General features: G+C 44.4%; 3 protein-coding genes and 1 long non-coding RNA gene across 9 annotated transcripts; 2 read left to right on the top strand and 2 right to left on the bottom strand.

Annotated features, from left to right (window-relative positions):
* Positions 1–33,048: 33,048 nt before the first annotated feature.
* On the top strand, positions 33,049–49,097 carry LOC130865193 (uncharacterized). Its single transcript, XR_009056083.1, has 5 exons — positions 33,049–33,293; positions 35,168–35,235; positions 35,773–35,860; positions 43,027–43,085; positions 48,690–49,097. It is a non-coding gene; the product is annotated as an uncharacterized LOC130865193 (long non-coding RNA).
* Positions 49,098–51,089: 1,992 nt separating this feature from the next.
* Chd2 (chromodomain helicase DNA binding protein 2) lies at positions 51,090–162,358 on the top strand. Of its 5 annotated transcripts, none has more exons than XM_057755885.1 (39): positions 51,090–51,645; positions 51,988–52,120; positions 71,588–71,819; positions 75,900–75,986; positions 77,511–77,572; positions 84,111–84,218; positions 86,563–86,703; positions 88,203–88,336; positions 89,006–89,231; positions 89,941–90,041; positions 91,694–91,738; positions 91,902–92,080; positions 94,607–94,731; positions 97,932–98,148; positions 100,349–100,438; positions 101,291–101,481; positions 106,238–106,426; positions 109,715–109,877; positions 110,265–110,417; positions 112,262–112,333; positions 115,903–116,052; positions 117,001–117,149; positions 117,753–117,849; positions 118,787–118,879; positions 121,197–121,367; positions 122,279–122,454; positions 124,849–124,890; positions 126,452–126,591; positions 132,681–132,819; positions 132,953–133,103; positions 134,129–134,251; positions 134,955–135,083; positions 136,565–136,705; positions 139,507–139,641; positions 141,501–141,679; positions 145,494–145,593; positions 148,232–148,445; positions 153,676–153,922; positions 159,181–162,358. In XM_057755885.1, the coding sequence occupies exons 2-39, from the start codon at positions 52,059–52,061 to the stop codon at positions 159,512–159,514; spliced, it is 5,487 nt and encodes a 1,828-aa protein (XP_057611868.1). In that variant the 5' UTR covers positions 51,090–51,645; positions 51,988–52,058; the 3' UTR covers positions 159,515–162,358. The 5 variants fall into 5 exon arrangements, with proteins under 5 accessions (XP_057611868.1, XP_057611869.1, XP_057611867.1 ...); XM_057755886.1 differs by having other exon boundaries at positions 52,050–52,120; XM_057755884.1 differs by lacking the exons at positions 51,090–51,645; positions 51,988–52,120 and adding an exon at positions 55,531–55,665.
* On the bottom strand, positions 156,276–156,984 carry LOC130865043 (60S ribosomal protein L10a). The gene has a single exon (XM_057755890.1). It carries the CDS (start codon positions 156,956–156,958, stop codon positions 156,305–156,307), a length of 654 nt encoding a protein of 217 aa, XP_057611873.1. The 5' UTR covers positions 156,959–156,984; the 3' UTR covers positions 156,276–156,304.
* Positions 162,359–176,270: 13,912 nt separating the features above from the next.
* On the bottom strand, positions 176,271–219,580 carry Rgma (repulsive guidance molecule BMP co-receptor a). Of its 2 annotated transcripts, none has more exons than XM_057756480.1 (4): positions 219,193–219,580; positions 204,053–204,168; positions 186,152–186,666; positions 176,271–178,832 (listed from the first exon to the last, which is right to left on the bottom strand). In XM_057756480.1, the coding sequence occupies exons 1-4, from the start codon at positions 219,204–219,206 to the stop codon at positions 178,134–178,136; spliced, it is 1,344 nt and encodes a 447-aa protein (XP_057612463.1). In that variant the 5' UTR covers positions 219,207–219,580; the 3' UTR covers positions 176,271–178,133. The 2 variants fall into 2 exon arrangements, with proteins under 2 accessions (XP_057612463.1, XP_057612464.1); XM_057756481.1 differs by lacking the exon at positions 219,193–219,580 and adding an exon at positions 204,975–205,082.
* Between the last annotated feature and the right edge of the window lie 68,778 nt (positions 219,581–288,358).

Here is a 288,358-nt window from a genome sequence, read left to right on the forward strand (position 1 = left end):
CAAAAGCTACAGAGAAACCCTGTCTCGAAAAAACCCAAAAAAAAAAAAAAAAAAGAAAAGAAAAAAAGAAAAAGAAGCAAGTTCCAGGAGAGCCAGGGCACACAGGGAAACCTTGCCTCAAAAAACTAAACCCCAAAACAAACACAACAAAATAACACACACACAGACACACAAACCAAACAAACAAATGGTTCTGTGCTTTTCATCCCAGCATTTGGAAGGCAGAGGCAGATGGATCTCTGAGTTCATGGCCAGTCTCATCTACATAGTAAGTTCCAGGCCAGCCAGACCTTGTGAGACCTTTTCTTTAAAAGAAAAGAAAAAGAATATATACTAGGGAGGTAGAGGCAGAATGAGCTCTGTGAGTTCGAGGCCAATCTGGTCTATAGAGTAAGTTCCAGGATAGCCAGGACTGCACAAAGAAACCCTGTCACCAAAAATAAATAAATAAATGAAATAATTGGAACTGGATATAGTGGTTTAGTTCAGCAGTCATGAAACTTGGGATGCTAAGACAAGAAGATGACAAGGTCAAAGTCAGCTGGAGCTCTGATGTGGCAAGACCTTGTCTCAATTGTGAAAAAAACAACTAAAAATTGGTTAGGTTATCCAGTTATCGAGACCAAAAGCTGTATGTCAGATACTTAAATGTTTATTGATTTATTGATTTATTTATTTATTTATTTATTTTTCTAACATAGGATTTCTTTGTGTAGCCCCAGCTGTCCTGGAACTCTCTCTGTAGGTTGGCCTTGAATTTACAGATATCTCCCCCCCATCCCCCGCTTCTGCCTCCCAAGTGCTGGGCTTAAAGGTGTGTACCACTGCACCCATCTAAATATTAACTTCTTTATGTTTCATAAAAGTCTTATGATAAGAGAAATGACTCAGTAGTTAAGAACACTGGCTGTTCTTCCAGGGGATCCAGGTTTGATGCCCAGAACCTACATTGAAGTTGACAACCATCTGTAACTCCAGCTCCAGGGAATCTGACATCATCTTCTGGCTTCTTAAGCACCAGACATATGTTCTGCCCGGACATATATAATATACATTCAGGCAAAGTACTTGTACATGTAAAATAATAATAAAAACAGCCTGGAATGGAAGCTTTTTTTTTAAGATTACTTTATTTGCCAAATAGCGATAGTGTACGTCTTTAATCCCAGCACTCAGGAGGCAGAGGCAGGCAGACCTCTGTGAGTTCAAGACCAGGATGGTCTACAGAGAGAGTTCTGGAACAGTCAGGAAAACACAGAGCATCCCTGTCTCAAACCCCCACCCCCCAAAATGACTTATTTATGTATATGAGTGTTTTATTTGCACGAATGCCTGCCTGACATCATAGATGGTTGTGAGCCATTAATGTGGGTACTAAGAATTGAACTCAGGACCTCTGGAAAAGCAGCCAGTGTTCTTTAATTGTTGAGCCATCTCTCAAGCACTAAAAGCTTAATCTTTTTTTTTTCTTCCCTGAGACAGGGTATCTTTGTGTAACCTTGCCTGTCCTGGAACCAGGATGGCCTTGAACTCAGAGAGAACTGTCTGCCTCTGTCTCCTGAGTACTGGGTTTAAAAGGCATGTGGCGCCACACGAAACCCTGGATTTTTTTTTTTTTTTTAGATGGGGTTTTCTGTGTAGGCCTGGCTGTCCTGCTGTCGTAGAACTTGATCTATAGACAAGGCTGTTCTTGAACTCACAGTTACACTTGCCTCTGCCTCCCGAGTACTGGGACTAAAGGCACAACCATGCTGTTGGTTCTGGCCATTGGGCTGGCTCAGCAATAGTTTTATACCTACTGGGCCATCTCAAGAGACCCACTTTGTGGTTTGTTTGTTTTTGTTTTTTAGAAAAATAAATTTACATTATTTAGTGTGTGTGTGTGTGTGTGTGTGTGTGTGTGTGTGTGAAGGTCAGAAGGCAAACTTTGAGAATTGGTTCTCTCTCTCTTTCTCCTATGTGGGTCCCAGGGATTCACTTCAGGTTGTCAGGCTGGGCAGTGGGCACCTTTCCCTACTAAGACATCCTATCTGCCCCAAACTTTGTTTTTTGAAACACAATCTCTCACTGGGACCCGGGGCTTATCAATTAAGTCAGGGTGTTGAGCCACTAAGCCCCAGAGCTCACCTTTCCCCACTTTCTCAAGGCTGGGATTACAAGTGGGTTACAGCATACACAGCCTTTTTTTTTTTAATTCTTTTTTTTATTTTTTATTTTTTTAATTAATTAATTTATTTCTTTATTAAAGATTTCTGCCTCCTCCCTGCCACCGCCTCCCATTTCCCTCCCCCTCCCCCAATCAAGTCCCCCTCCCTCGTCAGCCCGAAGAGCAATCAGGGTTCCCTGCCCTGTGGGAAGTCCAAGGACCACCCACCTCCATCCAGGTCTAGTAAGGTGAGCATCCAAACTGCCTAGGCTCCCACAAAGCCAGTACGTGCAGTAGGATCAAAAACCCATTGCCATTGTTCTTGAGTTCTCAGCAGTCCTCATTGTCCGCTATGTTCAGCGAGTCCGGTTTTATCCCAAGCTTTTTCAGACCCAGGCCAGCTGGCCTTGGTGAGTTCCCGATAGAACATCCCCATTGTCTCAGTGAGCATACACAGCTTTTTATGTGGATTATGGGAATCGAACTCGGGTCCTCATGCTTTTGTGGCAAGCACTTTACCAACTAAAGCCCCTCCCCAGCACTTGCATATGCCTCTTTATCTTACTTTGCCCTAATCCTCATACCCTGAGCCAGTATATCCAAACAAAAATATTCTTGCATACATGTATAACCATAAATACATATTTTTAAACACGCAAAAGGGCAGCTACTAAACATACTGCTTTGATCTTCATTGTTATTCTTAATAAACAATTCAGCTTATAGATTAGTTTTCATCAATACCTATGCATAGTTTCCTTAAGGGGCTGCACATTGTTTTGTTGCAGTGGTGTGTACAATTGATGGAACTACATTGTCCTGCCCCCGCCCCCTGTCCCCACCCCCCTCCCCATCCCTGTTGGCTGTCAGGTTGCTTCAGACCTGAAGCCAAACAAAATGCTCTCATCTTTGCAGCAGCCTTCCACGCCCCTTTCTGTGATCTCTTACATCATGCAGGATGGGGGAGGTGAGTTTAGGTACGCCCTCCTCAGGCCAGCAAGTCATCTATTACTGCTGGCCTTTCCTCTCAGGGACTGCAGTCAAAAGAGAATTCATAGGCTAAGCTGAGAGACAGCTCCGAAAAAAGCCTCCAGGAGGCTGCTCAACTGATGGTGGTGACAGCAGAGACAGCCCGGTGAGCTTTTCCCATCATCCTTAGCCAAAGACGCCACTGTCATCTTTTCCAAAAAGACCTTTACTTTAGTCCCAGGGACCAGCCAGCTCCGTGACTCACGCAGCTGGAGGCCCGGCTTTATAATGCAGAGCAAAGTGGACCGTGAGTGGAAGGAGGCTCTCTGAATCTTACCTGCCGGGCTGTTTCTGGAGTAAGACAGCATAGGCAGCTTAACCTGGCTCAGTTTAACTCTCTGACATCAAAGCTTGTGCTGAAAGCAGCCATTGTTATCGGGGAAAACCACAGTGGAGAGCTGGCTTCTGCCTAGCTTTGTGTGAGGTGCCTCTCTTGGCTGCCAGGCTTAGGGGGTCTCCGAGTTGGCCCTGGGAGGGGGGCACAACAGCAATGGGGCCACACAGACACACAGGACACCCTCATTCTTCTTTGGGGGACACAATGACGACACACGGAAATGACAACGGCACAGACACATACACAGGACGACAGCCCAGCCCCAGCTGTCTGCCATGATAGAGCAGAAGCCTGTTTGACCCTGAGACTGCTGTGCCTGCCCTCCCAACCAGAAAAGTAAGTTGAGGAAAAAAGAAAGAAGTCAGTTCAAAGTTAAGGATACAAAGCCATTGGTTCTCTATACCCAACAGTTACCTGTGAGAGACAGCCAAGTTAATAGTTATGCAGTGAACGCTCATCCATCCATCACTTAGATTTTACAATTAAACTGTTGCTAGATGTGTTTCCTAACACCTTCCAACTATCCAAACCACGGGGGTCTGTGGTTTTTCAAAGAGCTCGGCTTGTTAGCTGGATCAACAGTTCAGTTAGAAGAATGTTTGCCTTGCATGTACAAAGTCCTGGGTTTGTCCCCTGCCCTGCACCAAACTGGGTGTGAGATTACTGTGTCGCTCTGGGGGTGGATAGAAGAGTAGAAGAGGATCAGATGTTCGAACTCAGGGCTGGAAATAGAGATAACTCAGTGTTAAGAGTACATACTGTGGCCGGGCGTTGGTGGCGCACGCCTTTAATCCCAGCACTTGGGAGGCAGAGGCAGGTGGCTCTCTGTGAGTTCGAGACCAGCCTGGTCTACAAGAGCTAGTTCCAGGACAGGCTCCAAAACCACAGAGAAACCCTGTCTCGAAAAACCAAAAAAAAAAAAAAAAAAAAAAAAAAAAGAGTACATACTGCTGTGTTCTATTCTTCCAGAGGACCCCAGTCAGGTGCCCAGTACCCAGGTCATACGGTCAGATGGCTCATAACCTTCTGTAACTACAGCCCCATGGGATCCAATGTCTCTGATATCTGTGGGTACCCGCATGTGCACATAACCCTTACATATATGTCTTTTTAAAATGAAGTAAATCAAAAAGTCAAGGTTGGCCAGATGGTGGTGGCGCACACCTTTAATCCCAGCACTCAGGAGGCAGAGTCAGGCGGATCTCTGTGAGTTCAAGACCAGCCTGATCTACAGAGCGAGTCCCAGGACAGGCTCCAAAACAACAGAGAAGCCGGGCGGTGGTGGCGCACGCCTTTAATCCCAGCACTCGGGAGGCTGAGGCAGGTGAATCTCTGTGAGTTCGAGACCAGCCTGGTCTACAGAGCTAGTTCCAGGACAGGCTCCAAAGCCACAGAGAAACCCTGTCTCGAAAAACAAAACAAAACAAAACAAAACAAAACAAAAAAAAAAAAAAAAAAAAAACAACAGAGAAGCCCTGTCTCAAAAAAAAAAAAAAAAAAAGAAAAACAAAGAAAAAAGTGAAGGTCATTTTTGGCTATGTAATGAGTTGGAGTCAAGCCCTGGCTAATTAAAGCCAAAAAAAAAAAAAAAAAGGGAAGGGGGTTGGAGAGATAGATGTCTCGGCGGTAAAGAACACTTGCTATTATGCAGAGGACGGGAAGCCTTGTTAACCAATTATCTTTAAGAAGTGGGACCAAGTTAGGGTGTGGCTTTCTGCCCCCGCCCCCCAGCGAAAACCAGGCACATGGCCCAGGTGCTCTCTCTCTCTGTGGTTCCCTCGCCAAACAGCTAGCTGAGCTTGGACTTCTTGTTTCAGTTTCATGAGTTTTCCCCTTATAATAAATAAAAATATAATTATCTTTTAGCTAGCCTGGTTATTTCCTGAATCGAGTTAACTTCTACACAGGTTCAATTCCCAGCACCTATGTGGCGGCTCACAACTATCTGTAACTCCAGTTCCAAAGGTCCACAACCATGAATGTAGTACACACACATGTATATAGGCAAAATGTGCATATACATAAAAATAAAAATAATAAATATATTTTAAAAAATAAAGAAATTCTTGGTTTAAATATTTATTGTGTTTACTTTTGCTGTTGTTCCATTTTGGATTTTGCGAAGGATCTTTACCTTGTTTTTCCAATGGAAATCATTATTATCATGTGTATGATGTATGTGTGAATGTGTGTGTGCATGTGTGTGAGTGCGTGTGCCATGGAGGTCAGAGAACAACTCTCAGGAGATGGCTCTCTCATTCTACCACAGGTTACAGGGGCATCAGACTGAAGTCATGAGGTTTTCGTGGTAAGTGTCTTACCCACGGAGCCACTGCCCCAGCTCCAGGAGGGTCTTGAGGCAGGGAAGAATGACAGGGAATTATGCTGACACTGGAAGTGAGTCTTGGGACACAGAGGATGCCCTTGGGACACAGCGGATCTGCCTTCTGCTGAGAGATGCAGGAAACTTCAGTGCTCACTTTGCTGCAGAGGGTAGGTCCTGCTAAATACCTCAGTCAAGGACATAAAGGGCTGTGCGCTAGCTTCCTTAGGGACAAATGACAGATGCCCTTGGGCATTCCCCTCTCTCCCAAACCTAGACAAAGGCTCCCATAAATCTACCTTACAACTTTGTTTACTAAGGAAATTCTTTAACTTTGGTATAAGCTACAGTTTTTAGGCAATGTTAAAAAGAAGGGGTGGAAGCCGGGTAGTGGTGGCACCTGCCTTTAAACCCAGCCCTCAGGAGGCAGTGGCAGGTGGATCTCTGTGAGTTCGAGGCCTGCCTGGTTTACAGAGTGAGTTCCAGGACAGCCAGGGCTACACAGTGAAACCCTGTCTCAAAAGAAAAGAAGGGCTCGGGAGGCAGAGGCAGGTGGATCTCTGTGAGATTGAGGCCAGCCTGGTCTACAAGAGCTAGTTCCAGGACAGGAACCAAAAGCTACGGAGAAACCCTGTCTCGAAAATCCAAAAAAAAAAAAAAGAAAGAAAGAAAAAAGAAAAGAAGGAAGAGGAGGAGGAGGAGGGGTGGGGCGTGTTTCTTAGCAACTGTTGGAGCCCTGAGCTTCAAGCTACCGAAGTCCTATGTACCCCACTATGAGGACACTTAGGTGCACCTCGCCCATGAAAAGCCCACTCTGATGCTGCCGCGTCTCTTCATGCTTTTTGTATCACCTTCTTCCTGTTTTTCATAAAATCCAACTCTACTTCTCATTGGCTTGCCATGACGTTTCTCTCTTCATCAAAACTCACAGATGTAAGCTTCACCTTGGTGGCGGCCTCTAAATCCAACTCCTCAGGCAGATGTGACCGTGTGAGTCCTGAATCTTCGTTTCCCCACTGTGCCCACTGCCGAATCCAGCCTGGCCTTGAACCCACACGGGTCTGAGTTCTTGGATTATAAACCTATGCGGCCGTGCCTGGTTTATGCAGTGCTGGAGATTGAATCTAGGGCATCGTGCACGCTGGGCCGTCACTCTACCCACTGAGCCACACCCCCAATCCATGCGACTTTGGGTTAAAGCAACACTGAATCTATTACTGTTTCGGTCACCAACCAAAATAAGAGTTTAAGGTTATGTAATGCTGGGCTGGGTTTAGGTAAGCCGGATCCTCTGCCTGCGGTCTCCATTCTCGGGCTGGACAGGCAGCACAATCCTACGGCTGTCCCCGAAAACAGAGCTGTTTCTCCTCACCCTCCCAGCCTTTGGTGAAGCCTCCCTGTGAATCAGACACATGACTGACATTGTTCAGTTCTTTTCTGCCTCGTATAAAAGAATTCGCTTTCCAGACTTGAAAGCCGCAGCCCTCTCTCTGGCTTCACCCTTCACTGCAGTGAAGAATTGTGGAGGTGGATGAGGTGATGTTACGGCACGAGTGAGCATGCTCAGTACCAGTGAACGGTTGCTTAGTCAAATAGGCAAAACTGTCCATTTTGTTACATGTGGTTTATAAAAATTGAAATACATTAATATAGTGAGCTATTTAAGAATCAGCTCACTATAGTGTTGATTTTGTCTATTTCCTGCCTTGGACAATTTAAAAAAACAGCATGTTTTTTAGTATTCATGAGGTGAAGGATCGCCTTTCCCCCTTTTTTCCTTTTTTTCCCTTCTTCCCTTCCTTCCCAAGGAATTAAAAAAAAAACATGCAGGAGAAAAAAAAATAAGGTGAAGAATCAGGCATGTTTGCTTTCTTAGGAGACTGAGGTAGGAGGAGCTTCCTCAGTTTAAAGCCATCCTGGATTAGAGAGAAAGAGTTGCCGGTTAGTCTGGGCTACATTGAGATACTGCCTCTAAAATATAAAAATAAGGACCTGGGAAGACGGCTCAATTGGTATGAGGAGCAGGAGGAGCTGAGTTTGAATCCCAAGTACCCACACAAAAAGCTGGGTGTGGTCATGCATTCCTGGACTCCAGCACTGTGGGGAGTTCTGCAGAGATGCCATTGTTGGGGCTTGCTCCCCACCCGCCTAGCTTCAGGCTCATTGAGGGACATTGTTTCAAGGGAATAAAGTGGAGAGTGACAGAGAGGGACACCTGACATCCTCCTCTGGTCTCTACGTGTACATGGTGTGCTCCCCACCACAGATGTGTGTGTGCGTGTGTGTGTGTGTGTGTGTGTGTGTGTAACAAAGTCAAGGGTGACAGCTAGGACCCAGGCCCCTGAGGTTTATAGGTGTGTATAGCTGTATATTGCTTGTGGTTTTTTTTTTTTTTTTTTTGGTTTTTTTTTTTTTTGGTTTTTTGAGACAGGGTTTCTCTGTGGTTTTGGAGCTTGTGTTTTAATAATAAAGTTTGCCTGAAGATCAGATAGCAAAGCAGCCATACAGGCCAGGTAGTGGTGGCGCACACCTTTAATCCCAGGATTTGGGAGACAGAGGCAGGTGGAAGTCTGTGAGTTGAAGGCCACCCTGGGCTACACAAGATTAAATCTGTCTAGAAGAGAAACAGAGCTCACACTGAGGTGATCCCAGCACTGGGGATGCCACGCCTTTAATCCCGACACTTGAGAGGTGGGAGACAGGAGGGATGTGGCTAGGCAGAGAGAGGAGTATAAAGGGAAAGAGGGTCTCCTGGAATAGACTTGGAGAAGATTGTGAGTCAGCACATGGGTTCTGGAAGAGTAGCCAGTTCACTGAGCCATCTCTCCAGTTCATATGAAAAGCGTCTGGAGCTGTCGTAGCCCCTCTGGGAATGCGCGGGTTTTGCTTCTGTCCTGGTTAAAATGAGCTCAACCCTGCACCGGAACCAGTGTGATGACTTCCTGTATAGTTCTTATGTATTACAATAATTGGAGCCCAGCAAAAGAAACCTTCAGCCAGAATCCTCTGCTTTCGAAGAAGACTACATCAAACCGTTCCAATGTCCGTGTGATGTTCTGGGAGCTGCTCGGCAGAGGCCATTCTGTTTGCAGTATATCTCTGGCTGTACACACTGCCACAGACTCCCTGCTTTCCTCCTACTGTGCCCTTACTGCCTTCTTCCGTGATTTAAAATTCAAATTCCTATAGTCTGTTTCTCAATTTTATTTTTAGTTATTGTGTCTGTGCGTATGATGTGTGTGTGTGTGTGTGTGTAGGTGTACATCTGCCATGCACACGCGGCAGCAGAGGACAACCTTCTGAGGTGAGTTCTGTCCTTCCACCCTGTTTGTTAAGGATCAAACTTAGGTCTCCAAGCCTGCTGGCAAGCCCTTCTACCAGCTAGACAGCCTTGACGAGTCTCTTGCAGTCCATTTTTTGGATTGTTGTTTTTATGTTTTGAGGCAGGATGCTTCTCCTTTTTAGAAACATCTACTTTTTAAAATCATTATTGTATATAATATGTGTGTGGAGTCACATGTGTGCCATTTTCCACGTGGAGGTGAGAGAACAATTTCTGGGGGTTGGCTGTCCCCTACCATTGATTTCTGGGCCATTGAAAACAGGCCATCAGGCTTGGGTTTTTGCTTTGTGAGATTGGGTCTCTGGCAGCCCAAACTGGCCTTGAACTTGTATACAGTCAAGGCTGATCCTCCAGCTCCCACAGCCACGCATCTCCATATTTCAGCTGTTTGGTGCTGTTGCTATTTTTCTTCTTCCTGTCTCGTTCTCTTAATTTGGTTTTAGACTTTTGTAAAGTGTATGTTATATGCTGAACATTCTCCCCCCAGGTCTTCCTATTTTTTCCTCCTTTATCTCCCTGCCCCCCTTCTTACCAAGAAATAACACTGAGGCCTCGGCAAGCATTGCGAATCATATTCTTTTTCTTGGCAGCTACATACACCCTCTAGATTTTTCCTGGGGGTCTTTCTGGGTTTCTAGTCCCAGGCTGGCAGCTGACAGTCTGTAACTTCCCAGTTGGTACACGCGGATCTATATTCATACACTATTAACTGCTTCTCAAGTCTGATTTTCAGATTTTATATGTTTTTCCAGTTTCCTTCCAGTTTACCTAACTTCTTCTTTTCATTAAGTCTGTGGGGTTTCTTCCACGAAGGAATTTCTTTTGTTTGTTTTGTTTTGGTTTGTTTGTTTGTTTGGTTGGTTTTTGGTTTCTTCGAGGCAGGGTTTCTCTGTAGCTTTGGATCCTGTCCTGGAACTAGCTCTGTAGACCAGGCTGGCCTCAAACTCACAGAGATCCACCTGCCTCTGTCTCCCGAGTGCTGGGATTAAAGACATGCGCCACCACTGCCCAACAATGGAATTTTTGTAGTTAAGTCCTCTTCAACCAGTTAGGAGTTAACTCTATGTGTGTGGTGTGGTTTCTGTGTGTGTGTGTCCCTGTAGTGCTGGGAGATGGAACCTGGGCTTGGAATGGTAGCAAACAAAAGCTTTTCTATTGAGCCACACCTCCAACCAAGCTGGAAGACATTCCATCACAAGGCTTTCTCAGAGCAGCTTTGTAGTAGTTATTTTTTTGTCAAGAATAGACTTTTTTCTTTCTTTCTTTGCATTTAACTCGTGTGTGTGTGTGTGTGTGTCTGTCTGTCTGTCTGCACACCATGTATGCAGGAGGCCTCCGAGGTTAGAAGAGGCATTAGACATCCTGGAGATAGCACGATAGCTGGCTGTGAGTTACCATATATGTTCTAGGAATGGAACCCTCCTCCCCTGCAAGGGCTGTGGGTGCTCTTAACCACTGAGCCAACATCAGGATCAGTCTTGTTTAGACTTCTGTCTGGACTGACCTTTCCATCCACAGGATGGAATCTAATCAACACAAAGGAAATTCACCCCGTTACTTTCAGAAATAAAACCAGATCTTTTATGTAATTCCTTCATTCTTTTTTCACCTCAGTTCAACTCTGTTTTTGTTTTTTGTTTTATATCTCCAATAGTGACTAGTGGCTGTAGGTTCTGGGACATTCCTGAGCTCTTTTATATTAAGCAAAGCAGATGGGGCAGTCTCCTAATCTGAAGTTGCTTGGCAGAAAGCAAATGAGATACGAAAACAAAAGCTGCCTTTTGAAAAACCTCATAATACACTTCCCCTTGGTAGTTTGTCAGCTGACTTCTCCGGCAGGAAACGACTGAAAATAAATGACTATCAGCCGGGCGGTGGTGGCGCACGCCTTTAATCCCAGCACTTGGGAGGCAGAGGCAGGTGGATCTCTGTGAGTTCGAGACCAGCCTGGTCTACAGAGCTAGTTCCAGGACAGGCTCCAAAGCCACAGAGAAACCCTGTCTCGAAAAACCAAAAAAATAAATAAATAAATAAATAAATAAATAAATGACTATCAGACAGAGAAGGTACTCTGTAGTATACCAGGTGCCAGTTTCAAAACCTGCCCTTCATTCTTCAAGATCTAAAAGATAAAGGCATACTGACTGGTGAAGAATAAAAATGTCACAAGAGAGAAGGGAGGGAAGGAAGAAGGGAGGGAAGGAAGGAGGGAGGGAGGAAGGAAAGAAGGAAGGAAGGAGCTTGCAAATGTAGTTTATTACAACCCCAACTTTGTTTTTGCTTGTTTATTATCTGTTGTTGTTTGTTTGGTTTTTGTTTTGAGTCTTCTCCCCATGCCACCCCACCCCACCGCACCCCAGCTTTTACCTTAATAGGACATTTCAATCTGTCTCTGATTGTGTTAATCTGATGATTTTTTATTTTATTTTTTTTTTATTTTTTTTTATTTTATTTTTTTTTGGTTTTTCGAGACAGGGTTTCTCTGTGGTTTTGGAGCCTGTCCTGGAACTAGCTCTTGTAGACCAGGCTGGTCTCGAACTCACAGAGATCCGCCTGCCTCTGCCTCCCGAGTGCTGGGCTGATGATTTTTTATAAATTTACTATTTATCTGGAAGGTAGGCTCTTCTGTAGCCCTTTGATCTAGAACTCAAGATCTTCCAGCCTCAGGTTCCCAAGGGCTAAGGGGAAAGGCCTGTGACATGTAAGTCTTTGTGACTCAACTCTTCCCTTGTTAGAGTCACAGAGGGGAGTTACTAGGTCAGAGTCTGGATGTTTTGCAAAACTGGTTCCCTCCTCCAGGCAAGCCCATACATTCTGGTTCTGTTTCTTTCTGTCTTCATTCAATTCAAAGGTGGAGAATGGAGTCTCACCGCTGCTGGGGTTTGCATTCTTGAAGGCTGGTGAGTCAGGGTGTTCAGATGTTTCCTGACATGTATGTAACTTATTCCTGAGAAATATCCAGTGCCAACCTCCTCCCATGCTTATCAACGTGGGCCTTATCTTACAGACTGTTAGTGATTTTTCAGATACTAAGATCATTATTTCTATTTTATATTATTAATAAATAGAATTTTCAGTCTAATGCATGCCTTTTGAGTTTTGATTTAATTAGATTAGCTTTGGCCTAGAAATCTTGCATTTTTATCTGATCAGTTTCGTACATCCAAGTCATCCATAATTCATCTTTTTTGCCTTTGATATCAGGATAACCTACTTAGTCTTTCTTTCCAGAACCCATCTGAGGCGGACCAACTCCACCTTCTGCTTACAGCCAGTCAGCTGGGGACTGTTGAAGTGGTTGTTGGTGCTGATATTGTTGCTTAACCCTCCCACACAACCACACAGCTCTAACCTTATTGAGAGGGTACCCGGCCAAAATTCAGCTATCCATATATCACCTTATCCATCAAAAGTTAGTGTGTGTGGGGGGCAGACGAGATGACTGGGTTGGCAAGGACTGTTGCAGAGAATCCTTTTATTAAGAGAATATCACACCAAAATTCAGTCATCAATATACAATACACAACCTTGCTTTCCAGCAAAAGTTAATGTGTGTGTGTGTGTGTGTGTGTGTGTGTGTGCACAAGATGGCTCATTGGGTAAGGGTACTTTCTGTGAAGCCTGAGCCCAATCCCTGAATCCCACAGATTCTAGAAGGAGAGAACAGATTCTTGTAAATTGTCCTCTGACCTCCCCGCATGTGTGCGTTCACCTCACCCTGACACTGACCAAATAGATGTTTGTTGCTTTTTGTATTTTAGAAAAAGGTACTATGAGTCTGGGGAGACAGTTCAGTGGGTCAAAGCACTTGCCATATTATCATGGGGACCTGGGTTCGAATCCCCAGAACCCATATAGAAAACTGAATGCTTCCTGTGAGCTCCTGCAGTCCCAGTGTCTCTAAGGGCAGATGGAAAGTGGAGAAGTCCCTGAAGCTCTCAGGCAGCGATTCTGGTGAGTGCAGTTGGAAAACAACAAGCAGAACAGCAAGGTGGAAAGGGAGGAGCAGTATTTGAGGTTGTTCTCAGTCGTGCGGCCCTCTCAACACACACACACACACACACACACGGGGGGGGGGTGTTAATGAGTACATGTTTATTTTAAATGGGATATCAAGGCAACAGGCCAGGAATTAAATTACAACCTTAACATTTTATTTTCACACGTCAAGTATCCAGAAAGCAATAATTCCTAAAAGGATGGTAACATGTTGAATTAATTACACAGAAAAAGTGGGCTGTTTAAGTCACTTTATTTTTAATGTCTTCTAACATAAACAGACGCACTTGTAGCTTCAGCCTACAGATAGCATACTTTGTGAGATGGTTATTCATTTGAAGCACTACAAATGGGGGCTGGAGAGATGGCTCAGTGGTTAAGAGAGCTTGCTGCTTTCACAGAGGACCTGGGTTCAGTTCCCAGAACCCACACATTGACTCACAATCATTCATAACTCCACTTCCAAAAGATCTGACGCTTTCTTCTGACCTCCATGTCTACCAGGCATGCTGGAAGTACCCTTACATGCAGGCAGAGCACTCACACATATAATATAAAAATAAGTAGATCTGTTAAAAACTGAAACAAACAAATGCTACAATTATTTGCAAAGAACATTTAAACACAGTTTTTTTTAAAAAAAAATATAAAATGATACTTCCAGGATTGACCTATATAAGCATGTGTCTCTTATTAGAGATCACAAACTTACAAATATAAAATAAATCACACTGCCTATTACAGCTTGATGTTCTATAGGAAAACCAATAAAGACAACTTAATCCTTCTCAAGAAAAAAATATTCAGTATTACAAATATAAAGCATGAGTTCAGATGTAAATTATAAAGGGAATATATTAAGTAGGTGTCATTTATTCCAGGCTGGCCTTGAATTCCTGGATTGCTTGCCTCTGTCTTCCGAGTACCCTGTTCAGAATATAGTGCGCTACTCAGAATATAGTTTTTACAAATCTTGAAGTGGTACTTCTGTCTACTTTGCCTTATTCTTTTCTGTTATTCCTTCTTTCTTCTCTGTCCTACTATATATTGGTTGACCTTTTGCAGCAGTTTCTTATCTCCCTCGAACACATGGGTTACCAGGCTCGAACTCGGGTCATCAGGGTTGATGGCAAGCATCCTTACCCGGTGAGCCGTCTCACCAGCCCTTTAATTTACTCTTTGCTGACTTTGCTCATGTGTACTGGTTCTTCTAATTCTTGATTTACAGGATGTTCTTTAGGATTAACTCTTTGAGTTGCTAAGTAAACCCAAAACACTGAATTTAATGTGTCTGTAGAAAATCTACTTTCTGTTGCTCAAGGGTCCAACTACTGCAAGAACTCCTTTCTAGAAAACTTTCCTCTTCAACATATTGCATAATCCCAGTGGAGATCTTGATTGCCGTTCAATACTCACGAATTGCTACTGCGCAGTCTGCATGAATATCCTCATCTGCCATTATGATCAGCTCATGCCTGTGACTCCTCCTATCGCCTGGAAGGCCTTAATACCATGTAATGTCAATCACTTATGTTTTCTTCGGTCAGGGGCTCAATAATGTCACCCAAGCTAGCCCGAAACGTTTACTCCATTCTATTAAGTGCTAGGGTTTGACGTATGTGCTCTTATGCCTGACTTCTAAATCTCTATTGGTCGAGACAACCTGAAGGTTTGTCCCATCTTCGAATCTGAACTTTCCAATATGACTTCCCCACATACCATGTATCTATTATTTAGAGCTGGTGATTGAATTCAGGGTATTGCACATACTAAGTGTGTCCTTTACTGTTAAGTCACACCTCTAGCCCTGAACTATAGATTATAGCTGCTTAAAAAAATCATTTTATGTGTTTGTGTGTTTTGTCTGCGTGTCTGCATTGTTCGCCTAGTGCCCACAGAAGCTGGGCTATGGTGTTGGATCTCTTGGGACCAGAATTACTGATGGTTTTAAGCTGCCGTGTGAATGCTGGGAATTAAGTCTGAGTTCTCTGCAAGAGCACGAAAGTGCTCTCACCCACATAGCCAGGTCTCCAGTATGTTTTATAGCTTTAAGAAGCATTTTAGGAGCCAGGTGGTGGTGGCGCACATCTTTAATCCCAGCGCTCAGGAGGCAGGGGCAGGCAGATCTCTGTGAGTTTGAGACCAGTCTGGTCTACAAGGCGAGTTCCAGGACAGTCAGAGCTATTGCACAAAGAAACCTTGTCTTGAAAAAGAGAGAGAGAGAGAGAGAGAGAGAGAGAGAGAGAGAGAGAGAGAGAGAGAGAGAGAGAGAAAGAGGAGAAAGAGAGAGAAGAGAGAGAGGGGAGAGAGATTTTGAGGGTTCAGACAGGGCAGAGTAGTGTCGTCCACTCATGGTAGGTGTGGAAACAGAGCAAGGAGAACACTGGAGCTCAGCTCCGTTTCTGCTTCCTCTATGACACCATCTTGATTCCCCAGCTTATAAGATGACGTCTTACCCTTCTTAGTCAATAGTCTCTGGAGATGCCCTCACAGATACACCAACCCAATTACCTGGGATCTCCTAAGTAATTTGAAATCCAGTTAAGTTGATAATAAAGAGTAGATATTACAGTGCTCAAGGCCTAATTGAGAGGATAAACATTGCAACATATGATCAAACATATGCGTATATGAAAACACCATAATAAAATCTATTATATATAGTGTAAAATTAACATATACTGATGAAAACGAAAAACAAAACCATATGTAAAAGATTGTTTACATTTGTGATTACATCCACTAAACAAATCTACAATGATAGATGAGAATAGATGAGACAGAAAACTCCATCAGCACCCAGTGGTGGTGGCTCACGCCTTCAATCCCAGCACTCGAGAGGAGGCAGGTGGATCTCTGTGAGTTCGAGGCCAGCCTCATCTACAGAGTGAGTTCCAGGACAGGCTTCAAAGCTACAGAGAAACCCTGTCTTGGAAAACAAACAAACAAGCAAACATCAAAACACACACACAAACAACAACAAAAACTCCATCAACCGGGTCCAGTAATCTTATAATCTATGTAAAGAATGAAGGCAGAAGACTTGGTGTAAAGTTCAGTAGGTCCTAGAAAGGCAGATTCAGTGTTTAGGCCACTCTGATAGCAAAGACTTACCTTCACACCCATTACCAAGATGGATGGAGCTGGAATTTTAACTGCTCTGAAGCTCCTTGGTCTATCTAGGGGCTCAAGGATCACAGTGGGTTTCCTAATACCCATTTACAGAGACAGCATGAGATAGGCTACTTCACATCACCAGCCTCTCTGTGTGTGGCATACTGCTGATTGACAGGCTGTTTTGTTGGTTTATTTGTTTTGTTTATTTTTTGGTATTTGAGACGGTGTTTCTCTGTCTAGTTCTGGCTGTCCTGGAACTCACTTTGTAGACCAGGCTGGCATCAAACTCACAGAGATCCACCTGCTTCTTCTTCCTGAGTGCTGAGATAAAGACTTGTGCCAACACTGCTTGGCCTGTTTTTGTTTTTCAAATCTTTTTTTTGTTGTTGTTTGCTTTTTTTTTTTTTTTTTTTTTTTTTTTTTTTTTTTTTTTTTTTTGGTTTTTCGAGACAGGGTTTCTCTGTGGTTTTGGAGCCTGTCCTGGAACTAGCTCTTGTAGACCAGGCTGGTCTCGAACTCACAGAGATCCGCCTGCCTCTGCCTCCTGAGTGCTGGGATTAAAGGCGTGCGCCACCACCGCCCGGCTTGTTTGCTTTTTTTTTGTTTTTGTTTGCTTTTTTTTTGTTTTTGTTTTTCGAGACAGGGTTTCTCTGTGGTTTTGGAGCCTGTCCTGGAACTAGCTCTTGTAGACCAGGCTGGTCTCGAACTCACAGAGATCCGCCTGCCTTTGCCTCCCGAGTGCTGGGATTAAAGGCGTGCGCCACCACCGCCCGGCTGTTTTTCAAATCTTATTTTTTCTTTGAGACAGGTTATCATGTAACCCAGGCTGGACTCAAACTTCTGTGCTACCTAAGGATGGCCTTGAACTTCTGATCTTCCTGATCTTCCATCTCCTAAATGCTGGGTTTACAGGCATGAATCACCATACCGCCTTTGTGTAATATTGAAGAAGTTAAAATTAGCTGGGTGGTGGTGGTATGTGCCTTTTAATCCTAGCATTTGGGAGGCAGAGGCAGGTGGACCTCTGAGTTGGATGCCAGCCTGGCCTACATAGTGATTTCCAGGACATTCAGGGCTACACAGAGAAACCCTGTCTCGAAATAAGAAAGAAAAAGAAGAAAAATGGAAGTTAAAATCATTGTGACTATACTCAAAATAAACAAAAATCCAAACAATAAATAAAGAATACTTCTTTGTTATCATCTGTCATTGAGTCAGAGGGTACAAGTCATTGCTTGAGCTCTTGCTTAGCATGTTCAGCGTTCTGCATGTTCATGCGACTGAAGTTTTTCTTCCAGTCAGTCCCTTGGGCCATCTCATTTCCTCCTAGACAGGTTTATGAGGCTGGAGATGGGGTGCAGATGTGGGGTTTCTAGACAGTCAAGTTTGTGATTCTACAGGAGGGTCAGGGCCTGACTGGGGTCTGACAGGCAAGAAGTGGTTGCTGTAGGATTGGGTCCTAATCTGATGATGCCAGGCCAGGCATTCCTGGATGCTGGGTGGCCTGGCATCACACTCAGTAAGAAGAAACGCCTATAAGGGATCAATCAGTGCTGTGTGCTTAGAATGGAAAGAGCCTCAGTAAAGTTCTTAGAATTGAGACTCTTCTAGTTGGCTGGTCTGGGACTATTGCATAACATGCCAGCATTCCAGAGAGTCTACTGGTGCGCCAGGGGCAGGATCTATTTTTTGATCACTGACATACAAGTTGTGTCCTAATTTAGGAAGATCTAAGAAACAGAAACCTGTTACCAAAGACAGATATTGTTGTTTATTTTCTTGTTGTTTTTGCTTTTGTGTCTTTTTGTGGTTGTTGTTTTTGTTTTGTTTTTGTTTTTCGAGACATGGTTTCTCTGTGGCTTTGGAGCCTGTCCTGGAACTAGCTCTTGTAGACCAGGTTGGCCTCGAACTCACAGAGATCCGCCTGCCTCTGCCTCCCGAGTGCTGGAATTAAAGGCGTGCGCCACCACCGCCTGGCTTGCTTTTGTGTCTTGAGACAGGGTCCGTGTAGCCCAGGTTAGCCTCAAACTTGCTATACACTGATCTACCTGCCTCCACCTCCCAAGTGTTGAGATTACACAAATCTCTGACTAGGTTTTGATGATTTACTATGGGTAATTCCTGTTGGAGGTCATTCAGCATTAAATTTGCCCTAATCAACTGTAGGGAATTTGCATGGTAATTGGTAGGTATATGATGTCGTGTTGAGTCATTTTGATATAGTAAATAAATGATCAGTCAATTACGTGAACGCCTAGAACTATACCATAAAAGTAAACAAAACCAAAGTCAAAGCCTCTACCTGCAGAGAAGCTAATTGGAGTGTATTTAGGGAGAGCTCATCTTTGTACCCAAGTACATAAATAAGGATGAGAGCCTGTTGAGTAGCAAACATCATAGACATTAACTCACGGAAACCCTCAAAAGAGAAAGCAATCACTTTGGAAGGGAGTAAACAGAACCGGTTTTGCAGTCTGGGAGGACAGACCTGAGCTGGAGAAGTGAACAGCACACATTGGGGGCTGAGAGAAAAGCCTTGCAGAGAGGAGGTGGTCAGATGCCAGCCAAGACATCAGGAAGATGACACCATCAGTCTGGCTGTGGCCAGAATAGCTACTGCTTCAGTAAGCTGGCAAGGCACTGGTCTCACATCTGAAGGTGACCTTCGTGTGGCTAGGCATTTAAAGGGAGACTTTTAACCCTTTCAGAACAGCCCCTGGGGCTACTTTTCTCTTACACAGTCAGAGACCAGGAAGTCAACCCGGAGGATGGCTAGAAGCAAGTTTGCTGAGGTGGTCAGTAGCAGGAAAGGCCAGACAATGTCAGGAGGCCTGTGAACTGAGAGCTAGGAAAGTTAAGGGGTCAGTGCCAAGTGCAAGAGAAAGGTCAAGGGGTAAGAAACAGTTAAGACTGGTGGGTGAGGGGCTGGAGAGATAGCTTAGTGGTTAAGCACACTGGTTACTTTTTCAGAGGACCCTGGTTCGATCCCAGCACTCACTTGGTGGCTCACAACCATCTGTAACTCCAGTTCTAGGGGATCTGATGCTTCTTCTGATCTTCAAGGGCACCAGAAATACATACACACTTACAGGCAAAGCACTCATACACATAATATAAAATAAATAAATCTAATTTAAAAAAAGAATTGACGGATGAGGCTAGACATACAACTCAGTTGGCAGAGAGCTTATTTAGCATCTACAAGGCCCTGTTGGATTCCCCAGGGCTGCATGAACTGGGCATTGGAGAGCCTACCTATATTTAACTCTAGTACTCAGAAGGTGGAGGCAGGCAGGAGGATCTGAACTTCTGTACCATCTACAGCTGCATCAAGTTCCAAGTCAGCCTGAGATACATGAGATCCTGTCTCAGAAATGCAAAATCAGAGGCTGATGAAATGGCTCAGCGGGAAAAGGCACACAGAACTGACGACCTGAATTTGATCCCCAGATCTAGGGACTTTTGAAAGTTGTCCTCTAATCTCCACATGCACCTACACTCACACACAAACACAATAATAAGCGACATGAGTAATTAAAATTAAACCCTCAAAAATAAACTGGGCATTGGTGGCGCATGCCTTTAATCCTGCACTAAGGGAAGTCAAGGCAGCAATTTAGGGCAGGAACCTGGAGGCAGGAAATGAAGCAGAGGCCACGGAGGAACACTGCTTACTGGCTTTCTCTCCATGACTCCCTAAACTTGTTTTCTTTTCCAACCCAAGACCCCTTGTCCAGGAGTGTCATCACCCATAGTGGGTGGGTCCTTTCACATCAAGGAAAAACCTCACAGATTTGCCTACAAAGCCCATCTGATGGAGGCACTTTGTTAATTGATGATTTCTCTTCCTAGGTGATCTAACTTGTATCAAGTTGACAAACGAAACAAAACAAAAATTCCAAAAAACAAACCCAAAAAACCAAGCAGCAGCACATTAGACTAAGCTCTATTACTCAGCCACATCCCATGCTTTCTCCTTGAATTGTATTTGAAATGTACCATTAATCTAGTTTAAGTTATAGGCACATCCATAAATGAAACAATCTTGCATGCTTAGACATCTATAAAGCACACACAGACACACATGTTTACATACATGTAACAAATAACAACACAAAGACTGGGTGGTGGGGTCGCGAGTCTTTAATTCCAGCACTCAGGAGGCAGAGGCAGGCTAGACTCTGAGTTCAAGTTTAGCCTGATCTATAGAGCTAGTTCTGGAACAGCCAAGACTACACGAAGAAATCTTGTCTCGGAAAAACCAATCAACCAAACAAAACAAAAAACTAAAAGTACTCTTGTACCGACATCTCAACTTAAGAAATAAAGTATTGCCGGGCGATGGTGGCGCACGCCTTTAATCCCAGCACTCGGGAGACAGAGGCAGGCGGATCTCTGTGAGTTCGAGACCAGCCTGGTCTACAGAGCTAGTTCCAGGACAGGCTCCAAAGCTACAGAGAAACCCTGTCTCGAAAAAACCAAAAAAAGGAAAAAGAAATAAAGTATTTTAAGTGTCCCTAGGGCCTCCTAAGATTTCCTTTCTCCAACCTTTCATGTCACTCAGATGATGTGACTACTTCTCCCAGTTTTTTTTTTTTTTTTTTGGTTTTACGAGGCAGGGTTTCTCTGTGGTTTTGGAGCCTGTCCTGGAACTAGCTCTTTTTTTTTATTAATTAATTTATTTAATTATTAAAGATTTCTGCCTCTTCCCCGCCACCACCTCCCATTCCCTCCCCCTCCCCCAATCAAGTCTTCCTCCCTCCTCAGCCCAAAGAGCAAGCAGGTTTCTCTGCCCTGTGGGAGGTCCAAGGACCACCCACCTCCATCCAGGTCTATTAAGGTGAGCATCCAAACTACCTAGGCTCCCACAAAGCCATTACGTGCAATAGGATCAAGAACCCATTGCCATTGTTCTTCAGTTCTCAGTAGTCCTCATTGTCCGTTATGTTCAGCGAGACCGGTTTTGTCCCATGCTTTTTCAGACCCCGGCCAGCTGGCCTTGGTGAGTTCCCGATAGAACATCCCCTTTGCCTCAGTGTGTGGGTGCACCCCTCGCGGTCCTGAGTTCCTTGCTCGTGCTCACTCTCCTTCTGCTCCTCCTTTGGATCGTGAGACTTCAGTCCAATGCTCCAATGTTGGTCTCTGTCTCTGTCTTCTTTCATCGCCTGATGAAGGTTAATATTCAGGAGGATGCTTATATGTTTTTCTTTGGGTTCACCTTCTTATTTAGCTTCTCTAGAATCACGAATTATAGTCTCAATGTCCTTTATTTATGGCTAGAAACCAAATATGAGTGAGTACATCCCATGTTCCTCTTTTTGGGTCTGGCTTACCTCACTCAGGATAGTGTTTTCTATTTCCATCCATTTGTATGCAAAATTCAAGAAGTCATTGTTTTTTACTGCTGAGTAGTACTCTAATATGTATATATTCCATACTTTCTTCATCCATTCTTCCATTGAAGGACATCTAGGTTGTTTCCAGGTTCTGGCTATTACAAACAATGCTGCTATGAACATAGTTGAGCATATACTTTTGTTGTATGTTTGGGCATCTCTTGGGTATATTCCCAATAGTGGTATTGCTGGGTCGAGAGGTAGGTTGATCCCGACTTTCCTGAGAAACCGCCACACTGCTTTCCAAAGTGGTTGCACAAGTTTGCATTCCCACCAGCAATGGATGAGAGTGCCCCTATCTCCACAACCTCTCCAGCAGAGGCTATCATTGGTGTTTTTGATTTTAGCCATTCTGACAGGTGTAAGATGGTATCTTAATGTTGTCTTGATTTGCATTTCCCTGATTGCTAAGGAAGTTGAGCACGATCTTAAGTGTCTTTTGGCCATTTGAACTTCTTCTGTTGAAAAGTCTCTGTTCAGCTCAGTGCCCCATTTTATAATTGGATTGATTAACCTTTTACGGTCTAGTTTCTTGAGTTCTTTATATATTTTGGATATCAGACCTTTGTCAGTTGCGGGGTTGGTGAAGATCTTCTCCCAGTCAGTGGGTTGCCTTTCTGTCTTAGTGACAGTGTCCTTTGCTTTACAGAAGCTTCTCAGTCTCAGCAGGTCCCATTTATTCAATGATGTCCTTAGTGTTTGTGCTGCTGGGGTTATACGTAGGAAGTGTTCTCCTGTGCCCGGAACTAGCTCTTGTAGACCAGGCTGGTCTCGAACTCACAGAGATCCGCCTGCCTCTGCCTCCCGAGTGCTGGGATTAAAGGCGTGCGCCACCACCGCCCGGCTTCTCCCAGTTTTTATTCATCACCTTTTCCCTGTTCTTTACTGGTTTTAAAAGTCACCTGGACTGGTATCACTTAACCCTTAATCCTGAAAACCTATATAGCAAGGTGTCATCCTATGATCACACATTGGTAGAAAGTCCCAGGAGACGACAGCAGGAGACTCTCAGGCTGCAGTCTGGCTTTAGTCTCCTGGGAACTAACTGGAACCTCTTCTGGGCAATGTCCTGAGGGAATACCGGGTGCAGCATCATTAGACCACCGGCAAGACAGCAACAGGAAGAAGGGGTTGGGACAGGGGCAGGGATGTGGCCAGGGCTTTCTCTGCTGTTTTTGTCTTGTGTAAGATGTAGGGGACAACTGGGACTCCTCAGCTGAACCAGATGAGGCTGAGGAGAGAGGAAGAAATATTGTCTAAAGCCAGGGCAAGTGCCTCAGGTAGAAAGGAAAGAGCAATGGGAGGGAACCATGTTCCTTCCTTGGTATGTCTTCTGAGTGATGCTGATTGGGTTCTCTCTACCCAGAGCACAGCTGACACCAGGATCTCCTGTCCCACTCCCAGGATTCTGCTTTCTTTCTACAAGGGTTCCTGTCTTTCTTCTGCTCTTAATTCCCTCTGTCTTTATTTATTTATTTTATTTTATTTATTTATTTTTTTTTTGGTTTTTCGAGACAGGGTTTCTCTGTGGCTTTGGTTCCTGTCCTGGAACTAGCTCTTGTAGACCAGGCTGGTCTCGAACTCACAGAGATCCGCCTGCCTCTGCCTCCCGAGTGCTGGGATTAAAGGCATGCGCCACCACCGCCCGGCTCCCTCTGTCTTTAGTACATTAGTTGTTTGTGTGTATGTATGGGTGTGAGACCATGCCTGTCCCCCAGCTTGTGTATGGAGGTCAGAGGACAACTTGTGCGAGTTGATTCTGTCCTTCTACCACGCGGGTTCTAGGTATCTAACTTGGGTGGACAGGATTGGTGGGTAGGGACCTTTACCTATTGAGCCATCTCCCTGACACTCTTCTTATAAATAATTATTCATATTTTTTATGTGCATTGATGTTTTGCCTGTGTGTGTATGTCTGTGTAAAGGTGTCAGGGACTATAGTTACAGAGAGTTGTAAGCCATGACGTGCTGGGATTTGAACCCAGTTCCTCTGGAAGAGCAATCAAGGCTTTTAGCTCTGAACCATCTCTCCAGCCCTCTCCTTTGCCCTCTTATTTCCCTGTTTCTTGATTTTTGACCCTATGGTATCCATCACCTGTTGTCTTCTTGAGAAAACTACATGATAGTTTTTGAGATCATGCATTTTAAATGTCTTCATTCTGCCCACACATCTGCTGATTTATTTAGGTAGATTTAAAATACTGTCATAAAAATCATGTTTCCTTAGTACCTTTCCTTCCTCCCTCCCTCTCTCCCTCCCTCCCTCCCTCCCTCCCTCCCTCCCTCCCTCCCTCCATCCCTCTCTCCCCCCTCCTTCCTTCTTGAGACAGTGTCTTAAGAATTTTCCAATTGCAATGGACTGGCCCATAAGTAAACTCCAGAAATCCTCCTGCCTCCGCCTCTCCAGTGCTGGGATTACAGGCATACACGACCATACCTGGACTTTTATGTGTGTGCAGGGGGATCTCAACTCAGGTCCTCTTTGCCAACCGAGCGCTTCTTCTCCACTCATCTTTTCTACTGTCTTGATTTCAGGGGTGCAGCTGGGAAGCCTGAAGCTATTCTTATTCTTGGTTGTGAGCACATGACTTCTTTTCTTTCAAAGTTTGTAGCATCAAAAGAACCGTTATCCCCTGTGTCTGGGATTCACAATGACCAGCTTCTGTGGAGGTCTATATTCAGCTGCTCGTCTGACTGCCTGATGGGCTTTTCACCTGGAAATCAGACACTTCAGGGAGTTTTTCCATATCATTCTAGGATCTTTCCTTGTCAGTATCTCTGTGTTTTTCAAGAGCCACGTTATCAGAGGATGAATCCTCACACCTTATCCCTCTCTTTCCCCTTCATTATTTCCCTGTACTTCTTGACTTGTCCTCTGTGGCTTTTCTCAATATTACCATTCTTTCTAATTGAATTTTTCACTTGTACTCTGTTGGTTGGTTTATCACTGTTTCTATGGATTCTTTCTGGTTCTTTAGGAAGTGTCTCCTTCTGCACCACAGGATGGTTTGTGAGTCGGGCAAGGGGCTGGGGATTGAAACACACATACATACAGATAGAGACACGGGTCATCCTTGAACCAAGAATGCCAATTTTATTGTGTTCCAAGGCAGCTTATATAGGGCTCTCCTTGACTAATAGCCACACCCTTGCTCTCGGCATCTTTCAACTGCAAGCCCACCAGAAACCACTCCCCGGCCATCAGGAACTCATGAGGGTCTCGTGCCCAGAGCAGCTGCAAGCACAGGAAAGCAAGTTGTTTACTCTGGCAGGCAAGGGGTCACAGAAAATTCAGGGTCGGAGGGTCTGCAGTCCCCTACACCTTTCACAGTATTGTTTTCCCAGTCCGTGGCTGGGAAAAGCCTTCTCCCTCATTTTCCTTCTGGGGTCTGTTCTTTGTTTGTGGCTTTATTTCTTCCTTTCTTGGGGTGGCAGCCCGGAGCTGAGGCTGATCTTGAACTGGTGAACGCTGGGATTTAAGGTGTTTGGCACCTGGCTGAGAAGGGCTTCTGAGGACATTGTAAAATAAACTTTTTACTTCTATTTTCTTTTCCTTTTATTTTATTTTATTTTTTTTTTTGGTTTTTCGAGACAGGGTTTCTCTGTGACTTTGGAGCCTGTCCTGGAACTAGCTCTGTAGACCAGGCTGGTCTCAAACTCACTGAGATATTTTCTTGAAGTAGAATTAACACATGAAGGACAGCACATATTTTAGTAAGTGCAATTTGACTAGTTTGGACATGGGCAGACTATGGTGCCACCCCCAATAGAGGTAAGAGACAATCCAACACTTCCCCCAATCTGTCTCTGTCACCCCTTCCACCCCCTTTTGATATTAGATCAGACTGGCCTGGAACTTGCTATGTAGCCCAGTCTAGTCTAAAACTTGTGGCAATCTTCATGTCTGGGTCGCTTGGTGCTAACATTACAGGTGGGAGTTATCACTCCTGAGTGGCCTTCTCCATTGGTTATAATTCTCTGTAAGAACAGGAACCCAGGATCTTTGGTCCATGGTATCTATATTATTACAGTACCTGGCATATACAACCAATGTGTTTCAAGCCTGTGTGTGATGTACCCTGAACCAAAGAAAATAAAGATGACTAACTAAACAACAACAAAAACAAAAAGAATGGAGGCCAGAGAGAGGGCTCAGTGGTTATGAGTATGCACTGACCTCCTCCTGAGGGTCCAAGTTGGGCTCCCAGCACCCACATCAGGTGGCTCAGAACAGCCTGTAACTCCGTCAGCCTTTGTGGGCCTTGCCCTCATATGCATATACCAACCCGCAGCCATACACACATATGCATAATTAAAAATAATCGCAGATATACACACAGATACATAATTAAAAAGAATAACAATAAATTCAAAAACGGAAGAGTCAGGCAAAGGAGCTGCAGGAGACATATGGTGGCTAAGACAGGGTCTAAAGGACAGAACTGCCCCATAACCACGAGGAGCTGAGGCAGAGCCCCAGGCATCCAGATGAAGCCGGATCTGAGCACTGTCCTGGGTTTCTGTCCATCCTGGAGAGGAACTGCACTGACCATCCTAAGGAGACTGCTCACGAAGCAGACCGCTGCAGAGGATGCAGGGAGAAGAGCCAGGTTGCTGCCTTCCGTCTCTTCTACCATGGAGTGATGCTTCCGAGAAGCTAGGAGGGAGGCCTGTGGGCAGGCCTGCTTTGTCTGCAGTGGAGTTCTGAGGTTGCTTATTTGGGAATGGAAGCTGCTGTCCCAGGCAGACGATATTATCATCTTTAACTAGGAGCACTTTAGGTGCTGTTCAAATCTCTGGAGACTGCTCTGTGTGACCTTTATTTTCATTGTTATGTATTATTATTTATGGGTGAGTTTTGATCACCACATATATCTGGTACCTATGGAGGCCAGAAGGTGCTGAATGCCTTGGAACTGGAGTTACAGAGTTACAGATGGTGATGAGCCATAATGTATGTGGGTGCTGGGAAATGAACCTGGGTCTTGTGAAAGAGCAGCAAGTGGGCAACTGGTATTAACCACTGAGCCATTTCTCTAGGATTTCTTTCTTTCTTTCTTTCTTTCTTTCTTTCTTTCTTTCTTTCTTTCTTTCTTTCTTTCTTTCTTTTCCTTCCTTCCTTCCTTCCTTCCTTCCTTCCTTCCTTCCTTCCTTCCTTCCTTCCTTCCTTCCTTGAGGCAGAATTCGGTGTAGGCAAGACCAGCTTCAAATTCAGTTTGTAGCTGAGAATGATCTTGGACTTTTGATTCTCTACCTACTCCCCCACTCCCTTCTTGGCTGACAGGCATATAGTACCAAGTACCCTGCGTGGTAGGTTTTTGGGGTGCTAAGGATTGAAACTAGGATTCTGAAGGCTAGGCAAGCTCTCTACCAGTTGACTCACATTGCCAGCTCCTTGTGCGATCTCTATCTCATTAAAACATGACAAAACACTTGAGGGTGTTTATTGTAGCAAAACTCAAACTTCTATAAAGTTAACGGTAGTTATTTTTCTCTCCATTAATTAGAGATTAATTGGCCTTTTTTTCGTTGTTTTTCCTATCAATTAAAATTGGTGATGTAGTCACATGTTTTAAAATTCAAGAGTCATAAAAGGATTCACAATGAAAAATGCCTTTTTAGCTCGATTTTCTGGCTACTTCTCAGGTCTTTTGCTCAAGGCCACCAATAGAAACAAACACGTGTAGGTTTACCCTTGTGCTCTTTGAGACATATTCATTCCGGGTTTTTTTTGGATTCTATTATAGGAAAACGACTCGGACCACACACGCAGGTCTTTTGTATGGTGGATTGAGGTTGAGGACTTGGTTCCTCACTTTTTCCTGCAAAGAAAAATATCCGTAGACCCTAAGCTGATTGTAGTTGGATTTGACTGTAACATCAGCCCTTGGTAGGCTGAGGCAGATGAAAGTCAGATTGAGACCAGCTACGACTCCATAGCGGGACTTCGTCTCAACAGTAAAAATAAACACAGACCCCCAAAACAACACAGCAAAACCAGACCACGAAACGAAGCAAATGCAACAGACCCTAGAGTCAGGGTAAGAAGAGGAAGAATAGGTAGTCACTTGGTCCTTTGGTGGATGCCATAGAGTGCTGTGGCGATTAGTTTTCATGTCATGTGACACAAACTGGAGTCATTTGGGAAGAGGAAGATTCCACTGAGAAAATGCCTCCATCAGATTGACTTTTATATAAGCCTGCAGAGCATTTCCTCAGTTCATGATTGAAGTGGGAGGGTCCAGCCCACTGTGGGTAGTGCCACCCCTGGGCAGGTGACTCTGGGTGGTATAAGAAAGTCAGCTGGGGAAGTTTTGGAGAGCAGCAAGCAGCACCCCTCCATGGCCTCTGCTTCAGCTCCTTCCCTGCTGGAGTTCCTGCCTTGGCTTCCCTCAATGACTGATGGTGAAGGGGATGTAGAAACCAAATAAACCTTTTTCCCTCCAAGTTGCTTTTGGTCCGGATGTTTGATTACAGCAATAGAAAACAAACTCAGAAAAGTGCGAAGGAACTGTGAATTCGTTGAGTGTAGGCTTTCAGGTCCTTCTAAGGGACGTCAGAGCTCCTCTCTAAGGAAGGATGGATAAACATAAAATGTAGATGTGGTTAAAGGGATCCGAGTGTCTGGGGCCAGTGAGATGGCTCAGTGGGTAAGGGCGCTTGCTGCTAAGATTGCTGACCTGAGGTTCATCTGAGTCCCACAGAATGGAACTCATTCCCCTGCTGATTATTCTGACTTCCACACACTGAGGTACAAATGGGTCCCCCCCCTCACCGAATAAATGCATGAATGTTCAAAAAATTATCTTGTCATTTGTGATGGGAAATCGAATTTCAGTGTGACAGACAAGTGACTTTTCTGAAGACAAGCTTGTGCAGGACAGTTGTGGAAGAACGCTGTTTGACGTAAACTGCCCAGGGCGGATCTTTATAAAAGGGGTTACTCCACTGTTATTCCTTTAGCTTTTTGGGGGGCCCGCCACCCAACTCCCAAGTCAACACACATGGAGGTTCATTTTTACTTATAAATGCCCGGCCTTAGCTTGACCTATTTCTAGCCAATTTTATTTCAACTTAAATTAACCCATCTACCTTTTGCCCCTGGTATTTTTTGTTTTCTTACTTCTGTATTTCTTACTTTCCTTCTGACTCCGTGACTGTAGCTGTGTACCTGTGTAGCTGGGTGGCTGGCCCCTGATGTCCTTCCCCTGGTTCATTTGCTCTTTTTGTTTATCCTCTTTCCCTGCCAGCCCTGCCTATCCTTGCTCCTGCCTCACTATTGTTCCTTTAGCTCTTTATTAGACCATCAGGTCTTTTAGACAGGCAACGAATCACAGCTTCACAGAGTTAAGCACATGCAGCATAAACAAAAGCAGCACATCTTCGCATCATTAAACAAATGTTCAACAGTATAAACAAAAGTTTGTCAAACCTTTAAATAATACTCCCCAACACTCCATTGTTTATGGGTAGGGGCTATGATCAAAGAGGCAGCAAAACAAGAGCATGAGGCAGCTTATAGGAGGCATAGCTGGAGACTGACATCCATGTGGGCACAGGTCTGGCCATTAAGTTAGACTGGATTGGATATCTCAAGTAGGCAAATCAAGAAAAGTGATCATACCTTATGTAGCCAGAGACCCAAATAATCACACAGAAACTATACGAATTACAACACTGTTTAGCTGATGACTCCAGCTTATTAACCATCCCTCACAACTTAAGTTAACCCATCATTCTTGTCTGTGTTAGCCACGTGCCTTGGTACCTTTTATTAGTGAGGTATTCTCATCTTGCTTCCTCTGCGTCTGACTGGCAACTGTATCTCTGCCTTTCCTCTTCCCAGAATTCTCTTACTCTGGTTGCCCTGCATATACTTCCTGGCCAATCAGCGTTTTATTAAACCAATACGAGTGACAAATTTTTACAATGTACAAAATCATTATCCCAAAGCACCTTGAGAAAATTTAATTTCTACTAAAATGGTTATAGCTCAAAGTATATTATTAAGAGGTGTGGCTACTGTGCATAGAAATAACCCCAATATCTATACAAATTCCTGGCTCTTACCTAAGTAGTTTATGCTATGTTAAATCTAGTCACCTTCTGGGTCTTTTGAGATAGGGCCTTGCTATGTTGCCCAGACTGGACCTGAACTGCCAGTTTTAATTGGGTTCTCCATTTTCAGCCTCCCAATTATCTTGAGACTACAGGTTTGGTCCATCACATTGCCTAATATTTTTTCTTTGTCATTTTTCTTATCTCTCTCTACCTACCTACCTACTTATCAATTATATATCTTCAATCTTTGTTTCCTTTAAAAAGTTTAAAAATATTTCTTCTTATTTTATGTGTAGGAATGTTTTTCCTGCCATGTATGTATGTCACCATGTATGTGGTTTTGGAGGTAAGAAGAGGGTATTGGATAATGCCATGGAACTGTAGTTACAGATAGTTGTTAGCTGCCAGGTCAGGTGGATGCTGGGAACTGAACCCAGGTCTTCTCTAAGAACAGTAAGTTCCCTTGACTGCTGAGCCATCTCTTCTGCCTCAGAATCTGATTTTTATTTTTAGTTTTTTTTTTTTTTTTTTTGGTTTTTCGAGACAGGGTTTCTCTGTGGTTTTGGAGCCTGTCCTGGAACTAGCTCTTGTAGACCAGGCTGGTCTCGAACTCACAGAGATCCGCCTGCCTCTGCCTCCCAAGTGCTGGGATTAAAGGCGTGCGCCACCACCGCCCGGCTATTTTTAGATATTTACTTATTTTTTTGTAGTGGGATTCTGTGGGATGTCTCTTTGATGCTGTGAATATGTTTTAATTCCATTGATTAATAAGTAAGTTGATTTGACCAATAACCAGGCAGAATATAGCTAGGCAGTAAATTCAAACAAAGATACAGGGAGAAAGAATGTGGAGTTGGGGAAGATGCCAGCAGCTGCTGGAGAAGCAAGATGTGAGGTAACAAGTCACGAGCCTCGTGGTAAAATATAACTTAATTGAAATGGGTTAATTTAAACGTAAGAGCTAGCCAGAAATAAGCCTGAGCCATCAGCCAAACAACTATAATTAATATTAAGCCTCTGATTGATTTTTTTTTTCCTTTGGTTTTTTTTTTTTTTTTTTGGTTTTTCGAGACAGGGTTTCTCTGTGGCTTTGGAGCCTGTCCTGGAACTCCCTATAGACCAAGCTGGTCTAGAATTCACAGAGAGCTGGAGAGATGGCTCAGTGGTTAAGAGCACTGGCTGCTCTTCCAGAGGTCCTGAGTTCAATTCCCAGCAACCACATGGTGGCTCAAAACCATCTGTAATGAGATCTGGTGCCCTCTTCAGGCATGTGGACATACATGGAGGAAGAATATTGTATACATAATAAGTAAATAGAATTCACAGAGATCATCTGCTTGCCTCTGCCTCCCTAGTGCTGGGATTTAAAGGTTTGAGCAAGAAGGCCAGGCCTCCCAGTAATGTGATTCTTAAGAAGTGGCTAGAAGGGCCCATCCGATGGCTCGCGGGTCCACAAGCCTGATGATTGGCATAGGAGAGAACCGACTCCTGTATGTTGTCCTCGACCTCCATATGTGTCTCCCTCCCCGTCAAGTTCATGACTTCAACTATTGGTGTTTCACACCCCCCACAAAGAAACGTTAAAAAATTAACATAGTGTTTCAGGACAGCCTAGAAAGACCCTGTATCACCACCCCCCAAATTTAAAAGGGGGGCTAGAATTACTTCTTGGGTCTATGCTCAACATTCTGATTATAACCAACGAGCAAAGTCTCAAGAGGATCTGAGCGTTGTCCCTCTCATCCCAACACTAGTCAAAAAAATTTTTTTCTCCCATGAAAACAAACCGCGCCTATCTTCCCCTCCCCGAACCCCGGTCCCTTGATAAATTTCTAAATGCCACTACTGTGAGAGAACAACTTTTCTTTCCTTAGCTACTGGAGGACGGTTCAGATGTTCACTTGTGTTCTGACTGAAGTAGGTTCCAGGCAGAAGTGGGAAGAAGAAATGGAAAAAAGTGGACTTTCCTGAGAGGAAATGAAAACTTGTTTTGTGTAATGCTCTGGAGAAAGCTGGACAGGCAGACGTGGCTATTTACGACAAATCTTCCGGAATCCAACTAGTAAGGAATATGAGGCTGGGTCGTTAAGGCCTCGGACACTGGGTATGCTAACAGGTTACCTCAAATAAACGGCACATCAAGTCATATGTTACGTTAGGGAACGTGCTGATCATAAAATCGCTGCTCCTGTCTCTGTGACCTGAAGGTAGGTCTGGTTGCTTAGGTGGGAAAAAATCCTGAGGATATGGTTGCTTGTCTTAAAAGTGAAGGACGTGCACAGTCTTTGCCTATCTTGTTAATCACGGCATCTTTGCTTCACCACTCCCTTTTCTTTGAAGACGGGAAAAAAGAAACTCAAGTCAGAAATAGCAAATCCTAAGGTTTTAATGATCAGAGCGAGAGCCTGTTTTAGCCTGTACCAGAAACAGACCAACTACCTACGAGGACTCCGCACTGCGGAGCAGAAAGCTACGTCTCTCCCGCAAACCCAAAGGTTTCATCATCTGCCAATCGCAGGCCGGGACTTCTCGGCCGAAACGCCCACGGGGAATGATTGGCACTAAGTCAATCCTATTGTCGCTGAGAAGGTGGAAGAGGTGGGATCTGAATCGACCAATAGTGTGCAGTAAGATGTTGTCGAGGAGGGAGGAAGGCACCAACCAGAGTGCGTGAGGCTGCTCCGGGAAGCGATGGCAGGAAGCCGACCCAGCCAATGGCTACGGCGGGCTGGTGGTGGCGCGCGTGCGCACTGGGGGTCCCGGGGCTGCAGGCGGGAGGTTGGGGGAGGGGAACGAGCTGGAACGCGGCGGAGCTCTTGCCGCCGCCGCAGCCACCGCCGCAGCGAAGAGGCCATGTTGTGTGGTGTGTGGGGCGGGTGGGGGGGGAGGAGGAGGAGGGAGCAAAGCCGAGCGAGGAGACGGGAGAGACACCACACACGGCACAAGATGGCCGGAGAGGCAGCAGCAACCCGAGCTGTCAGGCGGCCCGCCGCGGCCCACGGGCTCGCTGCTGCGCTGGGAGCGGCGCCCGGCCGTCCCGGAGGGCTCCGGGGGAGCGAAGAGGCCGCCGCTGAAGCGAGGCGGCCGCGCGCGGGTGCGGGAGCCCGCGGCAGAGGTGCCCGGGAAGGCCGGGCCCGCGACGCCCGTGGCTCCGCTGCGGCAGCCGCGGGTGCGCGGCTGGGAGGCGGCCGGCGCCGTGGGCGGGAGGCTGCGGCGGGCGAGCAGTCCCGGAGACGCGGGGAAGAGTGAGCCGAAGGCGCTGGCGCCCGCGCTTCGACCCGGTGAGTTGCTCCCCCGCTCCCTTTATTGTCCTTTGTCCTTGGGAGGAAAAGCACGACGTCCTTGAGGGCGTGCGGGAGGGGCTGCGGGTTGTTCGCCGGTTCTCCACTCGCAGCCCCGGGTGCTGCCGCCGGGAGCCGAAGCCACCCGGGCAGTGGGTCGGACCCCCGCGTTCCCTCTGCACAGCCTGCCGGGCGCCGGGCTGTCCTCCGAGGCTGCGGGGAGAGGGCGGCGGCCGCGCCACGGAGCCCCTGCCTGCTCGGGTGAGTTGTTTTTCTACTTAGCGTGAAACAACAACAAGCCTCCGGAGACGGCCTCTTAAAAATCTCTTCCCGGTGAGGTGGGAACCCATCTTCAGGATCGGATATAAAAGAACAATGGAACGTCTTACTTCGCTTAAACCATAATAAAACTTGTCCTTTCCCCCATCTCCCTGTTGGGTGTTGGCTTTTAACTCTTTCCAAGCTGTTTTTGAGAAGGACTGTTTTCTAGGTGCAAAGGTATCTTACTGCTCGTTAAAACGTCTGTGACGTTTGTTGTCTTTTAGAAAAGGCAAGTTACAGGAGTGCTTCTGGTATTTCAAACCTGACGACGGCAACAAGGCAGTTTAATGGAAGTAGATTTGATAATTTCGGTACTAGGTGATGACGTTTGATGAATACATCTTATTTTTACCGAGTGCTTTTGCCAAGACCATTTGGCATCCTGATATTTGAGCCTAACTATACTGTTGGATACTTTTTTTTTAAGTGAGTGGAAAGAGTCCTAATGGGTAACTTTTCTCACACCTGAGTGTTAAAACGTTCTTGAGTCAGTTGCTACCCTTTAAAAGTTAAAATTCATCTTGTTATTTAAAAAGACAGAATTATAGTATTTCAAATCATAATCGAAAAAGTTTTATAAAGGAATATTCTAATAGCACAATTGTTCCGGAAGTTACTTTCCATAGTGTAAATAGTGAAGTAGGACTGCCCGTGATGGGCGATGAAGAGGGGCCATATTTGTTGCATTTGTTGCAAGTATAAAGTCGAGATGTGCTTAAAAACGGAACAGGGTTGAAAAAACAGTTGCAACGAAAACCGCAGTTTTCTTTAAAAATACTTGAGGTAATTCAAGTTTAATTGTTAGAAGAAGCATCTAGGAATGTTTGAATTTGTCTTTTATTCTGCGGAACCCTTGTGCTATAAAGGTGAAGAATTGCGTAAAGACAATGTTGGGGAGACTTACGTAGTCCATCGAAAATCAAAGATACGGGTTGACTGGACCTTGTTTCATAGGGTATTTCCAGTAAAAAACAATTGGAATACCTTTTATAGGTTAGTGCATGGTATATGAGTTGCGCATACCTTGCTTTCACAGAATTGAAGTACTAATTTTGTTTTTTGAAATGAACGCTTTGAAATGTTTTATCACTGAAAGTTGTTTTAAAGAGATTGAGAATTCGTAGCTCTTCAGAATCCTTTTTGACTAGGAAAATGTAAACGTAACTACTAACAGTTTAAGGTCTTAGGATCTTTCATGATAAATTGGGTAGGAAAAAGACAAAATATTCTGGACCCTCGTTTGAAACTGACTGAAGGTCATAGATACCACAAGTTTTAGAGCTGCTTAAAAGACAAAACTAATATCCTATTTGGTGAGATGAAATAGCTTATAGTTTAAAATTTAAAGTAACCAGTGGCCATTTTAAGTTCACTAATTTCTCCTGGAGGAGTTGATTTTTAATGCTCTTAAATGTACGAGGTATTTGTAGATGGTAAAGAGAAATTTCAGATGATGGCTTTCTCTAAAATTGCCAACTTTTTCTATGCTTTTGGTTATTACTTGATTTTTAAGAAGGGAAAAGGAAAGCAACTTGGTAGTCATTTGAATTTTTGTATTTCTTATGGATTGTAATGTTTTAATGTCTAGTATTTCTCAGTACAGTGCCAAATGAGAAAAACAAAGACTGATAGACATTAAAGATAGGACTAACTACAGCCCAAATGTGCAGGTCGTGTCTCCCCACCTCTTGTCCACCCATCTCCACCTGGATCTTGTCTTTGGAATATTTTCCTCCTTTCATCATACCGAGTCTTTCGCCAATATGTCTGTAAAAATCAAAACACTTAAATTATTTTTCTTATTTTTTTTAAAGGTAATTTACCAGATTATAATTAGTGTGGTTGCTGATGATTCTGAATAAATACAGCTTTTTCCCCCCAGGTAAGATTGGTAAATATGTTGGTTTAACATAAAATTTTTGCTAGTTTTTTGTTTTGCCTTTTGAATAACTGTATTTCTAGCGTTCAATTAATATTTATTGTTTTAAAAAGTGATTGAATGAATATATGTCTGAAATTTAAAAAATTTTCAAGAAGCCCTTTTACTAAGTGGTTAAGAGTATTTGTATAGCCATTGTAATGTAATGTACCTTTGAATAGCTTAAAATAATACTGCCCGTCTTTTAAGACTTTGTTTAATTTTGCTAACAAGCTTTTGCAGCCAGACGTGGACCAAAAATGTTTTCCCCCCCTTCACCGCTTTAAGATACCATGCAAATGATTTTTAACATTTTAAGTATTTAAGGAAATTTAAGAAAGTTGAATAGCTGGCCATTTAGGCTAAGCTTTTCGAGCAGTCTTTAAGTTTGATTTAAGCATTGATAGTAGTTTTTGTTCTGTATAAAGTTCTCACATTTCTATTTGTTACTCACTTCTTCGTCAGGATGTTTTTTAGAATATGATTTGTTTTCCTCAAAAGGTGTGCCATTTTGAAGATGGAGACAATAGAGATTTATCTTTAAGAATAAAGGAGAGTCCCTGGGAAATTTCTATATTTTATATAGCAAGTAAGTTTTTTTAATCATAATATTTGAATATTTTCTAACATTTGAGTAGAAAAATATCACTAAAGTTGTCAATGAGACAAACGGACTGCTTATATAAAAATGGCAAAATATTTTTACCCTAAACTAAAATACTTTGTGTTAACTATTAAAACAGTTGATACTATAATTTATATGAATACATATAGTTATATCCAATAGTAAGACGTTTATTTGGTCTTCCCAATAAAATGGTGCTTGCCTTTGCGTGGGTTAAATCTCCGAGTTAAACCAGTGCTGTTCTTGCAGTCTGAAAGATGGACTGTTTAGCACCTTCTCTGCCCGTCATGCAGCACCTGCCTAAAATTTCATAATTATTATTCCCCTTGCTTCCTGAACTGTATTTCAAAAGCCAGAAACAAACTTTGATGTCTTTGTTATTTTATGGCTAAATTATTTATTCATTATTACTAGCTTGTTCTTTCAACAAGTACAAAAATAAACTGATTTTCCAGCAAACTAAGTGCTGTCCTCCATCATGAATCTTGGTAATTGTTTTTGAACCCAAAAGAGAAATAATTTCAAGCACAAAAGGTTTGGGTTTAGCATACTATGAGCCAACTGCGTTTATATTTTAATAGGTGAATATTAAGGTAAATGAAGAAAATTTACTACTACTATACATAAATAAATCTGTTCATGCAAGCTTGAATCCAGAAATAATCTTCAATTATTTTAAGTAATTGCCAGAGAAAATATGTGATACTTTGGGAAAAAAAATTAAGCAATGAATTAATTAAAATGGATTGCACATTTACTTATCTTGGAAATCTATAGAAAATTAAATTTGTGTTACTTGGTTTTGATTCAAATAGGTAATAATGTTAATAGACGTATTTTTATTGTCTTTGTGTTAGCTTAATGAAGTATTTTTGCATTTTTTTGAAGTTTGTATTGTATACAAAAGAAAATAATAGGCTTAAAATCTATAATCTTTTGAGGATAAGACTACACAAAGGTATCTTTAATCTTATATTGTAACAGATGTTAAGATTAGGATTTTCTCATTGCAACTGATAGAATATGTAGTTGGCATTTGTTGAATATTGCTATAGAAATTGAGAATAAGGTATTTTGTATGATGCTGTTAAAAGTTAAGCTAAATAGGCAATGTGTTTTATAATGGCCTTCTTAGAGCTATAATTTTAATAGAAAAAGTAAAAGCTGAAGGTTAGAAATTTTAAATGAAATTTTGAGCTTTTTTCATAGTAAGTGATGTAATAACTGCTAAATTAATTCCTAGCCTTTAGAGGCAACTTCTATAACCAAGATAAATAAATTACATTTTATGAAGAACCATGTATTATTATCTTTATGATACTGATTATATTCAGTGTGTGAATTACTCAAGCTAATTTAATGGAAAAGTTTACTGGCACATGAGGGTAGTTGTCAGAATCTCATGTAGATGGGATTATTTGACCTACAAAGGTATATGTAATAATTTTATTATATCATCAAGGTAAATTTTTTTGGTCAAGTATTTTCTACTTAAAAACTGTAGTAATAAATACTTAATGTTTTGGACAAATTCCTTAATTTTTTAATTAAAAATATCCTTATCTAGTTGTTTTATGTTGGAATACATTTAATGTTTCCATAACGTTAGAGGATTAATATAGCAAAAAATTAAAAGAAGCTGTGTTGCAGCTAATCACAAGTGATTTCTGGATCATGAAACTGACATTTATAGTTTTGAATATGTGACATAGATGGTTATAATGTAAGTTTTCTTTCGGTTTTCCCATTGCTTTTTGATCATTTAAAAATCTCTTTCGTCCTTTGACATTTTACTGTTGAATCAGATGTATGTGATGATCGAGCAATCAGGATGCTTCTTCACCTATAATGTAAATAGGGTATATAATCTTGATTTTTATTCTGGAGTCTTGAATCTTTTAATTTGTGTGAAGGGTTTAGAGTGTACAGCTTTCATCGCTTCGCTCTTAAATTGTGTGATTAAAAATAATTCCGAGGACAATTTTGTCTGGACTGTTTTTTTTAACCCCATTGCTTATTGGGAATTATGTCTGTTGTAACACTACTAGAATAATAAAACATAGGACAGTTTCCTATATAGTTTTGATGTATTCCCAAATATTTACAGTGTTAATACAGATACCAGAAAAGTAATTAAGTATGAAATTGAGTCTGAAGATACAGTTCAGGGGGTAGAGGGCTTTGTTAACGTGCACAGAGCCCTGGGTCCAATCTCTAGTATTGCAGAAAGCTGCTTGGTGGTGTGCATCTCTATTTCTAGCCCTTGGGAAGTGGAGGCAAGGAACTCAGACGTTCAAGGTCATCAGCCTCAAAAAAACATTCTCTGTAAGCAGTGAAGATTTAGATTTCTGCTATTAAAGCATTTAAATTTTGTTCTACTGTAGTAAACATATTCAAAGGTGACTGTTCTCATGTTTACAATTGACCTCGATTACAAACAAGATTTAGTTTTTATGCCTTCCATGTTTTAATTTCTTTTCATAGAAAGATTTCTGCATTTCAAAGGTAAATGACCTCAGTTCACAGATTTCTCCCACTTCTAGGTTTAATGCAAAATTTATTTTCAAAGGCTATTTTTGCTATAACATTTTTTTCAATTTTTTTACTTGTTTCTGCATTTTTGTTTTCCTTTGTTAATGTGGACTTGTACATGGCAGAAAAACATAGTCACTGAGCTGTCCCCAGCCTTTTTATTTTAAAAAATTGTGTTTATGTACTTGTGTGAACATGGAGGTCAGGGACAGCCTTTAGGAATTGGCTCTTCCATGAATATTGTTAGGCTTGGACATCAAAGCACAGTTAAGCTCTGAGCCATCTTGGTGGCATATTTTTGGCTTTTTGAAACAGGATCTTACTGTGTAGCATAGGATGTTCTTGAATTTAAGGTAGTAATTCTACTTTAGCATTGAAAGTGCTGGCATTACAGGTGCCAGGCGTCATGTCTTATACCCTAAATTTAAGAATATTACAAATCTTTTGTGATAGGAGGCCTGGTTATTTGGCCTGATTATTTTCCTTCCTTCCTTCCTTCCTTCCTTCCTTCCTTCCTTCCTTCCTTCCTTCCTTCCTTCCTTCCTTCCTTCCTTCCTTCCATCCATGCATCCATGCATCCATGCATCCATGCATCCATGCCACACTTCTCTATGTTATAGCTCTGGCTCTCCTGGAACTCACTTTGCATACCATGCTGGCCTTGAATTATGGAGATTTGCCAGCTTCTGCTTTTGTGGGTGGGGGGGTGAACTGTTTTTTTAAAAAGGCATTTCTTGTTAGGATTTATACATTATTTAATAAATCTCCAAAGGTCTGTGCTTCAGGAGACATTTTTACCTTAAATTTATTTTAATATTTGTGTGTTTGCAAATTTAAATTTGAAGGTCAAAGGACAACTTGAGGAATAGGCTTCTTTCACCTTGTAGGTTGCAGGAAATAAATTCAGGGTTTCTTAAGATTTAAAACCTTTTATGAGAATGAGTGTTTTGCTTGCATGTATGTATTTGCACTGTGTGCATGCCTGGTGCACTTGGTGGTTATAAGAGGTTATTGGATTCTCTTCAAGCTGGAGTTAAAGATGGTTGTGAGCCATCCATCATTTGGGATACTGGGAACCAAACCCTTGTTTTACCCAAGAGCAGCAAGTACCTTAACTTCTGAGTCATCTCTTTAGCCACAAGATTTAAATGGTTAATGTGTACCAGTAATCATAATCCTTTCAATTCAGATTACCAAGGTGGTTTTAAAATACATACTTTGTGTGTGTGTATGTAAGTATGTATTAGAAATAGTTTTAGTCTGGAGTTAAGAGATTACAGGTGTCGACCATCATGCCTGCGTTTCTGATTTTTGTTTTAAACCAATTCTCTCTCTCTCTCTCTTTTGGTTTTTCAAGACAGGGTTTCTTTGTAGCTTTGGAGCCTGTCCTGGAACTAGCTCTTTTATACCAGGCTGCCTCGAACTCACAGAGATCCACCTGCTTCTGCCTCCTGAGTGCTGGAATTAAAGGCGTGCGCCACCACTGCCCGGCTTAAAGCAGTTTTCTTAAGAGATTCTAATGCCTTTATTTTATTTTATTTTGGGACTGATCACGCTGGACAAAATGCTTGGATTTCCACAGTACTCCCTCTGTGCCTTGCAAATGTCTCGCTATCCTGTCTTTGTTAACATTTTCTCAAAGTTCAGAGTTCTTAGATTTTAATCTTAGAGTTTAAAAATTAAAGGGATTAAAGAAGCAACATAGTTGTTCTTGACCTTTACTGTCAAAGGGCCAGCATTATATGCTTATTTATATTCCCTAAAGTTTATTTTTATATCACAAAGTACATTTTAAAATCTGAGACAGGTAGGAATTTGCAGAAAATCAGACTGCTGTTCTACTTAAACTGAACTGGACTTTTCATCCCATTCTGAAGGGTGACAAAATACTATTCCATATGTTCTCAGCTTTGAGAAAGGAGAACCTGTGCTAGATTTCATCAGTGTTAATAATTCCACTCTGCTGTAAAGTGAGATCAAAAATCTTCTTTTGGTGGTTTCAGAACCTAAAAATTTCTGGGATTGATTGGTATGGTGACTTAGTCAAAATCATATTACTAGACCACTATGATGACGTTCTCTTACAAGTGCTAGAAACACTTTCTTTTTATCCAATATTTCTTAAACATTTCCTACCCCTTAAAAAGGATAACCAGATTATTGTTTACTTTTAATGATACTAGTTTGAACCAAGGAACTCATGTGCTAGGGAAGCCTTCTTTCTCTGAACTGGATAGCATCCCTTGTCCTGAGTTAATTTAGTTTCCTGTGTGTTACGGTTGACTTAAAATCTTCTTCCTATTAAGGTCAGTCTATATTTGAAGACCATTGTTTTGCATTGCTTTCTTATGAAGATATTTTAGTACCTACTTTAGTAGTAACTTCTAGACAGATCATTGCTATATTTCTTGTTTATGCTATACAAATAATGAATTTAGATTTGATACATGAATAGGGAGGGCATTTGCAAACAATTCCTAAGAAGTTTGTTTGATAGCTTAATTTTTAAACATTAAGTCTTTTTTTTAATCTTAAATTGCTACAGTTTGATATTAAGGTTTTTAAAAATATTTTGTGTGTTTGTAGATCAGAGAAAACCAATGTGAGTTAGTTCTCTTTTTTCCATATGAGTTCCTGTCGCCCTCCTAGTCAGCAAATATTACTACTTGGTGACACATCTCACTGTGTCCTTGGTGGAGACATAGTCTCCTGTATATAACTTAAGCTGACATTAAACGCTCTTGGTTCAACCCCTTGAGTGCTGGCATCACCTTAACTTTCAGTTTTTTTGTTTGTCTTTATATTTTTGTTTGTTTCAAATTCAGGGTTTCCATATGTTAAGTGCTATACCACTTAGATTTCTTAATAGGTTTTCTCCTTCCCATAATAAGTTTCTTCACCAACTCATTATGCCAGATTGAGCCAAGTTAGAAATGTATAACAAGAGGTATACTGAGCAAAGCAGCTCCCAGGCAGGTTCACCGGCCTCAGTGACCTAGGCCTGAGAAGTCATGCTCCCAAACTAAAGCAAGGAGATCTTATAGATTGTAGACAAGGGATGATGACATGTCCACCACACAAGCTGAGTTTGTGCCTATTGTGGTCAAAGGTTAAGTGCTTAGGCAGGGACTTGACTTGCAGCTTCAGGAGAGGAAGCTGTAATAGCCGCCAAGAATGCTGAATTGGGCTTTTTGGCGCCTTTCCCTTGTCAGGAGACTCTGGATAGTGGGGGTTTGGATTGGGTAGGTCGAGCATAGATGTTCTAATGGAACACCTATCTATTTCTTATTTTGTGATAATTGTAATAGAAAATTCAGACAAATGAAAAACCTGTCCTTATTTCAGAGAGTACTTGAGATGTAAGATATTTCCCATATTTTGTTATGAGGAATTTAAGTCAGTAACTAGTGAAAAGTCTTGATAAACCAACTGCATATGTAAGAATTAGTATTGCTGGCGGACGGGCTGGTGGTGTAGCACACCTGTAATCCCAACACTTGGGAGTCAGAGGCAGGTGGAGCTCAGTGAGTGGAAGGTCAGAGAAACTCTGTCTCAGAAAAACCCATTGGAACATTTAAGTGCCTTTTGGAGGGGACCTAGTGTGGCTCTCAGCACTCACAGTGCTTGTAACTCCAGCTCCAGAATATCCAATGCCCTCTTCTGGACGTGCACAGAGTGCACATCCCCACACATAGACAAGAAGTCGTAAAATAAGTCTTTTTTTTTTTTTTTTTTTTTTTTTTGGTTTTTTTGAGACAGGGTTTCTCTGTGGTTTTGGAGCCTGTCCTGGAACTAGCTCTTGTAGACCAGGCTGGTCTCGAACTCACAGAGATCCGCCTGCCTCTGCCTCCCAAGTGCTGGGATTAAAGGCGTGTGCCACCACCGCCCGGCTAAAATAAGTCTTAAGAAATTAGTGTTAGTCAAATAAATAGTATAGTTGATAGTAATTTGAAATGATGTCTACGATAACATTTAGAAATATTTATTATGTATACGATTATGTTATGTTGATTTTAGCACATGGTAGATATGAAGTGATATGGGAATGATCTTGGAGATAAGTAGCAAAGGTCTCTTTTAAAAGACTTGAAAGGCCGGGCGGTGGTGGCGCACGCCTTTAATCCCAGCACTCGGGAGGCAGAGGCAGGCGGATCTCTGTGAGTTCGAGACCAGCCTGGTCTACAAGAGCTAGTTCCAGGACAGGCTCCAAAACCACAGAGAAACCCTGCCTCGAAAAACCAAAAAAAAAAAAAAAAAAAAGAGTAAAAGACTTGAAAGTATCAGATGGGAGATTAGTATGAATTAATTCTGTACTGTAACTTATTTTCTCTAGTTTCAACCCTGGATATTCAATCAAATTCATGTAGGACCTCAAAAATTACTCCTTTGGAGTTTTTGTACTGAGACTTAGGCTTATTTTAGTAACTGTTCTAGAAGTTTTGCACTTCCAAATCTAAGATCTTGTCACAATGTTCTGTCTTTTGCTTGTATTATTCTGTTCATAAACTGTATTTCTTGGTTTGTAGGTTCCTTAGAAAGTACTGCAGTTGTGATACGTCATACATAGGATTTAATAAAATCTGTTCTGTCTTTTGCAGAAATGTGGATTCCCAGATGGAGTGAAATAACAATACCACAGACATTGTTGAAGCATTTAGTAAGTCTTAATCTACTTGTTGGATTTGATTTTTAATTTTAAGTGTCACTAGATATTTTAAATGTCACTTACTGATTTGGAATTATAAGCTTTGTCAAAGCTGTAAACAGTGTAAGAAAATCCACATAGTGGTTAAATGTGAAGTTTATTTCTAGAGACAATGATTACTTTATACTTGGTGGACTTGTAATTCATTATGTACATCAGGCTAACCTGGAACTCAGATCTGCTTGCTTCTACATCCTGAGTGCTGGGATTAAAGATGAGCCATCATGATGGGGTCAGGATATAAAACATTAAGACCAAGAAACCGTGGAACTTTTTTCCAACATCCTGGATTTGGATGTCCCTTTGATTTTGTAAAGTCCCTCTCCCTACCCCCAAGTATACCTGGACTGTTCATTCTGTTCATTTAGATACTGTGGTTGCTTTTCTATTATAGTTAGAGTTGAGAATACTTGTACTGAAATACAAGAGGATGCTTTGCACTGAAAATGCGTAGCCTAGAATGTTTATAGTTTGGTCTCCAAAGAAAGACTGTGGTTTTAGAGTCTGTGCTACTTTTATGATGTAGAACACAAAAGCCCTTTGGTTTTCTCTTTACAATAGAAATTAGTTTTAATTGATTTCTAGTTGTAATTGTTTACGATAAATTAACTGAATTTAAACTTCAAGACTAAAACTTTTGCCTTATTGACATAGAAATTGCTATTTGATGTAAGATATGTTATAATTACCACTACTGTGAAGTAGGTTTTCTAATTCCAAACTTGTCAAGTAGTAGGAAAGTAAAATGAGAAGGGTGGTAAACCATTTTGTGTGAATTGCCCAAAGGATTTATTCATTGGCAACAAACTTTTAAGATAATTGTCTACTATTTATTTCATAGGAGTAAAATCTAGATTCTGAGTGACTTTTTTCCCATTATTGCTACTTGAGATTGCAGTGGTTGTTAAGACCTACAAAACACAGTTCTTGTTTTCCTGAGGGAGAGTGAATAGACCCCACATTTGCCTAGTGCATTATTTGCTAATTTCCAGTGTGATCAAACTTAGAGATTAGTTGCCTGGCACATGGTACCTACTCAGTAAATATTTGTTCATTTATTGGATTAGTGTAGCTTTTATTAAACATTATCAACTCGTACTTTGAGTCTAATGAAAGGTGAAGTGAAATTCATTATTAAAATAAAAATGTTCTTGATGTAAAATGTAAGTGTGGTTAAGAGCTAAAATTTTGGCACAGTAAAAATTACAAGTAATGTGTATAGCCCCCCTACCATACTCAGTATCTTTATCTTGGCTTCATAATTAGATTGTAAAGCCATAGAAAAGATGACTTTTGCTTTATCATTTTTGACCTCATCCTTTCATTAATAAAGACTGGCTAGTCTTTTTGAAATATTTTACTGCCAGTTTTTATATCTATGTTATTTAAGATTCAGATTTGTTAATCTATTCTGATGAGGATTTAATCTATTTTTTAAAATAAGAGAAATAGATTGTACTCGTCAGGGCTTTCTTACATATATTAAAATTTAAAGACAAAGCAAAAGATGAAAATCAAATCATAAGTGCTAGGTATATTTTGCATGACAGGAAATAATGAGTATTTGTACTAAATATTTTCTTTGTTTTCCTTCTTTAGTTGTAAAACAAGCATTTAGCTTTAGAAAAACTATAATTTCATTAATAGTAGCCTTATAGCCATTTATTAAAAATTAAGATCATTAATTTTCTTTTTAAGTTTTTGCCCTCTGTATTTATTTTTGCTATTAAAACTGGTAAAGATACGATGGGCATGGTGGCAGAAACCTGTAATCTTAGTACTTGGGAGAACTGGCATCAGATATTCAAGGTCATTCTTGGTCTCAATCTGAGGCTACTACACTGGCTACTACACTTGCTAGTTGAAGTACAAGTATAGAACTGCTTTATTTTAGAAGAGTCGTACTTATACGCCAGATGAGTCAGGGTTGTGTAAACTTATTTTTATAGCTAATTTGCTGAAAGAATTTGAAGAAATCCATACTCGATTTTCTGTTAAGTTTATGAATGTCTCTCCAGTGGTTGGATTTCAGGAGATAATTTAATGATTACCTTGGTGACATAGAAACTTAGATTTGTACAGGGAGTTTTCTTAGAATAAACATATATACTCAGGGGAAGTACAAACTAGAAAATACCAATGTTAAGTTTGAATCTTTCATAGGAAACAAAGGTTCTAAGTCTGAGTGAGCATAGAGTTCTAGATTAAAGGAGTACTTGTTCAAAATGTCTATTAATTCACCAGTGGCTGTAGAATAAGGAATAGTTGGTCATCAATACCTATGCTACATTGAAATATTTTCCCCAAATACAATACTAAAGGCAAAACTGTCCTTAAATAATTGATGACACGATCCAGTGTGTTCTCAAAGATATCCTTACTGTTGGACTAGAAAGTGTTCTAACTCTTTAGATTGAGATTCTCATATGCTTTGATTACTGTGATCTAGTGGAATGATAGCCAGCCTTTTCTGAGATCATCTCATTTAATCTTCAGTAGTACCACAAGAGGTAGTCACATGTGCTGTTTTACACATGAGGAGCTGTGGTTTTGTTAACTTCATGCTCTAAGTGCACTTGTTTGAGACCTATTTTTCTGTCAAGTAAAATTTCCTTTGTCAGGCTGGAGAGATGGCTCAGTGGTTAAGAGCATTGCCTGCTCTTCCAAAGGTCCTGAGTTCAATTCCCAGCAACCACATGGTGGCTCACAACCATCTGTAATGAGATCTGGTGCCCTCTTCTGGTATACACACAGACAAATATTGTATACATAATAAATAAAAAAAAAAACCAAACTTTCTTTCTCTAGTTTTTGTTAGTATTTGAAACTTCATGAATATAAGTAGATTACTTCTTAAGCCTTCACAGACCTTTGATATTTTATGAAATATGTTAACAAAAATCTTGCTTTTGGCTTTGGATCATGGGCTTTGCATGAGTCCATATTGCTCATTGATTTACAGTGTTAAAGTAGTCTGTTTTCTTTTATAGTAGTTTCAGATTTACTTTTTCATTATTTGACATACATCACTTGATGAGACGACAACTATGGGAATGCAGTTTTGAGTAGTTTCTGAATGACAATGCCATTATTGACATTTTGAGGCTATAGCCTACTCCAGCCTCAGCAGTCTTCTTGCCTCATCTTCTCCCGAGTGCTGGGATTTCATTTGGAAGCCACCATATCTGGCCTTTTCTTTTTTGTTTTTTTAAGGGTTTTGGTAGCAGAGGATGACTTTAATGTCTGTCCTTGATCTCCCAAATGCTGTGATTACAGGCAGGAGCTGCCACCATATCCAGTTTTATGTGGTGTTGGGATTCTCTTGCCCAGGGGTTTGTGTATGTTAGGCACACACTCTTCTGAACTATACTATGCTTTTTTTTCCCTTAAAAATTCTTTTAGAAATAAATTGTATTATCCAGTGGCAGAAAGATAGCACTGAGTATTAATGTACAACATTGAATAACTTGCACCTGTAACTCATTAGTAATATTGCTAGTGTCATTTTGTCAAAGATTATATCACTGTTTCATATAGTGCCTGACCATGCATTTTAGCACATAAGATAGAAGACAATCTATGTTGTAATGAACTGAACTGACACATAATTTATCATTTCTTTATTTAAAAAATTATTTTTTGATGTGTATGAATTTTGCCTGCATGCTTGTCTGTGTACCACATGCAAGCCTGATCCCACAGGAGGCCAGAAGAGGAAATGTGTCCCCTGAACCTGAAGTTACAGTAACAGGCTGCATATGGTACTGCAAATCAAACCTGGGCCCCGGAAGTGCAAAAAGTGCTCTTAACCACTGAGCATCTTTCTAGTCCCTGCAATTATTCTGTTTTTCATTTAGAGACTGGGTCTCACTGAGTGACCCTGAACTCCCAAAGTAGATACGTAGGTCTCAGACTCAGAGGTCTTTCTGCCCCTCTGGCTCCCAAATACTAGAAGTAAAAAGGTATGTGCGACCATACCCAGCCATTTCTTAATTTTAGGAAAAGAACAAGGCCAGTAGTATTTTACTGACTTGGGAATAGAAAAAATTCTTTTTAAGGAAGGGTTTGAGAAAGTTTCAAAAATCTACTGGAGAAGAGTATCTTGATTTGGGGCTGGAGAGATGGCTCAGTGGTTAAGAGCATTGCCTGCTCTTCCAAAGGTCTTGAGTTCAATTCCTGGCAACCACATGGTTGGTCTGGTGCCCTCTTCTGGCCTGCAGACATACACACAGACAGAATATTGTATACATAATAAATAAATAAATATTTTTTTTAAAAAATCTTGATTTGATGATGATTACTGATGCTGTCATACTCCTTTAAAGAGTTATTTTTTATTAGGGGACACTTCTATCTTTTGATTATCTAGTTTATTAATAATGTATGTATTAGAGAACATGGTTTTAGTTAGGGAGACAGGAAAATAGCCTAGAAGCAAACATGCATTCTGTTTCTAGTCACTGACTGCTCTACAAATTGAATTGGAAAGTTGTAGAACATACAGAGAAAACCAGGCAGGGACTGAAATGGTTTTGCTGGTTCAGAAGATGACTGAACCTTTAAGTACCCAGCTACTACCTGCCTGTAATTCAAGGTGGAGATGCATCTTTAGAGGAAACTGACTAGCAACATGATGAGCTTTGAGTTTGACTGAGAGATCCTGCTTGAACAAAATTACGAGTTCTCAACATCAGTATCAAACTCGGGCCTACACATGCATCTACACCATGTAAATATATACCTTCTTAGAAAAACAGGCACACATACATAAAAACTGGGAAAAATTATTTTTCATATTTTTTTGTGAATATGATGAATCCAGATGTTTAGTAGTAAAATCACCTGGATTCTCATTTCTTCCTCTAGTACAAATTATTTAAATAACAGATTAAGATTAATTTTTCTGGAAGGAACATAAACTGTTTTGACAATGAAAATGTATTTTAGTTGTTTATAATTCAAAAAGCAATAGTGTTTCTGTTGCAAATTCCAAGTAAGCCAAGCAGATGTTTCTAAATTTTTTTTGTTATTCTTTTCTTGTGCCTTCACATTTTATGCATTCTCAGATACGTAACTATAAAGGTGCTTCTGTTTATATAGGTCATGTGTGTTATCTAAAAAAAAGTAACATCTGTAAGCCATGCAATCATCTATTGCTTTTTTTAAAATTCTTAAAAGACTCTTTATAAGTAGTTTTCTTTGAAGGAGCTTGGAAACTTTTGCATTGAAACAATAGAATCCACAGTGTTTGTAATTTAGCTTCCCACCATTTTTAAATTTTAATCTTTGGCTTTAGTTTTCACATATATAAGAATTTGACCTTTGACTGCTATTTTTAATGGATACAAATATATTTGTGACAGGAGAAGCTACAAAATGTGCGTTCACTGATTCTATTTCTGAGAGGTTAAGTTTTATCACAATAGTGAAGTAAAACGATTTTACAGAATTAAAGATTTATGTACAATAGGATATCTTCAAGGTGGGTAGAATTTTGTTTTGAAGAAATAAGATGATATTCCAACAGAATTTTTTTCTTCTAATTTTTTTATGAAGCATCCAGTCAGCTTGAAGAGTTTGAAATGGACTACTGAGAAATCAAGATGGCAGCCCACTATGGGGAATTGAGGAAAATGGATTAAAGCCTGAATGCTGTGATGTTATACAACCGACACAGGGTTTCTTTTCATGTGGATTCCATGAAATGAACGATTCTTATCCAACACAAATGGACAGTGGGATTTCCTTTCTAAAGACTTCTTACGTATTATGTACATTTTAACATCTGGAGAAGATGTTACATTTATTCAAATACTAGTCTGTATTCCTGGAATTTCTTACAATTTTGATCTGACTGACCTATGGAATGTTAACTTCAATAAAATTTCTAAAACTTAAAGATTTCTCAGTTTGGCCCTTTTTTAAATTTTTTTTAAGTGGACGCTTTCATTAAATGTTCATTTCTCTTTATCATTTTGACCTTTATCGTTGCTTTTCATTAAAGTATATTGAATAAAGCTGGTAAAATGGAATGGCGTACTGAAGAATGTTTTGTTTGGTTGGGGTTTTTTATTTGCAAAGCTGTGTCAGTGTACCTGTGCTTAGTGGAATGACCTTTTGGTTAAAAAGCAATTTGGTTGGTGTTTTTTATTACAGGGTTTAAGTGAATTTCATTAAATTTGTTTGGGTCTTTTCAAAACATCTTGCATTTTAATCAGTGGGTAATAGGAACCTTGAAAGTATTATGAGATTACAATGAATTTACAAAAAAAAAGTGCTTGTTGCCTACAGAGACTGAGACCCAGATCTCAATTCTTGGTGATGGAAGTGACTCCGTTGACCTGTGTTTTTAAAGTATTATAAGTAAAACCTGGAATGCTCATCCTTAATATCTGAGTTACAATGATGTTTGTATTGTATGTGTAATTTTTAGGACCTTTAGGGTATACACCAAACGGTTTAGTTTTTAACAGTATTGTAATGTACATATGAAAAATACCTTGTTTCCCTTCTGTCCAGTTGGTGGTTTAAATGAATCACACTGTGCTTTAGATTACCCCATGGTTGGAATCAAATGCCAGGTTTTCATTTGCTGATCTTAGTTAATAACAGTTTTAGTAACTAATATAAAGGAATGATGGTGAACTTTTTTTTGTCGACCATTGATTATGTTTTCTCAGTATAGAGAACAAAGAACAAAGTAATCCATTGTTAATACAAAGTATCTTAGAATATACATCTATGGTTAATACACATGCAGTGTTCGTTGATGTGAAGTAGTTGGTTGGTCTTTGCTTAAATTGAAAAACGAGTTAGATTTTGATTGGAATGTAAAAATATTGGTAGATTTGAAACTTGATTATGGATTTTACATTTATTTAAATTTAATATAAGTGCTTTTGGTTGTAAAGATAAAATGAATTACCACCTTGATGAGTGACATGGATTTGACTAGTTACAGGGCTTTGTAAAAAGGGGTGCTTTGAGTTTTTAGGGCATGCATGTGGTTTCTTGTCTGCATGGGAAACAACACTTTGTTGCATTTGTAATTTGTTTCTATAGATCTTTCCACCTTCAGGGAGTTTGTCTTTGAAAGTTTGATTGGCTTTTAGATGTGATCTATTGTAAGTGACCTGTCATTGATGAAATATGAGTGTACCTAGAATTTGATTTTAAATATGAGTGAAGTATTGGTATATACTAGTTTTTTGGTTTTGGAGTTGAGGTTGAGTTTTTGATTTAAAGGTGACCATGGTTGGTGTATATTCTTGATTTTGTAGTTAATCATTTTGCCCAAATCAGTTAAAGTAAATATGTAACAAGTATGAGAATTTTTTGATGTATGGTGCGTCCAAGGTTATATCATGGGTTAAAGAATTTTGATGATTGTTGAGAGGGTTGTACTAAGTTTTGCTCTACTGCAACTGAACACTAGGGAGGCGCTCTTGAGTTGTAAAAAATTACCCCTTCCAGTTGGGGTGGAAAATTCCCCTTTAAACTTAGTCTTTAGATGGTTTTGAGGGACAATAAAGAAGGCAAGAGTTTAGCTTAATTTATGGTATCGATGTTGCTTCTATTTGCAATCCATTTTACCCATGGGGGTGTGAATTTTTTAAAAGATTAGTACTTAAGATGAGCTTTAGATTCTCAAAAATTATCCTTATTTCAAAATGGCTTGATAAAACACCACTTCCTGTCCAGGGAGGAAGTTATTTTAGCTCAAGGACTGAAATATTTAGCAGATCTTTAGACAAAAGGAACAAATTACATTTCTCTCTGGCTTAAAAAGGGTGCTTGAGCCAGAGGGGGTTAAGAAGCCCTTCCCCCTCCCCCTTATGAAGTGGTCTGGAGGGGCAGGGAGGTGTGGGGTTGGGGTCTTAAGGCTCCCTTGGATGGAGGATCTAGTTTTTTTTCTTTTCTTTTTTTTTTGGTGGAGATGAAGGGGTGGGTCTATGGTACATCACCTGAGTTGTGGGGTAAATGTAGAGAGTGTCAATCAAAGGCAGAGCTCTCAGAGCTGGGAAGGAGGCTCTAGATGGCGGCTGTGCCTTAGAGAGAGCGCGCTTTGCTCCCTGCTTCGCTTCACTTTACGCAACTTTCCCTAACTTTCGGGCACCCTCAGGGGGCCCCCACAGCCCCCTGCCTCTTCTAGTGAGTTACTGGGGTCGTTCCGAACCTTTTTTTGGGAGAAAAGCAGCTTTTAGGAGCTTTCTTTTCGTGCCTTGTTGGAAGAAGCTGCCGTATTGAGAGCCCAGGTCGTTGTTTTTTCCAGCTTAGAAGCCATGGCGCACCTCCATTTTTGTGCGCTCTCCTAATGAGGCTTTTTTTTCCCCCTTCCGGACCTGTTTTAGTATTAATTACTGCTTTATTTTTGACAAGTCAACACATTTGGGGACTATTTAATTTACTTTTTGTTTTTTAACGGAGGATTTTGCGTTTTTTAATTATTTTGGCTCTGATATTTTTCTACTACTAGATAGGACTCTTGCTTTGGACATACTACATGGATCAGGTAAGTCCATGATAATTAGTGATAATTTTAAAGATTTTTATGTTGAAGTTGGCTTTATTTACTGTAAATAGGAGAAATTCCTGGATGACGCAATAAGATACAGAGATTGTTATTTGTATCCAGTGTGTTACTTTGAGAAACTTTCCTTATTGATAGTGATGCTTCTACCGTTCAGTTTATACCCTACTTGTTTTAAAAAGGAAAAATAGAAATATTTTTGTTTTTTTGGTGCTTACCGTTGTTGCATTACATGAATATCGCTAACATCGTCAGGACTTTGTTCCTGATAATAAAAACCACCCATAGAAGCTGGGACCTTACCTTTCTTTCAACTTTTGACAGTAAATACCTGGGCACAGGACTTCAAAGCAAACACTGATTCCCCCTCCCCCTTAATATTTAAGAATTAAAAGATGATGAGAAATAAGGACAAAAGCCAAGAGGAGGACAGTTCGCTACACAGCAATGCATCGAGGTATGAGCTATCAACTTTCTTTTTCTCTCTCTTTTTTTTTTTTTTGGGAAACCTCAGCTTACACTTGTTTACTTTGACAGACATGGATTGCTGTCTGTGTTATAAGAATTTTCTAACTTGGGTTGATTTTTTTTTTTAAAGCGTGACCTTGAGATTGCTAACATGCCACACCCTGATTTTTTGGTAGCAATTTATGAAAGTTGAGTTGTGACTTAAGGCCTCTTACAGCATTCAGAAGGTAAGGTACTTTTGTACGGAGGGGCCTTTCCTAGAAACTGTAGTTTTTCTGTCAGTAAATTTTTAGTTTTTAGGTTTTCGTGCTGCAGAAAAATGACCTTGTCTGTTTAGCCATTGCTGCATTGCACCATTTTACATACAAGGCAGATTTTTTTCTTTGAAGAATCTGGGATATTCAAACTTGTAACTGAGGGCCATAGAGGAGCCTTGTGGTAGTAAATTATAGTAAATAGACATTTGAGAAAGTTACATGAATGGAAAATGTATATTTAAAAACAGAATCACAAATAGGATCCTTTGACTGATGACTTTCGTTTATATTTTTGATTGTTTCTTTTGATACACTTCCATTTCGGAAATTTTTATGACTTAACCAAAACCTTCCTTATATTTCCTGAAATCATTAAATCTGCAACACGCAAAAATCCTGGAATGCTATTAATATTAAGCTTTCTATTTGTTACTATGACAATATAATTTTAGATTTTATGTTTTAAAATGCTCCAAGGTTTATGTTTGTGTATTCATGTTAAGACAGTGATTTCAGGATGGTAATTGTATTTTATCTTTACCTTTTAGTTTATGCTGCTTTAAATTTATCCATTTATTTTTGACAGAGTCGTCTGGAATGTTTTCTCTTCTGAAGCTTTTATGTACTGTTTGTTCAAATAATGATTTGTCTCACATTCCTTGAAGTAGTTTATCAGCAACCGAAGTAATAAAACCTATAAGATATTTTTGTTGTATGACTATCTTTATCTTAATTTTAAAAGCTAATGTGCATGCATTTCTGGATGTATTAAGAATTGTCATAATTTAAAATCATGTAACTAACAAGGATGTGATGGGTTATGTGTTCTTTTCCCAATTTTGATTTTACTTTATAATTTTGCATAAAATTATTTTCTAAATTAGCTTGTAAATTTGGAAAATTTGAATATGGTTATTACAAATGATGAATTTTGCATTCTACTTAAAGATATTTTGAGTCTTGATTTTAAAGATAATTTCCAAGTTCCTCTGCAAATTGAATTGTTAGAAATTTGGATGTCTTTTGAGTTGCCTGTGTAATTAATGGGTTATATATAGGACAAACAGCTTCTAATGCAAAACTAGTTTTCTGGAAAGTAATAATTTAAAGCTATATAGAAAGCTCCAGATATATTTAAAATTATGAAAGACCCAGTACTAAAGTTGTTACTCCCTTGAGTATAGATTTGCATATTCTCACCAGGGTTTTGACTTTCTTATGCAGGTTTTTGGTTTCATTGATCAGACTGTGCTCTCTAACTCATTGCAAAGTCCTGTCTGTCTTTGAATACACTTTTACTTTTATCTGGAATATGACTTGGGCATTGTCATGCATTTATTTGATTTCTTTAGTTAAAACAAGAGGCATATATTTAATGCTTTTGCCTGCTATACTTTAAATCACATCATATACTTTATGAATGTCCAAATACTCTAGAATCGTAGGTGCTGTTACTCTTAAGTGATATACATTATTAATGCATGTACATAGTTATGACATCACTTCCTTTCAAAGATTGTAAAGTTTAAAGGATGTTTGTGTTGTTTTGGTACAGTAGACTGTTATTTCCAGTGAGCTGAAATTGAATTTGCCTGTGTACCTGGTTCCTGTGTATTAGATTGCCTAAAGAGGCTAAATTTTTGAAGTACAGTGTTTAGGGAACATTACTAAAATCACTTTTGCACCCTAATACTACAAGAGAGGAAAGGAATTGTTTTCAGGTCAAGTAAATTTTCCAATGAGAATCACTTGAGAAACAGGAATGAACACTAGTTTTAAGTAAACTTTTTCCTGCATTGGAAACACACGCTATAACTTTTACTATTGATATCTTGTATTCTTTTGAAGTTAATGCTTAATTCTAAAGTACTTTGTATATCATGGATTTTGGAGTTTAAAAATTTACTTTTTAGAATGTAATTTTAAACAATTCACATTTGTAAATTTCTAAATAAAAGTTTTAGTGATGGACATATAAAGTATGCCACATACTTACCTAAGTTGTTATATCCAGGAGTGAAACTAGGGGGAAGAGAATGCACATGGAACCGTGTGCACACATTTCTGTGTTCTAGGGACGGCATTTATAAACTCACAATTAAATGTCTATCCAGAATCATCTGCCTTTGAGCCATAATTTGATATTTGGAGGTGTGGGTAAAATCTTAACCTTTTAAAGAGCCTCTTACAAGAGCCTCTTAGCCTTGTAAGGCTGGGGATGGTTAGAAAAGGCTTATGCAGTCAGTGCTTGTGGACTGGAACAGGCAGTTTTCAGTGGCAGCCATTTTATGACTGATAATACTTATAAAAATCGGATTTTTAAGAAGGCTGGAAACAAATGAATCGAAATCCTAAATATCAGAAGATCCCTTTCCCCATGTTCCCATTGGTACTCTGATGATGAAATAAGGGGGCAGCTCGGTAGTTGGCGTAGGGAGCAGCTCTCGGAGGCTCTGGCATCTTGGTGCAAGTCCAGCTCAGTCACAAAATGGCTGTTCCTTTGTGCCGCAGCGCTGACAGACATACTGCATTGCACTGTGTACTCGCCAAACAGCAGGAAGTTGCCGTGCCGAGTTCAAAGGCCGGCCGGCGCTGGCGGCGGTTGCTGATTGGCTGCCTTCGCGCCTGGCAACAGCAGGGTCAACGGCGCGCCGCGGGGCTGTCCCCGCCCTCTGACGTCAGCCGTGCTGGGCGGGAGAACGCGGTGACGCGTGGCCTCGTGCGCCGGTCGACTGCTTCCTGTCCGGGCCCGGGTAGTGGCGGGGGCGGGGCAGAGGAAGGGAATTTTGGTCGGGACTTTCCGGTGGGCGGCTTCTTTCCGGAACGATTTTGATCTTGCAGTCCTCAGGCCTGGCCTGTAGTTGTCCACACCGCGCCCTGCAGTGTTTTCCTGAGCCCATTCCTGGAATAGTTGTCCTCTTTTGGAGAAAAGACATTGTAATCGTTCATCTCCAAATAGAAGTCCGCTGGTTTTTTTTTTTTTATTTCCAGTTTTCGTGGTTTCTTTTCCTTTTTTTTTAAATATTCCGGTGCGTTTTTTCTGTCCCGTTTATTTCCTTGTTCATTGTAAAGAGATTAGTGAGTTTCATTTTGTTCCATTGATTGAAAACAGTTCATTGTGAGTGGAATGTTTTCAATTGAAAGGCCTTAACGGGTGTTTAAGGTCTGTGTCACACATGGCTCATAAACCAAGTGAAGAGCGCTTGAGCTTGTCCCCGTGCATTTTTACTTGGTACCAAACATTTTCTCAATTGACATTTGAGGAAGAAAAACTCAGGTCAGTATGTGTTTAGTGGTTTGTAAGAGCCTCAGTGGGTAGTTAAATGGAAAACGGCCTAGGTACTTTTAGTTGTGACTACAAGTGTCCGTGCATTAGGAAATACATTATTTTGTAGTGTCAGCAAACTACTAAAGTGTTACTGGCGCTGGCTGAGAGTCAAACTTTGCTTAGTTAGCAGAATTGCTTGTTAAAGCCTTGAGAGATGCCTTGGCCCTAGCCTCCCTTTAGTTAATTTCTGGTAAACAAACTTCTGTGTTGCTCATATCCTACCTTTTTGGAAACCCTTGGAAGAATTTGTTCTTAAAAATACTTTACCAACTGCTGCTTGCAATTAAGTCACAAGTCAGGAATTTAAAGTTGAAGGAAGAGCAAGCAGTTAGTACACTTCTGTATTGTTTTCTTACATATTCCAGTACGTCTTAGGACTATTAAATGTGCTATTCTTAGGAGACACTATTAAGAATTCAGTAGAACGTGGTGCTATAAAATAGGTATGGGCACTGGATGTGGAGGCACACACTTCTCTTTCAACGCTTTGGCGATAGTGGCAGAAACAGGCTGATGTCTGTGATTTCAAGGCCAATCTGATCTGCAAACCAGGACAGCCAGGGCTATGTCCGGTGAGACTTCTTCAAAAAGAAAAAGTGAACCAACAGACTGTATGGGCTTGTTGAATGTTACTGGAAATGTTTTCGTGGGTGTTTGTGAAAGCAACAGTTTTCCCAATGGGTTTTACAGGTTTCCCTTAATTATATTTGTTTAGGTGGAATTCTTAGGAATATAAGAATACAAGAGTCACGCAGAAAAGCTTGCACGTGATTTGAAATTATGTTCTCTTTATTCTACACAAAATGCTTAATATCCTTATAGTTCTATATTTTATAAGCTAATTTAAATGTTTCCAACATTTTAAAGTGTTTATTAAATAATAGCAGCAACAACAAAAACATCTTGATACCAGAAGGAAGATAGTAATTCTATGTCCCTTTTGGTGGATTGAAATTAAATTATAGTGATATTAGATTTTTAGCATTTGTTAAATATTCTTAAATTTCTTTGTGGGTTAGAATTAAGTAGCCAACCTTGCATTGTATTTATGAGAGTATAAACAGTTCTGTGGAAGATAATTTCAGCCCAGGTATATTGCACTGTACGAGTTGATGTATTTCACAGGTTTAGTGGTTTCGGAACTGATTACAGTACCAGTGAACATTTCAAACCATTTTCTAGCCTGGCGGTGGTGGCGCACGCCTTTAATCCCAGCACTTGGGAGGCAGAGGCAGGCGGATCTCTGTGAGTTCGAGACCAGCCTGGTCTACAAGAGCTAGTTCCAGGACAGGCTCCAAAACCACAGAGAAACTCTGTCTCGAAAAACCAAAAAAAACAAACAAAACCATTTTCTAAGGTCTGCTTTTTGAGCCTGTGTGGATATGGCAGAAATTGGCAAGAAACTTTTTTTTCTTTTCTTTTTGGTATGTGTATTTCATTTTTTAAAACTTGCATGCCAATTTTTTTTGCCTTTTATGATTTGTATTTTTTGTAGATTAAGTCAGTGGGGGATGGGAGATATGGCTCAGTTGCCTGGCATGCAAGAGGTCCGAAGTTTGTTTCCTAATTTCGTAAAATGGATGTGTCACACCTGAAATCTCTTTATTTGGAATATGGATGCTGGAGAATAAGGAGTTCCAGATTATCCTCAGTTGCGTAAAATTTGAGGCCAGTCTTGACTACTACTTGAGATTACGACTCCAAAACAGGATAAAAAGGCAGTGTTGCCGGGTATGGTGGTATAAGCCTTTAATTCCAACACTGGGAGGGGGGTGGCAGAGGCTGGAGGACCTCTGTGAGTTCAAGGTCATCCTGGTTTACCAGGCCAGTTCCAGGACAGGCTCCAAAACTATGGAGAAACCCTGTCAAAAAAAAAAAAAAAAAGCGACTTAATGGAGGGAAGTGTAAACAATATTTGATAAGGTTTATTAAATTGTAGCCAGTTAATTTCTTAAGGAGTGAATATGTAATTTTATTTGACCTTTGTATTACATTCAAATTTTATAATTTACATCGCTGTAGTGTTCAGTCCAGCTGTGTAAATTTGAAACCCATAGCTGCTGAGATCACCTGGGTTATCCACACCCCTACCATTTCTCCCATAAGCTTGGTATGTAGTGAACTTGTCCCTGACAAGAAAGTCTTGTGATTGCTAGCAAGTCATTTTTGCTTGTTATGGGTTGCTTTAGCTTTGCCTGACTTCTTGAGTGTTACTTTAACAAAGAAACTGTGCTTAACAGTCCCCCTCCCCCATTACCCAAGAGTTAATTCTTTTCAAGGAAATAAAAGCAACTTTGTAAGCTTGTTTATCTTAGGTGATTGTGTTGGTCCTGTAGTTTAGTATTATCGCATGCATTATGGCATGATTGGGCAGCCTCTCCACTGCTGCCGATTATTACTTGTTTTGGAACATTAAGGTTATTGAGAAAAGGCCAGATTAAAACTACTATGACCCAAATCATCAGATCCCCAAGGGCTGTTTTCCTTACACAGGATATACTTTGTGTATATGTCTGTTGTGACCTTTGCTCCCTAATCAATTTGTGTTTTAGTTGGTTAGGTGACATTGGGGTCAGAGACATTTCTGAAAAGTTCTTATGCTGAAAACATTTGATCCCAAATTGGTACCTGAGGGTCAAGGCCTTTCTGAAATAAGTGATAACGAGCCTAGAAGTTGCTATTCATGTTCTGTTTTTGAAGCACTTAGCTTTGAGTACTTCATTTATGGGTTCGCTTATGAGTCACCCAGTTTTGGTGTTTCAGATGTCTTTGTGACTCTGTGTAGTAATAATTATTATCATCATCACTATCCTCCTCGTTATTAGGTATTTCCCAGACGGGTTCTTTGTGGAAGTAGGCTTACCTGTCCTTTTTTGTTTGTTTGTTTGTTTTGTTTTGTTTTTTGAGACAGGGTTTCTTTGTACCTTTGGAGCTTTTCCTGGAACTAACTCTTGTAGACCAGGTTGGCTTCCAAACTCACAGAGATCCACCTGCCTCTGCCTCCCAAATGCTGGGATTCAAGGTGTGTACCACCACCACTTGGTTATATCTTATTTTCCAAAAGACTTTGGATTCTCTTGTAGTTTGGGAAAAATAGGTTCCCTCCCTCTTTTGAAATTTTTATTTTTTATGTGTATGAGCATTTGCCTGGATGGATGGATGGATGGATGGATGGATGGATGGATGGATGGATGGATGTGTACTATGAGTAAGTGTGCCTGGTGCCCTTGGAAGCTGGAAGAGAGCCTTGTATCCTCTGGGACTAGAGTTACTAACAGTTGTGGTAGGCTACATATGGGTGCCGGGAGCTACAGACTTGTATCTTCAAGAGTAGCAAGTTCTCTTAAAGGCTGAGCCATCTCTCCATTCTTACCCCTTTAAGAGGCTGGGAAAAGAAAGGTAAAGCTAGGCCTGATTTTAGGGCTTCATTCTTGCCATCTTCTTGCTAGAGCTGTGTTTGGAATCATATAATGGCTATCAATTCAGCTTTTATTTTAGTGCTCAAAACTTCCAATTTAGGTTATTTTGGGGCATGAAATTTTCTCATCTTAAGAATGTAGACCATGTTAATCATTGGGTTGTGAGGATTTAGTATTTGAATGCCTATATGTGTAGGTCCTTGGCAAAGTGCCCAGCACTCAACGAATGGAAGCTACTAGTAATACTGTTGTATTACTGCTCAGTTTATCCTTGTCTCTCCTCACTCTTCAGCCCTGCAGTTCAAAGTGTACTTCTGATGAGCCAGGTTCTGCCCAAGTTCCCTGGTGGTTACTAAGAGCCGTTTTAGGCAGATTAGTGGAGAGATTTTCGAGAATGACCTCAGGAGGCAAGTCCCATTTAACTTAAAATCTTGGGTGCATTTTGTAGTTAAACCTCAGTTTTGTTTTTGTATTTTGTTGTTTTTTTTTTTTTTTTCCTACTCCAAGGAGCCAGCCAGCCTATGGGAGCTGATTGTTCTTCCTGTTGTGAGTCAGCCCAGTTCCTGGCAGTAATGAGTTACTTTCCCCTGATGGTAATTGCTGCCTGTCTCTGGCTGCTTTTGTAGCTAGAGCTGTGGAGGGGAGTGACTAGTGAGTGTTCCAGTAGTAGCTGAGTCCTGCAGTCTGATGTGGATGGCATTTCACTGGAACTGCAGTGCCAAGATTTGCGTGCTTTTGATTTCTTCAGTTCCATGTGTTTTATGGGTTAGATGAGTTTGTTTCTGTCATTGGAGGGCTTTTAAAATAATCCAAGTCCTGCCCTACCTTCCAGGTTTACTTTGTAAAAGTCCTCCATGTGGCTCAGATTTACCAGTGTTTTCCTATATGCAGTGTTCACTTTTTGTTCTTATTTTCTTTAGTAATATCCACTAGCCCGTCGCATCTCCTTTGTTAGTGCTCTCAGGCTTTTAATTTGGAGTTCAGGAAATAAAAGGTGGAGTTTTGAGAAAAGGAGTTAGAGGTTTAGTGGAGCGGAAGGAAGTGCTTCTGGTTGAATATGCTCCAGCTTCAGGCAGTCTTTTCAAATGTGCAGTGAGGAGCTCAATTTGCTGTAAATCTGCTGGCCTCTTCCATACTCACACTGTTCAGTTTGATTCGGAAGTTTGTTTGGATACTAATCTCTTTACATTTACTTAATATCTTCCCAAATTTTAAGAATTACTTGGTTTCAATGCATTCATATTCCATGCTCCGAGAATGGGGGGGGTGAGAGTGGGCGGGACTTGTCTCTTAAAGGGACAGAGTACTCATGTGACAGACCAGGCCAGCATGCTGATCATAACAACTTCCCCTGCCCCCTGTTGTTTATAGAGGTAAGTACCTAACCAGATCATACAGGAGTGGAACTGTGGTGTGCTGTTCTTAGACTGTCTCCCAGTTGACAGTTGTAAACTGTAACCAGCACCAGCATTTTAAAAATTGATGAAAAACTTTAGGGAATCTCATTTATGTAGTCTTTCTTTTTTGAATCAGGGTCTCACTTTGTAGCTCTGCCTGTCTTATAACTCACTGTGCAGACCAGGCTGAACTTTGAACAGTCTGCCTGCTTTGCCTCTGCATCTAGGGCTGAGATTAAAGGCTTGTACCACATACTTGGCCCTGCCTTTTTTCCCCTCTTCCCTTCTTATTGATTTTTGGTACGGGGTCTACTCTCTGTAGCCCTGGCTGTCCTGGAATGCTGTAGACCAGGCTGCCTTAACTCAGATCCACCTGCTCTCGCCCCAGAGTGCTGGGATTAAAGACGTGTACCACTGTTCCCGAGTAGCCTTGTGTTTGTGATCTTTGTATTTTGATAGGCATCAAGCCTGTAGATAAAATGATTTTAAGAGAATGTTTAAAAGAAAATAACGAGAAGGCTCAGTAAGAACCACCATTCATTGCTTCTGCTGTGAACCCAGTTGTTATGATTTTTATCCCTGCATGTAACGAATGAAAAATTGAAGTATAAGGGAGTCAGTATGGAATCATGACTCAGATTTTTGGTAGCTGGCTTAAGCATACCATGAATGGTTGCTGTCCCCTTTGTCGATTCAGAGAAAACTGTAGAGGAAATAGGAGACATAGTAAAACATCTTGGATCCTCCTCTTCTGCTTCTCCTAAAGCTCGTTGGTTCATTTGTTCTTTTGTTCATTCATTCATTCATTCATTCATTGTGTGGCATATGTAGTTCATGCACACAGTGAGGCCAGAAGAGGTTGTCATTGGGTGGCCTTTATCACTGTCCTATTGCTTTGAGACAGGGGCCTCACTGAATCTGGAGCTAGGCTGGCAAGTTACAGTGATCCTCCTCCCTATACGCCTCAGCACTCCACTTTGAAAAAAAAAAAAGACAGTCTCACTATGTAGTTCTGGAATAAGTGTAAAGATTTTTTTTTTTTATATATTTGTATTTTATTTGTATGAATGTTTTCTGTATGTATGTTTATGTGCTTCATGTGTTCCTGGAGCCTTTTGGAGAACAGAAAACGGTTTGGATCCCCATAGAACTGGAGTTCTAGACAGCCATGAGCTGCTGTGTGGATGCTGAGAATTGAATCTGGATCCTCTGGAAGAGCAGCAACCCTACACCTGTTTTTTTTTTTTAATTGAGGATTCTGGGGATTTGAATTCAGGTCTTCATGTTTGCAAAGCAAGTGCTCCTTCCTGCCCACCTTTTCTACATTTTATTTTTGTTTATTTTTGTTTTTTTGAGACAGGGTTTCTTTGTGTAGCCCTGCCTGGAATTTGCTCTGCCTCAATCTCAAAGAGATCCATCTGCCTCCAAATGCCTTTAATCCCAGCAATGCTGGGATTAAAGGCATTTGCCACCACCTCCCAGCTAACCTTTTCCGATTTAAAGAAACAAAAGCATCAAGAGTACAGTCTTTTATGAATGTGATCTTCAAAAGGCCAGTATTTTACATAAAAGCCTCAGGTGGGAATGTGGCCATTGAAGTGGTTTCCTTGGGGGTAGTTGAAACCTGAAGTGCCTGTGGAGGAGGCAGTTGCCGTGGTTTCCTGGAGAGTGGCTGTGTCCTGGAAGTGTACATCGGGAGGTCTTGGAAACCTTAGAACTTAAGCTTCCGTTGTTTGGCTTTTATTCACAGGTGAATAAAAACTTACTTTGGGTTAGTTTGTGATGCATGAAAGTTTCTGCTTGTGGTCTCCCTCCCCTGTATCCTAAATTTAATTTTTGTGCATGTTTTCTTTGCTTGAGAATTACCTGGATAATTTAAACAAGTATCAGAATAGAGTGGATTTTTTTTTTTTTTTTTTTGATTTTGTATAGCAGGTTAGGGGAAAGGGAAAGCTCTTGTTGGGTCAGTTGTTTTGTAGATGTGCCTTGTCAAGAAACAGTACTAGGTGGCAGGGTGGTGGTGGACACCTTTAACCCCAACTCTGGAGGCAGAGGCAGGAGGATCTCTGTGAGTTCGAGGTCAGTCTAGTCTACAGAGTGAGTTCCAGGACAGGCTCCAAAGCTACACAGAGAAACCCTATTTCAAAAAAAAAAAAAAAAAAAAAAACCAAAACCAAATCAAAAGTAACTTGTCAATCAATCAGGTGGACGTTAGGAATCTTAGGAATTAGTGTGTCCCTTGTTCACATTCAGATACAGGTTGCTTGACATTCCCACGATCAGTGTATGGCTGCTTAGGTGCAAGTTGGGACTGATGGACCAAACAGCTGTAACTTCTAACTGGGAAAATATTCTTGCTAAGAATTAATCACCTGGTTTGTTTGTGAATACCCAGGCATCTTGCGTGGAAGTGTGGAATAGGATAATGGAGGGATTTGTGCCCAGGAGTCTGCATATGGAACAGTAGACTCAGGTGACTGCGGGTTTCATAGTTTGGGCAGCAGGGTAGGGTTGTGTGGCTGGTGCAAAGAGAGCTCTTGACAGTTTCCATCTCTGTTCTTTTCCTCCCTTTGGCTACTAATTTTTTTTGGAGATGTTTTTACCTAGTCTGGACTGGTATTTGAGGCAGTTCAGTCTGGCCTCCTGAGCGAAGGTTTATGGCTGTGTGAAACCCCAACACCTGTTATTTTGCTTCTTTTCGTCTATAAAATTCCATGTAAGAGCTTCTGAGCTTTTTCATTTTTAAAATAATAGGTGGTAATATTGTGTTTCTGAAGCAGGATTATGGACAGTGGCAGCTTTTCACCCTTGATAGTGTGTGGTCCCCTCATCCGCAGTTTCATCTTGTTTGGTTATTCATATTTTTGGTTATTACCAGGTGCTGAGGTGCTGTTGACATCTAATGCAAAGAAGTGTGGGGTGCCAGGTAGTCTACAGACATTGGCACTCTCTCAGCAATCCAGTTCCAGCCCCATCAAAGGTGTCCCAATGTAGAAAGCATGTGTAAGGAAAAGTTTGGTGGAGTTTTTCTCTTAGTTACTGTTGGTGCTTGCTATGCCGAGGCGCCTCCCCTTGCTTTCTTAACTCCAAGGACTCTTTTGAGGACATGGGCATACATTTCATATTTATTATTGGGGTGGTAACCAGGGCTTTTAATTTCCTTTGAACTTTGAAGTTTCGTCAGCACAGTCTGTTTCATAAAAGTCTATAAAAGTTATAGTCTACAAGTTACCTAGTAAGAAAATAGAAGACTCGGACGTTTAAAGGGAGCTCTGGGCCCAACTGGGTCATTTATTCTTAGTGTTCAGAGTGTAAGTGTCCCCTTTGATGGTTGGTTAGAACCTTGTTTGTGAGTGCAGGGAGGTGTCCCCTGTAGCCTTACCTCTTCAGCTTGCTCCTTTGTCTTGTTCTTTTTATTTACCTTACTTATTTTTTACCTGAATGGGAAGCTTTCTTTTTGCCTTTTAGTATGAAACTGTTGCCAGATCCTGATTAGCTGTGTGTATGATTCTCCAGGTACACCATATCTAGCCTCTTTGATGTCATTCACACCCCTATCTGCTGGAGGCCAATTTTGTGGAACTTGGTAAACTAAGATTAGTTGGTTATTGGGGAGCAGAAGTAGCATGAGAAAGCTTAAGGGGACTTCTGCCTAGTTCCAGATGAGAATTTCAGAAACAGCTAGTTCTATGCTTTTCTTTTTAAATTCTGGCTATCCTTGCTGCCCCAGCCTTCTATAATCGCTAGAGTTGTAGGCCTAAACCACCACACTGGGTATTGAACCTAGAGGGCCTTAATGCTGGCTGGGAAGCCCTTTGCCGCTGAGCTAAAAGCTGCAGACCATTGGCTGACTTAATTTGAGAAGCACTGTTGGAATTGTACATGACATTTTGAGGCATTTCCTTTAAAGGGAAAGTGCGTTTTCCTCCAGAGACATGACAGTGTTTAACAGAAATGGGAAGATGTTGTTGGGCTTTATTAGCGACTGAGAAATGGGCTGCCTCCCATCACTAAGTCGAAACTGGAGGAGCCTGTTTCTAAAGCATCTTGTTAGAACAAGGAAACAAAAAGAGCAGTTTCAGTTACATTAGGTTGTAAGACAGGAGCTTGACTGTGCCAGTGTAAGTCATGAGTGACTCCATTTTGGTTTGGTTTCTTGTTTACTGGTTTTTAGCCTGGTTCAAATCATTGGCCTTTCATAGATTTTATAGTCAGTGGGAGTGGAGACAAACTCAATTTCTGCTAACTCCACTACCTTGAAATTTTCTTTTTTTTTCTTTTCTTTTTTCTTTTTTTCTTTTTTTAAGTTAAAGGAGAACTCACTTCTTCGCCACAGAAAAGAACTTCATTTCAGGTTGACATATATAAGGTAGAGATTTATTGTATTGACCCAGTAAACATATCTGATGTAAAGTTTAAGCACAGATGTTAATAAAGGGGCACTCAGGAAAGTACATTGTGAGTTTGGCTTCCTCAAGGGGTTTGAAATTAAGGCCTTTGTAGCCATAAATAATGACTTTGGCTCTGGAGTTCCATCCTGAAGGCCTGCTAGAGGAACCTTAAATTCTTTGACAGTTTCATGCACATGTATGGGGACTTAGTTGTTTTCACCCTCCACTGGCCTTTTACTTCCCCTTTCTCTTCTGCTGAAGTCCTCTTCTGAGGGACATTGTCTTTTTTGGGAAGTAAGATGGTGGGGGTGGTTTCTGATTTGCTTTGGGTAGGATTACATCTGGTAAAGGGGAAACCTCCACCAGGGTTGCAGGGGAAGTTAGGATGTTGCTGTAAATAGCCTGGTATAGTGGTGCTCACACTTAGTCCCAACGGAGGCAGTTAGGTCTTTGTGATTTCAAGGCCAGCCTGCTCTACTTTCAGAGTTCCAGGACAGCCAACTAGCCAGGGCTATGTAAAGAAACCTTGTCTCAAAAACAAAAATAAGATGCGTGGGCGTGGGAAGGGGTTAATATATGGTCTTGTTCCTGTTTGAGGTTCTGAGAAACCGAGATGTGGGAATGCAGCCAAGCAGCGAAGCTCATGTTGGCAGGACTGCCTTCATAGTGGTGTCAGCCGGAGGGGCCTGGCCAGATTCCTCCCTTCCCTTCCATTTCTAGCTCAGCCAGGAAAGTCTGCACTGTTGCCACTGTTAAAGAAGACTTCAGAACTGAATGCCACGAAGGGAGAAATTCTATGGGAAAAAGAGCCCTTGCTGGCTATAATGGTAAACTTTTAGCTCCAGCACTTGTGAATCTCTGGGTTCTATTTTGGTCTACAGGTTTCAGGCTAGCCAGAGCTTCATAGTGAGACCCTGTCTCAAAAACAAAATAAACCTTTTTGAAAAATTATGAAGAAACAAGAAGCTCAAAGAGTAAATTCTAGTGAGAGAGTTAAGGGAGCACCATGCTCCCATCACACCCTTTTATATTGTTACGTTTGTGCTAACCTGGCATATATACGCTCTTAAAAACGTTTGTAGTTTGTATAGTTCTGTTTCAAAACTTGTAGTTTTGAAATGGTCACTGGTATTTACAGATATATTTTGTTTATTATTATTATTTTGAGACAGGGTTTCTCTGTGTAATGGCCCTAGCTATCCTGAAACTAATTCTTATAGAGGAGGCTGGCCTTGAACTCACCGAGATCCACCAATCTCTGCCTCTGGAGTGCTAGGATTAAAGGCTTATGCCACCACTGCCTGGCTTGTTTGTTTACGTTTTTTGTTTTTGTTTTTGTTTTGTATTTACAGATATATTAAGGCCCAATCCTGTTTGGATTTGTATGGACAGTGTGGATAATTCGCATCTTATATATTTTATTTTATTTATTTATTTTTTTTTTTGTTTTTCGAGACAGGGTTTCTCTGTAGCTTTGGAGCCTGTCCTGGAACTCCCTTTGTAGACCAGGCTGGCCTCGAACTCACAGAGATCCGCCTGCCTCTGCCTCCCGAGTGCTGGGATTAAAGGCGTGCGCCACCACCGCCCGGCGCATCTTGTATATTTTATACATAGATATGTAGATTTTTTTTCCGACCTCATTTTGGCTTTGAATAATTTTGTGTTTGGCTGTTGCCCAACTTTGATTTATCTAGGTAACATACCTTCTTACTAATTGGCAGGATTTGTGTGTCCTGGAACTCACTCACACTGTAGACCGGACAGGCCTTGACGTCACAGAGATCCTCCTGCTTCTGCCTCCCAAGTGTTGGGATTAAAGGCCTACACTACTGTACCTGGCTTCTATGGGCATTTTTTAGAACTGTTTCTGGAACAGGCAAGAAGCTCATGAGTAAAAATGCCCTGGAACCCACAAAGCTTCACATGTATGTTATGGAATGTCATGCACGTATACTCAGTTTAAAAAAGAAAAAAAAATGCTGGTTAATACTCTCTTTCTCCAAACCTGTGCTAATCAAATCACTTTGATTGATTTAGTGGCGTGACTACTCTTTTCCTTTACTGCCTTATCATTGTTCAAAATTTTTACTTGGGCAAAACATAAAATTGACTATAATAATATATTGTCCAAATTACTAATAAAGTTAATTTTTTTATGTCATGATAGTCATCCTTCCTTCTTTCCTTCCTTCCTTGTTTTGTTTTGTTTTTCAAGACTAGGTTTCTTTGTGTAGCTGTGACTGTCGTGGAACTTGCTCTGTAGACCAGGCTGGCCCTATACTCGGGTCCACCAGCCTTTGCCTGCCAAGTGTTGGCCTTAAAGGTGTTATATTTTATTAAGTTTATTGACCATTTCAGTTTCTTTTCTTTGGTTGTATGTTTGTTGTTTTTACCTAATTTCCTACTGTATTTTTTGATTTGCCAGTCTTCATATGTTGTTTTGTTAATGTATACGTTCAAGTTTGTTTTCCTAATTTACTAGGCTTAGCTGTATTCATACTATTACTTAAAAACTTACAAGTTTATACTATAACTTACTCTTCAGAATCTGAAGACTTGAACTTAGATGCATAAGGGATCTTAGAAACAAAGCTTAAGGAGTTGTCAGGTGTCCTTGTCAGTGAGAATATCTCCCCTTTCCATTTCCTTAGAGCCGAGGAGGAGTGGTCACATGGAAGTTTGGTTGATTTGATAAAGTGTTTGACTGAAGAATGTGTGGAATGCAGAGCCAGGAATGCATAGGGCAGATTCTGTAATTCAGACATCCTTAACACACTGGGACTTTGTCTTTATAGGAGTCAGGCAAGGACTAGGCTTTCTGTGTATTTTTGACGCTTTCAATGTCTGTAATGCAGACTTTGTATGGATATCCCTTTGGCAGTTCAGATTTTGCTTTTACCTGTGGTAGCCACGAAGCTCTGTCTAGTAAGTAGTTCAGCCATTTTGTAAGTTAGGAAAATAAACACCAGGGTGCTGAAATGGAGGCTCTTGGAGAACCCACAGACTTTCTCTTTTAAGTGAACCATTGCTGTGCTGTCCTCTTGTGACCATTCTGGAAATGGCACTTTAAGAAACAGAAGTGACCCTATTGTCGTCAAAGTCCACTGTTATAAGGTGTTAAGTCCTTTTCTTTCTTTATTGGATTTTGACTCATCAGTTTTTTTTTGTCCATTGGAAAAGTAATGAAATTTGTTTGCAGTTTAGAGTTTGAACAATTTTCAAATAAATACGATCTTTATGAGACTGTAGTAGATAATTCCTATGAATTTAAGTTTCAGTTGCCTTGTTAACTATTACATCTTGAAAATCAGACAGTCATACTTATTAGTGTGAGTTTTTATTTAAGTATTGTCACCCGAATATGAGCTGAATTTGGCGTTCTCTCTCTGTGTGGGAGTGGTGTCTCCTGATCTTCAGCTTCTCAAGTGCTGGTATTAAAGCATGCACCACTGCACCAGGCTGACCTTTTTCTTTAGGGGTTTCTCTGAATCCGTGTGAAAACCAGCGAAGTACTGAAGTGCTCAGTATTGCTGGGCATTAGGAAATGTGTCATATTAATCCTGGTTAAAACAATTCTGTTTTCTTTTTTTTTTTTGGTTTTTCGAGACAGGGTTTCTCTGTGGTTTTGGAGCCTGTCCTGGAACTAGCTCTTGTAGACCAGGCTGGTCTCGAACTCACAGAGATCCGCCTGCCTCTGCCTCCCAAGTGCTGGGATTAAAGGCGTGCGCCACCACCGCCCGGCTTCTGTTTTCAACAGTAAGAAACTTTCTCTTAGGCTTCTGATCCTAGCACTAGTGAGGCAAAGGCCGGTCTGTCTCTGAGTTCAAGGCCAGCTTGGGCTTCTATCTCAAAACAAATAGCAATCCCCCCAAAAAAAGACCTTAGTTAAAATTTTTATGAGAAGCAGCCCAGCATTCTTCCTGGGAATGTTAAGTCTTACATCTAACTTGCTTGTTCCAAAATAAAGTTCCTTTTCTTGGTTTGTACATAGCACTTGCTTCTCTTGATTTCGTGACAAGCGGTCTGTGCCCTTATACTTTGGCAAAAACAGTTATTTTATTGATTTTGGAGACTGTTTTACTGTGGTTCTTCTGAAAGTTGCCTTTTAGACCAGGCTGGCCTGGAATTCACAGAGCTCTCTACCTGCCTCTGCTGAGTCCTGGAATTAAAGCTGTGAGCTACTACTGCCTGGTCAAAGTAAATATTAAATTACTTAGTCTTATATTGACTGACTCACTTGCATCTTTATTTTAGTTGGTGACCTAGTTTATGCATCAAAAATAGTTTAAGAGTTCTAAGCAGCTGTGAGTTCACCACTAAAGCCATCAGGATGCCAATGTCTTAACCTGGTTACACCGGTTTTGCTCTGATCTACAGGCGACTGCAGCTTTGTTCTTTCCTTAGGTTTGATTTCTGTCGTATTTTATTTTTTACTTTTTATTTTTTATATTACAGCATAAGCTAATCTATGGACTCTTCCAGCATACCTTTCCCACAGAATAAGCCACTCTTAACTAATTAAATTTGTAGGCTAACATTTACATACATGTGTGCTAATGGGAATGTGGGTGTTTTTGTGGTAATTGTGTGCAGTGTTAACATTTCTAATGGTCACACACACAAAGAGAAACACAGCTGTCCTAGGATATTTATAGTTTTACTGACTATAGTGAGCAATGGCAAAAGAACATAAATATTCTTCTTGGAAGTAAAGATATTCAGAAATTAATCATAGATATTTATAGCTTTTATAGCTTATTGTTTAAGAGAACAGTTTGAAAATAGCCTGAGTAAACATTGAAATCCAGCTTTCTTACATGGCATTTCACAGAGAACCGTCTTTTTTGACATTGCAATGACACATTGTGCCATGTGTGACTTTTTTTTTTTTTTTTTTTTATAAACTAAGGATCCTAAGCTGAAGTGTAGGATTTATTTATTTTTTTAAAAGATTTATTTATTGTGTATACAATGTTCTATCTGCATGTATGCCTACAGGCCAGAAGAGGGCACCAGATCTCTTTATAGATGGTTGTGAGCCACCATGTGGTTAATGGGAATTGAACTCAGGACCTCTGGAAGAGCAGCCAGTGCTCTTAACCTCTGAACCACCTCTGCAGCCCCGCCATGTGTGATTCTTGCTTTTAGAACAAGACTAAAAGCATTTCAAGTTAACTGGACTGTTAACCTTTTTCTGTACCAGACTAAAGCGGCCCTTTTTCTGGGTCAGTAAGCTGGTAGTTTAACATTTTTCAGTCCCTTGTGTATTTCAAATGAATACGATCTTTATGAGACTGTAGTAGATAATTCCTATGAATTTAAGTTTCAGTTGCCTTGTTAACTATTACATCTTGAAAATCAGACAGTCATGCTTATTAGTGTGAGGTTTTATTTAAGTATTGTCACCCGAATATGAGCTGAATTTGGCGTTCTCTCTCTGTGTGGGAGTGGTGTCTCCTGATCTAGAATTATTTCCCAAGCCCTCTCAGGTTTTATATGGATGCAATTGTTCACATTGGTGCCATTCTGTTGACAGAGGTTTCTTTCTTTTTCTTTTTTTGGTTTTTCAAGACAGGGTTTCTCTGTAGCTTTGGTGCTCATCGTCCCGGAACTAGCTCTTGTAGACCAGGCTGGCCTCAAACTCCCAGAGATCTGCCTGCCTCTCCCGAGTGCTGGGATTAAAGGCGTGCGCCACCACCCAATAATGTGCTTTTTATAGAGTTGAATCAATTCAATTTTCCAGTAATTTATTTTCTTTCTGTTTCTCTCATATTTTGGCAGGGACTTGTATATTCCAGGCTGGCCTCCAATTTGCCTAGTAGAGGCTGCCTTTGAATTTCTAGTTCTTCTGAGTGTGCACCACCATACCTGGTGTGCTGAAGCCTAGGGCCCTGCTGGCTTTAAAAGCATACTGCCAACCCAGTTCATCTGCAGCCCGGCTGTTTTCTATAGCTATTTTTTAGTTGTGTGACCTCAGTTCTAGTTTGGAAGCTTCGTGCTACCATGTCTGCCTCTCAACCTAAAGCTTGTGTTTTGTGGCTTTGACCATCATTTGCCTCCTCAAGAGTGTTCTCTGAGGGTAGTTTCAAATGAGGGAGGTGACCGGATGTCCATAGGCCATTATCAGGTCCGTGGGAGGACCAGCATTAGAGTCAGTGCTGTGGAGGCAGGGCCTGTGACCTACAGATGGTGTGTGTAGCTCCCTACCCGAGTCTGACCCCGAAACGAGAACTGCTGATTGGATAATTGCATTCTTCTTGGGGGGGGGGGATATGTTGTTTTTCTCATTTTTGAATTACTGTTTTTTATTTTGAAGGGGGCATTGGTATTAAGGTGACTTAGTTCTAGTGTTTCAGTGAGGTCTTAGTGTACCTTAAATACTTGAAGCTATATAGTTTTACCTCATCAGAATGAGGAGGGTCTATGTTCACTGGAATGTGAGAATGTGTATGTATGGTTTCAACAAAATACAAAGTCAAGGTTGAAAATGGTAGGAAAGTATTATCTGCAGCACAAGAATAAAAGTGAATTTGAAGATGTGGGTGTTTAATCGCTGAAATAATGGTCTGAAGACATTACCAGAGGATTTAAAAACCTATTTCTGTGGCAGTCCTTAAATGATTCTGAGTTTTCTCTCTCTGTCCTGTCTCTACATTAAATGAAGTCATTCGGCCTCTGAAGAAGCTTCAGGTTCAGACTCTGGCAGTCAGTCGGAAAGTGAGCAGGGCAGCGATCCCGGAAGTGGACATGGCAGCGAGTCCAATAGCAGTTCTGAATCTTCTGAGAGTCAATCAGAATCGGAGAGTGAATCAGCAGGTTCCAAATCCCAACCAGTCCTTCCAGAAGCCAAAGAGAAGCCTGCCTCTAAGAAGGAACGGATAGCTGATGTGAAGAAGGTACCTCCTGGGCTGTCTATTGCAAATTTGCTCCTATCCAGGACCAGCACTCAGAGTTTCCAAAGAAGATTGATTAGTGTTTCTTTTGGTTTGTCTGTTTCTGGAGATACGATCTCGTTTACCTTTGGCTAGCCAGAAACTTGCTTGCCATACAGCCAAGACTGGCTTTGTACTCTTGATCCTCCTGTAGCTGTCTCCTAAGTGCTGAGATGATAGGTGTGCACCATTATACCTGGTTAGTCCTTCCCTCCCTACTCGACCTTTTTTTCAGGCATTATCTTACAGTATATAGCCTGGTGTGGCCTGGAATTCAAGATGTTCCTCTTTTAACCCAGTGTGCTGGCATTACAGCCCTGACCATCACACTGTCATAAGGAGACTTCTTGCCTAAGTGTAGCTGCACGTTGCTTATTAGAAAAGAGTCTTATAGCAAAGACTACAAAAGGCTACACATTAACTTGCAAAACATTTTCACATTGATTCTAAACTTTAATACATTCCTTTTTTTTGGTGGAAAAGAATTAGTGATTGTGTGGCTTCATCAGCAGGTGTCTGAACCTATTTTTGGATAAGATATCATGTAGTTCAGGTTGACCCTGAACTCACTGCAACCAAAGATGGTCTTGAACTCCTCATCTTCCTTCCTCTCCCTCCTGCTGGGATGAGAGGCCTGTCCCTCTATCTTGTGGTTTTCTGCAGTGCTATTTTGAGCATGCTAGATAAGCACTATGCCAGCTAAGCTGCTTCCCAGCCCACCACATTTGAACTTGGGAGATTTTATTTGAGAGAATTCTGTGTGAACCACTACAGAAGAATACTGTTTTTTCTTTTCTTTTTTTTTTTTTTTTTAAGATTTATTTATTATGTACATAGTGTTCAGCTTCCATGCCTGCAGGCCAGAAGAGGGCACCAGATCTCATTACAGATGGTTGTGAGCCACCATGTGGTTGCTGGGAATTGAACTCAGGACCTCCGGAAGAGCAGTCAGTGCTCTTAACCTCTGAGCCATCTCTCCAGCCCTGTTTTTTGTTTCTTAAAAAAAAGAAAAAGATCCTGGGGTTGGGGATTTAGCTCAGTGGTAGAGCACTTGCCTAGCAAGCACAAGGCTCTGGGTTTGGCCCTAGGCTTTGGTGAGTGGGAGGAAGCTTAATAAAATTAAGTTTTATGCTGTCATTTTTCAAATTTAAGCTATAATCTAAGATGCAAATATATATTCTACATACTAGCTTTTATATAAGCTATACTAAATTGTAGGCAGCAGTGAACATTTTCAGACAACATGAGAAGAAACATTTGGAGCTCTGGAGACAGACTTGGGTTGAATAGTTATTTCAGTTGTCAGGAAAGTTGCCGTGTAATGGTGTTTGACTTTTAGGGGCCAGCAGATGGCCAGGCTTAGAAACACTTAGTAGATTTTTCTGTTTTGTTTGCTGACAGGATCTTATTATGTAGCCCTGGCTGTCCTGGAACTCAATATGTAGGCCAGGCTGGCCTCGAACTCACAGAGATCCACCTGCAATTAAAGGCAGGCATGACAACCCACCCCCTGCTCCTAGCTTTTTTTTTTTTCTTAGTGGGTGTATGTGTGCTGATCCTTGAAGAGGCCAAAAGAGGGTGTCCAGTTTACTGAGCTGTCCAGTCTACTGAGCTGGACTTCCAGGCAGTTATTTGCACTATTCCTGGTGTGAGAAAGCATTCTGAGATTGGATTTGTGTATTCAGATTTTACCAGAAAAATACATACATATATACATACATATGTACATATACAAACATGCATAATATTTTTAAGATAAAATTGCAAATATCAGTAAGTTTTTTAGTGGTTAAGGTAATCAGTACTAAAAAGGTAAAAATGCATAGGTAAAAATAATAGAGGAATTACCATAAATGAGAAATTCCGAAAATACTGCTTTGTATACATATATACATCCTGTTTATAGTCTAGCTTCCCCCACCTTCCCCTCACAGGAGGAAAGTTTTATTACCTGTGTAAGGGCACACAGTAGTGAGCGAGTTCGCGTGTCAGCTCTTTTTTGGAAGAGCAGAATTAGGTAGCCTCTAAAGGACAAATCATACAAGCTGCTGTGTGGTAAGCAGTGCAGTAGTGTGACTTGGAGCACAGCTGCAGCCCTGGAGCCAGCATACGTAGGCGAGACTGCGAGTGCCAGGGCTGATTGGTGTGGCCGCATTAGCGTGCTCTATCCGCTCAGGTAAAATAGGCGCCGAGAAGTTCTCTGCTGGGTCGTGCAGATAATTCCTCTGGTGTAGCAGAGGCTCTCTGCGGGATCGTGCAGATAATTCCTCTGGTGTAGCAGAGGCTGTACAGGTCTAGGTGTGGGCGTGGGCAGAAAGGCTAGTGCACGCGTCTCTCACTTGTTCTCTGCCAGCCTGCTCCTGTGTGTTGGGCTTTACTTTCCTCCCACTTGATCGCTTCTAACTCATGCTTGGGTCTTTTGTCCTTTAAAATTTGGGTAATAAGCCAGGCGGTGGTGGCGCATGCCTTTAATCCCAGCACTGGGGAGGCAGAGGCGGCGGATCTCTATGAGTTCGAGGCCAGCCTGGTCTACAAGGGGAGTTCCAGGACAGGCTCCAAAGCTACAGAGAAACCCTGTCTCGAAAAACCAAAAAATAAAAATAAATAAATAAATAAAATAAAATAAAATTTGGGTAATGCTAAAGCCCTTTTAGGTAATCTAACAACATTGAGTCCTAATCTTATAATTGTGTTGGATTTTAGTTCCAATAGCCTATTCCTGAGCTATTTTATCTTGTTTGCTTTTCTTTTCAGTTTATTCCTTGTTTTTCAGCTTACCATAGCTTTCTTTTCTTTTTATTTTTTTTTGTCACTGGTTAATACTGTCCTCCTTTGCCTAGTGACTTTTTTTTTGTTATTGTTGCTGTTTAATCTTTGATCAGTTTTGGCTTTTTAAGGGCAGTTTTCTACTTTTTATTTTCCTTGTTAGTATCTCAGTATGCCATCCTGGCTGTCCTGGAGCTCACTGTGTAGACCAGGCTGTCTTTGAAAGTACAGTGACCTGTGTTTCTCTGCCTCCTGGATTAGGCATGTCTGGTTTATTCATCATATTAAAACTTTTAAGAGAAAGAAACAATGGCACTTGTTTCCAGTGCTGTTCTAGACTTAGAAATGCTGCTTGTTTTGGGACATGGTGTCATGTGTCACCCCTCCCCCCATCTAGATACTTTGTGGTTGATTTCCCATTAGAGTTTCAGAGTGAAATAGCCATATAGCATAGACTGTGTACTGTCTGGTTTCCTCAGGAAAGCATAGTTAGGTGCAGACATTTCTCTGGCCTTAGACAGTGGCTCCTCCTCCTTTGCATATACTGTCTGGAATTTCCAAATGCTTTCATGACATTAGCTGCTGCTTCTGTTTTTAATAAAGCCCCTGTTCCTAAGCTTGGCTTTTTAACATCTGATCCATATGTTTGACCATGATTAAACAGCTTCACGCCAGTGTTCCACAGTCCATTCAGATTCCTGTGGCTTTCCTGTGGCTTTATGTAAAAAAGCAGAGTGTACGTAAGCATAGTCATCTGTAGGGAAGAGAGTGGAAGAGCCAGCCCCTCCTTGAAGGTTGCCTTTTCAAATTGCTGATAATTGTTAGCAAAAGTCTGAAGCCAATTACTAGGGATTGAAGCAGGAGGGCTAGGAAGAAATGGCGCTGGTTCTCATCTGGAGAACTTGTAGCAGGAGTGCTGTCTTGTTTGATTAGATTCTGTGGGCTCTTCTGCTTGCGATTTTTGTTTTTATTTGTTGTTTATAATTGAAACTGCAAATATCAGGAAATTTCGGAATTCTTTAGTAATTTGTATTTTGTGGAAGGAACTGGATATTTTAGTTCAGTGACAGTAAGCAGTGCTCAACACATTGAAGAGCATGAAGGCATTGTTAAACTTTTTTAATGCCTGTTCTTTTGAAAGGATACTGGTTAGCTTTCTCTCAAAACTAGCATAACAATCCTTTGGATATTTAGTGACGTGATTGTGTTTGATTCTAATAATGATAATAGCAATGTAGTTAAGGAAATGATTCATGTGCGGTCTATTAAATTTTGCAGATGTGGGAAGAATATCCTGATGTTTATGGGGTTAGGCGATCAAACCGAAGCAGACAAGAACCATCACGATTTAATATTAAGGAAGAGGTAAGAAAAAATGATTGGAGGGGATGTGTTTTGGTTCTCTGTCTTACCTCATCATCCTTGACTGGTGTATATAACTATTGAAAAGACTCAAGTGAGGCAGCTGAAAGAGAATCTGTTGGCTTTTGTATGAACAGAGAGTGGGGCAAGAAGTTAATACTTAGCAAACACATAATAGTCAATGCTTCATTTTTCTATTGTATGGTGTGACTTAATTTAAAGTTGATTTAAAGTTAAATTTCTCAGAGTATACCCGATTGTGGCCAGTTAACTTTAGATACCAAATGTTTTGTTTAATTGCTGAACGACTGGAACATGGAAATGATTTTGGATTTACTCCAGAGAAAGGAAAGAGGAGTGTTTAATGTCTTTTGTTTTTCTTTACTCAATTTCTGGTCTACTTAAGAGAGATGGAGTACTTTATTTTCTATTTTTTAATGATGGGGCAGAGTCTTGGTACTTGTGCATTCTTAGCAAGCCCCCGTCATGTAACTACATCCATCTAAGGTGCCTACACTGGTGATTTTTAAAGCCAGTAATATTTGGGTTCGCACATCCTTAGAACTGGACTTGTTTCATGTTTCTCAGGTTGTGTCATTGTTTTGTGAAACCTCTGTGTATTAGGTTTGTAGGTAGATTCTGAGGGGATACTCTTGCCTCAGTGAAATGTCCCCTTTCTGCCATAGGAGGATTGTTCTTTTTTTTTTTTTTTTTTTTTTTAAAGCTATGTAACATTCTTCCAGTGGAAGTTATGTGATTGATAGCCAAATGTTGGGAAGTTAGGTATGGGTTTTCAGCAAATGTCCTCTGAAAATCAGATTCATGCCAACACCTGCATGTACATGCGGTTTGAGTTCTGAGTGACTTCTGAGCTGATGTGTCTGTGCTTCCTTTTCCCATAGTGTCTTGGGCCACTGAGCCTTAGTCCTTGTGTCCAGTCACATATGTCTGTCCTTCCTGGTTCATAAATCAGTATATACTCAGTAGGAACCCAGACTATCAGTCTTAGAGGGAGTGCCATTTTGCTTCATTTAAGGCAAGAAGCTGTCTCAGTGTCTTTAGCCTAGTGCTGTTAGCTCTTCATTATGATTCAGATGCTCTTTCATCAAGTATAAAGTGGATACATCAGCGGCAGTGCCGTTAAGGTGCACTCACTAAATTTGGTATTTTATACGTTGTTTTAGATCTGCAGCATCCTGTACAGTTACTGCCAACACATGTGGCTTTTAAAATTTATATTTAGAATTTATTCCTCAGCCCTAGTAAGCACATTTTAAGTGCTGAGTTCACACGGGGCTGATGGCTCACTGTGTTGGACATTATAGTTATAGAACAGGTGTAGGAAGTTGTATTTGATGTTACTGCTCTGGGTGTCTGAGCTAAGTATAGCCTTGAGAAAGAAAGTGACATTGAGTTTTTTTCAAAGTGAAAGAGTGGGCTCCACCTAGCAAGTGCTTAGGTTTCATTCTGTCGAAAGTCTCACTGTGAACTAAAGTCTGTAATCATTTCCCCCCTCACACATTGAAGGCAAGTAGCGGGTCTGAGAGCGGGAGTCCAAAAAGAAGAGGCCAGAGGCAGCTGAAAAAACAGTAAGTCTTTCATGGGGGAGATGCCGGCATCTGATAGTTGTGAGCATGTCTACATCTTTCTTTTCTGTCTAGCCCGGATCTCCTGGTTTGGGTTACTGCCCTCCAGGAGTCTCAGTTTAGCATAGAAGCATTCCATATAGCTTCAGCTTAAGTTAACTCAGTTAATTTTTTCTTGAAAGTAAACATAAATAGCAAAGTAGATATTGGCATATTTAGTAAGTGAGGACCAGATTTAAACTGGCCACTTCTCATGTTGACGTGATAAGGTTTATATTGCTTGAACACGTATTTGTTATGAAATATGTACTGTTTCAGTATAATTCTAAGATTATAGTTTATAGACTAGAAGATTTTAATTCTTGAGCTTAGAGTTAAAATACTTTATAACAGATTATACTTTGTTCTTTATTGTTATTTATTATTATTGTTTTTTTTTCCTTCGGTTAGCACTAGAGATTGAATTTAGGGCATCACACATGCTATAGGCAAGCACTCTACCATTGAATTAAACCCTTAGTTATATACTCATTCATTTTGGAAATTAAGTTTTTTCTTACAATTAAATTAAAATAATTTTTTTGTATGTATATGTATGTGAGTGTACTTGTGGAGGTCAGAGAACAGCTTGTGGGAGTCTGATGTGTGCTTGGGAGATGGAAGACAGGTTATCATGCTTGGAGCTGAGAAACTATCTGCTGAACCATCTCACTGGCCTTGTTTATTATCACATAGGGTCTCAAGTGCCCTAGTTTGACCTTGGTCTTATTATGTAGCTGAGGATGACTTTGAGCTCTTTATTTTTATGCCTTTCTTTTCCAAATCCTGGAATTACAGGTGCATACCACCATGAATAACCCTCTGATTTATATGTAATAGTTCATATTTTTTTCTTTAAAAATTTTTTAAAGATAGAATATCATTTTTGCCTTAACCATATACCTTGCCTGGAATTCACTTTGTAGACCAGGCTGGTCTTGAACTGTAGCAGATTTTCTTGACTGTGCTTCCCCGTTGAGATTACAGGTTTGTGCCACAAACCCTAACTTCAGGATAGGTATTTTTATTTTTAATTTTTATTATTTTTGAGGCAAATCTTGTTTTATTGCCCAGGCTAGCCTCAAATTTACAGTGATCACTCGCTTCAGTCTGATGATGAGATTACAGGAAGGTGGCACCCTCTGCTGCTCATTGTTGTCTTTATTTACTCACTATGTAGTCAAGGCCTTCACTCTCCAAGTTCCAGGATTACAAGCGAGTCCCCCTTTACCTAGCTGTTCATTATTTCTAGTTAAAAAAATTCTGTGTAGTGAAAACATGGTAAGATTTTTAAATAGCAGCCCTTTCCATTTCCATGGTGTACTGCCCCTTTAACTGTATGAATTCTGTAGCCCCTTTTTGAAAAATGTAGATGTCCAAAACTTAGTATACCAATTCAGGAATATTTTCCACTAAGGTCTGCAGTTACATGTTGTCTAATGGTTGGGCAAATTTGAATTTCTTAAACCAATTTCTAGAATATTAATACAAATTCTGCCTGCTCAGTAATGAATAGAAGTGGTTACATTATATGTGTGTGTGTGTATATATATATTTTTTTTGGTTTTTTCGAGACAGGGTTTCTCTGTGGTTTTGGAGCCTGTCCTGGAACTAGCTCTTGTAGACCAGGCTGGTCTCGAACTCACAGAGATCCGCCTGCCTCTGCCTCCCGAGTGCTGGGATTAAAGGCGTGCGCCACCACCGCACGGCAATTATATGTATATTTTAAAGAACTTTGTAGAGCAGTATTTAATATTGTCTTGCCTGAATACACCCAGTTTCTATTGTGTTTTATGTACTGACTTGGAGTTGGAGACTGCAAGCTCTAAGCAGGGATGGCTTAGGTTTTCCTTGTGCTTCAGTCTCATGAGCTATGACTCTTCTGCTTTTTTTTTTTGGTTGTTGTTTTCTTCCTGTCTAATAGCTTTATGGGATGTTTTCTGAAATGTTCTTGATCACATTATGGGAAGGCATCATACTTTGCATATGACTGGCACTCTGAGCTAATAACAAGTGTAATGGAATCTACTGTGTATGGGGATGTGTATTTGAGAGAGAGGGAGAGAATAATTTATTCATTTTCAATGTTTTGAATTGGGAATCTGTCACGGATTTACATCAAAATGAAACTGAGTCATTATTAGTCTGAGATTGGAATTGTTGGTGAAAGTATTCTGGCGTGGGGATATATGCTATCTAGAAGCCAGTTTCTTCTTTTCCTGCTGTGTCTTTTAAGAAGAAAAGGAATTCTCTTTGGCACTTAGCGTGTTCAGTAAAGCCCTTGCACCAGTATCCAGGCCCATTATATTTAAAAGTGGCTTTTGCTCACTGCCTGCTTAGATGGGAGTCAGTTGTCTACGTTCCACAGCCTCCCTTTTGTGATAATGAAAGTCGAAGTTCCCAGCTGATTAGTATTTGAACTGCTTGTTTACATTTCTTTGGAGTCTCATTAGCTATATTTTGGTAGTTTTTTTTCCACAATCCTTCAAATTTGGGAAATTTTTTGTTGATGTTTCCTTTGTTAAGTGAAATAGTTTTTAATCAAATTCTTGGCTCTCTTTTTCTCTTAAATGTATTTATTTTATGTGTACTGGTGTTTTGTCTGCAAGTAAATATACTCACCTGTGTATACCTACTGCCCTTAGTATTCAGAGAAGAGTGTGTGCCTCCCCTGGAACTGGAGTTCTGGATGGTTGTGAGCCTCCATGTGGTGATAGGAACCAAAGTCGGGTCCTCTGGAGGAGCAGCCCGTGCTCTTAACTGCTGAGTCAGGTCCAAGTTCTTGCCTCTTTACTGCAGTGGGATCTACAGAGTATGGGTGACTGGGGAGTCTCCTTTGAAAAGGCGCTTTTAGTTGGCTTTCCATAAGAAATGAGCAATTTTACTTGTCTAAGAGCTGTATGTGTGTGAGGTCAGGAAGTTGATGTTCATTTTTGCTTATTCTTCACTGCTTCTTTCTCCTTGTGGGGCATGCTGACAAACACTTGTAATCCCAGTTCTTGGGAGGCAGAGGCTGAAAACAGTAGGTGTGTCTTGGCGACCTCAAGGCCAGCCTTGTTTATTTAGTAAGTTTCAGGGCAGGCAGAGGTGTATAGTGAGTTCCTGTTTCAGAAAAACCAAACCAAATAGATACTTTTTCTTTCCTTGTTCTTGAAAATTAAAACATAATGTGCCCAATTTCAAACACCTGCCCCTCTGTTTGTCTATATATTCTGGAATGTATGAGCTTGACTGTAATTTTTCCTGGGTCTTTTGTAAAACCCCCAAACGGTCCTGTACTATGTGCTATACGGTGTTACTCCTATAACTCCCATGCCGCTACGGGTCTGTCCGCGAGGCAGGAACTGGGCTGAGAGACTTAAAAAACATACAAAGACACGTAAACGGAGAGACAAGAGACATGGGTCCTCTTGATACCAGAGTGCCAAGTCTCTTGTGCTCAGGGGTAGCTTATCTAGGGCTCTGGCCACACCCCAGTTCTTGGATCTTTCAGCTGCAGACTCACCAGCCTGCCATCAGGGTCTTGTGCTCAGAGCAGCTGGTGTCTGCTCAGAACAGAGGAAAACAAGTTGTTTTGCTCAGTTCACTCCAGCAGGCAAAGGGTCTGAGGCAGGCAAAGAAAATCAAGGGAGCAAGGGATCTATAGCTCCCAACAGTCTTTAAGGGTCTTGTATGGATTATGATTGGGAATAATAGGTGTGAGGTTTGCTGTACATACAAGTAACTTTCTTAGTGGACTTAGTCTTCAAGGAAGAACATCTCCCTAGGCTTTAGACCAGTTGATTTGACCAGTTTTTTCCTTTTACATTCCTATGCTGGAAGAGCCCAAGCTCTCCTGGTTGTATATAACTTTTTTTTTTCTTTTTAAATTGCTAACAATAAATGTTTATTCATGATTGAAACCGAGGACTTAGAAATACATTTTAATATCTTGCTGATAAAATAGTAACATCCCACCTTTGTAATCTGATAATACAGAAGATAACTACTTTAATATTCTTATCTATTATAACCAGGTAACCAGAACACACACACAAATCCCCTACTTTAGTGTTATACCACACCAACTTTTCACTGGGATACTCTGGCCTCAACACTTTCTCTTTTTAGTTTGCTGTATCCTTTGTCAGGCGCCTCATTGATAGTCCTAGCTCTAGTGAGCCTTAGTGATAACCCTAGTAATGCCCTTAGTGGGCCTCGTTGATAACCATAGTGATTTCCTGGCTCTAGTGGCCCTCACTGGTAGCCCTAGTGATGCTCTAGGTCTAGTGAGCTTCATTGATAGCCCTCGATCAGATTATTTGACTCTGGATTTTATTGATAATACTTTCCCCTGGTCCTTAAATGTCCATGTTTTTGAGACTCGTTCCTGGGAGTCCAGGTTTTGCAGCATGACTTTGGACGGTAAATGACTTTTTCAGAGCCCTAGGTCGACTGCTGACTCACATCCCAGTTTTCCGAGTGTAGGAGTCACTTTCTCTTCCATCTTCTTGGCTATCAACTTCTATAACTTAGATTCCTTTTGTTGTTGTTTCTTGAGACAGGGTTTCTCTTGTAGCCAAGATTGGTTTTGAACTCATCGTTGCTCTGTCTTGAGTACACTGTTGTGTCTGGCTTCCTTGTATTCTTTAGCAAAATTTTATTATTCTAGACCTTGAGTAAGCAGAACAAGCTAGATAGCAGAGTACAGGTAGATACAAGAAAGTCCTTTTGGTCAGGGGAGGTTTGGAGATCGGGTTTTTCTGTGTAACAGCCCTAGCTATCTTGTAATTGGTTATGTAGACCAGACTGTCCTTAAACTTGCAGATATCCACCTGTCTCTGCCTCCCAAGTGCATCACCACCACTTGGGGGAAGTTTTGCTTTAAATATAGACTGATAGATAGAAACCAGTAACAGGGCTTACTATCTAGTCTCTCTACAAAAGTACTCAACATGGTGACTCAAAAACTCAGGGCTCGTTCATTAGTTAATTTCATTATTTAACCAAGGCCATTTCTATTTATCAGCTTTTGTATCCATCTCTGTGCAAGGAGTCAACGATTGAATCTGACTAATGTACATGAAAGTGTTAGATTGCCATTTCATGAAAGGGTTGATTCTCCTCCCCAAGCTTCAGCTAGTTCAGGGGGAGCTGAAGTTGTTGTATTAACTAATTAGTAACTTTTTTTTTTTTTTTTCGAGACAGGGTTTCTCTGTAGCTTTTGGTTCCTGTCCTGGAACTAGCTCTTGTAGACCAGGCTGGCCTCGAACTCACAGAGATCCGCCTGCCTCTGCCTCCCGAGTGCTGGGATTAAAGGCGTGCGCCACCACCGCCCGGCCTAATTAGTAACTCTTGCAGCTATTAGGAAGGGCCTCAGGAATCTACAGATCAACCCCTTTTTGGAGCAATCTAGCACTGTTTTTCTTGACTTGTCCTATGATGAATATTAATTTGACTTGGCAGTTCTGTATCAAGCATCTTTGTTATGACCTCTGTTAAGGGAACCCATGGGTACAGTGGTAATTGTTTTGTTTACAGAGGAACCTCAAGCTTGTGCCTGTCGGGTTTTTTCCTAGGTCTTTTCATGCCTAGTAGCTATTACATACTTTGTTCACTACAGGTGAGAAATGAGTTAGGTCCCTGTGGTGTCATGGTTAGCCTTTAAGAGATTAAAAGTAGAAGGACACCTGTAGGTTATGACTCTTTCAAACCTTGTAGGATCTCGAGAAACAAAAGAACACTTCCTTTCTCTACTAATTCAAAACTAGGTCTTAGAAACAGAACAGTCTTAAGGTGGCAGCTTCAGCAATGAAAATTTATTTAGGGACTGTTTCCTTAATTATGTTCTAAAAACTAAAACATTTCATATAGTCTGCAGGTGGACCTTAGTGAGAGAGTACTTGCCTAGTCCAGCAAAATTCGTTCTTGTAATGTTTTCAAATACATTTCTACCCAGCAAAATTCGTTCTTGTAATGCTTTCAAATACATTTCTATCCAGCAAAATTCGTTCTTGTAATGTTTTCAAATACATTTCTATCCAGCAAAATTCGTCCTTGTAATGTTTTCAAATACATTTCTATCCAGCAAAATTCGTTCTTGTAATGCTTTCAAATACATTTCTACCCAATATCAGCATCATGTGTGCTATTAGAATTCCGAGCTGTCTTGATTGACAGCTTTTGAGTAAGAAGCAAGCTCTTTTGCTAGTTCTGATGTATGTTAAAACTTGGGAATCTTTTGGATTCAGACAGTGGTGAACAAAATAGAATGGGTATCAGAATTTTTCTACCCCAGAAAAGGTGGTTTGAAAATTATACCCATATTCTCCATTTATGTTACCAGAGTTAAACTAGGAATAGATGGTATATAACTCAGAGTAACAAAACCCAAAAATATAAAATATAATATCTAAAATACATATGTTCTGTGTTTCAGATACTACATTTGGAATTTATTTTTTGAGATCATTTAGCTTATGAATTCTTAAAGGAAAAATTTGTTTTGCTTTTTTGATCACAGAGAAAAATGGAAGCAGGACCCCTCAGAAGATGAACATGAACAAGGCACCAGTGCAGAGAGTGAACAGGAACAAAAGAAAGGAAAAGCTAGGAGGCCTGTGCCCAGAAGGTGTGCTGCCAGCCTGCCCAGTCTGCTTCTAGCTCAGCTCCCTGGGTTACACTGGAAGCCAGAGCCCTAATCAACACAGATTGTCCTGTTGTAGAATTTGGATATCTGGTTTTCTTTGTGTTAGCCTGTATCTTTACCAAGTGACCAAGTGACTGAGCTACTGAGATCACTTTTGAGTATTTGCATGGATGCGGTTCTGACTGGAGATACTTTTTCCCTCTTCATATACCACGGGGTTTAAACTAAATTATTTTAGTGTTAGTATGTATTAATTGTAAGTAGTAATGGATTTATTTGCTCATTGCATTTTCATATATGTGTATCATGGACTCTGATCATATTCTCTGACAGTGGATCTTTGTTTCTTTCGTGGCAGTATATTTAGGGCATGGTATATGCAGCCATATCTTCTGCTTTAATCCTCACATTAACAACAAAAAACCTCCCCTTTTTGTATGGTCAGGTTATAAATTCTTTTTGGAAGAATTGATTCTTTGCTTGTTGTCTTTATTTTTTGGCTTTTTTTTTTTTGGTTTTTCGAGACAAGGTTTCTCTGTGGTTTTGGAGCCTGTCCTGGAACTAGCTCTTGTAGACCAGGCTGGTCTCGAACTCACAGAGATCCGCCTGCCTCTGCCTCCCGAGTGCTGGGATTAAAGGCGTGCGCCACCACCGCCCGGCTTATTTTTTGGCTTTTTGAGACAGGGTTTCTTGATTGTCTTGGTACTCACTATGTAGATCTTGGTGCCATCAAACTCATAGAGATCCTCCTGCCTCTGCCTCCTGAGTGTGGGATTCAAGCCATGTGCCACCATGCTTGGTGAGAACTAATTCTTAAGATGAAAATACTTTTTTGGCTGGTCCAAAGCATATTTATATTTATTGCTCTTTTAATATAATGTCCATAGCATTAAGCAGCAAAAGCAGCGCGCCTGATTGTATAGAGATGCGCAGAGGTTGAGAAGGCAACAAGTTTTAGTAATTTTTGGTGAAACACGGCAACTGAGGACAGATATAAGAAGGCAGAAGAAATTCACTGTGAGGCTCGAAGTGATTCAGGAGTGAACGCACCGTCCATCCATTGTTCTGATAGCCACCGGGACAGGACGTGACCTCGGTTAAGGCAGTGTCAAGTGAGCTGCTGTTACTCTCCTCCTGGGCTCAACACCAGGTTTCTCAAGGGTGACTGGACTCTGAGAGCAGCTTTAGTACACAGGCTTATATTCTTTTTTGGCTTTTGAGAAAAGGTCTTACTGTGTAGTTCTGGCCTTTCAGACTGGCCTTAAATTTAACATCATTCATTCATTCATTTATTTGGTGTGTGTTGGTAGGTCAGAGGTCACCTTTGGGTGTTGTTACTTAGCTGTCCACCTTGATTTTTAAGAGGCTCTCTCACTGGGACCTGGGCTTAGTGATGGGTTTAGCCTGGCTGACCAGCCTAGCCCCAAGGGTCCTACTGTCACTACCTCCCAGATGCTGAGATCACAAATGCATGCCACCATGTGTGTGTAAATTGTGAGGATTGAACAGGTCATCATGCTTGTGTGACAAACAGTTTACAGACTGAGCCACCTCCACAGTCACAGAATATACCTTCTTTCAGTATTGAGTAGGAAGGGGTCAAATCACAACCAACACTTTCTTAATGGCTTTAAGGCTTATAATAGTTTTTTTGATAAACATTTATCACTTATAGTATGGTAATAGTACTAAATTTGGATCCTAGTTAAGTGAATCATTCTCTCTAGAATGATTCTATTCTTATTAATCATATCACCAAAACATCCTATATCTCTGTTTTGAATTTTGTCAGTAAAAATGTTGTGAAGAATATATGTCTTCTATTTGCATAAGTACTTATACACTGTCCCAGTTTTATGCCTAGGCCAAAAAAGTCTAAAATATTTTCTCCCTCGCCATTTGCAGAAAAAATTGTCTACTCCTCGTCTAGTGCCTGTCCTTACCTCATCATGGAAAGCTTGAGTTTTGTCTCCCTGAGTTTAAGCTCTCAAGATTGAAATGCCACGCTCGATTTTTTTGTGCATTATTTACTGATCATTGTTTAGGGTTCATTAGGTAGGCAGGAGAAACACATCTATGTGATTGTATGTTATCCTGTCCCCCTTGGTTTTCCCAGAGTATCCTGTAGTGGAGGTTTGCTTTAAACTCCCGACCCTTCTGCTGCCACCTCGTGTATGCTGGAGATTCCAGTCTGATACCATGCCTGGCCCCCTTTAGTGAATTCTTTGTGTGTGCCACTGCTTTGGGAAATGCCAGTATGTAGGTTTGAAATAGCCACCAAGTGACAGAGTAAAAGCTTTGCTATTTCTTTCTCTGTTCATTTTAGAACAGTGCCTAAACCTCAGGTTAAAAAGCAGCCTAAGACTCAGCGTGGAAAGCGGAAAAAGCAAGAGTCTTCTGATGACGATGACGACGATGATGAAGCTCCCAAAAGGCAGACTCGACGACGAGCTGCTAAAAATGTGAGGTCAGTTGTGGCCTGGAAGGTCTTTGTTGATGTGATGGCAATGACATTGCTGTTTAGACCTTGACTTCAAGTTTTAGGTAATGTGATTGACAGGTAAGAAAATCAGCCTGAACAGGACACAGTGGCACAAGCCTTTCATCCCAGCACTCGGGAGACAGAGGCAGGTGGATCTCTGTGATTTTGAGGCCAGCCTGGTCTACATAACTTGTTTCAGAAAGGCCAGAGATACAGTGTGAGGCCTTGTCTCAAAAAGCAAAAAAGGACATAAGTCTCTGTGATAAAGTAGATTTCAGAGTCTAGCCATCTCTGAGAAAACTGGTGTTGAGCCCAGTGGAGCAGGAGAGTAACAGCAGCTCACTAGGCACTGCCCCAACCGCGGTCACGTCCTGTCCTGGTGGCTATCGTTCTGATGTTTCAGAACAATGATGGACGGAGCTTTCACTCCTGAATCACTCCTGAGTCTTACTGTTTCTAGTGACATTTGGGTATAATAATAATAATAATTATTATTGCAGGATATAAGGCATTAATTGATGATCAAATAAATAAAGATAATATGTTCTTTGTTTAATCTGGAGAATGTGAAGTACGTTTACTTTGAGAACAAATGCATCTTTCTTTTGGTCTATTAGCAATGTGAAGCCGAGCACTAGAGATAATAGTTGTTGGATGTTTTCAATTGATAGTTAAATGTAGGGCTAGACTTAATGTGCTGGTGTCTAGCTTAGCTCATTTTCTTACTGTGTTATATTGTGTCTTTGTTTTCTTATTATCATTTTGTTGTGTTGGAGATTAAACCCAGCACTTTGCTTATACAAGGACAATACTACTGAACTGTGCCCCCTTGTATTTACTGTTTAGGTGTGTTTTACTTGTAAAGGCTTTATTTTGTTTTTCTTTTCTTTTTATGTTTTTGATGTAACTTAAGCTAGCCTGGAACTTACTATGTAGTCAAGGCTATCCTGAATTTACTGTGTAACTCAGACCAGCCTCAGATCACCTCTCTGTGCTCAGTCTCCCCAGTTCTGGGATTATCATGGCCAAATACATTTTATATTTTACAATTCAGAAGTATGAGTTTGAATATTCTCAACTGTTTGGGTCAAATTAAATTTCATTTTTTTGTTATTGGGAGATAAAATTGCATGATTGAAACATTTAATCTTAGGAATTTTTTCTTTTGTCTGAAATAATAGCAATTTTTTGTTCCTTATGAACTTTTTTCGTCATAATTTAGATATTACCTGGTACTAAATAAAGGGTATCCTTGTAGATTCCCTTATCTTGCTCATATGTGTAGTATGAGCTACTCTTTAGTTTGTGGACTTGTGTCAGTGATTGAAATGGGACGAGGGAGGTTTTGAGCTGTCGATTGGAAAACCTGTGAATAATTTGTTGGCGTCAGAGAGTGTGGTTCTTATGTACTCCAGTGCTATCTGTAGAGATGTTTAATTCTGAAGGTACAGTCTCCTGCTCATTCAGCATTATTTCTCACACAGTTACAAAGAAGATGATGACTTTGAAACTGATTCAGATGATCTCATTGAAATGACTGGAGAAGGAATTGATGAACAGCAAGATAATAGTGAAACTATTGAAAAGGTCTTAGATTCAAGACTGGGAAAGAAAGGAGGTTTGTGTCTTTGGGGAGCAAATTATTCTCTGAATTTTTGACACAGGGTCTCTGGTAGCCTTGACTGGCCTCCAGTTTTCCATATACTCAACAATGACCCCCTGCCTCTACCTCCCAAGTTCTGGGATTACAGACATGTATTACCATTGCCACTATATGCAGTGCTGGCAGCTGAATCAGGCCTTGGTGTTGCTAACCTAACCACACCCCACCACGCTCACAATCTGGTTTATTTGAGGGTAAGGCAGTTAACTTAGCTTTGGGGAGGTGAGTAAGGAGAGGCGAGGAGGTTTTGATTTCTTACTCTGTTCTCAGAGGAAGAGGTCTGCCTTTTGAGGTATACTGAAAAGGAAAGGATGCTGCTGTTTGATTTTTAAGGTGTTTGCACAGATTTGCCTGCAAATTTACCTGCAAGTTTGCGCATGCTTTAAGGTAAACAGTAGCATTTTCAGGATATTTAAAATTACTGGACCCATCCTGTGTTGCAAGTTGAATTACTTATTGTAATAATTGTAATTGAACAGTAAGTTGACCACTTACTGTAAGTCAGAGGCATTCGGTTTATTCAAGGAGAGATTCTTATTGGCAATTGCTTAAGTGGGGATCTTTTTTCGCCTGGTTTCTTACATTTCCTTTAAAGTTGAACTAAAACTGCAAATCCTTTTGCAGCCACGGGGGCATCTACCACTGTGTATGCTGTTGAAGCTAACGGAGATCCTAGTGAGGCCTTTGAGCCTGAGAGGGAGGAAGGTGAGATCCAGTACCTGATCAAGTGGAAGGGCTGGTCTTACATCCACAGCACGTGGGAGAGCGAAGAGTCCTTACAGCAGCAGAAAGTGAAGGGCCTGAAGAAACTGGAGAACTTTAAGAAGAAAGAGGACGAAATCAAACAATGGTATGCTTCCTGCTGCCAATTCAAGTGGTGTTTTCAGTCTGTACGGGAAGGGAGGTTTTTAATTGTGTGGAGAGCAGTGCTCTCTAGGATTTCAGATTTTGCCTTGATCATCTGATCAAGGAATGCTGAGCATTCTATAGTTCTGTTTCTGAAATTGTGATGTGACGACAGTGAATGCTTTCCTGTGTGGCTACTAAATTCTCAGATTTAACAAGAACAGCTGGTTCATGGAGCACTTGCCGCGTTTCCTTTCTTAAATATGTTGTTTGATCTTGACAATAAAATTGTGAGATTTTTATTTGTTTCGTTAACTGTTTTGTAGATGGAAGAAGTGACTGCAAGTGAATCAGTGACTTGAATTTAGACAGCTGTATGAAGAGCCAATCTCAAAACATGTTGTTACTTTGGTTTGATTAGGCTGGGGTGGCTTATATGTGAAGGTTAATAGTCTAGAGCCCTCTGGGTTTTGATACACTTGAAATTATTCTTGGTTGTAATATAGTTTGTAGAAATGATGTGAAGTTTTTTTTTTTTTTTCCATTTTTTTGGTCTCATTTAAACATCTCAGACTTGTTACTATTGAAGATTACTAAAGGGACACCTGGAAGCAATTAAGTTTACATTTGTACTTAGAAGGTTTGCTCTGATACATATATATAGATCTCCAAGCTCTAACTGGTATATGCTTGTTTTTTGGTCTTCTGTTTAGGTTAGGGAAAGTTTCTCCAGAAGATGTTGAATATTTCAATTGCCAACAGGAGCTGGCCTCAGAGTTGAATAAACAGTATCAAATAGTAGAAAGAGTAATAGGTAAGTTCTTGGAAACTCATTTTAGGCATGGATAAACTTGGAGAAAATGACCTAGGCTTTAGGATTATATAAATTTATAAGATGCATTTTATAGGTTTACTTTTTGAGACTAAACAAAGGCCTATATTTATTTATTTTGAAGGGAGAATTATATTTTGCTTGTGGATTTGGGTGTGGGGGATGAAAGAGGGGAGTGTCAGGGATGTTTGGCTTGCAAGATTTCCTAAGACAGTACAGGTACCATTCACTGAAATGGAAAGATCAAGGGAAGAACTGGTTTTTGGATTTGAAATCAAATGCTTTGGTTGGTAACTTTATTGTTATCTAAGAGACAAGTATTATTTGAGGACTTCAACCTGTATTCATGTGGTGACTTGGAGGTATATTTAGGTATTGTCAATGTATAGGTAGTACTTAAAATTTGAAATGTACTGAGACAGACACAGAGAGAGAGAGACAGAACACATTGTGAGAAGAGAAAGTCTGAGAACATCTTAGCATGTTTTCTAGTGACAGAGAAGGAGTAGGCAATGATCTAAGAGGTGAGCTAAGAGAGATTGCTGCAGTAGAAGTAGATGATTGACATAGAACACTAGTCTCGGATTTGATCCTTGAATTTGGGAGTAGCGCTGGCTGGCTTCAGTGAAATGGCAACAGGAAGTAATTGTTAGCAGAACAGGTCTGCTTAAGGGGGCCTCAGGAGAGAATGAGAGATGGTTTTGAGCGTAGATTCAGTGATTCCTTATTTTAAAAAGTAACAGAACCATTTTTACTCTCTCAACTTAAAGTTCTTTGTTTTGGGAATTACTTCATTTTTAAAACTTGTGGAGATGGCTCCAAAGCAACACAGAGAAACCCTGTCTTGAAAAACAAAAACAACAAAACAAAACAAAAAAACTTGTGGAGAATGAACCTTTAAGACTACAAGCTTCTAGTTAAGGCTTTCCCCAGTTGCTTTATTGTACCTCTAAATGAGGAGGTCATTCTGTGAAATAATAGTATGCCGTTGTATTGACTGTACAAAGTCTGTGCCTCAAATGCTTTTTTTTGTCAGTGATAGACACACTTAAAACACATGACATTTACAACTCTCCAGAGCCCAGCACGCTTGCCTTAGGAAACGATGCACAGAAAGTCTTTCAGACATTCACTGATGGTGACCATGGAATTTGTTTTCCATCACACATTGCTGTGGTTTGTTTGGTGGTCTTACTGACCCAGAAAAGGTCTTCGATTTATTTGAACCCTTATACTTAAAAATATTTTTAATGTATTTGGAAATAAAAATAGCAGAGTACTAGGATGGCAGTCTGACACCCGGGTTAGAGCATGGGGAGTGAGCCACATTCTTACTGTGAAAGCTTTTTTATTAAGTTATTTATATTTTATATGTATGTGTTTTGCCTTCATGTATACCTGTGCACAATGTTCATGCTTTGCTCCTGAGGAGGTGAGAAGAGAAGGCCTCAGATCCACTGAGACTGGAGTAACAAAACTTGTGATCTGCCATGTGGGTGCTGGGAATTGAATCTGGGTCCTTTTGGAGAGCAGCCAGTGGTCTTAACCCCTGAGCCATCTCTCCAGTTCCTTACTTATAAAATCTGTTTCTTAGTATATTTGTAACTTTTCTGTCTTATTTTATATTTGTTTAGCTGTGAAGACAAGTAAATCTACATTGGGCCAAACAGATTTTCCAGGTGAGTAACAGTCTTATATTTAGTAAATATTCAGTATTTATGATCACATTGTGATTTGCAGATTTATAGTTTTGTCACATGGTGTTTAGTAGTTATATATTTAAAAAGAATATCACTTTTTTTAATTTGATATTATCTGATAATTTTTTTATTCATGTTATAGCTCATAGTCGGAAGCCAGCGCCTTCAAATGAGCCTGAATATCTCTGCAAATGGATGGGACTGCCTTATTCAGAGTGTAGCTGGGAAGATGAAGCCTTGATCGGAAAGAAATTCCAGAACTGTATCGACAGCTTCCACAGCCGTAACAACTCCAAAACCATTCCAACAAGAGAGTGCAAGGTTGGCCATTGTTGGCTTTTGTGTTTTTATTTTTTATAGTTTTATATTTTGGTTTTTTGAGACAGATTCTCTTATATTGCCTTGGCTGTCCTGGAACTAACTGTGTAGATCAGGTTGGCCTGGAACACACAGAGATCAATCTGCTTCTGCAACTTGAGTGTTGGAATATATATATATGCTGAGTGTGGTGGCGCATGCCTTTAATTTATATATTTATTTTAATTTTATGTGTGTGTGTGTGTATGTATGTATGTATGTATTTGTGGGAAGGTATTATAACCAAAGGGTTAGTTGTGTAGGTATATAGAAGCAAAGCAAGAATGAATGATGATTTAAACGTAACATTAAATACAAGTGATTACTGCATAGACTGGGAATATAGCTCAGTTAGCAGACTGTACCTGGCATGTGTGCAGCCTTTGGATTTGATTGCCTAACATTACACAGAACTGGGTTTCATTGTGCATGCCTATAATCCCGGGGTTCTGGAGGTAGAGACAGAGGGGTCAGAAATTCAAGGTCATCCTTGGCCTTGGAGTGAGTTCAAGGCCATCCTGGAATATACTTTACTTGGTGCAAAGTAAAAAGAAAGCTAAAGGAGAGGATTAGGGGCTGGAGAGATGACTTAGAGGTTAAGAATACTTACTGGTTTTGGAGAAGACCTGAGCGTGGCTCACAGCTGTCTATGACTCCAATTCCAGGAGCTGCAATGCCATCTTCTGACCCCTGAAGGGTCCTTGCATGCATGTGGTGCACAGTAGTGTATTATTTTTTAGAAATTTTTAAAAACACACTCATGTTTTTTAGAAAGAGTATCTGTTGTATAATAACTTTATTGGTTTCTATAATTTACTACTTTATAGAGTTAGATATATTATTAGAAATTTTTGAAAATAGTCACTTTAAAACAAACAGGAAAGATGTCTCTGAATAGTAAATCAGAAAAGTACAGGCTTTTAATTGTCAGATTGGTTGTACCAGTGTTTCTGTTTTTTGAAATTTGTTGAGATCTAGAAGTATGCTTGGTTCCTTGGACCGCCTTATAGAAGGTGAAGTTCATGTTGATAACATCAGTCCCCTGTCTGTGAAGACCAGCATGTGTGTGTGGTGGAGAAGCCACAGAGCGGAGGTGGAGGCCACGGTTCTGGTGGGCAGTGAGGAGGTTTTCAGAGGAAAGCAGCCAGTTGCTTACTTTGCCTGTGCTCTGAAAAGTGGATTGGTGCTTAATAGCATACAAGAAAGGGCTCTGGGGCCTGGAGAGTTGGCTAAGTAGTTAAGAGCAGTTGTTGCTCTTGTGGAATACTGGGCTTCAATTCCCAGTACCCACATGGTGGCTTACAACCATATGTAACTCCAGTCTCAGGGATCCAACACCCTCTTCTGACCACCTCAGGTACCAAGCACACATGTGGTGTATATACTTACATGCAGGTAAAACACTCATATACACAATACAATAATAAAATAAATCTATGAAAAACAGTGTTAAAAAGTGCAAAAGACCTCAGGATTGACTTCCCATGAAGGGTACAGAAGAATTTTGTAATAGAAAACTTGTGGATCTGAAGGTATTGCCGAGCACATTTCCTTCACAGCACGTGTCCTGACTGTGTTGACGGAGGTGTGACTTGACTGGCCTACAGTTTTTGGGACCTTGCACTGTAGAGGGCCAGGTTGTGATCAGCGTTTTATTTGAAGGCTTTAGATAATGACAGTGAGTAGGAGACTAGAGACAGAAGATCCATCGAGTAATATGTTACAGTAATTGAAGACTGCATAGAGGGCATCTAGCCGAGGCTAGATGAATGGCTAGTGTAGAAGGTGAGCATGAGGAGCCAGAGTGTATCCTTGCATAGGAGAATTGAATGTACTAATGACCACACAGTTACGGTGGTAATTCCCACAAAAGATAAAGGCACCTTGCAGAAAGACATGAGGAATTCATCTTATAGCTATACATGCGTAGACTTTGAAAGTCCTGAGTAGAGAAACTTGCGTAACTTTGAATGCTTCGTTTGTGCCCCAAACTGATTTGACTGCAGAATCTACGTTTTGTGTAAGCAGTAGACTTGGCCTTAGTAGAGTGCAAGTTTTCAAATCTCCAGCAGTGGAAAGAGCAACTTTTCTTTCTGAAAACTAGACTCACAAGGTTGGGGACTCAATGTAAGTGGGCTGAACCTCAGAGTTCCCAATTACAGTATTTGTAGGATTGCTTGTTCAACATCTCTCAGTGACAGACTTCCAGAGTGTTAATGTGTGTGCCACACAGTAAAGGATGAGAAAATACGGAGCTAATTTATGCTCATAACTTTATTTCAGAAAAAGAGCAAGTTATTTAAAAATACTTGACTTTAGGATGAACTCTGAGAATAGAGAGTCCTGGGATGGGGTAGGGTGGGGTAACCATTCATATCTGAAATTAAGCTTTTTTTTGGCGTAGAGTACATAAGATATGGCTAACATTGTAATTTAAGAGCAGGGGAAAATGTTTCTAAGACGTAGGTTTTGTTAATTTTTGTTTTTCAGGCACTAAAGCAAAGACCACGATTTGTAGCTTTAAAGAAGCAGCCAGCATACTTAGGAGGGGAGAATCTGGAGCTCCGGGATTATCAGCTAGAGGGTCTCAACTGGCTTGCTCACTCCTGGTGCAAGTAGGTAGAAGATATGGCTAGATTGTTCTCCACTGTGTTTGGCTTATTTTTATCCTAAGTTATGGGAACCACTTAGGCTTTGAGAATTTAAGTGATTCAAGATAAACGTGATTCCTCTTCATTATGTGATGCGCATGTGAGAGCTTCCTTTAGTACCAATGACAGAGTCTTCTATGCATACCTTTTTATAAAGAAATTTTACACACACAAAAGCACACCCACACAAGAACACCCAGAGCATAAACACACACACGCGTGTGTACACGCACGTGCACACACACACTGTGTGTTTTCCTGCTTGTACGCCTGTGTACCACTTGCGTGCCTAGTTCCCATAGAGGCCAGTAGAGGGCATCAGTATCCTGGAACTGGAGTTACAGATGGTTGTGGGCTGCCTTGTGGGTGCTGGGAATTGAATCAGGTTCTCTGGAAGAGCAGCCAGTGCTTTGAATCACTGAGCCATCTCTCCATCCCCACCCTTTCTTTGTGTCTTCTTTATTTTCTTCCTGAGACAGGGTTTCTCTCTGTTACAGCTCTGGCTATTCTGGAACTCACTTTGTAGACCAGGCTGGCCTTGAACTCACAGAGATCCACCTGCCTCTGCCTCCCAAGTGCTGGGATTAAAGGTGTGTGCTGCCATGCCTGACTTGTGTCTTCATTTTTCTTACAGGCGATGATTTCTAGTTACAAACACATTTACAATAACGATTTCTCAGGTGAACCCACCTTCAAAACTTATCTTTCAATTGAATGTAGTGTTTAAGACTCTGAAGAAAATCCAGTATTTGAGCTTCAGTTTGTATGAGAAAGTGGGTCACAACCATTTTAGCTGCTTAAAAAAGATTTTCCTTAACCCCACCCATACTGATGCAGGCAAACCTAATTCAATGCAGTGGCAGTCATACAGACACCAATAAACAGATATGAAAGTAGGTAAGAGGCTTGGGAAGAAGGGGCCTGGTTTAGTGGAGGGAGTGTGGGGTAAGAGGAAAATGGAGGGATTGAACAAAGAATATTATGTGTATGAAATTATAGAGCAAATACTTAAAAAAAAATTTTTCCTTTCAGAAGATAATAAGTCCTACTCTTTTTAGGGATCAGTATTAACTTAGATGTAACTAAAGAGGTTATATGAGCTAGCCCTTTTATTCTACAGTTGAGGGTTCTTAGGAGCCAGGATACGAAGACCTTTCTCCAGAGTTGTAGAATATTTGCATGTGGGTTTTTTTTTGTTTGTTTGTTTTAAAAGTCTCATTGTGGCTCTGACTTGCCCTAGGACTCACTATATAGACCAGTTTTGCTGAAAACCCAGAGATCTGTCTGCAATGTTGGCAAATTAAATGCCTTGTTCTTGTTCTTCTAGCTAGACATTAACTTTTATTTTTTTCTTTCAGTTCACTGGTTCACTAGTGAAGCATACACACACACACATACATACACACATTCATACATACAATACATACCATCAGTTCATTTGGGACAGAAAGACTTTAGGTTGAAATACAGTCACAGTAGCATGTGCATAGCTAAAGGAACAAGGACTGGGCTATTGGGGGGTGGGGTAGCAGCTTCTCTCCATGTGTACTGATGTTTGACTTGATGAGCAGCTACAGTTAAATCTTCCAGATGTCAGAAAAAGCAGGAAGGGAAGAATGACCAATAGCCCTTCCTAAACTAGGCTGGGCAGACCCTTCCAGAGGGACTGTCACACCTTCATTCCCCTCCTCAGGCTTTGCAAGCAGGAAAGAGCTGATTTCTGCAGGGAAATGTAGTCCCCTACTAAAGATAAAGATGCAAGCAGGAGCACAGGAGAGTAAGCCACTTAGAGATTAAGCTGAGTTGGTGGCACTGGGATTGGGTTATACACATATTCTGATCAGGGAAGGACCCACATGAACTGCAGCATAAAGCCATAAACAACAAGCAAATTCAGAGCTCTGAGGCTCCTTGGCACACTCACAGCTCTGATGCTCGGGGAAATCCAGAACCTCAGCTAAATAAAGGATGATCTTTTATAAGTTTACTTATATTGCATGTGTACCTCATATGTATGTATATATAATTGCATGTCTGACATGAAGGAATCCTGTCTTCCCTAATGTGTCGGTTGTGGAGACTGAGCTTGGGTAGTTAGGCTTTGTGGCAAGTGCCTTACTCTTTGAGCTATCTCATTGGCCCTTGAAGAAAGAGCCTTGCAGAAATGTTTACAGACTGTACCATACATCAGTTTCTAGTTTCCTGACTACTTTCTGTTTCCCAAGCATACTTTTTTAACCTTGCTCATTTTCTTCATCTAGTTTTCTTTTTACATGTGTACAATTAAAGAAACAAATGTGGAATCCAGCCCATTTCCAGATCCAGTGTCTCTTAGACTGCCCATGAGCCCTGGATCAGTCTTCAAAGGCTGGATGTACTACCTTTCCTACTAGCTCTTCAAGATAGAGGAAGGAAGAGTGCAAATTCCAGATCAACCTGAACAACACAGTGGGACTCTGCTTCATAAAAAGACAAAACCCCTCAGAATCCTGCACTCTTTCTTGAATAGTCTCTGGTATATGCACAAATAACACATAGTAGGTCCAGAATGAGCCCCAGAAGTCTAAACTGTGACATATTTAAAACAGTTCCCCTTTGCCTAGAACATACAAGGCCCTGGGCTCTATCTCCAGCACTTCAAACAAGGGTCCTTCCCACCCTGCATCAAGCAGGTGTATAAAATAGTAGATGTGGTATAGGATAGTCAAGTGGAACACAGGGGAAAGGGGAGGTAATGTGAGCAGAGGCACATGACTCTTGGAATAAGCAGCATGGTGATAGCCAGTTTCCTTGGTTTGTATATTGATGACCCAAAGGCTACATACTTTTATGCATCTATGATAGAACTGTCTTCACTGTTAGGAGGGATAGCCATGGTAGACAATATAATTCGAAGCCTTACATGTAAGATAGAAACAATTAGAGGAGTCTTGTGTAATCTGAATCTTGAATATTCTTCCAGATAGATTTGCCTGATCTGTTGTTCCTGTCTTCTGCTTTCTTCCTTATTTAGGATGTTTAAGTCATTAAAAATGAAGGTGAGGAGAAATTCATTGAAGGGTCACTCTGATGCCTTTCTCTGCTGATATTGTCAAGTGTATAATTGGTGCACATACTGTTTTTTCATGAACTAATAATTTGTTTGTGTTTTTTTCTTACTGCAGAAGTAACAGTGTAATCCTTGCTGATGAAATGGGCCTAGGAAAGACCATTCAGACCATATCATTTCTCTCCTACCTGTTCCACCAGCACCAGCTCTATGGACCCTTTCTTATAGTCGTCCCCTTATCCACTCTCACTTCATGGCAGAGGGAGTTCGAAATCTGGGCCCCAGAGATTAACGTGGTGGTTTACATAGGCGACCTGATGAGCAGAAATACGGTGCGTAAGCAAAAGGAGTTGAAGTAGCATGTGTGTTAAAAATGTATTTTAGAATTGACTGAAAATATTTTATAGATGTATTATTAAACTCTTGAGTAAAATTATTCATACATGTTGGGCAATGGTGGTGCACACCTTGATTCCCAGCACTTGGGAGGCAGAGGCAGCCTGGTCTACAGAGCAAGTTCAAGGACAACCAGGGGTGTTACACAGAGAAACCCCATTTCAAAAAAGAAACAAAACAGAACAAAATTATTCACACATTGTGTACTATGGGCTCAGTACTTGGAGGTCTGTCAATGCAACTCAGATTTTCTTTAAAGCATTGAACAAGGTGTATACTACTTTGTTTTAAAACAGCAATAATTCCATGGAAATCTCTTAGTTAGATTGCACTGTTTTCTCTCTGATTTTACTCTTCTTTCTGTTTTTTCTCTTCTCTCTTCCTTCTCTTTTCCCTCCTAGTGTCTCACTATGTAGCTCAGGTTGGCCTCTAACTTGTGGCAATCCACCTGCCTCAGCCCCTGATAGCTATGAGTATTAGCATGCATTACCATTACTAGTTTGATCTTTTTATTTAAGATTACCTTTTCTTATGGAAAACTAATGTCTTTGCTGTCTTACTCGAAATGTTATTGGGAAGACTTGAGTTCTTAGAATTTATTTCCCGATCTCTTAACTTCATAGCTTGCAAGAAAGAAATAAAAATAAAGGAAAACAATACATTTCTAGGACTGCAGAAAAGAGACTTATTTGGTCTCAAACAATGCCTTGAACATCATGAATTTAGCATATAGTGATATAAATTTGTCTTTGTTTAGAAAATTTATTTTGAGAATTTTTTTCTTTTGAGTACTTACTATATACTGGTTTTTGTGTTGGTGCTTTTATTTGTATCCCTGTAATTTTTGTGATAGTCCTCAAAATTAATGGCAACAAATACCTGACAGACTGCTGAAGACTGTCCAGGAAGTCTTTCTTACCTTGCTGTTAGATGATTAGAATGGAGCACTGGAGCCTTAGCTCAGCAGACACAGTTGTGCCCTTTTGGAGACTGCTTGTAGTTAGAGCAGGTCACCAGGAATCTTTAACAATTTACAGAAATGCTGTAAGCACATCTGCATGGGTTCAAATTTGTTTTTATTGAGTACTGTCATTTTGCCTGCACTTGGTTGGGTTAGAACTGTAGCTCAGTTGATAGACCCTAGCTTGCGAGACCCTGAGTTTGATTGCCAGCCCTGCAAACAAAACAAAATGAGAAAAATTGTCTGATTATAAACTATATTAGGCTTCGGTGCCATAATTTTGACTTTCTAAGACATAGTATTTCTTAGTTCTTCTAATTTGTTAGTTCTTAAAGGAGAAGGAAGCCCGTGGGAATTTGATTTGTGGCCGGTACCCAGTTCTCCTTCTCTTTAGTCTTTGGTGGTAATCACCTGCAAATGCTCGTCGTCTCGAGTTTGTTTTCTCAGTCAACACACCGTAAAACCTTTGTCAGTAGGCATCATGTTTGCTGAATTTCTGGTCATGTTTCAGAATGGATTCATTAATTTTCTAGTTTCTTTATATTCTCAATATTTTCTACTTGTGTTAAGTTCTATTTTTACTCTGTAAACTTTCTTTTCTTGAATGTATCGGTTGACTATGATGAATGAAATTTCTGGCCTATAATTTGTTTTAGTAAATATCACTGTATCTAAGGAATAATGGAAATTTTATTTTCTTAAGAACACTTCAGGGGTCTGGGAAAGCCCTCCATTATTGAGGTCAGGTGCCCAAAGGTTTTTTTTTTTCAAGACGGGTTTTTTTTTTGTGTAATAGCCCTGTCTGTCCTGAAACTTACTTTGTACACCAGGTTGGCCCTGAACTCCCAGAGATCTGTCTGCCTCTGCCACTTCAGTGCTTGGATGTTACATCAAACCCAGCAAGTTCCTAAAGTTTGATTGTTGGGAAATACTGCACACTCATCAGATCTTTGGGGGTGGTTTGGGTTATTTGTGATGACTAATGATTTTCCTGCTTAGTGCAACATATTGATTCTGACTCAGTGTTCAATGTTTGAGTTATTTACGGTTCTTTAGAGTACATAGGCTATTCATTCAATTTTTGTGAGACTTTTATTTTTGTCATTTTTATTCAATTTTATACAAATTTGGAAGCTGAAATTGTGTTTTAATTACTATTTCTTTTCTTCTTATAGATAAGGGAATATGAGTGGATTCATTCTCAAACCAAAAGGTTGAAATTCAATGCACTTATAACAACATATGAGATCCTCTTAAAAGATAAGGTGTGTAATTATTCATAAAAAAGTTAAATTTTGGGTGCTGGAGAGATGGCTCAGAGGATAAGAATAAGAACAGTGCTCTTCCAGAGGTCTTGAGTTCATCTCCCAGCATCTATATTGCATCTCACACCATCTGTATTGAAATCTGCTGCCCTCTCCTGGTGTGCAGGCAGAACACTGCATACATAATAAATAAAAAAACAAAGTTAAGTCTTGCCCATGTGTGTCATACTTCAGTAGTGGGGATAGTGGGGAGGGTGCTTCCTACTTGTCAGTTATTCTTCTAGTTTTGTCTAAAAAGCCAAGCAAAGAAACAAGCTTAAGATATCCCTCAGATACTATGATTGTAAGTAGAAACCAAACCTCACAGTTGAGTGGGAGCTCAGGTCGACCAAGTCCAGTTGAGCTGAGCAGGAGGCAGGAGGAAGCACTGAGCTACATTACAGAGACTGGAGAGCCTTTGATAAAGTTACTAAGTTCAATTTGGTGGTTTTGCGTTTTCAGGGTTTTGTTTCAGGGTTGGGGTGGGAAATAGGCAAGAAAATAGTCTTGAAAAGACAGAGTCACATGAAATTTTTGTTTCTGCTTTTGTTCAGCATAGTTTTCATCCTCTTGCCGAGCTTGCAGTAGTGGTTTGTGTAAGAGACTCACTTACAGTGGAGAGGATGAGGTACTCTTGACTCTGGCCATTGCTAGGAGAAGCAGAAGAATCTTAATAGATAGTAAATTTGTGAAGAATAAGCGTGTCTACCTGTGTATGTTTGTGATGGTGTTTATGCAGAAATGCTTTAATGTGTAAGCACTGTGGGTCCCCTTCTGACCTACTGGCTCGTTCTCTTCTGTTTTTTACTTTAGACTGTGCTGGGCAGTATTAACTGGGCCTTCCTGGGAGTAGATGAAGCCCATCGGTTGAAGAATGATGACTCTTTATTGTATAAAACTCTGATTGATTTCAAGTCCAGCCATAGGCTACTGATCACGGGCACCCCTCTGCAGAATTCCCTCAAGGAACTTTGGTCCTTGCTGCACTTTATTATGCCGGAGAAGTAAGCTCCTTCCTGTTTCTTTCAAAAGGTGCTAGAATGTCTGATTGTAAATGTTTCCCCCCCTTTTTTGTATTTTTAAAAAAGGGTCTCATGTAGTCTTGGCTAGCCTGGAACTAACTATGTAGACCAGGTTGGCATCAGTATCATAAGAGATCAGCTTGCCTCTGTCTCCCAAGTGCTGGAATTAAAGGCTGCACTGTCCTGTCTGGCAACTTCTTGATGTTCTTAATAGGCTTAACATAACTGATGGCATGGGAGGCAAAACATTTATCTGTGGCAGAAGCAGCTGTATTGAGGTCTTCTATAATAAAGTGATAAAAACTAAAGAAATTAACCTGTTAAGGAGGACTGTATAATTGCCTACCAAAGGTTTGAATTAGTTAAAGCATTTGGAAAATAATTATTAAGACATGTGCAAGTCAGATGGGGTAGTGATTCTTTTTGTACCCAATCCCAGTAGTTGGCAGGTTGAGGCAGGAGGATTAGGAATTCAATGCCAGCTACATAGTGAGTTTGAGGCCATTCTAAGCTCCATGTAAGTCTGCTTCAAAAAGCATAAAACAAAACAAAAACTGAAAAGCCACATGATTGAAGTATATGGTGTACCTAGTCTGACATGTCTTAAATTCTGTCTTTGCTAATAGAAGCATTAGTTTTAGTTCTTGCTTAAATCAACTTGCTTCTTACAGGACTTTGGCTCATCTCTAGTATAAATTATATGGGATAGATACATAGTATATATATATTCATTCTACAGTCTTAAATTATCTAGTGGTTCACAGTGACAACTTAGATGAAATCTAAGTTCCTTCTCTAGTGTGAAAGACTGTACTGAGCTGGATCCTGGCTCATACTGACTCCAGCACTTGTTCTATTAGTCATTATGTTTCAGCCCTCCTGGCCATCTTTCTGTCCCTTCCACATGCTGTCCCATTCCTACTCTGTCTTGTCTGGAATGCTTCTCCTTACTTTTATAGGACAGCCACCTCCTTTCTTAGCCTTCTCTCCTGTAAGCAGAAGTTTGTGTCCCACCCAGTCCCACAGCCATTCAGTCCCAAAGAAACACACAGAGGCTTATATTAATTATAAACTCTTTGGCCTATTAGCTCAGGATTATTAACTAACTTTACAACTTAAATTAACCCATAATTCTTGTTTATGTTTAGCCATGTGGCGTAGTACCTTTTATCAGTGAGGCATTCTCATCTTGCTTCCTCTGCTTCTGACTGGTGACTGCAGACTGAGCCTTTCCTCTTCCCAGAATTCTCCTAGTCTGGTCACTCCGCCTATTCTTCCTGCTTAGCTACTGGCCAATCAGTGTTTTATTAAACCAGTACGAGTGTCAAATCTGTACAGGGTACAAGAGCGTTATCCCCTGTTTGGTTTGCTGCATAGCACCTCTTCATCTGTTAACAATAAATTAGGCATGTGAAAATACTAGTGATCTTGGTTGCTAGTCAACACTGGTTCACATTACCTGGATTAGCAACTGACACACAGTAAGCAATTGAATTACTAATTGTATAATCGACAGGTAAATGTTCCATAATATATTTTTCTTTATAAGTACTAAGGATGTTCACCATCTTCTCATTTTCTCTTTGGCTATTTGGGCTTCTTTAGTGAAATCTTTATTCATATCTTTTCCTGTTAAGAAAATTAGAAAAATTGAAACTAGCGAGCTGGCTTAGTGGTTAAGAACATTTGCTGCTCTTGAGAGGATATGGGTTCAGTTCCTTAAAACTCCATGGTGGCTAACATGGGGTCTGTAACTCCAGTTCTAGGGAATTTGCAATCTCTTTTAGCCTCTGCAGGCACTGCATGTACTTAGTATATTAACATACATGCTGGCAAACACTTATACACATAAAATAAAGATAAATAGAATTTAAAAAGCATAGCTTTGGTTTTTTAAAATTGAGTTGACAATATATGGATTGAACAATTTATTTCTTTAAAAACACTGCTGGATACAAGTGCTCTCAATAGATAAAGCACTTTTATCTAAATAAAGTGTATGATTGGCTTTTATCAAGTAGTTTTTGTGTGACATGTATAGAATAGATAGGCCTAACCATGGGCTATGAAGACATTTTTGTTCTAGAAAATTTAGCTGTCACATTAGGTGCATATTTTATTTTGAGGCATTTAGTATATGGAGTGTGAGGACCTTGATTCATTTTTCTTCACTGAGCAGTCTGGAAATTTGTTCCAGCATTATTGTTGGAGACGTGTCTTTTGTTGGAAATCTTAATAAAGAGAGGATTTGCTTCTGGTCTGTCAATCCTGGGCTGTGAATACTTATTTCCGTTCGTCTGCACAGCAGTCTTGAGTGTCTGCTTCCTACTGGTGTTTAACATGGAGAAGTATAAAAATCCGTTTCTTTCTTTCTTAGAGCACCCTTTCTTGTGTACCCTTAAGGGTTTTGCATCCCTGTTTCACGATCAGCTCATTAATTTCTGGGGGAAGAACCTACTGTAGTTTTGTTGGGATTGCCTTGAATCTTAGTATCAGTTAAGGTGCTTTGTTGTTTCCGTGAGACGCCGAAATCCTTGTGTGCTGAGTGGGTCAGTGCTCCCTACTGAGCTCATCATATATCCTGGGCCCTCTTACGTTGTTTTCTTCATCTCATTTTTATACTGTACTAGAGTCTCGAGCTACAGTTGAGGATAGAACTAGAGACTAAAGCAGTGGTTTTCGGATTGTGGGTCAGTGACAGGGGTCAAATGACCCTTTGACAAGGGGTTCCTAAGACTATTGGAAAACACAGATATTTACATTAAAACATAGATATTTATATTATGATTTATAAAGCAGGAAAATTACAGTCATGAAGTAGCACTGAAAATAATTTTATGGTTGGGGTCACCACACCATGAGGAATTGTATTAAAGGGTTGCAGCATGAGGAAGGTTGAGAATTTCTGGTCTATAGCTACAGTTGAGTATAGAGCTGTGGTTAGGGTCTAGAGCTCCAGTTAATATAGGGCTATGTCTGAGTGTTGCATATTTATCTGGTGTTCATAAATTTGTTTTTATAAATTTTTTATTGTTACCAAAATTTTTGGATTTTTACTTTGGGGACCATATTTCTGCAGGTGCAGGCTTTTCAGTGTCTTTCTTATGTGAATGCTCTTTATATCTTGCCTTAGTTAATATTCTGTAGAACCTTGGTGTTGGATGGAATTGGTGGAAACAGGGAAACAGAGCATTAGATACAAGTTATTTATTTTTTGATTAGTTGAGGCAGTTTCTTGGATATAAATAGTGATAGGGTTGGATCTTTTCCCGTCATTTGGCTACTTGTTTCCATGGTTCATGTTTATTACTAGTTCACCTTCTCTGCTTTGCTTAGTATATGTATTTTTAGTGTACTGTGTAATTCTTCTCTTAGTTTATGTTACTATTTTAAAATGACTTACTCTTGGATTGTCTAGGGATTCTGTAGTTCAGCCTAATCTCCAGGCTAATGCTAGCTTGATTCTTAAAAATGGTAACAGCTTTGTTCCACAATGGCTCCACCTTAAATTCTCTTGGCTAGAAACTCAAGAATACAGCAGTAATTATTGGTTAACACAGGATTGCCTTTTAAGGAAGCACTGAAAAGAGAAACATAACACTTGTATTTTATCATTTCCAGGTGATCTTTATTTCTTCCTGTGGATTGAGGTTTCTGTAGGCCTTTTAGCTCAAAGGGCTAACTTTAGTGTTTCTTGTAAGGCAGACATATAGGCAGCAAGTTTATTGTCTTTATTTGCTTTTGACCTTTTTGAAACAGTATTATTTGTGAGACTGTTTAGGATCCTCTATGGTGGTTTGAGACATGGAATCTCTTGGGCTAGCTCCACTGCAGTTGTTACTTGAGCAGATTAACATTGTGCCGATCCTTCTTTCTCCCCTCCTCTCCCCTCCCCCCTCCCCTCACCTCCCCTCCCCTTCCCCTCCCCTCCCCCCTCTCTTCCTCTCTCCCTTTCCTCACTATAGTATTTTTCTGCAGGGAGAGTTCTCTGCACCCCTCCATTTAGTGCTATCTCATAGTGCTGGGCTTCTTACCTTTGGGTTGGACTGGGCACTCCCACCCTCACCCCAGCTGCCTTGTGTCATTTTCCTTGTAGGGCGTCTAGCAGTATTCTTGGCGTCTACGCACTGCAGGCCAGTTGTCACAACTAAAAATGTCTCCAGACATTACCAGTGTCTCCCTTGGGGATGGAGGGGTAACCATCGTCGGAACAGCACTATTTAGAGTTCTGGCTGATCTATCTCTCTGTTTGCTGCATGTGTCCTTTCTCATTGCTGTTCTTTGTCCTGTCTGCCTACTGAATCCCTCTTTCCTTCCCTGGAGATCATAGTCAGTAGTGGCCGTATCAGTTACTTTACACAATTTCCCACAGAATACCTGACAGAAGCAACTTGAGGGAGGGTGATTTTTGGCTTTCAATTTTAGTACACAGCACACTGTCGATGGTGGCTGCAGCTGACCACACTGCATCAGCCAGACCACAGACCGTGGTGAGTTGCAGGTGTCCACCTGCTGAGCCGCCTTGTCACTTTTTGAAATTTTAGAATTAGATTTTTTTTATTCCCTTCTTTTTAGTTGAAAATTCAGTGGTGGACAAATTTTGCCTTTCCTTGCGGGAAAGATTGAAGGTTGTTTTGTTTTAAAATCCCCTCCAAGCCCTCTACTCCTAGTTCAGTTCTTATTTGTTGTGAAAATGTTCTTCTTTTCATATAACTGATGGTGACAATTTCATCCGTAGGTTTGAGTTCTGGGAAGATTTTGAAGAAGACCATGGAAAGGGGAGAGAGAATGGCTATCAGAGTCTTCATAAGGTACTAGAGCCCTTCCTTCTTCGGAGAGTCAAAAAAGATGTGGAGAAATCACTTCCTGCCAAAGTGGAGCAGATTCTCAGGGTGGAGATGTCAGCCCTTCAGAAACAGTATTATAAGTAAGTTCCTGCTACGAGCTAGATGAGTCATAAGCAAGACGTGCCTTTTTAAAAGTAATTAAGTCTAGAACCTTGCCAATCTGGCGAGTTCTCAGTAGTAAAGTTTTCAATTTATTTATTTATTAAATATTTATTTATCTATTATGTATACAATATTCTATCTGTGTGTATGTCTGCAGGCCAGAAGAGGGCACCAGACCTCTTTACAGATGGTTGTGAGGCACCATGTGGTTGTCGGGAATTGAACTCAGACCTTTGGAAGAGCAGGCAATGCTCTTAACCACTGAGCCATCTCTCCAACCCCTTTATTTTGTTCTTTTGAGACAGGGTCTCTCTATGTAATTCTATCTGGCCTTGAACTCAAGAGTTCCACCTCCCTACAGAATACTAGGAACAGGCCTGCGCCTAAGCTTTGCTTTCTTATAGCAGTGGGAATTGGATTTCAGCCATGGGCTTGTTAGGTAATCATTGAGCTTTGTAGACTCAACACAGAATTAGGTTAAAGTTCATACTCAAAAAAAAGGGAATTTGTTTTTCTTTGAGTAAGCGAGAATTTCCACCAAATTCTTGTTACATAAACGATCAGAAGTTTTTCATGCAAAACATTTTTTGGGAAGATTTATTTATTTTATGTTGTATTTATATGAGTGTTTTGCCTGCATGTATGTATATGTACCACATGCATGCCTGTTGCCTGCAGAGATTAGAAGAGGGTGTCAGATCTCGTGGAACTGGAGTTAAGGATGGTTGTGGACCACCAATTCTGTCCTGGGGCCCAAACCCAGGTCCTCTACAAGATCAGCAAGGGCTCTTAATGACCAAACCAGCTCTGCAGCTCATAATTCCTAGTGCTAATACTCCTATACTAAGTAGGTATTGGTTAAGCTAGACAATTTTTGTTTTCCATTCAATAAATCTCTTGTGAAGTTTTTAATGCTAGGCATTCTTCTAACTACTGGGAATAATAGAGATGAATGAAACATGTTCCTTCCCGAAGCCTTGTTGTATGGCTAGAAACACGTCATTACAACACAGTCTCATTTAAGACAGGAACGTGACGTGCAAGGGCTTTCGAAAGTCCAGGAGAGAGAGCTCTCACCTCTAGAGCAGTGAGTACTCCTTCCTGTCTAGCATTCCAAGCAGCATGGCCAAAGCCATGTTTTTGGCTCACTGTATTATTACTGAAATTTGAAAATAGTGAGTCTGGCATAGATGACAGAACAAAATGTGTTTGTTATCAGCTTTCACATTTAATTTTCATAAAATGTTGTGCATTAATGTGTGTGCATATACATGTTTCTGGAAGATCTAGGGCCTCATATGTGCTGGGGCAGACTTTGCTGAACTGTAGGGGGTTCCAAACTCCCATTTGACTTTTAGAGATGTTATTATGGGGCGTTTCAAATATAAGCAAAAATAGTACAGTGTTTACTCATCTGCTCATAATCCAGCTTCAGTGGCCATTAATTAGTTTATCCCTATATTTTCTTCTACTCCTCTTTTGGTGTGTATCTTCAAAAGAGAAAGACTTCTTAATCAAAAATTTATCCTGTTACCATGCTTAAAAGTAGTTAATAATTCCTTAACAATTTAATAATCTCCACAAAACGTTTACATTTCCCAGTTGATGCACACACACACACACACATAGAAACATTCATGCTTTTTGTTTGGGAATCTGCATAATTCTCTCCATTATAATTTGTTAGTATGTCTTTTTCATATATTAATTCTTAAAGAAAAACCTTGGCCTTTGAAAATGTTTCTTTTCAAGATAGAGTCTTGTGTGTACATCAAGTTGACCTCAGCTTCCTAGTGCTGTGTGTTCCACCACATTGATTTTGTAAGGTGTGTGTGTGTGTAACGTTCATGTTTGTACACGTGTATGTGTACACTTTATGTATGTTTTTAGCGCACTTGCATTTGACTGTTTGGTATCAGGTCTGGTGTAGAATTTTCCATTTGTGGAATCATGTTCATACTTAGAATGTTTTGGAGTTTGGAGTTCCGGGATAGGAATGCTGTCCTTATTGTAGTTGACAGATGCTTTACCCTCTAAAATGGTAGAGTGTTTCATGTTTCCTTTTCCTCTCTCAAACCAGAGCCAAGCAGTTAGGAATTTTACCTACTATTTTACTGGGTGTTTGTACATGTAGACTGCAGACTTGTGGTCTAGGGGTGCTCTTGGTGGATAGAATTAATGAATTCCTTACAATTAAAGAATACCAATATTCTCTACTTGTGAACTGAGTAGTCTGCGGGTCTTCTTTCTTCTGCCCCAGTGTATTGGTTGCTGGAGTTACAGGCATGATGTTTCTGGCTGCCACCCATTTCCCTCCCCAGCCCTTTTGGTAGGATCTCACTGTTTAGTCTCATTTGGCCTTGAACTTGATACTCCTGTAGACTTGGCTCCTGAGTGCTGGGATTAAGGACTAGATTTAGTTGTGCACCATCATTGTACTCTTATCTGGGAGTACCAACTATCTCATCTGAGTGTGGACCTGCGGTTTATTTGTCCCATTCTCTGGTGTACACATATGGACCTTTTCAAGTACTTTGGCTATATAAATGGTGATGCAGTGAGCGTTGTGAGATACATTCCCAAAATTGTGATTATTACGAGAAATGTAAAGATGCCTTTACCTAGATGAAAGTACTGTAAACATTTTGGAGTTTATTACTAAGGCTTACTATAAGTATACCATAATATATGTATTTCTCATCATCATTTCAAATTGGTAATATAAAATGTTAATACTTAACATTATTTAGTATTTTGTACTATAAAATACTCCATTTCAATCTCTTATAATTGATATATATATAAAATGAATATATAATACACACACATATGTGGTTTCTATATGTTTTGGAGACAAGTTCTCTCACTATAGCCCGTGCTGACTGCACTGACAATCCTCTTACCTTGGCCTGCTGAGTGCTGGGATCACAGATGTGCACCACCATGCTAGCTTCTACAGTCTATTTAGCTTAACTGGTGTCTTACTGTTAGATGACTTACTCTCCATTTTAAAAACTTCTGTAAAAGTGCTTCAGTGATAGTATGGACAATGTACATGCATATGTATATATGAGTGTGTATGTAACTTTCTAGAATTGTCCTTTAGTGTTCTGTGACACACTCAGTAGAATCATTGTTTTCGCTTCTACATGGAGATGTGAGTGATCATAGTTAGGTGATAGAAAGTAAAAGTCTCTCTGTCTTTTAGCTACTATTTCTTATGGTACCATAAACTCTGCTTATTTGCAAATGTTGTCAATTTTCAGGTGGATCCTGACCAGGAATTACAAGGCTCTTGCCAAAGGAACCAGGGGCAGCACATCCGGCTTTCTTAATATTGTGATGGAGCTGAAGAAATGCTGCAACCACTGCTACCTGATCAAAGCTCCAGAGGAGAACGAGAGGGAGAACGGCCAGGAGGTCCTCCAGGTGTGCAGTTCCTCCTTCATGGAACCGCCTTCTCAGCAGTGACCAGGCTTGCTTTAGGTTTTTATTTTAATCAAAGTGTTCCTTCTCTTCCTTGGTTACCCTTCAAGGGGCATCAGAGGAAGCTTTGAAAAATACGAGAAAAGTCATGTGGAGTTGAGGGAGCCCTTGGATGTGATGGGGATGTTTGGGGGCAGAAGGGTCTTGAGTTTGAGGACAGCTTATTCAGGGTTCTCTTGGTCTGCATAGTGAGACCTTGTCTCCGAACAAAAATGATGAGAAAACTTAAGTAAAGTGCAGGAAGCATAGTACCATGGATGTCATGTTTAAAGAACTTTTTGTCAATGTTGTGTTTGAATTTAATGGTTGAGTCGTCTTCTGAATTTTCAGTCCCTTATCAGGAGCAGTGGGAAGCTGATTCTGTTAGACAAACTGTTGACAAGACTCCGGGAAAGGGGAAACAGAGTCCTTATCTTCTCTCAGATGGTGAGGATGTTGGATATTCTGGCTGAGTACTTGACTATCAAACACTACCCTTTCCAGGTAAGATGGCTCAGTTACTGGTCTCACAGTCTGTCTGTCTGTCTTCTCTCTTCCCCACTTTACTGGAGTAGAGGACAAGTTTTCTATCCTGAAAAGCGTCTGAAATTAAGATTCTGGGAAGTTTTCAGTTTTTCTTCATGCCTTTAGACTGTTATGATAATGAACATGTGAAGGTCATTCTTAAAACACAGAAACAAAGACAATTTATTTTTGCTTTCTCTATATATAGTCTTGGCTTTTCTGGAACTTAACTATGTAGCTTAGGCTCATCTCAGACTCACAGAGATCTACCTGCCTATGTTTCTCAAGTGCTGGGATTTAAGATGTGTGCCACTATGCCCAGGAACAGTTTCTTTACTTTTAGAAAGAATTGAGTAATGACGCATGCTCATTTGTGTGCCATGGTGCCTGTGTGAAGAGCAGAGGCTAACTCTGAGCAGTTGTTTTTCTCCTTCCACCATGGGCTCTGAGCTAAAGCTCAGGTCCTTAGGTCTGTGCAGCAAATGCTTTCTACCCACTGAGTGTAGCCACGATCATTAGCGTCAGGACAAGGTGACAGAAAAGATGGGCAAAAGAAATGTTCCAATCTATCCATGTCTGTTGTCAAAGTAGACAGTAGGAAGTGTGAATCTGATTATAGAATCCCAAATCCGCGGAAGAAAAGAGGCAGCATTATTTTATCTTAACCCCATAGAATGTGGCCTTGGTTTGAGGTTGGGAGCAAAGCAGTACTTCCCAGAGCAAGTTGTAGTGATTCTCAGTAGAATTTCCCAGTGCTCCTTGCTGCTGGGACTTATAGGAGGGGTTTCTTATTTCAGATACTGCCTGTGAACCTGCCTTTGTAAATGCCTTTGGTTCCAGTCTCTGTGCAGATTTGTTGTAGATAAAGGGAGTAGAGGTAGTTGTTGAGAGGCACAAGGACCCTGTGGAGCTGATGTTTGGGTGGCTGGCATTCATGGCCTTGGGGAAATAGAGGTCCTTGCCAACTCTGCTTGGATCAGCTTGGCCTTTTGCAAATTCAGTGTTTCAAGAGTTGATTTTAAGGGATGCAGTGTGAAAGTTCTGAATATTGAGAAATGCCTTTTACATACAACATTTTGTAGTTGCTTTGCATGTATTGAATATTTCTATTGAATAATATCTATTGACTGTCCTATACCTGGAAGTGACATATTTTCTAACTAATAAAAAATTCTTTTCTGAGTTTAAGGCCAGCCTGATCTATAGAGTGAGTTCCCAAAGAGCCAGAGCTACACAGAGGAATGCTGTCTCAAATAACTAAAAAAAACAAAACAAAAGAAACAAAAGATTCTATGTACAGATGAGTGTCTGAGGCTCAGTTGGTGATAGTATTTGAACATTTTATGTAATTTTAGAGTGTAAATTTTAGAAAAAATTGGCATATATGATCATTTAATTTGAACATTTCCAGTAGTATCTAAATGTTTATGTTTTGGTGTATAGCACTTAATCTTTTTTCCATATTGCTTAAGAAGTATTGTTTCTACAGGAGCCATTGGTAAGTGACCAGAAGTACTCTGTCCTCGTTACACAGGCTGGTTTCTCATCTCTCTCCTTGTAGGTTTTGGCTGAAGGTCTGATCCTTGGATAAGCCTAGACAGTCCTGTGAATCAGAACCTTCTGACCTTGACTTTGTAACTGGAGAGCTCAGGTCACAGCAGTCATGCTGTTTACACAGGACCCCTTCCTAGTACTTTGCCAATGATTTCCAGTTATTTTTACTCAGTGCGTGTCTGGGAGATAAAGGTTGCAAGTCTGATGTTCTGTTCTGAAGGTAGCTGATCTTTCTGACTTAAGATTTTTCGTGTGGTTTCTTTTTCCAGCGCCTGGATGGTTCTATCAAGGGAGAGATCCGAAAACAGGCATTGGATCACTTCAATGCAGACGGGTCTGAGGTACATTATGCATTGCTTATTATTTGGACAACTTGGACTTTGTATCGGCGGGAAGTCTTTCCAGCTCAATGTATTCTGTTTCTGAAACATTTTGTGCAAACTGCTTCTGTCTTGAGGGGAACAGGAAAGCCCTACTATAAGCCATGCTTTTTTGTTGTCCTCACTGCTCAAGCATGCTCTCCTAGCTCCCTTGAACTAGTGATCTTTTCTACTGGCTTACGAAATTTATGGGTTTGAAAGACCAGCAAGGCAAGAGCACGGTTGGGCCAGGCCAGTGGTGTTAACTTTAGTGTGCAAGGTTGTCCAAGGTTCTTCTCTGTCCTGTCCTGGTGCTGATGTTTGAACAGTGTATCTGCCAATGTTAGACTCCTGGTGGGATGGAGCCCATGCTCTTCATAGCTACAGTGTTACATTACTAAATGTCCCACTTGGGATTGGTTTTGTAAAATGTTTTGACTTGGGCGCATCTATATTAGAGGTACTTTAACCAAGTTAGAAACCCTGAGTACATTATAGTCTGCATATCAATTGGCCAGATGACAGATTTAGGAGAAGTGTGGGTGGAGAGCTTTAGTGTAAGTAGAAATGGTAACATGTAAGATAAAGAGATCAGTAGAGACAGCCTAGCTGCCGGGACAGAATTCTAATGTCTAGAGGTATAGTTTTTGTTGTTGTTGTTGTTTGTTTGTTTTTTGTAGATAGAACAGATTTATGTTCTGCTATCTGAAGGGTTTTAAAAACTCAGTGTCTCCTTAATTATTTCAGAATGATAGGCCTCTGTCTCTGAGTTTAGATGGTCCTTGTAAGACAGTGCTCTGGATGCTTTCTTCTGAAGGGTGATACTGTATTGAGAAACACGGCTGTGGAATTAAATTAGACCATGAAAACATTAGTCTCATCCTTCTTTCTCCTCCAATTTCTCTAAGTGTAAAATCACAGTGGCTCTGAGCCCCACTTTCTAATATTTCCATGAGGGTGAAACATGGCAGTTTACAGTACTCATCACATTCCTTGACATGTGATATAGGTGCTCAGTAGAATACTAGCAGTTTTTATTATGTTTTTTATCCAAGATGACACTGTTCCCTTATCTAGATTTAAAAGATAATACGAGTTAAATGTTCTATTTCCTTTTCAGAGAAAATCTGAAGTTTACTTTTTGTATGGCTTTATTTTTTTGGTTCTCATTCTCTCCGATAGTCATATGTAAACTATGGTTTCTCTGACATTCTATAGCCTTTTAAAATTAATTTCAAACTTATCTGGGGGAAGACAGTACATGCCCATTGATCAGATGTTATAGATGGTGAAGGATCCCTAAATGAAGTCTTCAACTAGTGACACAGGCTTCACACATTCTGTCTGTATGTACAGATTGAACCATTCGTCTCATTGTATTTACCTGATTGTAATCTTGCTGTACATGATTTCAGCTTCTCTTAGTCAAAATTATACTTGGAAGTTTTTCCCCATGTCATTAAAAACCTTAGGACAACCCCCCGCCACCACCACCACCACTACTATGAGGTTGAATCCAGGTCCTTGTGCATGCTAGGCACTCTGCCACCAAGCTACATCCCTAGTTCAACATTGAATTTGATTCTTAGTATTTTTTTTTATTAAAATATTTGTTTATTATGTATACAATAGTCTATCTGTATGTATGTCTGCAGGCCAGAAGAGGTCACCAGACCTCATTACAGATGGTTGTGAGCCACCATGTGGTTGCTGGGAATTGAACTCAGAACCTTTGGAAGATCAGACAATGCTCTTAACCACTGAGCCATCTCTCCAGCCCTCTTAGTATTTTTTTATGTCTCCACTATTACTTTTTATTTTATGTGGTGACTCTTTAGCATGTATTATGTATTATACTATGTATGTGCCTGGTATCCAAGGAGACCAGAAGAGGGCATTGGATTCCTTGGAGCAGGAATTACAAATGTTTGTGACATGTGGGTACCAGGAACTGAACTTGGGTCTTTTATAAGAACAGCAAGTACTCTGAACCACTGAGCCATCTCTCCAGCTCCTGCTATTTCTTTAGCCATTTTATTATTGTTTGAAATAGTTACAAAATAATGAGAACTTGAAAAGTATTTTGATGCATTTTGTTCACTTTTATAAAATAATTTATAATTATATGGTCATGTACAAATACTCCCATTTTATGTTACTTTTAGCAGCATCAAGCTTCACAATCTTTTTAACCGTTATTTTGATAATAGAAATAACATGCAACTTATATTATCTTTGTGACACTAAAAGTTGTTTATGCGACCATGTGATGTTCAGGTTTTCTTTACAGCTTAGCATCTTATCCTGTAGTGTTGTCTGTTGCTCTCTAGGCCTCTCATAAGAGAGGCATTCACACTATTTTTGTAGTCTCAGCTGGTTACCAGTTTTTATTGTGATTATAACTATATTGGAAGGTATCTCTCTCCCACTTGTGTATTCTTGGTTTCATGTCGTTGATTATGACTGTTAGACTGTGAAGCACTTTCTCTCTGTCTGTCGTGTCTGTCTGTCTATCTGTCTCATCTGTCATCTGTGAAATATTTCCATTTATTGGAGTTTATTCCCCAAGTCAGCAGTTTCTTTCTTTCTTTATTTTGTTTTGCTTTGTTTTAGAGACAGTGTCTCATGTAGCCCAGGGTGATCTCAGACTCAATATATAACTGTAGATGGCCCTGAAATCCTCACCCTCCTTTCCCTTCTTCCTGAGTGCTGAATTATAAGTGTATGCCACCATACTTGAACCCAGACCAGTTTTTTAGCAATAGTTTTGTACATAGAAGGCATCAACTTTTGCAGGCTAGTGAAATGGCTCAGGATTGTCTTTTTCATACACACACACACACACACACACACACACACACACTAAATAAAAAATGTACAAAAGAAAAAATAGAGAATAGAAGCGCCAGCTTTTGATACAGATGATCAAATGCTCTGAAAATAATAATATTAATAGCATAGCTGTGCAGTTTCCTGTTTTTGTGAGCACTCACCTGGAGAGATAAGGCAGGTATACCATACCTTTGTAGTCTCTTATTGCTATGGAAACTAGAAGATGTTAGGGCCCAGTCTTTGTCACACACAGTGGTGATTGCAGTTCCCATGCTTCTCAGCAGGCTTGTTTTATGAGTGTAACTATTCTCTCACACCTAAAAGTGGACAGACACACAGATGTGAAATATGTCTGCGTGTGCTAGCCACCTTACATGCATGTTCTGGGTAGCTTGCTAAACAGTCTCATGAGGACTGGGTATGTGGTGTGTGTGGTTAACTTGTATACTCTAGTTTTTGCTGGGACATAAATCTCGTGTCCCTGCTGCATTAGTGGATTCTACTGTATTCCTTTGTTCCCTGCACTGATTCTTCCTCTTCATCAAACGAGAAGTCCCTTTGTCTCAGTTCCTTGAGCTTCTTTAGCCTCCATAAAGTTAGTCCACCATATCTCACTTTTCTTCACACCTGCAGGGGTTTCCAGGTGTGAGGGCTTATTGGACTGTGAGAGTGTCTCTGAGAAGGCCACTGCATAAAGTAGTGTATTGCATTGTGTACAGGACTTCTGCTTCCTGCTCTCCACACGGGCTGGTGGCCTGGGAATCAATCTGGCTTCGGCGGACACAGTTGTCATCTTCGACTCTGACTGGAACCCCCAGAACGACTTGCAGGCACAAGCCCGAGCGCATAGGATTGGCCAGAAGAAGCAGGTCAGTAGGGATGGTCTCTGGCAGTCACTTGTGCCTGCAGGCAGAGGTTTATTCTTCCCTGTCAGACTTTTTTTTGTTTGTAAGATGTTTATTTCCCCACTGCATTGCCTTCTCTTTATTAACTTGTTCAAAAATGATATGTCTTTGGGCTTCCTAGTATGGACTCTTAACCCAGCTCTATTTGATAAGTCTGTTATGAGGGTTGGGAATTAAGCTCAGTGGTAGCAAGCATAAGGCCCTGAATTTGCTCTACAGTTGTGGCAATGGGGGAGGAGGGTTATGACAATTACAGGAAACAGGGTAACTAAAGTCTGTCATGAGTGACTTCTACACATTTACCAGGAAAGCTGAATGAGGAGCAGACTTAGAGCAGAGAGAGCCTCTCCCGTGTTTTTTTTTTTTTTTTGGTTTTTCGAGACAGGGTTTCTCTGTGGCTTTGGAGCCTGTCCTGGAACTAGCTCTTGTAGACCAGGCTGGTCTCGAACTCACAGAGATTCACCTGCCTCTGCCTCCCAAGTGCTGGGATTAAAGGCGTGCGCCACCACCGCCCGGCCTGAGCCTCTCCCGTGTTAAGAGCATGGCTAACTAGTCAAGTCTGTTCTCCATGACAGGGTTATCTGCAACAGCTGGAGATCCATAGGCTTGGCCTTTTCTTTTGTCTGTGTGGATCTGCAAGATTGCTTTCCTGTTGGCTAACGTATAAGTTCATATTGGCTAGTGATTTAGTGTTCGTAATGATTATTGTTGGGAAGATGTTGGTCCAGAAGCAGGCTGTGATGTCTGCAGAAGCACGTTCCTTTCGGAGTGTAGCCTGTTACACCCACCTGCCTCCCTACTTGTTCCAGCCGGCGTAGTCATAATGTGGTACAAGAGAACAAAGTGACTTTCCTTCCCCCTCTTGAAGAAATTTTTGCTTTAGCTGGAAATAAACATATCCTTTTCTTACAGGTGAATATTTACCGCTTGGTTACAAAGGGGACTGTGGAAGAGGAGATCATAGAGCGGGCCAAAAAGAAGATGGTGTTGGACCATCTGGTGATCCAGCGCATGGACACCACTGGCAGGACAGTTCTCGAAAACAACTCAGGAAGATCCAAGTAAGTGCAGCAAGGCTGAGAGACAGCCCACCTTGTTCCCACCAGCACTTGGCAGGTTTCACAGGGTTCTCCACAGGAAGTATTGGTCCACTCATTGGTGCTGTAAGGGTGGTGTTGCCCTCCCCTCCTCCATGGATGTGTGTGTCTGCATGTGGGTGGTTTGAAGCAAGAATTGGTCTTCTGCTTCTACCATGTCAAACTCAGGTCATCAGGCTTAGGACAGAGGCCCTTACCCAGTAAGTCAGAAGAAGGCATTGTAGTTTGTAACCTGAGTTACAGGTGGCTATGAGTCACTGAGCATGCTGGGAACCAACCCAAGTCTTATGGAAAAGCAGCAAAAAGGCTCATGCCCACTGAGCCATATTTCTAGCCCTCTTAAATTTTTTTATTTTTATTTTTTATTTTTTTTTATTTTTGAGGGAATGGAGGGGGCACACTTGTGTCTCTGTCCGAGTGTGAGGTAGAGGATAACTTGTTTTTGCCATCTACCATGTGGGTTTTGGGAATTGAACACAGGTAGTCTCAGGCTTGGCTTTACATCTTTACATGCTGCGCTGTCCCACCAGCCCTCACTTGGGGTCACAACTATATTTTACTTTACAGTTCTAATCCTTTTAATAAAGAAGAGCTGACTGCTATCTTGAAATTTGGAGCAGAGGATCTCTTCAAAGAAATTGAAGGAGAGGAGTCAGAGCCTCAGGTAATCAACTCAGAGCCTGGAAATGTACTTTTATAGCCGCTATGGGAATCAGTATAAAGATTCTCGAAATTAAAAATGGAACTACCACATGCTCCAGCTGTAGCACTCCTGGGGCTGTACCCAAAGAGACCATAGTAGGTACCACAGATGTTTCATAGCCAAGCTTTCTGAGCACTGTTCACAGTTCTAAGCTACAGAGTCCATCTGGGTGTTCACTGACAGGTGCGTAGGTAACAGAGCTCCACTGTGGGTGTACACATGTGAAATTAATGTCGTGTGTGGGAAAATCTGGGATCTGGAAGTGATCATTTCAAGAGAAATGAGCCAGATTTGCAAAGACAAAGCATCACATGTTTTAATGGGTATTATTCAAGTATGTGATATACTTCAAAGTAGTGTAGTTGTGTAACCCATCACTTTTATAGTAAAGATGTAGTTGTGTAACCCATCACTTTTATAGTGAAGATGTAGTTGTGTAACCCATCACTTTTATAGTGAAGATGTAGTTGTGTAACCCATCACTTTTATAGTGAAGATGCACTAGTAGAAAAATGTTTTTTTTAAAGAATATTTTGTGAGCATCTAAAATTTTTAGGAAGTAGATCCTCGTTACAGATGTTTATATAAAGAAAGTAATTATTTGTAGGGTCAGGGATTCTTGTTTTACTTATTTTTTCTGTGCTAATTCAAAGCTCTTAAAGAGGAAGGGATCCAACACTGAAGGAGTCTGTATTTCTCCGTAGTGGTTTTTCCTAGAACTCCTTGAATTTTGCCTCATTGTGTGAATAAGTATCAGTGTGACGGGCTGGGTGTGGAAGATGGAGACCGAGGCTGTCAGAGTAAATAGTGTTGCTGGAAGGTTGCCAGCGCACACTGACGCTTTAGCAAATGCTGGGACCACTGCTTTCTCACCATACTTGTGTCATTTTCGTTCCAGGAAATGGATATAGATGAAATTCTGCGCTTAGCTGAAACCAGAGAAAATGAAGTGTCAACTAGTGCGACGGATGAGCTTCTGTCACAGTTTAAGGTAGGGAGGCCTTTATTTATTACCAGGACCTCCGTGTGTCTAGAGCACTTCCTCTGGTACTAGGCTTGCTCCTCTTCCCTTGACCCGAATCAACTCATGCTCAGTGTCATTCTGAGTGAGGCTGTTCGGAATGTAGTCTACAGTATCCCCATGAAGGTAGCTACAGAAGTGTGCCTAGAGTCAGGTGCAGAGGAAAAGACACTAATGAATCAGAGTGTGTTGCTAGCGGGATAAGCAAAAGACTGGAAGTATAGCAGGACATGGGAGACATTCATAACATCAGATGTCAGAGATGTCAAGGCGTGACAGTTGTAGGTCACAGTTGGGAGACTCCTGATAACTTGACCGTTTATCCTTCCCTCTTCACTCTCCTTCCCTTTTCTCTTGTTCCCTCCCCTCTGTCTCCTTCCCTCTCAAAGGGAAGTCAAGTATGTCAGTGTTGTTTGGTAATAAGAATTAAATAGGATTATGGCTAAACATAGAAACTGTAGACACCAGATCAATATGAAGTGACATCACTGAGTATAGGCGTTTATTTAAAGGCTTAGGAAAGGTAATTCTGTATAATAGATAGTAGAACTAAATAAGTTAAGATTCTTAGGAAGATGTTACTCTATTCCTAGGTGACTGGAAGAACTTGAGGATAGGGAGATCCTGAAGAGTCCTAAGAAGGAAGAAATCTGATGGCTCATTGTCCCAAAGGAGGCAGGAAGTGATAGAATCTTATGCAATACTTGAGAATTTGGTTGGAAAGATAAAGGAAATGATCACCTGAGTGAAGAGAGGGAAAGTTTGGGAATTCAGTCTATGACTTGAGTTCTGCTGAGAGGCAGGAAACCTTGTGGCAGCTGTGGGTAAGAGTGTATGTGTGGGGAGGAACTAGATAGGGACTCATCTAAATGTAGTTGGTGTCTTTGCTGTGGAGCCACTCAACTGGATCATGTGACTTTCTCCAGCAATACCTGATGTGGCAACCCTAGCATGGGAGATTGGTCTGGAGGGTACAGGGAAATCCAAATAGCCAATGTTTCCACAATACGAGTGAGAACATGGCTGATTCTGTGCAGATTAAAGAAGCCAGAGAGAGTTGAAGGTTACTGTGGTGTTAGGGGCAGTAGGCTGCGTAGTGTTGAGGGAGAAGTGGTAAGTTTTGGCTGGAAGCTGTGCTTTGGTGTGTGTGCTCCATGGCTGACAGGTGGAGATTGTCTTAATGAAAGACGAAGGAAGGAGCTGGGGAAGAGTGATCAGAGAGCTCTTGGAATGCAATTCCCAGGATTCATTCTGGGATGCAGAGGACAGGGTGGAAAGAACAAAGGGGAAATCATTGTGGCTTGTCATAAATTTGGTGTCTTATGACAGTGTCATAGACTGGTTCATCTAGAAAGTAGAAATTGGTTTTCACATCATGGTTCCGACACGTTGAGTTTCTGTGAGGTCTGTCATGTGACTAGCATACTGCTATCTTCTTGTCATGCCCTTACAAGGTATAGAGAGGTCAGAGAGCTCTGTCTGAGTCCCTCTTGTAAGGTGGCAACTAATTCTGCCATGAGGACTGTATTATCCTCAGCTAATCACCTTCCAAGTACCCCTTCCTAGTACTGTTGGGTACTGGCATCAGAATTCAGCATTAATTTCCTTTAGTGGTATTTGTGCTGGGGTTTGAACCCACAATCTCCTACATGCTATGCAAGTACTCTGCCATTGAGCTATAAACTTAACTTTGCAACACATGAATTTTGAGGGGGCACAAACGTTGAACCTGATTCTACCTCTGTGACTCTCCTCATGTGTGATCTTATGATGTTTTGATTAGACTTGTACATGATTATTTAGATACAAAAAAATTATACATGCATAAGTTATTCAAACACCGTCAGCACATTGCTGATTACCGTTTTCTGCCTAAGTTTAAAATGCATTTTTGAGTGATGTAATCTTTACATGCGTTCTGCTGCTTCTGCTTGTGAGGAAAGTGAGTAAGTTACGGGTTGACTCGGTTGAGTGCAGGCTCAGGGCTGCTGCTGGTCACAGTTGAGAGATGCCAGATCATCATGGATGATCAGCTGCCGGATAGTTTACAGCAGTTAACAACCTTCAGTAAAACTTAGTTTTTATATTTCTGTATCTAGTTCCCTAATTTTTAATAAAATTTTTAATGAACTTATAAATAAAAGGGGAGAATAGTAAAAATAAATTGATTTTGATTATGTAATATTGTGAGTCTATTACAGTGTTCTAAATTAAAAAGTCGTCTGCTTGGCAGCTGGTGTTTGGAAATGGAGAAATGTCAGATGGGATTGTCCCGATTCACTTTCAGGTTGCCAACTTCGCAACAATGGAGGATGAAGAGGAGCTAGAAGAGCGTCCTCACAAGGACTGGGATGAGATCATTCCAGAAGAGCAAAGGAAAAAAGTGGAGGAGGAGGAACGGCAGAAGGAGCTAGAAGAAATTTATATGCTGCCACGGATTCGTAGTTCCACCAAAAAGGTGAAATGAAAGTTTGCCTTGTGCTATATGGCATGGCAGGTGCAGATTAGTCAGGGGTAAGGCCTTGATACAGGCCTGCAGGGGTGCAAGCAGGGAGGCCGGGACCCAAAGGCTCGCCCTTGTGACTTCTTTCTTAGTCATCCATGATTGGCTTTTCAAGAAATGCCTGGATGGTTCTGAGTCTGAAGAAGTTTGTGGTTTGCTTTTTGAGGTTGAATCTGCTGACAATCGTGACAGTTGGTTCTCACAGCTACTGTTTCAGCCATCAGAGTGCCAGATCTTTTTTGTCCTTAAATGTTGACACTACTGGGTCTAAATAGTAAAAGATTACGTGACTAATGGAGGCCATCCACAGCCTGTGCAGCTTACTCAGTCTTTCATAAGCATTTTGATACATTCCCCCCACCCAGTATCACTGAAGTAAGAAAACAAATTTATTAACCATTTTGTTGGAGCTATTAAGCTTGTCTAGTATCATTATAAATCGGCATTATCACCTGTTAAATGGTTACTGCGTGCCAGGCATAGTTCTGAGTGCATTTTCATTTCCTGATGCATTTAATACTTGTGAAAACCCTTTCTCAGAGAGACTATCATATTGTTATCCTCATTTTACAAAGGAGAAAAAGATAAAAGTAGTTGTCTGTTTTATACCAGGTATCATATAGATTATAGTATTTTTATACTATTAACCAAGTATTTTTGATTCAGTATACTTAATCATTGCAAGATCCCTGAAAGAATGACAGTTTCTCCCCCCTTATTCTCTGACACTTGACATTTGTTTAAGAAAAACTAACTTGTCACATATGATGGGAAGTCTGAGTGCTAACAGTTAAGCTGGGCTGCTCTTAATCCTTTTATTCCAGGACTTGACACTTGACCCTGTGACTTTGCCTTCTCTTTTCCAGGCTCAGACAAATGACAGTGATTCTGACACAGAGTCTAAGAGGCAGGCCCAGAGATCTTCTGCTTCTGAGAGTGAGACGGATGACTCTGATGACGATAAGAAGCCAAAGCGCAGAGGGCGCCCCCGCAGTGTGCGCAAAGACCTGGTAGAGGGCTTCACGGATGCGGAGATCCGGAGGTCAGTGGAGTCACATGCAGAAGCATGTGTTCTCACCTTGGTCGGTGGGCTCCTGGCACCCAGGACAGGGTAGGCAGAAAGAGGTCACGAGAGAAGGGCAGCAGAGCCAAGGCATCTGAGGTCTTCCTGAAGAGTGCTTTCTTACTTTTCTTCAGGTTTTTGTTTTTAGTTTTGGGTGAGGTAGATGTCGTGTAGCCTAGATGGCTTTGAGCCCCTTCTTTGAGGTCCTCAACCCTGGCCTTTATCTCTGAGTGCTGAGCTCACAAGTGCTTTTCCATCTCTATCTCCTTACTTTTTCTGGTTCTTGAGACTATTTTCAAGAGGAATTTTATGAAAGGGAGACTTACGTGTACAGCACATATCTGTGTTTATGATAATGGATGTGTAGAAGTAGCTCTGCTGGTCACACTGCCCTTGACTGCACCCGTCCTCGTGAGCATTAGTGGCTTGGATGCCTGATCTAGTCGCTCACATAATGCTTTGTTTGGCAGCTTGCCTTTTGTCACTTAAATCAATTTTAGACATTGAGCTCACTTTTTGGCCATTTGGGATGGAAATGATAATAGTATTGCTCATCATTCTATTTTGGTCTGCATCTTTTAAATCTAACTTGCCTCTTGTAGGCATCCTTCAGTTAAATTAGTTTTTCAGAGTCTCCTCTGACAGCTTTTTGCTTTGTCTTCATGCATTACATGCAGTGCAATGATTGTTTTTCTGCATCCAGTGCTGTCTTTCCTTCTTTATTTCTCTACCAGTGCCTGCTGTAGTTATTAGGCAGGCTTCAGCGTGCCATTCTAACTGCCTTCTTTCCATTTCCAGTGCTATTTTTCTTAAACATTTTTAGAAATTTTTTTGGTGGTTTCCGTGGAAATTTCAAGTAACATCTGGATGCAAAAGCATTTAATGTTAGTGGTTTATGAAAATCTTGACTGCAGTTGTCTCCTTTTTTCTCCTTATATGCTGTGGTTACACACGTTTTTCTTTTTTTTTTTAAAAAAAAATATTTATTTGTTTGTTTATTATGTATACAATATTCTGTCTGTGTGTATGCCTGGAGGCCAGAAGAGGGCTCCAGACATCATTACAGATGGTTGTGAGCCACCATGTGGTTGCCGGGAATTGAACTCAGGACCTTTGGAAGAGCAGGCAATGCTCTTAACCGCTGAGCCATCTCTCCAGCCCCAAAACACACACGTTTTTCATATATTGGAAGCCCACAGTTTACAAATCAGTTTTGTGCCATTGTTTATGAAGTTTGGTAGAAGAATTCAACCAAAAAAAACCTTGAAAACTGTTTTTATAGCTTCTCATTCAGTGATCTGAGAGTCACTTATTTCTTCGTGTGCTTCCTCCCGGAAGGGGTCTCATTAGTGTTCTCTTTAAGGTGTGTCTGCTAAGGATGAAGTCTGGACTTTCAGTTTCTGGCAGCATCTTAACTTCTTATTTGTTCATCAAGTTTTTATTCTTTCTTTTTGTTGTTCTGTTTTCACGTTTATTGATTCTTTTTTTTTCTCCCATGATCCTCTTCTGATCCTTTCAATTTCAGTTTTTGTACTTTTCAATTCTAAAGATTCTATTTGTCTCCTTTTAAAAATTTTTCTATTTGTTCCTTTTCCTTCGCTCTCTTAGAATCAAACCCAAGGCTGCATGCATGCTGGGCAAGTGCTGTCCTCCTGAACTGCCTCCCCAGTTCTCTGATGTATCTGCTCTTCTTCCCTTACTAGGTGACTCTTTAATTCTTTAGTTATAACTGCTCTGGTCCTTGTGCGAGCTTACAGCAGCAGATTGCTGTCTTCTGAGTTCAGGTGCCAGACTTAAAGTGCAGATTTCCTGCTCTCTTTTGTTTTCTTTCTTTGTACTTGCTTTTTCCTGTGCTATAATTTTGTTTTTGTTTGAGAAACAGATGTTTGTTTGTTTTTTGAGACAGGGTTTCTCTCTGTAGTGCTGGCTGTCCTGGAACTCTGTAGACCAGGCTGCTTTTGAACTCACAGATTTATCTGCCTCTGCCTCCCGAGTGCTGGGATTAAAGACATGTGCAACCGCTTCCTGGTGAAAGCCAAATGTTTTAAATAATCTGATATGGTAACTCTGTGCCACATAGTCTCCCTCACCAGTCAGTTTGGTGCTTGTTTTTCCACTGACTTCCCTCAACTGTTTTATAAAGTTTGCAGTCGCAGTTCTAGGGCCTAGGGCATAGACTTGGTGTCTGCCTGAATAGCGCTTGAGCACTGAAGTTGGCCTCTTCAGAAACATGGCAGTGTTCACTTGTTAGATGCAGGGATTGTGTCAGCCTCTTGAAAGTTTGTGTGACTCCTACTTCATGACAGGATGTTGTGGTATTTTTAGTTAATACTTGTGTTTTTTTAAAATTCATTTTGTTGATCATATTCTTAGGTTCATCAAGGCTTATAAGAAGTTTGGTCTCCCTCTTGAAAGGTAAGACCAATAATAGATCTGTCTTCTTTGTACTATATAGCAGGCTTTTTTTTTTTTTCTGTGAGGGGAGGTAATATTTTCCATTTAATTTTGGGAGCAGTTTTTCCACCTGTTAAAGCATTAATATACCGGGTGCATGTCCTGTTTCGGAAAGGCAGCACAGGTGGCGGCTGCAGACTGACCATTGGGGAGTTTTGTCTGAGCGAGGGAGATGAGGGGCATGCATGCAGACTGCATGGTAATGCGTAGTCTAGGTGGGATACTTGCGGTGGGAGGGGGTCCATGTGACAGTGCAGGTACTTAGTTCTCTGATGTAGGACTGTAGGGGAAACCCGTGATCTTTGTGATTTCATGGTCTAGTAACGGATGGCATGAAGATAATATAAGGAGCTTGTGTTATCTTTATAGTACTATAGAAGGTGTAAGTTATCGGTGTTCAGAGTACACATTTAGAGGTTGGGTTTTTAACAGAAGCATCTGGATATTTCAAATAGTTTAGTATCTTGCTTTATATGCAGCTATCCTGTATCCTTCAGATAAGAGCACTGATTTAAAGGACAGGTCAGATTCCTTCCACTTAGAAACTTCTGGAGGTGGACATCCCAAGCGTGTGCTTTGTTTTTGTATTTCCTTTGGGAGAGGAAGCAGTGAGGCAGAGTAGTCCTTTACAGTCAGGTACAACATCTCTCTGGGACTCTTTGAGCATCCAGATGTAAAATTCTCATCTTTGAGGAAGTCAGTATAAAACCCACTGGAATGGAAAGTGGGTCTGTGAGCCTCTAGACAGCCTGGGTTTAGTCAGCCGATTTATGTGCTCTGTGATACAGAGATGAAGTGAATTATGGAGAAGTAATTTCTCTGTGCTTCTAGGAGGATGCAGTGGCTAGAGCAGGACAGGAGGAAATGAACACAGAAAGGCAAACTAATGTGTGTATTTTTTTAGGCACCTCACATGCAGAGAGCAGTAGGCAGCTCGTTTGTAGAGAGGAAAACAAAATCAGAGCCTCTTTTCTTTGATAAAAGGGTCACTTTATTTTTGTGGCATATCCCAAGGTAATTCTTTTGTTGTTGTTTTCTGGGACAGGATTCTGTGTGTGTAGCCCTGGCTGTCCTGGAACTCCGTCTGTAGACCAGACTGACTTCAAACTCAGAGATCCACCAGCCTCTGCCTCCCCAGTGCTGTGATTAAAGATGTGCACTACCACTGCCAGGCTTTTTTTTTTTCTTCTTAAGATTTTATTTATTTACTATGTATACAGTATTCTCCCTGCATGTCAGAAGAGGGCATCAGATCCCATTATAGATGGTTGTGAGCCACCATGAATTGCTGGGAATTGAACTCAGGACCTCTGGAGGAGCAGCCAGTGCTCTTGATCTCTGAGTCATCTCTCCAGCCCCAAGGCAATTCTTGATGATGGATGTCTTAGCTATTGTACGATGTTCTTGTTGGCCTTGGACTGACTCATAGGGCAAGCAGTTTTCAAGAGCAAGCACTTAAGAGACCTAGAACATTCATGTGAAAGAAAAGTGGCACAGTGTCTTGATCTTTGTCCTTTTCCAGGCTAGAGTGCATAGCACGTGATGCTGAGCTAGTGGATAAGTCTGTGGCAGACCTGAAACGCCTGGGGGAGCTGATTCATAACAGTTGTGTGTCAGCGATGCAGGAATATGAAGAGCAGCTGAAAGAAAATGCTAGCGAAGGTAAGTCTAATTAAGGGGTTCTTCCATATCTGGTATTCATGGACTGGGTTTTCTGTTATGAGGTTTTTGAAACCTGTCCTTATAGCCCACACGTACCTGGTGCTTGCAGTTATGTACTTTGAGTTGCCCCTCTGTGAGCTCAGTGTTTTAGATCCCACATGTCCACTCTCAGATGAAGTGACTTTGTGAACGTATGATGTGATAAACAGGAGGGAAGGTTTCCTTAATGGCCTAAGCAGAGCAGAGCGTGCATATGTTAGCTCTGAAGGGTTGTTATAGACTGGAAACACTGCCAGATGTAGGCAGTTGTAAGACATTTAGAGAATTGAACAAATATTATAAACATTTTGGTTATATTGAGATTTTCATGGCACTAGAATTTGTTGTAATTGGATTGGCCATTTAATTTCTTTCTTTTTAGAAACTAGAAATGAGGCTGGGAGGTAAACAAAACTCAACTGCCCATAAACAGGCTCATAAACTGTTCATAAAGAGTACACTGAATTAACTGTGGTATATACATTCTAAAATAGGATACAGGAACAAGAGTGAGCTGAGTTACAACTAGGCACAGCATGGATAAGTCTTATACATAAAAAGCGGACTGAAATGTCAGATACGGTGGCACACACTTTTAATCCCAGCACTCTGGAGGCAAAGGCAAGTGGATGTCTGTGAGTTTGAGGTCAATCTGGTCTATGTAGCGAGTTCCAGAATGGCCAGAACTGTTACACAAAGAAGCCCTGCCTTGAAAAACCAAAACAAAAAACAACAGCAGAACAACAATAAAACCAGGCAAGTGGATTTGCCTGATGCATTAATTCTCTTTCTGTTTCTGTGATACAACATCATGATCTAAATCAGTTTACAAATGAATAAGTTCTAGAGGGGCATGCATTTTCTAGTGGGTAAGCATGGCAGCAGAAGGCAGGTATGGTGGCTGGAACAGGAAGTTGAGAGCTCATGTTCGCAAATTAAAGCCTGAAGCAGAGAAAACAAACTGGAAAGCAAAACCTCAACGTCAGCCCCCACTGATGTATTTCTACCAACAAGGCTACACCAGCTCTTCCCAAGACCATGTCAGCAGCTGGGGACCGGGAGTTCAGATGCCTTAGACTGTGGGAGCATGTCTCATTCAAACCGCCACATTATACTTGGCTCCTATAGACTTGTTGCCATATTATAATGCAAAAATCCCCATAGTCTGTCACAGTCTCAATAATTTTTAAAGACCCAAAGTTGAACACCTGTTTAAGATTCAGGGTAATTTGTTAACTGTAATCACCTATAAAATAAAAAAAGCAAGTTACATATTTCTAACATACAGAAGAATAGTGCCATATCTTTGTATGACCTCAGGGATTGATCTGACTGGGGCCCCAAGGTTATGAAGAAAAGACACACAGAGACAGAAATGCTGGGAGCAGGTGGACTGGGCTCTCTGATGGAGGAGCCACAACACCGGAAGCTCAGAGAGAGCATGCTGCTTATATATTGTTGAACTGGGAGGCAGAGTTATTGCATACAGCTGATCAAGGAAGCAGGATTATTACATACAGACAAGGAGGCATGGTTCATAATATACAGTGGAATCAAGGAAACTAAGTTTAGCTAATCTCAGTAGGGGAGTAGTCTTCAGGCCACACATACCCTTCTGTACACACTATCAGTATTCACACTCAGACCCAAAGGAAGGCTTTGCCATAGTTCTGAGCCTCATCTGTGCAAGGTGCACCATTGCCATGGGGATGAGGCATTAGAGTCCTCGACATAGCCATGCCCATGTCAGCAGTACATGTTTACTCAGGACTTCATCCTCTCTCCACAGAATAGAATATCCATTACCATTCCAAAAGGGAGGAATGAGGACATGGGATAGGCTGGACCAAAACTGGACCAAATCCACCAGGGCAAGCACCAAATCTTGTAGCCTCCGTGTTCATACCATAGGGTTTGAAGGGCTCTGCTACTTCAGCTCTCTTTTGGGCTGGTTCCATTCTCTCTATGCGCTTTCCTAGGCAGATGTCTCATGAGTGGCATCTCCTGAACGTGTCGCAGTCTCGATTACAATCCAGGATTCACTTTCCCAGCTTTACAGTGGCTTCTCCCAGCCTTGAATGGATTCCTCTGCCACGTGCTGCCCGCTTTCAGTGGCTGTCTGAAGTCATGGAGGAGGAATACACAACCCCTTCACTCTTGTATCCTTCATGCCCCTACAGCCAGTTACCACGTGGAGGACAGTGTTATCTTAGGCTGGGCCCTAGTGTGCTTGAAGCACATTAGTAGCAGCCTTGTTTGCAGAAAACTCTGAAGCCCTTTTCTTTGGCTGTTTAGTCTGTGGGGGTAGGGAGTGGGGTCCAGGAAGGCCCTTCCTCTAACCCTGAGTGCTGGGATTTCAGGTTGTTCACCTACCTGGCTTGATGAGGTGCTGGAGATCAGAGCCAGGGTTTCAAGCACAGCACCAGCTGAGAAAGTAAAAGTAATCATTGAAAATAATAGCTATTGCTCTTTCATACTTTAAAAACGTTTTAAGTTTATTCATTCACAGCACAAGTTCAAGCAAGTTTATGATGTACTTTGTCGTGTTTACTCCTCCTTACTTTCCCCCATCCCCTGCCCGCTCGTGTTGAACAAGTTCCCCTTGTACATCCAAGGTTATTTTATGTCTCACTGAACTTACATAGGATTGCCTGTGAATTTAGGTCAGAGACTCTTTAGTGGAACATCAGCGTATCTCCCACTGAAGAAAACAATTCCTCTTCCTTCAACAACCATTAACTGCCAATAGCTCCTGCAGGAGGGTGGGATGGGTCATAGGAGCCCCTCTCGCTCTCTGTGATGGAAGCTGATGGTCCTCTCATGCAGGTGACCACAGCTGCTCTGAGTCCAGCAGACCGTGCTTTGTAATACCCTCCCCTGTTCTCCAGCTCTGAACATCCCCCACCCCCTACCCCCAGCCCCTTTACATTCCTTGAGCCTTGGAAAGGGAATAACGATGTCCTGTATGGCTCAGCACTCAACTTTGTCCAGTTATGAGTCTCCGCTTTAAGCAGTGTTCACTGCAAACAGAAATGTTTGCTGAGCTGAGTGGCACTGATGGATGGGTAAAAATGTCAAAGATTAGAAGGCAGCTTGACACTCTTTAGTAAAACAGCGCTAGCAGAGTCTCCATTAGGACCCATGACTGCCCCAGCCATGGGCTGTTGACCAAGCTTATGGTAGTAGCATAGGTTCCTTCCTGGAGGAGGTTTCAGATCCGGTCAGAAAGCATTTGTGCAGCCCTGTCCTGGTACTAGTGACTGTTTAAATTTTTAAACACAATTTAAAGGGAGAACACTCTGCATATGTGCACCTGTCCTGGTACTAGTGACTGTTTAAATTTTTAAACACAATTTAAAGGGAGAACACTCTGCATATGTGCATTGTTCTGTTTCTTTTCTTCTGTTTTCTTCCCATTCCCATTTTGGAGATATTCTCCCTTATTTTTGCTCTGTGTCCTCTTTTTTTCTTATACATGCTCCTGTTCTGGTAGTGGCTTATTTCTTCTTCCTAACACTGATTTGCTTCCCTGAATTTTTGTTTCCTGTAGACTGTATCTAGCATATTTTGAGGCCATGCTGATCTATTTCCAGTGTCAGATTATTGACTCTGTGTTATTATAACTATGTGCCTGTTTTACCCCACATTGTGTACATACATTTCCAAATATCAATATTAATCTTGTGTGTGTGTGTGTCTGTGTGTGTGTGTGTGTTAAGGCAGGGTCTCTCTTTATAGCCCTGGTGGCCTTGTATTTATGGAGGCCAGTCTGCCTCTGTCTCCTGAGTGTTGAGATTAAAGGTGTGCACCATCATGCCTGGTCTTCAGTATTAACCTTCTTGTTGACAAGGCTTGCAAATGTAGTTTTATTTCTTTGTGTATCTAGAATACATGTCACCAACAGTTCATTTGAAGTTCTTCTCTGTTGTGATTGCGTCATCAGCTGAATTCAGACTTTCTTTGCATATATTTTTGATTTTTAAGGATCACGTTTCTCATTTGACTGAACTGACTTCCTGCTTGCCTGCTATCCTTTCCTGCTTTTCTTGATAGTCTTGCTATGTAGCCCCGGCTTGTCTGATATTTGCTGTGGCTCAGGCTACTGTCGGAATCCTGGTCGTCCTCTTGCTCAGCCTCCCTGGTGCTGCCATTGCAACAGTACCATGCCTGTCTTAGTGGTGTTAGTTTTCAGTGATATAAAATATTTACATGAGAATGATTCAGAGTCAAACTGTAGAACAAAAATCATGTAGAGGCGGATCCTGTCTTCATTGTCTTCCGTCTGTGTTTGCTTCCTTCCTCTTAGGCCACTGTTCCTATTAATTAATTAATTTATTCTATTGCTTGTTGAAAAAAAAATCTAAGTATGTGTGTATTTTGTCCATATACTCCGTATACATAAGAACATGTAGTTCATGTCCTACACAGTGTGCCATGTAGACGTGGTCTTCTTTCACATTTCATCTTCTCTGTCCCTTAGTTCTAAGTACTTGAATTATTCTCAATCTTTTGCCGTCATCAATAAAGTTACAAGAAAAATGTGCTTTACTAAATAGTCTACTTTATATATTTCTGTCAGAATTTTTTTTTCTTTTTTTTTTTTTTTTTAATTTTTCGAGACAAGATTTCTCCGTAGTTTTTTTTTTTTTTTTGGTTCCTGTCCTGGAACTAGCTCTTGTAGACCAGGCTGGCCTCGAACTCACAGAGATCCACCTGCCTCTGCCTCCCGAGTGCTGGGATTAAAGGCGTGTACCACCACCGCCCGGCTGTCAGAATTTCTTTTAAGGTAGATTTCTAGAAGTGGGAGTGTAGGGTCTTGAGGTAATGCATGGGCATTTTGTTTTGGTATGGCTAGATTCTCCTGTGTTGGTCTGGTATTACCAGAGGATGGTTGGTAGTCTCTGGCAAATTTTGTGGTGTTAACTGTTTTTGTTGTTTGCTGTGTGTGTGTGTGTTTTGAGTCCGGTTGTCTCTCTGTCATAGAAGTCACTTTGTACACTAAGCTACTCTGAAACTCACTCTGTAGGCTAGGCTGTCCTGGAATTCACAGAGATCCACCCACTTCTGCCTGCTGAGCCACCCACTTCTGCCTGGAATTCACAGAGATCCACCCACTTCTGACCTGTGCCACCACACCTGGAAAACATTTGGATTTTTGCTAGCCTGATAGGCAAGAAAAAGGATCTTATTTTTAGTGAGTGAGGTTGTGTCTTTTAGGATAGATATTTATGTGTTGTTATAGTTCAACTGTCGATACTCATTTTTCTCAGTTTTCTACTGAGAACCATCTTTGTTCTTACACAAAAGTGGCAACTTGATTATTTTGTAATTTTTAACTTTGACTCTGGTTAGAGTTTTTATTTTACTTGTAGGTGAATTAGTATTTCCATGGCAGTTGAGAGTCACCATCTCCTGCTACCCATGATGGTCAGTCTTTATTATTTCAATGTGTTAGCTGTAACATGAGCTCATACTTTTCCAAAAAGTAGTAACTGAAGATGAATTTGAGTCATCTAAAGCACTTATTTTTGTTTTTTTCTAAAATTTTAACATTAATGTGCCTTTAGAATCTTCTGTTAACTAAACTTACAGTGAAGAAGTATAAACAAGAAAATTATAGATACAAGTATCAGTACATAGTTGAAGACTCTAAATGTTAAAATATTGCTTAAATTTTCTTTTATAAACATTAGTTGAGGCCAGGTGGTGGTGGTACACGTCTTTAATCCCAGCACTCAGGAGGCAGATGCAGGCCGATCTCTGTGAGTTCGAGGCCAGCCTTGGTCTACAGAGCTAGGTCCAGGACAGCCCAGGCTGTTACACAGAGAACCCCTGTCTTAAAACAATAACAACAACAAAAAAGCAAAACAAACAAAACAACAACAACCCCCACCACAAAAACAAACAAAAAATTCAAAACTGTTAGTTGAAATTTTCTGAGTTCTGTCTTTGACCTGCTAATACGCTGGAAGTTTAGCTAGAGGGACTAAGTCAGAGTTTGGTAGTAGGGAGCATTTTCACTTAAGGAATATAAAACCTATGTCCTTTAGGGAAAGGACCAGGCAAGAGAAGAGGCCCCACAATCAAGATCTCTGGGGTTCAGGTTAACGTAAAGTCCATCATCCAGCACGAGGAAGAGTTCGAAATGCTGCATAAATCTATCCCTGTGGACCCTGAGGAAAAAAAAAAGTGAGTGTCTTTACCGTGTCCCCGCATGGCTGGCTGGACATAGAATGAGGTTAGAGCTGTGTGGTTGGGGATGTTTCCTTACTGTGTTGGAAAGGCCCCCTTTTCTCAGCCCCTTGGTTTTGAACCCCTGTAGATACTGCTTAACCTGCCGGGTCAAAGCGGCACATTTCGACGTCGAATGGGGCGTGGAGGATGATTCTCGTTTGTTGCTTGGGATCTATGAACATGGCTACGGAAATTGGGAGCTAATTAAGACAGACCCAGAGCTAAAACTCACTGATAAAGTAAGTAACTGCCATGCTGGACAGTTCTAGATTTGTTTAATATTTTTATATTGGTGACTTATCTTTAACTGTTTTCAAGAGGGGGGGTTTCTTTGTCTTTGGGAAGTTACCATCTTTAGTGGATAATGATAAAAGGAAAGATGACAACCAGAGGAAATTATATAGGAGAAATCTTAAAATTTTGATATCTTTACAGGCCAAATCTCATTACAGCAAATACCAGGTCAGTTTATTGGGACTGAAGCATTCCTGGGCCTTCCTTCTTGGCCTATTGTTTAGCATTCATTCAGCTCTGTACACAGAGAACAAGTGTCACCTTGGTATTGTTTGTAATGAAATTTAACTTGCATTGTACTTCTCCCACAAAATTGAGCCTCCCACCCCATCTCTTTCAAGTAGCAAGGCTGTACTTAGAGCTCTAAGCAAGGGCAGCTGACTGGATCCACTTCATGTTGTGGTCCTATCAGGGCTTTGTCCTGGCACATTAAACACTGCTCATCCCGTCTGGGTTTCGGAGGGTGACAGCACCCTGTTTAGAAGCACTGAGACCAAATCCATTCTGGCCAGAGAGGTCCAGCTATAGTCAATGAGCAGATCATGTCCTGGCATAGCTCAGTGCTCTCCGGCAATGCTCTAAGAAGCATTTTCAATCTAAAACGAAGCTTTAACCTAGCTCCAGGGATTCCCTGCTCCTGGAAGGAGGAAATCCACGACGGCTGGGATGCTCTAGCAGATGAAGCCACAAGCCCCTCCTACCTGAGTTGTTCTACCCTGTTAACAGCACAGGTAGGAGCCAGTGGGAGAGCTGGATTTCTCCATCCCATTTTGTAAAACGAGAATGGCTCATGAGGGATTTTCAGTGACTGGGAGCCATGGACATGAGAATAGGATCTGAGGCTTTAATCTGTGTTTCGGGTGGTTGGGAGGGAAAGGACTGTGCTGAGTTCTTTGTTGTCCCTGTTTATCCGAATTCACTAACCAGGTTGTGGGTGGTGGCGGGTGCTTCTCTTCCTTTCCTGTTGAAGATTCTACCAGTGGAAACAGATAAAAAGCCTCAGGGGAAGCAGTTGCAGACCCGGGTGGACTACTTGCTGAAGCTGCTCAGGAAGGGTCTGGAGAAGAAGGGCACTGTGACCAGTGGGGAGGAGGTGAGTGGGTGCACTGCCAGCTGACTTTCCCCCAGGGGAGCGTGGGACTGCAGAGCCAAGAAGGAAAAGAGCTGTCCTTTTGGGGACATCCTGCCCCACTCAATGTCAGAGATGGCTTTTGAAGTTGCTCAGAAGAAAATGCTCATTTAATAAACGCAGTACCATGGCACCTTTCTTGCAGTTCCCCTCAAGTATTTACAGCAGAATATTCTACATCTCTTTGGAGCACCCTTACTCTTTTCTAGGCTGTGTCCTCAGTTGGGGACATGGTTTCCATATTTTGGTGTCTGACTGGGCTGCTATGATAATACAGTTAGATTCCACACTTAATTTTAGAAATTAGACTTAGTTTTGATTATATTTGGCTCACTGAAAAATACCAAGTTGCTAATGGAGTCATTGGAAGTTTCTCTTCTTTATTTCCCTATGGTAAGGAGTCAGGGAAGACAGAATCTAAGATGTTTTTACTTTGTGTGGGCATGTTCCTTGCGTGCTCCTTAACTTTGTCATTTATACATGTATGCATACAATAAATAGAACTTATATGAATAAAATGACTGTACTTCCATTTGTCACACATAGCACCACTATGTAGATAGTACGGTAAGAATATAATTGTGATATATGAAGTTCTATAGAGGCAAGGTAGGTCATGCTGTTGGGTTGGGGTGATTTGTAGTTTAAGTATCTTTTTACTTTCTAGACCAAACTAAAGAAGCGGAAGCCTCGAGTAAAGAAGGAAAACAAAGCCCCCAGGCAGAAGGATGAGCATGGGCTTGAGCTGTCGTCTCCTCGACACTCAGACAACCCGTCTGAAGAGGGAGAAGTGAAGGTATGGGGCTCCATGAAGTCATGTGATGCATTTGTTTACATACTGAACAGATAAAATATCATAGAATATGTTTATCTTCACCTAACCTGTCAGAGGAATATAGTTGTGTCTTAATAACATCTATTGATGTGAAAAGACACCATGACTAAGGCAACTCATGCAAAAGAAAGCATTTAATTTGGGGCTGGCTTACAGTTTCAGAGGCTTAGTCCATCATCATCATCATCATGGCATGGCCACAGGTATAGGCATGGTGCTAGAAAAGTGGCTATGAGCTACATCCTGCTACAAAGAGAGAGGAGGGAAAAGGAGAGAGACTGAGCCTGGGCCTGGGCCTTGGCCTCGTATGGGCTTTTTGAAACTTCAAAGCCACCCCCAGTGGCACACTTTCTCCAGCAAGGCCACACCTCCTTATCCTTCTGTTCCTATTAGAGGTTCCACTCCTGGTGACGACACATTCAAATAGATGCCTGTGTTGGCAGTTCTCATTCAAACAAGCACATACATAGTGACTCATGTTAAATAAGCAACCACAAATTCCTACATAACGGAAGTGATACAAACCATGATACGTGGCAGTTAGTAATTGCTTTCATTTTATAGAAGGAAAGAGATTGGTAGAGACTGGTTAATCAGGGGACTTAAGACTTTGCAGAGTACATTTCAGTTAATTGGAGATTCTCTCGGTTGGGCTTAGCCATTAGCTTGCCAGTTTGTAATGTAGTCTGAAGAAAGTGGAATTACAGTGTTTTTCAGTGAGTGACAACTCTGTGAGATTTTGTTCTCTAGTTCTGAATGTAATTCTTTGATGATGGCTCCAGGAGGGCTCCCAGTGGATATAGGGACTAACATAGCTTTGAATGCATGTTCTCAAGTTCAGGTACAATTATCCTCGTCAGTCACTAGCTGAAGAGAGCTCGTGTAGTGTTGGTCCCCATTTTCTTCTCTTTGTGAAGTGGGGACAATAATGCTGTTGTTTTAGGGGAGGGGTGGTGCTAAGGACCTGACTCGGCCTCATACACACCTGGCAAATGCTTTTCTCTTGAGCTAAACACCATTCATTCCGTGCCTTAAAGACTAGCTTTGAGGGCTGGAGAGATGGCTCAGTGGTTAAGAGCATTAGCTGCTCTTCCAGAGGTCGTGAGTTCAATTCCCAGCAACCACATGGTGGCTCACAACCATCTGTAATGAGATCTGGCAACTTCTGGCATGTGGGCATACATGGAGGCAGAATGTTGTATACATAATAAATAAATAAATCTTTAAAAAAAAGACCAGCTTTGAGAATTAGGTCAGAAGATGTAACACTGTCTGCCTATACAAGTCTAGTGGATTAAGGCTTCTGCAAGTGAGTGCGGGTAGGCTCTGGTTGAAAATGATCTATTTTCAGTGCAGTGATGTGCCACTAAGCAGTGCTGCTTCCTCTAGAAACAAACTAAGAAGCAGAAGACTGAAAAAGTTCATGACTTTCTGTTTCCTAGGATGATGGCTTAGAAAAAAGTCCAATGAAAAAAAAGCAGAAGAAGAAAGAGAACAAGGAGAACAAAGAGAAACCAGTGAGTTCTCGGAAGGACAGGGAAGGAGACAAAGAAAGAAAGAAGTCCAAGGACAAGAAAGAGAAGGTATCCAACACACTCGTATTGGAAATTCTATTTAGGTTTTAAATAACATGAGGTACAAGCCCTGATACAGTCTTTGAGTATATCCAGCAAGGAAGGTTGGGACCATGCAAGTAATACCTTCACCCTCCTTACAGGAAAGCAAGAGGTATTATGCAGTCTTGCTTTTCTAATGTGGAAGGCCTTTGTTTGATCTGTTGTTGCCTATTTGGGGAGGGGTATTTAGAATGAGACAGGACAAGTGAGAACATGAGGAACAGGTTCTTAGATTATAATGTCAGGAGAATACAATCTATGCACAATCAAGACGATTTGAAAAGTTCAAGATTCAAACCAAATACCACATGTCATCAACAGCCACTAGAGTAGACTTGGCTTAAAAGCCTTCATGTTGGGAGATTTGTGAAGTTCTTTACAGGCTATAGAATTGATATACTTGTTGAAATGTAGAGATGTTTGTAATCAGCTATTATCCATTGCTGCAAGCAAGTCATAGCTATAATTCTGCCATCTATTAAAGACTTTATTTTTTTTAGTTTTAATTTTTAAATTTGACGTGTATGGATGTTTTGCCTGCTTGTATGTCTGTGTACCACATGTGTGCCTGGTGCCTGAAGAAGTCAAAAGAAGGCGTTGGATCCTCTGGAACTGGAGTTACAGGTGGTTGTGAGCTGCCATGAGGGTCTAGGACTGGAACTCAGGTCCTCAAGAAGAGCAGCCAGTGTTTGTAATCCAGGGGTCACATCTCCAGCCCTTGACATCTTAACTTCTTGGGACTTCCTTAAATTTCCCCTCAGAATATGAGTATAAATAGAAAAATACTGGCTGTGTAGTGGTGGCCAGTTTAATCCCAGCACTCTGGAGGCAGAGACAGAGCGGATCTTTGTGAGGACAGCCAGGGCTACACACAGAGAAACCTGGTCTTGAAAAAAAACAAGCCACAACAACATTTATATATATATATATATATATATATATATATATATATATATATATATATATATATATACACACACTGCCCAGCTCAGACCATTGGGTAATCTCTTCTCTCCACACAGTAGTATATTGCAAACTACCTTACCACTGAAGAACAGGCGTTAAGGTTGTTTTAAATAAGGTAAATTCTATTTGACGCTAATGTAAAATTACTTTGCAGTTTTTAATGTTAGAAATTATACTATGGATGCTGGTTCAGGTTCAGTGGTTGAGACCTGGGTTTAGTTACTAGTCCTCATAACCATTTGTCCTCCAGTTCCTGGGGATCTATTGTCCTATTTTGGCCTCTGTGGACATTGCACACATGTAGTACACATGAATTCAGGAAGGCGCATGCACTTAAATAGAAAATAATTGTAAGTCTTTGGAATAAAGAGAATCTATACTGTGATAAATTCTTTTGCATCTGTCTCAGAATAGTGATTTATTCTGTTTTTTGTTTTTTGGGTTTTTTTTTTTTTTTTTTTGTTTTGGCTTGTTTTGTTGTTGATTATTTTCTTTTTGAGACAGGATTTGACTACATAACCCTGGCTGTTCTGGAACTCACAGAGATCCTCCTGCCTCTGATTTCTCTGTTGAGATTAAAGGCATATGCTACCACTTGGCAGATTCACATTGTTTCATGTTTAGTTTAAGTGGCTTTCCCCCCCTAGTGTAATGCATTTTGCGTCTTATGAACACATTACAAGCACTGCAGACACTTCCCCTTTTCTCTTCTCATAGCTGCTGCTATAAAGCTGATGTGACACCACACTTCCCGGGATCTCAAACTATTTAATTATTTATTTAGCCAGTTGGTTTTTCGAGACAGGGTTTTTCTGTGTCATTTTGGCTGTCCTGGAACTCACCCTGTAGACCTGACTTGTCTTGAACTCACTAATTTTTATTTTAAGAATATTTATGTTTATGCATGCACGTATGTATGTCAACCGCAAGCAGGCAGGAGCTACAGAGTCTCAGTCTCAGATTCCTGGAACTGGAATGACAGACATTTGTGAGCCTCCATGTAGGTGCTGGGAACCAAACCAGAATCCTGTAAGAGCAAGCATTCTAACTGCTGAGCTATTTCTCCAGGGACCCCATGTGCTTTAAAAACAAAAACAAAAACCTTGTATTTTATCTATATCATATAATTAGATACAATGTATTCTAAATATTTTATGTTTTAAAAAATTTCCTAATTTTGGTTTCCATGCCTATTCCTCTTGACTTACAGCCTTGCATGGTTATGCAGTTGATACAGATTCCTAGATCGAAGATTAGCTGTTAGTAAAAGCTGCAGCATGATCCTCTGGGAGAGTTCTCTGTCTATTCTTAGTCCCTTCATGACATTCTTGAAAATTATATTGATAAACTTGAAGCTGTAATTTAATACCTTTAGAGACAGAAATGGGAAGAATTATAAATCGGCTATTAATCTTGTAGGTCTGTGTAAGTTGAGGTCTTCTTATTTACTTGCTATAGCAATTCACCATAGGTAAGAAGTCGAATTATAGGGCTGGAGAAATCCTTAGTGGTTAAGAGCTTTCTGCTCTTGCAGATGACCAGGTTCAGTTCTCTGCACCCACACAGTAGTTCACAATGTCTTTGTAACTCAAGTTCCTGGGGATCTGGTAACTCAAGTACCCTCTTATGGCCTCTGCAGATTCATTCACAAGTGTGGTATATATAAACTCATGCACACCCATACATACCTATATTCGTAGGAACACCACCTCCACCACCAAATAAAACAAAGCCAAATAAAAAGTCTACCCAGATTTCAAGATTATATAAATGACACGGTCTCTTTGTAACTCTTTTGAAAGGTTAAAGGTGGTGATGCCAAGTCTTCAAGTAAATCAAAGCGATCTCAGGGTCCTGTCCACATTACAGCAGGAAGTGAACCTGTTCCCATTGGGGAGGATGAAGATGATGATCTGGACCAGGAAACCTTCAGCATTGTAAGTCATAAAATAAGAGGGGGCTGATGCTTGGGCACAGTGCTGTGCTCTGCCCTCCACAGGTGCATCCACAGATGTGGAACATTGTGTAAACTTGTGTATTGCCTATTATGTTTGCATACTGTATTTTGAACCAGAATAGTAGGGTATCTTACATTCTTTTTCTTATGAGTATGTGTGGACCCGCATGAGTTTATATGTTCCACACCTGTACAGGAACCTGCAGAATTTAGAGGGGTTCTCAGAGGCGTTTGGGAAATAGAAGTGTGCTAAATTGGAAGCAGAGCATTTAGAGATACCATCTCGAAGAAGAATTTGCCTGTTCTTCTCTGGTTTGTTGTTTATAGAGAAACTAGTATCAGTGACTAAGTTGAATAATATTAGGGTAGATGATAACTCCCTGGAGCATGTTGGTACTCTTATGATAAGGTATAGAGGAGAAAGTGGCTAATGTGGAGGTCTAGTAAGAAGGGAATCTGACCTTGTCTGGAAGGTCTAAGAATTGATGTTTGATTTGGGCTCCAAAAGAAGGAGTAGAAGATAAGAGGGAGAAGCGGTGGGGGGGGGGGAGGGGGAATATGCCATGGTGGCAGGAGCATGTATGGTGGCTCGTATGGCTAGAGTGGTGGGTTGAGACTGCCAGGTGGCGAGGAGAAGGACCTTGGCTAACATTTGAAGTGATGAAGTTCTGGACCATACCTGCTTCCATGCCGTGGAGCTGAGAACTGACCCAGGACGTGCAGTTGTGACCTCAGGGAAGGACTCTGTTATGTGCTCCCCAACTCTGTTCTCTTTGCATCACAACTCACTCAGCACCTCCTTTGGTCTAAAGGAGAAGCTGTCTTCACTGAAATGTGAAAATACTGTCCTAGGCTGACAGAAGAGGGTTTGCCCCAGTTCTGTGAGGTCTTCTGACCTTTCTGTGTGTACTGCAAAACATCCTAGCATACGCATGGTTTTTCTTTGTAGTTAAGTCAGTTTTTTTAATTCTTAATTTCTTTTATTTTCTGTGAGCGTTATGTTTTATATGAAGTTCACTTAGGTACTAGAAAGATATCAATAAATGAATGAATTGAATAAATGAACAAATTCATCATTTTCCTGTTCTTCCTTAGTCTGTTGCATATAAACAACCTAATGTCTGCAGCTTCTGTGATACTGGTTTTCCTTTTCTGTGAAATTGGCTTTTGAACCAAGGGTCTTGCTCATATTAGCCACATCTGTGGCTAAGTATGTTGGCATGTTTGTAACTGTACTACTGTGGAAGCAGAGACAGGAAGAGTACAAACCCAAGGCCAATTTGGGCTACATAGCAAGTCAGACTAGCTGGAGCTACATGGTAATTTATCTTTTCTGCAGAATCACTTATGCTTTTTTGTTATTTTCACAGTCATTTGTAAGTATTTCCCAATTTGTAGTGTCTTTTTTTTATTATTGCATTTTAAAAATTGAAGTTAAACACTGAAATATGCCCACGAATTTCTAGCTGAGGAAATGACCTGAGTATCGTGGTTTTGTTTTTGCTTTTTCATTATGATGATCATGGTTTTCAGGTTAAGCCTATAATACTGTTTTACATTTGATCTTCTTAGTGGCCACAGCCCTCTTGCAGATGAGGAAACAACATTCAGAGAGGCTAAGTCAGGTATCAAAGGTCCTCACGTAATCCCAAATATGGTGACGGCACTTGTCCCTCAGAGTTTCTACGAATCTGCACTTGTCCCATTTCACTGGTGTTACCCACTCCTATAGTGACATGTAGCATGACGGCGGGGTGTGTTTTCTTCAATCTCGAGTGTGTGGACATGATAATGAACTCTTTCTTGCAATGGTTCATTTACTCTGTTGGCCTGTTCCAGTGTAAAGAGAGGATGAGGCCTGTGAAGAAGGCACTGAAGCAGTTGGACAAACCTGACAAGGGACTCAATGTGCAAGAACAGCTGGAGCACACCAGGAACTGCCTGCTGAAGATTGGAGACCGCATAGCCGAGTGCCTTAAAGCTTATTCAGACCAGGAGCACATCAAACTGTGGAGGAGGTAACCCACCCTGGCCTTGAATTTCCCCAGTTTCATTTGACAATATGTGGGTGTGCTCTGTTTTTTTGTTTTTTTTTTTTTAAATAGGCAGCATAGTCACCTAATAAAGCTTTTGGCAACAAAATTTAACTATTGATAGCATAACTGTGGGCTTCAACTTCTTTTTCATGAAGTAAGCCATTTTGTCATTTTCTTAAGACCAGCCTTCTGATGTGGCAAGATTGTGCCTTTAATTTATAAGAGGAAGAAGAAGATGACGGAGATGATGATGATAATCATCGTCTTTCTGGCTTATTTTCAGAATATTTACTTTAAACCCATAAGACATAGGAACTAGAATAATGCTTTACTCATCTCAGGTTATTAGTTATATATTATTATATCTATTATAAAAAATTGGTTGGTTTCGTACTGTCTTAGTTACTGTTTCTATTACTGTGATACAACACCATGACCACAGGTAACCTGAGGAGGAGTTTATTTCAGCTTATAACTCTGAGGTCACATTGCATTGCTGAGGGAAGTCAGGGCAGAATCCTGGAGAACTGAACTGAAGCAGAGCCAGTGGAGGAGTACTGCTTACTGGCTTGCTCTTCATGGCTTGCTCAGGCTGCTTTCTTATAGAACCCAGGATCACTGGCCCAGGAGTGGCACTTCCTACAGTGGGCTGGACCCTCTCATATGTCAATCATCTATCAAGAAAATGGATGGGGGCTGGAGAGATGGCTCGTGGCCTAAGAGAACTGACTATTTCCAGAGAACCCGGGTTTAATTCCCTGCACCCACATTGTAGCTCACAGCTGTCTGTAATTCCAGTTCCAGGCTGCCTGACACCCTCACATAGATGTACGTGCAGGCAAAAACACCAGTGCACATAAAATAAAAAATAAATAAATGATTTTTTAAAAAAAAATATGTGATAGGCTTGTCCACAGGCAATCAATCTGGTGAGGACCTTTTCTCAACTGATGCTCTCTTTTCCAAAGCTGACATAAAAACTAGCCAGTAGAGGTAATAACACATGAAGTGAAAGAAAAGTTAAAAGCACATGAATGTAGATTCTCCATTTTCATCTCCTTTAGTTAAAAAACTCCTAGTATGGGGAGGGAAATGGGAGGAGGGGAGGAGGTGGAAATTTTTAAGTTAAAAAAAAAAAACTCCTAGTAGTACTTTAGATTTAGACATTATATATGTATTAATATATGTATAATTTTATGTATTAATTTATAGACAAGTTAAGTGACCCTTATCAGAGATGCTTAGAATCAGAAATATTTTAGATTTTGAATTACTCATAAACATAAGTAATGATATGTCTTGGGAGTGGAAATCAAATCTTATACAAAATCACTTTTATTTCATATACACTTAATCTACAGAGCCTACAGGTACGCTTTTACAATGCATTTATTGCATCTACATTTTGACTGTGACCCATCATATAAGGTTAAGAGTGTAACTTACTTCTTGAGACATCAGTCTTGGGGTTTTCAAAATAGGGACACTCAACGTGTATTCCGTTTAGATATTTTGAAGAGATGACAACTCTCTAAAGCAACAGTAACAATAGTCAAGATAGCGGCACAGTTTTGTAATTGAGCTACTCAGGATGATGAAACGGGAGGGTCAAATATCAAGACCTTCATGGGCTATAGATTGAGTTCAGGGCCAGACTGGCCAACCTAGTGAGACTCTGTATTAAAATAAAAAGGAAAGAGGAAGCTAGGCAATAGTGGCGCACACCTTTAATCCCAGCACTCAGGAGGCAGAGGCAGGTGGACCTCTGTGAGTTCGAGGATAGTCTGGTCTACAGAGGGAGTTCCAGGGCAGCCAGAACTGTTACACAGAGAAACCCTGTCTCAAACTCCCCCTCCCCCACCAGATAGATAGATAGATAGATAGATAGATAGATAGATAGATAGATAGATAAAACAGGAAAAAAATGGGGGGACAGGACTGGGGATGTAGCTTTGTGACTGAATAAGGGCCTAGCATGTACAAAGCCCTGGCTTCAGGTCCCAGTATTAGAGGAAATTTTGAAAGGCTAATGTTTATTTCCATAAACTGTATTTACTTTGAATCCATGTACTTCATGGTTAATATATCTTTGTGGTCTACTTTAGTAGATCAGTTTTGAAGTGAAAAGTAGGTTTTCAAACCTCAGTCATGATGCTAGTGGTAGCATGCCACACAACCCTGACATACAAGACAGAGTTTTTGAAAAATCATTTCTTTTCTCTTAAAACGGTTTGCATTTTTTCCCTTTATGGAGCATAATCTGGCTTTGGTCTCACCAGGGCAGAGGATAGCAGAAGGTCATCTTAGGCTGCCTCCTGTGCGTTTGGGTTTGTTGCCATTTAAATGCCCCATCCCCAGCAGTGGTTCATTGAAAAGTCCTTGGTTGTTTAAAGTTCAAAGGCAGCATATGCTATGACCTCCATAGAAACTATCCATCCAAAAGGTATGGAAACAGTTTTAGAAGTTGTATAAGAAAATGCCTTACAGGGCTGGAAAGATGGCTCATCAGTAAGAGTACCTGCTCTTCTTCCAGAGGACTCTGCATCTACATAGCGGTCCACAGTCATTAATAACTCCAGACCCTCTTCTAGCCTCCTCAGCCACCAGGCATGCACATAGTACACAGAGACACACTCAGACCAAACACCTATAAACATAAAATAATAAATAGAAATTAAAAATCAAAAAAGAATGCCTGCAGAAGGGTGGTCAGGGAGGCTGTCTACCTTGAACTGTGACTATAGACAAACTAAGTGGAAACTCTTAAATGAGCATAGTCAGAGCTTCAGCAGAGGCGTAAGTGGACAGCTAGGACATTGAGTGTGTTTAGGGCTCGGCTGGAATGTGCTCAGAAGATTGTTGTTCTTTATAAGAGGCCTCAGTGAGCTAAGTGGCTCTCTGTCTGACACTACGTTTCCTAGTCGGCGTCCTAACAGTGAAGCCATAGTGAAAGTGAGAAGAAACGTTGTTTCTGATTTACTGCTACTTCCAGGGTCTCTCTGTATAAACCCCATTTTTGTGCCATTCCTGCGCTATACAACAGTGCCATGCTAGGACAAGGAGTTCCTGAGAGTTTGAAGGAAGACATGACAAGCCTTATTAGTGACAGCTGGGCAGAAAGCATGACAGTGGCGCAGGTTACTAGTTGATTGTTGGTTCCATTGTAGGAGATGGTGGCAGAGATGTAGTGTGTCGCAGTGTCCTGTGTGTGGGCCAGGTAAAGGAAAGCTTACAGAACTAGAGATACAGATGCTACTGTACAAGTTAGGGGTTCCTAACACTGTTGACAAATCACCATCTTAAGACTCACTGTCAAACTCTTGACAGAAGCACATAATGATATATTACTGATATATAAACAATATATATGTTATATATATGATATACATATATACAACATAATGATATATAAACAAAGCAAAGGCTTTTTGTTTTGTTTTATTTATTTATTTTGAGATAGAGTGTCATTTACCCAGGCTGGTCTCAAACTCACTCTGTAGTTGAGGATCTGAAGGTCACCGGAAAAACCTTCCGTGTACTGGGATCACAGCGTGAGCTTGTACACACAGCTTAGTGCAGGGCCCTGGAGAACAGTTCATAGTAAAATTCAGTAGCTGGGGCAGCGGTGCACACCTTTAATCCCAGCACTCAGGAGGCAGAGGAAGGCCAGCCTGGTCTACAGAGTGAGTTCCAGGACAGCCAGGGCTCCACAGAAAAAATCCTGTCTTGAAGAAACAAAACAACAACAAAATCACTTTTTAAATTGTGTAATTTACTAGTACAATTTTTCTTTTAGGAACCTATGGATTTTTGTTTCCAAGTTTACAGAATTTGATGCACGAAAACTACATAAGTTATATAAGATGGCTCATAAGAAAAGATCTCAAGAAGAGGAGGTAAAATATGAATCTAGTCCTAATTTATATAAGTGTATAAAGATAATTGCACATAAAATTCCCTTAGTTTTTGCTTTTCCCTGGGCTGGTAGTGAAAAATCTGAAGGATTGTTGATAGTAGATAGTCCACTGGCACTTTGCCTGTGTTTTACGTGGTTTCAGTACAGCCCAAACAGGGTGACAGAAACCACCACAGGTCACAGAGTGTGTTGTCTGTGATCCAAACATAATTTCATGCAATGTGATTTTTCATTTTACTAGCTGTTCTTAAAATTCTCCATGAGTCACCAGACAGTAAGACTGTTATTTATTAGGTATAATAGCCAGTACATTAGAGCCAAGTAGTGTTTTAAAGTCCTGACAAGAATTTGTTACCCTGTTATCTCATGACCTGGAGCACTTATTTTCTAGACCCTTTCTTCTTCCTATATTTGTGTAGTTTGTAATGTGGCTAGTCCTAAGTCCCAGGATCATAGGCGGGATATCTATTCTATTCTTAAATGGTCACGTACGTGACATCCATCCAGTTTCTTACATAGAAGAATCCAAATTGCTTACTTCAAGGAGTAGACACTTGCAGTGCCCAGAAATTGTTGCCCTTTCATTTGAGTGGGGAGATGGGCATAAAGGTGACTTGGCTTCTGCTGTAGAGGCAGTTCTCATGCAGACAGGCCCTCCTATAGGTCTGCTAATCAGCCACGTGCTCCATATCCATATCAGACACTGAGGAGCAATTGTGAAAATTGTTCCACTTTTACTGGTGTGTCAGGTTCATGAACACTACTGCTATTTCCGAAGTGTCTATAGTCATGCCAGGAACAGCATGGGCACTTAGAAGAATTTGTAATGTGAACTTAATGCATTATTGACCTGGGAATTATACCCTCTAATAGTTCATAATGTAATGTTATTTTGAAGAATATAATGTAGTGGTAATAGTATTAATATAGTAATTGTGTATTAGTGAAATTCTAAACATAATAAAATTTTACATTTATATATTTATTTGTTTTGTATATGTGTGTGTGTGAGAGAGATGGAGAGACAGAGAGAGAGAAAGCAAGAGAGAGCACAAGCACAGGAGTGCAAGAGCCAGCTCTTACCCCATAATGTTCAAGAACAACCTTCAGGAGTCTGTGGTTTCCTGTCATTTCATAATGTGTATCTCAGGAATCGAACTCAGATTGTTAGGCTTAGTGATGAGTGCATTTACCCACTGAGCTATCTCATTGGCCCCTAGTCATCATAGAAATCCGTTAAAGACTCCTGAGAAGAATAAAATAGTTGGGAAAGTTGAGTTGAGGATCTACTCATAGTGGTGGAAGACTCCACAGAAGCTCATGAAGCTAAGTGACAAATGTATCAATATCCAAGTGTGGGGAGTGAGTTATCGTCTTCCTGTAGGGTAGCTGTCTTGGTTTAGGGTTACCAGTGCTGTGATGAAGCATCATGCACAAAACAGTCTTGGGGAGGAGAGGGTTTATTTGGCTTATTTTTCATCATCATTGTTCATCATCAAAGGAAATCAGGACAGGAGCTGATGCAGAGGCCATGGAGGGGTGCTGCTTATGACTTGCTCTCCCTGGCTTGCTCAGCCTGTTTTCTTATAGAACCCAGAACTACCAGCTCAAGGACAGACCCACTCACCGTGGACGGGGGCCTTTCCACATTTATGACTAATTAAGAAAATGTCCTACAGTCTTGTCTTGTGGAGGCTTTTATCTATTGAGTTTCCTCTCAGAATACTTTAGCTTATGTCAAGCTGACATAAAATAGCCAGCACAATAATTCTTCAAAATTTGTCGAAGAATAGATCATGCTTCTGCATCTAAGAGTTTAATTTAAGGGAATAATCAAAGGTTTAAACATGTTTATAATGGGAATGACTGTAGTCCAGTAGTAGTGGGAGGATTATGGTCATGTATTCTTACTGAAGAGGACAGTCAAGCAGTAAATGAAATATGGTAGTATTTAACATCATGTAGGGGAAGATATTTTCATAATGTGCTAAATGAACCAAGAACAGAACAAATTAATATTTGTTTTCTGTTCTTTATAGACAAAAAGGCCTAGATATGAACCAAGTTATTTAATAGTCATTTTCCTCATGATTAGCTTTTAAACCACTTTACACTTGAAAACTTATTTTGAGAATTTTACTTGGGCGAAGGAATGGTATAGCTGGAGGGTCAGGTGTCTAGCTTGAGGACTTTAGTGTACTGTCTCTTCCCATTTGACAGCTGGCAGTTCTTAACTCTAGTTAGCCTTGAGAGCTTAGCAGTCATGGCTTTTTGTAGCCAAGAAAGTCCTCTGAAAGTGCCAACTTCCTGCCACTTGAATAGGCTATGTACAGGAACACCTGGCGAGTTTTTTTTTTTTTTTTTAACACTGGGGCTTGTTAGCGGAGGTTGGTTTTCTGTGGTAATCTAACAGCCGGGCAGCCCCCTGTCAGGCTGTTGGAGCTGTGGACTATGGAGCTCAGCAGAGTTCACAAGCCGTTTTGGTAAGACGTTACTAAATGACAGCTCAGAAGAGAGGAACAAGATGGAACTGTTTAGGAGGGCATCTTTATTCTGCTCTCAGGAGCTAAACCAGGGTCCTAAGCTTTTTTTTTTTTTTTTTTTTTAAATTCTGCCAGGAACAAAAGAAGAAAGATGATACGCTTGGTGGTAAGAAACCATTTCGACCAGAGGCTTCTGGTTCCAGCCGGGATTCTCTGATGTCTCAGTCCCATACCTCACACAACCTTCATCCTCAGAAGCCTCATTTGCCTGCTTCCCATGGCCCACAGATGCATGGACATCCAAGAGATAACTACAGTCACCCCAACAAGAGACACTTTAGTAATGCAGGTAGGCCATTAGATAACTTTTAAAGAGGTGTCCAAACCCTCAATCATTTCATTTTCCAAGGACCTTTGTACTTTCCCCAAGACCTTCTTATCTCTTCTTGGTTTTTATAAATTATGAAGTAAAGATCTAGAAGATTAAGGGTCAGCTCTAAGTTAAGGGAATCACAGGTACTTTAAAAGGTAATGGGTGAGGCAGGAGAGATGGCTCAGAGGTTAAGAGCACTGATTGCTTCTCCAGAGTTCCTGAGTTAAATTCCCAGCAACACAAGGTGGCTCACAACCTTCTGTACTGAGAGCTGGTGCCCTCTTCTGGCCTGCAGGCATACAGGCAGAACACTGTATACATAATAAATAAATAAACCTTTTAAAAAATAAAGGTAATGGGCAGACTTATAGAAAAACTTATATTCTATATACAAGAATGATCACTAATTAAGAAAATGTCCTACAGGCTTGCATAGGTGTATAAGGTGGGCATTTAAACTGCTAATATTGAGTTGGTGACAAAGAGATAACCAAATAGAAAAAATAAGCAGTGGACAGTGAAGAAACAACCTTTATTAATGAGAGAAATTTCACAAACTGTACATCTGATAAAGAGCTAGTATGTAAAAATAGAAGGACTGGTTAAGAAATGGGGGACGGATGGATCTAAATAGACATTTCTCAAAAGATGGTGATGAACTCTGAGATGCCCTAAATTAATGTATAGGCCAGGCAGGGAGGGCCTTGATAGAAGAAGACGATTAAGTCAGTAGAGAGGACTGCACCCATTCTGTGCTGAGTACTGAAAATTGCCCATGGGGCCATACTGCATTTCGCTTTTGGAATCAACCAGACCAGGATGTATCAGAGACTTTGTTTATGGACTAATGTATACAAGATGCTGCCATCTGTATTGACCTGAGTCTTTTTCAGTAAACAATGTAGGTTTGTTTAAAAAAATACGATTTAATGTCCTCAGATTTCACTATAAGTAGCCTTAGGTCGAGTGGACGTTTTCCCAGCTGCTAGAGCCATGCTACTGGTGGCTCAGGGACTTGACTGTGACCTGTCCTTTGACCTTTAAGTAGGCATCTGAACCTCAATAAATCCTTTATTTCAGAGACCTGTTAGTCTCAGGTTTGTCTTAATAAAGGTGTATAAATGGCCAACAGGTATATAGAAAAGCACTCAGTATTATGGGCCACACTCTTATCAAAGAAACACAGTGTGGGTAAGGATGTGGAGAAAAAGGCAGCCTTGCTGGGCGGTGGTGGCGCACGCCTTTAATCCCAGCACTCGGGAGGCAGAGGCAGGCGGATCTCTGTGAGTTCGAGGCCAGCCTGGTCTACAAGAGCTAGTTCCAGGACAGGAACCAAAAAGCTACAGAGAAACCCTGTCTCGAAAATCCAAAGAAAAAAAAGAAAAAGGCAGCCTTTATCACAGCCATTATAGAAAACACAAGTAGGGTTCTCAATAGCATTAAATATAGAACTCTCATATGACCTACAACTTAAGTGTGTCAAAGGGATCAGATCTCACGGTTTATTAATGCCAAATACTTTTTCACAAGAGTAGCACATGGAATCAGCTTAAGTGTCCAACAGTAGTGAGTGGAAAAAGAAAATGTGGCACATGTACACAAAGGAATATTAGTTACCTGCCACTCGTGACACAAAATCATGTGTTGACTCAGTTAGCCATTGCATACATATTATACAATTAACATGTATTTTAAGACATATACAAAATAAGTATATAATTTTTATTTGTTAATTTAAAAAACTTGAAATTTAATTTTTTGAAACAAACCTTATAAAAGAAGAAGGAAAGTAGATTGAATTAAATTTTGGAGATTTGTTTAGAAAAAAGGAGAAATGGCTAGGCAAGGTGGCACACCTCTTCCATCCCAGCACTCGAGAGACAGAGGCAGGTGGATCTCTGAGTTAAGGCCAGCCTGGTCTACAAAGTGTGTTTCAGGACAGCCAGAAATGCATAATAGAGAGACCCTGTCTCCAAACAAGCAAAACAAAAGAAAAACATAGAAATCAAACTCAAGATGACTGTGGTGGAATCTGTAACCCCGGATCTAGAGAGAATGAAGCAGGAGAGTCCCGAGTTGATTTCTTCAAGCCTGCTGGTGGCAGAGTCAGGCAGATATCTGTGTCTTGAAACCACCCCCTAAAGAAAAAAGTTTTCCTCAAAACCTCAATACAACTATGTGGTTTTTTTTGTTTTGTTTTGTTTTTAAAGATATAGATTAAGGATTAGGAAATTCATACAGAAAAGTAACACCACCCATATGGCAAAATGACCACGCTTGCCATTCAGGAAATGTTAAGGCAGAGAGTTAACAAAGTTTTTCACTCATTCCAATCAGCAATAATTAAAATGAGAAATGCACACTTGTTATTAAGATAGGAAATGATCTAGTCTTTTTTAGAAAATAATTAGAAGTGAACAAATATATTGACCTTTGACCACAGTTCTTTCTTGTCTGGATATTGTTCTGTAGAATGAGGACACATAGCATTGGTAGGGTGCTATTGAAGACGAACTTGAATGTCCACTAATTAGGAGAATGGTAGAGTGAGTGTTAGGACATCTGTACCCAGTACCATCCACCATTACAGAGTATTGGCTAGACCAGCATTGTGCACTTGCTGGTAATATCAGCACTTGGGAGACCAAGGCAGGAGCATTGACTGCTCTTCCAGAGGACCTGATTCAATTCCCAGCACCCACATGGTGTCTCACAACCTTATCTGCAACTTCAATTTTAGAGAATCTGATTCCCTCTTCTGGCCTCTGTAGATACTATATCCATGTGGTGCATATCCACAGAGATCCATCCTGGCAAAAACACTCATAGATGTAAAAAAAATAAATAAAATTGAAAAAAAGAGAAGTCAATGAGGGAAATAATAAGAAGCAAACTATAATCATGTTATATATTTACACTAATCATATATTAAAAACCCATGTCTGTATCTTTAAATTTACTGAGGTGAAATTCATACAGCAAACAGGTAAGCATTTGTAGGTGAACCATCCAGTGGTATTTGTACATTCAAAGTTCTGCACAATAGTTCTGCCCCTTCCTAAATTACTCTATCACTTAAATGGAAATTCTCTTCCTGTTCTCCATCCTCTCTATCTGTATTGTGCCCTGTAAATGAATTTATTCAGAAGACTTCATGTCAGGGGAATATACAGTGTACTACCTCTTGTGACTGGCTTAGCAAAAGGTTTTGAAAGTTCATCCTAATTCTAGTGTGAATCAATACTTAATTTCTTTTTAAGGGAGGATAGTATTTTACTCAATGGATATACTTTTTTCACTCATCTAAGTTTCTCCTTTTTTTATTGTTGAGAATAGTACTAATACAAACATTTATATTCATATATTTGCTTGAATACCTATTTGCAATTGTTGTAGCTAGGTACATGGGGATGGGATTTCTGGTTGTATGGTAACTGCTTGACTTCCTGAGAAATCAAGAACAGCCTCCCTTAAGTACTTGTATGAACAGAGAAGGACGTGAAAGGACAAGTCTGGTCAGTGGTAACTATTGCCTTAGACCAGTGGGGTAGGGGAGCGTGTTTGAATTTAATGGCTAATCACTGTTTATTGCTTCACTAGTTAAAATATGCAGAAATTATTTTTAGAGTCAGAAGAATAAAAGGAAAAATACTGAACAAGACTTAAAGCATATAGAAAGTATAGAAACCTAATATAAGATTTATCTTACTGATTCAATTTTCCTATAAATAATCAAGAAATACATTTCTTTCTTAAACTTTGGTTCTAGAATTCCATTTATATGCACATGTACACACAGTTAATTTTGTGTTAGAGGCTACATAGCAAGGTATTATCTTAAGAAGTGCCCCATCTCCTGTAAAATTTTTTTTTGTTTGTTTGTTTTTTTTTTGTTTTTGGAGACAGGGTTTTTCTGTGGCTTTGGAGCCTGTCCTGGAACTAGCTCTTGTAGACCAGGCTGGTCTCGAACTCACAGAGATTCGCCTGCCTCTGCCTCCCAAGTGCTGGTATTAAAGGCATGCGCCACCACCGCCCGGCTCTCCTGTAAATTTTTATACACTAAAATTATGTCTGGGTCTGGCCAGATGGCTCAGGGGTTAAGAGCACACTGGCTGTTCTTCCAGAGCAACTGGGTTCAGTTCAACAGATTGTGCATGTTTGTGCCCTTTAGACTCTTTGTAAAAATTTCAAATTTTTTTCTAAAAAGAAAAATTTGTCTTTGTTTCTTCCCTCTCAAGTGTGGTAGTGCACACCTACACCAGCCCTGTGGGGAGGCAGAGGCAGGCAGACCTCTCTGAGTTGAAGACCAGACAAAGCTATATAATAAATCAGACCTAACCTAAAAAATATTGAATTAATTGCTGTTACTTGGGGATTTACTTATTTTTCATTGTATGTGTATGAGTATTTTGTTTGCATTTATGTCTGTGCATCCTGTGTACGCCTGATGCCCACAGAGGTCAGAGGAGGCCACAAAACCCCTAGAATTGGAGTTAGAGATGGTTGTGAGCCTCCATGTGGGTGTTGGGAGCTGAATCAAATCCTCAATAAGAGCAGCAAGTGCTCCTAACCACTGAGCTACCTTTCCAGTTCCAGTTCCAGTTATTTAAAAGTCATTGCTTATTAACTTCCTCAGTGTCAGAACCATTTCTTTGTGTTGTTTCCCATTATCTGCTTTTTTTCTTTCAATTTTTGTTCTCATGTTTTGGTTATCTTCCCTAGTAGGTGGCATGGTGCTTGAAAACTTGTTGAAGCATTAACTGATATTCCCAGACAGGAGGTGCCATCTCAGTGTGGTGCCCTTCCCCTTGGGGATCAGCTTTAAGTCACAGAGGTCTTCAGAGGCTCAAAAGTGCTTGTCTCAGAAGGTTGAAGCACCTTCAGCTATGTGAGGGCGTTAGTGAAACAGCATCATCACTTCCAAGTTTCCTTTGGGGTTCTTGAGTGAATCTCATTTTAAGGGTCTACTGCTCATTGAGGCAAGCAAGAATGAAACATGGAAGCCATAATTTGGAAGATCTTAGCAGGGACAGAGGTGATAGATTTTCTTTTGCCTTAGAAGTTGTTGGCAGCAGAGAAAATGTTAGGACTCATTCATTACTCATGTCAGCCATAAGGCTGAGGAGGCAATGGTTGTCTCCTGACATGTCCACCTGCAGTAAATGCCGCCATGTGCTGCAGTTACGAAACAGTTCTCTTCCTTCAGATCGAGGAGACTGGCAAAGGGAAAGAAAGTTCAACTATGGCGGTGGTAACAATGCACCCTGGGGCAGTGACCGGCACCATCAGTATGAGCAGCAGCACTGGTACAAGGATCACCATTATGGTGACCGGAGACATATGGATGCCCACCGTTCTGGAAGCTACCGACCTAACAACATGTCCAGAAAGAGACCATATGAGCAGTACAGCAGTGACCGAGACCACCGGGGACACAGAGACTATTATGACAGGTGAGTAGACGTGTGACCCGACTGGACCTGCTTAGAGGAGAAAGGATGGTGATGCTTATACGGGTTTGTCTGTCTACTGCATACTGAGTGTTGCATGTGTCAGTTATAAATCCCATATCCTTGCTATCAGGATAGCTTTAGGATGCTGGAAGAGGGAGTTTTGTAGCTGTATTTATTACTTTAGGTGGATGAGTGCTTTGTCCACATGTACATGTGTGTACCATGTGTGGGCCTGGTACCTACCTCGGGAGGTCAGAAGAGTGTGTTTAGCTCTGGGCCTGGGGTACAGAAGATTGTAAACTTCTATGTGGGTGTTGGGAGCTGAATCCAGGTTTTCTACAGGAGCAGTGAGTGCTTTTAACACCTGAGCCATCTTTCTAGCCCCACCCCCTTAAAGAAAAGTATTCCTTTGTTCTTGGAAATTTTTATGCATGCATATAATATATAATTTTGGTCGTTTCACCCCGGTACCCTCTCTCATCCCTCCCCACCTTGGCTGCAGTCCTTCCAGGAGGCCTCCCTTCTACCCCATGCTGTTGGTTGTTGTGACCCAGTGAGTTTGCTTGTGGTTGCTGCATGAGTAGGGTGGGGTATTATCTATGGCATGGGTAAGTTACGAGTAGCTACATCACTAGAGAAAATGACACTGTTCTCCCAGCAACCCTTCTGAGACACGTTTTAACTGGTGAAGGTGCTTGCAGCCAAGCCTGATGACCTGCGTTTAGTCTGCATACATATCGTGGCATATATGCACACACATACGTGCACACAAAATTAATAGATGAACAAGATATTGTAATGATATTTCTTTACAAGGTGAGTGGTGCCTGAGATGTGATAGCTGAGGCTGGCCTCTGGCCTCCACACTCATGTGCATTCACATCTACATATATGTCTACATGTGTGAATACACACACAGTTTAGACTCAACAGTATTAGTTCTTAATGTGACCCTCAGTCTTACCAGGTAGCAGAGATGGGTACGAGGCTGTGGTCCTTGCTTGCCTGGATCCAATGGTTGAAGTCAGAGCCTTCTTTGCAGCCATACAGTGCCGTAGTGAGGCAGTAAGCCCGCTCCAGATTGTGAGTTGGCAAGTGTGGAAGAGCACTGTTTTCACCAGACTTTAATTCAGAGTCAGGCTGCTGACTGAACTTCATAGCAATGGCGGTCTCCCCTGGTGCATGTTATACTTGATGTTTAGACTGTACAATGGCTTTTGTGGGGCAAAATTTCATACGTCATTTTGGTGTCCTGCTGTTGTTTTGGAAGCTGCAGTTAGATGAGTAACAGTAGCTCGCATTAGCCACCTCTTTCATCAAAGAGCCTCCACCCTCACTGCCTCCTGGTTTCTGTCTGCTTGTGTGCTTTCTGACAAAAAGCAAGGCCTTTGTTCTCCTTTTCCTCTTTATAGATCATTACTATTTCAAGCCCTGGCCATGTAGTGTAGCATATGTACCATATGCTGTGAATATCTGCCTGACTGCCTTGCCTGCCTCCATACCTATGTTGTTACAGAGAGTAAACCCAGGGCTTTGAATGTACTAAGCCAGGGCTGTACCACAGCCGCCTCCCAGCCCTGGCAGATAATTCTTTGTGTCTCTTATACTCAGGAATTACTCAGCTTTCTGAACGTCTTTCACCCATAAATTTGGGAGATTTTCAATATTTTTCAAATATTATTGTCATCTTCCATTCCTCTCCTTCGGAAATTCGAATTGTACTTACTATTATCCTGCTTGAAGTCATGGTATACTGGCTAGACTCCGTTCTAAGAACTGTCTCAGTATCCTTATCTGCTGACGATTTCATTTGTGGCGGTTTCAGTTGATTAGCTTATCTCATGTATCTTATTCTCTTAGTAGTGTCCATGCCCAGTAATTTATTAGATGCCCTATAAGATACCATTGACAGTAGTACTCCCTGCATGCACTACACACACACACACACACACACACATACACACACACACACGTACATACACATGATTTGGGACACACATACACCCTTATCTGTCTTTCATTAATTACTTGTTCCCTTGACTTCTCGGGTTATTCATCCTTCTCTTCAGATTGAAATAGTCTTTTTAATATCCTCTGCAGAACTGGCTTAGTGATCACAAATTCCTTTAGTCTAGGCGTTCTCCACCTGTGAGTCACAACTCCTTGTGACTTCTTCATAGGGGTTGCCTAAGACCATTGGAAAACACAGATAATATGCATACAGTGTTTCTGCCTGCATGTATGCCTGCAGGCCATAAGAGGGCGCCACATCGAATTATACATGGTTGTGAGCCACCACGTGGTTGCTAGGAATTGAACTCTGGAAGAGCAGCCAGTGCTCTTTTTTTTTTTTAAGGTAGCACGAAGGTTTATTGGGGCATCCTAGTAAAGACGCTGGGGCTTGCCCATGGTGCTCTTGATATACAAAGCCCGGACATTTTGCCAGTTCTTCTTGAGCAAGGACACCAAGAAATTGACAGCCAAGTGGATGTTGTAGACCAGCTCGTCGTCGGTCATCTTCACGTGGCCGACAGCGACAGCCAGACACAGCACCTTCTTCATCTGGAACTTGATCGTGGACTTCACCTCGTCCACTTTGGCCACCATGTTTTCATTGTGTGTCAGCAGGGAAGGGAACTTGCCGGCCTTGTTCAGGCCTGGGCCCAGGATACGCGGGATCTGCTTGATCAGAGACTCAGAGGCCAGAAAGGCGTCATACTTCTTGGCCAGCTTTTTGACCAACTTCTTGTTCTTATTGAGCTTCTTCAGCGCCTCGATGTCCATGTGGGGGATATCCACGGCCTTGGCCTCATCGCAGTGCTGCTGGTCCCCCAGGACGCACACCGAGAACTTGGGGCGAGGGGTGGACTTGAGCCTGACGGTGCCCGAGAAACGTTTGTCCTTCTGGGGGTCGTAGTTCTTCAGGCTGATCTGCAGCTCCACCGTTTCCAGAAACTTGCGGCGCTTGCGCTGGTTCCCGTGCAGGACCTCCCGCACCGCCTCGTACAGGGTGTCGCGAGAGACTTTGCTGCTCATGGCTGCAGAGGCTGCGGGAACCGGAAGAGCAGCCAGTGCTCTTAACTATTGAGCCATCTCTCCAACCCTTTAGTCTTTTTTTTTTTTTTTTTTTTTTTTTAAAGATAAGCTCCCCTCACCTCCCAGACAGGGTTTTTCTGTGTAGCCCTGACTATCCTAAAACTATACAGCCCAGGCTGGCCTTGAACTTAGATCTACCTGCTTCTGTCTCCTCAGTGCTGGGATTAAAGGTGTACACCACCACTGTCTGGCTTTTACAGATTTATATTTACCTTTATTTATGTATAGGTGTTGTGTGTATCTGCATGTGGGTATGTGCATTTATGAGTACAGGTGCCCTAGGAGGCCAGAGGCATCCGATCCCCCTGGAAGTGGGTTATAGGTGGTTGTGAGCCTCTCGACATGGGCGCTAAGAACTGTGCCCAGGTCCTCTAGAGCCCTCTCTCCAGCCCCTCCCCTCCAATTTTAATAAATTGTTTTTGGGTATAATAGTCTGGTTGACAGCTGTGGTCTTTCAGGACTTGGAGTCCGTCCTTCCAGTACCTTCTGCTTTAAAGGGTGCTGTCAGCACTATTTTGTATTTTCTCGTGTGTCTGCCTTTCTAGGCGACTTGTATTTTCTTTCTTATAACTTTAAATACCCTTTATTCTGTATTTTTAATGTTTTAACTATAATATGCCATGGAGGTTTTGTTTGTCTTGTTTTTCTTTTTTTTCTTTTCTAGCCTTGTTTATTTGATATTCTGTAGGTCTCTTGTATCTGAATGGGCATCTTTTCCTCTAGTTTTGGGGAATTTTCTTCTCTGATTTTACTAAAGATACTCTCTTCCTTCTCTTTTGTATTCCCCTTCGTACCATAATACAGAGGCGAGGTCTTAATGGACCTCACATTCTCCCATGTTCTGCTGGTGCTTTCTTTGACAACTTGCTCCCTGACCTTTATGGAGGAATCCAATTACTCTCTCTCCATCCCTGCTGTTGCTGACATGATCCTTTCTGTTGTGGGTTTCTCCTGAGGATTTCAGTCGGCTTACTGAGGTTTCCATCCCCGGTATCATTTCATTTTGGGTTTCCTGCAACAATTCAGACTGTTCCCATATTTTGGATTGGCTTACCCATTCATTCATTCATCTTTGTCTGAGTTGTTTGCTCATAGTGAAATCTTTTTTAAATTCTAAGTCTTCTAGATCATTTTTATTTGGAACCATACTATAGATTGGTGTTTTTGGAGACATGTTGCTTACTTCTTTGTGTGTGTGTGTGTGTGTGTGTGTGTTGTGTGTGTTATATCTGTGTTGGAGTTTGTCTATCTGTAGTTTGGTTTTGATTGAGTTTTCTGATTTGTTCAGGGCACCTTTCCTTTAGTAAAGGACTCTACACTGCTCAGGATTTATAGCAGGACTGAGTGAAACATTTTATCTTTGTCTCATATTTGATGTTACAGCCTCCATTTCAGGTCTTCTGCTTATCTGCTGTAGCCTGGTACCTTCAGTCTTGGTCAGGAGCTTGGAACAAGTTTCCCCTGGCAGTGTGGACCAGTCCTGGGTCTAAAGGCCAGATAAGACAGCTGGAGGGTCTCAGGCAGGCTGTTGGTAGGACTCTAGGTCTCTGCGTCCTGTGGATATGAGTGTCCCTGGAAGGGAATGTTTTGGGAGCTGGTGAATTTGGAGAAAAGGGGGCCAGAAGGAGTTGGCAGCCCTTAGCAAGCAGTTGCCAGGCTTGAGCTACTTGTATGGTGGGGGTCTAGGTGTGTAGGTGAGGCTGCCTTATGTGTGGTGGCTAGAGAGTCCCTGGTGGGCTGAGTCAGTTTGCATAATTTCAGGCAACTTTAATGCTGAATATCTAGGTTGATTCTGGGTTTTGCTGTTATTAATAATTTACAAATAATTTCTGTGTATTTTTTTCTCTTGAGTATGGTGAAGAAATGTGAAAATGTTTATAGTTGTGTTTTCCTGAAGGGAAAGTGAGTTTGCAAAGCTGTCAGTGATTGTTCACGTGTGTCCACACGTCACTGCAGCTCTGAAGAGGACACGTTATTTCATAGGATACTTTTACCATTATGTATGAAACAACTGACCGTGTCTGGGTCATGTTTGTATGTGTGTGTTGGTTTCCTGGCGGTAGAAACATTTGTCTCTGGTCCATGTGTGTATGAGGAAGTGACAGCAGAAGATGGGGAGTCTGGTTGTGGTCTTTCCGCTGATCCTTGCATCTCTCTTTCAGGCACCATCATGACTCTAAACGGAGGAGATCAGATGATTTTAGGCCCCAGAATTACCACCAGCAGGATTTTCGGCGAATGTCTGACCACAGACCCGCAATGGGCTACCACGGCCAGGGACCCTCAGACCATTACCGCTCTTTCCACACAGACAAGTTGGGGGAGTACAAACAGCCCCTGCCCTCATTACACACTGCATCCTCAGATCCTCGCTCACCCCCTTCCCAGAAGTCTCCCCATGATTCCAAGTCACCCTTGGATCACAGGTCTCCTTTGGAGAGATCGCTAGAACAGAAAAACAACCCAGACTATAACTGGAATGTTCGGAAAACATAAAGGACAGCTCCGAAAGGGGCGCGATCACGGGAGTCATCAAGCACTTGGACTTTTTGGTCTGGTCCAGCGGTGGCCAGTGGTCAGGCTAGCGAGTGGAGTTCTTGGATACGCTGCTGCTGAATCCACTAACTTGGCGGCTGAAGGAGCACTTCAGGGAGTCGGAGGCCTTCATCTGCTGCTTTGGTTTGGTCTCCACTCCTGCACTTTGGCACCCTGTCCCATCCTAGCCTATTGTGGCCTCCCACCTCCGTGGGTGCTGGGAGGAAGAGGTGACTTTATGTACCAGCTTCATTGGGCTGCTTTCCCTGTGAAGGAATCGGGGATCTTGAGAGTCAATGAATGTTATATTCAGCATGAGTGACCAGGGCAAGGACCTGCTGGACAGCGTGTGATTGGTTCACTATGACGTGAGGGTGCTGCTGATGGGAAGTGGGAGGTCACAGGGTGGGTTTCACACTGCAAGACTTGAAAGGGGAGCACATATACCCCTCAGATGTTTCTGGGAGAAGTGACACACTTGGTCTCATTACGGGAAGTGGGGTGGGCATAGAGAGACAGGAGACAACTCCCACCATGGCGTCCCACCTGCCAACACTAATTCTTCCCGTACTATCTCTGTACATTTCAAAGGTTTGATCTTCTGGCGGAGTCCATTTTCCCTCTTTGTCAGGGAAAGTTGGATCCTTCTGGCCAACTTTAGAGAACTGTGACATTGGCGTCATTGATGCCACCGTGGGTCTTACTTGTTTGGGGCATGGGCTAAGTGGGTGTAGGGGTGGAGATGGGGCTTTGGGGTAGTGTCACCAGGAAATAGGAATCCCTGGTGGGTTTCTGGTTCCTATGTTGAGAAGGAGAGTCACAGGTCCTGATGGTGGCCTGCTGATGGGGTGCCTGCTGGTAAGCCCAGAGCTGGGGCACTCATGCAGATGGGGAGGGGTGGGGTTCCAAATGTGGGCATTGGTGGTGCCAGCAAGCAGGGAGCTTTCAGTATTGGAGTGGGTCAGTGAATGTACTTGCATCTCGATTCCTTTACACAGCTTGAAGAGGCAGGCTATACAAATGCAAACATTTTGACAGTTGAGGTTCAGTCAGGAAAAAATACCTGAGGGGTTACATTTCCATTGCAAGTTAGGATTCAGCAGCATCAAACCCTCTTTCTTTATGATCTGTAGAGTATAAACCTAAGTTAATTTTTCCCAACTCCCTAACAGCCATGACTGGAGTAGCTGAGCTGTAAGAGGACAGGAGGCCTGTTAGGGTCAGATTGGGTCAGGTTGGTGGGTTGCATCATTGAATGGCTCTTCTCAGCGTATGGATAACTGGGTTGCGCCTTTGGTTTTACTCACTTTCAGTATAGCTTGCCAGTATTGTTAAAGTATCCAAAGCCTTTCTAGATGGACACAGGAAAGCTGACTAACATATAGATGGTGTGGTGAATGTTCAGGCTCATTCTGAGTTGATGAAAAGTCTTGTTTTGGACATACGCAGGATTCAGCTCTCTGAACTCCTTTGGGGATGGGGTGGACCCATCCTGGGCAACCATTAATGACTTTCCCAAGACAAGCTTGAATTGTGTCTTTGAGTCCATCGTCTGGCCATGGCATGGCTGTGGTGGGCCATTGCTTCCGCTACTTAGAACACCATGGACCTGGCTGTACTGAGTCGGTCCCTGCAGCCAGTGCTCAATAGACCGCCTTCTGGATGCCTCATGGCACCTGGTCCTTCACCCTGATCTTGGGCATGCACTGGAGTCCTACCTGGTGGCCTGCCATGATTTCTCACACAGTGTACAGTAAACCAGAGTTGGAGCTTCTTGCTGATGACATCGACACTAATATTGGTTTGCTGGGCTCTTTGGTGCCCTGTGGAAGGTGGAGGCCTTGCCCTTCTACGCTTACCTAGGCCTTTTTCTCTTTCAACTTGTTGGTAGAAGATATAAGTTATTCTCAAAGATGTCTCATCATGAGGAAAAAGGAACTTCCTTTGTTTCCTTCAGGACTAAAGTGCCATAATATGTAGCAAAAGGCGATGTTGGCCAGATCAGTGTTACATTGATTCTAGATTGCAGTATCTCCCATCAGACATCTGTTGTGGGTTTTGAAGTGTATCTGACGAGTGGGTTGGGAGAAAGGAGGCTTTCCTCTTGCTTTAAACCAGTATGTGCACCATAGGCTTACAGCAGCAGTCTGCGCAGGTGGGCAAGGCTGTCGGAGTTCTGGTGGAGCCCAGCTTTGGGCAGCTCGTGGTTGAGCAAAGAGTGAGTGTTGCTAAGGCCTGAAGTACTGTGATGCACCGTGACCCTAGACCAGGAAGGTGATGTTTCTGCTGACCATGGTGTCCCCTCATTGGCCAGCCTGTGGGAGCCCGACCTCCTGGTCCTTCCTTGGACTCTTGTGTGTAGTCATTCCGTAAGCCCCACAAAGGGAACGCAAACATTTCTCACTGTGCTGCTGCTGCTCTGACCTGGTGTGGCCGGCAGCTGCATCAAGCTTTGCAGAGCAAAGGTGATTCACTTACGTGTTCACACACACAGCAACACTGAAATCTTATAGACCAAAACCCACATGTCAGCAGGAGCCGTGTCCAGGCCCAGCACCTGTGGTCTTGTCGCTCATATGAGGCCAGCTGTGTCAGGTGAAGAGAGCCATGCCAAGGGTCCAGGCTGCTTTAGTCCATCTGTCCCTACTCCTTTGGGGACAGGTGGTTTTTCTTGTAAACTTGTGGACTTTTGAAACCTGTTGACTAAACAGTAATTAATTTATATTTGTGAAAAATGCCACTGTCCTAGTGATTTCTGATGTAAATAATGTTGTTTATATAGTATGTATTAAATTTTCCTACATTGTAAAACTGCTGTACTTTTGATTCTTTTTTTTTTGTACTTTTGATTCTTGTATATTAAAAAGCGTTACTAAGGATTTTTAGAATCGGGCTAACCTGTTGCCTTACGTTCTGGTGTGAGGCAAATGCCTTGAAGATACTTCCTCTGTCTCCTTCCTTTGCTGGAGGCGTGGCCATGTGTCCAAGCTTGTCATCGATGGGGTTTTTCCTAAGTTGTGCTTCCGTTGCTATAGACAGTTTCCTGTGTCTGAACAGCTCCAGGCCACAGCTCACAGCTGTGCATTTCATGAGATGGCATAGAGCTATTGAAGCGGGTAGGTCATGCAGGACTGCCCTGAGCTTCTCTGGGGGTCCTGCGGAGGCCTGCCAGCCTGCAGCTTTTGTGCGCTTCACAGTTGGGTTATATATTCCCGAGTGGACAGAGATGCCTTTCTAATGGGAACCGTGACGCAGACATTAACTTGCAAGTTGGCACAGAGGTGGCTCGGCTCTGACATGGCCCAGACAGAGCAAAAGCGGCCTGGCCTGTGAGTGGAGAGCCTCCTTGCAGTCTGGTCCAGACCCAGGGCTACAAAAGTGACTTTGAACCCAAACTCACGTCTTTATAAACCATGCTTCTGAATAGTGGTGAGAGGCCAGCTGCTAGCCATCCGGGACCCTTGGGTGCAAGAAGCCAGTGTTAAGCCTGTCCTAAGTGGAGAAGCATGGAGAGGCGTTCCTCTGAAGAAACTACTGGTAATCCCTCCCTCTGTGCTGCGCAGCGCAGCGCAGCTGGGCTGGCTCTGGGAAACTGAAGAACAAGTGCTGTAATAATCTATTATGGTTCCCAACAGTGACAGGCTTCCAAGGCCGCTGCTGCCAAGATGCCTGCCTTTTACTGGAAGCTGCAGGCCTGGGGCCCTCACCTCCCAGTGCCTCCCTGGCACGAACGCAGATGCTTGGCAAACACCACAAACCCTGCTCAGTAAGTGCCAACAGAAAGGTCACTTACTGAAAACTAAAGACCAGCAGTTTGCCAGAAAAGAATAAAGCCTGTGGTTCTTAAAGGAGCCACACTAGTATTGCTACTGAGGCTTTAACTAAAAGCCTCTTCTATCCTATTTCAGGTCAGAACTTTGATCCATGCTGCCTCCTGATTTTGTGGAGTACTTTCTGGATGCAGCTGAAACAGATAAAACCTCCCTGCATGTTCCTGTTTATGGTGGAGCCCTGCCCAGCCCCTGTTTATAGGACTCTCTCCTGAGGCAGGTCTTGGGGATTTCCTGATGAGTTATGTGTCCAAATGACTTGTCCCTGGCCACAAGGCTCTCTAGCTTTGTGTGGGAACAAAAATCAAGTCTACAGTCTACCTGAAACATGTCCAGAGTAAATAACTCAGAGCAAGCAAGAGGAGAGTTCGCAGGCAGAGGGGATCAGAGCGGGCCCATGGGCCAGTGGGTGCAAGGCTTGTGTCCAACTGGGACTCCAACCTAGGCATCTGTGTTCCACCCACACCTGAGCTTGCATTACGTAGTCTGCATTCTGGTAGCAAGGATGGAAGCCCCGCAGAACACACAAGATGGGCTTGGCTGGCCACACTGTCAAAGGCAGAATGATGGGGCTCCTGGAGGCACTACAGATGAGAGACCTCTTTTGCAACCTGTCCTTGTTTGCGCTCTTTTTCTGTGATAAACACAAAGGCCAGAAGCAACTTAGGGAATAAAGGGGTTTGTTTCATCTTAGCCCTTCTGCCGTGAAGAGAAGTCTGGGTGGGAACTTGAGGCAGGAGCTAAAGCAGAGGCCATGAAGGAGTGCTGCTTGGGGGTTCACACAACCCGGGACCACCAGCCCAGGGGTGGCACCACCCATAGTGGGTGGGCTGGGCTCTCCCACATCTACCATTAATCAAGAAAATGACCCCACAGACCTGCCTACAAGCTAATATGATGGAGGAAGCTTCTTAATCAAGATTCCCCTCTTCCCAGAAGGCTCGAGTTTTTATCAAGTTGACAGAAAACTAACCAGACCCCCTTCTCCCCACATGGAGCCTTGGCCACTTGAGAATCTGACCCATCGTCCCAGAGTAGGTGTGATTCTAGAAGTGTCCTGCAGAGGGCAGCAGAAGTCCATGAATCCCGTTGGAACCACAGCCGGCCCACACCCTGCCCAGGGGAAGGCACTGATTCTTCTCCCAACTTCTATATCCCTTCCTTTACCCCGAGGGGCCAGGAGACTGGAGCCACCTTGTTCCCGAAGGAGGCATGAGAGGGGACTGAGAACACCGTGTGCTTCCCGGGGCAAGCTTCCCTATCTTCTCTGGCCACCGCTCTTAGTGACATCGGGAGGGATCATTGAGTCACAAGCTGACGATAGCGACTCACGGTTTCCTCTGAACTGCTTTCTATGGGCCTGTGGTTCCATTCCTGATCAGATATGGTGGGTGGGGGATTCTAGTGAAGTTCAGTAAGATTCTTATTAAAGACAATGAGAGGCTCCGTGCTGAGAAGTTCAGTAGAACTTTCGAATAGCTGAAAAGTTCGGGAGAGCCTGAATATAGTTAGTCAAGTAGAAAAATGCTATCAAGTGTTGTTGCTTTTTTACTCTTTACTCTTTTGGGGGGGCCTGCCACCCAGCTCCCAAATCATGACATGGAGGCTTACTCTTACTTATGAATGCCCAATTTTAGCTTGGGTTGTTTCTAGCTAGCTTTTCTTATCTTAAATTACGCATCTCTCTTTTGCCTTTGGGCTTTTATCTTTCTCTATTTCCATATACCTTTTTTTACTTCTTTCTCCGTAGCTGGCTGTGTAGCTGAGTGGCTGGCCCCTGGTGTCCTTCTCCTTGTTCTATCTTGCTCCTTCTTCTCTCCTCCCAGATTTCTCCTCCTACTGCTTCTCTTTTCTGCCATCCCTGCCTGTCCTTGCTCCGGCCTCACTATTGTCTGTTCAGCTCTTTATTAGACCATCAGATGTTTTAGACAGGCAAAGTATCACGGCTTCACAGAGTTAAACAAACACAACATAAAAGCATGTAACACATCTTTGCATCAGTAAACAAATGTTCCGCAGCATAGACAAATGTAACACACCTTAAACTAACATTCTGCAACAATCAAGACCCAGATACCTCTGCTTTGACAGCTCCCTCTTGGTCCCACAGGCCTTGCAATGGCATCTCAGTTCTCCCAGCTGCCCTGTGAGGAAGTCATTCTGGCCCTAGTTGACAGAGGGCAACAAGGCTCACTGACACAAAGGGGCTCATGGTTAAGGTCGGAGAACCAGGAAGCGCCACTTGAGAGGACCAACGTTTACAAGACCTCCATCCCCTTCCTCTGCTATAGGATGGTGTGTGAACAACTGAAATCGCTGTTGCCAGTTTCTCACCACTAGAGGTCACCCACGAGGCAGAGCGCCTTCATCCACTCTGCTGTGTCTTCAGCATGGAGCCCAAAGGTCACTGTCACAGTATCTTTTAAATCTTTACAGAATATATGAATGTCCCCCCAAATCTAGGCCATGTCCAGCCACACTGGGTAGCCTCCAATTGTCTGTATTTAGAAGAACCGGGAAGGACTCTTCGTATTGTGTCAGGCCAACTTTCCATGGATGTGTGCACTCAAAAAGGCAGTTGGGACGTGAGCTCTGTCTTATAGACCTAGCTCCCCATAGCTCAGGACTCAAGTCTCAACACCCTCGGGCCTTGCTCACCAAACCCTTCGATGCAACATGCTTGGGCTCCGAGAACCTGAAGTCTAGGAAGGGGGTGGCTGGACAGGGCTTCACAGTGACGAATTGGTGCTAGTACTCTAGGGCAAGTGACCACGATATCTATCTCTTATGATACCACTGGGGTGTTTCCAGCGTTAACGCACATCGGAAATGGAGACCACACTGGCAGCCACATCGTATCAGAGTTGTTGCCAAGACTTGTTCTCCACCTGGAAAACTGACTGGCCGCTTCTGGGTGACCGGCCCCCAGCACACTGACATGTTCCTCCTTGGAGCCTGTCTCAAAGTTTCTATTGATGCAATGAAGCACCATGACCCAAAAGCAAGTCGGGAGGGAAAGGGTTTATTTGACTGATACTTCCACAGTGCTGTTCATCATCAAAAGAAGTCGGGACAGGAACTCACACAGGGCAGGAACCTGGAGGCAGGAGCGGATGCAGAGGCCACGGAGGGGTGCTCTTTACTGTCTTGCTTCTCCTGGTTTACTCCTGCTGTCTTATAGAACCCACGAGCACCAACCCAGGGATAACACCATCCACAATGGCCTGGGTACGCCCCACTCACTAATGAAGGGAAAGCCTTGCAGCTGGATCTACTGGAGGTGCTCTCTCAACGGAGTTTCCTTCCATTAAGATAACCCTATTTGTGTGTCAAGATGACAGAGGACTAATCAGCTCAGACCTCAAGGCTCTCAGACTGTAGGTGGCTGTTGTCTCAACCCAACTTCTCCTCCCAGTTTGTCCCTCTTCTAAGCCCTCCCTGTCCATCTAGCCTGTAGGTGTGAGTGGCGGGTAGGTCCTCTCCCTGGTCACCCAAACTAGAGCCCTAAGTGGATTCCACCCCTGTTGGGGACCCCTGATGTTGTCTTGGCTTGGAGATAGGAAGCAGGGTGGGTGGGCTTTCTCTTTTAGAACCTTTTTGTAACCTCCAAAAGTCGACTGCTCTTGACCCTGGTCTACTCACCAGGAGGAAGCTAGGACAAAATCACTTCTTTCTAGGTTGGGTGTCAGATTTGTTCAGACTCAGAGGCTGTAGCGGAGGAGGATGTGTGGGCACTAGAGTTTGTTGAGGGACAATGTGGAGCCTGGAAGAAAACAGTCATCTCCAAGGAAGAGTGTTCTTCCCATACACTCCAGTGAGTTGACAGAACAACCTGGTGATGGAGGGGCTAGCCTTATTTCCTCATGGCTGAGACGGCTATGGCTAGGAGCAATTATTACTTATCCATCCTGGCACAGAGCCCATGAATGATGGGGTCCACCTAGGCTCTGCCCTCTGCCCAGAAGTTCTCTTCCACAAACTACTGTGCAACTGGGCCATCAGTGATTATGTGTATATGTGTATGTGATATATGTCTGGGTGTAGCTATGTGCCTGTGTATGTGGATATATGTCTATGTGTACGTATGTGTCTGTGTGTGTGTGGATATATGTGTGTGAATAGGTATGTGCCTGTGTATGTGGATATATGTCTGCGTGTAGCTATGTGTCTCTGTGTATGTGATATATGTCTGTGTGCAGCTATGTGTCTGTGTGTATGTGATACATGTCTGTGTGTAGCTATGTGTCTGTGTGTATGTGGATATATGTCTGCGTGTAGCTATGTGTCTCTGTGTATGTGATATATGTCTGTGTGCAGCTATGTGTCTGTGTGTATGTGATACATATCTGTGTGTAGCTATATTTGTATGTATGTGGCTATATGTCTGTGAGTAGCTATGTGCCCATGGCTGCAGATACCCATGCAGGTCAGAAGAGGACGTTGGATCCCCTAGAGCTGGAGTTACGCGTACTTGTGAACTGTTTGACATGGGTACTGAAAACTAAACTCTGGTCCTCTGCAGGAGCAACACATGCTCTCACTCACTGCTGAGTGATTTCTGCAGCCCCATTCAGGGCTCAGCCTCTTGTCCAGTTGCCTTGAGGAAGGGCTTCCGGGGACTGTTACTGGCCCCATTTCCAACTATCTTAATCCTTTAGACTCTTATTCGTTGTGAGTTATCTCTTACCCCAAGCTGTCAGAACACCCCTCTTCTTCCGTGACAGTTGTCTTTTTTGCCTATGTCCAATTCCCTAACAGTTTCTGAACAAATCTTAATTCTCCCCTAGCAGATCTTTCCACTGGGACATTTTGATGTATATTAAGGCCCAGAGAAGGACTCCAATCTGTGCAGGAGAGAGAGAGAGAGAGAGAGAGAGAGAGAGAGAGAGAGAGAGAGAGAGAGAGAGATGACAGAGCTGGTGTGTGTTCAAATGTGGACGAATCCTCCCAAGGTCACCCTGAAGCAAGGACAAGGTGATGATGGACAGTCTGCTCATCTTGACCTTAGGAATTGGGCTGCCTGGTGTCTTGTCTGAATCCCAAAACACCCCTGCTGCCACCACAACCATGTACCAAGAGTGCTTCTTCTTCCTTTCCTCTCTCTCTCTCTCTCTCTCTCTCTCTCTCTCTCTCTCTCTCTCTCTCTCTCTCCTCTCTCTCTCTTCCTTTGAGACAGGGTTTCTCTGTGTATCTTTGGCAGTCCTGGAACTTAGACCAGGCTGGCTTCGATCTCACAGAGATTCATTTGCCTCTGCCTCCCAAGTGCTAGAATTAAAGGCATGTGCTACTATGCCCAGCTTGTTCTTTCTTTTTTAAATGTTAGCCTCTTTCCATCCTACACAGCCTAGTGTTGACTGTGAAGCCCAGCTTCAGTGAACCATCCACCCTTTCCTAAGCACCTGGCCTGAGACTGTCTCAGCACGGTGGGGGCGGGGGCTTTTTGAGACTTCCGCACTCTCTGTGAGCCGAGTGGCTCTACCAGTCCTCTTACCCACCACAGCTGAGCAAGCGGCTTGTCTGGCTTGTCCGTCTGCTCCCAACACGTGTCCTTTTGTTTGTGAAGCCCAGCCTATGAGCACAGCTTGCCTTTAGCATTTGCTCAGAGCAGGTTATGTTATTTAAATGAGAAAGTTCTAGGGAGGTAGCCATATCTCTACCCTGGTGTTTCAAGTCACACCTGGTGACAGTCCATCTGTCTCTCAGCTCTGCCTACCCATCCTACATGTTCAATGCAAAGCCTATTGCTGTGAGACAATGGTCTTGTACCCTGTAAAGATTTGTCACTTGTATTGGTTTAATAAAACGTTGATTGGCCAGTAGCCAGGCAGGAAGTATAGGTGGGGCAACCAGGCAGGAAGTAGAGGGGCAACGAGAACAGGAGAATTCTGGGAAGAGGAAAGAAAGGCTCAGTCTGCAGTCGCCACCCAGCTGCAGAGGAAGCAAGACGAGAATGCCTCACTGATATAAGGTACCAAGCCACATGGCTAACACAGACAAGAATTATGGGCTAATTTAAGATGTAAGAATTAGTTAATAAGAAGCCTGAGCTGAGAGGCCAACCAGTTTATAATTAATGTAGACCTCTGTGTGTTTCTTTGGGACTGAACGGCTGTGGGACCGGGCGGGACAGAAACCTCTGTCAACAGGTTAGCATTCCACACATCTCTCCAGTTCAGCCACTGCCTGGGACTGGCCTTTTGTGGTGGCAATGGCTTTGCCTTTCCTAGGTAGACGCTTGTCTCTCCTCTAAACAGCAGCGGCGCTGAGCCTGCGTGGCTCCCTCTGGCCTCAAAAGAAAGCTTCAGGTAAGGCTGGCATTGCAGCTCAGTAGGTAGGAATGCTTGACAGTATATACGAGACCCCTGGGTTCCATTCTCAGCACTGAACAAAGACAGTGGTGCACACCAGTAATTCTGCCCTCGGAATGAAGGGGAGAGAGCCGGAAGCTCGGGATCATCCTTGGCTGCATACAGTTTTGTAGCGAGCTGCGTGAAGCCACACCTGATGGCAATGTAGAGAGCTGCGTGGAGTCGCACATGATGGTGCTGGCTCCCGCCCTCCGCGATCCCGAAAGCGAGTGCTCTCTGTGATAATCAACTCCTATGGCTAAGGCCTGACTTATGCTATTATCACGCAATGATTGTCAGCTGCTTGCATATGCATGGACCTATGGGCAATGCCCACCTGGCAATCCGGGGTTGGTTGCCCATGCCTTCTTAAGGGCTGGGAGAGGTTTGCCCGGGGAGAGAGAGAGGCGGATCTCTGTGAGTTCGAGACCAGCCTGGTCTACAGAGCTAGTTCCAAGACAGGCTCCAAAGCCACAGAGAAACCCTGTCTCGAAAAACCAAAAAAAAAAAATTTTACAATTGTCAAAAGGTCCTGAAATAAAACTGCAGTGAGAAGAGCTCCGGTGGTCGCATCATCCTTAATGGACGAGGGTGGCCGCGACAGTTGGTGGCCCGTACGGGGACAAGACAAGTGGTGCCGCGTACGGGGATCCTCCAAACCTCTCTCTGTGGAGCCCAGAACTTGCTGCAGTCAGGGGGTGCACCGGATAATCCTCAGGTAAAGACTGGGGATCTGCAAAACAAGCGGGTTTTCCGCTCTTGCCAGTAGAAGGGAGAGTGGGGGTAATGAGAGCTGCGACTATAGTAGACGGATCAAAATGAGAGCCACGACCAAAGTGGACGGTTTAAAGTAAAAATAAAAGAATGGGATTTTAGAATGGGCGCTTCAACATCACACCTGATTTTTCTGGCTCTTAACGAGCTGTTAAGGAGCGCATTGGAAAAGTTTTTGACTGAATGTGACACAATTGTTCCTTGGTTTGCCGTCTCTGGCAATCTTAATGTGTCATCCTGGGACAAGCTTGGTAGAGATCTGAATTTTGTCGCTGAACAAGGTACGCTAAGGGAGTTAGATTCATGTGGTTTGAATTACCGAGACCTCCTGAGTTTGCAGTGGAGCGTGAGCAGTTGCAGCTCCAAGGCCAAGCAGCGCTGAGGGTCTGCAAACACCCAGGACCTGCCTTGAGGACCCACAAGGCCAGAAGGCTAGGCCACTCCCAGCATGTGCCTCAGGGCATAGAAGCACAACCGTGATAAGATCTGTTGGCTTGGACCTCTGTCCCTGCCAGGGGCAACAGGCCGAGATGGGATCCATCCCACCCCGATGGGCCGGCGCTCTGCGCTGCCATGCCTCTACCTTACAGCTTGGTGGGGAGGTAGAGTCTCCGCCTCTCCCCAGTCGCTGCCGCGACCTGTGTCCAAGCGCAGCTGAAAATGGCAGTAAGAATGCAACGTCCCCGCTCAGCAGGAAGTAGCCAGACAGACTGACAACGCCCAAATTCCCTAAAACGTGTAAGTGGGGACCCTTCAATGGTTGCAGAGCAGCAAGCCTGCTTCCCTGAGTTCCGCTCCACTCCATGCACCAGTCTGGACCCAGAACGAATGCAGCTGGGGCAGAAAGGCAGCTGGAGCAGAGCTGGAGCAGAGCTTTGCTAGGTGGCTGTGGTGGAAGGCACATTGCCTCAGCAGTCGGTGCCTAGCCTGGCGGATGCCACAGCAGTGCTAAGAGTATCAGCAAAGCAACAAGTGCTGGAGCTGAGACAAGCTGGAGCACAGACCCCACAGGGCTGCCCAAGAACGCAGCATAGCTGCAGGGCAAGGAAAAGGCAATGGCAGTTTCAGGCTCTGCACGCTGCTGAAGAGTCTGCGACAGAGCGAATTTAAATCAAGAGACTGCCCTATTGTAAGAGCAGGTACCTGTGGGTACTGTTTTAGCCAAAGGGTTGGTAGAATACCATAGCCCAAATGGGAGGTTGGGTCTAATGGTGATTAGGAACCCTACTGCTGGCAATCTCAACACCTGTTGTCATGGGCATTTATCTTTAAATCCTGTGTAAGATCAGACAACTCATGAGAATGCAGCATATGGTCACTTAGCAGAAGCAGGATCAGCTGAGCTGCTAGGGAAGCCAAAGAGGTGCACGAGGAGAAGGTGTCTTCCATGCACTCAGCTGACAAGAATGAATGTGCCACGGGGGTATGGCAGCTGGGGTATGTTAAGAGAGGCAAGTCCATACCCTAGTCAGACATTTCTATCCATCCAGGGCTGTGTGTGACTAGCATTCAGTATGAAACATTAACCCATGCAGCTAATCTGTCTAAAGAATTGTCTAGATATCTTTTAGGTAATTGGTCTGGTGAATTCGAAAACTGGAAAAGCTGCGGATGACGATTGTGACTGCAGATTCCACACGCATGGATACCAGCCTGGCAGAAGGACTATCCTCCTGGATCACTCCATGGATCATCTGAAGGAGTGGGCGGGAGTAGGAGCCCTAACAGGCTTAATGGTGCTTGCCTCCCTGGTATGCCTGTGGTGCATTTGTCACATAAGGGTTTCACAGCATCTCAATGCAGTTATGATCATTCAGGCCTTCACGGCCATTGAAGCAGGACAGTCTCCCCAAGTTTGGCTATCTATCTTAAAAGAGATAGAAGCGAGCACAGGATGCGAGGCTTGCGCACTGCACTTGAGGTAAGCATACATCAACCTCAAGAAGAGCAAGTCTGATTGCATGTGGGTTGGTGTCTAACTCCCACCTCTGTAAAAAGACACCGGACAGGTCTAGTGTTCTCTGGGTGGATGACACCTGGACGGACACTAGCACATGTTCCATTTTTAACAGAGATCAGACCTCTACTCTTGCCTGTAGCTTTACAAAACAAAAAGGGGGAACTGTAGCGAGCTGCGTGAAGCCACACCTGATGGCATTGTAGAGAGCTGCGTGGAGTCGCACATGATGGTGCTGGCTCCCGCCCTCCGCGATCCCGAAAGCGAGTGCTCTCTGTGATAATCAACTCCTATGGCTAAGGCCTGACTTATGCTATTATCACGCAATGATTGTCAGCTGCTTGCATATGCATGGACCTATGGGCAATGCCCACCTGGCAATCCGGGGTTGGTTGCCCATGCCTTCTTAAGGGCTGGGAGAGGTTTGCCCGGGGAGAGAGAGAAATTTTACAATTGTCAAAAGGTCCTGAAATAAAACTGCAGTGAGAAGAGCTCCGGTGGTCGCGTCATCCTTAATGGACGAGGGTGGCCGCGACACAGTTTGAGGCAATCAAGATGACATGTGACCATGTTTCTAAGGGGACAATGGACCTACACTGTGCTTTTCCCCAGCCCAGGAGGCCTGCCATGCTCTAGGCGCTGTGTAGTCTCATCCTGGGACTTCCGTCTGTCCCTTCACTGCCCTGGAGTCACGCTGGTTTCCTGCAATCCCTTGAGACCTCCCTCTGGGCTGGGCTGTTCCAGGTCCCCAGCATTCTCTGCTCTTTGCAGAGAGCTCCCCTCCAGTGTGTTCTTGATGTGGAATGCTCTGGAAATTCATGTTGTGGGCTAGCCAGACTCGTCTTTCATCCCTCCTCACCCTTTCTTAGTTAGGAGATCACTCGCAATGAACCCGCCTTCTTCCTGGGGTCTGCCACCATGGGCTGTTAGGGTATCTAAGTCTCACTTGTTGGTTTGTCTCCCCAGTGAGAATACAGGACTTGTCCCCACAGACAAGTGGAGTCATCAATTGAGTAAGTGCCTTATGTACCATTGCCACAGGGGCCTCTACTTCTGGTGGGTTCCCTTTGTCATTGAGCCTCTGTGCCAGGCATTAGCTCATTAGATTTCCACATGACCTTGGGAGGTGGCTACATGTAATTCCATTTTACAGATCAGGAATCCCAGGCTCAAAAATATCTAAGGGAGACCACCCAACGAGCAACAGGCAGGGCCCAGCTCCAATGCCAAGTCAGCCGGCTGCCCAAGCCCACATGCCCCCTCTGCTCTCAGCCATGCTCGGGCATGACAGAGAGGTTCCAGTGCTGCTTGGCTCTCCCGGGCCTCTGCCAGAGCCTTCTGAGAATTATGCCATTGTGATTTACCCACTCGGTTATCAGATTTCGTTTATCAGCCTCTTCTGTTTTTACCCCTTACAAATCCCGTCTGTCAAACAAGAACTCTAAGATTTCTTTTACTTATTTTTGTTTGGGGGCAGAACCCAGGGACTTAATGTCTCTCACATGATAGGCAAGTGCCCTGGCATTGAGCTACATGCCCACTGCACCCTGTCTGTGTTCTAGCAATGCAGGCAGTTTGGGGGATTATATACAGGGACTACTCAGGCTCAAGGTGTTGGGCCCATCCTCTTGAGAGGCAAATTCCCCTGCTCATGAGGGCAAGGAGCAATGTGGTGTTCAGGAAAGAATTTTTGTGGGTTAAATTTAGGGGCCTGAAAAAAATCTGAAGCCCAAACTATTTCTTGGCCAAGTGTTGGATAGCATTTTCATCTGACGGAGAATGAGAGACTTTTTCCCCATGTGCCTGACTTTTCCACACCCTGGCCTGTGTACGGCTGGTGCCAATGGTCCCGCCACCTCCGTACTGCTCTGACCACTGAGGCTGAGGCCTGTGGCTCCTGACAACGCAGGAGGTATATTTAGATAGCTCCTTCCTCATCAATCAACCCTTCACTGCTTCTTTAGGGGTCTATGTTTAAAAAAAAAAAAGGCAGAGTTCTTTTTTTTTTTTTTTTTTTTGGTTTTTCGAGACAGGGTTTCTCTGTGGCTTTGGAGCCTGTCCTGGAACTAGCTCTTGTAGACCAGGCTGGTCTCGAACTCAGAGATTCACCTGCCTCTGCCTCCCAAGTGCTGGGATTAAAGGCGTGCGCCACCACCGCCCGGCTAAAGGCAGAGTTCTTTAAAGTTCTCCCATCCCATCCATGTCTGGTTGGGGTTGTGTGGGGTGGGCATACATGCTCGTTCTGGGCTTCTCCCCTTGCTGGCCTGTCGTCTCGTCACTGGCTCTGTGGGCTCCTCCTCCACGGGGAACAGATAGGAGCCAGCATATGCAGTAGACACGAACATGGCCATGTCAAGGACCCCAGTGCCTCAGACTCATGGGAATGGCAAAGCCTTCCTTGTGTGGACAACAGGTGTCCAGAAAACGTCACCAGTAGCTCCCACCTCCCAGATGTTTAGAGTCTGGGGGCGGTTCCCCGACAGAGAGCCCTACCAGGGTTAGCTGAGCCTCCCTAGCTGCTCAGTGGCGTGCAATAAGCCTGCTTCTGATTCAGATATAAAATGGATGCTGTTGTGGCTGTGTCTCCACCAGAGGCCACAGCCCATCTTTCCTGCCTGTGCCTGTGGTTTCTTCATGCACCATCTCCTCAGTTAGGCAGGGCAGAAATTCCTGTCTCCATCCTCAGTCTCTGGAGTTACTTAGCAAGTGGAACTCTCCAATTAACCCCACTGGGAAAGATCCATGTCAGCTTGTAGAGGAGGGAGCAGGGGCTCAGAGAGGTTAAATGACTTTCCCAGGGTCCCTTACTTGGGACTTCAACCTGGCTTGTGTTGCTGTTTGGAATCTCTAGCTTGGAGCCCCATTCCAGACCCTGCCCTCAGCACCCCAAGCAGTGGTCCCTCCCCTGGAGGAGTCACCTCAGCTCCTGAGAAGCCTGCCAAAAGTTGGTCCCTCCTTGGGGCCTACAGGCTACTTAAGACCCCACATGTTTGCCATGTGATACCTCTCTTCATCCTCCTGAGGGTCACCCAGGACTGCTTTGCTGTTCATTCAACCTGGACTTATTAATTGGGCTTGATTGGTGTATTTCGTCAGTGGTGACAGGGGATTCAAAACCCATCAGGCAGGTGAAGACACTTCAGTCAGTCTGTTAAATGGTTCGAGTTCCTTGACTCATTATGTAGGTGTCTCTTCATCATCCCGTACCCCCACCAGATAGGGTTTCTCTATGTAGCTCTGGCTGTCCTCAGAACCCACTATGTAGACCAGGCTAGCCTTAAATCCAGAGACCCACCTACCTCTGCCTCCCAAGCACTAGAATTAAAGGTGTGTACTACCACGCTTTTTTTTTTTTTTTTTTTAATGGATGACATATGACCACAGTCAGCGGTGAACCTAGCTGTACATAGGTCTGGACAACGGTCCTATTAGAAAATGCCACCAGGCCCCTAGGCTGGGTATGGAAAGGATGCTGAGGAGGTTAAGAGGCTCCTGGCCAATGTTGGCTGGATGAAGCCATTACGGACCTCAGACCATTCCCTCTCCTTCTCCAGTTTTGTCCTAGAAGGCGATCACAGGCATCATTAGGCTCCAATATTCCTAGTGCCAGGGAAACCGAACCAACCAAGTCCTCCTAAGGAAGAGAACCAATCTCCGAGTCACAAAGGGCCACAGTGGCTAAAGAGCTGCACCTCACGCGTCACAACGCTTGAGCACACGCTTGCCCAAAGCTTCTGGAGAAATCCACTATCCACGTCACCGCTCCACTCCACCCCCCAAGGACCAAATTCCGCTTAGAAAAACAAACCGCAACATCTCATCAAAAAGGAAACAACAAAACAAACTTTACTTGCATTTAGCCATTAATAAATAATTTACAGTATGTACACGCAGTGACACTCCACACAGGTCGCAGACATGTGGACACAGTGAGGGGTTCCCACTTCCAAGCAGAACGTGATCAAACACAACCAAAATAAAGTGCTTCAATTTTTTTTTTTTACTTCCAACATAGGGATAGCTAAAAAAAAAAAAAAACCAGCAGGGAGGAGGGGCTGAGCTGAGCCCCTCCCAGCTACCCACGTGGTTTTTGGCAGGGGTCAGGACCTCTGGGAGAGAGAGGCAGGTTCTGCAGCCTCCTGGCCAGTGTATGAGAGGTCCCTGGAGAGCAGCGGAGGGCTGCTGCAAATGTTGAGTGGGGGGCTAGGGTGGGCTGCAGGGCCGCTAGCTGGGCGGCCCATGGGGCCAGCCGCAACACCACGCTGGTCCCGTGGGAGCCTCCGGAACAGCAGCAGAGATGGGAATGGCTCTGGGCTCCGTGGATGGATGCTCACCTTGAGCAGAAGGAAAGCTAGACTCCCAATGGCAGGCCTCTGGCCGTGTGGCCAGAGTTTAAACCAGGGACTAGCGGGAGGAGACCCTGCCAGGGTGCAGGTGTTGGAAGGCCTCTTAGCTGCTCTTCGCACCAAAGACTCCAGGCAAGAGGGCTGGGGTGGGGAGTGGAGCTGCTGACCAGCAGTTAGGGGAGTCTAGAAGGCAGGTGAGGAGAGTAGAGGACAGGGCAGGCCAGCTGGCCCTATCTACTGTGTCTGCTGCTCATGCCCTGAGGCCCCAGGGCCCCTGCTGAGGGGCTGTACACCTAGCAGGGTGTGTGGTGGTGGGCGGGGGAGGGCGGGAACTGGAGGATCACTTTTCTGCTGAAACATTCAGAACCAAGCACTTCGATTTCTTAAGTGCAATGGGAGAGGGGCAGAGGGTGGAGCCAGAAATGGGGCTGGAGCCCATGAGTGGCACTGTTGAGACCTCAGGCCAAAACACACCTTTCCTCCAACCGTGGGGCTTTGCAGGCAGGTGCCTGGGCATGGCACCCTGAACTCACACCCACAGTAGCCGGATGCACGGGGCAGTCTCTCTGTAGCATTGGGTGGGAAGGGACCAGGAGGGCACAGCCTACAGACCACAAGCTTATATCTATTGGTTAAAGAGGGTCCGAGCGAGGACCCTCTGGGGCTGTCATACTGCTTAGAGGCCCTGCCCCGGGAAAGAACTGTTGATGCTTCAGCCTCACTGACGTGGTGGCTGGGGGTGTACCCGTGGGCTTAGCGTGCGCGAGTGTGCTTGTGTAACAGTGTGCGTGCGCGTATGTGGGAGGGCCCAGGAGGCCCAGGGTAGGTGGGTGTGCAGCAGTCAGCTGGGCCCGTCTCAGTGCATTGTGAGGGTGTGGAAGGAGCCGACTTTCCCAGTGTCTCTCTGGTAACGGGGGTGGGGGTGGGGGGCTTCAGCTTATGGGGCTCTGGCTTGCACATTCACACGGTGGGGTCGGGGTGGAGGGTTGGTCTCCCTCTCACACAACTCTACTGTCACAAAACACAGCACCAATCACCACAACCTTGTCACGTGCACTAAGAGAGAGAGAGAGAGAGAAAGGAGAGAGAGCTGTCCCAGGCCCTGAGCCCCGGCCAAAACATTTGAGGATGGCCTGGTATAGGTCATCAGCGAGAGGCCACCTCTGCTGCTGAACGGTGCAGAGAACACGGGGTCGCAGAGAGCCCACCTATTGGGCTGCATCCCGAAGATGACTTGGGCCCTCAGACAAAGGAGAAGCCTGGGGCGAGAGGCCAAGGCTCCCGGCAATGTCTGTACCTCCCTCTGCATCCAAGGCGGCCAAATGTCTACCACATCACGGGCATCAGGGCCAGAAGTGTGAGGGTGCCAAAGAGCCCCTGGGGGGCCAAGGGGAATGCCGCGGCCACAGCCCCTGGCAGTTCCCGAGTCCTTTCAAACAGGTGGAGCTTGTCCTTGTTGGAGTGGAGCATCTTGCCGTCCTCCAAGGCATAGTAGGCAGCCAGTGTGAAGTTCACGTCACCAGTTGTGAGGAGGTCAAAGACACAGGCCTGGTAGTACAGGTCTTCGACAGGCAGCTTCTCCTTGCATTTGGCCACGGCGGTCTCATACGGGAATGTCTCGGGGACCACAGGAGAGGGGCTGACAGCCGCTGGCCTACGAGGGCTTTCGGCGTTGGCCCGGAAAGCCTGGAAGTCAATCTGCTGGTTGAGCGGGCAGCCCCGCAGGCAGAGGTAGAGGCCTTGGCTGTCGCGGTCCTCCACGGCGTTGACCACCTCCTCGGGCATTCTGACGGCAAAGGTCAGGTAGCGGCCCACCTGGCGGACCACGATGGTGGTGCCGATGTACTTGGCCTGGATCTCCACGTGCTGGCCTGACACTTTCTCGGTGATCTTCAGGCTGTTGGCCCCGTGTTTATCTCCACCATTCTTGGAGCCGTCTGCAAAGGCAGATGGGAGCTCATCCATCTCAGCTTGGTACACTTTCTGGTCCACACACTCTGGGAAGTTCTTGAAGATGATAGTGAGCTATGGAGAAGGGGACAGAGGAGAGTGGATTAGGATCTGGGGAAGTTTTAGGGAACTGGGGTAACGGAGGGGCACTATGGATTCTCCCTTCTCCATAGCCGTCATAGTCCAACACCAACCACACTGTTGAACACTGTGATGCGGGATGCCCTTCTGTATATGTGTGGCTTTTATTGGATAATGAATAAAGCAGCTTTGGCCTATGGCAGGGCAGAATATAGCCAGACTGGAAGAGATATACAGAGAGCGTAGGCGTGAAGGAGGCAGATGCCATGTAGCTGCCCAAGAAGCAAGAGGTAGCAAATCACGAGCCTCATGGTAAAATATAAAATAATAGAAATGGGCCAATTTAAGATATAAGAGCTAGCTAGAAAGACGCCCAAGCTATTGGCCAAACAGTGTTGTAATTAATATAGTTTCTGTGTGATTATTTGGGTATGGGAGGCCGGGAAACGAACGAGCAGCCTGTTTACAACACTTAATATTTTTCTTTATAATTTTCTTTCCTTTTTTTTTTTTTGTAATTGTTTGTTTGTTTTGAGACAGGGTTTCTCTGTGTAGCTTTGGCTATCCTGGAACTTGCTCGTTAGACCAGGCCTGGAACTCACAGAGATCTACCTGCTTCTTCCTACCGAGTGCTAGGATTAAAGGCACGCACCACCACCACTTCCTGGATTTTTTAGAAAACATACTAAAATTACTTAAAAAACTTTAGTTCACTATCCTAACTAGAAAAAAAACCAAAAGCTCATTCACTATAGACAGCAGTAAACCATAAAGATACAATAAAAAAATAAAGTTAAAATTAAAAGGTCAAATTAAAAATAAAAGATCCTAAGTCCACAATGGTCAGGCCAAAATACTGCTCCCTCAAACACCAGATGATCATTCATTCCAACTATGAGTGTGGCATAAGGGGCTTGGTAGAAGTCTCTGGGTGAAGGATATACCAGATTATCTGGTGGGCCCAAGGATAAACGCAAGCGTCTGCAGAAATGAGACCATGTTGAGGGACACACGGCCAAGAGAGAAGGCAGAGTGAGTAGGAAGGTGGAGAAGAGAAGGGTGCAGCCACCAGCCAAGGGATGCCAGCAGTGCCAGAAGCTAGCTAGAAAGCTGGGAAGGGAAAGCCCTGCTGACACCCTGATTATCTGGCATGGAGAACTGCGATGCTCGGTGGGCGAAATCCATGCACGTGAGGACAGAGGTTATGGTCCCAAGGCAGTTTTGGGGGTCACTTCAAGCTGGGGAGGAGGAAAAATGGGGAAAGGAGGAAGGTGGTTGTCAACCAAAATACAAAACAAAACAAAAAACCAAAAGCCAGAGGCTTTAGGCTGTGGGTACAGCTCCTGTGCAGGCCAGAGCACAGAGGTCATTTCCAAATGGAGCCTGTGGTCTGCAGGTGAAGGGCTGGGCTGCTTCAGGAGGTGCCGACGTCTGGGTAAGGCCAGGAGTAAGTGTCCTGAGAGCCACAGACACGCCCTGTGTTTGGCATTCCAGGCACCGCAGTTATTATCCCTAGTCTCCCATGGCAGTCCAAGGGCAGGTGACACCTCCAACTCTACAGAGATGCTCAGGGAGCTGCGGTAACTTGCCTGAGGTCACACAGTCACGGAAGGCAGGGCTGGGATTAATTTTGGGTTTCTAACCTCTGGGTCACAACCCCTCTGACAAACCACAATCTCCAAAAAAATATTTACATTACAATTCATAATAGTAGTGATAAGACGGTGACGAAGTAGCAGCGAGAATACTTTTATGGGTTGGGGGTCATCAAAACACGGGGAACCCTTTAATAAAGGGTCATGGCATTAGGAAGGTTGAGAACCACGGCCACTAGCCTATGCCCATCTGAGGGCAACAGGAACCTGGAAACCCAGCCTGAAGCCATGGAGAGAGGTGGCATATGGGGCAAGGTGATACCCGGAGCTGTTCCTTGTCATCCCTCCAAACCTTGAGTTGTTCCTTCCCAGGCTCAGTTACCACTCTCCTCTGTGCAGAACAACGTTCACTCCTCATGGAGAGACGTCTGGCTAGCTAGCTGATGGGACTCCAGGGGGACACTGCCCCCACCTCTATCTGCTGCTTTTAGGGACCCAGGAGAGGGAAGCAGGTTGCTGATGGCACACGGGGACTGGCTGAGGTTGGTCCCTCTGCCCGGCTGCTTGGGAGGTGTGTGTGGGTAGCTAAAGGAGTCATGGTAACAGCCTGAGAAGACTCACGAGGTCACGGGCAATCCTGGGGTTGCTTAGCGAATCTCTGGTCCAGTAAGTATAAGGATCAGAAGCCAGAAACACTGCTTGGGTGGGGACCAGAAGTAGAAGAGCAAAGAACCTAGGCTCAGAGTCACAGGGAGGCCAGAGATGCGGGGACTGGGGGTGACACACAGTGCCTGGCTGCAGCTGCAGAGAACCTAGGAGACCCAAGTAAGCAGTGTCAACAGGCCAGGGTAGTGGAGCCTAGGGGCTTCTGAGCACATCGGGCTGAGGAGGCGGCGACGAGTGTTGTGAGCTGCTGGAGGAGTCCCTCAGTTCAACACTATGGCTGTTCTATGGGGCCCTTCATGCTAACCAGGTAGTACATGGTAGCAGCCAGGGGTCCTGGGCCCGAGAAGACATGGGGCCCCGTCTTTTTCTTGTGTCACAGACTCACAGGACATTAGGAGGGTCATCAGTCAGGCTACATCTGGGGCTAGGGTACTCTGGTTTTCTTGGGGGTGAGTGGGTTCCTTACTCCATAGAAATGCTAAAAATCAACCCAAAATAATAACAACAAAACACTAAACAACAACCCCCACCCCCAGTGAACCAAGCAACCCAACCCAACCCCAAGAATCCTGCTCCAACATCTTTTAGATTCTATTTGTAGATTACAATCTGGTCTAGATCAAACTAATATTTTCCTTCCGACTTTAAAAGAAACAAGAACCTTCCCACAGCCATGGTAGCCTGGGTTCAGGGTGGGGTCCATCTAGTATGACGACAGACTTGCTCCATTCTATTGCTTTGTGAGAGAAGACTGGGGAGCCCTGAGTTCCCAGAGTGTGAGCCCCAGTAGGCACTGGCCACACAGCTTCCTAAGCATGGAACTCCATTTCCTGATTCCTCCCTAGGGCTCCCATTTCCAGTAGGCACTGAGGTTGTCAGAGGAGGCTGGAGCCTGTTTCAGCTGCAGAGTTGTGCCTCGGGCCACTGAAAATGAAGCTATTCTGTCCCTGACCTAAGAAAATGGCGACTCCATACAGTTCAGCTTCCGCTTTTCTTCCTAGCCAACAGCTTGTCCACTGTGGTGTGTAGGCACCTGCAGGGATAAAGGTGGCCCAGCCAGGGTGGTCTGGGAAGTGGGTGGTCCTGCCTCTGGAAGGACGGACGGACGGCAGGGTGAGGGATGCCGGTGGTCTTACTCGGTGTACAAGGCCACACAGACGCGGGGAAAGGGGTCCTGTCTTCCAAGTGTCGGCAGTCTCCGCGGAACAGGAAAGGCTGGTTTGGCTCGAACCGCCATCTCTCTTGGAGACAGCCTCCTGGAAGGCTGACAGGCTGCCTGACTCCTTGGTATTTGTGCCAGGGACGCAACCACAAGTAACAACACGGCCTACCATGCATGGATGACTCTCTGCCTACGGTATCCTCCTTCCCAAAGGGGCCTCCGGGCCTCTCAGTGCCCATCCCCGCAGAGAGAGAGAGAGAGAGAGAGAGAGACAGAGACAGAGAGAGACACACACAGAGAGAGACAGAGAGACAGAGACAGAGACAGAGAGACAGAGACAGAGAGAGAGAAGAGAGAGAGAGAGGGAGAGAGAGAGAGAGACACACACAGAGAGAGACAGAGAGACAGAGAGAGACAGAGACAGAGAGAGAGAGAGAGAAGAGAGAGAGAGAGAGGGAGGGAGAGAGAGACACACACACAGAGAGAGACAGAGAGACAGAGAGAGACAGAGACAGAGAGAGAGACAGAGAGAGAGAAGAGAGAGAGGGAGGGAGGGAGGGAGAGAGAGAGAGAGACACACACACACACACAGAGAGACAGAGACAGAGACAGAGACAGAGAGACAGAGACAGAGAGAGAGAAGAGAGAGAGAGAGGGAGAGAGAGAGAGACAGAGAGACACACAGAGAGAGACAGAGAGACAGAGAGAGACAGAGACAGAGAGAGAGAGAGAGAGAAGAGAGAGAGAGAGAGGGAGGGAGAGAGAGACACACACACAGAGAGAGACAGAGAGACAGAGAGAGACAGAGACAGAGAGAGAGACAGAGAGAGAGAAGAGAGAGAGGGAGGGAGGGAGGGAGAGAGAGAGAGAGACACACACACACACACAGAGAGACAGAGACAGAGACAGACAGAGAGAGAGAAGAGAGAGAGAAGAGAGAGAGAGAGAGAGAGAGAGAGAGAGAGAGAGAGAGAGAGTACATAATATAACAGGCTTCTGAGTGCTAGGGTTAAATAAAAAGGGTGAATGTGGGGGGAGGTAGAGCTGAGTTCCTGCCTCAGAGCCTCGGTTTCTTTGCTTATAAAGTGGGCACAACCAGCCAAACTGAGAGGAGGCAGTTGATGTTGACTAACGAATCTGCTTTTCGGTAGAAAACCCTACTTCGTTTGCCCTTGAAGATGGGGGCGGGGCAGGAGGGCTAACGGCAGCACCCTGGGAATGTACAATGGCCCTGGGTGAGGTTGTGAGGTCTATGGGGCCAGACTTCCTGCATGCGACTTCCGGAACAGAGGGTGAGCAAGGCCACCAGGTAGTGAGGTCAGGGTAAGGACCAGTTGGGGTTAGGCTGTTTCCAGGAAGTTTTGGGGGGGGGGGGGAGGGTACAGGGAGAAGGTGGACACTGCTGGAGCTAGAGTCTAGGTTCTGTTGAGAGGAGGTCCCCTGAGACTATACTGCTTTGGGGATGAAAGACTCTATGTCCCTTGCTTCCTATGTCCCCAAATCCCTTCACTGCTGTGATCTGGGGCCAGCCAGCTCAGGGGCAGACCTTCCCAGTTCCCTGAGCAGAGTCAGGGCCAAAGCATTTTTCTGTCCTAACACCCCGTGCTGGGCTGTCTGAGTGAGGAGCTGCCAGCGGGGAGGGCATAGCATAGCACTACAAGGTGGGCATGAAGGGAGAGTCCATGGTGCTGGATGAGAGAGCACCCGTACACCTGGGGAGCAAGAGGCTGCAAGAACAGGCAGGAAGCCAGGGCACTGGAAATCGGCCACTGAGGTAGCTCCTTTGGGGCCCACAAGGCTCCCAGTCTGGTCTGAGTCTTGAGTTTGGCTTGGCCACACATACCAACACTGTCACTGTCTGGTCTTCAGCAGCGCCAAGCTGATGGGGGGTCTGAGAGGTTTCTGCCTGCTGAGATCAAAGGTCTGGGTCACAGAAGAAGGACTGGTCTGGTCAGGCTCTGTCACACACCCCATACCCTTCTGGGAATCCTCCATGTTAGTCTGGGTGGGGAAGACCTCCAGTTCTAGCTCAGCCAGTTCTTTGGTGCCGAGAGCCCTGCATCAACCCTGAACTAGAGCGGACATCCGAAAGGCAGGCGAAGGAATCGAACGCAGCACAGAAACAAGCGAACAACGAATTCCCTAGGTTTGCAGACAACACTATCGTGTCGAGGGCTGGGGTCTAGCTGTACCTCACCCAGGTGTGTTAAGGCCACACACACTGCCTCACGGCACGCTGCCCAAGTTCCAAGGTGGCAGAGGTCCAGGCCCAGCCTCCCTCATCACACACAGGTCTGTGTTTGGGCTCTGTAGTCACAGTGGGTGATCGCACCTTCCTAGGTCAAGAGGAGCAGCAGCTACCTGGTCCCCATCCCCTTTGTATCCTCAGGTCTCCCTGGGTACCCAGATGCCAGCCCTCAGGAGCCCCCGGCATGGGGCAGGGAGACTGGATCCATTCCAGAGCTGTGTTTCTTGTAGCTTTTAGCAGCCACCCCACCTCAGGCTCCCAGCATTCATTATTTATCTTGGCTCTGGGGAAGGAGGATGGTAAGCAGCTGAAAGCTGCAGGAAGGTGTTTGGATCCTTGCCTGAGGCACCCTTAAGTCTTCTGGGGGCCAGGAGGGGTGTGTACTGGGGGTGGGGGTGGAGAAGACCGCTCTGGCCTCAGATCCGCTGCCCTCTAGACATCCTGATCTGGAACTATGAACCCGGTAGGAGAACCGTGGTGAAGACCTATTTGTTTTCTACCCAGTGGGAGGGCCCAGAAAGAGAACTTCTTTGCTAGGTCAGGGCCACCAGAGCAGAAGGAAGTGGCAGCGATGGAGCATTTTTTTTCTGGTTGCCAGGTCACCTCTAGGGTGTGGCAGGGAGAGAAGGAACAGAAACAGCCTTGTGGGCCAGCCTGGCCCTGCCTAACATGTGGTCTTCCAACACATTCCTCCTGGGGAAATAGACCCACTGTCTCTTAGTCAGCCTGGGAGCCCCAGGGGGCTCTGGTGATAGGGCTGGCAGCACGGAGGAGGGCAGAAGTCCCCAGTGCCTGGCAGCATTGCCCCCTCACCTTGGTATCTTACCTCCTGGCAAGTCTGAGGTAATCTGGGGTTGGTAGGAGTATCCCTTTGCCTGAGAAATGGGGTCATATCTCAGCTGTCTCTGGCACTGGCTGGGGAGCAGGACTTAAGATCTGACACCCCGACATGGAGCCCTCCTTGGCTTGGAGAATGAGTGGCCTTCAGCTGGCTCCGTGGCAGCGGAGAACATGCTGGGCTCAGGCGCTGTCCTGGCTGAGGTCAAATCCTAGCTTCACGTTTCCCACCAACTACAGTTTGTGTGGAGACGTTCCTCTGCCTCCTGAGAGGTAGTGGGAGGGACACATGACTTGGGAGTGGGGAAAGGGGTAGAAATGATTTAAATTCAGTACCCATGCATGAAATACTTAGAAAAGTTAAACAAATAAGCAAATAAACCTATATATTTTATATGCTAATTTCTGACACTGGAGTGGTGGGGGGTGTCATGATTCCCTCATGAGCTATATCTAGAAGTCTGAGAAATACCACACAAGAGGCAGAATACAGACAGTCGTAAATTGGTTAATCTCACGACAAGGGATGTCCAGAACATTCCTTTCTAAACCATGTGCCTCTTAAGTGACAGTAAGAATCCAGTGGTAGTTCCAGGACAGGCTCCAAAGCTACAGAGAAACCCTGCCTCAAAAAACCACCACCACCACCACCACCACCACCACCACCACCACCACCACCACCACCACCACCACCACCACCACCACCACCACCACCAAAGACCCCAGCAGTGCCGGAGGAATCTGGTGCCAGCACAGCCTGAACACTGTGACCCTGCAGGCCCGGCCCTTGCCATACACCCCTTACCTTGCTGGTGGCGGTGGCGGCAGAGCCGGGCAGCACAGGCGTGTTGGTGACTTGCACGTTCAGGTAATTATTGTCGATGAGCGGCCAGGCGCCTTGCACCTTGCACGTCTGGAAGTGGTCTGTGAAAGTCCTGAGGTGCGGGTCCCCAAAGAGGCCGCAGTGAGTGTAGTTGGGGGCAGCTGAGTGCTTGTGAAAACTCTTCTCGTAGTGGCAGATCTCGGGGCTATCGGAGCGCTCCTGGCTGTCCCCGGCGGGTGGGAGCGTGCGCAGGCGCGGCTGCGAGGTGGGGCCATCCTTGGAGCAGTTGTGCTGGTTCATGAGGTCCTCTATGCCATGGACAGCTGAGTGGTAAGCCAGGTCGCCCCGGCAGGTGCGGGCTGTCCGCCGCGTGCACAGGGCGTAGGTGCGCAGGGCCGCACAGAACTCCGGCACGTCGTCAGACGCAGGGACGTGGCTGCCCGACGTGGCACTCCAGAACTCAGAGTTGCACTTGAGGATCTTGCAGGGGGTGATGGCTACGGAGAAGAACAGACGCGCCATCATGTTGGGACCCTCTTCTACAGACCTCTGCGGGTTAGGGATGCAGGGAGGCCTCACCTAGATGGTGCCACCTGTAATCCACGCCCATTAAATTCAATCAGTGGGGGCTGCTATGATTGTATCCTGTCACAGAGGAGCTGGCTTCTCTTTCCTATGGTCTGGGAAGCTGACGGAAAGCATTATCTTGAATCTGTCTAGTTATTATTATTTATGAGGGTGTGTTTGTGTGCGCGCGTACCTGCCATGGCTTATATGGGGAAGCCAGAGGACATCCTTGGGGAGTTGGTCTGAGTTGGTTTTTGCATTCTACCTTTTTGAAGCAGGGTCTCCAGCTGTTCTTGCTACGCTTCCTACTCCAGGCTGGCTGGCTCATGAGACAGATCCCCCCGCCTCCCCCATCTTTACTTTCCATCTCTCCATAGTGGTACACTGGCATTACAGATCTGTGTGTGACTGTGGAGCTTCTTGTATGGGTTCTGGGGATTGAACTCACGTTGTTAGGCTTGTATGTCAAGCACTTACCCACCGAGCCACCTGGCTGGCAATAAAAAGTCATTCACAAACCATGAGACCTGCCGGGCGGTGGTGGCGCACGCCTTTAATCCCAGCACTTGGGAGGCAGGGGCAGGCGGATCTCTGTGAGTTCGAGACCAGCCTGGTCTACAAGAGCTAGTTCCAGGACAGGCTCCAAAACCAAAGAGAAAACCTGTCTCAAAAAACCAAAAAAAAAAAAAAAAAACCATGAGACCTTAGAGATGGGCCACGCCTGAGAACTGAGGCTTCAATACCCACATCTTCTATCTGGCCATGAGCAACCTATCCTTTCCTGGCCTTCTAGCATCTTCCATACGACCTACAGTAGCTATGAGTGGTCAGGCACGCATCCATGCAGCAGGATCAACGTTTCTACGCAGGTCCCAGGATAAAGAGGCTGGAAGCCCAGCCAGAAGGCCAAGGGTCACAGTCCAATGTTGGCAAGAGAAGTATCAGAAGGGAAAGGTGTCTTGCAGCCTTGGAACATTCAGGTTGTTTGATTCCTGTTGGACTTCCTCTTAAAAATCAAACTTCACATCAAAAGGAGAAGATCTCTTTGAGGGTAGGCGGATGGGAACACATACTCCTCTCAGCAGGGTTCCCTAGGGATCCCCTTGTCTGCAACACATCTCCTATGGAGCTCTGAGCTACTTAGGGGATGGGGTGCTTCCACTTTGCTCCTGAAGGCGTCTGGGCCAGGTCACACGGGCTCATATATTTGAATGCGTAGTCACCAGGGTAGGAAACTGGGAAGGAGTAGGAGGTGTGGCCTTGTTGGAGGCATGTCACTGGGGTGGGCTTTGGGGTTTCACAAGCCCACAGTAAGTTTAGTCTCTCTCTTCGCCTGCTGCTTGCAGACCAAGATGCAAAGCTCTCAGCTACTGCTCCAGTGCCATGCCTGTCTGCTTCCTGCCATGGTGATCATGAACTAACTCTCGGAAACTGTAAGCAAGCCCTCAACTAAATGCTAAATGCTTTCTCTTTCTTTCTTTGTTTTTTTTTCGAGACAGGGTTTCTCTGTGGTTTTGGAGCCTGTCCTGGAACTAGCTCTTGTAGACCAGGCTGGTCTCGAACTCTTTCTTTGTTTTTTCGAGACAGGGTTTCTCTGTAGCTTTGGAGCCTGTCCTGGAACTAGCTCTTGTAGACCAGGTCGGTCTTGAACTTAGAGATCCACCTGCCTCTGCCTCCCAAGTGCTGGGATTAAAGGAGTGCATCACCGCCACCTGGCTCTAAATGTTTTCTCTTATAAGAATTGCCTTGGCCATGGTTCTTCATAGCAACAGACCGGTAACTAAGGCATGAGCATAGAAAAGTCAGTCTCTGTGAGACTCAGGCTTTCGGCTCAGAATCAGGCTACCTGTGTTTCTGAGATCTTTGGTAAACAAGTTCTTTTGGGTTGTTACCGGTTGAACATGCTTTTCTTTTAGTTTGAGAGGTCATGTGTTTATGGGAAAACATTTAATAGCAGATGTCCAGTTTTCCCACCTTTACAGCTTTATGGAAACTGAAGGCTGACTTGCATCAGAGCAGAGCCAGGTATGGGGGTGCATATTCAGAATCTGAGCGCTTGAGAGGCAAAAGCAGGAGGGTTGCAAGCTCTGGAAGCATTTGGTGACACAGTGAGACACTGTCTCAGAAAACAACTGAACAAAATAGGACCAGTGCATCAGCCTGGGCCATGATCCACTGGTGCCTGCTGTGCAGGGGGATGGCAGCCAGGGGGCACTGTGAGACTCCACATATGTGACCTCCCGGAATCCGTAAGGTGTGCTCCTGATATCCACAACCCATGGTGCCCGAGGGCCAGGCCCGTGTGGACACAGGGATGCCCTGGGTGTTGCTCCTCTAGACGGAGGTGAGGCGAGGTAACTGGTACATGGCCTCTGACTGGCCCAGTGCTAGGGGCCGAAGGCTGGTTGGCCATCCTGCTGCCTCAGAATCCCAGAGCCGGGGTACATGAGAAAAGCGCCACAGACAGGGAGCCCGCCCTGACTGGAAACTACACGGGGGTCCATTTTACCTCATCCTCACCAGGATGGAGGGAAGGAAGGATGGAGGCCCTCGACTGCTCATGCCCACACCCTCTTTCAGAGCTGGCCAGCTTCAAATCCGGTTGGCTGCACAGCTGGGGCTGGCAGATGGCAGCCGAGGTCACTCATCTGGAACACTTGCCCCCAGGAACCTAGGTCTCCATTGGCTCCCTACTCCTGGGGATACTACAGGACCCTAAGTGGACTTCTTTGTCCCATGGACTCTATTTCTCAGCCATGCGGCGAATGTTCTCCATGCTATTGCCCAGGACAAAGGACACAGAGAGGTCTGAAGGTGACGTGGCAGGCAGCGGAAGGAAGACATTGGGCTCAATTTCAATTCTGAGAGTAGCTGTGAGGACCTAATTCTGTCTCAACTTCTTTACCTGCAAAGAACTTGCCTTAAGGGCTAACTTCAGATTGAACGATATTCTAAGAGCAAGGCTGAGACCCAGGGGGCATACAACAAACAGGGTCCCCAGTCTAACAAGGGGAGGGACACAATGTTCCTAGGCCAAAAGACATGATAGGAGACAGAAGAGTCTGAATGGCAGTCAGCCTCCCTCTGTCCTCCAGCTCTCCTTCCTCTTCCCTGCTCCTACAGAGGCCTGAGCTATCACTCAGAGCCCAATGCATTCCTGCCCCCACGCTGACTCATTACCCCAACTGTGTAGCTCCTCCAGCCCACTGACCGCTTATTCATCCTGGTCCACCCCAGGACCCAACTGCCCAAGGGCCACACTCCCTGTAAGCACTGATGTCGCCAATCTGCCGCTTCATTTCCCACCTCCCATTCACCAGGGTGCATGCTATAAATTGAATTGCCCTCTAACCCCCTCAAATGAGTCCCAGTCCCCAAAATAATAGCATTTTGAATCGTGGCTTTTGAGGCACACCTAGGCTTAGACAAGGTTATAATGATGGGTCATTAGGGCCCTTACAAGAAACACCAGAGCTCGCTCTCTCTCCCCGCTACAAGAAGATGCTAAAGAAGTCGGCAATCTGCAAGCCAGAACGAGGCCCTCCCTGGAACCCCAGCTGGTTGCGTTAACCATACTTCTAGAACCATGAGAAGTAAATGGGAATTGTGTATGACTTCTGCCCTGTGGCGTTGTTACACAGCCTGCACCGACTGGTACTGCGATAAAAACCCCACGTCTCCCTCATTTCCTTCCTGGGTCCTCCTTATAAGAAGTCACTCAATGGAGGTCTCATCTAGCCAGGTATCAAAGGTCTAGGCTCACATGCTCTGTTCTTCCATCACTTCAGAAATCTGTTTCCAGGGTGACTCAGGCCTGGCATCATCCCCTGGCTCTGCAGAAAGACAAGGTATTAATCAAGAAGTGGCAACTAGCTGGGTGACGGTGGCACATGCCTTTAATCCCAGCACTTGGGAGGCAGAGGCAGGCGGATCTCTGTGAGTTCGAGGCCAGCCTGGTCTACACGAGCTAGTTCCAGGACAGGCTCCAAAACCTGTCTCGGGGCAGGGCAGGGAGATGTGGCAAGTAAGCTCTTACCCCCCTTCAGCCTGAGTGACCTAAGCCCCAGCCTGATTCAGGACATCCATTTCCCGCTTCCATAACCCTATCTTCCCTGAAGTTTTCATGGCACCCAAAAATACCACCGCCACTTGAAGGATGGAGCAATCGGAAGGGCTGGGTCCTGAACTTGCCAAGTCTATTTTGTCTTTGCTAGTGAACAAAGGAAGAAACTTTGGGCTCTATGCCAGAAAGAAAAATGGGGACACTTGTAACTTCTCCACCCAGAGACACTCAGGGGAGTCTGCATGTCAGCAAACAAGTGACCCATTGGTGTCACAGGTGACATCTAGTCAGCCTCACAGAATTGGGGTCACAACTTAGGGGGCCTTTTGGATTTGGGGCAGGCATCCAGGATCAAATCCACAGTTGTGTGACCTCCTTGAGCCGCCATCACGCAATGGGGTGGGGTGGGGCGGGGTCGGAGGTGCTGACTACGCCAAGCCTGCAGAACTCAGGAAAGACGATCCGGGAAAGAGGTTTGTGTCACTAACTTTGCTCAGTTGTCATTAGCACTGCTGGTGTAACTTGGAGATTTACCACGGCTGGATGTGCACACGCTCAGTGGCTCCAGGACTAGCTACGGCCCTCAACAGACAGGTAAAAAAGGTGCCCGGCCTTGGATAGCTTTTCCTCTTAGGTTTCTTGACACAGGCAGGAAGTAACCACAGCTCTCAGTTCCCCAAACCACAGTCATCTCCCCTCTGAAAAACCAAGCTGCTTTCATCTTAGGCTTTCACTATTACCCTGGAGGCAGGAATTTTTTTTTATCTCCATTTTACCAGTGGGCGGCCTCAGGGGGTGGAGTCGCCTTGGGCCACAAAGCCACGGGGCGTGCTTCAGATGTGCTCTGGTTTTAGGACTGCTTCTCTGCCTCTTTCTGCCTCTTCCCCCCCCCCCCTTCCTTTCCCTGTGTGGGGCATGCATGTGTACAGTATTTGTATGCAGGTATCTCCCACCCCCACAGTGTTTATGTGCCCACGCGTGGTGTGTGTGTAGCAGAGGTTGATGTCAGGTGCTCTATCTTTTATGGGGCGGGGACATGGCTCTCCCTAAACCTGGAACTTGATGTTTTAGCTGGACCGGCCAGCCAGCCAGCCCTCAGGATCCACCTGCTCACATCCTTGAAGAGCCACGGTTACAGACCTGCTCTGCTGTGCCTGGCTGTTGCCTGAATGAATGCCTGGCATCCGAACACAGGTCCTCAAGCTCACACAGCGTGATCTACTAGTGAACGGTGCATCTCCTCAGCCCCATTCTATGCTTTTCAGAAACGCACTCACTACAAGTCCTTCCTCAAGACACCGTCTGAGATGACCGGCTCCCCAAGGCCCCAAACACCGTGATCTGTTGCCTTGCCTGGTTCTGTTGTGGCAGCACAAATTGATTCTGCACCCTCCCAGCAGTAAGGCCTGTGGAGGGCTGCTGGACACAGAGGCTGCTGAGAAATGACCTATCTTTGACTCATAAGGTTTCCCCTGCTGCCCCGAAGCTTTGAGACCATAAGTCAGCCTTGAGGGGCCTCCCTGGAGCTTCAGAAAAAGGCTGAACTCTCCGATGGTGGAAGGAGACATTAGAGTTCAGAATAGGACAACTGCTTATAAGATGATCCGGAGAGTGGTAAGTCGGGGCAAGAAGTGGGTGTGCCCCGTGAGTGCCCTCTGCTACCTCTTCAGAGGGTAACAAAACTCTCTGGGGTCTGTCAGCCTGAAGTGATGTTAATACAGCTGCCATTTCTTAAGGGCCTTGGGGAGGGACCTCCAAGATACCACGACTGGACTGTCTTCCTAGGCAGCAAGCTGAGAGGCCCTGACATCTACAGAGGTATCACCCTTCACCCCACCAACTACAGGCCTCTTAGGGGTCAAGGGACCTATAGCCAACTTGGCCTGGTATCAAAAGCAAAAGCTGTGCGGTCCCTTATCAGAAGTCCCCGAAAGGCTGCTTTTTTATGTGACAGATAAATATTCCACAAATATGTATTTAAGCAAAAGATTCCTGGCAGTCCGGACTGAAATCCCAAGGTCCAAATCAGGAGCAGAAGGAGAGAGAGCACGAGCAAGGAACTCAGGACTGCGAGGGGTGCACCCACATACTGAGACAATGGGGATGATCTTTTAGGAACTCACCAAGGCCAGCTGGACTGAGTCTAAAAAAGCATGGGATAAAACCGGACTCGCTGAACATAGCGGACAATGAGGACTGCTGAGAAGTCAAGAACAATGGCACTGGGTTTTGATCCTACTGCACCTACTGGCTTTGTGGGAGCCTAGGCAGTTTGGATGTTCACCTTACTAGACCTGGATGGAGGTGGGAGGTCCTCGGACTTCCCAAAGGGCAGGGAACCCTGACTGCTCTTCGGGCTGATGAGGGAGGGGGACTTGGTTGGGGGATGGGGAGGGAAATGGGAGGCGGTGGCGGGGAGGAGGCAGAAATCTTAATAAATAAATAAAAAGATTCCTGGCAGTAATCTGGGACTTCTGAGGACAATATCCATGGAAGTAGAAGAGCTTGGGAGTATGTAACACATCTTATAGCAGCTTGTACAAACAGAAGACAAGGCAGCCTTTCTGAGCCAGTCCCTCAGTGCTCTCTGCATGGCAGAAAGGGGCTCACTGTCCCAGTGGCAGGTCACTGTTCTTTTCTGGGTATGGCATGTAAGTGGCCCCACCTCACCCGGTGATGTAAACGTTTTCCTAGTTCTTCTTTCTAAGAAAGGTATTTTACATGTGTGTATATATTATGCATGCACGTGTGTGTGTGTGTGTGTGTGTGTGTGCGCGCACATGCTATAGCACATATGTAGGAGTCTGAGAGACAACCTAAAGGAGTCCTTCTACCCTGTGGGTTCTGGGAATGTAGCTCAGGTGGTTAGTCTCGGCAGCAAGCACCTTCTTCAACCTTCTGAGCCATTTCACCTGGTTTTTCTCTTTCTAAGCATTCCGGGACTGAGGATGCTTCCGGGGTCTCTTTGATTCTAGCTGCCTGGAGCTCTATCTCACCAAGAGCCTGACACTCTGCAAAGCTCGTGAGACCTTGTGTACTTGGCACATTTTGTTTGAGCCCAGGTTTCTTGAGTCCACCAACATTTAGGATTAGCTACCGTCCTGGACAAACAGGAGGATCCAGAAGCTTGCAAGGACAGTGGCTCTACCTGGACTTGCGAACAAGAAATCCCCGAACCTGTCCTAAAATCCCAGGATGCAAGGCAGAGGACTTGGTTTAATAGGTGGGGCTAATGTTAATGTTCGCAGAACAAGGTGGGCTTCCAGACTAGGCTGGGTAGAGGGGACCCTTGGGGCTCAGTTTGGGGTCCCCAGCAATTATATGAACTATTCATCAACTTCTGCCTGGGTCAGCAGAGCTAAGGCTTCAGTGTGAGCTACTTTGTGCCCCAATACTTCGGCCGTCTCAGGAGACCCAGGCTGGCCTTGAACTCTGGATTCTACTGTTTGCATTTCCCAACTGCCGGTGATTATTGGCGTGCACCACGCCCGGTTTTGCAAGGCTCACTTAGCAAGGTGCACCCCAGAGACTCAGAATGTGGGAGTCTGAAACTTTCAGTTGTCCCCAAGACACACAGCTTTGCTAGGGCAAGCTAGCTCTCTCTGTTCTGGACACCTTCCAGCTGCCTCTCAGGGAGTTCCCTCTCTGCCCTTTCCTAGAGCCACACAGACATAGGCTAAAATGTAACCACCCACGTCTGTCATTTGATATACACTGAGGTGTACCCGGCTTCTTTCCCGGGGCTGCCTTCTCTGGCCCAACTTTGCAGATGCTCCTCTGAAACCCCCAAGTAAGGTGGACACATTTGCCCGGCACCCTCCCAAGAACAGGGCCTCCTCATCTTTATCCTGACAACCTTCCCACTTTCATACTCCACAGTTAAAGCATAGTTTGAGATTCCTGAGGCCATGCCCACCCCCAGCCACCCTTTAACACCTGTCTCTAATTTTGTCTCTGGTGAAACCTGGGGCCTCCATGTAGCCAGGGTTCAGGAAGTACCTATTTGCCCATAGCTAGCCAATTACACTTTTGAGACAGAGCTCCGAGTGCCTGCCTTTCTTGTAGACCACCGAGCCGCGGTAGAGAGGGAAGCCCCATGGCTCAGGTTCATGAGACTTTAAACGATTTTCTGTGGATGGCAACCGTCACCTCTGGGAAACAGAAAGGCAATGCTCTCAGGACGAAAAATATCTCCGTACCAGAACAACCACAGCCCCAACCGTAACCGAGTCCTCCTTTGAACTGCTAATCAAGCCCCATCTTTCAGAATAATAGCCTGCTTATTACCACCCTGTTTGCATGACAAAGCATCTCAATAAAACTTATTTTGCCGGGGCCCAGAGGGGGTGTGAAGGATCAACCCTGAGAAAGGAGTCTTAGGAATGTGCGAGGCGCTCCAGGGCCAGAGCCCAGGAATAAAGACAATGCAATTTGCCACCAAGAAAAGCCCAATAGACCAATAAATTACCCGCGTGCAAAGGGATTAGCTCAGGTTTCAGGGGCCTAGGGGAGGGGCAGGGTAGGGGGGGGGGAGGGAGACGGCCACGCCTTCTCTTAAAGCGGTAAGGATCCTTTAGACTCCCAGCCGCAGGGTCAAGATGTTTTCAACTCTGCACAGTGACTGTCTGACCTGATTTACTCGCTCAGAGTCCTAGTTCCTGCCGTGTACTAGGAACTGGGCTGGCTGAAAGCGGTTCTCGGAACACACTCTGTGCTTAAGCTGGGCTGGCCTTCCCAACTTCTGGAAGGTTTCATCTGAGTTTGGATGAGGGTGTGATAGTATCAGGGAAGCAGCGTTTCCCAGAGACTGACAAGAGGCAAAAAACTCACTGGTCTGAGGACAGTGAGATGGCTGGAGGAAGGCTTCAAGAAAATATCGCCTGACTTCAAATCACTGTCCTTCGCTGGGGGGAGCAGGAATCCTTTAAACCCCACTCGTCATCCGCCATCCTGCTAGAATCTGCCACCAGGGGGCACTAGATGAAAAAGGGAAGGCTGAAGGTAGGGACGGAGTCCCAAGGCTGTTCTTCCCACAGCGGCCCTTCTACTTCAGCCTCTGGCTTTGCTGCCCTGAGGTACGAAGCCCAGCAGGCCAGCCCCTTTGTCACTCAGGCCCCTGCGGAGGAAGCAGTTACCTGCTGTGTGTCTTGGTGCCTTTGAGCCTTAGAAGCCTACCTTGTGATTCCCCAACCTTAGCTCCCTCCGTGGAAATGCCTGAGGGAGGGGGAAGGGAGTTCACTTTGCTGGCAGGCCTACAAATGAAGCGCCCGCCCGCCTGCCTGCTGATTTCAGCCAGAGAGCTCCTGCAGAAAGCCCCCGTGGCAGCATCAGAACACTATTTTAGTAAGCTGTGTAACTTAAGAGGCAACAGCTTCAATTAGGCCACAGGCGGGTGGAAGGAGGGGAAGCCGCTAGAGGAAATCTGCCAGCCTCGGGATGAGGCCAACCCTGAAGCTTGAAGTCTCCATCTTCCCTCCCTCCCTGACTGCCCACCCAGTCTGGAGAAGAAACCCGAGCTACACCTCTGGAAACATGTCACAACACAATCCTGATGGAAGTGGGGGAGAGGACACTAAGTAGGCGGGCCAACCGCTGCCTCTGAATGTGAGCCTCAAGCTGGGCCCGGTTCTGCTGATTCCAGTCCCTAGCAAGGAACCTAGGTGTGCGTGAAGGCGGGGCAGGGCGGGGCGGGGGTGTTCTGGGACAAGAATGGATGCCCGAGGCTGCCTGCTGGCGTCACTCCGGCAGGAATTTCACTCAATCATCCTGGCGTAAACACCCAGGTGTTTGGCCTCAGATACCGAGAGGGACACACCCAGCTGACTGGATTTTTTTTTTTTTTTTTTTTTTGGCCAGGTGCTGCACAGCCTACCTCACTTAACCCATCACCACAGCCAGAAGGGAGCACCACTCCCGTGTGACACTGCTGGCCCAGGCAGCCTGAGGGCCCCAGAGCTGCTGCTCCGCTACAATGTGTCTCCCACCATGAGCTTCACTGGGAATTGTCCAGGCTTGGCTGGGAGCAAGAATGAGAGCTTTTGAGACAACCTCAGGTGACCTAGGAAGAAACCCTGGGGAGCTGGGGCCTGGAGGGTGAACTCACTGTCTAGCTAAGCCCGGGCAGAGGTGGCTGGGTAGCACTCCCAGGACAGGACTGCCCCCTCGGTCACACCCAGCCAGGGCTGCCCTGCCTCAGCCTCCACACATGCCAAGTTGCTACAAGCACCCTTGCTGAGTGCCAAGAAGGGCGTACCTCAGCTTTCCAAACAGGCCACCCTCCCCAGGCTCCCACAGAAGCCATGTGGAACCAACTCCCAGGGTGATGTGAAAGCTACGAATCAGCCCTTGAGTGGGAGGCCACAGGCAGCCTGTCAGTTAAGAGCAAGTCTGGGTAAGGGAGGGGGGAAGGGGGGTCAAACGAGAACGTCCTGCTCTGGGGAGGGACAAAACAGCCCTGGGCACCAGAAGGTCAGTGGTATGGGAGGTAATAAAGATTACGGTGAAGCTGCAGGTGAGAGATGTGGCCTTTCGGTTTGGAAGCATGATCCTTCTTTCTGATGTGGGGCTCACACCTGAGGTGAGTGAGAACTTTATATCCTGACCCTGCCTCCAGCCATGCTGGGCTTTTCTGCTCAGCTGCAGGTCAAAGCAGGTCAAAACACTGTTGAGGAGAAGAAGAAAGGAAGGAAGGAAGGAAGGAAGGAAGGAAGGAAGGAAGGAAGGAAGGAAGGAAGGAAGGAAGGAGGAGGGAGAGAGGGTGAGAGGGAGGGAGAGAGAGAGAGAGAGAGAGAGAGAGAGAGAGAGAGGAAAGAAAAAAAGAAAGAGTGAATTTCTCCCTCTCTGCCATCTGCAGGGGCTGGAAGGAAGGGCACATGCCAGGCAGCTGGAGCAGGGTGGGAAGCCCAACTCCAAACTTCTTTCTGAAGGGGTGGTGTACAGAGACAGCCCTGTGGTAAGTGTCTAGGTGTTCCAGTGCTTTCGTTAAATAGGGCACAGGGTAAGTACATTAGTAAGCTCCTCACCTGCAACAGTGCCATCTTCCTCTTTGGGACACAAAATGACAAAGGGGAGGACGGGCTTTCTTTGGAGGCAGAGAAAGCATTATGTCTGTGGGAACTGGGATAGGGGGAGGTCACCCTTCATCCTGTTACCTGGTGTCATGGTCTCACAGTTCTTTCTTACCCCTGGCCCACATCTTCAGCAGACGCTCAACAGCAGACTTTTAACAGTCTACACAGCAAATTTTAACAACTGTGTTTATCCAGAATTTGGAAAGGGCAGGAGTCTGGCACCGGCTATTGGGCTCGGCTTGGTAGCTGCCCGTGTGACACAGGGCAAGCTCTCCTCCTCCTCAGGAGTGATGGCTCCTGAGGACGGAAGCAGCTATTGGAGACCCCTGGTACACCGTGGCCATGCAAGCCACCGAAGAACTCTTAAACTTATTTCCTCCTCCAGACAACCCTATTCGGGAGAGGGAATTACGAAGGTATTATGTCTTGAAGGATGCTGTTAAATGTTAATTAGGGATTGTCTGTGAGAGGCCAGAATTTTGGGTTTTTAATCCCTTTTGGTCTTTGGATTTAAAAAAAAATGCCTACTGCTTGTATAATCAGAAACAATATTTGGGGAAAATGTGGGGTGTTGGGGGGGAAAGTCCTGTGGTCTTTGTCCTTTGAGCAAAAGCTAGAATTAAAAGTAACACACACACACACACACACACACACACACACACACACAAAACCTATGGGTCTTGTAGCTTCCAGGACTATGCTGGAGGAACTTGGGAGAGTGGGGGAGGAGAGGAAGAGAAGGCAGGAAATGGCTCCCACCTTTACCATACAGAAAAAAAGATGGATAAGACAAAACTCCAAGACCTCTGAGTCCATGAAGCCAGGGGGACGCACAGCCCCGTACAGCTTGGGCACCCAAAAGTCAGACTGGACCACAGCGGGTTGCATTGACTTTGGACTTTGGGCAGGGAGGTGAGTGTTCAACTTAGAACTGGGTGGTGCGAGTCAAGGCATAGAGCATCCCATGGGAAAGGGGGTGTGATACGGAGATGAGGGGGCTGGGATATGCTGGATCTTTTGGAAAGGGGGTTTGGTGAGAGCGTAGGACTGACCAGAAATCAGAGATGCCCCTTCTGGATGCTGCAAGGAGAACCACGAGGTTCTGAGCGTGGTCCATTGGGCGCGGGACTGGAGTGGGAAACTGGAGCAGCCCCTGGGGTTGTTCTTCATGCTGTGGCTGCAGCGAGGTGACGGCGGAGAACGGCAGGAAAAAAAAGCAGAGGAAGGACTCCCAGTTCTAGGTGACTGGCCTACATGGAGACCATTTTGCAGGAAAAGACTTCATGCAGGGGTGGTGGGGTCCCTGACACAGCTGGGGTGGGATGCAACTTGGGGAGGCCACATCCTGGTGTGCCTGGGACCCAGGAGACACGGGGAGTTTTGACTTTCAGTTTTAAACTAAGAAAGTCTTGGGCAAAGTGGTGTGAGTAGGCCACTTTGGCAGGGGGAGGGGAGGGCAAGTCTTCAGGGTGCATCTTAGCACGGCAGCAGAATAGTAGGGCACTAACTGGTACTCAATGCAAACCTGAAGGCCGAGAGCAGAGTACAGACCTCACACAGTCCACCAAAGGCAAGACCTTTAGAAGGAACTGCAGTCCCTCCGACCACAAACAGGTGCCCAGCCTTACTCATTCGCCTCTGCAGGACCCCGGAGTCTCCTCTCCCCAGCTCAAGTCTTATGCCCTTGGGTCGCCTCTCCCTACCCTTCCACTTTCCCGAGATCCCCTCCCTTTGGGCACCAGGGTGACAACCTTGCGGAGGCTCTCCTTCCACCAGAAAACCAGAGAGCCTTCCCCTTTTTCTCCAGGGTACCCCAGAGCCTCAGGGGCTGTGGGAACTCTAGGAGTTGATATCTGTACTCTCCCAGGAGGTCAAACGTCTGTCTGCTCCGTCATACCCTGGCTGCTAGTCTCTGCCTCTTGTAACTGAACATCCTTTTCTTCCCTCTTCTGCAGCACCCCCCCCCCCAAATTCACATGCTAAAACCTAATCCTCAAAGGGATGGTATGAGAAATAGGATCCAGGACTTTAGGAAGTGATTATGTCATGGGAGTAGAGCCCTCATGAAAGTGCCCTAGAGAGTCAGCTTTCCATCCCTTCTGCCTTGTGGGGGAGGGGTGCGGGTAAGAAGGCACAGGACAGACAAACGGACTAGGAAAGTCCTCTCACTGGTTACCACAGTGACCACTGGTTCCTTGATCCTTGAGTGTCTAGCCTCCACAGCTATAATCAAAACATCTGTTATTTGTAGCCCTCAAAATCTGTGGTATTGTTATAGCAACTGAAATGAACTCATACACTCTCCGTCTGGGACACAGGGTCTAACTGAGAGACGCAGCTGTATACGGGGAGCAGGCTTCCTTAGTTCTGTCTTCTTACACAGCAGTTCAGTTAAAAATATCCTCATCTCTATAGCCACGCAGATATATTTAGGTCCTTCGGAGAACCTTAGTTTCTCTAAGTCTCAGTGTCCCCATTTGAAGACAAACACTTCTACAACAGGGACAACAAAGGGTAGGAGAGGTAACCCAAGGGCATTCAAAAGCATAAGGGAGGGGGCTGAAGAGCTGGCGGAGCAGGGAAGGGCACTTGTTCTTGTAGAGGACCAGGGTTCGGTTCCCATCACCTACACAGGACAGCTCATTAAAAACAAGTAACTGCAGTTCCTGGGACTCCCATGTTTCCTTTTGGCCTCTACATACATGTGGCTGCACATGCAAGCATGCAGACGCATACACATAAATAAAAATAAATGAAAATTCAAAAAATCAAATACAACTATTGGGGAAGGAAACAGGAGGAGAGGCTGCACCCTCCTGAGAAGCTGAGCCCTTCGAACAAGCGAGCATCAGAATCCCTTGGAGGGCCTGCCTCGCTGCATCTGCTTCACTAGACCTGCAGCGCTCAGGTTCCTGGGGGAGGCTGATGCTGCTGGTCCATGGCCCACACTTTGAGAACCCCCGCTAGAACAGCATGCACGAACAGCTACAAGACACAGATCAACATGTACACACCATGCTTTAGAAGGGTTTCTCTCAGAAGCTTAAAATGTATCTCTTTGCTGAGTTCTGGAGAGGATGCTATTTGAGGAAACCTCTTCTAAGAAGTTTTTTCCGGCCCACCCCCATCCGGCTTGGGGATGCAGCCACTTTGTCCCATCTTCTACCCTAGAACAGTATTCAGACACCCCTCCAGTCTTCTCTCTGATCAGGCAGAGGGCTCTGAACGCTGTCACTGAGCAAGGGCTTGGGAAGTCGGCCATCCACGTTGAGCGAGTCCGTGTAAACACTCCAAACACACAAACACTCTCAGTCTGGCAGAGTGAAAGCATCTTTCTCCACATAACTAGGTCCAATTTAATTTGCACTCCTGCTCACTGCTGGCAGCCATTCAAGCAGGCAAGCCCTGAACAAACCCATGCTTTCACAGGGCTGCTCGGCCAGCTTCCACCTGTCTCTGGCGGGTGAGACCCCGGCTTGCCTAATGTCCCTAAGGTCCACACACTGCGCACCAGAACTCTGACCTTCACTCTGGGGCATCCTGTTTGCTACGTCAGAGACGGGGACAGTGCATCTCCGCGGTGGAAATCACGCATCTTCCCCACGGAGGAAACTGTCTTTTTTGCCCCACGCGGATTCCAGCGCACCCACATTCCTGAGGCCCTCAGTTTATTTGGTGCTTGGTGAGCAGCAGCTCAGTTTTCACAGAGGTGGGGAGTTTTGACTACATGCAACTGTCAGAGGGCTCCAGCGAGGGGAAACCTTAGCCAGCTGGCATGACACAACCCAGCTATCAGCTCCATCTGCCAGGGTCTAGTTACCAGCCCCGAAGCCAAAAAGAAATGGGTTTCTTGGACACAAAAGTGGCGGAATTTGAGTTGTGAATTACATAACCCGCCAGTGTGCCTCAGACTATGCTGCCGATAGTTTAAAACAAAAATAGTTTTTAAGACAAAAAAAAAAAAAATGAATGGAGAAACATCACTCCACCCACCCACCCTACAAGCCCTAACCCTACCCAGCCATGCAGCTTCTTCCTACTCTGGAGAACTTCTGCAGGCCCTTCCACTCCTCACCTTCCAGCCCCAGAAGCTAACAAGTGCTGTAGCTTTAAGAGCAGGAAGGTGTTGTTTTAAGAGCCCCGGGAGCCCCCCTTCTCAATTTCAGCACTGAGCTGAGATCACACCCCCCCCCACTGCAGCCAAGGGACAAAAGCCATTTATCAACCCATCTGATAGAACTTGCAATGGGCTGGCTCTTTATCCCGACCAAACCAAGATGAACAACAGCACGCTGCCACTTCTCTGAAACTGTTTTTCTTTCTGATGATGGTTTTTACTTTTTAAAATTTTAATTAAATCCCCTATTTTTTTTTTTAAAAATTAATTCTTGGGAACAAATAAGATCAGTCTTTCAAATAGAATATTTAGATCAGCAGCTCTCAACCTGTGGGTCGCGACCCCTGGGGATCAAATGACCCTTTCCACAGGGGTCTCCTAAGACCATCAGAAAATTGATTATTTACATTACGATTCCTAACAGTAGCAAACTTACGAGTTATGAAGTAGCAACAAAAATAATTTTATGGCTGGGGGGGTCACCACAAAATGAGGAACTGTATTAAAGGGAGCAACATAAGGAAGGTTGAGAACCACTGATTCAGATGAAGAAACTTGGGTTTCAAGAACATGGCAGTGGGGGGAGGTTATCTCCCCTGCTGGAAACCACTGTGGGGGTTTTGAGATTTCAGGGTGTCTGGGGTATGAGGGCTGTTAGGGCATACTGACACCCCTCCCCCGGTTCTAGTCCTGGGCAGGGATCTATCTCTTTGGGAGTTTCAGAAAAAAGATCTGGTGGTAGTCCCTGAGGGAGCTGGAACGTTTTGGCTAAGTGGGTACTGGGGGCCCTGTAGCTCAGCTGAGACAAGAGAGCAAACTCACCCTTACCCCATAGTGTTTGCTGTCCATGTTGTGTGCCCCCGGGAATGCCAACTTGAAGCCAGGCCTAGCTTGGACTGACTGCCCTGTCTGTCAGTTCCTTGAAACCCAGTTGGCTGAAAAAGTAAATCAAAACAGCCCAGTCCCAGTCCTAACTCAAGTCCTTTCTTGCAAATCTCAGCTGCGCAGAGGCAGCAGAACCACAGCTGGCCGCGCTCCGAAACAAGCTGGAATCTTTTGCTCAAAGACACCTCTGAACCCCACAACACAATGGAAAAGGCTGGGAGATCCCGCCTTACAAGGAGGACCATTTGGCCGTGACACTGTTTAGTTATATTTTAAAAAGAGAAAAACGTGTGGAAAGCGTTTAAGTGGCCTTTTCAGACTCTGAGTAGCATGAAGTAAAAAATGAAATAAAACTTTACGAAACATTATAAAGAAAACAGACCGGGGATTTAAGCTTCGTTCATTCCCCCTCCCCCCCAAAGGGGAAAAAGTAAAGAAACCGGAGCGTTTGGAAAGGAACAAACGCTTCTCTGTGGAGTTGGTCTCCCTTCCCCCAACAAAAACAAGAGGTCCGGGCTCGGAGGAATTTGAAAGCAGCGATCTGCCAAAAACATTGTGAAAAACTATGGGGGATTCATTGGAAACAGATGGGCTTTTTCAGCTTTAATTCTGAAATTCTCTCGCTTTCTGGCACAATAAAAACAAACAGGGGGGCGACGCAGAATGTTATCAAACAGGAATTAACGCGTCTGAGCCTGTGTCCGTGGGCTTCCCCGCGTGGGCCAGCGTGGGGGCGGGACGGGGCGGTCGGGGACTAACCTGGGACCTCCCCAGCGCCCCCAGCTCCACCCCTGGGCAACCAACAGGTTTGCAAACTGGTGGGCGAGGAGCTGGAGAAAGTGCCCCTGGTGCGGAGTCCGAGCCTCCCCTTCTCTCCTTTGGAGCACCCAAAAGGCGTCCAGGGCACCCGTTTTCTCGGAAGAAGGGAGGGGGGCAGAGAAGCATCCCTAGCTCTGCAGATCTCCCCATTCGCTCCTGTTCTTCGGAGCTCAGGCAGGAGTTCCCTCACCTCCAGGTCTCCGACATCCATCGCTCCCTATGCAGGGCACGGGACAAAGACCCGTGGCAATGGAAATCTGGGTCCCCAGGGGGCTGGAGAACCCGGGACCCCAACTCGCGCAGGGAGGCCCAGGAACGGGGGACCCTGCTGGCCATCCCCCGGCCAGGGAGCGGTGTCTTACCTGCGGGGAAGCTGCAGAGAAGGACGGCGAGGGTCGGCCACAATCCCAGGGCTGAACGTCCTGCCCCTCTCCCCATACCCATCCATCCAGCTCGGCCTGTTACCACTAGCCTCTCCCTGGAAGAAGTTTAGAAGAAAAGGAAGGAAAAAAAATCAATCACGCTGCGGAGAAGAGGCAGCCTTGCTCGGCCGGCGGGAGCAGCGAGCCGGGAGGCCCGGTCCACCTCCGCCACGGGCGCCCGGTGTCCCCCCCCCCCACCCCACACCCCCACACCCCGCTGCCCGGCCCCGCCTTCGCCATCCATCATTCGCTTCCCCGCCAATGTCGCAGCCGCCCCGCGCCCCGCCGCCGTGAGCCCCGCCCTCCTGAGCTCAGGTTTCATCCTGGAGGGCGGGAGGGAGGAAGGATCGCCAGCCCAGGCTGCTCGGCCGGTGGCCAAGGGGACCTGGGGAACCAGGGGCCCGCTAGTGCAGTGCGTCTCCCCGGCTCCCAAACTGCCACTCCCCACTCCCCCGGGTGGCTAAGGCGCGCAGGGCACGGGGATCTCAGAGAGTTTCAATCCTCTCCCATCAACATCGCATCCAAATTGAAAGAGCTTGGAGACAAACTCCAGCCTCCCTTTGCAACCAGACTACCGCTCCAAAGCCGCCACCGACACCCCTGGGCTCGTTTTACCCCCCTTCAGATGTCTCGCTGGTGCAGAAGACCGAAAGGCCTCCTCCGGAGTTGTCAGGCTCTGGGCCACAGTTGCACCTCAAGGATCACGCCCGCCTCGGACCTGGACTCCGCTGGGGACCCCTCCCGCACCATCTCTAAGCACCCGGTTGCTTCGCGAGAACCTGGCCCTGTTCGCAACAGAGATCTCTCTCATGAACTGAGATCTTGCGGGCCCAAAGCTGCCTCCCGGGACACAGCAACCAACCTAGTGAGATAGAGATACTGTGGTCCCTGGGGCGCGCAGGCCGAGCCCTCTGCTGTTGAGTCAAATGGATTCCTCCGGCCCACCCCACCCCCCAAGCCAGCCCATCTGGCTTTTTGGGGTGGGGGGGATTTGGATTTTGATCCAATTTCTCTTAAGAGCTATCACAGTCTCATTGCAGGCCACACAAGCTGCAGGCTATGTCGCTCTGAGAACTCGGCTGTGGGAGGGGAGACTAGGGAAAGGAGACTGGAGGGGGGGGGCGGTTCTATGCCCCAAGTCACATGGTGCCTCAGACAGGCAGCAAGACCTTACAGCTTCAGAATCTGGCCTTCCTGAAGCAGATGAGGGGGAACTAATTCCTCAATCACCTGTGAAGCCTGAGACTGCAGGTTCCTTTGGTCAAAAAAGCCCGTGGTAGCAGCCGTTTTTTCCGTTCCAGTTGGGCTACCCCGGGGATTCCTCTCAAATATTTAGGTCTCAGACAGAACAGGCTCTGCCTACTTATTGTTCCCTTGAACCGAAGCTTCCAAGTGCGGTGTAGGATTCTCTAGGGAGAGGTCACCGTCTCAAATCCAGGGCTCAAAAGTTTTCCTTTCAAGGCTGCTCTGCCAAACCCAACAACTGTGGAGAATCACAGCAGCACTGCTTGCCGGAGGAGCAGCCCTGACAGACAGACTGCCCAGACACTCGCTGTGGCCTTTCCACTCCTTAGGTGCAGAATTAAACATAATTGGCTGGAATCTGCCTTTCAGATTTCTAAACCTTTGTATAACCAGAGATCTCCTAAGCATTCCCAGCAGCGCAGGGAAGGCCTCTCTAGCCCTGCCCTTGGTCCAGTGGCAGCGGGAATTTTCATCTCAACACCTGTTTCTCCCTGTGAAAGGGCCAGGCTATTTTTGTCACTTAAGACCACAACTGAATATAATTTGGGAGGGGTACCAGGCCCTGGGGTTTCCCCAGCATCTCTGCTAGGGATGGGTGCTGTCTTGAGAGGGAGACTCGATTTTTTTTTTTAAAAAATATTTATGTTTATGTATGTATCTGTGAGTGTGTACACGTGTGCAGGTGCTGACACCTGCCAGGGTGAAGAAGAAGAGGGTGTCAGATCCCCTGGAGCTGGAGTTACAGGACGTTGTGAGCCTCCCTACATGGGTGCCAGGAACAGAGCCTGTGAGAGCAACAAGCATTCTTAACCACGGGAGAAATCCCTTCAGCCTGAGACTCAAGGTTTTTTGTTTTGTTTTTTCTTAGCTCCTTGAATTTGGTGTTTCCTGCCTGTTTTGATCATATTCATCCCTACCCAAATTTGTGTCTTTCAAGACTAATTTGTGTTGTATAAAATGTAAATATTCTTGGACATGCGCTCTTCCGCTAGTCAGCTTACCAGGGGGTAGACCCTTAGAGGGAACTCTCTCTCCTCTCAGCAGCTAACAGTTGCTATTCACTCCAGGGCTGGGATCAGCCAGTAAATGTGCTTCTCAGAACAGACTGGGCTATCTCAGGGGATAAAGAAATAAGACAATTCTTGCTGTGGTGTGGAGACAGGCAAAGTTTTAGGAGGTAGAGCCTGGTGATCCTTACGTCCTTGGGACATGCCTTTGGAGAGATTCTGAGACCCTGACTCTTTTCTTTTCTTCCTTTGTTTCCTGGCCACGAAGTAGGCTGCTGACTATACCACATGCACCCCACCACTGCCACTCAGTAGGCCCTCCAGAGGCCCAAAGCCACGGGCTCACCTGGCCGCAAACTGGACACCCCCAAACTGTGAGCCAAGACAACCTGTTTTCTTTTTCTTTGCACACCATCTCACAATGTACTCCCACTCCTCTCTGCTCACACAGACACCCGTTAGCAAGTCACCATGACACAAACACCCCTCGTGCAGTGCTAGCGGCTTCTTCCAAATGTAGTCCCTTTCTACCTTGCCTCTCTCCCAGTCCCGGACAGCCTGCAGGAAGCCTCACAGCTCGGAGGGAGAGCTCAGGCTGCTGAGCTTCCACAGCCTCATCTCACAGTGCTCTTGTGGCCTGCTTTCAGTTTCTCACGAACAAGAACTTGTTGGGACTTGGTATCGGTTACCTCTCATTCTCTTCGGCATTTCCAGGTTCAAATCACAGCTTCCCAAACTCCTTCCTTTTCTAGTGTATGCATTCCTGTGTCTCAAGACAAACCTCTAGGTTTTTTTCTTTCTTTGTAAGTGAATAAGCTCGGTTATTTTGTTATTGTCATAGAAAGCTAACACAATGCTATGGTTGGATTGCTGCGAAAACAAACACTGGGGAGCAATGACTGACAGGGGAAGTGAGATGAGTGTCAATCAAAAAGGCGATGTGAATTTTCAGGTGTCTTGAGGGTTGCTTTCTAAGATTCATGGCTAATATTTCGATTTGTTCTCTTTTTAAATTATTTTTATTTTTGATTGTGTGCACACATGTGCGTTCGTATGGGGGGGATATATGCATGTGAACGTAGGTTCCTGCCCAGGTCAGAGATGTTGGAGACCCTGGGACTGGAGTAACAGGCAGTTATAAGTCACCTGATGTAGGTATGCTGGGAATTGAACACAGGTCCTCAGGAAGTGCAGTACACCCTCTTAACCACCGAGCTGTTTCTCCAGCCCCTTGATTTGTTCTTATGCTGTCTGTGTTGATTGACATTTTCAGACAGTTTCAGCTAAGACAGGTTCACGATCGCCCGTGTTGTACAGAGGAGAAAACTGACTGAATGATCAGAAATACTCACTCAAGCTGGGCATGGCGGTGCGTGGCTTGAATCCCAGCGCTCAGGAGTCAGAGGCCAGCCTGGTGTACCCAGAGAGTTCCAGGACATGTACCTGAGGTGATGACCTGAGAAGGTGGGGAGAATGTATGCTAGGGCTGAGGCAGTTGGCAGGGATGCCATCCGGTTTTCACTGAAGTTGAATTTAACTGGCGAGCTTTGTAGGGGCTGATGGAGTCTTCATCGTGTCTTCTTTGGTTCTTTCTGGCCACACTATTACTTGTCCTAGCTAGGACAAACTATGACATCTCTCATGTGGCCGGCTCTAGTCTTACTTTGGATTCCTCTCGCTTGGACAAACAGACCACTGGGTATAGATGAAGCCGATGGTCCAATACTGGTCTCAGGGATTTTTGCCAACCTCACAAATGGGGATGTGTGGCCAGTACCTCTCAATCCATTGTTATCTCTCAGTTATGAATCTGATAAATTTTCTTGAGTGTTCTCTGCTCTCACCCTGCTTTGAAAAAGCTGGGGAGGGATAGGGGAGAAAAACGGCAAAGGGCTTGCCTTGCTTACAGGAGGACCTGAGTTTGTCCTTGGGGTGTAGGGTGTGTATGTACAAGGCTCTGAGTCTGATCCCAGAAACTCACATGTGTACATGCAAACACACACAACACACACACACACACACACACACACACACTTATACCATGGCTTGAAGAGCTGGATCGGTTCACTTGACAGCTCCAAGCAAGCTGACCCATCTGATTGCTCAATTTCTCGTTGATATACTCCTGGTCTAGCCATCTCGGAGCAGATGAGGCGGTCTTTGTTCATGTTCCCCATGACCTTCAAGTCTGATCCTATCACCTCCTTGCCTTTATCTTCCCACACTGAAGCCCTCAAGGAACAAAGCAGGACAGCCTCTTGTGAAAGATGCTCTCCAGGGTGATTAAACGTTGCTCATCCTTCTACAGCCTTGATATATTTTCTCTGCAGTGGAAGGACATCAACTGTCAAGTCTGGATCACAGTCTGGAAAGAACATTCTGTTTTGGTTTGGAGTCCAGGACCATCTCCGATAAAATGTTAGGCAGTTTCTGAATATCTAGGCCTGCACAGCCTTTAATTATCAAGCACCCTGCAAGGACCCTCGGAATGCCCTTGTTTGACTCTAAACGGCTTGGGCTCCGGAGCCTGTTCTCCTGTCATCGTGTGGATTATGTTATTGTAAATGCGTTAATTCGGGCACGTGCCTGCAAAGCTTCATTTGTGTTTTCCTTACTCAGTCTTGAGCTCACCCAAAAGTTAATCACCGTTTGTTTGCTATCTCCACAGGACCTGCATCTCTTCTACAGGCTGGAACCATCTGACCTTGCTTTCTTCGGATAAAATATATACATTTCAGCTAAATATGGGTGCACAATCCGGGGGGATTCCCCACTGTTCTTAATTCTTCATCCAGAAAAGTACCTTTTTTTTTTTCCCTTATTTTTGTTTCTTGTCTCTGAGGATCATTCTTATCTCTGGCAATTCCCGTCCCCCTTCTCTGGAGCCACTGAACTCTTCTTATAAATGACCTTTTGAGTGGAACCTGGTTGGACGGTATTTTGAAGGTAATGTAATTCATCACTGGGTTTCTTCCTTGTCTTTTGATTTGTTTACCTCTCTCCCATTAAATTGTCCAGGTTCATGGTCTCTGTTGTACTTCATCCAGATAATTGATACTTTAGCGTGTGCTTAGCAATAGTAATAACAGTGCATGTTCTACGAGAGAGACTATTAAAGGGACCGGTACACAGGCATGCTCCCTCTGTGTGGACGAGGCACGCAGGTGCAAGCACAAGCACAACTGTACATTTTGGCCAAGAGGCCATCACTGCCATGCTTCATTATGACAGTTTTCCTCTCTGTGGTAGGTGACAGGATAGGCCGCCATAGAACTTCCTCTCCGTGTTCATTGCCATAACAGGTTGGGAGAGGACTCTGCCCTATTAATTTGCTTCCAAAGCATTTGTAAGCTTGCTGAAGAGCCTCTTCAGGGCTTGGGAGTAGGGTTCAGTGGTACAGTTGTTGTCTAGTGTTTGTGGAACTCTGGGTTTGATCCAGCAAACACACACACACACACACACACACACACACACACACACACCACTGTGGATTTTGGAGACTCTCGAAACATGCTCCTTGAATTGTTTAGCCCACTTAATCTTCCTAGCTTCTTTCTAGCCTCCTTTCTCTCTGTGTGCATGCTATTTTTATTTTGATGGCCTCCCGTTACTATGAGGGCGACTTCTTGGTAATTTAAACAGTTTTTTTCTCCACCAATTAAATGTTACTTTTTCTAAAAGAACATATGATGCTGACATCCCAACAGCTCTCTTTAGAGACTGAAGCATCATCTCACCCGGGATACTTCCACAAGTAGATATGAAAGATGAAATATGAAAAAACATATTTACAGATCCCAGTCACTTCTGAACATCTTTAAATGTGTAATATGTTTTCCTCATGAGAGAGAAATTCCTTTTGCTTATGCATGTGTTTTCTGTCTCACTCTAAGAACTGAGGACTCTGATTGAGACTTGAGATGCCCTGTGATGAGCAACATGCCGTCCTGGTCTCTCTCAGGCAGCTCAGTCGAGAACCTAGCATCCCAACACAGGATACTAGCACCCCGAGAGGGGTGTTTCTGGGGTTCTTGGCAGCCCACTCCCCTGTCACGAGACAACGGAGCTGGCTTTGCGAGATAGATGCTGGTAGCTTCTTTCCAACAGGACCACTGACTGTGAAGCCCGACATCGTCGGCTACAAATGCACAGCTGTTCCCCACAACGACTTTCGCCATCAGCATCGGCCTCACGTTGTCCAGAACAGCCTCTGTCAGATTTCATTTCTTGAACTAACTGTATCAGACAGACCCATGGGTCAGCCTTCATGCCTATCGGTTCGCTTCTAGAACAGTGAGAGGATCTTCAGGGTCTAACGGACCAGCTCGGTGGGCCTGCGGCATGTGCACGGAGTACTCTTGGAACCTCACCAACTCTATCCCTCCAAATTGGCATGGATGTATTCAGTGTGCTAGGAAAAGGCAAAAATGATTTCCAAGACAGAATTTACTGGAAGAAAAAAATTTCCTGAGCTTTCAGTTTCCTTCAATTCAGTACCAAATATATTTAGTAAAAACGAAATAATATAGGTCCATGTTAAAAATATTCAGTGTCAAGTGACTCTTCCTGTGTCTAGCTTATCCATCCATCTATTCATCTCTCTCTCTGTTTGTCTGTCTGTCTGTCTATCTATCTATCTCTTTTTTAATATAAGATGATCACCTATCTATTTACTATTCCTTTTACTATAAAACAAATATTGCCCCAAACTATCAGCTTTTGACTGTTCCCTCCACGGTGGGCATTTCCTAATCTATTTCTATTTAAATTGTACTATGAATCCTCCAACATAGCAGAAGAAAGTTGAGCTCACCAGCCAAAACCAATATATGTATGTGCATATATACAGAGAGAATGAGACGCAAAATAGTGCGTATGAGGGATGTCAGGAGTTTTTACAGTTATGTTCTTCCACTTTCCTGGACAATTTCTACTTTAAAATTATTTTTTTTTCCTCAGAAAGTACAGATTGGTCCGTGTGAATACTGCTGCCACGATGCCTCGGGACGGCACCAGCTGCTTCCTAGCCATGCCTCAGTATAAGCTTTCTCTTGCTCTGAATATACCTCAGTAAACCTGAAGAAGGAGCGACCTGGGGATGAGGACTGTCTACTTCTAGCTGTGTGGTCCAATCATGGCCTGTCCGATCTTGGTCTCTTCAGCTCCGACACCTGAAGACTCATGACCTGGTTGCCCCTGGGGGTATGGCAGATGGGTCTTCGAGTACCCCAGTCCCTGTAGTAGGGATGCATTGAACTCACGTTGTGTCTGTAACTAATTGTCTTTGCCCAGCACCATCTGACTTTTGAACAGTTCTAGAGATGTGTCTGTAACATGCCTGCATTCCCCAAGTGGAAATATTGCTGAGCAAGTAGGAAATGTTATCTGAGAAGTGGCGTTTTTACGTTTCTCTGTCAGCATGAAATTCTCTAGCAATGATCTACCTGAAACCATACCCTGAAGCCATTTAATAACTTTCTCTCATTTTGAAGCAGCCATTGGGGCCAATGGGATGGCTCAGCGGGTAAAGGTGCTTGCTGCCAAGTCTGACAACCCGAGTTCCATCCCCAGGACCCACATGGTGGGAGAGACCTGACTCCTGCAAGCTGTCCTCCAACATAATGGAATAAAATTAAAAGCAGGGGCTAGAGAGATGGCTCAAGAGTCAAGAGTCTCTTGCACAGGACCAGGGTTCAGTTCCCAGCACCATCCACAACTCCAGTTCCAGGGGATCCGACACAGTCTTCGGGAATCTAAGGTACTAGGCATGTACGTGGTGCACAGCCATACACGAAAGAAAAACACTCATGCAGTTAAAGTAAAAATAAGCACATCTTAAATAATTGAAAACTGCTTTTGGGTACGTATGCACAGAAAACATGCAGTTCTTGTAATGATGAGAGGACCACACAGCCTTTACTTCTCTCAGTTCCAGTAAGTTCCTGGGAACAGAACTGGCTGGAAACCATTTATCCACCATGAGGCAGCTGCATGGAAAGACAGTGAGTTGAGTACGTGTCTCTCCTCACCAGCAGACGGCTGCGCTATCCGTATTAATGAACCATTCGGTGCCAGGCACAAATACTACGGACATTTAGCAAGAGGAACAGGCAATCAAGTTATTCACCAAATCCAAAACATGGAATAATGAAGGCAGCACCGAAGACAAAGTGTCCAAGTTGACAGGAAGTGCAGAATCTAAGATGGTGAACATTTCTTCAACCTCTGTATGAGAGAGTATTTAATACAGACTCCTGAGTAAGATCGTGCCGTCTGGAAAGACCAGACCTCAATTGTTTCCCCTGGTAAAGATGGGGGGAGAGTACTCGCAGCTCCCTCCGAGGTGAGGATGAAGGGAACTCATACAGTTATACAATCCACTCAGAACAGACCGCCTGGAACAGAGGAAGTGTTGAAAAGTGGCTGCCAACATTAGTTGCGCATAGTAGATGAAGACCGTTGTTTGGGCTATGATAGAATGTCTATGATGAGCCAGGTTCTGTTAGGCCTTTGCATGTGTGGGGACCGGGGAGAACCCACGGCACCCTGTAAGGACCCCAAGACTACCTTGACTTTGGGTGGGTTTTAGGACTTAGTGAACTCTCATTACAAGAAATAATTCGGTAGGTGACTGTAGAATTACCTTAACCACGCAAGTGGACATAGCTGGTTGCTGTTTATAATGCGTCTGAGACTTGGGATAGTTGAGCAACTTGCCCAAGGTCCCCAGGAATGCAAATGTCAGGGCAGAGGCTAAACCCAGGCCTTGTGATGCCAAGTCCAGTGTTTTCCTCCCCACGCCACAGCTGTGCCTCATCTTCACCCACCGTTTATCTTTCCCTGTCAGCCCAATAATACATCCCAAATGTCTCGTGACGGATCGTGCGTTAGAAATGGGAATATGTTTAGGGAAATACTATTTCACAGACGCTAACACAAATAGAAAAATGATTTTAGAAAAGGAGGATTTCCCTCAACAGCCTCTCCCAGCCCTCCTAAGTAACTCTGGAAGTAGAAAAGGTTCGACTGTAGAAGTCTCCATCTGCCTTTTGGGTGGCAAGTTTTTTTTTTTTTTTTTTTTTTTTTTTTTTTTTTTTTTTTTTTTTTTCTGCCAAGTATTCACAGTGCCCTTTCCTCGGTTTAACCGTGATGTAGAACACAATGAAAATTTACACAAGAAAGTGTTTAAGTTGGTCCAGCTGCAGCATCAATTCTCCCCAACCCCTTCAGCTTACAGACCATTTGGAGGCGCTCCGGACTGTATGCTAGGTGTCTTCTGTCTTGGATAGTGAGTGTGCGCGCGTGCGTATGTGTGTGTTGGGTGGTACAGGATACCTGCTTGCCTCGAGTTTTGCTTCCTCTTGTGTACTCTTAACTCAGGCTCTTGGGATAGGGCGGGGAGGGGAGAGGGAGCATCTGTTCCTTAACCAGGCCCAGAGTCAGTAGACGCTGCCAACGGCAGCCATGTCCTAAAGAAGAAATCAGATCCCTGCAGTTTGGGAGCTCTTTTCTCAAAATACTCCCAGCAGAGAAAAAATGAAAGCAACGTCAAACCCGTAAGCAGGCCTTGAGCTTCTTACACAGCCCAGGCTGCCTTGAACTCGTGATCTTCCTGCCTCGGCTTCTAAGGGTCACTACTAGCTTTCCCTGTCACCTGGTCCTGAGCAATCAGTTTAGCATCGCTATGATAACCACCAGAGGGAGGCCTCTTCCTTAATGACTCTGGTGGACAGTTTTGGAGGTGGCAGACCAGAATCCTTGTCTGTGGCTTCTAGGCCTACGGTGAGGCCATTCTTCTTGGTGGTGGAAGCTACTCACCTCAGGGTGGATGGGAAGCAGAGAGAGCAGGGGTCAAGGACAGGGTACGCCCTTCAATTTTCCTCCAACCAGGCCTCGCCTCCTGACACTCCCATTACCACCATCACCCCCAGCAACACCGTCGAAGTATGAATCCACATGGGTTGATCCATCATGAACCAGAGCCTCCAAGATCCAGTCATGTCCTAAAAGCCCATCAGGTGACAATCCCAAGGCATGAGCCTCGGGGACATAATTCAAACAGACAGCATTCTGAAGGCAGAATAGCAAACTGTTCCTGCTGCCATGACCGATGTGTGACAAAGGAAGCCAAACTCTCAGGAATCTTACATGCTAGGGCAAAAAATGACCTGCCATGCCTAACAGGGATGGACCTACAGGAGACGTCACCATGAATCTCAGGAGAGCTGTGGGTAAAGCAGTCTCTCAGCAATGCAATTGCTTTAAAGCTCTATTGATTATTTATATGATACCGTCTCCCATCAGAGGTATTTACTTAAATGAGAAAAAAAAATCCTCATGGGGTTTCAAGTGTCCCCTGGTTATGTTTTTGTAAAAGCAATCTATTTTTCAGGATGACACGATCAAGGGCAAAAAAAAATGCATACTGGGAGTTAAATTCTAACATCAGCAAGATTGCGCAGTTGTTGCCCAGCAGCTCGAGAGCCAGCATTTGAACAGATGAGATGGGTATCCCTGCCAGGGAAAACTCAGCCAGCAAGACCGAGTGGGCTATCAAACTTTGGCAGACCGAGAGAAACTTCGTGAATGCAACCTGCGTTAGCAAACTGAAAGCCCAACGTGACCTCAAGGTTTATAAACAGGACCCTCAGGAGGGAGAAGCACACGCCACATACAGAGCTGAGTACCATGCATAAATCTAACAGGAAAATGAGTTCTGTATAGACTACCTGGAGGGCAGCTGACGGCACCCGTGAGGGGATAAACATCTACTAGGCGGCCACGAGTCAGTCTTGGTGTGTTCGTGTGTTCACACCTAACCAGGCATCGAGGAAAAGATTCTTCAACATGCCTACGGACAAGCGAAACTTGTCTGCATCCGTCCTCCAGCAGACAGTCACGCGAAGAGGAATGTAATGGTACAGAAACTGGCAGGGAGGACTCGGGCAGATCAGCTCTGTGTACACAGGTAAGGGCAGAAAGCACTATCAGGTAACAGGACAAACTGTTGCTGTCGGGCAGGGCAAGCTCCTGCAAGGAACTTGAGATCTGAGCGCCCTGGAAGGTGAACAAACGTGGCACCTCTTAAAGCGCTCCAGTGAAACAGAAGACAACACATGTAGAGCATCTCTCTGCTGTGTGTGATCTCTGCTTTGGCCCTCGGACGGCACAGAATCGAAAGGGATTGGCCTTGTGCTAGTAAAATCTTTTCTTTTCAGGGATTTTTCTTTTCCCCTCTGATTTTTCACACTCTGGCTAGTGTAGTATTTTGATTTCTGAAAGTTCTACCTCTGGGCAGCACGGCTTTAAATAGACAATTGGAAAACTCAAAGTAACTCCAATGGGGAACTCTGTCATTAACCCTTTCAGTAAACTGTGCTTGCTCCACTCCATTCTTCATTCAGAGGGCATGCCACTGTAGGCTCGTCAATGAGCAGTGCCTTTAAAACGTCTTAAATAAAAGACTTCGGCACTTACATAGTCGATTTCTACCAAGATTTCAAAACTGCTTCTTCTCGTCCTTCAAATTATGAAGGTTTACACCTCACTAGACTTCCTGCCTCTGACCGTTGCTTAAACCGTGTGCAGCATGTTTGTGTCAAAGGACACAAGAAACTAGACGTCTTCCTTAAGAATGTGTATTTGTCGCCAAGGACACTGACGTCTGCCTGATGTTGCGTGACGCTTGGTAAAGAGGTCCTTCACTTTTTGCGTCATCCCCGTTCACGGCTAAGAGAAGGGAGGATGGAACCGGGCTGTTGGTTAAAGAGAGAGGAGTCTGTCATTCGGGCTGGAAATTAGACAGATGGGAAAACCAGAGACTGCCTTCATCAGGTTAACCTCAGTTAAGGTTACTGAATGACCAAATAATGATAGTTTGAACCGCAAAACCCTTGTCCTCAAGGACCCCAAGAGAAACAGAAGCAGACAAAGGTAATTTGAACAAATGCATTTAGAGGGGTTTCGCCTCATTTATTTCGTAGAGTTAACATATTCCAATTAGTCTGTGGGGCTTTCTGATACTCCTCCTTTGGTTTTGCTGTTCCCCACGGGGTATACCACTTCCTCTCCCCCCACACTGGGTGGATTCAGGGAGCATACCTGCTTCATTGTCTACCCTGCATACTTTAAAGTTTGACCAAATTTTGCAGCCATATATGGTTTTGAACCTAATTCCATTAACAAGGCTGTAGCAGGAAAGAGCTCTCTAGAGCAGTGGTTCTCAGCCTTTCTAATGGGCGACCTTTTGGCACAGTTCCTCATGTTGTGGTGACCCCCCCCGTCGTAAAATTTTGTTACTACTTCATAACTGTAATTTTGCTACTGTTACGAATCATAATATAAATATCTGATCCGCAGGATTTCCGACCTGCGACCCCTGGGAAAGGACCAGGGTTGGTGACCCACAGGTTGAGAATCAGATGTATAGCCATTCCCCTTGACCTCTTTGGAATCCTTTTCAGGGGGAAGTGAAAACGCCAGCAACCGTGAAAGTACCAGCCTGCTTCCTGGGAGCAGTGAGCATCATGGCCAGGGTGGCTGGATCGCTCCCTGTCGTGGAGTCAGGGGTGGGGAGCATCTATTCCTTTAATTCTGAACTTGGGCTACAGAAAGCTGCTGAGGAGCAGACTCAGGGGTCATCATACTAAACTTTCTCCTCTGTCATCCACATCCTGGGCAGGCAGCAACGCAAGTCAGATATGCCCCCCCCCTTCAAGAAGATGCCACGCTAGTTGAAGGCCCTTTCTGTCGTGATTATTAAACAGATTGTGTGAGTGGGGAGACAGAACCAAGATAGAACGGTAGGGGTACGCTGGGCAGAGCAGCCACACACATCGTGTGTATTAGGAGTGAAAGCCCCAGTCTTCACCGGGGAAGGAAATAAGGGGTAGGGTTGGAGGGGGGAGAAAAGGAGGTTGGAGTTGGGGATGTGGCTCGGCTGGTAGAGTGCTTGCCTTGGGTTCAATTCCCAACAGTGCCTGCATCCGGTGTCGGCATTCAGATGGGAAAGGTAGGAGAGTCAGAAGTTCAAGGTCATTTCTGGCTACATAGAGAAGTCAAGACTAGTTTGGGATATATAAGACTTACAAGGAAAGAAGAAAGAAAAAGGAGGGTGCCCCTCCCCCCACTACCACTGCAGCCCGCAGCCCAGAGGAGTCCGGAGGTGGGAGATGCACTTCATCCCAGGCAGAAAGCCACAACGCTCTCCAAGGAGTCAGAGTGCCCTTCACACAGAGATCTCATTCCCTGCTAGTATCGGCTGGTCTGGAAGGTGGCAGCACAAACCAGCCATACAGAATGCGCAGCCTGCCTGGATGTGTGGGTGCCCCACCCAGAGCCTTTGTCCATCTGCGTGCCATCGAGCAGTCCGTCATTTCAGTGAAGCAGGCTCGCTTGTCACGTTGCTGCAGTACCAGAACAGCATGAATTCTTCCCCTTGTGTGGGGAGAAAGAGACCATTGGGGATACACTGTCTCCTTCCAGTGCAGAAGACATAACACTCTCCGCCAGGTCTTCAGTTACCCCCAAGAGCACACTTAAACCCCTAATCTTTTTCCTAAGGGTCATGGCTTAACATTAATTTCACAGATCACCTGTATAGATATAGATATATTGGGGAGCAGTAAGGTGGCAGCACAGACTTACCAGATCCCTGGGCCAGAAAGACACCAGGTGATGGTTTACCTTGTTTTTGCTGGAAGATCCTAAAACTACCCAAAGAAGGGAACGGGAGTCCTTGAGGACTTCTTTCCACTAATACAACTCGCCATTCGGTCCCTGGAGCTAAGTTCCGGGCATTGGGGGGCTCCAGCACGGCAGGATGACTGGGACACTTGCGAACTAGTCTTTCTTAACATGACTAGTTTCCATCTCTCCACCTCATCCAGGCGTCTAATTTTGAGGACGCCCAACTTTGAGGCTTGAGAGGACGGCAGAGCTCACCATTTCCGCTAGATGGCGATATTTTCCCTACTCCATCCGCCTCAAGACACCCAATTTATAAAATAAATACAATCCAACGCCTTCCGAAACCACACCACATAATAACAGCGCACAGGCTCCCATTAAAATCCCAGTCTGGGGGAAATTGACTCTCCCTCCGAGCAAATCTAATGCAATTACTTCGGTAAGATGCAATCCAGAGTTGCTCCCGAGCGTCTTTCACATTTGCACTGGTCCCCCCCAATACACCTGCCCCTCTTCCCTAGTTCATACTCAGGAATGAGGCAAGGCGCAAGTCAGGCGCCGAGTCCTGGAGGTGTCGAACCTTTCCGGATTCTCTCCCTTTAGCACCCACTCCAAACCTTGCACACCAGACAATCCCAGGGGTCACTCACACTTGAACCTGGACGGTGTACACGGCCAACGTTCCCCCACCCCCACCCCCCGGGGCAGGCGCGCTCGTTTCCAGCCTCTGCCTCCCTGGCCTGGGTGAAGCGAGCCAATCGGGCTTTACGGTGGATCAGCGGGGTGGCTAGACCTGTCCAGAGCTCTGCGGGCCAGAAGGGGTTCTTGCCTCAGGAAGAGGTGGCCGCGCAGGAGGAAGCTCCAGGCCGGTTCACAGTGGGTGGGACGTGCGCCGGGTCTGCCCAGCCACGCGCAGCGCCTGCTGCCCGCAGGACAGCATTTTAGAGGAAAAAAAGAACAAACACCAAACCACAAAACTTTCCTGCTGCCAAGAGCGAAGGCGATTCATCCCAGGCAAAGCCCCAAATGTGTGAGATGAAACACTGGGTTGGGGGAACCGCAGATCAGCGCTGTGGCCACCGCAAGTGTCGGCGGCGCCTTGGGAACGTCAGGACCCCATGCCCCGCTGTCCGCGCTTACCTTGGCGGCTGCATGAGCCCCTCCAGCCCGCGGGGGGTGGCGCTGGCGGGGCTGCGCGCGAAGACTTGGTGTAGGGCGGTCGCTCGTGGGTCCCTGGGCGAGGTGGGAGGGGCCCGGCTGGAGCTGGTCTCCGCAGCTCCGCGGACTCAGTAGCGGCCCGGGGCGCGCCGCCTGCACCCGGGCTGCATGCCTGCGAGCGCCTGGAGGAGCCGGTCCCGGGAGCGGTTGGCCGGCCAGTGTTTCCCGGGCGCAGGGCTCAGGGCGCAGCCTGCGCTTCCGAGACAACTGCAGAATAGGGCGGCTCGGGCTAACCTGCTTCCTCGCCCGGCCCGTCGCCGCCACCGCCACCGCCGAGCGCGGTGTCGCGAGGTTCGTTTGCGCGCGGCGGGGAGGGGGCGGGCCGGGCGCCCCGGGAACGGGCGGGGGGCGAGCGCGGGCGGGGCGGAGGGAGGGGCTGGAGAGGTGGGGTCGGGGCTCCGAAGGCTCCGCCCCTCCGCGGTCCCACCCTTGCCAATTCGCGCTAATGGGGTGTGTGAGGACGTGGGGGCGCGCCTGCCAGAAAGCGCACACTTACCCCACAGGCTCGCCATCTCGGGGTGCGAGCAGCAAGTGCGGCGATCCTCCCTCCCGCCAACGCAACCAACTTTCCTAATCCCGGGCAAAGATGTCGTGAAGTCCACATTTTCAACCTGGCGACCCACGGTGGTCAAAGGTTTCTTATCGGGGATAAATACTGACCTGTGCCAAAACACACTTTTGTTCTATTGGGATTTTAGTCTCGTTTAAGAATCATGTTGAAAAAAATAAATAATATGTATATTGTATGCACAGTGCCGGAATATACTCGATTACAATTACTACACTTGCAGAGTCTGGAGTAAAAAAGACCGACTCACACGCCCTCTCCACTGCGGTCCAGCCTCAGAGGTAATCTCCGGTCACAGCGTCTTCCCACCACTCCACCCCCGCCCTCCTCGCAAAATTGACAGAGGAAACTCCTGGGCTTCTCAAAGGGATTCTTCATGCAGCTCACGCACACAGTGGAGAGCACCGCCAAGCCCGCAGCGGCTCATCCCCAGGGTATCGCTCCAAAGCCACGTGTAGGTCTGAAACCCTAGCTGGGGTGTGAAGTCAGCCGGGACACACAGCTCACACCCAAATTAGCCCTGCACAGTGAGCGCTGCCAGGATATTTTAGACAAGGTTACGACCTGACCTTCTCTTTATACTGAACCAAGCGCTTGAATTTTGATAGGATGAGAACTCCGTATTTAATGAAAAGGTATCGTTGGTATTAAGACACTGCCGTTATTTATGCTGTGGTCTTAGGGGAAGTGGTTTTGAACTCAATATTCTGCGTTTTATTGGCCAAATGAATTTGGATAATCTATAACTGAGCTATAAATAAACACATGGCTATTAGCAGGAAGGGATTGAATGTTGCAGTTGGCTAGTTTCCGTAATTAGCCCCGACCTTGGACAAGTCTTTTAGGTCTTCTGAGCCTCAGTTTTCTTATCTATAAATATGGGAGTTGTACTAGGAAGTGGTGTGTGTGTGTGTGTGTTTGTGCGCGCGCGCACGCATGCTCGCTCTGTTTTGAACCTTCCGTTTTCACATTCCATCATCATCCTCTGCTTAGAGACACTCCCCTAACCCCACCCCCAATTCTCAAATCCCAGGAGTTGTTTTCCTGGCTCTGACATCAATCTGTAATTACACCTTTATTTGTGGCCTTCTCATCATACTGTAAGTGGTCAGGAACCTCTCCTTGGGGTCATCATGCCATCCCAGCACCCAGTAGAGTCTGGTGTAAAGCAGATGCACAGTAATTGCTATCGTTCAGGAGCCCCTCTGCCTTTTTAAAAAAGGCTCATTGGAGGTGCCTGACATGTCGCAATTTGTGTCTCATTTTCAAACGTCATCCTTAGAAAGGGCCGGGTTTTCTCTTTGGGGGTACAAACAGGCCACTTCCTAGACCAGAAGGGATAAATTCTCAGGTCAACTGTGGGTCCGTGGAGGAAGCCAGAGTTATTTACTTTGATGAGCGTGGTCGGTGAAGACAAACAATATACACACTGCTCATCCCATACTAAATTGCAATGGAACTCTGTACAGGCAGCTGAAATACGCCCATGAGCTCTGTCTTTAAATAAATCCATAGGGGTAGGTTGGGGAGCCAATTAGCAACTGTGTGTGGCTTCAAGAATAATCTAGAAACATTCCTAATATAAAACTCCAGGGATTCTTTGTTTTTCTTTTAACCCTGAATTCCTTAGGCATAGGGACAGGAAATAGGCTAATTTGGGCTCAAGACTTGTGTTTGTTTGTTTGAATAAGTCAGTAGCAAACTAGAACTGGAAGTAGCAATCCACAGGTATATCTATAGAAGTCCCCCCCCCCCCCCCTTGGCTTCTGGGTTTCTCCGTGTAGCCTTGGCTGTTCTGGAATTTGCTCTGTAGACCAGGCTAGACTCGACCTCAGAGGTTTGCCTACCTCTGTCTCCAGAGTGCTAGGATTCAAGGCGTGGGCCACCACACCCGGTCTCAGTTTCTCTTCTGATGAAACAGAGGGAGAGTTAAAAATCTGTCTTCATAAAAAGACAGCTGGGGCGTCTACTCCTTCCCGGTCACTCTCTTTCCTTCCTTTTGTGAGAACTGCATGCTCGCAGCGGAGAGCCCAGGTCGCCAGGCCTCCACTCGCTACAGCAGTTAGGCGAGAGAAGAGTCAACGACCGGACTTGCCAGACAAGCCCGGCGTTGGCGCACCCGGGAGGCGGCTCTCCTCCCAGGACCACGCCCCGCGTGCGGGAAAGCTGGCGGAGCTCCCGGGGTGTGGAGCAATTTGCTGTTTCTGTCTGTTGCAAATGAGTGGTGGCACCTGCTGGGCAAGAAGGCACCCTCAGAAAGTGAATTCAGGATGAGCAGAGGAGAGACTTCTTTTTGCTTGACTGACAAAACAGACACATGGCTGGCTGTCTCTTCCGGGTCAGAATACCCGCTCAGCCCATCTTTCTCCGTAACTTCAAGTTCAGAGCTGTAAAAGTGTAGCTCGAACTCAGAGCGTCAGAACCCTGCCAAGACCCCGTTGTAAAAAGAGTGACACTCTAGCTCACCCCTGGCCCCAGAGACATTAGGGAAGGCAGTAAGTGCTGGGAGCTTGCCCTCCGGGATCAATGTCTCTGCAGGGGCCTTATGTCACCGTCAGGCCCTAGGCTGGACCCTGCATGGAAATCCTGATTGCAAAACACAGTCTTTGCCCTTAGGCACCTGTAGTATAGTTGGAAAATAGGAGCAGAGGGATCTTTCAGGGAATCAGGCTCCTTGTCCATCAGTGTAGACCCCTCCCTCTAATGAAACAGTCCTAATGAAACCCGCACTAGCGAATGCTACTTTGGGTCAGCCTGCTGGCCTTGGCTTCCAACCAGTGGCTTTATGAAGCTGTGACCTGCTAAAAGGTGAAGGGGGGGGGGGCATTGCTGCATTGTCTGATGTCAATTAGATTTTATTATGGCCAGCAGCTAGGGGGTGTGCTGGGTTTGGGGGTCAATGGAATGAGGATCATGCAGGTCATATCTTAGAAAATAACAGAAAAAGAAGACATCTTAACTAGACTGAGGACACTGCGTGTCAAATAAATGACATCAAGGTTAAAAATGGACACGGAAGTAGTGATTCGGTTCAATAAGTTTGCGGGGACTGTTGAGATGGCTCAGCAGGTTAAAGGTGATTGCGGCAGGAGCTGACTGCCAAGACTGAGCTTCAGCCATTGCTGGGACCCACATGATGGGAGGAGAGAACAGACTAGAGCAAGCCCTCTTCTGACTGCTGTCTTTGCTGAAGAGTGAGCACAGGAGAACCACAGACGTCAGTTTAGTTGAAAAGGAATACAGATGGATGGATGGAGCTCAGTTTGCAGTGACAAGAGGCAGGAGAGCAGCCAGGAGACCCTTTTGCTCTTGGCCTTCCAGGCTACTTAGAAGACACTAGGAAGAAGGAGGTGTTGGCAGCCCAAATGTTGTGCAGAACTGAGGAATGAAGAAATACCAAAGTGGCAGAAGTGGGGTGGGCAGATAACTCTGTGTTAGCATGCTTGCCTAGAAGTGCAAGGCCCTGGCTTTGATCTCTAACTCTACAAAGGCTAAAAACATACAGAAACCAGAAAGTTTTGGTGCAAAGGGCCGAAGAAGGGTAGACTTGGAAAGAGAGAAGTCAATGATAATAAGACTCATGGCAAGGCACCTCTAAACCTTCCTTTGAACATTATTTAGTTTTCCATACCTGTATGAATCGAAAAACCCAGGGCCTGTGCCCATGGGTGTGGGTCAGTGGGTAAGAATGTTCCATTAGCCTGGTCAACTGGATTCTGTTCCTGGAGCTCGTGGAAAAAGCTGGATGCGGGGACTGCATCTGTTATGGAGTAGTAGTGAGATGGGAGGCGGAGACGGAAGAATTTCCGGGAAGCTTGCAGGCCCGCGAGCCTAGAGTCCACAGTACAACAGCAGCAACCGGAGAGATCTTGCCTCAAAAACAAGGTGGAAGGAGAGAACCGACTCCAAAAGTTGTCTTCAGACCTCCTCATGCATGATGTGGTATACAGAGGGCTGGCACCTTCATATCTGCACAACACGTGTGTGCACGATGCACACACACACACGCACACACACAATAAAAAAATAAGAGTTAAAAAAGGAAAGAAGACCAAATTAATTCACGAAGGACGTTGTCAGTTTTCTAACCCCATTTGCCATTTGCTATATATGGTAGAATGGTAATCTAAGCAAAATGAGGACCTAGGGTTTTTTTTTGTTGTTGTTGTTTTGTTTTGTTTTGTTTTTTAAAGTTAACTACCAGTCCTCAGAACAGAAAAGCAACACCGCATTTCCTCATTTATTTTTATTTATTTCTTTATTTTAGGCAGCAGAATAAAGTGACTTGGAAGCTGACTCTTCTGTGAAGCTGACTGATTTAGACATGAGTGTAGTTGAAGGGTTTGGGCAGCCGCAGCTGCAGACCAGCTGGGCTGTGGTCAGTGAACATATCCTCCCGTCCCACGATAGCTCCCGCAGAAGCCAGGCCTTGACAATCTAGAGGCCTTGGGAACCAGCTGGCAGGCTCCATTCCCTTCGTGGTGATCTGGAAGGTGGGGAGGCTTGCTGGCTTCTTATTCTTCTGGCCGGGGTGTGGGGGGTGCAGATCCCTTTGGGTTTTATTTTGCAATCATCTACTGAGTTCCTCCCCTACAACATCCTGTTGTAGATGTTGCCTGTATCCTTGTGCCAATCCTAGCAGGTAAAAACTATTGCATTTTATCTGAAGTTGTATTTTATAGGAAACAAGTTCCAAAAGAGAATAAGCAGTCAGGCTTCACAATTCATGTCTACCTGAGTTCAAAGTCAATGCATTCCCCCACCCCTATTTCCCTACCTTTCTTGATAGTCTTAGAACAGAAATACTACACACCCTAGGGAGTCAGCATGGACGTCTACTTTCAATAATGGTTCCGAGTATGAATGACTGGTTGTCACCTACAGTGAAATGCATCCAATGTTCATGGATGAGCTCCACTGGTGCACTGTGGGCTCTGAGGACTCTAGGTCACATGAGCCACAGGGAAGCTCAGAGAGACACGAATTTCATTAAGCCTTCTGATGAATGTTCCAAGAATGACCGAGTCAGACCTCTTTTATGGGGTCTTATTTTGTTAGGTAAACTTTGGCCCTTTGGGAGGGATAGAAATAAATTCTACTTCACAAAGGGAGATCTTGGTTTCCAGAGAAAACTAACTTTAAAGGTTCCCTTAGGAGAACACCAAAAATTGAATGTAGACTACAGAGCAGATAAGTCTATCCATGGATAGAAGAGGAGAGGGAGGGAGGGGGAAGAGAGAGAGGGAAAGAGAGAGAGAGGAGTGTGTTTTAGAGTGTCTTAGGATTTATCAGGAGGTAATGCTTGAGGGATTCAATTGTGTGTATGCATGCATATATGTGTATGTGCATATATAAGTATATATGTATATGGACTTGCTATATAGCCCAGTCTGGCCTTGAACTCTCCATATTCTTGAGTGCTGGGATAACATGTTTACGTCACCATTCAACTATTTTATAACACTAGTATTTAGACTGTGTTGATGGGATATTTGATTTGGACAAGGCTGGACTGCTGTAAAGAGGAAACCCAATAATAAGACATCAAGAATAAAGTTTATTCATTGCAGTCTAGGGTGAGCTTTTCACTTGGCAGGAGACTCTGCTTCATGTGGTCATTCAGATTCCTGCCAGTCATTGTTTTTTTTTCAGTCTCCCTCCCCAGAAGCCCTATTGTGATAGAACTGTGATGGAACTGGAGCATTGCTTGGCCAGGTTGCAGATGTCATCAGGGAAAAGCATGTGGAGGAGGGCTGGCTCTGTTTCTATCATTATGGCTCCTTCTACGTCCCCATCTAGCTGCAAGGGAAGCTGGAAAATTAATATTGCTGGGCAGTCATCAATCTATTTCTATGTAACACAGGGAACTTAGATTGTGGTTGCCTAGCAATATTTGATTGATGACTTGCAACTGAGTGCTGGAACTCACAGTGTAGACCGGCTTGGCCTTGAACTCATAGAGATCTTCCTTCCTCTGCCTCCTGCTTCCCAAGTGCTTGGATTAAAGGTGTGCAATACCATGCCCAGCTCAGGAATGCATTTTATTGATCTTCCATGGTGTAGAGGGAAAGTACTGGTTCTGGACCCAAAGGACCTGAGTTTGAATCTGTATCTCTCATATTGGAAAAATATATTCTCTCTGTGGCCCTTGTTTTTTTCAACTGCTGTGCCCTCCCTCCTTCAAAAGCCACTGGGAGGATTGTGAGCGCCACAGCTGCTTAATATCATCATTTCAAGTTGGAATAATGACCCTGAATTAGCTTAAAGAACTGGAAATCTTATAGAACCTAAAGACAGGCCATTTAGGTGAACTTCCATGGGGGAAGGCCTGGAATTAGAGCCAGAAATATTTGAGATAAATGGGATGAAAGAGGGGGACATCCCAGGAGTCATCGATGTATTGGCAAATGCTATCCATGCTAACTTTGAAGTTAATCTTGACTGGATCCATTTCTTCCCAGTGATACGAGTGCGACCATCCTAATGGGAAGCAGGACTGTCAAGTTCAAGAGGGCTGTGGTCGGCATGCTATGGACAGTAGCTTATCTGCAACCTCTACGATTCTAAAATTGCATTGACCGAGATCTTCCAGTCCATCAGCACCTTTCAATGGCACCCACACCACCGGCCCCCAGAAACAAAGCGTGAAAAAGAAGCCAGCCAGCTTCACCACTTAGCCTTGGCTTTGACACGTAGAAGGGGCCTGTGATCTAGGGACCTGAGTGAATTCCCAGAGGGAAATGCCAGGAGGAAGTACAGGTCACAAGGCTCTCTCCTCCTTCCCTGCTGCCTCCCAGCTTCTTCAGACTGGGTTCATTTCAGGAACTGTAGATCCTCCAGGGAAACTCCTTAAGGGCCCTGCCTTACACAGCGGAAGTCAGCTTGCTTGTTTTTAAATAAGCAGGGTCCGGACATTGGATATTTTTTAATTTTAGAAAATACAAAAATAAAGCAAAAAAGACAAATATAAATGGGGGAAAAATGAAGCTTCACTATTTTCTGGGTTGTAGAAAAAAAAAAAAGAAGAAGCGTAGCATGGAGGCTGGAAGGCCAGATCTGCAGAGCAGAGGCAATCACTTGGATGGATGCAGAGCGAGCCCTGTGGTTCAGGCTTACACGTCTGTGTCATCGCTCATTCCAACTCCTGGGGCTGAAGACTTCTGAGGTATTATCAGGCGACACGAGGTCACTTTCATATTCCTGGGAAGAAAAACTCTCTGATTTGCAGAAAGATCTTGGATTTGACCTGTGGCTTCTGTGTTACCCAGGATCGGTGACTGTGTGAGTCAGGTGATAAAACAGAGCCAGCTGGCTTTTGCTCATTAACCTTCCTCCCATACCTCGAAGGATAACCTCAATTTTTTCGGGACTGAACCGAAGCAGCCGATTTATGAAACGCCAGCGGCGAGGCTGGCGTCTGTATTTTCTGGGCTTTGGCTGGACTTCTCTGTGGGCCTCCTTGCATATTAAAAGGTCTGGTTGGGCAACATGGTTTGTGTTTCCGGCCGTAAGTTTGCAGTGAGGGCCCAGGTTTGAGCACCGGCTGCTCTCTCTGTCCGTGCCTGGGCTGGTTGGCTTCCTTTATCACGCTGCATTACCTGGAGGCTAAATGACACGGGTATTGCTGGTGTGTGTTTAGTGATTGATAAGTCTTAGGAAATGCAATTTTTGAAACCATTAAAGTCTGCAAAGTTCCACAACCATGCTGCAAGTGTGAGGATTAGAAACCAGTAAAAGACCCCTCCCAGATAACGCTGTTCACCAGGGAGGGCCAGGAACCAAGGGATGAATTCTGGGGCCAAGGGTGCACCCTCAGCCCCGTGGGCTGTGGAAGAGAATCTCAGGTTCAAAGGGAAGGCCACCTGCGGCAGGAGTGGGGAGGTCTAGGGGCAGGGCGGGAACACCTTCAAAGTCCAATAATACCCAGGGGACCAGAAAGCCAACATTGCCGAGACCCTGTTCCCCAGGAAGGCCTGTTAGCCGCCAGAAGTCACAACCACTTCTGAAGGACTTAACATTTTGTGTGCTTTCCCACCAGATTTTATTTTCATTACCTGATGGAAAAAATAATCACAGTGGGGAAAAAATTAAAATGTACAAATCTTAATATGAGCTCCTGAAATGAAACCTCATCTCCGTCACCTGGATAAATGGTGCTTTAGGTATGGGATGTGTGTGTGTCATGGGCGATAGAAAATGCTTTGTGTGCCTGTCGACATTGGATGTTGAGGTTCTGGGGGTCGGAGGCCTGCAGATAGAATCCAATGAGTTAGGGTTTAAAAATCGGTGAGAGAAGAGCTGAGCCTTCAAATTTTTATCTTTGGATCAAGTACAGTTTTGAGAGCTCATCTCCAGCGCTTCTGAGTTATACGGAGCACTTACAGGCAAAACAGAGGGTTTCAGGAGCGTCTTCTCTGAGTTAGAAACCTAGAATTTACTTTGGAACCCTCCATCTTCCTTAGCAGCGTCTCTCAGTCTCCCTGTCTCAGAAGTCATTTGGCCTTCTAGACAAATGTCTAGACAGCTTTCTAGACATTTCTGGAACCCCCAACCCTCATCTCACCCTGTCCCTTCATGCCACGCTCTGGCTCAGGCTCCCTGTGGCTTTTGTCAGAGACTGTTTGAACCACCTTCTCAGAGTGGCTTTTCAGAAGTTTGCCCTGGTCTGACGCTGCTTCACAGTGCCCCACGAAAGGCTGGTCAGCGCCAGTAGTCACTAGGGAGGGAGAGGCAAAGTCAAGCCATAACAGGGTACACCACACTGTCAGGGTGACTGAAATAGAAATAAAGACAATAGCGACTGCCTGCAAGGATATGGCTAGCCTAGCGCACTCACAAGGGTGGAGGGGCCGTAAAATGGCACAGCCACTCTGGAAGACAGTTTACACCTCCCTTCCTTTCTTTTTTCTTTGTGTTTATGTGTGCACGCACATGCGTGTGTGTGTGTGTGTGTGTGTGTGTGCACAGAGTGTGTGAGCATGTGTCCAGAGGACAAAGGCAGACTTCAGGTGTCTTCCTATTTCTCGCAAAATATTTTCGCGAATTGAGAGTTTCACGCATGTATAGAATTTATTCTGAGCCCATTCACTCCTTCCTCTGATCCACTCCCTATCTCTTCATGCCCCCCTCAGCTCCGTGTCCTTTCCCTTTCTCATAACTCATCTGGTCCAGTTTGTGCTGCCTGTATATTCATGGGTGTGGGGCTATTCACTGAAGTACAGATGCGACCTACTAGGAGCCGCACCCTTAAAGGAAAGTGGCTCACTCTCCCTCCCTGAGCTGTCGGTAGCTCCCCTAGGGGTGGGGGCTCGTGAGCCCTCCCCTCTCCATGCTGGAATGCTGACTGGCTCCATCTTGACGGGGCAAGCACAGGTGCTGTGCGGTGGTCCTATCACGTCCGGAAGACACTCTTTTTGTTTGGTTTTGGTCCCCGTTTTCTCTCACTGCTGCCTTCTACCGGGATGGTCACTGAGCCCTGGGGTCTCCACCTTTGAGATAGGACCTCTAGCTGAAACCAGCGGTCTCCATTTCTCCTAGACTGCCTAGCAAGTTGGAGGGATCTGTTTGTCTCTGTCTCCACAGGTTACAGGCATGCACCACCAGGCTTAGCTTTTTTTTTTTTTTTTTTTTTTTTGTGGATGTTGGGGATTTGAACTCAGGTCCTCATGTCTGTTCAGCAGACATCATAACCCACTGATTCATCTTCGCAGCCTAAAGGTTTGACAGTTTGTTTTAAAACTAAACATACGACTACATTTAACTCCATAATTGCAGCCCTCAGCACAAACCCCTGGGGAAGAAAAACTGCATTCACATGAACCCCAGTGAAGATAGATATCCAGAGAAACTTCATTTAGAACAGTACAAACCATCTTTTGGTGGCCCAGAGGTCTTCCTGTAGAGGGATGGCTGTACAGCTGTGATATGCCTATAGCTTGGACACCTATTCAGCACAAGGATTCAATTACTAATACATTCCATTAAGAGGGGTGGTCTCTGGGAAAGAACAAGAAGCAGAAAAAGACAAAATCAGGACAGAAAGATGGCTTTGTGGCTGAGAGCACTTGCTGTGTCATGAGGGCCAAAGTTCATGTCCCACCACCCACAAAACAAACCAGAGGCCCTGAGTGCCTGGAGCCCTTCTCTTCAGTGGGGAACGGAGACAGTAGGGTCTCTGATACTAGCTGATTTCCAATATAGTTTAAAAAGAAATGCAAGTCCCAGCTTCAGGGAGAGACCCTCCCTCAAAGGAATAGGAGGACCCCAACACCCTCTTCTGACTTTCACACAGGTACCCCAAACACATAGATAAGCACCACAGAAATACACACATTCACACACATGTACACACAAACTAAAATAAATCTTGAAGAGGGCACATGTATGAATATTTGATATACAAGTATACATGAATATTTGATTGCATGTATATAGCATTATCAAATCAGTGTCAAGGATTCCGGGGCTTTGCGATGGGAAGAAATCATGTTGGAAGGGAAGTAGATATGCTTACAATGGTGCAACAGGAAGGATCTTTGTACATGGGAGCTATTGAGTGATTTGACAGTGATGGTTATTATGTGAGCTTACAGAGAAGATGCAATTATATTGACTTAGCACATGAGGGTCGGTGAACACAAGGTAAACTGGGTCATCTGGATAAGACAAGGAGGGAAGTAAACTTGCAAATGTCCTGGCTGGGATGTTGTACTGCAATTCTGCAAAACTATTCAAGGAAGCTAAGTGTACAAGAAACTTCTCAATTATGTTTTGATATTATATGTGTATTTGCAATGATCTCACCTGACTTATTAACTAAAATTATATTTTATTTATCCTTCTTTCTGTGTGCATAGGCTCATATGTGGAGGTCCATGTGTGTATGTGTGGTTGTAGCTATGTACATGCATGCATGTAATGGCCAGAGAACAATGTTGACTGTTGATCACCTTGATTTTTGAGACAGGGTCTCTCATGGCCTGGAACTCTCCAAAGAGGTTAAGTTGGCTAGGGTAATTCGAGGATTCACCTGTCTCTGTTCCCCTGATTCTGGATTATAAGCATGTGCCACCACGCCTAGTGATTTTTGTTTTTAAGTTTTATGTGGTTTCTTATGTGCCAAATTCAGGTCCTCATGATTACAAGAGGAGCATTTTCCTAATTGAGCTGCCTCCCTAACCCTATCAATCATTTTTTTTTTTTGTATTGCAGTAAAATGTATATAGCATACCATTTACCATCACAATAATTTCTAAGCCCGAGTTCTGTGGCATGAAGTCTGTTTCTTTGAGGTGGAGACAAGGTCTCCCATGTAGCTCTGATGTCTTTAGACTGTGCAGAACACACTGGCCTTGAATTTGTGGCAATCCTTTTGTACCACCCCAACTGAAACTCTGTACCCATAAGTGTCATCTTTCCATCCTCCTTTCTTCTTGGTGGGGGGGGGGGATGAGAACCAGCAAAACAAAACAGAAGATGTCACCTCAAAACCAAAGTTCTTTCTGAGGCCCTCATCACCCAAGGCCAAACTCTCTTCATGCCCGTGTGCTGTCCTTGATCAGTACTGCCCTCCTCCTGGCTCTCCTGTGACACCCAGGTTCTCTGGGATTCAGCTGTGGAGCCCGGGTAAGTGTCCTAGAAAAGCTTTCTGGTTTGGTTGCAGTTGTAAAACCAAGACACGTGGCTGCAGCTGAAGGTCACCTTGAACATTTTCTCTCCTTGTCTTCCTGTTGGCCGAGTCAGGACTTTGCCTCTTAACATGATCTCTTTTCAGTTTTGCCAAGAATTGATCTTTCTGTGGTGAGTGTGTTGTGAGGGTGTCTTCCTGTGAGGAAATTGCTCAAGCCTTACGACATAGGAAGACATGTCAAGAACTGAAAGAGATATTCTCAAAGACTTGGAAGAAAGCCTGGACATAAACGAGAGGCAAAAAGACATATTGAAAAGGTCGAGAAAGCTTGAATATTCATATTTTGGAACTTGGAAATGGTTTAGAATATTTGAATAAAAGAAGTGAGAAGTTACAGACTCTACTCTAAATGTGGATAAAAGCGAAGCTGTTCTGTGTTTGTTAAATTTGTTTTTTAAAGAATGAGGCTGAGGCAGAATCCCCCTCAAGAATGAGAGACCAACACAAGCAACATGGCGAGACTCTGTCAATTAAGGATGAATAAAACTCAATAAATTGAACCGTGAACAAACTAAACAGAAATCAATGAAATTATTTTGACAATAAAAACTGTAATAGACCAGCTCTGGTGTTGGATGCCTGTATTCCCAGAAACCTGGGAGGCTGAGGCAGGAGGATCACTGTGAGTTTGAGGCCAGCCTGGTTTCTGTAAAGAGTTCCAGACCAGACAGGGCTACATAGCAAAATTCTGTCAAAACAACAACAACAACAACAAAAAAAAACCAAAACCAAAACCAAAACCAAAAAAACCTTGTAAGATAAAAACGATAATGTTATTAAAAAAAAGTCATTTAGTGAAAGATTGGACCTCAAATTGTGATATTAGGAAGATGACTACATTCCTAATACACTGAGTCATGAAGACGTCAACAGCTAATTGGCCAATGTGTTTCAGCAGTTCTAAGGCTGGCCATTGCATAGGAAAGATAGAAGTTCCCTGAGATATCCTAGATCTCTCAGAACCTTGAAGGTTTCTCAGTTTTGACAACTGCCTTGAACATTTGCACAGCTACATTGGAAGTTAGTTGGAAAACTTTATTTCCTAAACACCTGAAAGTAAAAATCAAATTTCCTCTTTGTTTCTCTGTGTAACCCTGACTGTCCTGGAACTCACTTTATAGACCAGGCTGGAAGTGATTTGGTCGAGATAAAAATAGCATTTTTGTTACCTAGAGTGAAGCTTTAGCGAGGCTCACTGATTGTTCTCTTGATGGTGTCCGGAGTTTTGCTTGATTCCCTGATTTTTTTTATTTTTTTATTTATTTTTATTTTTTATTTTTTTTTGTTTTTGTTTTTCGAGACAGGGTTTCTCTGTGGCTTTGGAGCCTGTCCTGGAACTAGCTCTTGTAGACCAGGCTGGTCTCGAACTCACAGAGATCCGCCTACCTCTGCCTCCCAAGTGCTGGGATTAAAGGCGTGCGCCACCACCGCCCGGCCTTAACTATCTTCTGCAAGTGCACAGAATGCAGTAGTGACGGCACGCTAACTCTAGACCTGGTGATTACAAGTTCATGGCCATCATACTGTTGACAATCACGTTTCTGGCATCTCTCTCTCCCTCCCTTTAGATGTGTCTACAGTGTTGCTATAAATCTCTAGGTTTTTGAGGGATGCATGTGCTTGCAGTAAATTTCTTTTAAACATCAGTTGGGCCTGGCTGTGGGGGCCACTTGGATCAAACACTAATGTGAATGTTGTTGCCAAGACTTTAGAGGTGGTTGACAGTGACAGTCGGTATCTCTAGAGTATGACACATCACATCACCCTTTATAGTTTGGTTGAATCTTAATCAACTAAAAAGCCTAAATAAACAAACAAACAAAAAAGGACTGGGCTTTCTCGAAGAGTTCTGTCTTCTGTCTAAGTCAGCAGATTGCCCAGCCTAACACAGTTTGAATTTTCCAATCCCACAATTTCATGAGCCAATATCTCAAAAACTCTATGTATGTATGTAGCCCTCCGTCTTCATGGACAAAGACTACCAATACCTGAGGATGCTCCAATTATTATATTTATCATATAAAGTAGTATGGCATTTGCATGGAACCTATCCACATTTTCATAGACTTGAAGATCTTCTTGAGGTGACTTTATTTCTAACACAGTGTGAAGATCCTATAGGTGGATGTTTGTTTTATTGTTGTTGGTTTTTCAAGACAGGATTTTCTTTGTATAGCCCTGGCTGTCCGGGAACTCACTCTGTAGACCAGGCTGGCCTTGAACTCAGAGATTTGCCTGCCCTGAGTGCTGGGATTAAAGGTGTGTGACACCCCCCCTCCCACACACACACACACACACACACACACACACACACGGTTGCTATTCTTTAAATTGCATTGCTGGGGGAAAGTGTCAAGAAAAGTCTATGCATGTTCAAATAATGTTTCTTGAGTATGTCTAGTCTGCAGTGGGTTGAATCCGTAGGCATGGAATTCACGGATGATGGACAGCCAGCTCCTGTTTCCCTGGGAGCCCTGAGTAAACAGTATTCCAACCATGCAACTGGAGACCTGTGATGAAGGAGTGTGTGTTCACACCTTCATTCCATCAGTGGGAACTTTCTGAGGTAAACACTGGGAAGGAGACAGGACATGACTTGTAAGACGCTATGGGGACATGATTGGCTCACTTGGTGGTCCCTGAAAATATCTGGTAGATTCTTTGTGAGCTGCAAGGTAGTGAGTGTCCTTGAACTTCAAAGACATACCCAAGGCTTGGTTAGACAAAGCTCCCTTTGTGGGAACTCCTGAGTCTGAACCCCAGTGGCTAGATGATGGGAAGATTGGCAGAATGTTCCCAAACACTACAACCTTCTCCTGCTTTCTCCGTGCCCCTAATCTCTAAGTTGGCTTATGTTTTAAGTCTTTTAAATTTGTGAGTTGCTTCTATTTACCCTCGGGGGTGGGATGAGTATGGACACCTTGTGACTGCTTTGGAGGTGCAGGGGAGGGAAGAAGAATAGGAAGGGGGGATCTGAGATTAGACCATCAGCCAACAGGCCAGACAGCTCTGATGGTGAGTCGTGGCTGAAACTGACCAGATTCTCTGGGTCCCTCTCTGCCAGAGTAAACAAGAATTGAGAGTCCCTCTCAGACCCAAGGAAGTGGAGCCATATAGAAGGCTCTTAGATGAGCTAATTGAAAAGGAGAGTCCAGACCAGCCACCTGGAAGAAGCAGCGACTAACTCTCCAGCCCCTTGATCTGCCGCGAAGCTGTGCAGTGTGCTCCGGTTTCCCCGCTTCGTGAGCCATCACCCATCTTGGTGTGGGCCTTGGTGATGCTGCTTTCTTTGTTTCTGCCTCTGTGAGTAACCCCTCACCCACATGCCTGTAAGTAAAACCCAGCAAAACACTTTGCTCACCAGATTGGACTTCGGTGGTGTCTGTACATTTGTTTGTTGGGGGTCCCCTCTGTAGGCTGAGTAGACGTGTGTATTGCATCTATATTTGTCTGTCGGGGGTCCCCTCCGTAGGCTGAGTAGACGTGGAAAAGGTTTTGTCACACAAAAGGGGACACAGTGAAATCTCCCAAGTTTCTCAAGTTTAGTTCTAGGAGGCAGAGTGGCTGAAGCAGAGGGCTTGTGGGGAGTGGGGTCCTTGAGGAGGAAGCAGGAGGCCCTGGTAAAACAGTTTCACGAAAGCAGAGATAGGCCAGGTGCAGGTGATCTTCTTGAGTAGTTTAGCCTGTCATAGAAAGGATAGCCTAAAGAAAACAGGAGGGTGTTTAGGATTCCCCCTAAAATATTTGCATAACACCAGGGAAAATATGATTAATTTTTTGATTGCTGATTGCTCCGAGAAGGACATCAGAGAGGGATTGGTTTTGGAGGACGACAGGGAGCTGGAGCCTATATCTGTCACCCTGAGACACAAAGGAGCATTCTCTTTCACTGAGTGTGTTTCTGTCTCTCAATAGTTTGGGTCTGAATATACTATTTATTTAGAAAAAAAACAACAACAACAAGGGCCAGCAAGATGGCTTAGAAGGTAAAGGCGCTTGCCTGATGAAGGGGGTTCACTCCCTAGACCCACGTGGTAAACGGCAAGAACTGACTCCCCCAAATTATTATCTGGTCCCTATATGTATGTTATGATATGCAAACATTTGTACATCCTGTAATAGGCACATACAAATACATAAATGTAATAAAAACACTTAAAAGAGAAAAAATAACCAATAGATAAATCTATGAATATAGAAACGGGAGCAGATTCAGAGGAGTTTATTATAGTGAGCAAAAATATATCAGAAAGGCTTACGCTGGGAGAGGATTATTTTTGCGGGTTATAACATTTTGTTAAGTCCTACAAAGATTTCAAACATGGCAATTTTGGCTGTACCACATGATATTGCTTATATTTGAGATCAACAATGGCAGAATTATTGACAATTTCACTTTGCCTAATTCAGGGTTTCTCAACTTTGGCATGGTTGACATTTTAATAGTCCCTTGCTATACTGCGGAACACTGCTCGGTGTAGGATGATTAGCAGCCTCCCGGACTCTGCCCTCAAGAGGCTGGTGGCACTTCCCCAGAAGTGATAATCTCTCCTGCTTATGTCTCTAGCAGCACTGACAACATATTGTGTGGGACTGCGTACCAGATAAAAATGCAGGACTCTCGTACAAGCATTTATTAGGAATTTCAAGACAGAAATCTGGAGGTGGGGGTGGGGAAGTCTGTGATTAAACCTCTGCCTGTATTTCATGATCATGCATTCCAGCTAGGGAGCTGGCTCTGGGAGTAGAAGTGCTTGCTTCCTGATGACCTAGGTATTATCCCCCAGACCCCTGTAAGAAGCTAGATGTAGGAACACATCCGTAATACCAGCATTGCTACTTCAATACAGGAAGCAGAGATAATCTAATGCTTTTAAGTCTCCATATTTATGTTTAGAGTATGAATGACTTAAGGAAAAAGAATAAAATTGCAGGGAATCTAAAACACACACACACACACACACACACACAAACTGACGAAAGGTTTGGATGGCGGCCATATCTGGCCCACCACCTGTTTTTGTAAATAAGGCCCTTCTGGAATACAGCCAGCCTCATCTGTTGACATATTGGCAGGGGCTGTTTCTGTGCCATCAGAGGAGAATTGAGACGTTGCACCAGAGAATGTATGGCCCAGAAAGCCTAAAATATTTACTGCCTGGACCTGTGTAGCCGAGTTTGCCAATGCTGTTCTGGATGACTGAGCTTCCAGGCTGTGGTGGTCAAGGAAATGCCTGGAGCCTCCTGGGTGTGAGAACCTCTCACCTATCTTATCCATGAGGCTACAGCAGTTAAGATTCTCAATGAGAGGTAAGAGTTTATTTGAGCGAAGGAGAAGGGTGTGCCAGAAGGGTAAGGGAGAAGGGGACTGGGAGAGCTCACAAAATCAACAGTGGCCTAATGCAGATACAGCAGAGGAAATGTATCGCTGGCTTCGGCTGCCCGGCTTCCCAGCTCTGTTGGTGCCCAGAGACTGAGAGAGAATATTAGCAAGGTGGAAACCATGTTAGTGTTTAGAGACTTTCACGGGCTGGGTGGAAGGTACAGTGTGCATTGATTTTCCTGTTATCCAGGCAGGTTCATTTCATTCTTAATATGCTTTTGTACTTTACTGTTTTCCATTTTCTTTAAAAAAAAAAACCAAAACACTACATTTCTTAGGGGAAGCATTTGAAAGGAAGAAGGTTTGATGGCAGCTGAAGTAGTTTTGCATGACTAATAATAATTATGATGATGATGATAGTTTCCTGCCTAAGCCTTCTCAGTGGTTAATATTTGCAAATTAAACACACTATAAAATATTCAGCCCCTTGCTACAAATTCGGATGATTTGCATAATCCCCCTGCGTGGGCTCTGGAGTGAACTATTCCCTGATTAATTATTTAATTCCCATCTGTACAGTGTGAACAGGCTAATGAAATTCCAGCAGGCTGAGAAACGCTGAGCCTCCCCGCCCCCACCCCCTTTGGAGAAGGGTCCCAGTTTCCACAGGCAGGCATGAGTCCTTCCAGTCAGGGGTCACTTCCCAACACACCCAGGACTAATTGTAGAGCTGGCTGGTCACAGCAAATGCTCTGACCTTCTTGTAACCCAGGATTCCACGGGGCTGGCTTCAGCTCCGCGCCACACACAGCTGGGCTCCAGAGGACTCGCCACTGGCGTGCCTCATATGGCTTTATAAGGGGATTTTTCAAACCCATCTTAGGTTTGGTTTATGGACAGCCCCTAAGGCTTGTGGCTATTCCCTTATTACTTCATTTTAGGGCGTGTTTTTCCACGTGGCAAAACAGCCATTTGATTATCTAGTTATTTAGCAAGAAGCTCAAAACCCACTTTATTTGCTTCCTTACTTTCAAGTTTTGGAGAAACCAGCAGTATCCTCCCAGCACCTCGGGGAGTGATGGGCTCAGAACATTTACGGAAGGGTCGCTAGGTGTGCTGGGTGGGTTAGGAGCCAGGAGCCTGGAGAGCCCAAGACTCAGGTGTAGGACAGGATTCACACAGTGTAGCGTGGGCCACACAGGTGGTTCTTGTTTAGGATTAGTGTCTCAAATTAAAAACACAATAACCTAGGGCTGGACCAACAGCTCAGGCCGCAAAGTGCTTGCTTAGCAAGGAGAAGGACCTGAATTTAATTCTCCACAACCCACACAGAAAAAAAATAGTGAAATGAAAATTTAAAAAGCTGGGTATGGTGGCATGTCCGGGTATTCTCAGCCCTGGAAGGTGGAGACAGGTGGACACCTGGAATTTACTGACTGGCCAGCCTAGACTGCTGGTGGAGTTCCTGGTCAGTGGAACACCTTGTCTCAAAGACAAACAAACACACAACAAAACAAACAAAAAACAAATGGAACAAGAAACCACCCAAGTTTACTTCTGGCCCCCACATGTGTGTGTACATACACACACAACACCAACAGTTTTTACTAGTTATGTCTGTGTATGACCCAGTGAGACACGCTCCTTTAACTGCTGCAGGTTGGGCTCTCCTGGGGTTCTGTGGGGGTCCCATTTTCCTCTCTATGCACATCCGTCAGAGCTTCCGTAAGGATGCCCTCTGATCCAGTGGGTGTGGAGTGGCCCGGGTTCCCACCACATGAGCTGACTGACAGCCGTTGGTGTGTGTTATGGAGAGGCGGGGAGACATGGCTGTGAGTTGGGAGGAACTCTAGCTCATGATGGTGAGAGACAGTGTGCTGCGCTCCTCTAGGTTTGAATGAAAGGCGTGTTCAGCAAGGATCAGAGGAAAGGTGACATTAAACTCTTCTTTGACTTTGAATCAGAGTCTAGCTAGCATATGGAGTCCGGAGGTCAGCCTCAGGCGTCATTTCTTAGTAACTATCCACCTGGTTTTTTGTTTTGTTTTGTTTTTGACAGTACTATATTTTTGCTCTTGGATGGCTGGATCCTTGAGTGTAGAACCCATAAAGAGGACTGCGTGTCTAATGAAGATGTGGAAGGACTGGTGAATGACTGTCTCAGTCTAGTGGGCAAGGTGCTAAACGGGGCTTCGTGGCATTGATGAGCTGAGACTCGGAAGAAAGATTGGACTTTGCCAAGAGTCTCAGATGATACAAGGATGCTGGCTAATTAGAGCGTTGGGGCCCCTCAGAGGGTCTGCTGGGCAGGGACTCCGGGCTGTATGTCGTTTCTCTGGCTGTCGGGTAGAAGAGCTCCAGCCAGACTGCCGGGCAGCCCTCCAGTGCCTGGTGGATGCTGACGGCAGAGCCTGGTTTGGCAAGTTCAGGCTGCGAAACCGAGGATTCTCCAGTGAGCCTCTTTTGTGGCTGGTGAGAAAGGAAACTGAGCAAATGTGATCTCAAGGAGGGAGTCGCAGTCACGAGTTAGTGTGGCAGGTCTAGATAGAGTTAAAGACAAGATTGTGGCCCTTTCCATCTGGGACCATGGCTGAGCCTTGATGACTGGAGAGAATAATGCGATCTGATTGTTCCATTGGGTCATTTCTGGGAATATGAAGACATTTTTCCAAAACTGGAAGTCTGTGTGCATTGAGAGAGAATTTCAGGGCTTGGTCCTGTATCCTCCCTTGGCCTGCCTGAAGGGATCCCACTTCCAGGCTCCCTACTCCACAGTGTATACACGGTCCCTATGTAAGCACTTGATGAGAGGGGACTTGGTTCTTTTCTACCCTAAACTGTGTTGGGGTTGAAGATGTCTCTGAGGCTCCATCTCCTTGCTGCTCACTGCCTTGAGCTGGGCAGATGTCTTCTGCAGAAGGAATGCCAAGAATTTCCCCTTTCCTTCATGTCAGATCATCTGGCCTGGGCCTGGCCAGTCCCGGGAGAGTCCAATGGACACAGCTGGAGCAGGGTGGGGCTCAGATCACTGAGCTGGGAGCCTGGGCGCCTCCTGTCCTGCTTGAAGGCCACTGGAGCAGGCTTGACCAATGTCAATGAGTACCAGGTGGGGTGGGTGATGGGTCCAAGCCTGAGGAGCCAGTGGGAGGAGACAGGCAAAGGGAAGCGCCACTCTGTGCTTGAATCCTCGGACCAAACCTCTGTACTCTCCAGTGCTCCCTGGGACAGTTCCAGGAGAAAGCAGTCATTTCTGTTGGGAGGACCAGGTTTGAGGGCGGGCTTGGAGGATTTCGATGTTATTTATTTGCATGATGTATGTGTGATGTGTGAGGCCACACTTTATCCTGAGATAGGATCTCTCAGATCTTTCAGCTTGCTGATTAGTTTGGCCAACCAGACCCCAGTATTCTGTCTGCTTTCCTAGAGCTGGAATTACAAGTGTGTGCCACCGTGTCTGTCTTGGTGGTTTGTTTTGTTTTGTTTTTACATGGATGTTGGGGATTCTACTCCAGTCCTCATACTCCTGAGGCAAGGGCTTTACTGACAGCTACCTCCAGCCCCCATTGCTTTCTTACTTGAAGAAACAATATTACGAATGCAAAATCAAGTCCAAGGCTTTACAAGAAACTCTTGTAAGGGAGGGAAGCCCACGGCAGGTTGGGGTCATGGTGACTCTCTCACTTCAGACTCTATTGTTAGCAGGCTGAAAAATCTAAATTTGACTTTTGGAAGGCACTGGGTTGCACTTTGATAGGTAACTTGAGAATCTTTCATTGCTAGGACACTGGATACCAGGGGGAAGTAATGTGTGACAGAGTGGACCAGAGGCCTGGAGGGCTTGGTATGTGAAAGCTATCCATGGGAGCGAGTATATCTGGCAGGATGTCAGTCAGCCCAGCTCAACGTCAGTCAGAATGAGAATGATTGAAACAATGACAGCAGAAGTACAGCATATGACCGAGATCCTCGACCCATGTCAGTGCTGACAGGGGAGAGCAGGTCAGGAGGGAGCTGGGGCAGAGTTGGGGGGCTGAGGTGGTACAGTGGCCTCGCGTGGCATTCATGAACTACTCAGCAGATGACAATATCAGATTGGCTTTAGGACAAAATCGGCAGATTCACTTTAGAGCCCCGTACATAGCTCTAGCACCGGTAGATGAGAGCTGTGTGCATAGAACCCTCTGGAGGTTTGGATTTCGGTGCGAGTCACATTGTCCCTGTTCAGAATCGTGTTTCAGTTCATGTGGATGCCTTAGGGAAAGATGACTGACTGCTTTTGGAAGTGGGTAGCTTAAAATCTGAGGCTCATGTTTCTGAGCCTTGTGTTTCTCTATCCTGAAGACCCAGGCGTGCTTTCGGGACAGTAACATTACTGAAATAATTGTTGATTAAATTGTGGATAAATGTAGAGTCCTCTTACTCTGATTTTAAACACAGCCTTTGTAAACCAGGCCCAGTTGACCCAAGTCCGTAACTATGTGCCATTCACAGCTTGGTCACACAAATGCAGACCCCAAAAGAGCTTGGCCCACTTGCGAAATGCACATAAACCCATTCTAGCGCTCGAGATCTTGAGTCTCAAATCTCTTATTCAGACTCCACTCTTTGTAACAGCCCTGTGTCAAGGGATGGATAAGCTTAGTTGTGCACTGAGCACAGATATTAATCTACATGGATCCGTACCCCAAATTCACAAAAGCTTAAATTTGAAGGAACACGTTCTTGTGCAGGCTAGCCTCCGAGTCAAACCACCACCGTCTTCAGGAAGCCAGCTTGGCTTGCTCGCCAGAGATCATCACAGCTGGGCTTGGTAAGAGTTGACCATGCCTCCAGTCATTCCTCCCAGAGATTTTTTTGAAATTCTGCTCTAATTGTGTGTGGGCTTAGTGTCTCAGGGAGGGCCTCGAATATGTAAGTGGGGGAGGAAGAGGAGAGATGGATTCGGTCCTACCAGGTGCAGAGCTTCTAATGTGGCTGCTGCTGGTCCTACCTCTCACCTATCGCTTTGTAAGGAAGCCCGATAAGCTCATTGGTTTCCTGCCTGGTGAACTTTAATGGAACCATAACTCACCTTGTTGGGAGCCTAGGAGGAGAGGTACATGTTTTACATCTCTCCCTAAGGCAAGGACTTTTAGCAAAAACATTAAGTTGCAATGTATAAGTACATTGTGAAAACAATTAAAAAATATATAATATTTATTTACAGATACTTAATAAAAGCATAAAAACATAGAAGGCTTTTCCTAACCAACTATAAGTGAATATTAGAAGTTATTTTAATTATGTGTTTTAGTTGGGGTTTTCTATTGCTTTGAAGAGACATCATGACCGTGGCACCACTTATAAAGAAAACATTTAATTGGGGTGGCTCTCTTACAGTTTCAGAGGTCCAGTTTGTTATCATCATGATGGGAATTATGGGGGCGTGCAGGCAGATGTGGTGCTGGAGCTGAGAGTGCTACACCTTGCGGGCAACAGGAAGTTGACTGACTGTCACACTGAGGGAAGCTTGAGCAAAAGGGACCTCAAAGACTTCCCCAACAGTGACTCACTTTCTCCAACAGTGTCACACCTCCTCATAGTGTCCCTACCTTTGGGGGACATTTCCTTTCAAGCCACCACATTATGTTACATAACTTATGCTTAAAAAGATAAAAGATCCAAATAGATGTGATGGTTTTGTATGTCTTGAGTCTAGCTTGTGTTTTCTGGAAGCTTGTTATGTCTTTACTCCTTTGGGTTTGAGATTATTAAAGATGAAAAGAAGAAACCTCAGTGCTAGTGTTATAATTGGTATAACTGGTGTCCAACAGATTTGTTTATTTGTTCTTTTGTTTTTTTGAGACAGGGTTTCCCGGTGTAGCCCTGGCTGTCCTGGAACTCACTCTATAGACCAGTTGGCCTCGAATACTCAGAGATCTGCCTGCCTCTGCCTCCCAAGTGCTAGAATTAAAGGCATACCCCACCACTTACTGTCATGGATCTTTAATCTTGACCAGTTTCTATTCTTTTTTAGCTTCATTTAATTCAATTGGTTTTCAACTCTAATGTTTTTTTTTTCTTTTTTAAAACCCAACCGTCTGTTGATCAAGTTTTAAAAAAGCATTTAGTAATCTAATGGAAACCCTTTGATGGTGCAGGTGCCCACGGTGGGTTGTGTCCTCCTCTCCTTGTTCTTAGGCTCTTGCACCTTGCACCAAGGTGTAAGTGTGAGAGAGCTGGGCTGCCTTCCGAGGTGCACCAAGAACAGCACCTTCCCTAGACTGGTTGATCTTCATTGATTGGATTTAGAACCGTCATGGAAACCCTTCTAGATGCATCTGTGAGGATAATTCCAGAAGGGTTTAATTGCATAGGGAAGAGCCACCCTCATGTAGGCGGCACCATCCCATGAGTGAGGACCTAGATTGACGAGGAAGATGCTAGCTGAGCGTCATCACGCATATCCAATTCCTCGTGTGAACACACTGTGACCAGCGCCTCGTGTTCCTGCCCCCAGGCACAGAATCTCTTCTTTAACTCTGAGGCAGAATAAACTCTTCGTTCCTGACGTTGCTTTTGTCAGCTGTTTCGTTACAAGAGGACGTAACTAGTGCAGTCCTCTATAATCCAAGCCTCTGGGAGGCTGCAAGGGCACTGGAAACATCAGAGGCTGCAAGTCTCATTGAATGCGTGGGGAAATGGCTGGCCCCTGCCTTCCACAGGACAGCAAGGCGCTTTCCTGCTAAGCTTGGCAAATACCTGTTGACCAGGTCAGGGGAAGGTGGGCGTTCCCAGCCACCCCCGTTCTTCCGTTTTCTTGCTGTATTGCTCGTTGATACCCACTATCATCTCTTAGGTAGCGGACTTCCTTACTTTCCTAGGATATTAGTGAGCCTATTATCCTATTACATAATAATTACATGACTTAGTTTCCATGGTGATTTGCATGCTCTGATTCATGATGCTTTCTAAGGAGCCTCTCTTAATCTTGCTCAGTCCTGCTGCAGCTGCTTTCCACCACACCGCATTAGGTGAGAAGTTTTCTTAAGAAAACAGTGATATTTATCGATGCTCATTTCACTGGGACAAGAATCACAATCTTGAAATCTCATTTTTTTTTTTAGAAAGAAAATACACTTTGAAAACAAAGTGAGAACAAAGCAAAAACAAAACAAACTTGGTTTCAACTTCATTTATTTGCCCCGAGTGCAACCTGTAATTGAGGGATCCTTGGTTTAAATCGCAAGTTTTATTTTCATCGAAGGGTGTTTAAATATTCTTGGCATGCATGCTGTTCCGTAGATTAAAGACGCACAGGAGTCCTGCTTTTATGGATATGTGCTGCAAAGCCATGAAGCCTTGGCTTCTGAGACCTGCCCCGAGTGTGTGAGGGACTTCAGCCTCCTCTGCTGGAGAGCCGGCAGATGGGCGAGCACTGAGAGCTAGCAGGCCGGTAGGAACAAATATCTTTGAGGCAAACCCAGTGGGAGCCATGCTGTGTGGACAACCTCTTCATGAATATAGATCTTCGCTGGCCTGTGCTCTATTTACCCAGCTGTGCCCATTACCACTTCAATAATTTAAGGCAATTTATTACCGGGATAGCTTGACTGATTGTAATCAATGAGCGAGAAGCTGAGAATCCAATTTAGATGGTACGAGGGCCCCAGCTGATTCTCTTGTACTAGAGCAATCCTTCCTTCCTTAACCCTTCCTATCCCTGGAGTATCCCCAGCTATGTTGGGTGAAGAGTCCGCCCATGGAATCATTCAGTCCCGGAATGCACTTGGCAGGTTGTATCCGCTACTGCTGCTCACAAGCGAGATCAATAGATTGACCCCTTCTACCTGGCTTCAGCATCAGCATCTGCACCATCTATAGCAGCGGCTCTTAACCTTCCTAAAGCTGTGACCCTTTAATACAGTTCCTCATGTTGTGGTGACCCCCCCAACCAAAAATTATTTTCATTGCTACTTCATAACGGTAAGTTTGCCACTGCTATGAATCACAGTGTAAATATCTGATAGGCAGGATCTCTACTATGTGACCCTATGAAAGGGTCATTCGACCCCCGTTGGGTGTTGAGACCCACAAGTTGAGAACCACTGATCTAAACCTTGTTAGAAATGTAAAATTTGCCGGGTGGTGGTGGCGCATGCCCTTAATCTCAGCACTTGGTAGGCAGAAGCAGGCAGATGTCTGTGAGTTCGAGGCCAGCCTGGTCTACAGAGTGAGTTCCAGGTCAGAGTCCAAAAGCTACATAGAGAAACCCTGTCTTGAAAAATCAAAAAACCAAAACGTAAAATTCCCAGATTGGCTAAATCAGAAACTCTGTGCCATTTCCAGAAAGCTGTGCTCTCACAAATGGACCAGGTGACTCTGAGGTAGCTCAGGCTTGAGGTGGGCTGGATTCGTGCAGGACCAAGGGTCAGGGTCATAACGGAAAGTCAAGGCAGGATTCAATTTCATTATCAAGGCTGCTATGTCGCAGCTTGCAGAATTATGAATGGCTAGTTATTCATCGTCTTAATCATGAGTTCAAGCCACACACCCACGGCTCCCAGCATCTTCTCCCTGTGGTGAGCTCCATCCCTCTGGCTCACCTCCATGCAAACATAGCCCCCACTTACACATTCTCTGGAGAAAGCTTCATTCTTGTGTGTATGGTAGCTGCTAGAACGGACAGGAGTGGCACTTCTTGTAAAACATGCACTTTATTTGATCACACCTTCCAAACGACCAACACCGCCATCCCTTCCAACCACCAGAGAGATTTAGGAATAGAAAGAGTCCGGCACGTTGTTTTTATGTTTTGAACATTTCTGGACTAGTCTCTGCTCTCTCGTCACAGGGGAGTGGCTCTTCCTTCAATAATGGAATCAATAGTCAACTTCAGTTTTTCGTCGTTTGGAATTAAGCAGTATCTAGTATCGGCCCCAACATGTGCAATAAGAACAGCTGCTTCCCGTACATGAAAAATATCAGCTCTTGTGACATCTACCTTATACACCATACAAGTCAGTGATATTTTCAGCATATTCCCCAGCAAGTACTATGCAACCATTTCTATAATCAAGTTTTAAATGCTTTCATCATTCCTAACAAAACAGTAAACCCTCTATTAGACCCCTGCCTCCCTTTCCCTGTAGTCCTAAGCAACCATGAATCTACCCTCTGTCTTTATTCTGGATATAAACTGTATTTCATACAAATGGAATTATACCTTACGTGGTGTGTTATAACTGGCTTATTTAATGTAGCGTGGTATTTTTAGGGTTTCATCCTTGCTGTGGGCAGTACAGGGCTCCTTTTGTGGTAGTGCCCTAGTGTGATTGGCACCCATCACCCCCTTCACCTCCATGGTACCTTTCCTATTGGGTTTTAGTTCTGGATTCTGTGCATATTTTGATATTGCTTGCTCCATACAATTATCTTCAGCACTAGCATCTTCTCCAGTCTGCTAGTCCCCTTTCCTGTTTCCTTCCCTCTTTATCCACATCCTCCTGCCCCATAGAGGGAAGCAGCCTTGAACCTAACGAGTGGTAATAGTCTGAATCTCAGTGCTAGGCTTGGAGCTTGAGCAGCAGATCTGGTGGGTAATTTTCTTTACCTTTCTCCTTGTAAACCCACAGGAGCTTTGCTTGTAGCACAGATGGCAGCACAAGAGAAAATGATAAGTAACGCTTGGTCGCCTCCATCGCAAGAAGCATCTGCCTATCGTTACGGCAGCTCAAGTCAGCACCTCAATCAATTGTGGGAGCCATCTGCAAGGTCTGTACTGTGTCCTTAGTGTCTGGCTTCTCTAAATTCATGGAAGAATTAATTTCTCTTTCTTCCTTTCCTTTCCTTCCCTTCTTTCCTTCCATCTTTCTTTCTTCTTCCCCCCCCCCCTTTTTGGAGACAGGGTCTCTCTACATAGCCCTGGCTGTCCTGGAACTCACTATGTAGATCAGGCTAGCCTAGATTCACAGAGATTCACCTGACCTTACCTCCTGAGGTCTGGGATTAAAGAAATGCTCTACAAGTCCCAGCCTTGGAAGAATTTCTTTTTCCTTCCTCCCTTCCTTTTTTGATTTTCCAAGACAGAATTTCTCTATATAACAGTTCTGGAACTTACTCTGTAGACCAGGCTGGCCTCGAACTCACAGAGATCAGCCTGCCTCTGCCTCCCGAGTGCTACGATTAAAGGTGTGTACCATGACCGCCCAGTTGGAGGAACTTTTTAGTGTGGGGACTTGCTAAGTATATCTAAGCATCTGTTCACCCCTGTCCCTAACATTGTACTGACCTAAGCTCATGAGCCCTAGAATGAGGTGGGCTCCAAACAAGGACTGAAGAGACTGTAGTTACATCATCTCATACAGGAAGACCTTGAGGCTTCAATATGTGTGCTCCATGACCTATCTGAGATCTTGAAGGGTGTTGGCTTGGAACAGGGATTGGGGGTCTGGTCCTCCTGGTGGATGGTTGCCCTTCTTCCAAAACATGGGAAATCTGGAATTTGTTGATGACAGTGATTCCTTCAGAATCCTTTTTCTTTTCCATTTGGAAACAAGCCTGTCTCTTGAATGGAAAATCTGGGGCCATCCCATTGCTTAGTTCCTTGTTGGGACAGCACATACAATCACATTTTTGCCATTTAGTCTCTAAGGCTGTTTCTGCTTCTCACTCAGGCTCTCCCTCCCAGTCTGAGCTTATGACTTGTGTGACCAGTAATGTTCCTCACCCTCAATGTCACATACCATCTTCTACACCTCCTGCAGCTAAGTTCTTCGCTTGCCTTAGAGCCCGTCTGTACTGGATTAGGGTCAGGATCACTTCTTAGGGATACGAACTCCATGTTTTATCCCCAGCTGAATCCCTACCACGCAATCAGCTCTCAGAAACCTAAAGATCAGCAAAAGTTCCCAGTTCCACCCTGTTAGTCATATTTCCCTTATTTCCCCAGTGACACCCCCCTAAACTAACCTCTGAAAGTGTGGGTCTTGGTGCACAGACAAAAACCAATGGGCAGTTGCCATTCCTAGTCCAAAGGAAGCTGCCTCAAAAGTTGGGCAAGGGAAGCTATCCTTGAAAAGAGAGAAAAGAGTGGCAGACACTCCCTCCCAACCCTAGAGCAACCTGGAGAACCCCCATGCCTTATCTGTAGTCACCCAGGATACAGGCCTGGTATTTATGAGCCTCAGAGGCTGCTGCCATGGCAAGCCTCCAAAGGCAGCCTCCTGCCTTTAAGAAGAGTGGGCTCTTTTCCTCTGTCTCATTAGCTAGGGACATTTGATGGTTTAATGCTTGCTCTTCTTCTCACACACAGAAATGATAGTGGCTCCCGACTGTGAGAGCCTTTTTCCTTCTCAGTAGGTCACTCCACCTGGAAGTAATCTGCAGGATGGGAGCTTGAAGATCCTCCACATGACCCCTAGATAAAACACCAGGAGGGGGGCCCTCAGACCCCAGGGTCTCCGCCTCAGATCGCAGTTTTCCACATGAAAAGACAGAAGGAATGAGAGGGAAGAATCAACCCTACTCAACAAACTGCAACCCACCAAACAATGTTTTATGATAAGGTCTCATAACACACATGCTTTTATCATTGCAGGGCCCTTCCTTCATGCACTTCGTACACAAATCACTGTAGGTACGCAGACAGCCTTCACTCACACCAATGGAATCAGCAGCCAATGGCAGTGCCAGAGTTAAAAGGTTGAGCAAAACAACAGGGAAGCCAAAGCAAGAAGGGACCCAGCAGTCCATTGATTCAGTCAACCAAGAATTACTTCTGTGTGGCAGCTCCTACTATGTGCCAGGTTTTGTGAAGGAGGTGGATAAAACAGAGCAGTCCTGCCCCCTTATATTATTGTCTGGAAAAGGATTGTGGAGTGCCTCAAAATCAGTTAAGTTTGGATTTGATTCTAGGAGCAATCTGAAGTCATCAAGGGCTTTTGAGTTGGCAAGTGACATCGTCTGATTTCTATTTTGTCTGAGCCATGGGGCAGACGGAGAAAGTAGGGGTTGCAGGAGGTAGTGATAGAAGCTGAGAGATCAACCCAGGCTGGGGTAATAGATACAGCACTCAAGAACAAGGATGCTGATTCTACAGATGCTAGGTTGTCATGGAGTTATGCTATTCCTTGGGATATACCAGTAGGTACCATGAAGTAGAGATGAGAAAGAAAAGGGTGGAGCTGCATCCTTGAGCAATTAGGAGAACACATGCTGTTTCTGAGGCAGAAAGCGCTGAATAGGAAGAGCAACCATTTATCAGGGAGAAGCAATCAGCTCTGGGCTGGATATTTCGCAGCTGAGATGTCCAGCTGGTGGCATGCGGGCACTCAGGGTGGAGGTGACCGCAGAGAAGGGAATCTGGACAGCTCCATCTGATTTCCTCCAGAGTCACATCTTACATCTGTTTTGCACATTAACCTTCCTCTTAGAGAATGGGCGAGCGGCCTCAGTGCCTCAAAATATCCTCTGGCCAAGGGTTGTGAAGTCTGGATCTTAGAAGGCAGATCTAGGATAAATGAGAAGAAGGAACATGACTCGTCACAAGGAAGGTGGTGACATCTAGGACATCTACCTGTGTTGCTCAACTTACACAGTGCTGGCGGCTGAATTCAGGAAAGCCTTCTCGATCCTCCCTCCCTACCCCATCTCCCAAGTGCTGGGATTATGGCATGAACCTCCTTCTCAGCCTCTCTCTATGTATATTTGATCATACAGAAGGTCTTTAACTTACAAGGAACACATTCTGCCAGCTCCAGCTGAACATATCTGAAGTTGGAAGGGCAAGCCATATACCTAAACTCTAGAACATTCTTGCTGCATACCATAGCACACTGTAGGATGTAATTATTTTATTCTCCTAAGCATATGGCTGACTGGCCCAGGATGTATATGATTTATCAGCTCTGCTCCCAACCCCCTCAGCCATATACCCTTTGATCTTTGACCCTACCATCCTCTCTATTTTATTTCTTTGGTTCTCTTCCTTCCTAGACTGCCTGCTCAATTCCTCATGGTTTCTTCTTCCTTTTCAGGTCTTCCCAGGGGAGTTTCTTCATTGTTTCTTCTCCTTTCTGGACCTGGGTCTCTGGGGTCACCAGACGTCTTTGCTGGGCCTGTGTCATGGAAGCCATCTACCTCCACAGGCCCCTCTGTTTCTTCTCACTCCTGTCATGTTCCAGATACTACAGGGATTGGTGTCCCAGTGCCCCTGGCCACTGCAGCTGTCTTCCATGGTGGGTGTGTTGGTCTGTGTGCTGCTTCTCTCAAACCCCCTGCTTCCCTCCTTGAAGAGGAGAGGTACCCTGCTCAACTGTGTCTCATGTCAGCCGTACCCACCCCGTGTCTACATGCTGGCCAGAGCCATGGCCACACTGGTAAATGGAGCAGGGACAGACCTTGTCCTAACCACTGAGACTCATCCCTCCCTGAAGCCACGCAACACGAGGGACTGCCTGTAGCTGTCGACCAGGGCTTTGAAGAAGATTCATGCTATGTAATCTGGGCTGGGGATGCAGGGTGTTAGAATGCTTGCTTAGCATGCGCGAAGTGCTGAGTTTGATTTCTAGCACTGCATACACCCAGCATGCAGGCCTGCCTTTGGTGTCAGTGCTTGGGAGTCAGAGACAAGGGATCTCGAGCTATGTGGTCAGTGAGACTAGCTCTGTTGGTGTGCTCGGGATTCAGGTGAGAGAACATGCCTCTCTGTATAAAGTAGGAGCATTGGGAAGTCACATATGCTGTATACACATGTGTGCTAAACACACGCAACCAGGCATACATAGTGCATGCACAGTACACAGATATGCACAGAAATGCATGCTATTGGGTCTGCAGACCCATAGTCTCATAGAATCTGTCTGGGTTCAGGAAACTGGGTTTTTGATGTCCTCTTCGGGGGACTTGTTGGCTTACTGTTTTGACACCTGGTGCTATGCACTGTACAACAAAGTCAAGAACTTTCATGCCACCGGGTCTGAGCAAGTCACCTGACACGTTTCTCACCTGTCCATTTCTTTCCCTCCCGTCTCTCCTGTCGCATCCATGTGGCAGTCTGCCTAGCTCATCCGGTCCATTCACAGAAGAATGTGCTCCAGGAGTCCTTCTTGAACACATTTAGGTGGCTTATCTTTAATATTCTTAGTGCATTCTAGTTGGGGATTTGCTCACAGAGAAGTCGGGCCTCAGAAGGGCTAACAAACTGTGAGGTTCCCTTGACTGAGAAAGCTCCATACAGATGGAGGAAGACCAGTGGGCACGCGCACTTCCTCCAGCCTGGGTTCTGGGCTTGGACAGGTTCCTAGGGGTGATGGACTGCAGCGTGCCCTGAAGCCGAGCTGCTGAGAGACTGAGCTTGTTCAGTGCATTTAATGAGTAAGTGCTCCTGAGCCAGCTGGAGACAAAACCTTTCAGGAGATCTGCAAGGCCCTTGAAGGAAGGTTTTATTTCCCTAGGCAGCTCCAGATACATTTTACCCAGTGAGCCCCAGCAGGAAGACTGGAACAAAATCTATCTTTTTTTTTTTTTTTTTTTTTTTTTAATCCTGACTGCTTGTGAAATAGAGAATATTTTTAGCAAATCTGAAAGCTTTGGAGACAAGTCTCTTTCGTTGGGTCTCTGCTCAAGGCAGGCACTGAGGGAACCTTTCTGGATGCTGCTGGTGTTGCTCAGAGCCTCCTGAGAATGGGCTCATTGAGGGAACTGGAAGATGACGGTATCAGCCAGCCTGACCGTAGACCATTGTCTTTATGAAGAGGATGTCATCTGTGAGTGTAAGAACCATTTCCCTGAAGTCCTTGTGCCCATCAGGAAGCCACACCACACCGTGTTCTCAGCATGGTGGCTTATTTCAACTTTATGTAAAATGCTAGCCTTTTTTTATTTTTATTTTTATCCGAGTCAATTGAGTTCCCAATGAACCAAAGGGCACCATAGTTGTGTCCTCTTTGATTGATGTCTGCGGTATTGGGTGTGATTCAGAGAGCTAGAAGACAGGTAGAGAGAAGACCTATCCAAATGCAGTCAGGGTGGTTTCAGAACACTCTCTACAAGTGGTACTGAAAAAGAAAGACATGCTTACTTACAAGGTTGGGGTTTCTTTACTCTGTCATTTGCTCAGAGTCTGCATTGAGGAGACAGATGCCGTAGCCTAAGGTGCTCACAGCAGGCAATGACAACAGCAGTAGGCCAAGAGACAGTATGCAGGAGACCCAGTGAAATGCGATTTGGATGGTCAAAGAGAAGTTCAGAAAATCTGAATGATTCTAGATGGATGTTGTAAAAAGCAGGATGCACAACCTCTGGGTCCAAGAAAAGGCATAGATGCAAGGGACTGGGAGCACAGGTGGCTGCAGGAGGGGATGTGGCAGGGGCAGGAGCTGACGTGGGTGAGACTCCTTGTCCTTGTGGAGGAAACTGTCCGGTAGCCTAAGGTCATTAGTCCACGGCTAACCATGTGGAGCACTTCTGTTACCTTAGGGAAATCTGTGTGCTGGGAACCCATCTAAGTGCTGTGTTGCTAGCTAGCAGCTTCATCACCCTGCAGCTCATGAAAAGCCCATTGGTCCCTTAGCCCATGGCTGTGGGGATGACCCCACCACCTTATGGAAAAGAACCCAGAGGGAAAGGTTGTGCCACTCTCTTCCTGCAGTCTTTGAAATCCGGGGTAACTTGGGCTGTGTGGCCTCTGGGGAAGACCCTGCTTGGGGACGTTGAAAAGTTGATGGCTATGGAGATGATGCTTGGGAGAGGCTGTGCTCAGAGCCACCTGCCCCTGGACCTGGCCTTGGAAGCTGGCCAGCCTTTGGCTAAGAACTGGCTGCTGATAGCTCTGGGGCTTGGCTCCAGGCTCTTGTCTCCTGAGTGCTGACAAAGAAAAGAGCCCTTGGCTTCCTCGAGTTAAAGCTTGGGTACTGCCAAGGAGTCAGGATGACCTCAACTGACTCCAGAGAGCAGTATTCCCAAGACCACTGACTTTGGACTTTTCTCTAGTGCTGGGCACACTGACTGGCTTCAGCGTGGTTCTCTGGAATACGGTTTCTTTTAAATCCTGTGTCCCACCGCCTTTACCCATCCTCTACTGCCCTGGAATCCCAACCTTGCCTTTTTAGGACCGTGTATCCGTGATGATCCAGGAATCTGCTGAGATCATGTTCTCTTGTGTTTGAATTGGAGACAGTCTCAGGTCCACGTTATTTATGGACGACACTAGTTACGGCCTCTTCTTTCTCAGCTGGTTGTAGCACCAAATAGGAAAACCTAGTATAGTGCAGGCAGGCAGGCAAGCAGGAGGCCTGGGAGGTCACTATGGCTGCTCCTCAGGAGTGAGCAATAGTCAGGCAGTTGGCTTTGCCTCCTCCTGTAAAGGTAGGTGTATTGTCCCCACTTGGGAATCAACGGCACTTGTCGCATCTGCAGGGCCACAGATGAAAGCTGCCTTCCCCTCAAGGCATCATTAATGTGATTTGTAGCCCCCCGTGTTTATGGAGTTGGCAGTTGCAAAGGACACTGCCTCAGATACGAAATGATAAGTCCAAGCGTCCTGGGATGAGAAACCACAGTCTCCTCCTGCCTTTCCTTAAATGGCAAGCTTCTCCTTTCTTTACAACCGAGTAGTCAGTGTGAATCTTAACCTTTCTTATTCATAAAAGTAGTGAGTGCTTGTAGAAAGTTCGGACAGCAAGAGATTAAAAGAGGACTAACCTTGTCAGCCCATTGGGCACTCCTCACCAGCTGTGCTGTCTGAATGTCTCCTCTGCTGAACTTGTACAGGCTGCCTGGTTTTGCAGATCTTAGGAACCTTTGAGTTAGGAAAAAAAAATCTAGCCATTTCAGCACTTCAGTTTCAAGTTCAACCAGAAACCACCAGTTTGTCTTTCTCTATTCAGCCTGTGCTGAATCCTCTGGCTCACAGGCCTTGCCGTGCTCCTCTACGAGAAAGGCAGTCCTCCAGGACAGGGAGAGAGAAAGTACACATGGCATTTGTTTTGTTTAATTAAATTAACTAATTAATTAGTGCTTGGATGAGGCTGATGGTGTCCTTTCTTCAGGCTGTTGGTGGATCTGCGTGGCAGGCCTAAGAAGGTGGACGCCAGTGCTGTGCCATCTGATGGTTCATGGGGCACATGGATCACAGCGGGACATGTGGATCACAGCGGGAATGGCTGGTTGACCCACTAGACACTTGGACTCTGACTCTGCCTTGAGCTGTCCTGCAGCTCCTTTCTCTGCCCCTGGGATCGCTCACCATAATGAACTGTGGTCCCTGGATCCCTGCGGAAACTGTCATCTAGAGACTGGGAGCCTGTCCGTCAAAGGGCAGGGAGGGCATCATTGAAATGTGGAAGCATGCCTATTCATGGTGAGGTGGGTGAGGGCTGGAGGGAACACAGGAATGGACCCCCTTTCCATTACATAAGCATCTCCCAACCTGGCTTCTCAGGGCTGTTTCAGGCAGGGAGTGATGGAGTAGACATAATACGACATTCCTTAGTGGAATAGGGCAAGATTCAAATCTGGATCCAGAATTTTCTAGCCAAGTGATTACAGTTGTGTGACAACATATAATCTTTTTAGAACCTTGTTTATTCTTTTAAGAAAATAAGAGAAAAGAAAGAGAGGAAAATACTATTATATTGGTTATTTTATTTTTGTATTTTCAGGACAGGGTTTCTTTGTAGCTTTGTAGCCTGTCCTGGAACGAGCTCTTGTAGACCACACTGGCCTCAGACTCACAGAGATCCGCTTGCCTCTGCCTCCCGAGTGCTGGGATTAAAGACATGCACCACCACTGCTTATGATGGTTATTTTAGAATTTCAGGTGCCTTTGGCAATAGAGCAGGCACTTCCCAGGGGCAAGAGCAAGTATATATCTGGCCCATGATCTCATTAATATGAGGAGTGTCATGCGAGCGTGTTGTAGGAGGCTGCTTGTTTGTTCCCAGCTTCTCAGCCCTGAAATAATCACACAGAAACTATATTATTTGCAATACTGTTTGGCCAATAGCTTAAGCATATTGCTAGCTATCTCTTACATCTATAATTAGCCCATTTCCATTATTTTATATTTTACCACAAGGCTATCTTCCATCTGACAGCTTGCGTCTTTCCCCTCAGGTGGCTCCATGGCACCTCACTGACTCTGCCTTCTTTCTTCCAGCATTCAGTTTAGATTTCCCCACCTAGCTATATTCTGCTACGTCACTGGCCAAAACAGCTTCTTTATTCATTAACCAATAAAAGCAACACATATACAGAAGGACTTCCCACACCACGAGTGCATCTCTCTTTCCCTTAGCTTCAACTGCAGGGGATGAGCATTCCTATAAATTGGGCACTAGGTTATACATAATATAATACAGTTTTATAAGTAACAACTCATAGACGAAACTTGGTGCAATTATCTTTTCTATGCAATTCAATTTTTTTCAGAAAAAAAAAAAAAGGAAGCAGCGCAGGGAGGTTAATACTTTGTCCAAAGCTCACACTATCAATAGTGAGGTGACAGCTCTAACATGGGATGAGTCAGCTGTAGAGACAGTGCCCGGGATCCGGTGTATAAAGAAAATGTTTCTGTCATCTTGAAAGTCAGCATCTGGTAACTCCAGAGCTGCAGTATTTCTTGACTCCATGTTTCCGAACCTGGGTGCCGGCTGCGGAAGAGAGAGGAACCATGGTCTTATTTCCTTTGACTCCACAATTACTTTCTCCTTTCACACAGTGAAGCCCTGTTCCAGCCATGGTGCTCCGTGCCTCCCATGCTACCAGGCTCCATACAGAGCTTGTATCTTACAGAATTTCTCCCATGACTTTAGCAGATCTCCGTCAAGTCCAAATGTTCCTGTGATACTCGAGTCCCAGGTTTCTGTTTGCTTGCTTCTGAGTGTTCCCAGTTATATCCCTGGCAAGTTGTCTGAGATGGATCCCACTGAGGGACCTGTTATGTTCCCCCACAGGGGCTTCAGAGTGGCAAGCTCCATTTCCCACAGTCCCTCACAGCTTGGCTCTGGCCTGTGGCCTGGCTTCCCTCAGGCAGATCTACCTCATGGGATTTGGAAGAAGTGAGTGGACAGCGTGAGGCAGGACCATGTTTTTACTGGGCCTACAGGACTGTGGGAGCTTTAGGTTTGCCTAGGACAGTCACAGCAAGAGTTCCTGTCTCGGGAGGTAAGGACTCAGAGCAGAGTACAGGGTGCCTTGCCTCAACAGAGGAAATGGCTGCTTTCTTATTGGCTGGCTCCTCCATCATGAGCAGGTCCTTATCTGGGAGTTCTTGCTAAGATCTCAGGTCCGGGGCCACTCAGCAAGCCTGCTTATCACTTCTGTAAAGACCTAATTTCCCGTGTTAAGTACCTTCCCCTCAGAAACCAAAGAGTGAATTGCGTCAAGCTTATTGTTGCAGAAACTTAGTGGGAATTTTGTTGTTTTGTGTTTTCAAGCATCATTGATTCATGGTATGTGAGAAGTCTTACGATTCTTTTCCCAATTAGGACAAATACCCTTCAAACTAGGCACACGTGGTCAGTGAGCTTCTAGCATGGACTACTCAGCCTGGCAGGTGAAACCTGGTTTCTTTGGGAAGTCACGGAGAACCACGCTGTTCCCATTGCTGAGATCTTGTCGTGGCTTTAGCTGTGTTTCTGCCAAGGATTTTTTTTTCTTGACTTGTTCTCGCCTGGAGAGGAACAGCCTGTCCTTTGCTGCTCTGTTCTCCAGGGAGCTCATCAACGCACCCACCTTCCTCTCTGTGTCTCTTGGGGAACCCTGACACTGATCTGTGCAGCCTCCTCCTTCCTTTCCTTTGATGTGGTCTCTTCAAGTTCCTCTAGGGCTGGCCTGCCCGGCTTGCTCAGTGCGGCAGGGCAGGGGATTCCTTTTCCCCCTGAAGAGCTCCTCTTTGAAGGGGGTCCATACCCTGTTGTTCATTTATCCCGATGAGCCTCAGCCTCAGAGCCAGGTCGGGAGCATTAGTGTGTGCTTCCATCCACGGATGCTCTTCTTTGGTTTACGACTTGTGAGACGTCCCAGTGCGTGACTGACGTCACACCCTTGAAGGGATGAAGCATGGAAAAGCACCGGTCTGCTTGCTCCTGAGACTCAGATCTTCCAGTGGCGTGTGCATGGCAGTGGTAGTGGTCCTTACATCATTTTAAAGCTGTAGTTCATGACCCTTTAGTAGGATAGCAAAGTAATAAAGGGTTTACTTAGCATTGAGCATACAGAAGCGATGCAAGTAAGAACAATAATATTGCCCTGAACACCTTCTGCTACTTGTCTGTGTGCTAGTCAGGGAACACCAGAGAACAAAGCTAGTAGGACACACACACACACTTGCACGCACTTGCACACACATTTACTGTTAGGAATTGATTTATGCCATATTAGGGGTTGGCCCGGCAAGGCTGAAATCCACTGGACAGGCCAGCGAGGAGGACAGCAGAAACTCTTGGGCACAGGTTAAGATTTCCATCTGGGGAAATTCCATCCAGATATTCGTATTCTTCAGGGAATCCTCAGTTCTGCTCTGTAGGGCTATCGAGACATTTTACAGAGATCTTTGCAGTATGCATGTGTACCTGGGATGGTGGTTGAACAAGGAACTGTGAACCGTGATTTGAAGAATGGGATGGAGTGGGGCGCTCATTACCATTTCAGTCCTCTGGTTGGGGGCTTGTGGGGCAGATGCCTCCAGCTTTGCCCCTTCCTTTGCCTCTGACTCCAGGCTGTGTAGACCCTAGGGAGGGAGGAAGCAAGGATGGTGATGATGGTTTGAGTTATCGTAGAAGCTGAGACTCTCCATGGGTGTGAGTCAGCCATGCACAGGGACACTCCACACACGGTAAGTGAAGGTGGAGTGGAATCAGTGAGTGGAAGGCTCCTTGATGCTCCTAGCCCAGCTCTGAGAGCGAGTCTGAAGGTGGTACATGGACAGAGGGAAGAAACACTTCCCGTGGACTTAGGGAAGATCCTGAGTTTTAGGAAGCAAAGGCCCACAGGAGGAAGAGGCAGGTAGTTCCTATGAATGAAACTGTTCACCATCATGCATGTTCTCCTGAGCGCGATAAATCAGAACGTTGACAAACCAGCGTGAGATGTGTATAGTGACACAGGCCTGTAATCCCTGCACTTGAGAGGCAGAGGCAGGAAGATCAGAGTTCCAGGCCAACTTCAGCTACATAAAGTTTAAAGCCTGGTCTGCATTAGGCCCTGTCTTAAAAAGTCTCCAAATAACCACACACACACACACACACACACACACACACACACACACACACACACCCGCCACCAAATAACCCAAATCCAGAAAAACCAAACCAAACCAAAACAACAAAATGAGAAGCCAATGTGTGTAGGAGACAGAAGATTCTCCCTCCTGGATTTTCTCATCTTGCCCTATACAGCCCAGCTGTTTTTACAAAGGAACAGCTTACTCATAATTCCCAAGCCGAAGATACTTCTAGAAGGAACATCTGACATCATGGCTAAACAAAGAAGCCATAAATTGTGAATGTATATAAAAAAGAAGGTCCCCTAAGTGGGGCTTCTTTAAATTGTATGTGTCTTCCTGAGGGAGCAATCCATTCATCCGTAAACATCACCTGGCCCCGTGACCCTGGAGGTGCCGGGTGGAGAGTATTGACGGAGATTAATTTAAAGACGGTTTTCAGGTGGTGCTGTAGCCCGACTATTTGTGAACGAGCCAAATTCACGTGTTAAAACGAATCCCTAAAGTGGCAGACTTGGGCACGTGGGAGGTGACTGTGTCATGAGGATGGGACAGGAATGAACTGGGATCAGTGCCTCTCCAGGGGCTCCACATAGGTTCCTTCCTTGCCCCTCCCACCGAGGGAGGGGCTACGAGGAACACAGCCTTAGGAACAAGGAAGCCATCCACAGGCATCCACTCTGCAGGTGCCTTGATCTGGGGCTTCCAAGCCTTTAGAACAGTCAACAGTACATTTCTTCTGTCTTCAAGTCCCTTGGTGGATGGTGTTTCGGTATAGCAGCGTGCACAGCTGTTAGGTCAATGGTTCTCAACCTTCCTAACAACTGTGACCCCTTAATACAGTTCCACATGTTGTGGTAACCACCCTACCACAAAATAATTTCATTGCTACTTTATAATTGTAATTTTACTTGTATTACGAATTGTAATATAAATATCTCATACATGACCCAAGGGGTCGCGACCCCTAGGTTGAGAATCACTGCGTTAGGTAAGAACCTGTAGCCCAGCGTAGTCAGGGCTGAGGGCGGAAGTGCATGCCAGGCTGGGCAGAGAAGGCCAGCGACAGCAAAGCCTGCAGTGTGCCAGGTACAGTGACACTCTGGAGATGTAGTGAGGAGGGGTAGAGGGCGTAGTTAGGGGGTGCTGCTCGGTAGCGGCACCTTCTACCTGGGGTACGTGCTTCATACTTAAAGTCACTGCTCCCAAGACTCAGGCTGCCTACTTGTTTTCCCCAAACCAGCCACCGGATCTGGATGCCCGAGCTTGTTTTGGTTTTCAAAGGCACCACAGTGTCGTAAGATCTGTACAAGATCAAGTCAGCCAAAGCTAGGGCATGGATAGGGCACAGCCCTAGCCGAGGGGCTGCTGGAAATGGACAGCGACCCCTGACAGATTGGTTTTCACTGGACGGGGCTCCTGAGAGGCTGCCCGTGTTCCAGCGGATGGCCCTACTCCCATGCGCATGCTGACAGCACTGAGTAGACTCAATGGGTTTAAAAAGCAGACCATTGAAGCTGGAAGGAAAATCAGTGGTGGAGGAATAACTGGGGAGCTGGAAGGGAGGAGGTGGGGTGAACTTGATTAAAACACATCATACTCATGCATGAAGTTCTCAAGCAATATATTTAAAAAATAATCTAATCCAGAGGAGGTGGCATTCCCAGGTCATGTCCCTGGGCTGAAGGGCTTCCTCAGTTTCCCTGGGCTGAGAAGGTTCCAGCGATCACAGGATTCGCTATGACGTTCCTCCGGACTGTTCTTTTGGTTTGCAACACTCCACCAGTGTTTTCCTTCCTCATCCCTCTGGAGAGCTTTCTTGGCCATTGCATCTGAATACTTATTAGATTTTGCTTCTTGACCCTCCCCTCCGACTGTCCCAAGCTGTCCTATTTATAACTTGCAGCTGTTGGCAGGTCTGCAATGTTAGCCTTTGGGGAGACGAACACAGGCTGGGTTGCTTGTGAGTTGTCTGGGAACACAGGCTGAGGCGCAGGAGACACCCAGGCGAGCTTTTTCTCTCAGAATTTATGATGAAAAGTTGGATTTCTTGAGCCAGAAGTTTACGATGGACAACGGCCCTGTGTTTGTAATTTGCAAAAGGATGGGGACGGCACATTCCACTTCGGCAGGAACTGGCTAAAACCGGCCTTTTGACTCACAAATTAGTCAATAACTCTCTAGCAAAAATTAGAAATTGTGGCTTCAGTTAAAAATTGCTTCTGCTAAAGTCACTTTAAAAAGGAGGGGGAGGAGGAGGAGGATAGCCTCCCCAAATGAAATATTTGGGGCAAAATTTAACTAAGAGTTGTGGACTAAGACTTTTTCTTGCAGAGTGTGCATTCCGTAGCGTGCACATAGCTCTAATGAGACATGAGATATGGAGATGGTGGTCGATGAACACATCAGGTTGGGTTAAGATATAAAATCATCCACACTCTGCCCACCCTGATAGGCATATATAATTCCATGTTGACCGCTGATGGACTCAACAAACCGTGCCTTCCAGAGGCTTTTCCTGTTCCCCAGTGAGGCCTGAAGTAGGTACCCTTGGAGGTCTCGCCTCCTCACTCTGAAAAGCCTCTCTTTGTAGCAATTTTGTCGCTGGCTCTATTTAGCTAACTTTGGATTGTGCTTATTATTGCTTTTAGACCACGAATGCGAAGCTGCCGCTAACTCGTGTGTCCTCGTCCTACGCACCTGGAACCTTCCTCTGTCCCTGTTGCTGTGTTTGGGACTACTGCCCATCTCACTTTCCGCTTCGTGGAGGCTCAGATGAAAACATGTGTTTCTGATGCTCTGTATTGTGGCTGGGAGGATCCTGAGGGGAGGCTTCCTTCTCCAAATTTGTCTCAGACTTTAGCATGTCAAAACTCATTGTAGTCAAAGTCAGCAGAGCCCCAAACCTTGGGTTCACTCATTGCCTGATGAGCCCAAGGGCTTCAGGGCAGCCTCAGTTCCTGGCAGGACCAGACAAGGTGGTTTGACCAACTCTCAAGATGCTGCTGCAGAAGAGCTCGCTTTAGGGGAAGTGGCACTTTTTCCCCCCAGTTATGTGACAATGCTCTTTCAATCTTTAATTTCAATCTTGATGCCTTTTTAAATGAGAGCAAAAAAGATGTTCCGCCCCTGGCGCTCTTTGTTCATGGGCGATAAGTCCTCAGTCCAGAGTCAAAGCTGGGTAAGCACATGTTTCTCTCCTGCCAGCTTCTACTGGCTCCTGGATGACATGGACCGTGGATGGGGCTTACCCTGGTGAGTGTTGAATAGCTGGCATCCGCAGAGGGTTGTGGAATGGCTGACTGAGCGATCCATTCCTGCTCTAGGGAGTCAAGGTTGTTACGCTTGTTCCTTTCACTTGGGACCGGGTTCTGAGATGGCAGCTATGGCTGCCGGGTACCAGGCCAGGAGGCAAGGGATGAGGAGAACAGAGTTGGCATTTCAGCCTGGCTTTTCAGCACCTCTGTCCTCTCTTTTAAAAAAGACTTAACAGGAGAAGATAGTTTCCAGGAATGGCAGCACAGAGAGTCCTTTAAAGAGATGTTGGCCATCTCAGTTCTTTTTATTACATTCCTGTTAAACAGGAGGGGAGGGAGTTACTCATCTGTGCCCTGCAGCCATGTTCGGGTGGGGGCAGTGATGACCGAGAAGACAGTCCAGTGACAGTCATCCTTACCCAATCCACTTCCTCTCTTCATAGACTAATGCTGAAACGCCCCACCAACAGTTCCAAAGTGAAATGATAGTTTCGATGACCTGCCTACTCATCTCCTGGCTGGCAGAGCTGTACAGCGGTCCCAGCACACAGGGAACTGAAAGGGAGCATCTGATCTCAGGAGAGCAGCCAAAAAGGAAAGCAACAGCCTCAAAAATCACGAGACATGGCGCTCGCTGTCACCTAAGGGTGGAATAAGAGACACCCACAGGAAAATACTTCACATTTAACATGGCCCTGGCTGCAGTAAGATCCTCAGATCCCCCTGGCCTCAGGTGACAGTCCAGACCCTGGTCATCACATAGACTTTAGTGGTTACCGAAGCCATGAACATCAACACAGACCCAGGCTGTGACAGGGCCATGGACCCAGGCATGACTCCCATAAGCAGCTCTGACCCCACGTCATCATGTCCCCCAGTGGCAGCAATATATTAACTCCCATCTTGTTTCTTATCAAATTCTCTTAAATTACCCTGTCTATCTTTTGCCTCTGGGCTTTTACCTTTTTCTCTTCTATAAATCTTTCTTCCTTTCTTACTCTGTGGCTGACTATGTGGCTGGGTGACTGGGTAGCTGGCCCTTAGAATCCTTTCCTTCTTTTTCTCCTTTTTTTCTTTCTTTTTCTTCTTCTATTTATTCGTTCTGCCTGTCAGCCCTGCCTATCCTTTCCCTCCTGTCTAGCTATTGGCTGTTCAGCTCTTTATTAGACCAATCAAGTGTTTTAGGCAGGTAACATAACGCAGCTTCACAGAGTTAAACAAATGCAAAACAGAAGAATGCAGCACAGTTTTTTTGTATCATTAACTAAATGTACCACAGCATAAACAAATGTAATACATCTTTAACTAATATTCCACAACACTAGCCTGCCATGAATGAGCCCTTCCTAGCCAGTGGAAGACCAAAGGCAGCAGCAAGCTCCTGGCCCCCATCAGCCTTGGGGGGTACATCTGAACTGAGGGGCGCTTGTGGCAAAGCCCCGGATGTTGCGAGCACTGGGGAGACACTTGCTAGCCACAGAATACAGCAAAGTCACCAAGGCAAACTACTAAACATTTAAAAGATGGCTCGGGGGTATACAGTGTTTGCCTAGGGTCCTCTAAGCCTTGGGTGCATCATCTCCAGGAACACATAAAGTCAGAAAGGTCATTCTCCTGCCGGTTGTATCCAGAGGGAACTGTGAAGACTTCCAGTAGAAGGGTGTGCTTGGCAGGCCCCTGGGGAAGAACAAAGACAGAAAAGAGAGGAATGATGAGGCGAAGAGGATCTTTTATTCCTGGAGACAGAGGGTTAGGAGACAAGATGCTTTTGGGAAAGACCACACCAAGAAATGCCTTCCTCTTCTACCAAAAGTTAAGCCCCCAATGCCTGCTTTTGCTCCCACTGCACTGCTACCTGAGTGTTAGCACATAGTAGGTCCGCAATGTTTTGTGGAGGAGGGAATTTAGGGAGGACGGAAGGATGGGCTAGTTGATAATGATAGGAGGAGAAAGAACTGGTGGAGGTCGGGAGGCAACAGGCTCTGTGATCTCAGTCTCGGGTGAGGTGTGCTCTATGGCATGGGGTGAAGTACAAAGGAAGTGCGGAACCCACAGCCGTTCTGGCGTGTTTGAGCCCAGAGAGGCCTCATAGGGCTTCTTGGAGGCATTTCTATATGCTTTCTTTATATTTCTAGATACATTTCCAGTTTATTTAGGGGTGTGTATGAAACTACAAGCTTTGAGATATGGTCAAAATTGAAAAGCACAATGAAGCCAGTCCCTCACCCCTCCCCAGTTCTGGAAAAATAGCATTTTCCAAGTGAAGGCAGCTGGGCAGGGGGCAGGGCTGCAGAGCATACCCAAACCAGGGGACAAGCTCAGAGTTCATTCCTGCCAGCGCTTTCGTTCTGGGCTTGGCAGTTGTTTCGGGTTTTTTGTGTCCTAGAGACATTTAACTCTGTACTTAATTTAAGTTTAATAGGCAGCCATTATGTTAAATAGAGACCAGCTGAACTGATTATTTAAGACAGAGTTATGGTCATTTAACAACTATGTGGTTTGACTGTTGCGCCTCAATAAAGGCTTCCCGGTCCCCTGCTATTATTGCCATTTTGCATTTGGTAACTGTCTTTTCTTTGGTGCTGCCCTCTCGTTAACAACTGCCTGAGGGTCCAAGAGCTTCCTACTCCAACTTCCACCCCCAGACTGGTTTCTTTGCCTGGGTCTGAGGTTCCACAAGTCCCTACAGTATGCGCAGAGCTCGGGAAATGAGCTAAGATGGCATGTGGCCATGAAGGAGGCTGGCCTTGAGGACAGGAGTGGGCTCCTGGCTGCAAGCCAGCCACCTGTCGGCAAAGGTTGGGAAATGGCTCCCAATGGCAGCTTAGCTTTGCTGGGAAGTTCAGAAAGCACAGCTGGGACCAAAATGTGACCGAAGTCCTCTGGATTCTTCTAGAAGAAAAGAATCTATGTGTAAGAGGGTAAAGCAGGAGGAAAACTAGAGGGGGACTCACTCAGGAAGACGTCTCTGATGTGATATCATTTATGGTATGATTCATGGTCCCATGCATGTCTACAATCTGTTTTAACTATTTTGCAAACTGAATATGAGAATTTAGGAATTTGTGTACTGTTACATCAAGTTGTCATGATATCCAAATGAGAGTTTAGCAGAGCCAGCTCACTGAACGGAGTAGATCAATTCAGGCATGCCAGAAGTCATGAGTGGAAGCCACATCCTGTCATGCGTGGTAGGACTGCAAGCTGATCCAACCAGGACTGGAAGGTTAAAAGCCAGTCTTTCAGCTTAGGCACTTCCAGAACCATTGTTTTAACCTTTTGTGTCTTACCTCAATTGCTTCTATCCTTGGTACATACTGTGGTACACAGAGCAGGGCCACGATCTCCCTGAAGCAGATTCTAAGTGGGTAAAATGGCCAATGTTATGTATATTTTAATCAAAATTAAAAATATGAAACTCTTCCACAAGATGACTCCTTTTGTCTCCAAGACCAAATCGGACCTATTTTTGGTCGTTAAAATTCGGACCTATTTTTGGTTGTTAGAATTGAAGATGACTATGGTTAAAATAATAGCAGCCGAACCTCTACAGACAGAGGGTTTCTGCAGAATGTGAGTCGTATCTCAGGAAAACTGTGTTTTATGAAGATTAGATTAGATAACGTGATGCATGCACGGATCGATAGAGAGATTGATGATAGGTCATTGATGTCCATGGACTGATGACAGAGGATACATACATAGATGCACACATACATAGACTCTAAACATCTACGGGGACTGGGGAGTGTGAAGGAGCTATCAGAAGAGCCATTTGAATGGGAGCAGTGTCAAGGGGGACCGAATCAGGATCGTGATGTAGCTGGGCCTTACAACAGCAGGGAGCTGTTAGCGGCTAGATCTGGAACTGATCTGTAGGCCGGAACTCAACAAAGCGCCCCACCCTACAAATTCAGGTAAGTGGTTGTGGCATGCTCTTGTTCAGCCTCTCCAGCCAAAGATGCGCTCTGACCCCCAAACTACCAAGCCTCAAAGTTCGATGCCATCTGCTAGAACCTCCCTGCAGACACGGAGCATCCCCACATCACCCAGGACACAGTCCCAAAAGAACCCCAAGGCTATCTGCTCAGCTCATGACTTTCCCCAAAGTGCCCTGTAAGCCCCACCTGTGCTTAAGAACCCCACAGGGCCCAAACCGAGACCTGAAGCCTCAGCTCCTCCCTTTCTTTGCTCCCAAATGCAGCCCAGATTTTCTTGAATAAATTTCATTAACAAAGGTCAAGATCTTATTGGGATTTGAGTGCCTGATAAACGTTTAGCAAGCCCACCACTAAGGAGAATGTGGAGTGGGCAGAGATTTAAATACTGGGCAATTTTCATCTTATTTATTAGTATCAAATGGCTTCTTTTAGAGTTGAGTTTACTTTTTTTTCTTTTTAAAATCGATTTCTGTGTAACCAACCATGGTAATGCCTAGTATAAAAACGGACTCAGTTCTCCAAAGCCATGCCTGACCTTGTATGAAAACGGAGTCAGCTATCCAAAGCCAAACACCGTTTGAAAACATTAAATGGAAAATTCCCGAAATAAACTATGCACAAGCCTGAAGTTGTATGGTGTTCTGGTGAGGTGACGAAATCCCACCCCATCTGTCTCAACCCTGTCCTGGATGTGAATCCCCCTTCCATTTGGCAATAGCTACCTGTCAGTCCCTTGTCGAGTTGACTGCGGCAGAACGTGGACCCAGAAAATTTCTCAAGGTCCCACCCCCTGGCTGAGGAGCTACGAACAATCAATAGCTTCAGAGGAGAGTCAGTCGGTCTTCTCCAGGGAGATTAGCCAATCTCAAATGGGTTAGCCCTAAACGTGGACCTATGAGTAATACTCAGTGGGCTCAATAGGTTTTGTATGCGTGTGTAAAACAGTAATAATAGAAGAAGTCATGAATTTGAGGGGAGGGGAGACACAGAAGGAGCTGGATGGGGGAGAGGGAGAAGTAGAAATGATATAAATATAGTAACCATGTATATAATTTTCTTTTTTTTTTCTTTTTTTTTTCTTTTTTTTTATTTTTCTTGCTGATTTTTTTTATTAATTAATTAATTTAATTATTAAAGATTTCTGCCTCTTCCCCGCCACCACCTCCCATTCCCTCCCCCTCCCCCAATCAAGTCTTCCTTCCTCCTCAGCCCAAAGAGCAAGCAGGTTTCTCTGCCCTGTGGGAGGTCCAAGGACCACCCACCTCCATCCAGGTCTATTAAGGTGAGCATCCAAACTACCTGGGCTCCCACAAAGCCATTACATGCAATAGGATCAAGAACCCATTGCCATTGTTCTTCAGTTCTCAGTAGTCCTCATTGTCCATTATGTTCAGCGAGACATAAAAAAAGTTAAAAGCTTGCTGTGGCATTCCATCTTTACATTGGAGTCACCCTTATTCTACCTAGTGACAGACTCAAAGCCCAAGGGTAGTGATGCTGGCCCTGTGACTGTATCCAAGAGAAGCCATGAGTGCTTCTCTAAATATTAACCCACATCGTCACAAGACGGGTAGGAACAGAACAGCAGGATCCTGAGAGGGCTGGAGGGTGGCTCAGTGCATGGAGTGCCTGTGGCATAAGCAAAGAGCAGAAGTTCAGATACCCAGCACCCATGTAAAAGTCAGTAATCTGGTGCCCACTGCCTGTAATCTTTACACTCAGGGGGCAGAGGCAGACACAGGGTTAGGGCGAGTTGACTGGATGAAGTCACCAGGACTGGCAAACTCTGGGTTCAGTGAGAGATGCTCCCTCAGTCAATAAAGTGGAGAGTGAACAAGGAAGACATTCCATGTCAACTTCTGGGCTGTATGTACACGCAAGTGCATGGATGAGAAAATGCACTCACATTCACATCATGTACACAGACATTTAGAAGAGAAAACAGACACATAACTTTTGAAACAGTATGCTCTTGTAATCCTTTTGCTTTCTTATTGATTTTTTGCCACTGATCTCTCTCTCTCTCTCTCTCTCTCTCTCTCTCTCTCTCTCTCTCTCTCTCTCTCTCTCTCTCTCTCTCTCTCTCTCTCTCTCTGGTTTTTTGAAACAGGGTTTCCTGTATAGCCCTGGCTGTCCTGGAACTAGCTCTGTAGACCAGGTTGGCGTCAAACTCACAGAGATTCGCCTGACTCTGCATCCAATTGCTGAGATTAAAGATGTACACCACCACTGCCCAGCTGCTGTTGATCTCTTGCATGACTAGTTTATAAATTTAATTTTATTTGTAGGAAAATATAGTCTGTATAAGATTTGGAACCTTGGTATCTCCCGAGGTTCTTGGAAAAACATCCCAGGAATGAGGAGGTTCAACTGTACAGCTCTCGGCTTCCTTTGACATATGTCCTGGTGCATTTTCTTACTGTGAAACTCAGCTCTCTTTACTTGTAGCCTGACACATTTCAATGGAAACACTGATGTAAATACACATGTTCATATTCTTCTTTTCCCTACTGTATCAATGGACACACTGATGTAAATACAGATATTCATAGTTTGTCCTGTCCTCACTTGTCCCTTTGACCGTCTTTTCCCTCCTGTCGATTGTACTGTTTTCGTTTCCCGATGATCCTGATTCCTAGGTGTATCCTATATAAAAGCTTTGTGTACGCATCCAGAATGGCTGCTCTTCATCCTACTAAGGGGTGTGTAGAGCATGGGCATTTTCACCATTGTAGTGACAGCAGGTAACAATAGCCAAGAGACGAAGATGTCAACTATCTCAGTGCCTAGATCCTGCCACAGTAACCAAGTGCCCCATATCCTGCATGACCTCGCAATGTGTTTATGACCTATTGTAGGGTGGGGGTGGAATCTCTGTATACTGTGGGAGTTGGAAGCCTAACTCCAAGTTAGATGGACAATCAGGTCATTGCTTTATGTGGATTTCGCTTTCTTGGATTGCAGCTGCAATGAAGAATGGTCCTTTGCTGATTTTAAAGTCTCAGGGTTTGGTGAGATTGGCTCACAGGTAAAGCAGCTAGCTTACTGCCGAGCCTAACAACCTGCACGGTTTTCCCCAGGACCCACATAGTGGTGGAAGAGACCCAGCACCTGCAAGCTGTCCTCTGACCTCCACACACATCATGACATGCATCTTTAAACAAACATAAAAATAAATTAATTAATCAATTTGCAACACCACTCACCATGTGGCACAATCCTGTCAGCTTTCGCAATGCCTTTCTGCACCTCAGTTTCTTACTAACATCGCTGCCCGGCTTCGTGGCTAAAATTATTGCATCCCCAATAGTCCCCTTAACTATGTACAAGTAGACATATTTAGCCTCAACTTCAAAGGATTATATATGCTTAGAGTTCCAAAATTGTTTAGTGAATATTAAATTACCTCTCATACGTGCAAAATTTGTTAATCAAAACTGTTCTACTTCATTGTTACAGCCTAAGATATATCCCTGGACTCAGATGGTGTAAAGAAGGGAACTGACTTCTTCCTGTCCTCTGACCTCCACACAGGCTCCTCCACACGTGTGCACATGTACACGTACACACATGCAAAATTAATAGATATCAGTGTAATAATTTAAAAAAAAGCAAATGAGATTGTGAACCCCTTGTCTTTAAACCGGTTCCTTTGTGTGTAGCTGAGTGAAGGCCAAGCCCTTCCTAGTGGCCTTCCCTGTGGTTTTGATTCTCTCTGCCCCTGGGTCAGGTGTTAATAGCCTCTAGGATTGAGCTTCTACCCCCAAGTGAGATAAGCACATAGGCAGGGAAGCATGCTGTTTTTCAAATATCAGTGCCTTCCTGCCCAAAGCAGAGCTTCAAAAAAATCACTCAGTTTAGTCCCTGAGCAGAAAGAACTGGTGTTCAAAGGCAAGACGGATGCAGGATGAAGCTGAGGCTAACAGTGCACTTTGCCAACATAACTTGATACTGTGTGTGAATCTAGGGAGTGAGGGAGTATCCCAGGAGCTCAGTGAAGCCCCAGACCTGGGTGTTGGAAGACACTGTTTTGTTTAATCTTTTTTCTTATTTATTTATTTGTTTGTTTTTTGTTTTTTTGAGACAAGATTTCTCTGTGTAACCTCTAGCTATCCTGAAATTTTTTCTGTAGATCAGGCTGGCCTTGAACTCAAGAGATTCGTCTGTCTCTGCCACCACTGCCAGGCTTAGACACTGATTTTCATTTTAGCTTTCCTTAATTAAACCAAGCTTTCTCCCTAAACCTATTGATTCACCTTATGAGGGAAGCACTGGACTAGACCAGAAAACTCGTGCAAAATATTTTGAAAGTCTACAGGGATGTTATTTTAAACAGTTGGTGCACATTTAACTATGTTAGTGTTCTTTGACAGTTTTATACTATATATAATAAATTGTGAGAACTCCTTCTTCCTCCCCCCTTTACGTTCCTCCCCTCCCCATAACTCCTCTCTCATCTCTACCACCCCTTTTTCCAGATTCTTGACTTTTGGGTGTTTTAGAGATCTATTTAGTTGAATCAGGCCCTTCCATGTGAGCAGGGGATTGGAACTATCCATTGGGGTCTGTTGGGGTCTCCACATGGGTAGACAACCAAAGGCACTACTCCCTCCTCCCGGATCTGTCAGCAGTGAGGGGTAGGGATAAGATGGGGGCTCTAACAGATCTTTGTGGGCTGGGGGACCAGAGAGTTGTGGCATCTTGTGGTGAACAAGGCATCCTGGATCAATGTTTTTCTTCTAGCTTTTCATGTGTGTTAAATTGTTTTTAACTCTCTGGGCCTGTGTTAGCTTTTTGGTTACTATAACCAAATGCTTGAGGGAAACAGTTAAAAGGAAGCAGGATTTCTTCTGCTTCCTGGATCCTGCTTAGATAGGTTTCACTCCACAGTTGGCTGGAGTCATTGCCTGTAGAGCCGAGGTAAGGCAGAGGCATCATGGAGGACACTCGCGGCAGAAGAAGGCTGTTTAATGATGGAAGGTGGGATGCAGAAAGGCAGTCAGGAGCTAGGGTGGAAGTCAGGGTAGGATTTAGCCCACAAGGCTATGCTTGAGTGACCGACCTACATTCTCCAGCCACTGCCACCCCCTGACATTTGAGCATCTCCCAAACTAACATCACCACGTGGGGTCTGAGCGACTAACACATGAGCCCATGGAGGACAATTTCACATTCAAACTGTAATAGGGTATCAGACACCATTTTATTTAATATGTCAATCACTGACTTTATCGGCACTGCGTTCTCTATGAAAGTGTAGACAAATGGAAGAAGTGTGTTCTGTATGCTTGTAACTTTTTTTGAGAGTCATTATACCTTTTGACAAATCACAGGATTGGTGACAATGCCTTTCCTGGGGTTTGATATGCTGATATGTTGTTCTCTTACTCTGCTCCTGTAGGCACTGCATTCTTGTGACTCCACGCCTGTCGTTAGCGTGCCTCTATAGCTGCTGTGCTCACGTGTCGGCCAGCCAGGGTGAATGTGGACAATACCAGCAGGTGTGTGCATCTGGTTCATGCACTGTGTTTTCCAGGGGAATTTGTTCTCAAGCATTAATGGACAGGGATTTTCTGTGTAACAATTCTGGCTGTCCTGGAACTTACTTTCTAGACCAGGCTGGACTTGAACTCACAAAGATCCACCTACCTCTGCCTCTCAAGTACTGGGATTTAAGGGGTATACCGCCACTCCCAGCACAAGCTGTCTTTCTGTTGGATTGACTAGGGTAGAGGGTGTGAGAAGTTCCCAGGTGTGTGTCCTAGACTACAGGGAGATATTTTACCACACACTGTCCTCAGGAAACATTGGTTCATTGTGTTACTCTTCACCTCCAGCTGTGGTTCCCAGGCCAAGATGCAGACCTTAGGATCAAGGGGCAGAACACCAACTATGTCAGTAGCCATTTACCTGGGAACTGTGGTGCTGTAGGAAATCCTTCAGCCAGTAGCCTTTAAGTTACCTGCCCACTTGGGCGTGGCCTCATAGACTATAAATGCCTATATAAAGTGCGTGCTCCCTCTCTCTTCAGGCTTCTGGATTCGGGTCCTGTTTCCCTGTTCATGCCGCCTCCTGCTACAACGTGGTTCTCTTGCCTGCAGAGCGTCATGGACCCAGCTGTGTGGGCTTTGCATGCGATGGGGAAGACGGGTGTGTGAAGGGTAGAGCTAGTGTGTGCTCCCTGTGTCCCCTCTCTACCTCTGACTTTGGCAAGAAACTCCATGCAGGTGGCTGACTCTGCTGTGGGCAGCTGACGTTTTTTTCCTAAATTCTGCCCACAGTTCAGAACTGGGGAGAGGGATGTTGATTGAGGTTTTCTGTCCTGCCTGGTTTCTGTCCTCCCACCAGGTCCCACAGCCGTTTAGCCCCAAAGAAATCACACAGAGGTCTACATTAACTATAAACTGATTGGCCCATTAGCTCAGGCTTCTTATTAACTCTCATAACTTATATTAGACCATTGTTGTTATCTATGTTAGCCACATGGCTCAGTATCTTTTTCACCAAGGCAATCACATCCTGTTTCCTCAGTGGATGGGCCAGGACTGGGGAGGAATGGGCTTCCTCCTTCCCAGAATTCTCCTGTTCTCATTGGCCCATCTCTACTTCCTGTCTGGTTGTCCCACCTATACTTCTTGCCTGGCCACTAGGCCGATCAGCGTTTATTTAAAACATAATTGACAGAATATAGACAATTGTCCCACACCAGAGGGATGCAGAGAATTGTGTCTGAGCTGTTCTAAGACCACGATGTGAAATAGAAGATAGGGGAAGGGAAGGTTTCCTGGGCTAAGTAAGCAGCCGGGTCAGGAGGCTAGGAAGAGAGCATAGTGGGTAGAAGGAAAAGCCTTAGACACTGCCCAATTGCAGATAGCTCTTGATGTAAGACTGTGCCAGGGATCTCCCCATTTATCACAGAGCTTCTTATAACCCAGGGGCTCAGGAAAGTGGAAGCAAAATGAGCTGCGGTCATTGATTTCATGTGAGGACAGATGGGAACCATATCCTTGCTAGGAAGGAAGTTTATTTTAAAAATATGTTCAGGGTTGGGGATGTTGCTCAGAGGATAAAGCTTGCCTATGATGGATGAAGCTTGGGGCTGATTCCCGGCTACAGGTAAACCAGGCATGGTGATGCGTAACCGTAAGCCCAACATTTAGGAGACAGACGTGGGGGGTCAGAAGTTCAAGGTCATCCTCAGCTACATAGCAGCCTTGCATCCAACCTGAGATACACAGCTCTCAAAAAAAAAAAAAAATAAATAAATAAAAAGAAAGTAGATGTTTAAGCGAACCAGAGAACAAAACAAACAAGACTCTCATGTTTGTAGAGCCCTTCACCATTTCAAAACCATTTTTTTCCACCTTTGCGTAGATGAATGTCCAGCTTGCAGATGTGAGATGTAGGGTGGGGCACTGGCGTGGATCCCCGCCAGTGGGTCCAGATCCGAGCCAACGATGTGACTCAGCTCTCATAGCCCCACTGTACCACACTTCCCAGATCTCCACAGGACGTACTTCCTGCAAAATTACTTCATGGCTCTGTTCTCCAGAACCTTCGGCTTAAGGATGAAATGAGCTCTCGGTTAATATTCTTCAAATTCGTCTTTCAAAAATAGTTTATATGTGTGTGGGCGAAAAATGTCACAATAAAAACCATGGTTTTGTACAGTTAATAAGTACTGAAAAGAAGAAATCCTAGTACATTTAAAATATTGCCACTCAATTCTTGACTCAAAATTCTTCTGACTTCAATTTGTTCTCACCGTTTTGAGGTTCACTGCTGTGTGATGTTTGACTCTTTTAGCTTTTTGAGGAGCCCACCACCCAGCTCCCAAATAAATCACTCATGGAGGCTTCTTCTTAAGATATGAAAGCCTGGCCTTAGCTTGTCTTGTTTCTTGCCAGCTTTTCTTATGTTATCCCAACTACCTTTTGCCTCTGGGCTTTTCTCTTTCTTTCCGTATACTTTACTTTTTTCTCCATGGCTTGCGATGTAGTTGGGTGGCTCCCCTGGTGTCCTCCTCTCCTTGCTCTCTTTCTCTTGTTCCTCCTTCTCTCTCTGCCTAGGCTTCTGCTTCTATTCTCTCTGCCTGCCAGCCCTGCCTATCATTGCTCCTACCTTGCCATTGGCCGTTCATCTCTTTATTAGGACCATCAGGCGTTTTAGACAGGCACAGTAATAACACAGCTTCACAGAGTTAAACAGCTGCAGCGTAAACAAAAGTCACACACCTGAAAGGAATATTCCCCAACAGTTCACCTTGGTTTCTAGTTTGTTTTCTGGACCCTGACGATCTTATCATGGTAGCTGGGATGCGGAGAGAAAGGCTTTGGCGTGAGAACTGTATTTTAGTTCTCTTTGGCTTATTTTCACCCGAGAGCCTCCGAAATCAGGTTTGTAGGGGGAAAGGGAGAAGGGGAGTGAGTGGGAAGAACCCTGTGAGGAAACTGAGGACTTTGGAGGCAAGAAGGAGTTTCCTAAGACCATTGAAATATCAGATATTTACATTACAGTTCATAACAGTAGCAAAATCAGTTACAAAGTAGCAAGGAAATAGTTTTGTGGTTGGGGGTCACCACAATGGGAAGGACTGCTCTAAAGGTGGCAGCGTTAGGAGGGTTGAGAGCCACTGAGTTAGAGGGAGAAGGCAAACTCTGGGTGTCTTCACTCAAGTGCTCCCTGACCCTGGGTGTGGCCCGGACTGAGTTTGCTGAGGAGTTCAAAATCACACCCATGTCCTATTTGACTTCAGCAGAAGAGATTTCGGTGTGTCATGGTGACTCGGGAAGTCCCCTGAGGAGACATGTTGCCACTGGTAGTTATGGCTTTCCTAAAGGGAGACAGAACTGAGGAAGGCCTCGGAATGAGCAAACCCACCCGGCTCCTGCCACTTCCAGCAGCACCATGGCAACCATCTCCTCCACTGTCCCCTCCCACCAACAGCTTCTCTGCTTACACCGCTATATCCAACAGCCACCACCGCCTCTAACAGCGCCATTGCTGCTGTCTCCAGCATCAACACTGTAACCGCCTACGGAATTCTCGTGTTTACTAACACCGCCACCACCACCCTCGTCCTTGTCATTATTAACTCTGTTGCCACCACCACCACCATGAGCATCATCGCTGTTCACAGCGTCACTCCACCGGTACTGCCACCGTCACCGCCATTACCTTTATCATCACCACCCTCCCCGTTATCTCCACCTCTTCCTCTACTGTTGTCACCTCTGTGTCATCATCACCACTGCAACTGTTATGATTGTCACCTCTACTCAACCATCATCACTACCATCACCATTACCACCACCACCACCACCACCACCACCACCACCACCACCACCACCACCACTCTCTTTACTACCACTATGATCTCCGTCACCATCTGCTCCCTCAGTATCTACCGTCACCACCCTCCTCACCTCCAAAACCATCACCTCCACCAGCTCTTCCACAAATCACCACCATCACCATTACCTTTGTAACCATCACCCCCAGCTTCGCCATGATCTCCACACTCCCCGTGACCAACCCCTTTGCACTCACTACCATTGAAGGTGGTGACCTTCAATGTTTTTATCTTTACTAACCCTCCACCATCAGCACCACTACCCTGTTTTGCCATTCTCATTTACTCGGCACCTTCGTGGCCGTCCTGTTTCACAGTGGAGGGAAACCGAGTCTCAGGCTAAGTGGTTTGTTCAAGCCCATACAGTAGCAAGCTGGAGAGTCAGGGTTTCATCCCAGGTCTGTATGAGGGAGACGACTCGCAAGGCTGCGTGGTCGGGTGTGAACTACATACTGGGTCTTAGTTTATCTGTAGCCAGGCGCCTCTTTGTTTGGGTTTGTGAGGCTCCTTGTGGGCTATGACCAGGACTGACAATCTGCTTCCTTTTCTTCTTCTGACTTACTTTCACACATCCTGGATCGTCTGTCTTTTCTGGTCAGGACAAATAAAAATGTTTTATGTCCCTCCTCCCTTTTTCTGGGCTTTGGATGTAAGTGTTTGCACACAGTTCTGGAAGCAGATGGAGCGGGATAGAAATCCATGTGATAATTCAGACTCAGAAGCTGAGTGAAAACACTCCTGTGCATCGATATCTCTGAGAATCCAGAAGACTGAGAGACATCTAGATAGATAGAGAGAGAAAGATGCAGACAGACACTGATTGTGAACCTTTGTGTTTCAGGATTCAGAGATGCCGGCTTTTCAGTAACTGCATATTTTCCAAGCCATGGCAAGTCAAGGTGACCTTAGCTTTCCCCCTGGTGCCATCGGTACACACCTGCGGATTCTAGGGACCTGGCTTCCCTTCAGGTAAGGAGGACATAGCTCTTCCCTTGGAGAGTCTGTGGCTCCATGCCAGAGTCCGGTATGTCTACAGGAACTAATAGCACATTGCCAGATGCCCCAGGTGAGCTGTGGCCATCTCTTGGCTTGATTGGAGAACATGCCTCCGGACCGTTGCTTCTAAAGATACCTCCCCTGCATGAAACCAGCTCAAAGCCTTCTGCTGGCGTCCTCAGTGGTTAAATTAAACTGGGGCTTCTTTAGGCTTCTGACCCATAATAAACCTCCTTGGAAGCAGGTTTACCGTAGTGTGTTGGGCTTGAGGGCAACTGGTGGGCTTGGCTGCATGACATTCTGGGTGTATGTGATTTGGGATCTGTGAGAACATAGGTATGGAGACTTCAATATCAATATCTGTGTCGCTAGGAATGGTGGGGAGGGGATTTCCTTATGAGTTACCTTTCACCTCCTGTTTGCTCCTTTGCCCTATCTATAGCTCCTTGGGCAACTCAGGGCCATTCAGGAGGGTGGTGGTAGACCTCAGAGTGAACTCGGGCCTGGGTCTACGTTTCTGCCCTCTCCATGACTTTCCTTGGCGCCCCCTTGGGAAGTGAGAGGACTGGTGGCCGTCTTGCTTAGCTTTCAGGGATGCTTGACAGAAAGCAAGGTCTATGTCTTAGTTTGGGTTTCTATAGCTGTGATGAGACACCATGACCACAACAACTCTTATAAAGAAAACACTTAACTGGGGTGGCTCTCTTACAGTTTCAGAGGTTCAGTCCATTATCATCATGGCAGGGAGCATGGTGGCGCAGAGGCAGACATGGTGTTGGCTACATCTTGGCTTGCAGGGAAAAGAAAGTCCACTGGCTGTGAAATTTAAACAACAGACCTCAAAGCCCGTCCCCTCAGTGACACACTTCCTCCAGCAAGGCCATACCCACTCCTTCAAAGTCACACCTCCTAATAGTGCCACTCCCTATAAGGTTATGGGGGCCAACTATATTCAAACTACTGCAGACTAAGAGTCCCAGGGATCCTTCTCAAGGAATAAAGCGGCTTCTTTGGTCATTATTGGTGGCTGCTTTTGGAGAAGGGTATTGGGGAGGATGGGGTCAGGGTAAAAGAAAGCATGTGTGTGTATGTGTGTGTGTGGTGCGGAAGGCAGCTGCCATCCCCACCTTGGTTATATGACAGACACAAAGTATCCTCCCTTGGCTGATCTTGGAGGGAGTTAACTCCATTTCCCTCAAGAGTTAAGAGCAGATGCGGGTTTGGGCGCTGCTGACTGTTTCAAATCCCTGCCACAGAAAGTGCCTGAAGTCTGGGGAAAACTTTTGTTTTCACTTAAAAATGAATGTGTTGATATTTCTTCTTAAAAGAAGAGTTAGTCTTTACTTTTCAACATGAAATATGGAAGTGTTTTGTTATAAAATAGGAAAGCAGAAATTCAGGCCTAAGTCATTGATTCAGGAACACATTGGCTTCGCCTCCCTTACTTGGTCAGGGATTCAGGGGTGATCCTGGCAGTGGCGGGGGTGGGTGCAAGTGACCAGAGTCCCTTGTGCTCTCCTTTGGCAACAGAACGACTTGCTGGCTCAGATCCTGTGGTGTGGAATTGGAAGATACTGGCATCATGGGTGGTTCACCGAGTCCAGACCTCTTCCCAGGCTCTACCAACTCATCCCCACAACCACACTAAGGAGGGGACGTATCGGCACTCTCTGCCCTCATGTGGTGTATGCTGTCACCCAGCCTCCATCCTACTGTCCCAAGAGGAGAATCGTCAGGGGCCATTAAGAAACCCCAGTGTGGGATTTGAACCCCGGTCTTTGGTCTTTGGAGTTCAAAACTGCTATATTGTGTTGCTGTCCTGAGCTAAGCAACAGAGGTAGTTAGCACAGCAGGTCCGGGGTGTGTGTGTGTGTGTGTGAAGCTCTTTTCCCTCTGACCTCCCTCCTAAGCCCAGCAGAGCGGGCACACCACAGGCATCTGCCTTTGATTGGAACCGGCAAGGCCAGCAGAGACAGGAAACATAGCTGCGGTCCAGAGCCTCCCTCCTGCCCTGAGAAATGCCATTTACAGATGGAGAAGGGGAGAAAATATGGGAGGACAGGAAGCTGCAAATTCAACAGATGCACAGTAGCATCCTGGGAGGTAGGGTCACAGCCCACTGAGAGCAAACAGCCCGAGCCACAGGTTGGAGTGTAAACACTGAGGCATTGAAGCCTGGTTTACTTAGGGGGACCACAAGGGCTGGGCTGTGGAGGGAGAGGTTGCCTGGTGTGCAGTGGCCCATGAGGGAGCCCTGTCTGGGAGAACAGGCTTCTGAGCTGAAAAGAAAACATGAATCCTGCTTTCAGAGCTGACCTGGGGGATATCAATGCCTTCTGGCTTGGCTTCCCACTGGGCCAAACATAAAGCCCTAGGGACAGGGGTAGCAGAGTCAAGGAAGAACATGCTGGCTTCAGGGGACCCAAAAAAGAGACTAAAGAAATCCTCTGAATACATTCAGGCAATTGGAGACCTGGGCGAGCCACCTCTTTCCTCTTTGCCGTCTGTAGTTAAAATTGATGCCATTAATCTGTGTCATGAGTGGGAAAGAGACTTACCAGGGCTCTGTCCAGGTTTGGGGACTGGATGACCCCCAGGCAGAAGGAGTAAAACCGAGTGTAATCTCTGATTTAAGTGTGACTGGTGTCTTTATGAGAAGATTAGGACAGACAGACACTCACAGGCAGAAGCTCATCATTTGAATAGACAGGGAAGAAGCCTTTGAGAGAGTAACCTGCCTTCAGAATGAAAAGAACAATATACATCTTTTGCTCACGCCACCCGTCCTGTGGTCAGACAGGTGTAAGACAGTAGTACAGTCATGACCCTGGACCTGCCTGGACAGAAGAGACCGGCAAGTGCCTGGGGCTGTGATTATGGGGACTCCGACTATCGGGGCTCCAGAGTGGGCTGTACGATTTTAGGAGTGGTAAACCGTCACCTGGGACAGTCAAGAAAAGCCTCATGGAGGTCGGGCTGACTTAGTTTTCATTTCCTGTTCTCTGAAATGGGGAAGACAGGCACTCCTCCCCCAGAGCTGGCTGTCAGGAGCAGAATGAGGGAATTCACTTAGAGCATCAGGCAAAGCCATCTGGTTCTCCCAAGCCAGCATCTACCTGCTCCATAATGCCAGAGCCACTCGTGAAAACTGCAAGTCCTCAACAGAGGCAGTGGTGCTGGACCGGATCGTCAATGCCCTGCTCGATTCTGCTGCAGGCGAGAGCCCTCATCTAGGCTATGAGGGCCAGGGGACTGCCTGTGGTAGCCTTGGTTTCTCTATTTGTCCCTTGGTTATCATCCTTCATTCCACAATCACTGCTTGTGTCTCTATCTGTGCGCCGGGGATAGGGCAGGTGATGCCTCCAATCATGCCGAGCTTATACTTAGCAAGGTGTTTAAATTTCTTCTCTTTGCATGGGGCTTCGTCTGCTCCCACATAGGTGCCCTGGCCAGGCCAGTTCTGTTCTAACAGCCCTTGTGCCGCAGTTGACCGGACTGCATTGCATCGGGGAGGGTGTCAGTGAGGCCCCGTTAAGAGGAGGCTTGAAGAAGCTGGTCTGGGAGGGCTGAGGTTAGCAATACGCAGACTTTTAATTCTGAGGCCCGATTTCCTCTTCCGTAAAACGTAAACCATCACTGTATTTACCTCACGAGCCCATTGGAGGATAAAATGAGTTAGGGCATACCATGCAGGCTGACTGGTGCCCAGCCTCAATCAAAAGGTCAGTACGCACACACCCTTCTTTCTATCATCTATGGAGAAGGAAAGGCTATTCTCCAACCCAGGGTGCAGCAACATGTACTACAGTTAACAGGGCATGTGACCCACATGGTTTTGTTTATTTCTTTTTTTTTTAAAAAAATATTTATTTATTTATTTATTTATTATGTATACAATATTCTGTCTGCATGTATGCCTGCAGGCCAGAAGAGGGCATCAGATCTCATTACAGATGGTTGTGGGCCACCATGTGGTTGCTGGGAATTGAACTCAGGACCTTTGGAAGAGCAGGCAGTGCTCTTAACCACTGAGCCATCTCTCCAGCCCTGGTTTTGTTTATTTCTAAACTGCCTGATTTAAAAGTCTCTTTTGGTGACCTGGAGAGTGGTTAGACACAGGTGTGCTGCAAATGCCTGCTCCAGGGCCGCCTACCTGGAAGGTACATCACCTGCTGGGAAGATTTGGTCAGGCCCAGAGAAGCTTTCGGTTGTCACATCTGGCCTATGTTGGGGATGCTAGTGGCATCTGCAGAAATGAGGCTGAGGGTGTGTAAATATCCTACCACGCACAGCACTGCTCCCAAGAAAGTTATTTGACCTCGGATGCCAAAAGTGTTGCTGCCCTGTGACCTCAACAGCAGGCAATCTTTACGGCGGAAAAAACCTGGCTGAAAGCCAGAGGAAGAGGGTTTGCTTTCTGAGTCGTCAGGGCTCTGCTAGGAGGCCAGTGCCTATAGTTGCAAACCCGTGGACTCCTAGGGCCTCCTTAGGAGAGCTGTTATGTAGGATTAGACATAACGTATAAACTGGCAGCTGAGAAGCATTAACCTTCCACTCCGGTCTTCCATGTTTGACTCTTTCATTCCCTGGTCAATTATTTAATCATCTTTGTGGGGTTCTACTGGATTGCGAGTCTCCCAGAGCCCAGGCATGGAAGAATTCTTACATAAACTTCCATCCCCATCCAATATTCCCAGAGTATCATGCTGGTGTGCCCTTGAAGTGAGTTCATCCTGCTGACACCTGGGGAACCCACCTGTCCCTGAGATTTCCACCTGCTTTCTTTGCATATACGTCCCCTTTCTGGTTAGGTAAATTCTCTGTCTCCCAGTTTCTATAAGGAATGATCATCCATGATAATTAATAAAATGACAGTAATTTGAAAAAGAAGTCAAATTATAAACAAACGGCATACATAACCTATGGTTAAAAATAAACAGAACACATAACCTATGGTTAAAAATAAACAGAATGAAAGAAAACCTCAAGGGAGACTTTTGGTAAGAACGAGGAGAAAATAGAGAATTGTGTAGCGTCTTGAAGGGCAATTTTGGGTGCTAGCAGACAGCCCTTACAGTGTCTCACAGAAGAGAGATGTCACTATGCAGAAGCAACTTGATCATGTGACTCCAAGCAGCTCAAGCTGCGTCTTTTGTCTCATGGCTGTTCTGTCTTTGGAATCTGCAGCACAAGCCATGGGGATCTGTCTAGACCCTTAGCAGGAAGCAGCAGAAGAGGGCAGCCACCAAAGCTACCAAAGCCTGGGCTCAAGAACCAGAGGGACCTTAATATAATGATAACGTCATTACTCACTATATTGAATGTCCAGGGGCAAATGACCTGTGTCTTCTGGATTCCAGTTTTGCAAAGGTGATGCAAAATGGATGGCATTAACCATCCCACATCACAGGAGTATATTTTAGAGAGATCATATTTTTAACAGTGAACACAGCACTGGGTGAATTCTACGTGCTCAATTTATGTGGCTGATGCTGAAAATGATGTTGGCATGACTGGACTGTGTGCTCCTAAATATCTACTTTGCTTATTTTTTTCTGGCTATTTATATGTATATATGTGACAGTGTCTGAGAAGTTAGGGAACATATTTATGTACATGCACGTGTACATATATACATACTACACATGCATATGTATGTGTGTACACACACATCAACACGTGTATGCCTGCATCTTAGCTTCTCTCACCCATTCAGTTGTGTCTTGGAGCTAATCTGTGCACAGCACTTTCCAACTCTTCCTTAGCTTGATGACATCATATTGGGGCTTGGCCATGGCGGGGATATGTTATAGCATGGAAATTGGCAAGCCTGTGCATCAAGAGGTTTTTTTTTTTCCCCTCAGACAGCCAATTTACCAGGACTGTTGCTTATACGTATCTTGCATTTCCAATTAGACCGTGAATGTCTTTAGCACTCAGGACGGGCCACAGACACCCTTTGATCCCCACGGGACCTCACACGTGTCTGTTGTACAGTAGGCTTCAAACGACGCTTGAGTCAACAGGACAGAGGGCAAGAGGATGAAAGCACCAGAGGAGACAGCAGAAGTGGGCTCAGGAAATGCAAAGAAGTCGCTTCGCGGAAGCTGGAGGCCAGCAGCTGGCGAGGGAGGGAAAGATCAAGAAAGGGGATGGTTTGGATGGGTCAGAGGGTTTGGTGACAGGCGAGAAGGGTTTATCAACCGAAGCCTAAACAGAGGATGAAACTCAGGGTGAGAAAGGATTCCATGTGACTTCGGATCACTGCAGGAACAGTGTTTCTTCAATTCTATTCTTTTAGACGAGGACCTTAAACAACAGCTGAGACAACTAAATAATTGGTCAAAAGCAATCAATACAATACTTAAAAATAGGAGACAGGTAAAATAAACCAGATGTATCTATCTTCTGGAATACCTCCAGGTCGTAGAATTCAGAAAGTGACTGTGGTAGTTTGAATGTAATTGACCCCCATTATCTCACAGGGAGTGACACTGTGAGGAGGTGTGGCTTTGGCTTTGCTGGAGGACCTGTGGCATTGTGGGGGTGGATTTGAGGTTTCCTATGCTCAGGATACCACCCCGTGTCTCAGTCGATTTCCTGTTGCCTGCGAGATGTAAGACTTTCAGCTACCTCTCCAGTACCGTGTGGTGCCATGCTCCCCACCATGACGATAATGGGCTGAACCTCTGAAAGTATAAGCAAGCCACCCCAATTAAATTTTTTCTTAATAAGAGTTGCCATGGTCATGGTGTCTCTTCACAGCAATAAAAACCCTAAGACAGTCCCAATGATGAGCATTTGGGCAATGATAAACTTGGAAAATTGGCAGTGTTCTTTATAGCACGGTTAGATGACAGAGGTTAGAAGCGGCACATATAATCTCGTTTTTGCATAAATGCATATGTATAGAAGTATGTCTGGGGTGCATATTAAAACATTAAGGTAGTTTATTTTTGTACATTTTCTACACTTTGGTAGAAAATTTGGATGATTTTTCTATCCTTTTTGTTTAAAGGAATTTCCAACTTTTTCTATTACAGTTCTTCTTTAATTAACTTAATTGCACTAATTAAAATGTTTAGATGTTTTCCATATTAATCTCTGTGCATATATATATATATATATATTAGCAAAATGTTAAAAATAGAACTTGGGCTAGCAAAAAAATTACCTTTGACTTACAAATTTATCCACCCCCCCAAAATCTATTACTACAATAAGTCACAGTTATATTGGCTTTAATATTTTGGGAACTGCCTTGCTAGAAAGATGTCAGCATTGTACACTGGCGCTGCCTTGAAGAATGAAGGGGTATGCATCAGAATTCTGGGTGGTTGCTGCATTGTGGAATGGGGACTCCACAGAGCAGCTAGCGATGTCTAGAGGGTCACAGGCACGAGAGAACTAACCTAGGATTACCAGCTCCAGAGAAATGTGGCTCTGGCTGTCTGAAGACCTCTTTATCCCAGGACAGCTCTGCCACATGGTGTCTAAACATGTCAGTTTTAGGATGTAGGCAAGCTTTTCTACAGATGAAAGATGCAGGTCTGCCCGCCAGGAAGGAATAGCTGGCAGTAAGTAGAGGGTGAGACTTCCAATAAAGAGTCAGAGGCATAGGTGGGGAGACTCAGGGAGAGCCCGGCAGTGCTGGCTCAGTTTCAGTGGCCTTGTAGAAGTGCTGGGAACTTTCTCCTACTTCATTTCCAGAAGAGATTGGTTGATGGGTAGCGCGAGGAAGAGACAGACTTCGGAGCTGAGGTGAAGGGGTTTAAGCTCTGGTTCTGCGCACGTTTTGGCTAAGTTCGTATCCACCTCTGCCTCCATTGACCAGCCTGCGAGATGGAGGCAGCAGGCGTCCCTGTCTTATGAAATTAGCGTGATGGAGAAAGGAGGCAATCAGGCAGAAGTACTCAGAGCCCACCTGGCTCGCAGCAGGTGCTGTGGCAATAGTCCATGTGGTGCTAACCCTCCGTGTGCTCTCTTCTTCCAGGATTGATGGGCCGGGGATTAAATATGTGCGGCCCACTTTCAGATGAATTAAGTAATGTTACCAGTGGTGTGTGTGTGTGCGCGTTTGTGGGGGCAAGGGTCCTAGAAGAAGGACATGTTGAGTTGGTGAGATGGCTAAGTAGATAACGCACTTGCTGTGCAAGCATGCAGACCCAAGGTCAGATCCTCAAATCCATGTAAAAGTCCGATGTAGTGTAGGCTGATGATCGCAGCGTGTTTGTGCTGAGGTAAATATAAGAGAATTCCCATCAGCCTCAGCATCAGCAAGCTTGGTGTTGACTGAGTTTTCTGTCCCACCCGGTCCCTGCAGCCAATCAGTTCCAAAGAAATACACAGATGCCTACATTAATCATAAACTGACTGGCCCATTAGCTCAGGCTTCTTTTTTTTTTTTTTTTTTTTTTTTTGGTTTTTTCGAGACAGGCTTCTTATTAACTAATTCTTACATCTTAAATTAGCCCATTATTCTTGTCTATGTTAGCCACATGGCTTAGTATCTGTTTTGGTGAGGAAGTCACATCCTGCTTCCTCTGCATCTGGGTCATTACTGTAGACTGCTCTTTCCTCTTCCCAGAATTCTCGTTGCCCTGCCTCTACTTCCTGCCTGGCTACTGGCCAATCAGCGTTTTATTAAAATACAACTGACAGGGTACAGACCATTGTCCCACAGCAGTCTGGTGTATGCATAGGGGTCAACAAAAGAATTTGCCTTAAAGGAACTGAAGACCAACACCTGGGGCTGTTGTCCTTATACATAGGCCATGGCACATGTACACCCATGTTCACATACATGAATGTACACACATACACCATACACCTTCAAAATTTGAAAAGTTAAAAAATACATAAAGCAGGACAAACCACAAAGGCTGTAACCCCCTTAATCCTCTCCTTCTCTTAATGTACATGTGATATGTGACTTATCATTGTGTGTGCATATGTGATGTATGACTTATTATTATTGTGTGAGTGTGCATGTCACATGTGACTTATCATTGTGTGTTTGCATGTGATGTGTGACTTATCATTGTGTGTGTATGTAATGTGTGACTTATCACTGTGTGTGCATGTAATGTGTGATTTATTATCATTGTGTGTGCGTACATGTGATATGTGACTTATGTGTGTGCGTACATGTGACATGTGTGTGTGTGCATGTGACATGTGATTTATTATCATTGTGTATGTGCGTGTGATGTGTGTTTGGGTATGTGTGTCATGGTGCACATGTAGAGGTCAGGGGAAAGTTTTGAGGAGTTGCCTCTCTTCTTCCACCATGTGTGTGCCCTATCTGCTGAACCATCTTCCAAGCCACCTCCTTCTTCTGTGTGGAGTCCTGTTGGCTCCTCCCCACATGTGCATCTTAGAAGCTCGGAGCCTATTATTAGAAGGTTTGGTGAGAGCATCTTCCCGTTTTCTTAGTGGAGTCGGCCTTTTTCCACAAAGATTCTTCCATCAGCTGCTATGACAAGAAAAAAAAAAAAAAAGAAAACACTGTTCTTCATGGACTCGTATAGAATGTATAAACGACCTGTGTATTTATCATTTAATCAACTGTATTAGCAGATCTGAGTTTTTGGAAGGCAGTGCCTCACCCCCTGCATTCAGATACATGTCTTGTTCTGGGTCACTTTGTCACACTGACTTTAGGAACCCATTTGTGCTTTTCTCCCTGCAAGTGGACTTGGCTCGAAGAGCACGTAGACAAAACCTTCCTCACAGCCTCTGTCAGGTTTCCCCGACATCCAGGATGCATGGTGCTTGTGTCTTCATCTTTCAGCAGCAGTTCTTAATGTTTGTTAGTTGGATGAATTCAAACTACCCTGCCATTTAAAATATCACTTTCCAATGCAGTAATGTGGTAAGTCATTTTTTTTCATATGTTTACTTTCTACTTCTATTTATTCATATTTATATGACCATATTCTGTGGTCATTTCTTTTGGTATATGAAACTGATATACCCTAGTATTCTAGCTGAAATCTTCTACTATGCATTTTGGAGTAGTTGTAGCTACTCTGGGTTTATCATCGTAGTTTCTAAAACTTAACTTCAGGGGTTCTCAAGATGGCTCAGCAAGTAAAGATGTTTGCTTCCTTTCCTGACAACCCGAGTTCAATACCCATGTGCTGGCTAATTTCGGATCAGCTTGGCACAAGCCAAAGTCAACTGGATAACCTTAACTGGTAACCTTAACTGAGAAAATGCCTTCATTAGATTGACCTGTGTTGCGTTATTATTATTATTATTATTATTATTATTATTATTGTTACTATTATTGTTGTTACTAATGATGGTAATAGTTTATATGGGAGGACTCAGCCCATTGTGAGTGGTGCCATCCTGGGCTGGTGATTCTGGGTGCTGTAAGAAAGCAGGCCGAGTAAGCCATGAGGAACAAACCAGTAAGCAGCCCTCCTCCATGGCCTCGGCTTCTGTTCCTGCTTCTAGGTTCCTGCCCTGACTTCCTTTGATGATGTACTTACAGGCTGTAAGGTGAAATGAGTTGCTGTTGGTGGTAGTGTTTTGTCACAGCATAGAGAACCAAGCTAAGACCCATACAATAGAAGAACCAACTACGCCAAGCTGTCCTCTGACCTCAACCTCCTGCCCCACATGTACACAATAACTCTAAAAAAAATTAAAATCAGCATTAAAGACCAAGCGAGACTATTAAAATTATATTCTGCAAGATCTTTCTTCTCTTTCTTTATGCTGTTATTGCCAAGAACTTTATGCACTTTGTTCCCATCCGTATACACATTTATAATTAATCCAGCTTCATCTGTCTTTATTGAGGTCAAATAAAAAAGTATGAAATCATGTCTTAAATGTGAACAGTGTGATATTTTGATGTACACACTGGGAGAGGACTATTCTTATGACCCTAATTAACAATCTTTGCATTATGTAGTTGCCCTTTAGAGAGAGACAGAGAGACAGAGAGACAGAGAGACAGAGAGAGAGAGAGAGAGAGAGAGAGAGAGAGAGAGAGAGAGTGTGTGGTGATGATTAAGATCTTAGCAGAGTAGTTCTGGAGGAAATCACACAAAGAGAAACAAGCCATTCAGAAGGGCAAATATGATTTCATCTTCCCAAGTGGAGCCCAAAGCAGTTAGAGTCACAGAGCCCAGGGTAGAAGACACAGGGAACGGTGGCTCGGAGGCTTCACCCTGCAGCCATGAGATGACCACGCTCTGGAGAGCATAGTGCCTACAGTTATTAACAACATTTAATCACATTTACAGTAGGATTGTAAAAATAGTTTTTATAGCCTATAAACTTTTTGCTATGGCCTGACTGTTTATGTGCCTCTCCTCCCTGATCCTAATGGGACTGGATTCATAGACCGAGCTTGCGAGAATTCGAGGAAGATCAAGTAAGGCCACCTCTGTAGGGATGTAATCGGATAGAGCTAATGTCTTTATTGGAGAAAGGGACCCTGTAGAGAGATAGCAACAAGGCGGCCCTTTCCAAGCACAGAGGAGTGTCCTCGCTAGATACCAAATCAGCCTGCATCTTCATCTTGATCTTGCCAGAACCTGGAACTGCGCTAAATTTATTCGTCTGTTTAAGCCACTCAGTCTGTGGCATTTTCTTATGGCAGCCTGCAGACACCTAAGCTTTTCATATACTTTTAATTTTTTTACATATATTTATTCAATGTGTATGTTGGGGGAGTACATACTACTGTGTGCATGTGGAATCAGAGGATAAGTTTTGGAAGTCTGTACTCATTCCACCCTGTGGCTTCTGGGCATCAAATTCAGATGGTTAGGCTTGGTGACAAATGCCTTAACCTGCTGAGCCATCTCAGCAATCCTTTAGATACTTTCATGATTTCATGTTTTTTGTTTTTCTATTGGTTTGTTTGCTTTGTTTTTTTGTGCATTCACAGTTTACAAAAATGTTTGCAATTACATCTTTATTCAGTTGTGTTTTCAATTAGATTAAACTTATTTTAGTTTTATGAGTATGGGTATTTTGTCTGCATGTGTGCCTGTGTGTCATGTGTGTGTGTGTGTTGTCTGAAGAGACCAGAAGAGAACACTGGAACCTGTGGAACTGGAGTAACAGGTAGTTGTGAGCTGCTATGTATGTGGGTGCTGGAAACCCAGCCTGGATCTCTGGAAGGGCAGCGAGGGATCTTAACCACTGAGCCATCTCTCCACCCCCTAAAAGTAATAGAAACACGTATACTGTCTTTGCCCTTATGTAGTTGTCTTTTTAAGTCTGTTTTTTATTTTCGTATAAATCTGAATTCCTCCCTCATGCTCTTTTGTTTTCACCTAAAGGACTGTTCTTCCTTTTAGAGCAGGACGGAACATGCTTCAGTCTTCAGGTAGATAGTGTACATTGTTCCCTAGCCTTTTCCAACTGCTTCTACAATGCCAGGATCAGCAAGATGTGAGAGCTGAGAATCTTCTCAGGTCTTTCCTGGGCATGTGTTTTGGCCTGGGCTTGAGCACAGCCCTGTCCATCCATCTGGGCTTCAACAGTCCCTGGAAGATGGTGGGCATTTCTAAAGCATCCTGGTCATCATAGTCTTCAGTGCCATCCTTGCCTCCGGCAGCTTCAGTGTTCAACAGTCGCTGCTGACTGCTTAGGGTTAAAGCTTGGGGAAATGCTATTTTTATTGAGCGAGATTTCATAGTTGGATTGTCCAGAGAAATACAAGATAGGACAAATTAAGAGAGACAGATCTCTGGGACTGAGGCTTTGGAGGAACACAGCCAGTTTCTTTT

This window comes from Chionomys nivalis, chromosome 23, assembly GCF_950005125.1.
Source record: "Chionomys nivalis chromosome 23, mChiNiv1.1, whole genome shotgun sequence".
In the NCBI taxonomy this organism is placed as follows: Eukaryota; Metazoa; Chordata; class Mammalia; order Rodentia; family Cricetidae; genus Chionomys; species Chionomys nivalis.

Bases quoted from the DNA above. Each gene is read 5' to 3' on its own strand.
- Chd2 (XM_057755884.1), top strand. From the start codon at position 55,565: ATGGCTCATAAACCAAGTGAAGAGCGCTTGAGCTTGTCCCCGTGCATT. The intron at 84,219-86,562 runs GTGTGCTGCCAG...TGTTCATTTTAG, and splicing joins AGGAGGCCTGTGCCCAGAAG to AACAGTGCCTAAACCTCAGG. The intron at 101,482-106,237 runs GTAAGCTCCTTC...TTTCATCCGTAG, and splicing joins CACTTTATTATGCCGGAGAA to GTTTGAGTTCTGGGAAGATT.
- LOC130865043 (XM_057755890.1), bottom strand. From the start codon at position 156,958: ATGAGCAGCAAAGTCTCTCGCGACACCCTGTACGAGGCGGTGCGGGAG.
- Rgma (XM_057756480.1), bottom strand. The intron at 186,667-204,052 runs GTAAGACACCGC...TCTTCTCCGTAG, and splicing joins TCTCTGCAGCTTCCCCGCAG to CCATCACCCCCTGCAAGATC. The intron at 178,833-186,151 runs GTAAGGGGTGTA...CCTTCTCCATAG, and splicing joins CCGCCACCGCCACCAGCAAG to CTCACTATCATCTTCAAGAA.